This window comes from Balaenoptera acutorostrata, chromosome 16 (assembly GCF_949987535.1).
Source record: "Balaenoptera acutorostrata chromosome 16, mBalAcu1.1, whole genome shotgun sequence".
In the NCBI taxonomy this organism is placed as follows: Eukaryota; Metazoa; Chordata; class Mammalia; order Artiodactyla; family Balaenopteridae; genus Balaenoptera; species Balaenoptera acutorostrata.
In genome coordinates this window covers 19,284,541-19,551,755 of record NC_080079.1, presented here as the reverse complement: position 1 = coordinate 19,551,755, position 267,215 = coordinate 19,284,541, and the positions used below count along the sequence as shown (strand labels likewise).

The following is a 267,215-nucleotide window of genomic DNA, read 5'->3' as shown; positions in this document are numbered from 1 at the left end:
CATTCATTCTAAATAAGCGTTACCTCCTTTATGAAGCCTTCTTTGACCCTCTTTTTTCTCCCCACAGGTGTTACTTCTCCTGCACTGTGTCCCAGGACACAGTCCCACACCACACACACACACATGCACGCACACCTCGCTTTGATAGCCCGTATCAGGTTGCCTTGTGATCTGTTTATAGGTTTGTCTCTGCATGAGCCATTGAGTCTACAAGGGCAGGGAGTGCACTCTGCTGCCCTGTGCCCACCACAGAACAGGCACCAGTGACTGTTAGTTGAAGGGCTAAGCAGCCCCCTCGCGCATCCCTGGGGCTGGCTGCAGCAACAGGTGCCTGAGCCCCGGATCTCTGCCCAGCCGCCAGCTGCGCTGTAGGAACAGGGTGTGTCCTTGGAGTGGTGCCAGGGAGCACCCACCTCCCACCTCCCTGCCCTGGCCCTGTGCATCCTTCTGGGTTCCCACTTACCGAGGACTTGGAGGTGGCTCTGACAGTTGGTGACACAAACCCTGCTTGTGTTGCCCAAAGCTTGTCCTTTTAACAGATTTTTCTACAGCCACAGAGCTGGGCTTCCTGTGCCAGCTTCATTTCTCTGTGCCCCCAGGGGCATCCCCTCTCCAAACCCATCTGTCCTCACTCCACATCCCCACCTAGTGAGGCCCACCCAGTTCTCAGGGACCTTCCCAGGTAGAGCTGGGAACAAAGCACGGTTTATGACAGTTGTGTCAACACTGGGTAGGCGGCCTCAGTTCATCCTGCATCTTGGAAACCGCCTGCTGCCTGCTGCCCACACCTAATCAATGCCTCCTAAAGACCCAGGGGCTGCAGGGAGACTCTTCACACCCTTCTCTCCTAGCATCTGGAAAGCTAGGAGAGCAAGTGAGTGGGGATTTCACAGCTCTGGAAGAGAGAGACCTTGGTCTAGGCTGATTAGGCTGGTCTGATGATTAATAATTAAACGTGACCTGTTCCCAGCTAACACACACCAGAGCCAGGAATCAGCAGAGATCAGGGGCAGAGAAGGAGGCCTGGAAGCTCAGCATGGGCCCAGCTCCAACCCCCCGGGGGTTTGGGAGAGTCTTAGGGCTCCTCCTTCTCACCTACCTAAGGTCCTACAAGTCCACCTCCTAAACAAATATTTCCTGACTTTTCCCACAGGCTTCGAGCTCCGGGCAGGCCTTGGGCAATTCCTAGACTGCAGCCAGCCTGGGTGGCTCTGTCCGGGGGTGGAATTTGCAGATCAGATTGGACTTGGGCTCCACCTGTGTTGACACTTGATTTCCTCAACTCCATCTTGACTTCTGCAGCCTCTCCCCTTTCTTATTTATACTCCCGCTGCCCAGAGCTCTATGAAGGGCAGGGTACACTAGGCACTTTGTCTGATCCTGGCACGGGAAAAGCATTCAGCTCAGGGAGGTGGGAGCCAGTCAGCCGGGTTGCATTCTGCCCTCATCACTGGGGGCCTCCTGAGTTCTCCCAACAGTCCTTTTCTGGCCACAAGAACCCCAAGACTCTGGGTGCCTGCTGGGCAACTTGGAAGCTGAGGACCCACACACCAGGGCTCAGCTAGGTGGCCTAAGTGGGGCCCCCTCATTCCCTCCCCTGCTGCAGATCATCCTTCTAGCTTGTCCCCTATTTTTTCCAAGATCCTAAGGAAGCATGATCTCCTCCCCAGAGGCCACCTTCCCTCCCCACCCTTCCTCCTTCCTGCTCTGCATCTCCCCAGAGCTAAGAGGCCTTTCCCACCCAGTGGAGGCCACTCTTTTAGTACATTGTCCAGCCTTTTGTGGTTAGTTTTTTTTTTTTTTTTTTTATAGGGAGCATTTTCTTTTTTCAAATTTTTTATTTTATTTATTTTATTTATGGCTGTGTTGGGTCTTCGTTTCTGTGCGAGGGCTTTCTCTAGTTGTGGCAAGTGGGGGCCACTCTTCATCGCGGTGTGCGGGCCTCTCACCATCGCGGCCTCTCTTGCTGCGGAGCACAGGCTCCAGACGCGCAGGCTCAGTAATTGTGGCTCACGGGCCCAGTTGCTCCGTGGCATGTGGGATCTTCCCAGACCAGGACTCAAACCCGTGTGCCCTGCATTGGCAGGCAGATTCTCAACCACTGCGCCACCAGGGAAGCCCCTTGTGGTTAGTTTTTATTTGGACTGGGTGGGGAGAAGTGGGCTTTCCAGCCGCCGTGGTGCCCTGGCCTTAAGCCAGCCAGCCTAACCTCTCTCCCTGGGCCTCCTCAACCCAGGAAAGCGGGCAGTCATCCTCACCCCACCTTCCTCCCTCCTGGTGCTTTGTGAGGTGGGACAGAAAGGCGTCAGTCTGTTATTTAAGCACACGTGCGTATGTGCACATGTGTTTGTGCCTCCCTGCATGCATGTGTGATACATGTATGTGAAGCTTCTGAAGAACAGTGCTCACAGTTGGAGGTCTTAAAATCTGAGCCTTCCCAGGTTGCCCCACCTTAGGTAGCACTCCAAGCCTGCCCCTTGCTGCGGCCCAGGGCACCCACCTCTGTTTTAACCCACACTGAGATCTGCCTGTTCTCTCGCTCCTGGCCCAAGAATTATTTCTGTGGGATTAGTTAAAGCCTCTTTGCCTTTCCCCTTCCTTGCTAAAGAAAATTTTAACTGCCAAGCGTTTGCCCCTCCCTCTCTTTCTTATTAGCTAAAACAGGTCAATCTGCCAGGCTGGGGAAGAAACAGAGGAGTGGGCCTGGGGCGATGTCCTTTGAAGATGGCTGAGGCTGACTCTCAGAAGAGGGGAGGGAGGGAGGGAGAGAGAGCAGGAGGGAGAGGAGGAAAGAGGATGCACTCTCTGGGGAAGATGTCAGGGAGGTTTCATCATGTTTTGGTGGAGAGTAAAGAGTTTGGGGTGGAAAGAGAGGCTTCTGGGCAGCTGTAGGTATTTGAGAGTTGGAAACCAAAAGAAAGCAGGGATTTCAGGACACGTTGCCGTGGATTACAAATTTGATCTTAAAGTTCTTTGAGAGACCCAAATAATATTTTTCATCTTATCTAAGACAGCATCAATTATAAATTTTATCTTTATTTTTTGTACAACTAGGAAAGAAAAAACACTGCCAATTAAATTCTAACACATGTATTCTTATCAAATCGTTTGTTAGATGCAACCTGACTTTAAGGAATGTTAAAATGTGAAAAACTGTGTGTATTAAAATACATGAATACAGTACTTTTACTTTAGCTTCTTTAAAATGCAGCAACATGTTGGGGCTAGGCAGTGCCAGGCTCTTAAATTTATTCTGACTACAGTCCTGCATTTGTTAGTCCCCCCAACGCTAGCCCATCCCTTGGAGGGACACTGACTCTTTCACCCTATAACCTTCACAACATTTACTACGTGCGCCTGGCACGTCGTAGGAACCCATTTACTCAATTAAATTTTATGGAGCAATCATATATTCCCAGGGGGCTGCAGTTAGTTCCTCTCCTATACATCTTTTTCACTTAAGTGACAATCTGAGAGCTGAATAGACAGACACATACACACACACACACCACAGTCTGAACATCTGGATGACCAGGTGACCTGATTTCAGTCCTCCTTTGTATGTGTGGGTTTATGATATGGCCTTGGTGCCAGCAGCGTACCAATTGCTCTGATTATCCCAGGCTCTTGAGGAAAGTATAGATGGGGGCTTAGCACACAAAGAATGTGTTTGTGCCTGCTGAAGGGAGGAGGGGGTGGTTTTACAGTGGTTTTAAGAAAGAAATGTGGCAGTAATTGAGAGCACAGGGACAGATCACGTTGCCTACAGAGAAGAAAGGAGGTTTTATGGCAGTGCCCCAAAAGACTACCATCATTGAAGGGATGTGCAAAGGAGTCTGAGAAAAAGCAGCCGTAGAATTAGGAGGAAACCTGGGAGAATATGACATCAAGGAGACCCAAGTAAGAAAGTCTTTCAAAAGGGAAGTACTGGTCACCAGAGCTGAATGGTTGAATTGATAATCTATAACCCTGATAGATTATATTAGATGAGTGCCTCTGAGCATAAACAAGTAGAAGAGGCAGAGTATGAAATGGTAAATGGGAAACAGCCTAGACAGGTAGAATTGCATTTGAGCAAATGCCATTTTAGAACTGCGATGTCTTACAGGATATGACTTCCACTGACTTAAATTTTCTTCTTTTCTTCGGCCCAGTTGAGTTGGGGTTCTGTCACTTGCAAACAAGGGTTCTGACAATAGCCCCATCTGCCAGATGAGCTGGCCCAGGGTTCTCTGTCCTTGGCTTATGCCTAAACTGGACGCCCTCTGGACATTGTACTTTTTGTTGATTTTAATTGATAAATGTTTAATTTTTAAATGCCTACAAAATGTGACATATGTCAACCAGTCTCCTATAATTCAACCCACCTTGTATGTAGATATATACATTTTGTTTCAATGTGGAATTATTAGAATGTGGATTAGGACCTCTAAAGCCAGGGAACCCTTAAAACATCCACCAAATGATCCTCTTGATCTATCACCATTGACTTTCTCTTGGGCCTGTATACTTGCCCCCTACTCCATTTGCCCTGACACCATCCTCATCCCAGTACAAACTTTAATGTGCATATGAATCACTTAGGGATCTTTTAAAATGCGATAGGTCTGGGATGGTACCTGAGATTGTTCATTTTTAACAAGTTCCTAGGTGATACCCATACTTCTGGTCCGTGGGTAGCACTTGAAGTACTGAGGCAATAAACGCTTATTATTCTCAGGTTTGACATTCAGAATTTGTACTCTTTCCTGGAAGTCTCAAAGGTCCAGAATGTGCAGTGATTTGTCATTTTATTAATCCATGAACTTTAATTAGGCAAGCTTTGAAACTGACAAATAGTATAAGCTGCTTAGCCAGTGACAACCTGGTTAACAGCCTACCAACTGCATTTTAAAAAACCAAAGTAATGTATACACTTAACACAAAAAAATCAAATTGCACTAAAAGGCTTATTAAAGAAATGGCAGTTCCCTGTGTTGCCTGCTTACCCATCCACAACCTACAACCAGCTTCTAACCACTCCCCACTGTTTCAGCTATTTCTTCTATTTTCCTCCATCTTTCTCTCTTTCTCTTTCTTTCTTTCTTTCCTTCCTTCCTTCCTTCTTTCTTGCTGTGTTGGGTCTCTGTTGCTGCACACAGGCTTTCTCTAGTTGCGGCGAGCGGGGGCTACTCTTCGTTACGGTGCACGGGCATCTCCTTGTGGTGGCTTCTCTTGTTGCGGAGCACGGGCTCTAGGCGCGTGGGCTTCAGTAGTTGCGGCACGGGGGCTCAGTAGTTGTGACTCGTGGGCTCTAGAGCGCAGGCTCAGTAGTTGTGGTGCACGGGCTTAGTTGCTCTGCGGCATGTGGGATCTTCCCGGACCAGGGCTTGAACCCATGTCCCCTGCATTGGCAGTCAGATTCTTAACCGCTGCACCACCACGGAAGTCCTCCATGTTTCTAAATAATATGCATACAATGCATTCGCTCTTGATAAATGAGTTTTAGACACTCTCCACTGACTTCTTGGTATGGTAGAGGAGAATTTTAGTTTGCTTACACTACCCCTTCCCAACCACCCTCCCTCCCATTCTAAATTGATATTTGTGTTTTTATTATTATAGCTAAATAGATATGAATCACTCCCGAGCCAAGTAGAAAGCTGTGATCACACTGTCTTTCTTACACTTTTTTTTTTTGGTTAATAATTACCTCTTTTTGTTGTTGTCGTTAGTGTCCTTTGAACCCAGTTCTGTAAATAGAGTTAACCACAGGGTCAGTAATCTTTTGGTTTCCTTTCTTTTCTTTTCTTCTTCTTTTTTTTTTTGGCCTGGATCTTCTCTGTAGGACTCTTTCCCCACTTCTGTCTGTCACCCAGTTTCAGGAGGAACCAGTTACCCTCCAGACTTACCATGCAGCTGTTGTCCTTAGACTGTCACTGCCATCATCCTAGATGCCCTTTGCATCTCTCCTGTGTTGTATCTCTTACTTCCTGGAGCCCATACCTTTCTCTTTCTTTATTTACTTTTGTTTTCAGTAGAGCATATATTCAAATAATTCCTGAAAAGCATGGGAAGTAATAGTTTTGAGATTTTTCAGCTCTTGAAATGTCTTTATTCCACTCTCAAAATTGATTTGGAGCCTGGCCAGGTAGAGATTTCTGGGTGGAAAATCATTTTCATTTGGAATACTAAAAACATTGCTGCATTGTCTTCTAGTTTCCAGTGTTGCTTTTGAGAACTCCCATACCATTCTTATAATTGTTTCTTTGTGACCTGATTTTTCTTTCCCCTCTGGAAGTTTTTGGGGTCTTCTTTATATCCTCAGAGTTTTACACATCACTGTATTGTACCTTGGTGTGGTCCTTTTTTAAAAAAATTCATTCTGCTGGTTGCTTTCTACCCAGAGACTCACATGAATGTTGTGCTTCGACCTTCCCTAAGGCTATCTCTGCAGCTAGGTCAGTTTTCCCAGCTCCTGGGTACTGTGCTTGGCCTGTTTTATGAGAGAGAGCCAAGTGGCAGGTAGCTGAGTGATAGCCATATGAACCCTGTGTTACCCATGCTTTGCCCTATGGTTACAGAGATCAGGTCCACTGTCATAAAACTCTAGGGCCCCATGGATTGGTAGTCTATGTGAGTGGTCCCACTGAAGCTGTTCAGTGCACACCCTACATGGTCATACCCAGTGGTCCTAAGAGCCGTAGCTTTTCAAACTATGTTCCATTTGACTCTGCTGCCACAATATGCAACTCACAAAAAGGATGCCATAGTTAAATAATATTGGGAAGGCTGCATTTTATATATCCCTCTCTTGGAGATTCTCTGTGGAAATCTGCATACTAAAGGTTCTGAGGTCTTACAATAAAGTCACCTGGTTGACTTGACTTAATCCCTTCTTTCCCCAACTATTTTACCATGCAATCATTGTAATTCAAAGGATACTTAGTAATATGCCATGCAATACTGGACTTTAGCAAATGCCATTGAACAATACTGTGAACTCCATGAGAGCAGAAACTATGGAAAGTCTTATTTTCTGCAGTATGCCAGGGCCTAATACAGTGCCGGGCACATAGTAGACCCTAGAAAATTATTTGTTGAATAAATCAATGAATCAATGAATGATTGATGCTTTCACAAGTTCCTGATCTCCTTGGTACTATATGGACAAAAAGTGAGGTCCTTTTTTTTTTTTTTTTTTTTTTTTTTTTTTTAATTTTTTATTTATTTATTTATGGCTGTGTTGGGTCTTCGTTTCTGTGTGAGGGCTTTCTCTAGTTGTGGCAAGCGGGGGCCACTCTTCATCGCGGTGCGCGGGCCTCTCACTATCGCGGCCTCTCTTGTTGCGGAGCACAGGCTCCAAACGCGCAGGCTCAGTAATTGTGACTCACGGGCCCAGTTGCTCCGCGGCATGTGGGATCTTCCCAGACCAGGGCTCGAACCCGTGTCCCCTGCATTGGCAGGCAGATTCTCAACCACTGCGCCACCAGGGAAGCCCGTGAGGTCCTTTTAGTGCATTATTTATGTTGTTTTGCTAGCATTGAAGTCTGTGCTGTGGTCAGTTGTCTTTTCCAAATGATACGTTTTTCAGGATGCAATGAGATTTCAGGCATTTAGATTTGCTCCCTCTGTGCACGGGGCTGGGCAAGCACAACTGTTTCCCATTAACCCAGCCACTCTGAGGCCTCCCTTCTCTCTGTGGTTTGGGCTGGAGAAGAAGCACAAGCAGGCCCTTCCCAGCGGTTTTTTGTGTGGTTGGCAACGAGCTAACGCCAGCCTTGGAAAAGGAAGGGCATGCAGCCTCTCTGACTTCACTCTGTGATTCTGGGGCCCTTGGGCAATAACGAAACTCCCAGAACCCCTTCTGAGGAGTTGCCAGGCTCAGCCTGTGTGTTCCTTGAGAAGGAAAGGAGTGAAAGTGTCTCAGAAACCCTGAGGTCTAGGAAATGTAGGATTTGGGGGCTGAGGTAAGAGCGAGAATGAAAATATTCTCCTCGGTTTTACCCTCAAGTGTAAGAGTTAATAAACTACAGCCTGAAGCCAAACCCACCCCACTGCGGGGTGAAAAGAGCAATATTTTATGACACGTGAAAATCATATGAAATTCAACTTTCATTTTCAAAGATGAAATACATAAAATCTCATTACACATCAGCATTAACAGATGAATATTTGCAATAGCTTTTGAAGACAGAGGCACTGACTTTGAACTCCAATTAAGTGAAATGTTATTCCTCAAAAAAAGAATGTTATTCTTCTCATCGGGTGACCTGTATTATTAAAAAAAAACTGTACTCTATTATCATTATTATATTTTGAACTTCATCATTAAAAATATCATAGAAGTTTGTTTTCTCTTTTGCTTTTTAAGAGATACATAATAGTCCTGATTTTGCCTCTTGCCTGCAAAGCCTGAACTATTTACTCTCCGACCCTTTGCAGAAAGTTTTCTGACCCCTGCTTAAGCGGATTATCTGCTGTGTCGGGCTGACTTAAACTGTCACACGTGGCGGGGAGAAGGGAGTTTAAGTTGATTCATCCAGTTTTCATTCAATCAACAAATTCTCATGGGGACCTTGTAGGTACTAGGTCCTGAGTGTATAGAATTGGTGTTCAAAGTCATCTTTGTTCCTGCCATCAGGGAACTGACAATCCGGAGTCAGGTCATTGGAAATTTACCAGCCTGTGTGTGCCGGTCTATAGGATAAGTCAAAATGACACTGAACAACTCTGGAGTTTTAAATGTGTCAGCTTGTCAGTGGGTCACCTTGGCCAGGGCATGGCTGCCCAGAAGCGCTCTGAGAAGTTCCAGAAGGGTGTGTGAGGAAGGCAGGATCAGGTGAGCACCGTGAGGCCAGCAGGGGAGAAGCCAAGTCCAGGAAAGTCAACTAGGATAGGGTTGTTCTGTCCTATTGGTTCAGGCAAGAGGCCAGAGAGTTTAGCCAAAAGCAGCACCAGGGGATGAAAAACAAGGAGGTGAGCAGCGTCTGGAGCAAAGCTGCCTGTGCTGAGGGCTCTTTTATGTTCTCCGCAGAGTGTGGCTAAGAGGGTGGCCTTAGACTCCGTGGGCGCAGGGCTCCTGAGCACCGCAAGGACACGGGCGTTGTCCTCTTGGGAGGCTGAGCAATTCACAGACTCACTCCTTCCTTTAGGTCCAGAATTTCTCTTTTCTTCTGGCTGCAGGGTCCTTGCTGGGTCCACAAGTACGCACACTGAAGTGCTCGCCTTAGATGCTGCCGAATCACCTTCCTCCCAAAGTTGCACCAATTTACACTTGCACTCGCGGCGGACCAGAGTACTCACTTCTATGTACCCTTGCAAGCACTGGGTTCTAATAATTGGAAAAAATTCGCATTTCTTCCACAGCAGTGAGGTTGAACCTCTTTTAATGTTTATTGGCCACCTGCCTGTCTTCTGTGAATTCTTTGTTTATATTCTTTGCCCATATTTCCGTTTGGATGTTTGAGTTGTTCTTACTTGTAGGCACTCTTTGTACATTAAGCATGGACATCTGTTGGTAGGAAGAAAAAACACTGTATTTTGTGTTTTAAAATTTTTTTAATGTTTTTTTAAATTTTTATTTTATTTATTTTAAATTTTATTTATTTTAAATTTTATTTCTTTCTTTATTTATTTTTGGCTGTGTTGGGTCTTTGTTTCTGTGCGAGGGCTTTCTCTAGTTGTGGCAAGTGGGGCCCACTCTTCATTGTGGTGCGTGAGCCTCTCACTATCGTGCCCTCTCTTGTTGTGGGGCACAGGCTCCAGACATGCAGGCTCAGTAGTTGTGGCTCACGGGCCTAGTTGCTCCGCGGCATGTGGAATCTTCCCAGACCAGGGCTCGAACCCGTGTCCCCTGCATTGGCAGGCAGATTCTCAACCACTGTGCCACCAGGGAAGCCCTATTTATTTTTTATACAGCAGGTTCTTATTAGTTATCCGTTTTATACATATTAGTGTCTACATGTCAATCCCAATCTCCCAATTCATCACACCACCACCACCGCCCCACCACACTTTCCCCCCTTGGGGTCCATACGTTCATTCTCTATATCTAAAACACTATATTTTGAAGCACCTATGGGTGGCGGTGGGCCACCAGGAGCAGGTACTGAGGTGCCAGAAGTGTTTGTTTGACATTAGGGATATTAATCCTCTGTCTGTTAAATGCTGCAAATATTTTACCCAGTCTGCTATTTGCTTTTAAACTTTATCTACGCTGCCTCCTATGTAGGAGTTTTAAATGTTTAAATGTTTCAGTATTCAAACCTGTCTTTTTTTTCTTTCTGGCTTCTGGATTTCCTGCCTTGCTTAAGAAGTCTTCTCCATCCTCATATTACATAATTAGTCTACTCTCTTTTCTTGTAATGCTTTTATGGCTTCACTTATTTACATTCATATCTTTAATATTACAGGAATTTCTATCTGGAGTAGATGAGGAATTTATGTTCCCAGCATAGATGCTATGTTTCTGAGATTTTCTTCTCTCAACTCTCTGAATGCATTAAGGGACCCATAATTTTTTAAGTAAAAAAGCCCCATGTGCAGTGTGATCCTATTCATGCACTCATTTATATGAACAATTCTACAGCTTGTTAATGCTGGTTATTAATACAAATGTTAATATTGGTTATTTCTGTGTGATGGGATTGAAGATGCTTTTAATTTTTCTCTCTTCTCATCTGTATTTTCTTGTTTTGCTACATAAACAACTATTATCTGTGCACTGAAATGTATTTAAAGAAAGAAGTGTCAGGAAGAGTGCAGTTAACCTAATATCTCCCATTGACCTAGGCCCCATCCTTGAAAAGCAACAAGTCTATAAGCTTCTTGAGGGCAGCCCCATGTTTCTTGGGTGCCCCTCCCTTCCACGCATCTAGCATCGGGCCTGACCAGCAGCAGAAGTTGCAGCTCAATCGGTTAAATTTCTGTACAAGCCCACAGTGTCCACACAAATGTGAAGACAATGGCTTGGCTCGTTGAAAAAGATGTTTCTTCTGGACAGAAACTGTATTTCCTGGTTCCTCCCTCCCTCCTCCCACAGTGGGCTTGCCACATACCCTGGGAAGAGTCCACGCTCTAAACAGTAGCCAAGGCAAAACAAATTAACATTCCAGGCCAACTCTTCAACAAGCATGCTTGTTAGGATCATTCTAGACAGTCTTCAAGAACAATTCAAAACCAAGGGATTACCCCTCACTATCCCAATGGTTACTTTGGCTAGTGATTGATACCTTTTCAATAGTTTCTCCATTCCTATTATTTGATTTTTGATCCTTGGGCCAAACACTAGTGTGCAGAGAACATGTATGACTGTGCCCTCCAGAGCACTTGTGGAATATGTATGTCTTTCCCGATGTCTGATTGTTCAGGATATTGGAGAATTTCCCCTTTAAGCACCCAAACATTATTTATTTGAAACACTTGCAAGGAAATTCTTCTAAAATAATATTCTGTAAAGCCCTGCCTTGCTAAACAGTAGAAATAGAGTGCAGTCATTTGAAATGTCCTTGGAATGTCCTTGAAGGGTCAATTATCACACTAGGCTCCTAGGTGTGATGGCCTTTGGAGCTATTGACATGTGTAACCGTATTCGCTCGAGTACTACATGGCTTGGGTTGCTTTCAAGGATCTTGTTTCTGCCCCCAATTTTTTTTTCTCTTTCCTTGCTCTTTTGGTTGCCTTTTGTGTCTGTCAGTCATCAGCATGCCTATCTCTAGCAGACCAGCTCCCTGCTAATCAATTGTTTGTCATCTGTGGTCAGCCAGGAAGCCAGAAAACCAAGCATAGTCTCATCATATGTGAACTAAAAAAACATAGGCTCCAAGAGAGGGGCAAAGGCAAGTTTTCTCTGAGCAAAGAACGAGATAGACTGACAGGTGGATTAATTTCTTAATTTCTTTTGATTACTCCGGAGCCTTTGGGATTTGCTTCCTGGTTTTCACATTGATGAAAACATTAGTCCCACTTTACAGATGAGGAAACAAAATGCCACTGAGACAAGGTGACTTGGTCAAGGTCACAATGGTAGCTGAGAGGCAGAACAAGCACTAAAACCTGGGGGTCTTCCTCAGCCCCATGGGTGTCAGGCCCAGCCCTGGATGTGCTTTCTTTGATGAAGCAAGTGGCAGGATTCATCACTGCAGAATTCAGCATCGCCTCTTCTGTGTTTCCCACCAGAAGAGTGGGCCAGCTGTAGACCCTTGCCTCCCTGGGCGGCTTCACCAAACCTATGATCCATCAGGATCCCTTTTGCTAACGAAGCAGGCCCCTTCATCATTAGAAATGAGAGCCTGGAGAACAGCTGTGTTTACATCTTAAGGGCTAGTTGATCACTGCTCGGTCCTGGAGGGTATCGTTCCAGCTTATCGTCTCTAGATAGTGATGTGCTGAGCGCTGCACAATTCTGACCCAGATTGATATCAGCTGCAAAACACGTAGTTCTGAACACACGCACACGCACACGCACTTCTCAGGCAACGTAAGCCAATTGCAACTCAGTGACACATCCTTTCTTCAACAGGCTGACTCCTTCCCAGAAGGCTGTAAGCTGAGCCAAGGCAAGCTGGTAGGGCGGCAGAGGTCCCAGGACACTTTGTCTGTGGAGCCAGGACCGTTTCCCTGAGCTGGGTGCCGGCCTCCTGCCCCATATGCCTCATTCTCACGTCTTTCATGCAGGGAGGTGGCTGGGTAGGAGGGCACAGAGGAGAGAGTGGGCATCGGGCTGTGGAACATTCAAGACCAGGAACAAAGGGCAGCTTTTAACCCCTGCACATTTTATGCAAATCCTGAACTACTGTATTCAGGAAATAAAGCCCTTGTAGAAATGGTGGAACCTGAGCCTTTCTCTTTTAGAAATTCCACAGTCTGGTTGTTCCAGGTGGTAGAGGACTAATAAAACTCTCCGGTCGCCATGGCTCTGATCTGCCCCCTGCCCTAGTCAACAGCCTCTAACAGCTTCCAACAGTCTGGCCCCCTAAAGTCCAAACTACCATTCAAGACCCTTCGTGGACTAGCCACAGCTTTATCTCCCTCCCAGCCTAGAATCACCCTCTTTCTGCTCTCAGCCTTCATAGTCTTTTATCTGTACCCCTCCTAATGCACTTATCACTTTGCACTGCATATTATACTTGTTTTTATGGGTCTTATCACTCCTACTGGTCTAGTCTATGAGCTCCTGAAGGGTAGGGCCTATGCTTATCTTTGTACCCTGAGTCCTTAAAACGGTACAGATTGCTGTGGGGTGCTCAGTAAGAACTGTTGAGTTAAACTGAAAACTCTCCCCCAGGGCTGAGTTCACCTTGAGAGACACAACAAGACATCAAATTCTCCACTGTCCCATGAGCAGAAAGGACACCTTCAACCCAGCCTGATGGAGAGCATTTTAGACAGAAACCTCAAGGTCATGTGGCCCAACCCTTCCCTTGCATTTTAGAGACAGGGAGACTGAGACCCAAGCATAGGGCTAGGGGCAGTGGATATTATTTGTTTCATTTATAGCTGAGAGAGCTGAGGTTCAGCCAGCAGAAGCCACTTTCCCAAAGTCAGACAGGTAGAAGTTGGTAGAGCTGGGATTGACACCTGGGTCTGCCTGAGTCCAAAACCCATTTTCTGTTGTGAAGGGGCCCCCTGCCTCAGCCCCTGTACACCCAGCTGTCCTGCTGGTTTCCCAGAAAGGGGCTCTGGCTGACCAAGGCCAGGGAGGGTTTAGGCACTGAGGCAGGCAGCACCTGGCTCCAGTCTAGTCTGAGCTCTGTGGCTGGAGAAGCTGTTTATGAACTCTGCCTGTCCCAGACCTGGCAGCCCAGCCACCCCAGATGGGTCTTTTCACAGAAAACCCGTCGGGCAGGTACTAGAACATCACACAGAGCCTTTGTCCGGAGGGCGCAGTGTTTTCCAGTGAGAAGTTTGCCTTGGCCATGCTGATGGGGGCAAGGGAAGTAGAGGCCTCCAGCCTTCTGCCTTCAGGGTGCTGCTCCAAGAAGGCAAAGCGTGCTGCTCCCAGAGGGAGGAGGGCAGAGAGGATAAGAGAGAGCTTGGGCCAAGAGGGACCCAAGTAGAAACTTGGGAGGGAAACAGCATGGGTGGTATCAGGGCCGTGGAGTAGGAACTCCTCAAGGGCTCCAGTTGGGTTTTGTGTTGCCAGGCTGCAGTGGGCAGTGGAAGCAGTTCAGGCTTATAGGTCCTCAGGTTCAAATCCTGCCCCTTACTGCTTGGAAGGACTTGGGCAATTTTAAAAATCTCTCTGAGCCTCAATTTTCTTATCTGCTGTGTAAGGGGATAACAGAAGTTATTTCGCTGGCTGTGGTGAGGATCAGATGCCATGAAGTATACCCACGCACACAGTAGTCGCTCAATAAATGGTGGGGTCTATGAATTTTTGGAAACAGTGCCTCAGTTCCCAGGTTTATAAACTAATAAAAAGACAGAGCTATGGAGAACACCTGGGTTAGTGGTGTCACCTGACTGTTGACCGAGAAAAGGAAACGAAATCACCATGAGTAGACCCACATTTAGAGGAACTCTGCCCCAGAAACAGCTGGGGGGAAAGACGACCTGTTTCCATTTAGATAGCAGCCAATGGAAGAGCTGTGAAATTTGGAGTCGTTAATTCATGAATGTTTTAAACTTAGCAGGAGTATGTGTGTGGTGTATGATGTATATGTGTGTGGTATGTGTACACGGTTTGTACAGGTGTGTGTGGTGTATATGTGTGTGCGTGTGGTGTGTATGTGTATAGTATATGTACATGGTGTGTATAGGTGTGTGTGGTGTATATGTATGTGTGTGTGCTGTGTATGTGTATAGTATATGTACATGGTGTGTATAGGTGTGTGTGGTGTATGTGTGTGCGTGTGGTGTGTGTGTGTATAGTATAGATACATGGTGTGTATAGGTGTGTGTGGTGTATGTGTGTGCGTGTGGTGTGTATGTGTATAGTATATGTACATGGTGTGTATAGGTGTGTGTGGTGTATGTGTGTGCGTGTGGTGTGTATGTGTATAGTATATGTACATGGTGTGTATAGGTGTGTGTGGTGTATATGTCTGTGTATGTGTTTGGTGTGTATGTATGTGGTGTATGTGTATGTTGTGCATAGTGTGTGTGTTATCTCTAGAATAAGATTTCATCTTCTTACTGGAGACCTTGTCTTTCACCTTCAATAGTGCTCAATAGCGAAGGAAGGAAACATATTTATTATGTAAATGCTTAATCCTTTAGTATATGTTTTTGGCTTAAGTCTCCCAAAGGCTCCGGAAAATGAGGCTCAGAGAGGCCACTTGTCTAAGCTCAGCCATCTGGTAGGTGGCAGAGGCTAGCCCTAGACCCCGATCTGCCTGACAACAGTAGGTGTTGTCGACTTGACTCCTGAAAAGAAGAAACACCCAGATGCAAATCAAGTGAGGGTATTGTACGGTCTGATCTTCAGGCAGCTTTCTTGTGGTGTGTCACCCAAGTACCTGTGCTCTGCTCTGGCTCCCAGACCTGCAACTTCCTGAGCAGCACTTCAGCACTCTGGTTTTATTTTTGTCAGCTCCTCCTCTGAACTGTGCTCTCCCCAGTGAAGCAGGCTCAGTGAGAGCAGGAATAGCTCAGGGGCTGCCGGGCCCGGCCCCTGTGCTGAGACAGAAACATCAACCCTGCCCCAGCCCATCAGGTCAGCGTGTTCCTGGGACAGCTGGAGTGTTCTTCTGCACGTTCTGCCCAGATCCAGCGTGCCTGGCCTCCCAGGAGAGCTCTGGCTTCCTGCCGTTCTTGGAGGCCCCTACACATTGCCACAGTTCCCCTCCTTGGAACGTTCTCAGCAAAGCCAGGCTTTAGCTACAAGCATTGAAGGCAGCTTCTTGCAGTTTATTCTCCTGGCAACTCCCTGCAGACCCAGTGAGTGACAGGCAGGCATCTGCTGGGCCAAACCAGGAAGTGAAACTCCCACTGACAGCCTCAGACGGGCTCTTGTACAGAAAATCAAAATTGTATTAGTTCCTTTATTCTTTCGCCAGACATTTATTGACGATCCCCTACTCTGTGCCTGATGGAGGAGCAGGGTTTTAGCCCCTCAGGAGCCCATAGTCTATTGGGGAGCCAGTGTGAAAACAAAAAGCTGAGCCTGGGAGAACAGCATAAGACCAGACAGGCCTATCGTGGGAGGGATGGAGAAAGAAACGCTTCACTCAGCCCTGGCCCGGGCAAAACTTCTCACATTTTACCCGAGTCTGAAGGATCAGTCAGAATTCAATAAGTAAAAATAATATCAACATCAATCAAAGTATTATTATTAATTAGGTACTTACAATATGTCAGGCATCCTGCTGAGTACTTTACAAACATTATTTTTGAACAACAGCCCTAACACAATAGGTAATGTATGATCCAGGTGATTTTACAGGTGAGGAAACTGAGGGTCAGAGAAGATGAGATAACTTGCTCCAAACTAGGAAACACAAGAGCCAGTATTCGAACCCAGTTCTGCTGATTCCAGAACCTAGGCTGTTATACTTTTTAATATGTCCAAAAATTATAGGAATATAAGCAGGTATATGCTGAGAAATCTTGCCTCCATCCTGGACCCTGTATACCTCATCTCCCCTTAGCCCTTATAGATGTAAACAGTTATATTCATTTCTTGTATATCCTTTCTTTACATAAATATAAAGAAGTCAAATATTCATATTTCTCCCTCTTTCTTGTAACATAAATTGTCATATATTAACACTGATATTTACCTAATTCAGTCTTAGAGAATCTTCCATTGGAGTGTATAGCGATCTTCCCTGTTCTTCTTTTTTTTAATTTATTTTATTTCTTTGGCTGTGTTGGGTCATTGTTGCTGCGCGTGGGCTTTTCTCTAGCTGCGGCGAGCGGGGGCTACTCTTCATTGTGGTGCGCGGGCTTCTCATTGCGGTGGCTTCTCTTGTCGCGGAGCACGGGCTCTAGGCACGCAGGCTTCAGTAGTTGTGGTGCGTGGGCTCAGTAGTTGTGACTTGCGGGCTCTAGAGAAAGATTTATTTTTGAAAGATTCCCTATATGTGGCAAGAAACTGCACACAGCATAGCTTGCCTGGACATGTGGCCCCTCCTGGATACAAGGACACATACACTGCCACAGTGGTGGCTGGGGAAAGCCCTTCTGTGGAACAAGTTCCAACTTATCTCTGGCCCTGTTCCCTGCAGCCCAGGGCCCCTGCTTTTTATGACATCTTCCCTATGTTATGCCTGCAAAATTTTTATAGAGCTTCCGTTGCCTCGGATGCAGAAAGCATATGTAGTCTTAGTGCGTCACCCTGGGCTAATTCACTGATTGTGCAAGAGCCCAGGACCTTCACAGGTGGTACTTAGTGTTCCCAGGTCTCTAGTAGTCCCTGGGAAAGCTTGCCGTCAGGCTGTTACAGACTCAAACACCTTTGAAAGTGAGCTAGAGTCAGCACTCCTTTTCTCTGAGATAGGGGATTCTCCCAGAGGATAATAACGCCAGTGGGAATAACTTTAGTCCTTTGAAAAGAGGCGTTTGCTTTTAAGGTCATGCTTGGTGAAACCTTGCTGGCTTCAAAGAGGTAGTGCAGTTTCCAAAAAAACAGCCCCATCAAATGTGCATGGCCTCCTGTCAGCAGCCTTTTTGTTTACTAAGGTCTATGGCTGTGAGCTTCTCACATGCACTCATCACAGTGATAAAGCCGCCCCCACTTTGCAGTGTGTCTAGTGCTTAGATATTTACTTTCTCTCTTTGAAGGATTCTTAAGAGACCGTGGCTTATCAGGATAGCAGGTACTACTGTACAGTCTCCTGGATGAAAATATGCATAATTGTAGAAAATGGCTATAAGCAGAATCCAAGACATCATATTGTATAGATCACAGCCCCAGAAAGAATCTGGGAGACATTTTAAGTTCTACACCTTTAGGGCAGTCAAATGGCCTAAAGTCACACATCCAATTAGTAGCAGAACTAGGATTGTAATCCAGGCCTCTTGCCTTCTAGCTCAGGTCCCATTCTACTGTATCACTGCTTTCCAGTGTGTATTTCATAAGATGTGAATAGACATTATGTAAAAAAGAGTGCCATGGTCAAGCAAGGTCGGCAAACATTGGGTTAAAGAAAATTAAATGAGTTTACTTATGCTAGGATTTCTCAGAACCTTTAAAACACCATTGTTTATTGTGATCCCACAACAGGGGAGACACTCAGGAGTTTTCTCCAAGTTACTTCATCTTTTGTGGTGGAACATCTGTGGAGCATATTTTGAGAGACAACATATACTGTCTTCTCTCAAGTAAGTTCAAGAGTTTTTAAAAGATAAATTTGTGGATATCGGAGCTATATCCTTTGTTTAAGAAACATGGTAGGTTCAGTTTAAGTAACTGACCCATTGAAGTCAACAAAATAGAAGGTAGCTGTCAAACCTGACTGGAGTGACTATTAGTATGTCCCAAAATGTCATTCCAGCCCTTTTTAGGACCACTGCTATCTCAAAAACCAATTTTATTTTGATTTGTTTCCTTGTTGTGGTTACTTTGAAGGTATTTTGATTCTGCACCTGGTTTGACGTACCAAGGAGAAGCCAGTGGCATTTCTTGGTGGAACATTCCCTCTGAAGATGAGCCTCAACATAATAGCATGCTGTATTCCAGAAGTTCTTGATCTTTTCTGGGATATGACTCTTTTGGGGGTCTTATTAAAAGAAGTTACAGACTCCTTGGGCCAGAAAATACATATTGCTAATAAAATTTGCAGAAAATTTTAGAAGGTTCTTGCACCCTTTGAAGCTCATCAATAAATCACTGACCTAGATTCACTGACCTCAAAGAGAACTTTCCAAAAACAAAACGCACACACGTGCACATACACATACACAACACAAGAAATGGTGGTAAGATTTTAAGTGGCCCCCTCAGGAGTTATTTTTTTTCTTTCTTTTGAATTCTTGGTTCTTGGAGGGTGCCTTGTCGCCTGTTAGTTCCTACTGAGATGCTGGCTTTGTCAGTTGTGCTGGAGGGCTGCCAATCACACTGTGTTAAATGTGGAGTTCGGGGATTTCCTGAGGCTGCTTTAAAATGTCAGTCCTAGTTTTTCTTTGTGGAAGCTGCCCTTTTCGGAGAGGAAAGGAAAGGAGAGGAGAGGAGAGGAAAGGAGAGGAAAGGAAGGAAAGAAAGAAAGAGAAGAAAGAAAGAAAAAGAAAGAAAAAAAGAAAGAAAGAAAGAAAGAGAGAAAGGGAGGGAGGGAGGGAGGGAGGAAGGAAGGGGGGAAGAAAGACGGAGGGAAGGAGGAAGAAAGAAAAAAGGAAGAAGGAAAGAGAGGAAGAGAGAAGAGAAAAGAAGGAAGGAAGGAATGGAGAAAGGAAAGAAGGGAGGAAAGAAGGAGGGAGGAAGGGAGGAAGGGAAGAAAGGAGGAAGAGTGAGGGCTGAAGGCCAAGACACTGCAGAGAACCATATTGAGAAAGGAAAGCTGCCCATAGCAAGGAGGGGTGCTGTGGCTGTCTATAACTTGCCTGGAGCCAGACCTCTTCTGCTTTCTGGGCCTCAGTTTCTTCATCTGTATTCTGAGCAAGTTGGTCTCACTAGGCAGTCTCCCAGGATCTTTTTCTGTCTCTGCCCTTATGTGGGGCTAACTTAATTTTATTATAAACATTTCATAATAAAAAGAAATATATGTCTTGGCTTAGCCCTTTTCTTTTCTTACTTTCCACCACTTTATTTCTTTTTTTTCCCAAAATAAATAGAGGTTTGATTCGTTCCCTTCATTAACTTCCTTTTCTTTGTGTGTCTCCCTCTGTCCAGCATTGACCTCTTAAGCCCACTCTCCACCCCCTCCAGCCTTCCCTGGTTGTGTTTCTTTGTAGATCAGCCTCTCTTAATCACCACCCATGACCACTCACTCTTATTTCCCAGGGTAAAAAGTCCACATCATTTCACACCAGGCTCCTTGGGCTCTACTGCCTCGTTTGGGAGGCAAGCGGGCATTCTGCGGATGCAGACTGGACGAGGGCGTAATGGCAGTTTATGTGCACTCAGGGCTCAGTGGAGAAGAGGGCATGAACTCTGAGAAGTGTGAAGCCTAGCTGAGGACCCAGTGTTCCAGAGAATGCAAAAAAAAAAAAAGAAAAAAAAAAGAAAAAGAAAAAGCCCCAGAGACACAACTGGAGGAGTTCTTCTCTACTCAGACCCAACACAATTAATTCGATGCAGGATGTGGCAGTTTTAGCAAGTGCTGGAAGCACTGGGCTGAATGGTCCCCTGATTGCACAGTTCTGAGGAGCTGGAGTTTTCACAGGCTTACAACTCAGGCCAGGTGCAGGAGATGTGTTATAATTTATGGACTCTTTGGGAAAAGATGATCTGCTGGAGCTTCTCAACCCTAATTTTGCTTGTTTCTAAACCCTCAGGTAGCAGGAGTGATTTGGTGGGGGGAAGAACAGAAAGATGAATGCACCAAGAAAACCCCTCAAAACTTGAATTGGGGAAGTAAAACCTCATTCGCCTTTCTTGGTACACACTATTTTTAAACATTGCATCTACTTCTTTGTGCTGTGCTTCACATTACTCTATGCTCTTTACTCTAGGAAAGAGATTCTTGAAAATGCCCCCATCAACAGCTTCTGAACATCATACAAAGCCTCCCAGGCCCTACGGCCCCTCCTTCCTCACTTCCAGTAAGTCCGCTTCCTTAAAATGGGTTCATCTGATAGCAGGAGGCTCTGGGGACCAGAAATGGGTTCATATATTTAACTTTTATCCAAGAGACTCAAAGTTGAGTGGCAGAGATAGTCCAGGCCAGGCCTGAGTGCCAGAGTATCTGGACTCTTCCTGTCAACATGCTCCCTCGCCTGTGCAAGGCTGAGACTGGGAACTCATTTGCACTTTGGCTCTGCTACTAACTAGCTGTATCGCTTTGGGCAACTCACTTAACTTCTCCCGGTCTCTGTTTCTCCATTTGTAAAATGAAGGGTTTGGACTAGAGATCCCCAAATTTCCTTTTAGTATAAAGTCCCATGGTTACCAGTGATCTACTCAAGTCTCATTTTCCTCACCTGTAAAGCAGAGAGAGTGACATCTGCTTGTCCACTTCACAGGGAGGGCGTGAAAGTATATGTGAAAGTGCTCAGTAATTGTTAAAACAACACAAATGTCAGCTACTGTCATCATTATTAGAATTCTTTATGCAGCTCTCTCTTTCTTCAGAGCATGCTTCATGTCTTTTACCATTTGTGCTAAAGAAGAATTCAGTGCCTTAAAGGAATTCCTAAAATTCAGTCCTTGGTTTGACTGAATAGGAGGCAAGATATCAGTTCAAGCAGATAAAGTTGTTGTAAGTGACGGTAGCATCTGAAAGTTCTTCGGAAGGAAGTGGGCTAAGGCATCCCTCAGTCCCCAGAGAGAGGTGGCCTCTTCTTGATCTCATTCACGGGCATGAACAGTGCTTACTAAGAAACTCATGTTCTCAAATGGGGTTTTGCCCAACAAATGAAAAGGGCTTAGAGAGTTCCACAGGCAATAGCAGTAATTTGAGGTGCTTATCTTTTGCCTAGCATCTGTGCATTTCTGAGTAACTTACCCACGTTAACTCATTAGCACTCCCAACCCTACACCGGGCTTTGGGATGGAGGGAGGTGATATTATCTGAGTTTTGCATTCAGAGAAAGCCCCTGGGTTGAGAGTGACAGTCCCTCTGTTCACACCTGGTAGAATTCTCCCCTGCCACCAGCAGCAGACCCTCTCATCTCTTGTCCCCCACTACCAGGACCCCAGAGGGGCCATCTCAGTGCCTTGCCCAGCATCATGGGGTGTCAGAAGTGAAATGGCTCTTTAAAGACTCCCTGCATAGATAGCTAGTGGGAAGCAGCCAGCATAGCACAGAGAGATCAGCTCCTGCTTTGTGACCACCTGGAGGGGTGGGATGGGGAGGGTGGGAGGGAGGGAGATGCAAGAGGGAAGAGATATGGGAACATATGTGTATGTATAACTGATTCACTTTGTTATAAAGCAGAAACTAACACACCATTGTAAAGCAATTATACTTCAATAAAGATGTTTAAAAAAAAAAAAAAAGACTCCCTGCAGGGCCAACGCCTTCACAGTGCAAGAAATGGAGATATCTGATCAACCCAGAGGGGAAGTGAAACACCCAAAGCAACACAGCTAGCTAGGGACATAGTCAATAACTTGCCTCAAGAGGAAAAGACTAGAAACCACCCTCTACCCTCACCCCGCCTCCATACACCCTAACAAATTAAACACTCTTTATGCACCTCTAGGTATCAACAGTGCTTAAACCTGAGGGGTTCTGGGGAAGACGAGGTACATAATGTCTCTCTGAACACACAGCACAGAGCTTCTGTTGCCACCTCTGAACAGTTATCTCATCCTGAGCCACAGCGGTGGCCCTTCATGGCCTAAGCTCCTGGAATAGGTCATTCTTAAGGGAAATGGAAGTAGTAATTCCATCATTCTGGAGAGGGGGAAGGGCTCTCTCCTTTTCTCATCCGACAGCTAAATTAACATAACCCATAGGCACAGGGTTTTAGGAAACAGAAAAGTCAGTTTGTGAGCAATTATAATGTGAAATGAAAAGGTACGTTGTGGCCCAGAAGCCTGGGCAGCTCTGTGCTTCAGACATCACCTACCCTAAGGTAGAACACAATGCCAAGAACACACGTGGATCAGCTCCGTGTTTTTCACAGAATTGGCACACAACAAATATTTGTGGATTGATTTGGTGGGCAAAAATTCTTGGCGCTTGGATACTTTTCCATTTTTCAGCTTATCCTTTTGATTTTTTTATTTTTAAAATGTTTAATAAAGGCACAGGTGGCCAGTGTTCAAAACAGCTGGAAGGAAAGTTGGTGACAGAGGCTGTCATCTGTATTTTTCAAAGTGGTTTCTGAGTAACACTGATTCTGTTACTTAGGTTCTGTGTTTAAGTCAGCTGGGGAAACACTACTGAGCTTCCTACTCTGGTCCCTCAAGATTCTCAAGGCACTCAGCTTATTAAAGATACTGAGAAGATCTGGGGCAACAAAACAAAACAAAAAACTGAAAACCAGTTTTAACTTTGTTTAAACAATTTATTTTCAAGTCAGTTTAATAATGGAACAATCCCTCCCCTGTTTAAAAAAATGATATCCATTAAAGTTCCACAAAATTCAGGTTCTCTGGAAAACATCCTGGGAACTACTAACAGAGGCCTATTTCTGAATTTTACTAGTGAAAAAACAGAGGTCCCGAGAGGGGCTGAAGTTCTTTCCGGTAGCTAGTGAGGGGAGCTAGGACTAGAACCTCATTTCCTGACTGCCTGGTCCAAACTGGGCAACCACATCCAACTAGAGGGGCATTCCCTAAGGTGGGTCCTGGGATGCCAGGCATCATGGGCAGTCTTTGAGATAATAGGTAAAAAGAATGTGAACATTTTACTTTATAATAGGTCCTTTTGGGTGTAATTTGCTTAAAGGTAGCGGTTGTTTTAGATGCTTTTAAAAATGGGTAATTTTATCCCACTCTTGTTATCTCATAGTTCTTGGGGTGCCTGCCCATTGCAGCCTGTGTGTGCCATAGGTTATGTGTTAAATGAGTAAATGAAAGAAGCTAGCAGGAGTCAGAAAGGGAAAATGGGGAGAAAGAACGGGATGGATGAAAAAAAGAAGCCAGGAGTCAATGATCAGTGGAGGATAGTGGCGCTCTGGCAGAGAAGGGAAAGGAGACAGTTGTAGGTGACGGAAAAAAACAACAAAACAAAATTGAATTTGACCAGGAAGCTTTGCTTTTAAAAAGTGACTCATGAAGCTAATTCAGAACCTGGCCATGCCAGGAGGCACCTGGCCAGGAGATGAGGATGAGCATCAACTGCTGAGAACCTTTGTGAACCTGGATCAAGTTGTATTTATTTCACTGGTACAATAAATGTGCAAGACATTTTCTTAAGCACTACAACAATAACAGATGAGTAAGACACAGGTCTTGCTGTCAACAAGGTGACAGTCTAATGGGGGAGAAGAGACAGGGACTCAGATAAAATGTCAGGTAGAATGTGATCAGTGCCTCTAGAGGTGCAACAAGCCAATACTGTGAGGAATCAGGGGACTGGCAGATCATATCAAGTAAGAGGCTTAAGGAGGACTGTGTGGGAGACCCATGAGGCATGGATAGGACTGCATCAAGAAGAGCTAAGAGGAGAGGCATTTCAAAGTGGTGGGGAAGCATATGGAACAGTGAGTGGTCCAAGTGGGTTCCAGTCACGGGGTGTGTGTGGACTGGGAGGGGTGTGGAGAGATATGGCTAGAAAGTCTTGAAGTCACACCATGGGGCTTTGAATGCCTGGCTGAGGTAATCCTCCAAGCAGGCAATGGGAAGCTAGAAACAGATTTTTGTTGTGTGTGTGTGTGTATGTGTGTGCGGGTGTGTAGGGAAATAATAGCATTAGAGATGATTCCCAGGCAGGATGACTGGCAGAAAGGGGTAAGCCAGGGGAAGGAGCTCACTTTGGTTCCAGAGAGACTAATTGACCATTCAGGTGTTGCACATCAGACAATTGGAAAATCCGGCCAGAGATACTGGCTAAGTCCTCTCCTGAGAGGACAGAGATAGCAGAAGGTTCTGGTTGTTAGGGAATAGGGAAACTAGGGAGAATGTGAGGGAAAGACTAGCCAAAGAGAACGCAGCCAGGAGGAAAAGATGCAGAGAACAGCCACGGGAGGCCAAAGGTTCAATGAAGAAATTATAGCCATGGTTGAAATCCTCAACCTTGGAGCCGGGAATGTGTGAGTTGTTTTTTTTTTAAACACCTTTATTGGAGTATAATTGCTTCACAATGTTGTGCTAGTTTCACCTGGGCAACAAAGTGAATCAGCCATATGCATACATATATCCCCATATCTCCTCCCTCTTGCGTCTCCCTCCCACCCTCCCTATCCCACCCCTCTAGGTGGTCACAAAGCACCGAGCTGATCTCCCTGTGCTATGCGGCTGCTTCCCACTAGCTATCTATTTTACATTTGGTAGTGTATATATGTCCATGCCACTCTCTCACTTTGTCCCAGCTTACCTTTCCCCATCCCCGTGTCCTTAAGTCCATTCTCTACATCTGCGGCTTTATTCCTGTCCTGCCCCTAGGTTCTTCATAACCTTTTTTTTTTTTTTTTAGATTCCATATACTTGTGTGAGTTTGAACCCCAGGGACCCGACTAGTCATACTTAGCAACGGGACTTCAAAGGGCTTTTGAGTCTGTTTCCTCATCTGTGAAATGGGAGTGATTTCAACCTCAAAGGACTGAGCACATTCGCAAATCTTCTTAGCATGGGGTTTGCACACAGTAGGAGCTAAGGAGTGAGCAGGGGCCAGCGAGAGAAGGAACTGTAGAGGTTAAGGGTATCCCCCTGAGGAGTGTCGGGAAATTGAGGCAGGGCCCCTCAGGAAGCCCAAAGCCTTTGCTTCCGCCGAGTTTCTGACCGGCCTGTGAGGGGAATGGGTGAGCGGCCTCAGCCTAGTCCGCAGCCCAATTCTCCCGCCGCACGTCCCAGCCTCCCCCCACTCCAGCTTCCCACCCCGCTCTTGCTCCCTCTCCAGCCAGGCCCCGGAGCCCGAAGCGCATGCGCCCTCCCGCGCCCTTGCCCAGCTTTCCACGTTACACTGCCCTCCCTTTCCCTCCGCAACTCCCGCTCTACCGCCACGATTGGCCAAAAGACCTCTTCGCCTCGGCCAATAAACGCCGACCTGTCGCCTCCGTGTTACTGGGTAGAACAAAACAAAAACAGAGCAAAACTGGCCAGAGACGCTTCGAGGCGGCTGCAGGGGCTGAGGTGCTGCGTCGGGGCCGGCGGACCAGGGACGTGGACAAGCGGCGGCGGCGGCCCAAGGGGTCAGTAGCGGCGGCGCGGGTCATGTGCTTGGGAGGACTGCGCCCTCTCCCGCAGCCACTGTCTCTCCTCGGAGGCAGCCGCTCGTTGGGAGGGGTTGGGGGCGTGGAGGCCGCGGCCGGGTCAGGTCCGGGCCGGCGGGGAGGGGGTCCACCGCCTCCTTGGAGCTCGGCAGGCCCAGCCGCCCCCGCCCCAACGCCCCGGGCTGCGGAGACCTGGCCCCGGTTCCCTCCTTCTGGGCCTGGGCCCAGAGCGTGGCGGCGCGGGCCCGCCGCCTCCCGGACCCCCTCCGGGCTTAGCGGGGCGCTCGCCCCCCAGAAGGCCGAGTTTTCATTTTCCTTTGAGGGTGGGCGTCTGGAGGCGGGTTTCTGGCCTGACTGAAATCCTGTGAGGAAGGTTTGCGCCCTCCCCGCCCCCTGGCCTCCTTGGGGGCCCCCCTGAAGATGCGGCCCCCGGCCCGTCTTCCCAGACCCGGCCCTCCGGCCGCCCCGGTCCAACATCCCCCGGGGGTCGGCCTGGGAGGGGGTCTGCGAGAGTCCCGGCCTGCGCGGCGGGAGTGGCTGCTGGGAGGCGGACACGTGCCCGCCGCCCCGGCCCTGCACGTACTTCGCGGCCCCCCTGGTCGGGTAAAGGGTCGCTTGTTTAGTTTAAATGAAATCTCCTGGAGAAAACAAAGGCAGGAAGGGAGCCCCCTTCTGTGAAACGCTTGCTGTGTAGGCTGCATTTGTCAGTTTGGTGCTGCAGTGTTCAAGGGGAGGGTTTTTGTTTTTCCAAGAGCTTCAAAACTGTCTGCAGACGTCAAAATCGCCTGTCTCCCTACGCCCTAGTGAGAACTGACCGCGTAGCTAGCAACTGTGTGATATCTACAGATGATTAAAATGATTAAAAATACACCTTCCTCTGGGGGAGAAAAAAGTCACCGCCTGTGTTTTCGTTGCATTTTCACTGTTAAGTTTTAGAATTTTGGCATTCTTGCTAATGTAAGGCTTTTTAGGAACCACCATTCACTTTTTTTAAAAAAAGGACCACTGCAGATGTGTTGTAAATTATTGGTATTTATACCCTTAACTTTCCTTTATTCCAGGTTTATTAAACTCCTTAATATCTCAGCAGGGGTCTTTGAGTTATATTTTGATTGGTTTTTCTGCTGTAGTTATGAGAAAGGAAACATGGTTGTTAGGAGTGCAAAAATAAATGATATTTTGATACTTTTCTTTCCTGCTCATTTTTGCATCATTGTGGTCGAATGCTTTTAGCAGATTTTGTTTTAAATGGCTAGTTAGCTAGGATTGTAGCCCTGGAATGAATACAAGTACTAGTTAATATATGGCCTAAACTTGACTCCAAAAAAATGTCGAAGTGGTTTATTTCAGGAAATAGATTTTTGGTGGGAGGTGGGGTGGGAAAGCCAGACTCTATCTTTTAGTAAATGTCTTGGCAATTGAATACTTCTGATGGTATGTTTCTGTGAAACACATTGGAAGAATGAAAACAATGTTTAATTTCAGCCTTTTGTCTAACTTACAGTTTTGTTTTCTTACTGAAAATTAATTTTATGGTTTAGTATGAAGGATGTGGAGTTTAGATTTTTTGCTTTACATTTAAGTTTGGGGCAAAAATTTTAAGGATTGTTAAGTAACTGGAAACCCTCATTACTTTGAAGAGAGTAAAAACACGGAACACATCTTTATCTTTCTGTAAACTCTTTTAAAACACCTGTGTTGATATCAAGTGTGCCTGAGTTCTTGAATGTGTTATCATTGCCAAAAGACCCAGACAGGACTTTTTCTTGTTGTTGTGATAATTATTTAATAAAAGCAAACTTGGTAAGTTATTTGTAGTCATTACCTGATAATTTTCTTTGCCTGTCGTTTGTGTAATAGTTTAGATATTATTTTTAGTGTTTGAAAAGCAGTATTTAAAAATTTGTTATAACAGTAGGAGTCTGTATTTTAGTAAGCTTCTCTCTGTTAACCCTAAAAAAGAGTCTTCCTGTGGGATATTGAAGTCTTGCGTTGAACTTGTGCAAACAGTAGTGGATTTAGAAGGTCTGGGTTCTAATCCTGGTTCTTCCAGTGAGCAGCTATCTCTCTTTGGAGAGGTCACCTACCTTCTCTGAATCTGTTTAGTTGTATGTGAAGTGGAGTTCCTACCTCAAGATTGTTCTGAGAGGTATGTGAAATAATGCATGTAAAATTCTTTTTGAATTATAAAGGGCTTTTAAAACATTAGTTATAATCATTTCCTTTATTAGCTAGGTTCTGCAGAAAGTATTCTCCTGAAGATTGTATGTGTATCAAGAATGAAAATGATTTTTTAAATGTAACTCCAGTTTAAAAATCTCACATACATATCATGTGACATTTTTCACTTTCCTATAACATGTAATTCATATACTGAAATAAAACAGATAAGGCATTTTCAGCCCTGGAGGATACTAAATGTTTAGGTTTGCAAACTATTTTTGTTTATATATCTTTATTTATCTCTATGTACTTATTTCTAAGGTTCATTTTTTTCCCCTAAATCTGAAGTTGGTAGGAGAAAGGAGAAGTTTTCTGGAGAAAAGGGGTATAAAACTTGTAAGATGTTAGAATGGTATATATTGAGGAATTTAAAAGTCAGTTTTCCCTTTGAGTTCCAGGAGGCGTCGTATCGTCTTTCTAAAATGACAACTGACAGTAGGTTATGTTATATAAAAACTAAATGCGTTTTTGTAGTTAATTAGTCATTCTTATTAATTTGTGCACTTTATATCTTAAAAAAAGGTCACACTGCTGGGGAAATGATTATAAATGGCTGGAAGGACTTATATCTAACCTGTGTTACTTAAACAGATAAATACTTAAACAGATAAATACTTAAGTATTCTAAACCACTATTTAAAAAATATTTCCAGAGAGATTCTGAAATAGCATTTGGTTACATCTTCTGGTAATAGTTTTTATGAAAATATATTTTGATAGTCTTTTTTTTTTTTTTTTTTTACAAATAACAGTTGATTTTTATCACTAATTGTCTAAATAAAAGGTAACTGATTTCATCAACCAGAACCTTCCAGCATTAATAATTTTTAAGCCATTTTGAAACCAAGGTCTAAAATATAGAGATGCTAATGTCATTGTACTTACTCTTTTCTTAAATAGGTAAGATTAAAAAAAAAAAAAAGAATGGGTTTTTCAGATTATAAAAGTAATTCTCTCATTATAGAAAATGCTGATTTAAAAAATTTCTCCTAAAGGGAACCCTCTTGCACTGTTGGTGGGAATGTAAATTGATACAGCCATTATGGAGAACAGTATGGAGGTTCCTTAAAAAACTAAAAATAGAACTACCATATGACCCAGCAGTCGCACTACTGGGCATATACCTTGAGAAAACCATAATTCAAAAAGAGTCGTGTACCACAATGTTCATTGAAGCTCTATTTACAATAACCAGGACATGGAAGCAACCTAAGTGTCCATCGACAGATGAATGGATAAAGAAGATGTGGCACATATATACAGTGGAATATTACTCAGCCATAAAAAGAAACAAAATTGAGTTATTTGTAGTGAGGTGGATGGACCTAGAATCTGTCACAGAGTGAAGTAAGACAGAAAGAGAAAAATACTGTATGCTAACACATATATATGGAATCTAAAAAAAAAAAAAAAAGGTTCTGAAGAACCTGGGGCAGGACAGGAATAAAGACGCAGATGTAGAGAATGGACTTGACACGGGGAGGGGCAAGGGTAAGCTGGGACGAAGTGAGAGAGTGGCATGGACATGTGTACACTACTAAATGTAAAATAGATAGCTAGTGGGAAGCAGCCGCATAGCACAGGGAGATCAGCTCGGTGCTTTGTGACCACCTAGAGGGGTGGGATAAGGAGGGTGGGAGGGAGATGCAAGAGGGAGGAGATACGGGGATATATGTATATGTATAGCTGATTCACTTTGTTATAAAGCAGAAACTAACACACCATTGTAAAGCAATTATACTCCAATAAAGATGTTAAAAAAAAATTCTCCTGATCTCAAAGTCTTACAACAGTAATTACAGATGCCTACGTGATGAAATGGCAGATTTATCTGCCTTCAGATATGTTTTAGTGTGAAAAATAAGACAATCATGTCTTTTTTTTAACCCAAACTGTGTTGTTTGCATTTTAGAGTACTAGTTCTTTTTTTTTTTTTTTTAGAGTACTAGTTCTTATAGTTCATTGGTAACGAACTAATCAATATCTATGTATAGCAGATTAATTATGAGGCCTGGTATTGCTAAAAAATTTGGAATGTGTATATATTCCTTTAACTTGAAATAAGCATGTATAGCAAACACATCTTTTTTTTTTTTAACATCTTTATTGGAGTATAATTGCTTTACAATGGTGTGTTAGTTTCTGCTTTATAACAAAGTGAATTAGCTATACATATACATATATCCCCATATCTCCTCCCTCTTGCATCTCCCTCCCACCCTCCTTATCCCACCCCTCTAGGTGGTCACAAAGCACCGAGCTGATCTCCCTGTGCTATGCGGCTGCTTCCCACTAGCTATATATTTTACATTTAGTAGTGTATACATGTCCATGCCACTCTCTCACTTCATCCCAGCTTACCCTTCCCCCTCCCTGTGTCCTCAAGTCCATTCTCTAGAAGGTCTGTGTCTTTATTCCTGTCCGACCCCTAGGTTCGTCAGAACCTTTTTTTTTTTTTTTGGATTCCATATATATGTGTTAGCATACGGTATTTTTTTCTCTTTCTGACTTACTTCTCTCTGTATGACAGACTCTAGGTCCATCCACCTCACTACAAATAACTCACTTTTGTTTCTTTCTGTGGCTGAGTAATATTCCATTGTATATATGTGCCACATCTTCTTTATCCATTCATCTGTCGATGGACACTTAGGTTGCTTCCATGTCCTGGCTATTGTAAATAGAGCTGCAATGAACATTGTGGTACATTACTCTTTTTTGAATTATGGTTTTCTCAGGGTGTATGTCCAGTAGTGGGATTGCTGGGTCGTACGGTAGCAAACATCTTTTAATTCCAAGTTAAAGGGGTGCTTTGGCACATTCAGAAATATAGGCTTTTTTTTTTTTTTTTGACACAGATAAACTTATCAAGAAGATTGAAACCAAATGTTAGGGGAAGCTCTTTGAAAGTAAAGTGAACACTTTAAAAAAAATGGAATTATGTAGTGATTTTTCTTTTTTAACAGTCTGAGAAGTAAATTGAATTTACATTAATTATATCAGTTTGGAAGACGTTGAAGCTTTTTTTTTTCTTTTTAAAGAAATACATCCCAGAGGAAGAGTTCCATTTGGTAATTTAATCAGTGCGAGTGAAATTAAGGAATGATGGATGTAGAAAACGAGCAGATACTGAATGTAAACCCTACAGGTAAATAATAATATCTTGAACCTTGACTGTATTGTGAGCAAGTTTCAGGCCATAACAAATTTTATGAAAACTTCTTTACTTTAAAAACCATCTTACTCATGCTATAAGAAAACAGGTCATATTTTCAAAATCAAGTTTGTGATTCTTATTTTTATGAAATTCATCACGTTGTATTTTTCTGCCTGTCCTTTCATATTTCATATGTTTATTCTCCACTATTCATAATAAACTCTGTGGTGTAGAAGGCGAGAAGAAGAGTGAACCTGCGCATTACTGTTCTCACGTGAGCTAGTTAGTGGTCTCTATAATATAAACTATTATTGGTATCTTTTATATCTTTCCTAACTAATAATTTATATATTACAAATTAACTGTATTTTCCCTGATTTTCCATAATGCTTCAGTAGTACATTATTATCATAAAAACGGTTTTGTGGAATAGATGTCCAAAAGCTAAATAACTTCAGATCACTTAAAATGTATATATAGTTTTCAGAATAATCTTTGTAGAGAGTTAATTAGGATTTTGAAATAGTGTCCATAGTGAGAACTTTTCATGTTGGTACACTTTAGATAATTCTTTGCTCTATGATTAATATTGAAAAAAAATCTCTGCAATTTAAATATGTTTAACGTATTTCATTTTTTAATACTACAACTTCATGTTTTCAGTGACTTTACTTCACTGTTGTGTCCAGTTACATAGTTTTCTTTGATCTGAATGCACACTTTTAAGTTGAACAGTCTTTGCTATTTTGTATTTACGAACCTGATTTAAAGTGTACTAGAAAATTATAGTTGAAAAAAATTACTACAATAATTAATGATTATTTTGGTGCTGCTTTATATACAGTAGCTGTATGAGTACTTGTTTTTTAGGATTATAAATTGGTATCACGTCCCTGCTTCATTGAGGTGAGAATGGTAATAATAATAAAATTTAAGAATATATTTCACAGATAGGTAATTGTTTCTTCTCTGCACTGTCTGGTATAGCCAGTAGTCACATATGGCTGTTGAGCACTTGAAATGTGACTTACCTGAATTGGGATGTATCGTAGGTACAAAATACATACCAGATTTCAAGAGACTTGGTATGAAAGAAAGCGATGAAATCCTCAGTAATTTTTTCTGTTGGTTACATGTTGAATTGATATAATGGATCTATTAGATTAAATAAAATATATTAAGATAAATTTCACTTGTTTCTTTTTAGTTTTTAATATGAATACTGAGAAATTTAAAATTACGTATTTGGCTTGCATTATATTTCTATTAGACGGCACAGCTCTAAGTTTTATACTTTTTGTTTTCTAACTATAACAAGTCCTTGTTCTAATCTTGTTCTTGATGCCTCTGCTGAGTACTTCCTTAAATACTTAAGTACTTGGATGAGCCTAAGACAGACCTTCTTTGCAATAAATGCTTCCTGTAACAAATAGTCCAAGTCAGACAGACTAGTGTACTAATTCCAACTTCTACTTTTACCAGCTCTGTTACTTGGGGAAAGTGGGTTATTTTCTTTGACCTTCTGTTCTTCGTGTATAAAGCTGGGATTATAAATACCCTCTTTATAGATTTATTGTTAGGATTAAGTGAGATACCATGCATGTGTGTCATGCCCATAGCACGTATTATGTATGTCACAAATGAAAATGAGCTAATATTGTTAATTATAATTATGTAACTCAGTGGACCAGTAGTTGAAAATGTGATCGTCTGGCACTATGGTGTAATATAAGTTGGGTTGGTTATTGAGATGTCAGAGAATTCAGAAAGAGGGAATTAGTACACAGTAGAAAACAATTTTGAAGTCACCAGATTCTGTACTCAGGGTTTTTATCTTTTTAATTTTGCTCTTCTTAAAGTCAGATCAGTAGTGGTTATGGAACCCCAAAACTTAGGTGAGTATGAATAGCAAAATATAAAAGAGCAATTGATACAAACATGGGTTAAAAATTATAAGACCTAATATATAAAATATATCTAGATGTGTCTACTGCTGTAGATACATAAATGTATATTTGAAAGGATATTAAAATAGTTGAAGAGAAGAAACTCAAGTGTAGGAAATACGATTGCTTGAATACTTGAATACTTTAGTACTCTGAGGGACATTTTAAAGCATTCTAAGAGAGGCCTTTATCTTCTGGATTAGTTGTGGCAGCTTACCTTAATTGTAGAATAATGAAAGCAATATGTTAGAGGTAGATGTTTAATGTTTTCTTCAATCATCCACTCTTATATGAAATGCCATCTGATTTGTCTGATCTCTGGTCTTTCCTTCCCTTTCCTCTTATTCTTTTCTCTCTTTATATTCGTTCCCTTGTTGCCTGTTTCCTTAGCTGTCACCACTCTGCAGTACTCTCACTTTGTATTTTCTATAGTTACAGTCGTCTAAGGTTCAAATGTGGGTTTGAATCCTGGCCACAGTCCTTTTTAGATATATAACTTTTTTATGAAACATCTTCTCTCTGAAAAATGAGGATAAACAGCTTCATTATAGAGCTTTATGAGGATTATAGACCATGTATGTAAAGTGCTTGGAACCTGATATAGTAGGTAACAGTACTGATGGTAATGATAGAAGAAGTAATACGACTACTATGACTACTGCTACTGTTGTTACTACTAGTCATAGTAGTTTAGTTATGATGATGTCCCAAACTGACCCTCCTAACACTGGCTTCCTTTCCTAGTCTAAAAACTTTTAAAACACTGTTTTATTCTTTATTCTCTTTGAAACCCCTTTATTTTTTCCTTGAAAGTGTCACCTTCTTATTTACCCCAAAGTTATTAACCTTGCCCTTTCCAGTTAGTTTGTGACTGAATACTGCAACATTTTGTTAGCTGGTCTCTCATTTTATAATTTCTCTTTTTTTCTAATATATCCTGTATTCCTCTGACAAACTAATTCCCCCATCATCTACCTATGATATCAAATCTCAGCTCTGACCATTTGAATGTGGGAGTGGTCAGCAGCTATTCTAGTGATTGGGGCAAGATCATGAAGGACCTAACATTGCAATGTCATGAGTTTACACTTTATTTCAACCCAATAGGAATACCTTCAAAGGGTTTTTAGTGGGAGAAATCAGTTTCCATGCAGTTTGGAGAAAGGTTTGAAGACTGAAGGCAGCAGACTACTTATGAGACTGCCAAAGTAATTTGGCTCTACTTAGTGTTTTGTTTTTTGATTACCACAGGGTTTGTTACTAACTTTCATACTTTTAGTCAAGAATTGTAAAGATTTTAACACATCTATGCTTCTTTTTATAGGTTGATTTAAAAAATTTTTAGTTTCTACATATTACCTTTAAAAAAAAACATGTTAAAGCCCATGCATATAGACTTGACACATCCTAATTATTAGGAATATTTAAAAACATTTGAGGGATTCAGCTCAGAGTTGAGTGAGCCATAATGAACAAAACTTGGGCCCGGGGATAACTAATTCAGTAGCTTTCTGACTTAAAAAGTTTTTGGAGTAATGCCGAGTGTCTCCATGTCATTTGATCTCCATTGACATTTGAGTTGATGGTATAAAGGATACTCTGCTAGGTGCTGAGGATACAAAAACTACAGTATAGGCATGGTTTCTCTTTTGAGGCTTATGACTTATTTGGAAAAGCAATGACTGTTATATGAAAAGAAATAAAGTGATTTCCATGATGTGGTAAATGAGCAGTGTATGAGTGTTATTGTGGCTAGAATTGTTAGGAAAGTTTTCATGGAGGAAGTAAGACTCCAGCTGTATATCCTAAAGGATTTTGGGAACTGAAAAGAGCAGTGAGGATGACATTCTAAACGGAGGACCTTTGGGAACTCCAAATGTTGCTGTCTTTCAGGGGATAATGTACAAATCTTACACAGTCTGGAAGATTTTCAGAGAATGGTAAGTAGTGTGAGTCAGGTTTGGAGAGATGAATTAGAACTTTGAGATGATGGCTTTCTTTGAAAGCAGTGAAGCATCAGCAGTTTGGCTCACTAATCGTATATGATCACGTATTTGCTAAATGCCTTTCACGCTCTTTGGATTAGTACTATTTTCTAAGTGTCCACAATTAATGATGAGATATTTGGCAAGTTATTTAAACAGTCTTAGCCTTAGTTTCCTTATCTGTATAAGTAATGTAGTAAATAGCTCTCAAACTTGTGGATAAATGACAAAGTGCCCAGCCTAGTGCCTGGTAAATAGGCATTCTATAAATATTAGTTTATCTACCTTCCCTAAAGATCCTTAGTCTTTTCTTACTATCTCCAACTGCTTGACTGTCTAAGCTCATAAAGTCTCAAAGGTTTTGTACTGTATTTGGTGTTTATATTAACATAGGTTTTATGATGTAAACACATGAAATAACATGCTTTCAGTAAAATTTTTCATTAACATTCAATCTCTTAGTTCATTTGGCATGATAATGTGAAAAGTACTACTAGTTAGTTGTCATGTATTGGACTGAGCTATATGAAATTGCCAATATGTGACTGTAACCTATAAAAATGATAATTTCATGTGATTCAACTTAGTATAACTTATGACTATAACTAGTATAGCAGTAGATGGTTAAAATACTTACTTAGAATTCTTTTCCTTCATTTTTTTTTAAGAGCCTGATAATTTAAGTGACTCTCTCTTTTCTGGCGATGAAGAAAATGCTGGGACTGAGGAAATAAAGAATGAGATAAATGGAAATTGGATTTCGGCATCCTCCATTAATGAAGCTAGAATTAATGCCAAGGCGAAAAGGCGGCTACGGAAAAACTCGTCCCGGGACTCTGGCAGAGGCGATTCCGTCAGTGATAACGGAAGTGAAGGCCTTAGAAGTGGAGTAACTGTACCAACCAGTCCAAAGGGAAGGTTGCTAGATAGGCGATCCAGATCTGGGAAAGGAAGGGGACTACCAAAGAAAGGTTAGTATATACCACGTCCAAAGACACAAATGGAAAAAATATTGTCTGATTCTTATACTACAGTTTCCTTGTTCTAAGAATGAGAGAAATTTAAACAATGATAATGTTTTATGGCTTGTGTATGTTTTTACATAGTAATAATCTGAGGACCGTACCACTTTTTCGTTTAAGTTGAACCTTTTTTTCTTGTTTTGAGTAGATTAGTTTTCTTGAGCAGTACTTTATCTCATATTTCCAGCAAAATACACAGCAGTGTTCTTCACAGTTGTGAATTGTGCATGTATTCTCTAATTCTGCTTGAAAGAAGTAGGGTCAGAAATTCATCATGTCTGTTATCTAATGAATCTAATTAATTATGTCCATTGTTAAGAATACATGATAAATATAATTTGATTGGTAATATCCGGGTCAGAATTTTAATAATTTTGTAGATCTGGTTCTGAGTTCTTTTCAGCTCTGTTTGTTTTGGGTACTGGAGTGCAATGGTCTTGTTTCACTGCTGTATCTCTAGTGCCTGGAGTAGTGACTAGCAATCTGGGTACTTAAATATTTGTTGAATGAGGGGCTGTCAGCCTCTGTCTGTAGTAGAATTTTGATGCAATTTGTTGAGATTTCACCAGCTTCTGAATGGTGGGAGCTTCAAATTATGGCCTAGGATACTTGTAAAATGTTTTTGTGCCCTGTCAGGAATTGTTATTCTTGTTGAATGGCTCTGCAACCATTGGCTGAGTCAAAATGAAACCTAGTTATCAGATTCTGTTTTGCTCTGGTGGCAAGAATTATACTCTATGTGTAAAATAAAAACCTCCCCCCCAAAACTGGTGATAACTGTACAAGTTCTTTAAAAATAATGCAATATATTGAGCTTATAAAAACATTTCAATAAGTTTATTTAGTAAAGCAACTTTGAAAGTTGGAATTGTTAAACTTCTGCTGGTGAATTTGTATGTAGAGAAGTAGAAATGATGATTAGTTCTGTTAATGCTTAAATAGCAATTAGTTATTTGTAACATATTTCTAGTTTTGAAGTATTTGTTTCTTTTTATATCTAAAGAGTATTTGACTTTAAAACATTTGATGGTGGTCAGTGTACTTCTTTGTTGAATAATTTCTCCCTTGTGGAGTTTTCTATGCCACATCTTACTGGTTCAACATATTTCTTTTTTGTTGTTGCTGTTCCCAAGATATGTCATATAGAATTTAGAGCTCCACTGCAGTATCACTTGCCTTGAGGTCACCACTACAGCTATTTTTCTGATTTTTTTGGTTTGTTTGTTTGTTTTTGCTTTTATTTTAAAGCATCTGCCTTTTTAGTTTTAACTTTGTAGGCTATTTCAACTTGCTTTTTTGGAAATAGGTTATAAACTAATATCTAATCATTACTGAAAAATCAGTGATCTGAATAAAAAGAGGTTTAACATATAATTCTCAACTGGCAAAATCACTAGCATAGAAATTAAAATACCGTTTTTTAACTGCTATTGAATTAACACCTGAACATCTAGAATTATTTCACATTTCAATTAAAATTTATGAACTATGGACATTATGCTCTTTCCTTTCTCAATTCTAAACTTTTTCAGGTGGTGCTGGAGGCAAAGGTGTCTGGGGTACACCTGGACAGGTATATGATGTGGAGGAGGTGGATGTGAAAGATCCTAACTATGATGATGACCAGGTGGGAAGTGTTTTACTTTCTGTAATATATATTTAAAATACTTAAAAACTTTTTGATCTCATGTTTGTAGTATACTCATATATTTGTCAAATCAGGTATTCTGTATCTATACGCTATACCATTCATATCATATATATAATTTTATAATGTGTGATTATAATTTGCGTGAGTATCTGATATGTATATAATATGAGTGTGTATATATGTGTGTACACATATTACACACATTAGTATGTATATCTAAATCATATATATATTTAGTCCTTTCAGACTGTTAGGTTAATTTTGGATTAGAAAACCAAGTTAACTGATAGTAATGTATGCATAATTTTCACTTGGTTTCTGAATTTAATTAGACATGGAAATATTTCTAAGGGAACATGAGAAATATATTTTAAAACCAGTAGGATTCAAGTACTATAAAATCTTTGCTAAATGTTCTAATTTTAATATATAGTCTTGAAAGACTTGAAAGTATGTTGTTAGACTGAAGCCAGTCACAAGTTGGCATATAAACATTTCAGGGCTTTTTTTTGCAGAGAAGGGGGGATAGAAGATTACTGGACATCTTATTCTTTTTGAAATTTCAGTTGAATAGTGCTTTTTCCTTAGAGATTTTTTGGTCACTACAACATTGATTTTTGTTATAAGGGCTTTTTTATTATCATAATACTAATCATGAAGGCTTTGGCTCCTGCTGTTTTGTTTTTTTTTTTAAGTGAAATTTTAATGAAAATACTAGGTGTTATAGGAAGCTTAAAGCTTTTTGGTCACTGAAGTATTGGTTTTGTGGGAGAGAGAAAAAAAATTAACAAGATATGGGGGATCAGAAGCAAGTCATATATTTGCTGTAGTTAGTGGTTTTAATCTGTATATTGGTTTATTGTATTCAGATTTTATAAAAGAACAGTGACATAGATTCTGTTTTTATATTATATAAGTGATCAAAGCATGTAGCATCTCTTTTTCTTGCCCTGAATGGGTATTACTAACCAGTTGGAGTATAAAATTGTGAAACAATTTCAGTTTATCTGAATATTTTGTTCTTTAATTTATAACTTTCTGCCCCTTCCCTTTCCAGGAAAACTGTGTTTATGAAACTGTAGTTTTGCCTTTGGATGAAACGGCATTTGAGAAGACTTTAACACCAATCATACAGGAATATTTTGAGCACGGAGATACTAATGAAGTTGCGGTAGGTTTAAATTTGCAAGCATAATTTATTTAATATAGAAGAGCAGACACTGTTAAAAGCAAAACATCATATCCAGAATGATCTTGGATCACTGAAAAAGTTTAAGCATTTTCTTATGCATAAATGAATTTCTAACTAAGAAATGGCCTAAAATTTTATTTAGACCACTTCTTACCTATTTGGGATCTGATGAGAGCTGTGTGCCATTTTCTTCTCTGAAAAGTGGCACAACACAATATTTTAATAATTTTTATAATTATAGCATTTTTATAATTGATAGTTTATAAAATATAATTTTAACAACTTCAAGGCATTTATGTACCTTCTAAAATGTCCTTAGGGATCTCATTAAAAATGCCTCAGTTCCATTTTTTTGACATTCATTTCAATGCTTAGGACTAGAATAAAGTTTATCTTTGTACTCTGTCCAGAAAAGAACACAGATACAAACGTTTGGAAGAGAATGCATACAGAAATCAAGAGAACAAATGTGTGGTGTTTTGTTTTTTTTTTTAATTTGTTTAATTAATTTATTTATTTAATTTTTGGCTGCTTTGGGTCTTGGTTGCTGTGCGCGGGCTTTCTCTAGTTGGGGTGAGCGGGGGCTGCTCTTTGTTGTGGTGCGTGGGCTTCTCATTGTGGTGGCTACTCTTGTTGTGGAGCACAGGCTCAAGGCACGTGGGCTTCAGTAGTTGTGGCACGCGGGCTTCAGTAGTTGTGACTCGCGGGCTCTAGAGCACAGGCTCAGTAGCTGTGGCCCACGGGCTTAGTTGCTCTGCGGCATGTGGGATCTTCCCGGACCAGGGCTCGAACCCATGTCCCCTGCATTGGCAGGTGGATTCTTAACCACTGCACCACCAGGGAAGCCCCACAAATGTGTTTTTGAAGCATAATTTGTATGGGAACATTTACTGTGTTATGAATTGTTTGTGAAGTAAATCTAAAAGGGTAGAATAAAATTATTGGTCTAGTTCAGTAGTTTAGTATTACTGACTTAAAGTAATAAAATTGCATCTCCATAGAAGACTTTTATAATTTAGATTATTTTAATTCAGACTGGGTTTTCTTGGTTTGTCTGATAATACGAGGTTTGATAGCTTTGAGTTTTTGTAGGAATAAAACCAAGTATTTGTCCAGCTTACCTAACTGGTGTCCTTGTTAGTAGTCGTTACTCTAAGTAACTGAGTTACAAGTTAGTCTCTATGGTCATACTGCCTATATTCCACTTCCAACCTAGGCACTCCTCTGGGTGCCCTCAGCAAATACTTAATTTTTCTGTGCTTTGGGTGTGGTGAGTATGATGATAATACCTCCCTCAAAGAGTATAAACTAAGGTGGCTGTTATAATTCCTGATATACTGTAAGTGGTCAGTAAGTATTAGCTGCTGCTATTATATTTTTTAAGAGAAAATTTTACTTTATCCCGGCATTTAAAACAATAATCCCACTTAAAAACAGTGGTTTAAGATCTCATTTTAAACTTTATATGAAAGTATAAATATTTGGGTGAAGAGAGTATAAACAGCTTATGATAATGTAAAATGAATTTCCCTACAAATGCTCATAAAACAATATTTCTAGAAGTAATAGAGTATAAGGCAGAGAGTTAGTTAACTCCTAACACCAAACTTAGCAATACTATGTAGTTTAATAAACTATTTTAGGTGTAATTCACATTCTTGAGTTTAGTGATGTTCAGACAGTTGAAGCTTGACTTAAAGTGGATCAGTATTTAATTTATATGTAGAAAAAGATGTATTTATCTTATCCCCAAATTTTGAGTGCTTCTCTGATTTTTTCCAGTCAAGGAGAGAGAAGGATATATGGGTAATATCTTGATTTTTTTCAAAAATAAAATAAAATTAAATTGAACTATAGGCAGTGACATACTTTTTTTTTTTTTTTGAATAGGAAATGCTAAGAGATTTAAATCTTGGCGAAATGAAAAGTGGAGTACCAGTGTTGGCAGTGTCATTGGCGTTGGAGGGAAAAGCTAGTCATAGAGAAATGACATCTAAGCTTCTTTCTGACCTTTGTGGGACAGTAATGAGCACAAATGATGTAGAAAAATCATTTGATAAATTGTTGAAAGATCTACCTGAATTAGCATTGGATACTCCTAGAGCACCACAGGTTTGTATGATTCTTCCTCTTGTTCATTCTCTCCGTCTACTTCACTTGCAAGTATAGAACTAATACATACTCCTAGGAAATTTTATTAGATGAAAGAAGAAAAACTGGCCCATATTCCCTGTCACACAAAGATAGCCCTCTAATGTTTTCGTGTATTTTTCCCTAGCTGTTTCTACCCCCACAACATAGTTTTCATCACACTGTAATTTTATATCTTACTTTTCCCCCCATGCTCTGTATAGTTTTTAGGTCATGTTTTTTTGCTGTCTGTATATTCTCTATTACATGTAGTTAAGCTGTTTCATGAGCTAGGATTTTTTAAAAATGTAGATTGTTATAATTGAGGATTGAGTTTGCTTCACTAATGTTTATTATAAAAATAATGATAAGATTGTTCCCTTTTGTAGCTTTGTGGGGAAATAATTAGAAAATTCATGATTTATGTATGCTTTTGTTTAGATTCTGTTCAAAGCCTTTTACTTTTATTAGATTTAATACATGCTGACACTATAATATGACTTTCTGGTTTGAAATTGAAAATGTGTGAAATCGTTGCTATTTACCTGAACAAAGTTTTAAAGCAAGGTAGGAGCACTTTACTTAAACATTAATTTAGGAATAGACTATAGGTAGGTTAACATAAATGCTGTTTCTGTTATACTTTCCTGTGACAGACAGTAAGTAGTCTGTGTCAGTGTTGAGCTGTGATTCAAACATGAATTTTTTTTCTTTTTATACCAATACCCATACTTTAAAAAAAAAACTGTACATAAGTTAATAGTCATTATAGAAGTTTTGAAGAATAAAGAAAAGCCAAAAGGAAGAAAGGCCAGCAAAAATAACCACTGTTAACTGTTAACATTTTGGTGTTTAAATCTTCCATTCTACTTTTTGTGGGTATATATCAGTATACGGTTTTTACATATCCTTACGTTTTTTGTTTTAATAAAAAGTGGAATCATACTGTATATGCTACTTGGTAAACTTGATTTTTCTTACACCATAAAATGTGGTAAACATATTTGGCCACACGGTGTACCGTCTTACATACATACTATTCAGCCACACAATTACTGTTAGACACTAAGTTGTTTCCAGTTTTTTTAAGAAATAATGCTATGAACATACTTTCAGATAAATATTTCTGCACAACTTTTCCCCCTCAGATAAATTCCTTTAATCAAACAGGTTTGAGAGACCATAGTCCAGTTTTTTTTCTTTCCAGAAGAGATGTTTCTCTTGACTATTAAGTCATTGACTTAGCAAGTATTTTTGATTATATGCTATGTTTCAAGCAGTGTACAACGTGTTGGGGATTCAGTAGTGAGCAAAACAGATGTTTTATGCCCCCATGGCTTTTAACTTGAAGGTTAAGATGTGGGAGTGTATGCCGGGCATAAACAGTAGGTGCTAAATAGGTGTTTTTTGAATACTCCAACATGTCTTAGGTATTGACTGTGTAGTTCAACCAGTCTTCATCATTTATGTTTTTAGAAATTGTGTCCTATAAAGCTTTATTTTAGATTTTTTTATATAGCTCTTTTTTTCTTTTTCTTATTATAGTTGGTGGGCCAGTTTATTGCTAGAGCTGTTGGAGATGGAATTTTATGTAATACCTATATTGATAGTTACAAAGGAACTGTAGATTGTGTACAGGCTAGGTAAGTAAATTAATTTTCCTACTTAGACTTTCAAAATAGGGGAAAGTTCTGCAGGATTCTTTTGAAATGACACTTGAATTAATCAGACTTTGTGGACACCTATTTGTCATTTTTGTGTACTCTTTACCGTTAAAACAAAATTGAGAGATTCTTGACATGATATAACAGAAAGAAGACAGTACTATAATGCAGAAGTTCTGGGTTTTAGCTAAACTGTTAGCTACCTTTATGTCAAGCCACTTTTCTCTCGGCCTCAGTTTCCTTATTTATAAAATGAAAGGATGGGACTTGGAATGTTTTTTAAGGTCCCTTTAGGTTTTAATATTCTGTAATTAATATTCTAATAAGATGGACAGTATTAACAAAGGAGCCCTATTTTCAATTTTATATTTATTTGCTATAGAAGTCTTAGGAAATAATGTTTTTCACTTTTGTTCTTTGGTATAATTATAAGCTAAATGTGATATTTGGGAGTTATGCTCTATGATTTTTCATAACTTCCTGGAAACTTAGACTTGGACTTAGCCATGTCTTAGGTTTTCACAGGTATAGATATTAATTTTCTAGGACTACTTCAGGTCAGAGTGGAATGATTGCGCTGGTGGAAAGGCATGGATCTATGTAAAAGTTAGTTTTGGGTGAAACGTTCCTTCTCAGGCTAGATCAGTAATTTTGAAATAACGTTATTAGACTTTTGTTGACCGAGAAATGGAAATGAGTGAGAGAATATTAATATGAGAAGCAACTTCTTTTGTTCCCAACTTTTTATCTTGAAAAATAGTTTTTTAAGAGACTTCTGAACTTTAGGTTGCTTTTATGTTATATGAAAACTTTTAGTGTATATGGGTTTTTTCCCCCAACTTCATCCATAATTTGGTCAATCTCAAGCATGTCCATATGTCAAAATTAACTTTTTTTTTTTTTTTTTGTAGAGCTGCTCTGGACAAGGCTACCGTGCTTCTGAGTATGTCTAAAGGTGGAAAGCGCAAGGACAGTGTTTGGGGCTCTGGAGGTGGGCAGCAGTCTCTTAACCACCTTGTTAAAGAGGTAACTACTGGGCATTGTCTTTAGCTTAATTTATATGTATTCTTTAGGGAAACAAACTCTGCCCTCTAGCTGGTATTTTTGTGGACAAAAATTAATTTCAGTTTTATAGCTGCAAATGGAAAATGGAATAATCCTTATATATTTGGCTTTATGCCCTTTTGCTGTAAATTATACAATAATTATATAGTCATTGTTAAATTTTTATGGTTTCTCTGACTTAAAAATAAGACTGTGTTAAGTTAAAGGGGCTTTCATGAAGTTAAAGGGGTTTTTGTGAAGAAGGCTGTGTAGGAACCTCAAAGGAATACCTAAAGTCTTTTTCTTGGAATTTAAAATTTTTCAAACTGTTGAAATAAGAGTTTGTGTTTTGTAGTTATTCAATAAATGTCCATTTTTATAAGAGCAGTTTGAAACTGGATGGTCTCAGATTGTAAGTTATGCATTATGAACACTAGAGTAGATCAGAGTGGTAGATTTTTGTAGGGAAGTTCACTACCTGTATGCATTCTTTAAAAGAAAAAGCAATTGGTTTTTGCATTAATACCAGATTTATTCTCTATGGATTTTTTCTTCTGGCAGCAAAGTGATATTCTATAATAAGAAACCAGAAAAAGTAGTTAATCCTATTTGAAGATTTTTAAGAAAATTAGAAGATTTATATAGTACATGTGCTTCTGATTTTTGAGTATAATCTTTCATGTGACTATAGTTTTGATATTTAATAAATATTTTAATGATATGTATACCAAGTTTGAGTGTTAAGGAGCTCAAAATATTGTTAGAGCTTTGACCAGTTTTGTTTTTATATATGTTAAGGTAGGTGAGTTGGTGTTTGTAATGTCATGATTGCAATATCTGTTTTTAAAAAATTTAAAAGTTATTACAAAAATTGAGGTATAAAAACAGTGGAAATACCAGAGCAGTTCAGCAAGAAAATGAAATAGAAGGCATCTAAGTTGGAAAAGAAGAAGTAAAACTATCTCTGTTCCCAGATGACATGATCTGTGTACAGAAAATCCAAGTGAATTCTCAAAAAAACAAAAACACCAAACTATTATAAACGAATTCAGCACAGTTGCAGGATACAAGATCAGTGTACAGAATTTAATTCTAGGTCTTCTGTACACTAGCAATGCAATGAATGGTCTGAAATGAAATTAAGAAACAATTGCATTTGTAATAGCATAAAAATTAAAATACAAAGGAATAAATTTAACAAAAGAAGTGCAAGTCTTGTGCACCAAAAACTGCAAAACACTGTTGAAAGAAATTAAATAAGGCCTAAATAAGTAGAAAGATATCCCATGTTTATGGACTGAAAGACTTAGTATTGTTAGGATGATAATGCTTCTCAAAATTAATATTTTGAGAAACTGCCAAACTGTTTTATGGTATTTGAATTATCACAACAAAAAAAAATGGTCACGATGAAAATTGAAATAAAACTACCAATATATGAGTTTGAGGTTGACATTATTTGGATATTCATTTATTTTACATGGAAGGATGAGTTGGACAGAGAGGACTTTTAGAAATATATACATGTATTTATAATATCGTTCTCAACAATGCATGGAACCCAGTGGGAAACATTTAAATACTTTAAGTTAATAACAAAGTTAAAAAACTAAGTGATGTAATTTAAATAATAAATATATTAGTTTATAATTATAAAGTGAAAATACTTTATTCAAGTAACATGCTTTAAATATTTATTTTCCTAAAGCATGATAATAGGAATTATTCATCAAGATGTATTCTGTTGATCAAATTTTACTATACTTTTAATGGAAATACATTGTAGAAGTTGGAAGTAGAACATACTTAAATGAGATTTCAATCAGCCAATATTCATTGAGTGTCTACTAGGTGCAAAGATGATTTTAACAGGCGATGTATAGGGGAGAACATTCCTTGTTGAAGTTCTTGTGCTGAAAAACTTTTCCTCTTTTTCTCTGGAGCCATAGATGTTCTTGTGCAACTTTCAACAGGAGAGTCAAGACTTGCCTCCTTAGCTATAACTGGAAGCTGAATTACTGACGAACGTTTTAAATAATGGGCCTCAAATCTTCAGTTGTAGAGAAAAGAGAAAACTGCTTTGGAAATCTTTGCCCTGTCTAGTAAAGCCCTATTATCTCTCATTTTTTGGCTCCCACTTAATGTCATGCTGATGGAAATGGGTTTGCTCCACTTTAAAAATTCATTTTGAGACTTTCAGTTAGTGCCCTCTAGTGGTATTTAAGGTCCCTTGTTTTACAGGGAGCATTGAAGCATTATGGTCACAACTCAGACCAAACACATCTTAAGTCTACTCATCGATCGCGATGGATTATTGAAACACACCGAAACACTGCATTCCCTTCATGACTATGAACCATTTAAAATTTGGGGATTTGCTTTTTAATTATTAAAAAATTTTGTTATGATAGTGTCATGTCAAGACTATTCTTAGACAACTGTTTGTGACCTATTTATCATGTACTATATTAAGATGAGGGTAAATAAATCCTTAGGCAAAACAGAATTTTTTAAAAATCAAGAATTCTAACACATCTTAATCTTTAAATCTAATAGATTGATATGCTGCTGAAAGAGTATTTACTCTCTGGAGACATATCTGAAGCTGAACATTGCCTTAAGGAACTGGAAGTACCTCATTTTCACCATGAGCTTGTATATGAAGTAAGATTACTTTGACGTTCCAAAAAGAATTATTAACTGTTCCTTTTTGCACCACAGTGACTTAATGCTTCTTTAATAACATACATTTTTGTTTTCTTTTAAAAATTTTAATGTTAAGGGGGAGAGGGTTTTACAATTTTTTTTTATCAAGGTATAATTTAGAGTAAAATACACTCTTTAGCTGTGCAGTTCAATGAATTTTTGACAAATGTATCAAGTCACATAACCACTATCTCAGCATATAGAACATTTCCATCACTTCCAAAAGTTTGGGGCTAACCTGTTCCCCTACCACTGTCATCTCCTGGTAACCACTGATCTAATGTTTGTCCCTATAGTTATGCCTTTCCCAGACTATCATCATATAAATGGAATCATACTGTGTGTCTGACCTTCTTCAGGTAGCATAATGCTTTTAAGATATGTCCATGTCATTTTATGTAACAGTAAATTCGCTTTTTAGTGCTGGGTGATATTCCATTGAATAGACCTACCATATTGTTTCCAGTTTGAGTGATTATTAAAAAAACCAGTCATAAATATTCACTCACAGGTTTTGTGTGGACATATCTTTTCATTTTTCTTGGGTAAATACCTAGGTGTTGAATTTCTGGATCATACAGTAAGAGTATTTTTAACTTCATAAAAACATTCATATTCATGATATGTACTTTCCAGATTTTTCCTTTATTTTATAATATCTTTATTAAAATAATGTTTTCATTCCAGAATATGCCCCCTCAACATATTGTGTTAGGTATTTGGCAATATGTTAACAAAATGCATTGGCTTTAATTTCTGTGTAGCATCTGTCATTTTATCTCAGATAATGATAATGCCAGGAGGTTTGAGTTAAATGAAAAGTACTTAGATAATGTTTAGCATTTCTAGATTTAAATCTTAGCCTTGCACGTCTCATCTGTGTGCTTTTGAGTGATTCATTTTAACTTTTAAAGTATTAGTTTCCTCATCTTTTATTTATTATTGATTTTTTCCACACACACACACACACACACACACTGTATTTTATTTTTACAAGAGATAAATAAACTGATGCCAAGCATTGTAAATGGATGACCACAACAAAAGCAACAATGATTGCAATTACCAAACACACTCATACTATGTCATAATACTGACATTCAGTCCAGTAATCCTCCACTGTAACAGCTCCTTTACTTTGCAATGATAATTGATTTGTATATTTTTTGCTTCCGAATCCTTGTGGGATTTTTTTTTTTTATTCAAACAGAAAGTCACAAAAATTATAATTATAATCATCCTCATCTATACATATATATACATATATATACATATTAGAGATGAGATCTGATAGATTTTAGGAGCACTGATAGATTTTAGGAGCAGTTTCTTATATGAAAATGAGCAATAATTCAATCATTTATTCAATTTTTAGGCCATTGTAATGGTTTTAGAGTCAACTGGAGAAAGTACATTTAAGATGATTTTGGACTTATTAAAATCTCTTTGGAAATCTTCTACCATTACTCTAGACCAAATGAAAAGAGTAAGTATAACATTATTTTGAACAATTTTTAGGCTTACATCTTAAATATATGTGATTGAATACAGATTACAAATTGTTAATGAAATTTTCTTTTAGGCTTGTGTAGTAATATTATGCCTATATGTATGTGTGTATATATATATATATATTTTTAATGGTACTGTTTATGTTTGAACCTTTTATAGCCATTTCCTGGAAAGTAATAAATACTCCAGTGTTTTTGAACCTGTATTTTGAAAAATGTGATGTGTGTGTGTTCTTCCTCAAGAGTTCTAAGATATGATAATTTCTTTTTTATATCTAGAGAGAAACATGAATTTCAAACAGATTTATAAAGTACTTAATTTATTCCTATTTAAAATTGTATGCATTATTATTAAATATTGGTGAGGTTCTTACTTGCCTTTTATTTTTTAAAAATGTAGTAAATGTATTATAGAGAAGTAGATGGGGAAGAAATGTGTCCAACGTCTAATGTCTACCTGAAGCTCTTTTGAGAGAACAGTTTTAAAGAAAATATTCTGTAAAAAATATACTTACTCTTCGTACTTTTCAAGGTTCGGATCTGACTGCAGTCTAATTATATGAACATTTGGCCTTAAATATAGATTGATAATAGTGATGGGTTGTATGGCATTATGTATTTTATATGGGCTAACAACTCTGTAATTCCATTGTTTTAGGGTTATGAGAGAATTTACAATGAAATTCCAGACATTAATCTGGATGTCCCACATTCATACTCTGTGCTTGAGCGATTTGTAGAAGAATGTTTTCAGGCTGGAATAATTTCCAGACAACTCAGAGATCTTTGTCCCTCAAGGTACTTTGTTTATTACTTTCTCAACATGAAATACTGGCTGAGGTGCTTGGGAGGGCTAAGCTAATTTTCTGTCATTCCAGCTGTGTCTGAAAAATAATAGTATCTTCCCTGAAGTCACTCATCAGTGAAAATCATCTGAATTTATGGAGAAACAAGGGTGAAGCTTATTTTGTTCTCTTGTAAATCTGTGTAGGACTACCTCATGAAGCCGCAGTTCATTGGAAGGAAAATAATTTTGTGGAGCAGTTCTGTGTACCAGGCTCTGTTCTAAGTGGTTTAAATATTATTTCAGAGTAGATATCACCAGTAAGATGAAAAAACTGAGGCTTACGGCAGTGTAATGTACCTTTTCTAAGGTCACGGTAGAAGCCAAGGATGAATCCAGACTTTTTCTGGCTTTTAAGATCTAGGTTCTTTCCTGTATTTCATGTGGGTTCCTTTTGCTCCCTCATAGAATGGAAAATTGGGACTGATTGGATTTTACTTCTCTAGAAAGTGTGTGTGTGATTCTTTTGGAGGTATTATATATGTGCTGCTAGGTTCAAACTCTTTAGGAGTTGATGAATTTTTTTTGTTATTAAAGCTTATAATGAAGTTTGTATTGTAATAGAAAAGTTTAGCAACAGCTAACCTTCTTGTCTGGGTCTGTTTTATATTTTAAGTTTTTGTAATTTTTATCTGAAGAAGTTTCAGTCTTTATGTATTTTTATGTAAGTGGACGGTGACAATTAAATCTCAGAAAATACTTACTGATAGTGTCCTTTGCTCTACAAAGTTTAGAAGCCATTAAGAGAGAAGAAAAAGATAATGGTGGAATATACATTTTTTTTTTAATAAATCTTTTTTTAAAGTTATACAATTTTTATTTATTTATGTATTTATTTATGGCTGTGTTGGGTCTTCGTTTCTGTGCGAGGGCTTTCTCTAGTTGCGGCAAGTGGGGGCCACTCTTCATCGCGGTGCGGGGACCGCTCTTCATCGCGGTGCGCGGGCCTCTCACTATCGCGGCCTCTCTTGTTGCGGAGCACAGGCTCCAGACGCGCAGGCTCAGTAGTTGTGGCTCACGGGCCTAGTTGCTCCGCGGCATGTGGGATCTTCCCAGACCAGGGCTCGAACCCGTGTCCCCTGCATTGGCAGGCAGATTCTCAACCACTGCGCCACCAGGGGAGCCCCTGGAATATACATTTTAATGGCTTTGATAAGAATGTTTGAAAATGTAGATCTCTACTTTGGTGATAGCATCATTGATGTACTGATGTGCCAAGTGGTATATACATCAGTAACAACTGTCAGCTTTGGCAAGGCTTTCTGCTACGTGCTGCTTCATTTCCAGCCTTGATCTCCTAATATTATAGTGTGAAGCCTTTATGTTCAGGAAAATATAGCTGGTTTACATTTAGACTTAGTATGAAAAGGGGTTAACACTTTGGCACTGGCTCTTTTAAAAAGTTTTTCAGCCTCTATTCAAAAGTCTAACTAGTTATATCTATTGTGGCTTTACTTTCAAGGATCATTTGAAGAGATGTCTAAACTTTCTGTGTATTCCATAGAACTTTCACTTTTTATCTCTATCCTTTTGCTTATTTGGATGGAGTGCACATTTGTGTGTGACCTTGAATGCCTGTTTGTATTGGTCTAGGGTCAGAGAATAATAAGGGCTAATCCTGCTCAAGCTCTGTTTAGCACTTACTGCTTGAGGCTGCTGTTCAACTATTCCTCTTGGGCTGTTGTCACTACATGTAGCTAGTGTGTGGTTACATTACAGAGGAAGGTCTCTTGAGTTTGAAATAGCAGAAATCTCAAAATGGGGCATATGGGACTTCCCTGAGGTCCAGTGGTAAAGAATCTGCCTTACAATGCAGGGGACGTGGGTTCAGTCCCTGGTCGGGGAACTAAGATCCCACATGCTGCGGGGCAACTAAGCCTGCACACCACAACTCCTGAACTCGGCGTGCCTCAACGAGAGCCTGCGTGCCGCAAGCTACGGAGCCCACGTGCTGTGGAGCCTGCGCGCCGTGACTGCAGAGCCCATGCACCCTGGAGCCTGCGCCCCACAGCTACAGAGCCAATGTGCCCCGGAGCCCACGAGTCACAACTAGAGAGAGTAAACCCGCATGCCACAATTAGAGAGAAGCCTGCATGCCGCAACTAGAGAGAAGTCCACATGCCGCAATGAAGACCCAGCACAGCCCAAAAAAAATAAAGAACATAAATAAATAAAATAAATATTTTTTTAAAAGGGGCATATACTGGAATTAATTGGACTTTGTTTTTCCACATTCAGGTTATGGCTTTTCTATATCTGAGAAAAAAATTAAAAAACATTTTTAAACATAGATATTTTGATAGGTTCTGTAGCTCTAGTTTGCATAATTCCCAGTCATGTTGGTGTTTCCTATTTGGTTCAGTGTTTAGCTTTCAAATAATATTAATGACATAGTAGAAATAAATACAGGCATACCTCATTTCATTGTGCTTTGCAGATGCTGTGTTTTTTACAAATTGAAGGTTTGTGGCAACCCAGCGTTGACAAGTCTATTGGTGCCATTTCCCTAACCAGCATTTGCTCACTTTGTCTGTGTTACATTTTGGTAACTCTCAGTATTTCTAACCCTCCACCAGCAAAAAGATTAATGACCTGTTAAAGGCTTGGATGATAATTAGCATTTTTCAGCAATAAAGTATTTTTTAATTTTGATATGTACATTGGGTTTTTAGACATAATGCTTATTGCACACTTAATAGGCCACAGTATTGTGTAAACATAATTTTATATTCAGGAAACCAAAAAATTCATGTGATTGCTTTAATGTGATATCACTTTATTGTGGTGATCTGGAACTGAACCCGCAATAATTTTGAGGCGTGTTTGTATTAAATTTCCAAATAGCATAATAATGTTTGCCTTATTTATATTATAACTTCTTTTTTACATGACTTCATTCGGACAGTGAACTTATTTCAATCATCAAGCTTTTATTTAACTAAAAACTGCTCAGATTAAGCAGGTCATTTGATATGTTCTAGGATATGTATCAGGGAAAGTCTTTTCAAAAGACTTAGAGGCATGCTGACTTTTAAAAATTTAAATGACAATACACCCCTTAAAATTTAATGAATAACCAAAAAAGATGAAGTTTTAAATTCTTTTAGTTGACTGTAGTCAGAATTTGTTTTCATGTTTATGTTTTTTTTTTAACATCTTTATTGGAGTATAATTGCTTTATTGGAGTATAATTGCTTTACAATGGTGTGTTAGTTTCTGCTTTATAACAAAGTGAATCAGTTACACATATTATTATATCCCCATATCTCTTCCCTCTTGCGTCTCCCTCCCTCCCACCCTCCCTATCCCACCCCTCTAGGTGGTCACAAAGCACCGAGCTGATCTCCCTGTGCTATTTGGCTGCTTCCCACTAGCTGTTAGTTTTACATTTGGTAGTGTATATATGTCCATGCCACTCTCTCACTTTGTCCCAGCTTACCCTTCCCCCTCCCCATGTCCTCAGGTCCATTCTCTAGTAGGTCTGCATCTTTATTCCCATCTTGCCCCTAGGTTCTTCATGACCTTTTTTTTTAGATTCCATATATATGTGTTAGCATACAGTATTTGTTTTTCTCTTTCTGACTTACTTCACTCTGTATGGTAGACTCTAGGTCCATCCACCTCACTACAAATAACTCAATTTCGTTTCTTTTTATGGCTGAGTAATATTCCATTGTATATATGTGCCACATCATCTTTATCCATTCATCTGTTGATGGACACTTGGGTTGCTTCCATGTCCTCGCTATTGTAAATAGAGCTGCAATGAACATTGTGGTACATGACTCTTTTTGAATTATGGTTTTCTCAGGGTATATGCCCAGTGGTGGGATTGCTGGGTTATATGGTAGTTTTATTTTTAGTTTTTTAAGGAACCTCCATACTGTTCTCCATAGTGGCTGTATCAATTTACATTCCCACCAATAGTGCAAGAGTGTTCCCTTTTCTCCACACCCTCTCCAGCATTTATTGTTTGTAGATTTTTTTGATGGCCATTCTGTCCGGTGTGAGATGATATCTCATTGTAGTTTTGATTTGCATTTCTCTAATGATTAATGAAGTTGAGCATTCTTTCATGTGTTTGTTGGCAGTCTGTATATCTTCTTTGGAGAAATGTCTATTTAGGTCTTCTGCCCATTTTTGGATTGGGTTGTTTGTCTTTTTGATATTGAGCTGCATGAGCTGCTTGTAAATTTTGGAGATTAATCCTTTGTCAGTTGCTTCGTTTGCAAATATTTTCTCCCATTCTGCGGGATGTCTTTTCGTCTTGTTTATGGTTTCCTTTGCTGTGCAAAAGCTTTTAAGATTCATTAGGTCCCATTTGTTTATTTTTGTTTTTATTTCCGTTTCTCTAGGATATGGGTCAAAAAGGATCTTGCTGTGACTTATGTCATAGAGTGTCTGCCTATGTTTTCCTCTAAGAGTTTGATAGTGTCTGGCCTTACATTTAGGTCTTCAATCCATTTTGAGTTTATTTTTGTGTATGGTGTTATGGAGTGTTCTAATTTCATTCTTTTACATGTAGCTGTCCAGTTTTCCCAGCACCACTTACTGAAGAGGCTGTCTTTTCTCCATTGTATATTCTTGTCTCCTTTATCAAAGATAAGGTGACCATGTGTGCGTGGGTTTATCTCTGGGCTTTCTATCCTGTTCCATTGATCTATATTTCTGTTTTTGTGGCAGTACCATACTGTCTTGATTACTGTAGCTTTGTAGTATAGTTTGAAGTCTGGGAGCCTGATTCCTCCAGCTGTTTTTCTTTCTCAAGATTGCTTTGGCTATTCGGGGTCTTTTGTGTTTCCATACAAATTGTGAAATTTTTTGTTCTAGTTCTGTGAAAAATGTCATTGGTAATTTGATAGGAATTGCATTGAATCTGTAGATTGCTTTGGAAATTAATGAATAACCAAAAAAGATGAAGTTTTAAATTCTTTTAGTTGATTGTAGTCAGAATTTGTATCTGTTTTCATGTTTGTGTTCTTTTCGTTGCAGGGGCAGAAAACGTTTTGTAAGTGAAGGAGATGGAGGTCGTCTTAAACCAGAGAGCTACTGAATATAAGAACTCTTGCAGTCTTAGATGTTATAAAAAATATATATATCTGAATTGTAAGAGTTGTTAGCACAGGTTTTTGGTTTTTTTTTTTTTAGCACTTGTTTTGGGTACAAGGCATTTCTGAAATTTTGTAAACTTACATTTAAGGGAAATTTTTAAAGGAAGTGTTTTTTCTTTTCTTTTTTTTTTTTGTGAGGGTGTAAAGGAGGGACAGAAAAGTAACCACTTCTTAAGTGGGATATTCTCATAAGCTACCTTTTTTATGTGCCATGTTTATGACCTAATCATTCCAAGTTTTGCATTGATGTCTGACTGCCACTCCTTTCTTTCAAGGACAGTGTTTTTGTAGTAAAATCACTGGTTTATACAGAGCTTTATTTAGGGGGTAAAGTTAAGCTGCTAAAACCCCATGTTGGCTGCTGCTGTTGAAATACTGTGCTTTGGGAGTAAAAAAAAAAAAAAAAATTTCTTTGTCTTAAAGAATTTTAAAAAAATGAGTTAGTTATGAGACTTATTCATCTTTCCAGGGAACATATTGCTCGGTCTTAAAGACTAGACAGTTAAGTAAATGGTGGCTGGAACATCTATTTTTCTACAAAACTGGATGAATGAACCCAGTTCTAGAAGAATGTATGACAAAATAAAACGTGAAGCCGTGTTGATTCTTTACTGGGAGTACATTTATTTTAGGGCTTTTAAAAAACATATTTCACACAACAAATTTTAAGTCATATAAAAGAGCATATCTGAACCTAGTGAATTTTAAACTTTGCTCCTAGAAAACTTTTCAAACAAGAGTACAGCAGTAAATAAATTATTTTAATAATATACTTGGTGGGAAATACTTGCACACTTAGCTGTTTTTGATCTTATCTAGGGCTTAATGAAATTTCTCAAACGTATATACCTTTCATAATTCTTAAGTTCTATTACCAAGTAATGCTTGTGTTACAAAAAATTATTCTTCAAAGACTCATAGTTTTTACATTTACCCAGTGTCTGAGAAAATAGTTACCAATAAATAACAATTATCTAAAGAATGATCACATTTCTGACCTCTTTTGCAAAGCCTGAATACTCAGCAAGGCCTCAAGGTCCATACTAATTTAAATTGTCTGATACTGACTGCAGCAAACCAACCAAGAATTATATTCAGAATTCACAAAGGTATTCTTAGAACATACCCATTACAGGTTTAGCTACAGTCTTTTAGAACGAAAACTTCCAATTTTATGTTCATATCTACTTAATGGGCTCTTTCAAGTCCATATTAATTTCCATTTTTAGGGTTTTAAAATTGTGTTTGATACCTGGAAGACGAAGGTGGCCAGGTAAGTCCTTAAAATCAGTATAATTAAAAGCTTAGGTAACTACTGGATAGGTGAGGGTTTCTTAAAAATTAAGTTTGTTTAAAAAATACAGTTTTGTCATTACTAGTAGGATCAGTTGGTCAGGCAAGATAGCCTTAAATGTGTCATGACACAAAATTCTTCAAATTCAGTTTTTAATAAACATTTACAGGCTTCTCTGTGCATTTACTCACTTGTGCCTAAGAATGTTATCTAGAAAAATGATAGTAACAGGAATGGTGAACAATAATTTGTTCTAAAAACTTGGGTTAAAAAAAAACCAAAATCTGGGTTCAGAGTTTTAAAATTGCTTCTGTTCAGTACAAACCAGAGTGTTTAAATTCACAATCCCAAGTTTTATTTAAATCTTGATTATTTTTATATTATGGGAATAAAATCTGTTTTATTAATACATACTGCTTTCAGCATACAGATGCAGGTTATTTTCTAGCTATTGTTAATAATAAGGAAGGTGTAGGGTGTTCTGCAGAAGTGCTAAGTTATCATTCAGTGACTTATTTGCGGTTGTTCCTTTTCTGCCATTTCCTGTTGGCGAATTGTATCCTGTGCTGCTTGCTGCATTTTCTCCAGTTTTTCCAGAGTCAGAGATTTTAGGGGTAAAAGTTTGGGTTTACACAGCACCATTGTGGTTATATCTTCTACAGACAACTGCCCTAAAGTTTAAAAAGAAATAAGAATTGGAGTGAGATAACACAGCTGTTTGGTGGTTTGGATTTGCAGCTAGAATTAAGGTCTAAAAACTTAATCCATTGACATTGTAAAATCTCTTGTTCTCATAGTTCCCCCCACAGCATATCTTCAGTATAAAAATATAAAAGCAACAATTACCCACAGCATATCTTCAATATAAAAATGTAAAAGCAACATTTAATACTAGGGAGTTCATAAGGTATTGAATTTTCTAAGATCCTAAGCTACAATGAGACAAATTTTTGTGTCAAACGTTTTATCTCAAAAAAATTGGGGGGAAATACAATGTACATAAAAATAGGAGGAGGAACAAGATGACACAGTAGAAGGACCTTGAGCTCACCCCCTCTCATGAGCACACCAAAATCACAACTAAATGCTGAACAACCGTCGATAAAAAAGACTGAAACCTATCAAAAAAGATATTGTACATCCAAAGACATAGGCAGAAGCCTAATGAGATGGCAGGAGGGGCACACTCACAATATAATCATATCCCATACCCTCCAGGGTGGTGACCCACAAACCAGAGAACAGTTACACTGCAGAAGTTCTCCCACAGGATTGAGAGTTCTGAGCCCCATGTCAGGCTCCCTAGCCTGGGGATCTGGCATTGGGAGGGGAGCCCTCAGAGCATTTGGCTTAGAAGGTCAGTGGCACTTGAATGCAGGAGCTCCACAGGACTGGGGCAAACAGACTCTCCACTCTTGGAGCACACACGGTATTGTGTGCCCTGGGACCCAGGGCAAAAGTGCAGTGACTTGATAGGAGCCTGGGCAAGATGTACCTGCTGGTCTTGGAGGGTCTGCTGGGGAGGTGTGAGGTGACGGGGGCTCTCAGGACATAAAGGCTGGTGGCAAACATATACAAGAGTATTCATCTGAAGGCTAACATCTTGCTTGGGACATTAGCAAAAACAATAGAGAAGATCAATGCGACTAAAAGCTGGTTCTCTGAAAAGATAAATGAAATTGATAAACCTTTAGCCAGACTCATCAAGAAAAAGGGAGAGGGCCCAAATCAATAGAACTAGAAAAAGGAGAAGTTACAAGCAACTATATGCCAATTAACTGGACAACCTAGAGGAAATGGACATTCTTAGAAAAGTACAATCTCCCAAGACTGAACCAGGAAGAAATAAAAATATAAACAGACCAATTATGAGCACTGAAATTGAATCTGTGATTAAAATACCCCTGAAAAAAGTCCAGGACCAGATGGCTTCACAGGTGAATTCTACCAAACATTCAGAGAAGAGTTAGCACCTATCCTTCTGAAACTCTTACAGAAAATTGCAGAGGAAGGAACACTTCCAAACTCCTTCTATGAGGCCACCATCACCCTGATACCAAAACCACAGGTATCACAAAGATACCACAAAGAAGGACAATTACAGGCCAGTATCACTGATGAGCATAGATGCAAAAATCCTCAGCAAAATACAAACTGAATCCAACAATATATTAAAAGGATCATACACCACGATCAAGTGGGATTTATCCCAGGGAAGCAAAGATTTTTCAATATTTGCAAATCAGTGTCATATACCACATCAACAAATTGAAGAATAAAAGCCACATGATCATCTCAATAGATGCAGAAAAAGCTTGTGATAAAATTTAACATCCATTTATGATAAAACTCTCCAGGAACTGGGCATACCTCAACATAATAAAGGCCACATATGACAAACCCACAGCTAACATACTCAACGGTGAAAAGCTGAAAGCATTCCTCTAAGGTCAGGAACAAGACAAGGATGCCCAATCTTGCCACTTTTATTCAACATAGTTTTGGAAGTCCTAGTCACAGCCATCAAGGAAGAAAAAGAAAAGGAATCCAAATTGGAAAAGCAGAAGCAAAGCTGTCACGGTTTGCAGATACTATACATAGGAAATTCTAAAGACACTACCAGAAAAATACTAGAGCTCATCAATGAATTCAGTAAAGTCGGAGGATATAAAATTAATACACAGAAATTTGTTGCATTTCTATACGCTGACAATGAAAGATCAGAAAGAGGAATTAAGGAAATAATCCCATTTACCATCACATCAAAAAGAATAAAATACCTAGGAAAATAAACCCATCTAGGGAGGCAAAAGACCTGAACTCTGAAAACTATAAGACAGTGATGAAAGAAATCGAAGATGACACAAACAGATGGAAAGATATACCATGTTCTTGAATTAGGAGAGTCATTATTGTCAAAATCACTATACTATGCAAGTCAATCTACAGAGTCAATGCAATCCTTATCAAATTAGCAATGGCATTTTTCACAGAACTAGAACATAAAATTTCACAATTTGTATGTAAACACAAAAGACCCCGAATAGCCAAAACAATCTTGAGAAAGAAGAATGGAGCTGGAGGAATCAGGTTCCCTGACATCAGACTATATGACAAAGCTACAGTAATCAAAACAGTATGGTATGGCACAAGAACAGACATACAGACCAATGGAACAGGATAGAAAGCCCAGAAATAAACCCACTCACCTATGGTCAATTAATCTACGACAAAGGAGTCAAGAATATACAACGGAGAAAAGACACTCTCTTCAGTAAGTGGTGCTGGGAAAACTAGACAGCTACAGGGAAAAGAAATGAAATTACAACATTCTCTAATGCCACACATAAAAATAAACTCAAAATGGATTAAAGACCTAAATGTAAGACCTGATTCTATAAAACTCCTAGAGGAAAACAGAACAGTCTTTGACATAAATAGCAGCAATATCTTTTTGGACCTGTCTCCTAGAGTAATGGAAATAAAAACAAAAATAAACAAATGGGACCTAATTAAAGGCTTTTGCACAGCAAAGGGAACCATAAACTAAACAAAAAGACAACCTACAGAATGGGAGAAAATGTTTGCAAATGATGAGACTGACAAGGGATTAATCGTCAAAATATACAAATACCGAATACAACTCAATATCAAAAAAACAAACAACCCAATCAAAAAATGGGCAAAAGATCTAAATAGACATTTCTCCACAGACATACGGATGGCCAATAGACACATGAAAAAATGATCAACTTCACTAATTATTACAGAAATGCAAATCAAAACTATAATGAGGTATCACCTCACACTGTTCAGAATGGCCATCATCAAAAAGTCTACAAATAATAAATGCTGGAGAGGGTGTGGAAAAAAAGGAACCCTCCTACACTGTTGGTGGAAATGTAAACTGGTACAGCCACTATGGAGAGCAGCATGGAGTTTCCTTAAGAAACTAAAAATAGAGCTACCATATGATCCTGCAATTCCACTCCTGGGCATATATCTGAAGAAAACCATAATTTGAAAAGATACATGCACCCCAATGTTCACTGCAGCACTATTTACAATAGCCAAGAACATAGAAGCAAACTAAATGTCCACTGACAGATGAATGGATAAAGAAGATGTGGTATATATATATGTGTGTGTGTGCGTGTATATATACATATATACATATATATATATATGTATGTATATGTATATATATACACGCACACACACACACAATGGAATATTACTCAACCATAAAAAAGAATGAAATAATGCCATTTGCAGCAATATGGATGGACCTAGAGACTTTCATACTAAGTGAAGTAAGTCAGACAGAGAAAGACAAATATCATATGATATTGCTTATATGTGGAATCTAAAAAACATGATACAAATAAACTTACATACAAAATGGAAATAGACCCACAGACACAGAAAACAAACTTATAGTTACCAAAGGGGAAAGGTGTGGGAGGGATAACTTAGGAGTTTGGAATAAACATATACACACTACTATATATAAAATAAACAACAAGGACCTACTGTATAACACAGGGAACTATACTAAATATTTTGTAATAACCTATAAGGGATAAGAATCTGAAAAAAAGTAGATATATATGTATGTATAACTGAATCACTTTGCTATACACCTGTAACACAACATTGTAAATCAACTATACCTCAATAAACAAAAGAAATGGAAATACAACAACAACAACAACAAATACGAAGTAAAGTATGGTATTAACATGAATACTCAAATTACTGAATGTTTAACTTAAACCTTCGGCTTTTGTTACATTGTTTGATTCAGGTTTCTTTTCCCCCACTTTCAGACCTTATTTAGTATTACGGTAAATTATGGTGCTATTTTTTTCCACTGGAAATTTCTTATTGTAATCTGCAATCTTGAGTGTAACAGAATTTCTACATTTAAAAAACAATCCAACTGTCATTTTACATCCTTTTACTGGTGGGGGCGGGGAAGCAATGGATTACTCCTTTACAACCTACTCATGACAAAAGCATAGTAAAAGTGGAGAGTATGTGTGGTGTATAGAACACAAAATAGTTTCAGATATGTAGCTATTGAGCCTGCTACATGACACTGCCTATTAGTTTTTAGGTTCCTACAATATTCTATGACCTACGTATTTGTGACTTAGATACCTTGTTTTGGAAGAACTTCCCGGAACATCGACTTCATTTCTGCCATATCTGAATTGTTGGATAGTTTCTTCCTTCAATGAGAAAACAATATTAGTATTATTCAAGAATGAATTCCCAAAGCATATTGCTTGAGATATTTCCATTGTAGTTTAAGAAGTAAAATCACAATTCCTATAGAAAATGAACTATCCTATCCTTGCATAATTTTCTCTTTAATTACCTGAGTCTTTTCATTGAAACAAGGTTGAGATAGTTCATATAAGCATGCAGATCTTGCCAACTTTCATTCATAAGTGGTGGTGGTAATTGGAAGGCTGCATGTTCTAAATTTTTCCCCTCCTAGTGAAAATTGGGCTTAAGTATTTAGGCAAAGGTAAATTATCCAATAGGTATCTATCCAGCTGAGGAAAACCAAAGGGATTTATGTGCAGCTGACAGCATCTCCCCTGAATGGTGGGTGATGTAAAAGACATGACCATTTGGGAGGTGGGGTAAGGCAGACTGTTAGGGAAAGGAGGAGGTAGTATGTAAATACTGCCTAACATCCCCACTTCTTTCAGTAACTAACAGCCAGTTTCTACTTTAATTCCTTTGCTATAATGACAAAAAGCATCTTAAGGATCAGTTACTGGCTACACAGCTGCAATTTGTAAGGAAGCAACACAAACAGGTGAAATTGGCTCTTGAATACCAGAAATGAGGTGTGCTCTCAGTTTATTATTTTCCTCTAATACAGAGATACTCTATGCTGAAGCACCAGTGAATACCCTCACGTGAGTATTTTGTTATGAATATCCCAGCATATATGTCATCTCTGGCTGATGACAACCGTTCCCAGTGTTACATCCCAGTTTATGCCATGTTATATATATTCAAGGTGTTCTGGACTGTAACTTGTAGCATGACCCCTTTCCAAACACAGATGCTTCTATAGACAGTCCCACCCATTTTGTGATATTTCGCCATACTGATGCAACTCACTGTATATCTTTCACAACATCACCACCACAGAAGAAAGATTATTTATAACGTGGTGATGCTGGCTTGGTGCCTGCCTTTACCACCCACTGCAAATTAGTTATAATCAAGTGAAGCTGCTTCTGGTCTTAGTTATTCCCATTACCACTACTTTGACATTCCTAAAAAAAGCTTCATACTCTCCATCCACCAAGCCTCTTCCCCTTCTTGTTCAAATTCCTGTTCTGAAAGATCTAAAGTTCCTGAGGAAGCTCTATCTGCTTTCCACAACTGTCATCGAAACTTACCCCTATACTGCTCTCTCTGGGAATGAAGATGAAGTAGGGAATGGACCAGGAATAAAGCAACTCATCACTACCTAGAATCTGAGATAAATGCAATATACAATTTACTCAGAATGCACAGCTTCTCCTTCTGACACATTCTTTCCTTCTTGTTACTTAGGCCTGCCAGTGGTAACTAGTGATCATTCCTTTTTTTTGTTTTTTTGTTGTTGTTGAAGGTTAGTAATCTCTGAATAGCCTGAATACAACTATAACAAACAACACTAGCCTCTCCGTTAAAGATAACACAATGAAAATATTCATTAGGCCCTTATTTGGTACAAATCTGACATGATATGCTACTGAAGGGGAAGATAGACATTATAAATGTTGATGAACATGAGAGAAATGCATAGCATCTAAGGGTTTTTATATCACCAATTTTTAATCACCAAAATGATAAAATGAACAAATACTTAAATCTTAGCTGTTTTAGAGTAGCAACTCATGTTACTCAGAATTTAATCACTATCTTTTGCTATCTCTTCTTTATACCTGTTTCACATCCAAAATCTGGCTTGCAGAAAACAATGAAGCTTGGTGCTCTACCAAACCTTAGTTCTCTGACTAAGCTTCCATTGTTACTGGAAAGGGTGTGGAGCCAAAGGCCTTGTAGGGAGTGGGTTGGGCCTGGTGTGGGGAAGATCAGTGCTGTCACTTGCCTGGGTGGAGTGTCTACTTTGCTAGGGTTGATTCTTGTTCCTAGGCCCCCCTAGGCATTGGCAGGAGAGGAACAGGAAGGGAGGGCTAAAATAAGCAAGGTGGTGGTTGGATGCCCAGCACTGCCAAGGCTTCACTGTCTTGATAATCAACTGCCCAGGGAGCCCAGCGTAGGAAGGAGCATTTATATCCTTCTCCAGGGAATCTGCTAATAGCCAAACATGGGTGTTTTGCCTGGTGTGATGCACCCTAAGGAGTTGTGGCTACCCCTAAGGGTACTTTCTAGTTGGTAAGGTAAGATGTGTGTCCCACCAGAGACAGATGGGCCAAAGAAAAAATACATCAGCTAGGGATGAAATTCATGTGTATTATTCAAGTGCCACATCATTCAATTCAATAAATATGTGAGTGTCTACCATGTGCCAGGCACCATTCATTAGTGAACAAAAGAGAAAAAAACCCTTGCTCTTTCAGAGCTTACAGTCTAGAGCATGGGGAGAGAAACAAATAACATAATGGTAGTAAGTGTTATAGAAAATAAAATAGTTTAAGGGGATTTAGGAGGGCTGGGTGTTGTGGTGGTTACAATTTGAACAGGAAAATCATTATGGCCTCATTAAGAAGGTGAAAATCATTGTGGTCTCATTTTGGTGTGTGTGTTGTATCTTTTGAGATTGCAAGAAAATCAGAAGCCTGATAGTATTCACAGTTAGGGAATGTATAGGGTAATGGGCACTCTGTATTGGTGGGCAGGTTTGTTGGTACAGCTTTTTTAGAGGGATAATTTATAGTATCTTTTAATATTTTGTAGTATCTACTAAAACTAAATATGCACATTTTCTTTGATCCAAACCTTCTACTAGTAATGATCACTAAAGAAACAAAGCATGAGTGTGTAAAGATATAAGAATAAGAATGTTCATTAGGGCACTGCATTCAGGCACATGTCACAGGTCAAATAAATTATGGAACCACCATACAATGGAGTACTACGACAGATTTTAAAATGATACAGATGGGCAAGCCATATTTTAAGAGAAAACATTAAATTGCAAAAGTAAAATAAAATTCCTACAGTAATAGAACCCAAACTTTTAATGCTTAGAGAATGCAGTGTCAATTTGTCACTTTTTGAAGCTTTTGGTCTGGGTAATTAGAAAATAATCTGCTGCTTCCCTTCCCCCCAGTTTCTTTAGTTTGTAATTTCTCCCAGAGATAATGGTTTTGACGGATAATGCATTTCAAAATCATGATAAAGGAACCAAACCTGTTGTAGCATTTGAGCTAGATGTCTAAAATTAACGCAAAAGATAGAGGGAAACCAAATCTTTGTCATGAAAAATTTTACTAAGTTGTTGGAGTGAGAGTTGAAAGGCCTTTATGTCTAGGCAGGATTAGTACTTTAAGTCAATCATATACATGTTGATAACATAAATTAGTCATACAACTTGGACAAGTTAGAAATCTCTGGGGAGATTTAGTTTGATAACCAAACTAGATTTACTTTGACAACCAAACTAAATTATGGGTGTGGGACTGGACAAGAGCACTAGAGTGTCCTTCTGAACCTTAAGAATGTGTTCAGTAGTCCTCAAATTTTATCCTTGCATAACCCTTTTGAAAAAACTAGGCAGAGAAATTAGGTACCCTTTTACACATTTCTAGATAGACATATAAATTTGTTATAAGTTTAAATAGTTACAAAGGATAAAATTTCCAGCATATTTAAAAATAACATTAATCCTTAAAAATATATATAATATAATCAAAATATCATAGCAATCTGATAGCTACCATCATCCATTAATAAAAAAATGAAGAACTTAAAAAAATTTTTTTTTTTAAGATCTAATTTTATTTTTTTGGCTGTGTTGGATCTTTGTTGCTGCACGCAAGCTTTCTCTAGTTGCGGTGAGCGGGGGCTACTCTTTGTTGTGGTGCGCGGGCTTCTCATGTGGTGGCTTCTCTTGTTGCGGAGCACAGGCTCTAGGCATGCAGGCTTCAGTAGTTGCGGCATGCGGGCTCTAGAGCGCAGGCTCAGTAGTTGTGGCGCACGGGCTTAGCTGCTCTGCGGCACGTGGGATCCTCCCAGACCATGGCTCGAACCTGTGTCCCCTGCATTGGCAGGCGGATTCTTATCCACTGCGGCACCAGGGAAGTCCCAGGAACTCTTTTTTAAGTCAGAAATTTTATATCTTTTTTTCTCCCTACATCTCTATTTCCATTCCACTTAATTTTATTTTAATGTATGTTTTCATGCTTGAACATATTTTAGTAATTATCCTACCATACTTCCCTGCCACAAAAATGTTTATAAATTTAAATGAAAAACTTAAAATATTTTGGATTGAGTTATTCCAATTATTAGTGAAAATCAATAAAAATAAACTACACATCGATAATATAATTACTGAGCATAAAGAATAAAGTTAATGGCTATATATCTATCTAACCTCCATGTGGCTTTTCTTTCTCTCACTCTCTCTCCTTAATTTGAGGATTCAGCATTCCAGTTGTCATGTTTGATATCACCCTAAAAAAAAAAATCTCTTAGTAGGAAAAAATACTGCTTTTTGTCTGTGGGTTTTGTTTTATAGCATTAGTCTTATTTTTAAAAGATGCTGCCACTGGAACTGTCAGATCTCAAGCTTAATCAGCAATAAAGCAACACTCGAAAAGCTTATAAGTTTTGTATATTTTTCATAGATTAGCTTATATGAGAACATACTGTTGAGACCAAGATCATGGGTTAAATAGCTAAACAGGACTGTTAGCTTTAAATTGTACTCTATTTTCATCTAGCCAGCTGGAAAATGTAGACTACAGTCAGATGGGGGCAGACAGAGAAGAGGAATAGATTACTCAAATCCAAATTCCATTCCTGGTAACTCAAAACATATACATATGGATCAGGAATATCAAAATGGAAACATACTGTGGATGCCAAAGCCAAGTCTTAGCTTCTAAAAATGCTCAGGCCAGGATTTGGATGTTTTAAAAACTCTCCTCCTAGGTCATACTAAAGTCTCCTTAGTCTACTATTTGATCTTTGACAGGAGCCCCAGAAGAGCCGTTCTGTGGGTCACGTGGTGTGCCTGCCACTTCTAGTCCACCATTAGCTTTTCATCATAATTCTTTTTTCCCTCCATTAATTTATCTAAACTTACCAGCTTATCCTAATTGTACAAAACCCCATTTTTAAATTCTGAAATTGAATGCTTCAGAGTATTCTAGGATCCCAAGTATTTTAAACAAGCTTCAACAGTATAATCCAATGTATGATTTAAAACAAAAGCTTATACTGGCATTTTTGTTTGTTTTCACTTTTTTTGGGTCAGTATATTCCATGTTTATACTTTAAATGGGTTGTACTCTGGCTAATTAGCTTTGTGATGTTGAAAACGTTTCCTAACCAATTGGAGGTTTGATTTTCTCATAAAAAACATGTTTAGTATCGGTCTTGAGTTGCAAGGTTCAAATGAAAAGTGAATGTAAAAGTGCTTAGAAATACAGTGTGACATTTATTATTCCATGTCTAATTTTCATATCTCTATAATAAAAAACTTGTAGATTTCCTGTTAAGTGCCTTCCCACACTTAAAAACCTTCTGAATCCTCATCACCACCACGGTACCTACAAAACAGCATGATCTATTTAAAGATGTTTTCCTTTAAAAATCTGTCTTACTTTTTTTTTTTTTAATTTATTTATTTTTGGCTGTGTCAGGTCTTCGTTTCTGTGTGAGGGCTTTCTCTAGTTGCGGCAAGTGGGGGCCCCTCTTCATCGCGGTGTGCGGGCCTCTCACTATCGTGGCCTCTCTTGTTGTGGAGCACAGGCTCCAGATACTGCATTGTGGCTCACGGGCCTAGTCGCTCTGCAGCACGTGGGATCTTCCCAGACCAGGGCTCGAACCCGTGTCCCCTGCATTGGCAGGCGGATTCTTAACCACTGTGCCACCAGGGAAGCACCCTTACTTATTTACTTTTAAAGAGCATGTGCTACCGGATTGTTCTTTTTCTTTTAAATTTAATTGATTATTTATTTTGGGCTGCATTGGGTCTTCGTTGCTGCGCGCCGGCTTTCCTCTAGTTGTGACGAGCGGGGGCTACTCTTCGTTGCGGTGCGCAGGCTTCTCATTGCAGTGGCTTCTCTTGTTGTGGAGCATGGGCTCTAGATGCACGCAGACTCCAGTAGCTGTGGCACATGGGCTCAGTAGTTGTGGCACACGGGCTTAGTTGCTCCATGGCATGTGGGATCTTCCTGGACCAGGGCTCGAGCCCGTGTCCCCTGCATTGGCAGGCAGATTCTTAAGCACTGCGCCACCAGGGAAATCCCATTTTTCTTAAATATATTAAAGATATGATAATAAAGAAAACTTATTTCCTAATATAATTCAAGGTTGAGAAAATGTGAACAAGTTTTTAAGTTGGTGGAAAAGAGTAAAAACCTTTTAAATTGCAATCAAGGAAATAGACACTTGGTGTACATAAGATTCTATCTTTAATTTTTGATGGAGGTGATAAGTGACTTGTTACCTTACTTAGAGAAGTAAATGCACCTGAAATATGGCAAAAAAGAAAACATTTCTAAAGCATTCTGAGATTTTCAACCAAAGTACCAATTGCGTTTTTATACAAGAAACACAGAGGTCATAAACTTGTAGCCCTTGGTGCTACCCAGTTAAATGTTTTGCTGGCTTGATTAATGTTTAAAAAGTATTTGAACCAATGTTTAAAAATCAGGAGATTTCACATGAAGTCCACATTTTAGTTCCTCTTGACAAATCTGGTAACACCAGGTCCATATCCCCAGATGACAAAATTTGGCTGGGGCTGGGAAGTGATGCCCCATTTAGATGAGCATGGGGAGTTCTCCAATCCCCACTGCCTATTGTTTCCCTTAACATTACCTGCCAGGCAACTACAGGCACCTGACTTCACAACTTCAGTAAAACAGAGCCACGCCAATATATTACATGCCAAACGATCCTCTTTTATCATTAATGGGCATTAAGAAGCAAAAATACAATCTCTGGGAACCGAGGGAGGCACTGGAAGCAACCTTGTTTATGTAGAATACAGTAAAGGATATTTTTCTTTTGTGCCGATTTATTAATTTCTTTTAAGTAAATTCAATCTCCCTACTGCAGGTTGTCGATGGGGGTGGCAGGAATGGTAGGAACAAAAATGAAAAAATTTATCTTTTGTCTTATGCAAGACTTGTGTGGTTGACTGATAGATGAAGTTTCAAACACATATTAGATTTCTGAACGTTAACTAACATGAGAAAAAGGTGAAAGAGGGAGTCCCAAAAGACGTGTTTTTCAGATACAAATTAGTAATGCTCACACTCACTCAAGTGGTTGACCACATGCTAGCAGACTGCTTAATTTGGATTGATAATGTTCAACCAGAGATGCCAAATAACATCATATGTCATGTAGTTGGAAACTATAGTAGATTCTATTTTGTTTTGCTCTCTGGCATCTGCTGGTAGAAAAACGTTGCAACATGTTCAATTTGGCTAATTAATCCAGACTCATGTGAATAACATGTGCAGTGTCTAGCTTCTGAAACATGCCTAGGCCTAAGAACAGGAACTGCTCTTCTTGGGTGAACCTGGATGATGCCATTGGTTCTGTTACATTCCAGTAGCAGACACTACTGTTAAGTTAGTAGAAAATGACATATCCTACTCATGCAGAATACCTTTTTCTAATAATTTGTTTTTTCAAAATTCAGTACTAGAAAGTGGTCCTAAAACGGTTAGCTACTAACCTTTAAAAAAGGGTTAAACCTTTTTAAAAAAACGTATCTGAAGAACTTTTTATATTCTCAGCATCAGAGATATATACCTACTTCAATAGTATGCAAAGAAAGGGAAATAAAGAATTGTTTGATACTTTACTATTTCTGAAAGCCTGAACCTCAGATCACCTATATCAAAATCCCCTGGACAATTATTAAAAATACAGATTTTTCGGGAGTCTTCCCCAGACTCATGAATCAGAATCTCTAATTTTTAATTAAGTTCCCCACATTAAAGTTGGAGAACCAACTTAAATTCATTCACTCATTCAATAAATAAATATTTAATGCCTACAATGTACTCAGATTGGACTGCTTTAGAAGCTACTAATAATAACTACCATACACTGACCATATACCATGTACTATACACTATGCTAAAGCATTTTATGTGTTTGACTCATTCTGTTCAACAATTCTAAGAGGTTTTACGGCTCCATTTAATAGATGATAAACAGAACGAGTGAACTGTCCAAAGTCACCAGCTAATGAATGTGCCTGTTCCTGAAACCCAGGTCTGATTCTAAAATCTGTGGTCTTAATCGGTACATTATTTTGCCTTATTTGAATCTGGAGTAAACTTAAAACTGTTTCATAGTCCCACCATGAGCAAATTTTCTTCTACACAAAAGAAGTGACTGAAGGAGTGCATTACTTAACTTTCAATATGAAGGCTAAAAGCATTCTATATCAATCTAAGAATTTTTGCCCTCCCAGAGCATTTTCTTCTGTCCCCTAAGTGCATTTTCTTCCTTCTGCTTATCTTTCATGATCAAATATAAGTCTAGGATAGAAGGAATACATAGCTTGGCAATCTGGGGAGTTTTCCTCTTGTGATTACGAAGTAAATTCTGCAAACCCTTCTCTATCCATTGGACACAGACTGTACCTAATGTACTAAGTACTAAGTATAATCTTGATTTTGCAATTTTTAATAAGCTTTGATGAATGCTACCGAAAGCCTATCACAGAAATTCCAGGACTAATTAGGACCTGCAAGAGTTTCAGGGAGAAAAATAACATTGCCGAAATTGGATGTGGCCAGATGGCCAGCAGTTGCCTCAGTCTCTGCTTTGATAACATCAAGATTCATCTGTATTTGAATTGCAGGGCCCACACATCTTTCATCAACCGTCCCTGGGGTGCCAGGAGTTGAAACTCATGAAACTATGCTGACATCTGTACACTTTGCTGAAGATTACATTGCATCAGCTCCAAGTGTAGGCAAAGTAGCAGCAACACTTTATTAAAAGGTAGACAGTCTATATTGCCATTGCAGGGCACTAACATACTCTACATAGACAGCAGGATTAAATGCCAAACTCTTCTTTGTAGGATATCATAGAAGGGTGGTATGTTGAGAAGTGGGATGGATTTAACAAGCAGCTCACGATATGGTAAAAGTAGCTTCATTTGAGAAGACTTAATTATGATTGGAAAAGTATGAATACTGTGAAGTATTCTTGCAAAAAATGTTAAATTGAATCTAATCACACCTCCAGACCAACTTCTGATTTACAAGAAATAAGAAAAAAGAAGATATTCAAAAAGACCCCTGGCCTGAACACTTCAAAATGACAATGTCACAAGGGAAAGAGATGGGGGAACTGTTCTAGATTAAGCCTAAAGAGTTACAATACCCAAATACAATACATAAACCATGACTGGATCTTGGTTTTTGTTTTTTTTTGCAAGGAGGAGAAGGTATAAAAGACATTCTTGGGTCAAATGGGAAAATGTACATACATTCAGACTGAATTTCAAAGACTACAGAATTATTAACTTCCTTAGTTGTGATAATGATGTTTTGCAGGAGAACTTTATAATTCTTCGGAAATACATGTTGGGAATTTTAGAGATGTCTGCTTAAAAATAGGTGTCTGCAACCTATTTCCAAATGTCTCAGTGACAATTAAAAAGTGTGTGAGAAGGAGTGAAATAAATATGGCCCGATGTTAACAACTGTTGGATCTAGGTGAAAGCTACATAAATGTTTATTGTATTCTTTAAACTTTTTAATGTATGAATATTTCTTTAATAAAATATGGGGGGTTAGAAATCATTTTGAAAAGACTTCAGAGGGGAAGCCTAAGAAAAGGTTGAGTAACAGGGACTATGCTGAATTTCTGATAAACTGAAGTTCCCTTAAACTTTGCTGGCAACATCTTGGGCATCCAGGAGACACCCAATATATTCCATCTTTCAGTATTTATCAAAATAATATCATGTGCAGGGTAAAGTAACAGGCAGATAAATCTGATACAAACCATTCTATTCAGGAGTAAATATGGTAGTGAAGCTAAGAACACAAACAGCTGTTATACAAAATAGTGGTTGTCATAAAAGAGGTACAAAAAGTGCTAGGTAAGCTCAGAGAAAATTACTTCCTGCTGGGGAGAATCTGGAAACACATCTCCAATTATAACTAGGACGTGGATACATAATCACAAAAGGTTGGTGCTTAAGTGATAAACCTTGTTAGAGAAAAGAATACATAGTTCATTTTGGCTGGAGCATGAGTACTAAGGATACAAAAAGAAACTGAGCAAAGAAGGTAGGTGTGCACCCTTGTTGTTGACTGGCCTGGATATAAACAATTTTCAGTTTACCTGAAAGTTCTCCTGATCCTTTTTCCCGCAGCTTTAGGCATCCAACCCGATATTACCAAGATGACTCACAGCTGTTGACTCAAAACCTACAGAAGGAACTACATGAGATAATGTGTGACAATTCTGGTAAAGAGCCATATAAAACTAATACGATATTTTTACGAATATTCACGAACATTAAGTTGTTTAATAAACCGCAGACATGCAGGATTAGGACAGTATACCTTCATCCAGAACTGCAGTCAGTGCTTACAAACCCCCACCAGAGGAGAAACAAAGAAAAGGGAGAAAATTCAGAATCTGAAGACAGGAAGTGCGGAAATAAGACTTAGAGGTGTTGCCGCGGTGGTGGGTAACCATCTCTTTCCTTTATAGCTGGGAGTGGAAAATGATTTCCTCAAGCTCCAGAATTCTCCTTCCTCAAAGGTCAGGGGGTGAAAGTACGTAACAGACTTTGCGGGGGCGTGGTCAGGAGCTCCACTTCGCCGGAGTTAGGGGCCGCACCCAGGCCCCTCCCGTCCCAGCTTGCAGCAGCGCGGCGACGGGAGCCGGTTGAGCCGCCTTACCCCACAGGGAGCCTCAAAGGGGCGGAGGGGGGTGGGGGGCGGGCCGCCGCCTGGCCAGTCCGGAAAGAAAACCTTCTTCCAGCGGAAGCGGTTCTGAGTCCGGCTAGCCTCAACTGCGCTTTGTCTCCCAGGGGCCGTTCGGCCTGCTCGGGCCTGACCCACGGTCCGGGACCAAGGGACACTCACCTCACTTCGTCACTGCTGTCGGAATGGGTACTCCCTGGGGCAAGGGGGGCGCAAGCTATTCCCATCCTTCTGCCATGACCCTATTCAGAAGTGTCAAAGGCAACTTCCGGGCAAGACAGGGGATTCCGGAGCCCTAAACTCTTGTCCACCTAGGTAAGTGACCAGACGTCCCAGCAGAATAAGGGCCAGGAAACCTGCTCCCTCTATCCCCGAACCCGGGCAGGTAGTCCGGAATATGAATTAACTTGTTTAACATGGGATGTCTGGTCACCTTTGGTTCTCTTTTGGGCCTACTTACAGATGCATCTCTTCCCAGACGGCTCAACTGTTGCCCAGGGCAACTATGAGATTGGGCGAAGGGAAAACTACGTCACACAGGAGACGGGAGGCCCGGAAACTCCCGTTGCCATTATCAGTTATGGCTGCCTTAGCGTCAACAGTAACTTCGGATTGAGAGTTGTCTCTCTACCCAGCTGGAGGCTCTCTCTGTGGCCCAGCTAGCCAGCGGCGCCCTGTGGGCGGGAGAGAGCGCGTTGAGGAGGGGAGGAAAGGAAAAGGGCGGAGAGAGGGAAGCTGGCGCCCATACCTCACTCTGATTGGATAGCGTCGCTGGCGACAGTGCCTCACTCTGATTGGGCAGCGTCGGTTGCCCTGGCTCCGCCTGTTTTTCTTCCCCAGCGATTGACGGGCCTGCACCGGAGGGGTGGGGCGGGCCGGTAGGAGCGAGAGTGTGTATAGGGGCGGGCGGGCGGGGCGGGGCGAGTGGGGGAGGGGCGAGCGGGGGGCGGCGGTTGGGCAGAGTCGCCTCCAAGGAGGAGGAGGAAGGAGGGCGAGCGAGGAGGATGGCGGAGTCGCGGTTCCTGACGGTAACTAGGGGCCGCTGAGGCGGGAGGGTGCCTGTTGGCTGGTTCTTCCTGCCTTCCTTCCTGCCCGTCGGGCGGTCGGGCGGGCTGTCGATAGGGGGAGGCCCCGCGCGTCCTGACAGGCGCGAGCCGGCGGGGCCGGGGTGAGGCCCGAGGGGCCGGGGCCCTGGGAGGCGCCGCCGCCGCCGCTTTCCTGGGTGCTGTCGCCGGGAGGGCCGGGCCCTAGTAGCCGGCTCTCGTGCGGGGCCCACAGCCGAGCGCCGAGAGCGAGCCGGCCGGCTGACAGCGTCCGGGGCCGGGCCTGCGGTGGCGGCGGGCGACCAGGACAGCGCCCGGGCGAGGACTAAACCGGCTCGAGAACCGGGGCCGGGGGCGCCCGGAGGACGGTTCTGCTCCACTGGGCTCCCGGGGTCACCGCGCCCAAGCTGCCGGGCTCCCCGTGGGCGTGTGAATCGTTGGCGGGGGCCCTGGCGCGGCGGTAGTGCTACGGGGTGGAGTCTTTCCTCGCCCCTTCCCCAAAGCCCACCGCGCTCTCCCCGTCTCCTCTCCGTTCCTTGAAGAGTGGTGAGTCGGCTTTGGGTGTGTTGCTTGGTGAAGCGAGTTGTGGGCATCCAGGACTGCTCTGTTGGACATGCCTAATGGCAACCTCTTTCCGCAGTAGGTTTTAGGGACAGAGGAAAAGTACTCTTCTTTCCCGGCCCCCCCCCCCCCCCCATGCTAGAGGCTTCAGGACAAAACGATTTTTCCCCAGCCCCTCAGTATCCATTGTTTTGTACCATCCCCCTCCCCCCTTTCCTAGGTAGAAGAATAATGACGCCAAGCCATTAATTGCTCCTTTTTTTAAAAAAAATCAACAGAGGGTTTGTGTAATTGTGTTAATATGGATGTACAAACAGGTGAAATGAATACCGTTTCGGTAGTTGAAAAGAAGATGCTTTTGAGTGTGTGTGTGTGTGTGTTTGAGCCTTCAACCCTTACAGTTGGTGATTTGATTTTCTTGTCTGTTGCTTTGTATTATAATGGGGGTGATGAGAATAAAAGAGGAAGCAATGTTTTGCAACCTACCCAAAAAAATGTTTTCTAAGTCTCTGGGGATGCTGAAGCAAAATTGGGTTGCAGATGTGGACTGTATAGTATTTGCCTCCCTCACGATAAGTACCAACAGTCTACATCTAAGCTTACACCTGTGCAATTTTGTACACTTCTTCATAAATGTCAGCACTTTCTCGTATCTGCTCAGAGTAATGTATAATTGTATCTAAAACTATTTTTTGTTGTGTTTTTTCAGAATCTTAGGTTACACTTGTGTAACTAAGTATTTTTTATCTAAATGTAGCATCAACACTGAAAGATTGTCTTAATTTTAAAAACCTCAGTTTATTAGTTGCTAACCTCTACCCTCAGCTTTACATACCATAGCTCTTGTAACTGTTTGTTACTATGTATTTGAAGAGACGTAGCTATTGGGTACAATTTGTAACATTCAATAAGCTTAGTTCATAGTTTGAATTTGTCAAGTGTTGATATTTTCTATGTGACAGTGACAAGAATTATTAGGAATAAGTATGTAAATGACCATTCCCAACATAAGGATCTTAGACTGTATGGGATAAATCTTTTAAATACTAATTTGGAAATCAGGTACACTGTAAAAGTTTTATTTAATTATGAATATGCATTTAAAAATAGACGGCAGAGAAATAAAGGCTTTGTCTTAAGTTTTGTAACTTTCAAATGGCTTAAATGTAACATAAAGCTGACATATAAAACTGTATTTTTGAAATGCCAGTTTGGAGATATGGACTTGGCCTATCTCTAAGGTTACTACTTTTCCCAAAGTGTTCAGTTTTTGAAGAAAACATTTATCTCAGGTTGGCACTTGTTTTCTGGTCTCTGATTGTTAATACAATTTTCAGGTGTTTAAGATTTTCTCTTATTTGTTATGAATTGTTATGGATTAAAGAGTGATATTAAGAAATACATTAATAACTTGCAGATGGATTTTTTTTTTTTTAGTTTTTAAACTACTGTATTCAGAAAGTTGATCAGAGCTGTGTTTTGATAATTGTAGCAAGTAAGACTCATACAACAACTTGTGAACTAGAAACCAGTCAGAAATTTGAAACATTCCACTTTTCAAAAGGAACACTAAAATTATAAATTCTTTTGTTATGCTTGCTGGAATTATACTTTTTAAATATTATTGTTTCTTCAGTGACTTGGGACAGGGCTTGTCCCATGTTCAAGAGAGATATAAACTGGAATTCTATGTGGAATGCTCATAGATGGCTTCTGAATAGCTGCTGGTATTTTTTTTGCCTTGGCTTATCTATATGGATTTTGAGGGGAAGCGTGAATAAAATTGAAATTCTTTGTTATCCAGACAGTTAAATTTCATTCATATTTGTTTTAAACATATGCTGGATTATCAATATTGTGTAATTTAATATTTCTGTAAGACGTGTTCTTTAAACAGTTTAAATAGCTTTTAGATTTTATATATCATTTTATGAGAAAAAATATCAAAATCTGTTGTGTTTTTTTACTAAAAAATATACACTAACCTTGACATGCGGATATAAGGATGAAGTTTTTTGGAGGTTGGAGATTAAATGAAAGACTATATCTTTATAGGATTCAGTTCACTATATCATTCATGTATCATTCATGAGTGAAAAAACGTAGAATCTATGCTTATAGTAATAAAAATCCCAAACAAGGCCAAAACACCCCCAAAACAATAAAAAACCCAGAAAAACAAGTTAACCCCAAGTCCTTCAGTGAGTTCTGAGGTCTATAGCTTGGGCTTGGTGGAAGTGTTTTTGAATTAGTTTATAAGATATCAATTAGGAGAGGAAACTTAGGTACAGAAATGTCAGAGTTTTATAAGACTAGTGGGGAATTAGTAAATACTTTGTTATAGATGAATTAGAAATTTAGCAGCAGAGTGATAAAGTACTTTTATGTGGTACTTGAGAAATGAGTACTGCAGCTACTAAATTGGTTGCTATTTTTGCTTATTGTTGGACTTACATTTCATGCATTACATATTATACATTAGGCATATTATAATTAATAATTTAAGGTTAAATCTTTAACCCGCTAAAGAATATATATGTAAAATTTGCTATTCCTGTCTTCTGAATTTTACTTGTATCAAAGTTGTGTGCTGTAGGTCTTTCTGGAAATATTTTTTTCTGTTAATGTAATAAAGTTTGTATTTTCCTAACTCTCTACACTGACTTTTAAAATATGAAAAATTTCTGAGTTACAAGGTGACCTATGGTGTGCTTGAACTTGATATAGAGTGCTCTGAAATCTAATTGTCAACCACTGCAGGTAGAAAAGAACATGCATAAGTCTAAGCAACTGATTTATGTTCTAAAATATGTAACTGCATTATTTTAAGGTAAACTAATGTTCCTTCTGTCTTTGGCATTTTCTCCTGATTCCCAGTTTTTTAGCACATTATCTTAAACTCAGCAAATCAAAGTTCTAACATGTGAAAAGAATATTCTAATTACAAAGGGCTCTTCAGCTTTTGAGATGTTGGTAACATATGTGCTTTTTGAGAAAGTATGATATTCCCATTATCAAGATTTAAAGAACTGATTAGATTATTTCACACTATATGTCTCATTCCAACTTTTCTAAAGATCAGAACTGATTGCAAAAAGTAGCTCATGCTGTAAAAGGTAAAGGTTCTTTTATCGGAAAGAATGAACATATTGCTTGAAGCTAAAACATTACAGGTGACCTTAAAAGAGGGTATAATTGGTCCCTATGTGAAATGAACCTGAAAGACTTTTATGAAGTATTTTGGCATGTCTATTTTGTAATGTTCATAGCACTGTGAACACACAATTTAAGCATTTTATTTGCCCTCAAACACGATTTATAAATCCTGAAAATTTAATTAAGTAATTTCACAGTTGACAGATACATCTTTTTTTTTTAGTTTTTCTGATGTCTTTGAGGCAAAGTGGAAATGACTTGTTCTGACACGGGTAATGTCTAGAATTTTGAGTTAGTTTCATCAGTTAAATTTGGGCTTTCTCAGTGTCCACTTTTGTGTTGTACAGCAGTCCTTCCTGCTTTCAGGACTTTCATAATTTTGCAGATAGTCTTTAAGTTAACTTTTAAATTTTGTTCTGTAAATATTTCTTACTAACTAGTTTCATACTCACTAATGTCATAGACCTTCTACTGAGTGCCATGTGTGTCCCATACTGTGAGGGTACAGGAATAAATATACTATGTTTCCTGCTTTCAGTAAGTTCATGGTTTGTTGCATGAACGGGACAAACAGTAAATTGTTTTACAGTATGACAAGCGCTTTGATAACAGTATACACTGAAGAACTCAGATGAGTTAAGATTCAGACTGCATGTGTAACTAGCAATGCTTACTGAAGGATACAACCTGAACTAACTCTTGAGGAATAAGTTGGATAGGTAGAGGGTAGAAAAAGCATAGAAGTTAAGACATGTTAAGGTCCATTTGGAGAACTGCAGGGAATAACAATTTGGAGTCCATGTATGACCTAATCTTTTAAGTGATACAGTAGGCTTTCATTAAAGTTATCATTTTTAGAGATTGCTCTGTCTTGTGTACCTCATTTAATTTGGGCCTTGAACTATGGATCTCCATTAATGTTGGGGAGCTGCTCCAAATTATTATTTAAAACTTTTAACTGTGTATATTTTCCATTAATATTTTAATTAAATACAAGAATATATCAGCCTAATGTGGAATAATTCTGAGAATTAGAACTTGGATAATGATAAAATGTTTCAAAATCATATTTAAATATATTTTTCTCAGCATGTATGCATCATGTTAAGGTAACATTTATGAATTTCCTTCCTTAGAACTCACGGTAAGGTTTTATTATACAAACATTTAAAATGCACTCTTCTGAGAACATTAAAAACAACTTCTTCTCATACTTAATTTCAAAGTGTCACTGTTTGCTTTAGGTAAATCAGACTGTATGATCAGCAGTTATATCCTGGTAGAAGTCTTTATATGGCTTTATATGATTTAAAAGTTCTCTGAACTTGAATATTAAGTAATTTTTCTTATAGTATGATTTAATACTTATTTGGGGGCACAGTGAGGGACCTTATTTGTCATTCCAAACTTCATTCCCCCCAAAGTGCCATAGTTTTCCCATTTTAAAACATTCTTGTGTTGCTTTTTTTTGTTTGTTTTGATCCTTCCTGTTATTTTCATTATAGAAATCTGAGAAATCCTTTTTAAATGTTCACGTTTTAGCAGTTACCTCATAAATATTATAACATCTCACTTATCTCAAGGTTATTTTTTAGGAAACTAAAACGTTTCTGGTATCATCTCTTTGGATACAACCCCGTGCTCTCTGCACCTGGCTAACTTCCTAATTGCCCTTCAGGCCTCCATATCATATCCTTTGGGAGGCCTTTGATCTCTAGTTAGGTTCTCCTGTTTTAAGGTCCCTTACCACACCTGTATTTCCTTTTTATAACACTAAATTATTTTTGTAATGATGTGTTTGTCTTTCTTTTTTGCTAGACTGTAAACTTCATGATGAGCATCAAGTATGTCTGCCACCTTTACTACCATTTCTCCAGTATACAATGTCTTGACTTCGTAGGCTCTTAATAGAAAATTAGTTTAAATTAATAGTCTAGGGCCCCCAAACAAACAAGCCACTGAAAAGGACAAAGAGTTGTCATAGTGCTTTTGCTCTTAAACACATTTCCTGCTCTTAGAATCCCCTAGGTCTTAATTGAGGGCTCTCTAAACTCTTATAATGTACAATTTAAAAAAGTTTGTTAACCAAATATAAAAAGGACTGGGGTACTCCTCGAGGCCACATGAAAGTTGAAAATAAGAGCAAGGGTAAAATACTTAAAAAGCAGATATAACACATTTAAAAGAGTATAGCAGTTTAAGGCAAATCTATGGGATAAACACTTGAAATCTTTTTAAGATGTCATTTGTTTTATATGGAGAACAGTGTAGCAAAAATGGTGATGTAAGATCATGACGAGATTAATTGCTGTTAGTAAATTTTGTTAAAGATGACACAGGAGCGTGTATTATATTTCAGAAAGGTTTCCATCTAAAATGATACAATTAAGAATTTTAATGGTTAATCTTTTGTTATTGGGAAGATTCGCTTAATGAGACGAAACGTAATAGGTATTGTAAGTATTTACTGAGTAAAACTAAGTTGAAGCAAATAATTGTCTGAAAGTACTGAATCAGTGCAGTATAATATTACTGCCTTAAAGTTTGTAGGTTTTATACCTACCATGTGTTTCTTTGTGTACTGAGGTATGAAATATGTAAAATTAAGTAACAACATGTTTTTATCAGTTTTGAATGAAAACATACCTGTTGCAATGATATGACAAAATGACATAAATATTTCCACAACTTTTAAACTGTTAAAGAGAGTAAGTTTTATTTATTTATTTATTTTTGGTATTTCTTGGTAACCTGGACTGGAAAAATTAGGTTGCAGGTCATAATTACTTCTTTGCTTGGGTGACCTGAAATAGATTATATTTAATTCAACTTTGTTTTTTATATCTTCTGGGATAAAGAATTTGATATTTCACTGAAGGGCTTTAGTTCTGGTTCATAAAAATTGCATTTTTTCTTAATTTTGTAATCTGTTGAATTCTCTGAGTATTATAAGGATAGGTAAAAGAGCTAGTTATTTGTTATTTGTTGTTAAAACAAATATTGGTTTATCTACCATGTGTTAATTACAGTTTTAAACTCATAGAAATGGGATGCTTATATACCAGGGAGCTTAAAATAGTAAGGTTTTATGGTTTAATCTTGAAAACAGTTATTTCTGTACTTTGGAAGTAGGGATTTGAAATTCTTAATACTAGAAATATGGCCTAGTTTCAGAACACCCACTAAGCAACTGTAGAAGCTCAGCATGTTAAATGGCTTGTAGTGCTGCAATATTTTTTAATTTTTCCCACCTCCTGTTATATAATAGCTTATAGTAGTACGCACAGAACATGAGTATTTAGGACAAGAACAAAGTGTATTGAAGCTCCAAAACATGTGAGACTGTGTCGGGCTTTGGGCAGTAAGGACCTAAAGGTGATCAAATATAATGATGGTCAGTGAGTGAGTGAGTGACATAAATCAGGTAGTAATGTTTTAGGTTGCAAATATGGCATGAAAAGCAAGAATTGCTTTGGGGCTTGAGAAAAATGACTTTTTAAAAATGGAGTCACTATTTTTGAAGCACAAACATTAAAAAAAATTCTATTAAAATTTAATATTTTTATTTAAAAAGTTTGACAACTGATGTAAACATTTCCATGATGCTTGTGTACAGGACTTAAATATTTCAGTGGAAATAATTTTAAACATTTCCCCTAGAATGTTGTGCAACCCAAACGTTGCAGCATTGTGTCAGACTGTGAGAACCAGATACTGAAACTGATTAGAAACTAAATATAAAGAATGAAATCTACTAGTTTATATCCATTGTTCAGGATAGTATATTGTAAAGGCATTTGATAAAACATACTTTTACCAGCTTATTTTGTTAATTAAAAAAGGGACTGAGTTGATCTACACTAATTATAATATCAAGCAAATGGATATTAAGAGTTAAATGTTTCAGTTTAAAGATTTTTGTGATGTGAAAAAGGAATGACTTAATAAATTTGCCTTAGAAGTCAGCTATATAATTTTTATAGAGTCAGCTCTGTCAACAGTGCTTTAATGCATAACTAATTATCTGCATACAAAAATATAAAAAACTTATCTGACCTTTTTTTAACAGGAGCTCACTTACGCCTGACATTTCCATACACACACACTGTGATAATTGATATAATAATAATGATCCTGTGGCAAGATCTTGAAGACTTTTGTTTTATCAAAGAAAGTTGAAATTGTTTCATATAATTGAAGTTTTGCTATATTATATTCAAATTCTTTGAAAATGAATGATCTGCAAATGTAGATTAATGTCTAAAAATAAAAATAATTTATTAATTGACATCTTTTTTCTGACCATACCATTATCCAGTTTTTATAACTAATAATTTGATAATATTTGAGTTGTTCTGAGAGTAATTGAAATTAAGTAAGGCCAAATAATGTTTTTTCTTTCTGGCATAATTTAAGTACTATATCACTTGCAACCTGCAAATTACTAAATGGGATTTACATCTTTGTGGTGTAAGAATATTTTTACATCACAGCTTCTGTAAAGTAGGTGGGAATCATATTTTGCAATTATAGTCACACAATAGTAGATAGTACATAGCAGTTGGAAACAGGTTAGTTTAATGTGTTAAATTACAAAAATAAATGTGTGGGGTTTTTTTTGATGTATATTCAAAACTATAAGCAAGGGATGCCTTTCAATATTTAGAGTAGCTTCTGATGGGAGAAATTCTTTATTAACCCTAGGTTAAATTGGGCCTGGCTGCTCAACGTATTTCTTTTGATCTTGTATGAGGAAGATTTTTTGCTTTGGGATATTTTTAAAAATGTAATACAGAGATAACAAGATTATATTTTTAAGGCCCAAAATGCATGGTGTAAATCCTATTTTAACAGCTGTTAGGACGACTAGATAAATAATTAGTTGAACATACGGTCTTCATCTAAATAATCTCAAAAATGGACTATGTGAATGTGAGAAAGGCTATTTGTTTTATAATAAAGGCAACTTACTAAATACTGATTCTTAAATGTAAGATACCTACCTTGAGACCACACTTCTAATCTTGCTATGTGTAGTAAATTTTTTTTTGTTTATATTTTTTTCTGACAGTTTCTGAAAAATAGTTTATTATTTATTTATTTATTTATTTTTGGCTGTGTTGGGTCTTCGTTTCTGTGCGAGGGCTTTCTCTAGTTGTGGCAAGCGGCGGCCACTCCTCATTGCGGTGCGCGGGCCTCTCACAGTCGCAGCCTTTCTTGTTGCGGAGCACAGGCTCCAGACGCGCAGGCTCAGTAGCTGTGGCTCACGGGCCCAGTTGCTCCGCGGCATGTGGGACCTTCCCAGACCAGGGCTCGAACCCGTGTCCCCTGCATTGGCAGGCAGATTCTCAACCACTGCGCCACCAGGGAAGCCCCTGAAAAATAGTTTATAGAATGAGTAATGGAAAGGATTTATAATCAGATAAGACCTAGTGAAAGAATGTGTGGGTTTATACATACAAAAACAAAGCAGTTAAATGTAATTAATTTTCAGCTTAAAAGTACTGAAAATCATTTGTTTTAAGTTGAAAATACTTTTTGAATACTGTAGTCACCTTAGTGCGTATAACCTAAGATAGCAATTACATTTTATCTCTTGTGCTTTACACTGATAATTAGGTAACCAACTTTTTGATTTATTGCCAATTAGCCCATGTTAAATGAAGAGTAAAGTGTATGTTAGGAATACTTAGGTTCTGTGTGACGATTTGAGTTCATTGGAAAGAAAGGCAGTTTAAACATATTCACAGGCAAATCTTTTTTTTGAGATCGTGTGGCATAAGAGTTTTTCAGATAAAGTTTGGTCAAGATACTTGACGTTTATTATTATATCTTAATCATATTGAGACATTTAAATCCCTTCTACCCCACCCCTGCCTTTTATTTTGCTGGAGAATCTTGCAATTTATATATATATAGTGAGTTGAAGTGTTATACAGGAGACCTGTAATCTCAATTATGGATTGATTTTTAGGTTGAGTAAACAGAAATTTTCAATTCTTTGCTTAAAACTTCTGTTTGCTCAGAATCAAAATTACGTAATAAGTCTTATTCTTTCCCATAAGAAAGAACACCAGATTTCTTGAAAAAAACTCATGTATTTGCTACTATATAAAATGTAGTCCTTCTCCACGTCAGTCCAAACTATTTCATCTTGCCTCTTTACCACAGGGGGGAAAAGCTGAATGAATGAATTTAGAGGTGCTATGAGTTGCACACTCTTGGCATGATTCTAATTAACATGGACTAATACAGAGCATTTTATTTCTTTATTTACAGTTATTTCTTTAGCCTCCATGAAAAGTATTCTCACCTCATGTTCACTCATGCTGTTTAAGGACGTGTTTTTCCATTTCTCTCTGAACAATAACATTCCCTTGAACATGTTAATTTTGGGTGCTTTCTTGATCTTTGGTCTTCCAGTTTTGAAGATTCCTTTTTTGACTTTTTTTTTTTTTTTAAATAAATTTATTTATTTATTTATTTATTTTTGGCTGTGTTGGGTCTTCGTTTCTGTGTGAGGGCTTTCTCTAGTTGCGGCGAGTGGGGGCCACTCTTTATCGCGGTGCGCGGGCCTCTCACTATCGCCGCCTCTCTTGTTGTGGAGCACAGGCTCCAGACGCGCAGGCTCAGTAGTTGTGGCTCACAGGCCCAGTTGCTCTGCGGCATGTGGGATCTTCCCAGACCAGGGCTTGAACCCGTGTCCCCTGCATTGGCAGGCGGATTCTCAACTACTGCGCCACCAGGAAAGACCTCCTTTTTTGACTTTTGAACTACAAAAATATATAGCTTTATGTGATTTGGAGGGGACAGTTTATTGTCCTTTAAAATACGTAAAAGAGTAAGGAGCATTTCAGATCTTTAAAAACAGGAAAATAGTTGAAATCTTGCCATTTTTAGGTATTCATTAAAAAATCTGAGTGATTTAATTTTAAGTAGAGTATAGGGAAACTATGCAATGAGACAAGGTTTTTATCTTTGCTTATTGTTCAACTGTCTTCAGCAAGTGTTTACTACATGCTTATTGAGTGCTTAATAAAAAGTTCATAGTATCTTTGAAGTTGTAAAGTACTTTAGAGTAAAAATTGTAAGGAGGCTGCTATTTAGTAGGGTAGATAAAGCCAAGTTAACAAATATTTATAATTCTTTCAGTAAATATAACTGCTAGGTATTATTTATAACTATTAGGATACAACTGTGAAAAAGACAGGAGGCTCCCTGTTTTCCTACTGCTTTAAGTGAGAGAGACAACTAACTTGACAAGTATGATACTGTGTGAAAAATATTCTAATAGGGGAAGTTTTAAATGGGAGCACGGTTGGGGGAGGCAGTATTCAGAAAGGCTTTTGAGTAGTCAAGAAAGGCTTCCCTGACTTCTGAACTGAGATCTGAAGGATACATGGAGTTAGCTCAGTGAAGAACTGTAAACCTGTTTCTGGTCGAATGAAATAGCTCATGCAAAGTCCTGGGGACAAGAGATAGCAGGACTTGCTATGGGATCTGAAAGAAGTTCATGTGACCAGAGGACAAGGTGGGGAATGTTGGAGTTATGGCAGGAGAAGTCAGGGGCCAGATCTTGAAAGGCTTGGTAGTTATTGCTAAGAATTTTGGATTTTATCCTGAGGGCTATGTTGGTGGGGCCACCCACTCTCCCCTCCAAGTGTTCTAAATTGGACAGTTGCTTGATTAGATTTGAATATTTGAATGATCACTCTAATTGCAGTGCAGTGATTAGGTTAGGAATGGGATGGGGAGTGCATGTTGTGAGACCAGTTACAAAGCTATTAGAGGAGAGTATTCAGTGTATCCCGGAACAGGGTAGTGGCAATGAGAATGAAGAGAAGTTGAAGAGTCAGGAGAAATTTTATGGGAAGAATGGGTAGGATTTAGTGATTGTTAGGACATGAAAGTTGAAGGAGAGAGAGGAGTCAGGATGACTCCAGGATTCCTGACTCCCTCCCACTCTTTTTAGTTGATTCCTCCTTAGATGTTATCTCTTTTAAGAAGAAGCCTGAGTCCCCCAAACTCCAAGGCTGGTTTAAGTGCCTTCTCTTTGTGCTTCAGCAGCTCTTACCACACTATGTTTTTGCCTTTTTCACTTGTTGGTGAGCTTACAGGTAAGGACTTTGCCTTGTTATTGTTGCATACTTAGCATCTTGCACAGTGCATAGCATTTAGTATGTATTAAATAAAATGTTGACTGGATGAAAATATAGTTTTTATATTTATAAAAATTGAAATATTCATAAGTGGAGGGAAAGACTGGTTTCTGAACTGCCAGTATTCAAAAACTTGGTTTATAACTTCAATGTGAATCAGATCACTCCAGGTACTTTTGAATATCTCTTGTAAAAACAATGTACATTACAATTCAAATCTGAAGTATTGGATATGTTTAGTTCCTCATGAGCTGTTGTAGACTAATTTAAATGGGCTTTGATTATGTTGAGCTCCTCTTGTATTATATATTCAGGTTTTCTTTATAAATACATTTTATTATCCTTTGTCAGGTTAAAAGTGAACATAACCAAACTATCATTTTCTGTTTCAAAATGAACATAGCTTTTTTCCCCCTCCCTGATTATAAAAGGAGGGAATGCTTATTGTATATATTAAAAAAATAATACAGAGATAAATAAAAGTGAAAGCCATCCTAATAACCAAGGGTAGACATTGCTATCATTTGATAGGTGTTTTTTAGACTTTAAGATTTTATATATATTTATATATATATATATTTATGAACAATATTAAGTTAAAAAGAAAAATCATCAAGAGAAAATATTATATATAATTACATGTATTTATATGTGTGTGTGTATATATATATACATACATACATACATATATATACATACACAGACACACATATATATATCTCCTTCATCGGAAGAATTCTGATAACTAGTATGTAAACAAATAACTCAATAGTAATGGGGTGCTAAACTTAAATTCCTACAGGAGATCAGGCAGGTAACATAAGTGAACTCAGTAAGGTTAATATATGAGATTGTTGAGTTGGAGAGCACTGGGTGGGCACAACTTCTATTTAGCACCAGTTGCTTTTTGTCATTAAGAAATGTTAACCCAGTGGTGCCCACTTTTTTTGAATTTTTTAAAATGAAAAGTAGAGGTCTGAATTTGTATGTGAAGCTTCCAATTATTAAATATTGGCACTTTAAGAAAAATTTAAACCACAATGTGTGTTAAACATAGTGTAGCTGTGGTCTGTTTTTTGTCTGAATACCACAAATAGTGAAAGAATGAAAAGATTTGTTCACCCTCACTAATCAAGGAAATATAGATAATATATCATTTTTCATACATCAGATTGACAAAGACGAGAACAAATAATAATTGGCAATATTGGGAGAGTATAAATTGATGCTGTCTCTTTGGAAGAAGACAGTTTGGAACTACCCATAAATATTTAAAATGCACATTAGTTTTGACGAAACAGTCTGCTTTCAGGAATCTACTTTATGGAAATACTGGTTCCTGTGTTTGAAGATTTATGTTCGTTGAAGCATTATTTGTACTGGCCAAAAAAAAAAAAAAGGCTAATAGAAGCAACCTAAATGTCAGTTGATATGAGAATGATTAAGTAAATTATGGTGTAGTCATACCACAAATTATAGCAATGAAAAGGAATGAAGTATATCTGTATTCTTGTATAGAAAGAGTCCATAATTTACTGTTTATCATTTATGAGCAAAGTTATAATTTTATACATAAATTTATACTGCATATGTATGCTGTCATTTTAAATGTCTAAATGATACTCCATTGTGTGGCACCATAATTTATTGAGACTACTGATGTACGTGTAGGTTATTTCTAATGTTTTGCTATTTATATGCACATTGCTGTGAACACTTTCTAACATTTGTATTTGTAGTGTTGTCTCCAAAGATAAATACCCTTTGTATATTATGTAGTAACATATTAAATATCTGAACTTTCATAGGTACTTTATTTTATTTATTTATTTATGGCTGTGTTGGGTCTTCGTTTCTGTGCGAGGGCTTTCTCTAGTTGCGGCAAGTGGGGGCCACTCTTCATCGCGGTGCGCGGGCCTCTCATCATCGCGGCCTCTCTCGTTGCGGAGCACAGGCTCCAGACGCGCAGGCTCAGCAATTGTGGCTCACGGGCCCAGTCGCTCCGCGGCATGTGGGATCCTCCCAGACCAGGGCTCGAACCCGTGTCCCCTGCATTGGCAGGCAGATTCTCAACCGCTGCGCCACCAGGGAAGCCCCTCATAGGTACTTTAAAGAAATACATTTGTCTCTGAGAGTTTGCTATTTATGACCTTTGATCTGAGTAAACGTACCTTAGGCATGGTGGTCAGAGAACTAATCAGAAAAATGGCATTGTGTTCAGTCATCCTAGATTCCTTAACATTTTTAAGGGTACTGATTTTTAAGTACTGATTTTTATCTGATCAGTATATGCTTATGATACAAAGTCCAGAAGATACAGACATATAAAGCAAATCTCTCTCCCACTCTGAAACCTCTTCTGCCTGGTTTCCCTTCCTAGGAAACCACTATCAGTTTTGTGTGTACCTCTACAGATAATTTATACATATATAAGCATATATTAGTATATTAATTTTTTTCATAAATGATAGCATACTATGCTGTTCTACAGCTGGTTTTTCTCACTTAACTATAACTAATCTAATACTTATGCAGTGCTTTGTATGTTCTAGGCCCTGTTCTAACAAGCATTTTGGTATTCATTATTAATCTTCATCACAACCTTGAGAGTTGTGATAATATTATTTATCCCCTTCTTACAGAGGAAGAAACTGAGGCCTAGAAACTTTAAGTAAAATGCTAATAAGTTGTGGAGCTGGAAGTTGAACTCCAACAGTCTCTCTGCAGAGTCCTTACTATTAGCCAGTATGCTTTACTATCTCAATTGTTTAATACCAGTACATGGTTGTTGCCCCATTCTTTTAAATAATTACATAATATTTCACTGAATAAAAAATAATTTATGTAACGAGGACCTTGGTGATGGATATTTAGGTTATTTGAATATATTGTTACATATAGTGCTACAGTGAATATTCTTGTGTCTATATAATGCCTATGTCATTTTGAACATATAGAATCTGCCTGTATTTCATTTTCATCCTTTCAAATTTGGGCGGGGTGGGGTGGATCTAGTATGCATAGTTATATTTTGTTTTGTGATCTACTATCAGACTTTTTCCTTTAATGAGTGTATTAATTCATCTATATTTATTATAGCTTTATGCTTATTTCCTCATCTTTTATAGCTAAGAGATTAAGACATAGATCAAGCTGTAACAATTGAAGTATACTTAAAGGTTTAAAGCAGTACAGTATAAAGGTGTAAGCGTACCTCAGTCCATTTCCTCTCACAGTTTTTGTTGGTTATATAAGAACATTGTTGGGATTGTAATATATACATTATATTCTGTAGCCATAAACATCTCTCTTTTTTTTAAAGTCTAAGGCCAATAATGAAACTTGTCCTTTTGTCAGTAGTTTTTCTTTTTTTTCTAACAGTTTTATTAAGATATAGTTGACATACAGCCCTGTATAAGTTTAAGGTGTACAGCATAATGATTTGACTTACGTACATCATAAAATGATTACCATAATAGATGTAGTGAACATCCATCATCTGATATAGATAAAAATTAAAGATTTGTACAAATTGAAGAAATAGAAAAACTTTCTTTTCCTTGTGATGAGAACTCTTAGGATTTACTCTCTTAACTTTCATATGTAACTTATAACAGTGTTAATTATATTTATCATGCTGTGCATTACATCCCTAGTACTTGTTTATCTTATAACTGGAAGTTTGTACCTTTTGACTGCCTTCATCTAATCTCCCCTCCCACTATGGTAACCACAAATCTATCTTTCTTTCAGGTTTTTTGGTTTGTTTTTAAGTATAATTGACCTACAGGACTGTGTTAGTTCTGGTACACAACATAGTGATTTGCTATTTCTGTACATTTCAAAATAATCATCATGATAAGTGTAGCTACCATCTGTCACCATACAAAGATATTACATAATTGTACTGTACATTATAATGTACATACTGTACATTTCAGACCCATAACTCATTTAATTTGTAACTGAAAGTTTGTACCTCTTAATCTCCCTCACCTATTTCTCTTCTCCTACACCCCTATAAGCAACCACCTGTCCTCTGTATCTATGACTCTGTTTCTGTTGTGTTATGTTTGTTCATTTGTTTTGTTTTTTAGATTCATATATAAGTGAAATCATATGGTATTTGTCTTTCTCTGACTTAATTCACTTAGCATAATATTCTCTAGGTCCATCCATGTTGTCATAAATGGTAAGATTTCATTCTTTTTTAAGACTGAGTGATATTCCATTGTATATACCACATTCGTTCACCTATTTGATGGACACCTAGGTTGTTTACGTATCTTGGCTATTATAAATAATGTTGCAGTGAACATAGGGATGCATATATCTTTTCAAATTAGTTTTCTTGTTTTCTTTGGGTAAATACCCAGGAGTGGAATTGTTGGATCACATGGTAGTTCTACTTTTAATTTTTTGAGGAACCTCCATACTGTTTTCCACAGTGGCTGTACCAACATACATTCCCTCCAACAGTGCACAAGGATTCCTTTTTCTCCACATCCTCTCCAACACTTGTTATTTTTTCTTTTTGATGACAGCCATTCTGAGAGGTGTGAGCTGATATCTCATTGTGGTTTTGATTTTCAGTTCCCTGATGATTAAAGATGTTGAATATCTTTTCATGTACCTGTTGGCCATCTGTGTCTTCTTTGGAAAAATATCTATTCATGTTCTCTGCCCATGTTTTTTTTTTTTTTTTTTTTTTTTTTTTATAAATTTATTGATTGATTGATTTTTTTGGGGTGTGTTGGGTCTTTGTTTCTGTGCGAGGGTTCCCTCTAGTCGTGGCAAGCGGGGGCCACTCTTCATCGCGGTGCGCGGGCCTCTCACTATCGCGGCCTCTCTTGTTGCGGAGCACAGGCTCCAGACGCGCAGGCTCAGCAGTTGTGGCTCACGGGCCCAGTTGGTCCGCGGCATGTGGGATCTTCCCAGACCAGGGCTCGAACCCGTGTCCCCTGCATTGGCAGGCAGATTCTCAACCACTGGGCCACCAGGGAAGCCCCTCTGCCCATGTTTTAATTAGGTTGTTTGTTTTACTGGCATTGAGTTGTATGAGTTCTTTATATATTTTGGATATTAACTCGTTATCAGATATATCATTTGCAAATATCTACTCTCATTCAGTAGGTGGCCTTTTCATTTTATTGATAGTCTCCTTCACTATGCAAAAGCTTTTAGTTTGATGTAGTCCCATTTGTTTGTTTTTGCTTTTGTTTCCCTTGCCTGAGGAGACATATACAAAAAAATACTTCTAAGACCGGTGTCAAAGAGTGTACATGCTTTCAGGTCTTATATTTAAGTTTTTAATCCATTTTAAATTTATTTTTGTATATGGTCTGAGAGTAGTCCAGTTTGATTCTTTTGCTTGTAGCTGTCCAGTTTTCCCAACAACACCGTTTATGGAAGAGGATGTCTTTTCCCCCTCTGTGTATTCTTGCCTCCTTTGTTGTAGATTAATTGACCATAAGTCCATGGGCTTAATTTCTGAGCTCTCCGTTTGTTTCCATTGATCTATGTGTCTGTTTTTGTGCCAGTACCATACAGTTTGGATTATTGTAGCTTTGTAGTATAGTTTGAAACCAGGTAGCATGATACCTTCAGCTTTGTTCTTAAGATTGTTTTGTTTTTTGGGGGTCTTTTGTGTTTTCATACAAATTTTAGAATTATTTATTCTAATTCTGTGAACAGTGCCATTGGTATTTTGATAGGAGTTGCGTTGAATCTGCCTTGGGTAGTATGGAAAAATATTAATTCCTCCAGTCCATGAGCATGGTGTATCTTTCCATCTGTTTGTATCATCTTTAGTTTCTTTCATCAGAGTCATATAGTTTTCTGGGTGCAGGTCTTTTTTTTTTTACCACGTTAATTAGATTTATTCCCAGGTATTTTATTCTTTTTGATGCTGTTGTAAATGGGATTTTCTTAATTTCTCTTTCTGATAGTTTAGTTAGTGTATAGAAATGCAGCAGACTTCTGTCTGTAAATATGGTATCTTGCAGCTTTATGGAATTCATTAATGGGTTCTAGTGGATTTTTTGATGATGTCTTTAGGATTTTCTATGTATAATATCATGTTATCTACAGACAGTGACAGTTTCACCACTTCCTTTCCAATTTGGATTCCTTTTATTTCTTTTTCTTTTCTGATTGTTGTGGCTAGGACTTCCTATAATATGTGAGTAAAAGCAGCAAGTCTTGTTCCTGGTCTTAGAAAAACTGATTTCAGCTTTCACTGTTGAGTATAATGTTAGGGTTGTCATAATGGCCTTTATTATGTTAGGATATGTTCCCTCTGTACCCACTTTGTTGAGAGTTTTTATTATAAATGGATGTTGGATTTTGTCACAAGCTTTTCTGCATCTTACTGAGATGGTCATATGATTTTTAGTCCCTAATTTCTGAATGTGGTGTATCACATTGATTGATTTGTGGATAATGAACCATCCTTGTACCCCTGGGAGAAATCCTGCTTGATCATGGTGTATGATCTTTTTAATATATTGTTGAATTTGGTCTGCTAATATTTCATTCATTGAGGATTTCTGCTTCTGTTCATCAGTGATATTGGGTGTAATCTTTTTTTTTTTTCAGTGTTTTTGTCTGGTTTTGGTATCAATGATGGCTGGCCTCATAGAATGAGTTTGGAAACATTCCTTCCTCTGCCATTTTTTGGGGTAGTTTTAGAAGGATATGTATTAACTCTTCTCTAAATGTTTGGTCATATTCACCTGTGAAGCTCTCTGGTCCTGGACTTTTGTTTGTTGGGGATTTTTTTGGTTAATGATTTGATTTCATTCTGGTAATTAGTCTGTTCATATTTTGTATTTCTCCCTGATTCAGTCTTGGGAGATTGTACATTTCTAGGAATTTGTCCTTTTCTTCTGTGTTGTCCATTTTATTGGTGTATGATTGTTCATAGTAATCTCTTGTGATCCTTTGTATTTTTGTAGTGTCAGTTGTAACTTCTTTTGCATTTCTGATTTTATTTATTTGGGCCCTCTCTTTGATGAGTCTGGCTAAATGCTTATCAATTTTGTTTTTCTTTTCAAGAACTCGCTTTTAGTTTCATTGATCTTTTCTATTGTTTTTTAGTTTCTACTTCATTTCTTTTTGCTCTGATCTTTATGATTTACTTTTTTGCTAACATTGGGTTATTTCTTCTTCTAGTTCCTTTAGGTGTAAGGTGAGGTTGTTTATTTGAGATTTTTAATGTTTCCTGAGGTATGCCTGTATCACTGTAAGCTTCCCTCTGAGAACTGCTTTTGCTATGTCCCATAGATTTTGGTTCATTGTATTTTTATTTTCATTTGTCTCTGGGTATTTATTTTATTTATTTCACCTTATTTCTTCAATGATCCATTGACTGTTTAGTAGCGTATTGTGTAGCCTCCATGTGTTTGTGTTTTTTGCAGTTTTTTTTCCTTGTTGTTGACTTCTAGTCTCATAGCCTTGTGATTGGGAAACTTGCTTGATACGATTTTATTCTTCTTAAATTTACTGTGACTTGTTTTGTAGCCTAGCTTGTGATGTATTCTAGAGAATGTTCCATATGTACTTGAAAAGAGTGTGTATTCTACTGCTTTTTGCATGGAATGTTCTCTATGTAGCTATTAAATCCATTTGGTCAAATGTGTCATTTAAGGCCAGTGTTTCCTTGTTGATTTTTCTGTCTGGATAATCTGTCCATTTATGTAAGTGGGGTGTTAAAGTCCCTTACTATTACTGTGTTAATGTCAGTTTCTTTCTTTATATCTATTAATATTTGCTTTATGTATTTAGCTGCTCTTTTGTTGGGTGCATATATGTATTTACAGTTGCTATAGCTTCTTGGATTCATCCTTTTATCGTCATGTAATGTCCTTTGTCTCTGGTCACAGTCTTTGTTTTAAAGTCTATTTTGTCTGCTATAAATATTGCTACCCTGATTTTCCATTTGTATGGTATACCTTTTTCCATTCCCTAGCTTTCAGTCTATGTGTGTCTTTAGACCTGAAACGAGTCTCTTGTAGGCAGCATATATATGGGTCTTGTTTTTGTATCCATTCAGCTACTCTGTGTCTTTTCTTTGGAGCATTTAGTCCATTTACATTAAAAGTATTTAGTGATAGGTATGTATCTGTTGCCATTTTGTTTGTTTTTGGGTTATTTTTGTAGTGCTTTTTGTTCCTTCTTTTGCTCTTTTGTGGTTTGGTGACTATCCGTAGTGTTATGTTTGGATACTTTCCTCTTTTTTGGGTGTGTATCTATTATAGATTTTTAGTTTGTAGTTACTATGAGGTTTATATTACAGCAATCTATACCTATGTATGTGAGTATTTTAAGTTTCTGATCTCAAGTTTGAATGCATTTTAACAACCTTCCATTTTTACTCCCCCCTCTCATTTACTGTTTTGATTGGTGTAAGATATTTTGTATCTTCTTGTTTTATATATCCCTTAACTACTTATTGTGGATATAGATGATTTTACTACTTTTGTCTTTTAACCTTCCTGCAAGCTTTATTGATTTACTACCTTTACTGTATATTTCCCTTTACCAATGAGATTTTTCCTTTTGTAATTTTCATATTTCTAGTTGTGGTCTTTAACCTTTCTTGTAAAGCTGGTTTTGTGGTGTTGAACTCTTTTAGCTTTTGCTTGTCCGTAAAACTTTTGATCTCTCTTCCAAATCTGAATGAAAGCCTTGTTGGGTAGAGTATTCTTCATTGTAGGTTTTATTCTTTCATCTCTTTAAATATATCATGCCATCCCCTTTTGGCTTGTGGAGTTTCTGTTGAAAAACAGCTGGTAGTCTTATGAGAGTTCCCTTGTACATAAATTGTTGCTTTTCCCTTGCTGCTTTTAATATTCTCCCTTAATCTTTAATTTTTGCCATTTTAATTACAATGTGTCTTGGTGTGGTCCTCTTTTGGTTGATCCTGTTTGCGACTGTCTGTGCTTTCTGGACCTGGATGTCTGTTTCTTTTCCCAGGTTAGGGAAGTTTCCAACTATTATGTCCTCAAATATGTTCTCTGTGCTACCCCCAACCCCCACCCCCTTCTGGGATCCCTATAATGTGAATGTTAGTATGCTTTATGTTGTCCTAGAGGTTTCTTAAACTGTCCTCATTTCTTTTTATTCTTTTTTCTTTCCAGCTTCAGTGATTTCCGCTACTCTGACTTTTGTTTGCTGCTCCATTTCTCTGTATCATCTAATCTACTGTTGATTCCTTCTAATATATTTGTTATTTCAGTTATCATATTCATCTGTGGTTGCTCTTCATATTTTCTGTCTCTTTGTTAAACTTCTCACTGTGTTTATCGATTCTTCTCTGGAGTTTTTTGAACATCTTTAAGATCATTACCTTGTACTCTTTATTGGGTAGATTCCATATCTCCACTTAGTTCTTATGGGGTTTTAACTTGTTCCTTCACTTGGGATATATTCCTCTGTCTCCCTCATTTTGCTTAATTTGCTACTTTTATTTCTGTGTATTAAGTAGATTGGTTATATTTCCTGATCTTGGAATAGTAGCCTTATATAGGAAATGTCTTATGGATCCCAATAGCACACTCCCCTCTGGTTACCAGAGCTATAAGTTCTAGGAATGTCTTCTTTGTGGGCTCTGTCGGTGCTTATGTTGTGGTGGGCTGCCTACTATGGGCACACTCAGGTATGGCTGGCCCCCAGTCTAGTTGGTTGCCAGGCCCCGCCTTTTGTGGAGGCTGCTGGCCACTGGTGGGTGGGACTGGGTCCTGGCACATTTGGCTACATGGCCAGAGGAGTCCTGGGGTGGTCCTGGCCTGTTGGTGGGTGGGCTGGGTCTTTACATGGCTGGCTGTGGGGCCACAATAGTTCTGGGACTGATGTTGGCCCACTGGTGAGTGGGGCTGAGGCCCAGGGGTTCCAGGGGCTTGTGCCTGCCCAACAGTGGATGAGGCTGAGTCCTGGTGCCAGTGCTGGCCTACTGGTACATGGAGCTGTGTCCTGGGGTCTCTGGCTCTGGGACCTCTGGGTCCCAGACTTGGTGTTAGGCCACTGGTGGGTGGTGCTGAGGCCCAGGAGGTCATAGTTTTTCTATGTGTCTTCTGGATGATAGAACTTTATAAACTAGTGTTTTCTTCAAGAGCAGTTCATAGGAACAATATTCCTTGAGTTCTTACATATTTAATAATATTTACCTGTTGTTTTTATACTGAACTATATTGTTAGACTCAGTATTAATTCTTGGTCAGATTTTTTGACCTTGAAGACTCTATACATATTGATCTGCTGTTTTTGCCATTGACTTCCTTCTCCTGTTCATTTTTAGGTAGCAGTGAGTTTGTGTAGATTCTCAAAGAATTCTCTTTGAATCCTTGAAGTACAATAGTCTTTTCCCCACCCCCGGGAAAACATGTACCCTTTTAAACTCTATGATTTCTTGTTCAGTTCTGATTCTCCTGTGTCTCAGTGATGCAAAATGAAATCTGTGAAAGCTTCCGATATGCCAAACAAGGGATTGTTGGCCTTGCCCTTCTGGCCATGCCAAGTACTTTAGAGAACTGAGGTATGATAATGTTGAGGTTTGAAGCTGCAAGCCTTCTCCCTTGCTTGCGACCGTCCAGCATCCCTCTTTAACCCATTGCATTCTCACATATGTGGTTAGGGATGTCTCCTAGTGTGCTTAAGGATGGAAGTGTAGTTTGTATTTCTGTTTCTCATTGTTTTCTTAGTTTTGAGATTTTTTTCAAGAGGAGAAAGAGGTCACATCATTTTTTACCCTGCCATTTTTAAACCAAAAATCATAAGGGCTGTAGGTCCAATTTTGTCAGAATTAAGATAATTTTTAAAGTACAAGGAATGGGGGTGGGTGGGATGAATTGGGAGATTGGGATTGCCATATATACCCTACTATGTATAAAATAGATAACTAATGAGAACCTACTATATAGCACAAGGAACTCTCTCTACTCAGTGCTCGCTGGTGACCTAAATGGGAAGGAAATCCAAAAAAGAGGGGTTATATGTATGTGTGTGTGTGTGTGTGTGTGTGTGTGTGTGTGTGTGTGTATGTAGCTAATTCACTTTGCGGTACAGCAGAAACTAACACAACATTGTAAAGCAACTGTACTCCAAAAAAAAAAAAAGTCTTAATAATATTTGGAGAAAATTAAGGTGGAATTCAGGAAATAGCAGGATGGTAACTTAGCTGTATTTTGTACTTTTAGGGTGAGGCAGGGAAGACCTGGGGCAAATGGACCACAGATTTAAAATAAAAGTGTGGATACAGGAATTATTCAAGCAAACTTGAAGAAATCTGCATATCTGTATAGAAAATCCTTGGCATTTGTGGATTTAATGGTCAGCATCTTATTCAATTATAGGTGATTTTCATACAGTCCCTTAAAAAGTATAATGTAGTAATTTGTCAAGTTTTGCTAGGGCAAGAATTTGAGTCTTAGGCACTACAAGAGGTATGAGTTTTAATTTAAACCTCCACCCCATGCTCACACTGAATGAGCTTTTTATTCATTAGCTCATATGTTACTCCATTGCATATACAGTATTCTCATTGAGATTCAAGTATACGTCTACTTTTTTTTGTTTTGGTTTTGTGGTACTTTATGATCTTTGGGAATTATATTTACCATGGTATTTGTAGATAGGAATTCCAAAGTTAACATGGCAGGTTTTTCTTGAATGTCAAGAAAGATATATATATATATATATATATATATATATATATATATATATGTGTGTGTGTGTGTGTGTGTTTGTGTGTGTGTGTGTGTGTGTGTGTGTATATATATATAGTGTTTATATTAGTAGCCTTCATTATGTGGTTAAATCATAGACTTTAGAGTTAAATGTTAACCTTAGAGGTCATTAAAGTTATTTTGTCAGTTGAAAAAAAAAAGTACAAGGAATAAAATATGTGCTGATGTAGTTTTCTGAAAGTTGAAAACAATTCATTTACAGAGGTTCTTTTAGATCAATTTTTTTTTTAATTAAAAAAACACAAACATTTGAGTTTGATTGTATTACTTAATTTATATTTCTGAAGCCTTGTACATTATAAAGCATTAAAAATGAGACTAGAAACTAATGCCTCTAGTTAGGAATTAGAGTGCTCTTTAGTTCTTTAGTTTATTTAGATGTTGATTCCTTTTTCAGTTGAATCTGAAAATTGAACTTTTGTACTTTAGTTGGTACCACTAGAATTTTTTATTTTAAGTCTTTTGGCATAATACATGCTAGTTCTGGAATAATCTGGTATTCTGAATGGCATCTTGTTTTTCAAGGGAAATGTCAATTATTTTCCTCACTTAATGACTCTATTAAAAGAAATATGTTTGAAAAATCTTGATAGCTAGTGGGCAAGCTTCTTCTGTTCTGTGATTTGAACATATATTCATTTGACCCAGTTCTGTTTTACCTACCCTTTGTCTACTAGCAGGAGCAGGGTGACAGCTCAGAGAAGGTAGGTATTTTTTCCACCCCATTCCTATGTGACTATGTGACTGAATATATTACTTTGTTAGCCCCAGATACAAAAGCTCATTCTAATACCCTTACAGAGAATTACAATGCCTGGTAGATTATTGGAGATTTCAGTTTTAAGTCTTTGTTACTCCAATTATTGATCCAGTGTTTTTTAAATATCAAATTTAAAAATAATTCTGTAAAGTTCTATCAGTGTTCTAATTTGTCTAAAAGTGACCTTTATTTACTGCTAAATATTTGTGCTTTTCACTTGAAACTATGAGATACAGATATTCCTCAGAAAAGGTTTCCTGATGCAAATAAATTGGGAAATCTCGTATATTATATTCTTCATTAAGAGTACATTATTATACAAGGTACTTCCCTAGTGGCGCAGAGGTTAAGAATCTGCCTGCCAATGCAGGGGATATAGGTTTGATTGCTGGTCCGGGAAGATCCCACATGCTGCGGAGCAACTAAGCCTGTGAGCCACAACTACTGAGCCTGTGCTCTAGAGCCTGCGAGCCGCAACTGCTGAGCACATGTGCCACAACTACTGAAGCCCACATGCTCTAAGGTCTGCATGCTGCAACTCCTGAGTCCGTGTGCTGCAACTACTGAAGCCCACGCGCCTAGAGCCCGAGCTCCACAGCAAGAGAAGCCACCGCGATGAGAAGCCCGTGCACCACAACGAAGAGTAGCCCCTGCTTGCCGCAACTAGAGAAAGCCCACACACAGCAACGAAGACACAACTCAGCCAAAAAAAAAAGAGTACATTATTATATTAAAACTAATAATTTCTGCTGTCAGACAGCAGAAACACATCTTATTCTAAACCTATTTGACCATGGAACTAGATGTTGTAGAAACACGTTTTGGGAAATGCTGAGACTGTATTACAGAACATATTGTGATTAATACATTGTAAGGGTATTTCAAAACATTTGCAGCTATGATTACCTATAGCCATGTGGACCAAGTAAGCTTTTTAATATATATAGATGGTAACTACTGTCCCAGAATGTAAATATAATCAGAACACACTTAATTTTGGAAGTATCTTTTCTGTAATTCTAAGGGTTTGGTTTTTGACCTGGACATTTTGTTAGAATGAATTTTCCAGTCTGAAGGTAATTCTTAAGTATCCTACTATGTATTGAACACCCAAAATTGGTCTTTGGAACTACTTTCTGTGAAGACTTAGCAGTAGGAGTTTTAGCGCTTTAAGGTACCTATGAGATCATGTATCTCCCCAAACTCATTTTTTCAGATAAACTGAGACCTAGAAATGTAAGGGAAGTAGAAATCACATTGTAATTAATCAAGGGATTTGGAACCCAAACCCACAGCTCCGGATCTTATGCTTTTTTTTTTTTTTAATTTCATTTGTTTTTCTATACTACTTTTAACCAAAATCCTTTAGAGACAGAAACTAGCTAGGTGATACCTACATTTAACATGAGAATACAGGGTAGAGACTGAGTTAGATTATAAGGTGGGTCAAATTTAATGTAGCTAGAACTCCTAAAGTCTCTGGACATCCAGTTCCCCCCTCATTTATCTGAATAATTCCCTTTATCCTAGACAAGAGAAAAATAGTTAAAAAATAAGCATGTACTCTTCTAAAAAAATTTATTGGAGTATAGTTGATTTACAATGTTGTGTTAGTTTCTGCTGTACAGCAAAGTGGATCAGTTATACGTGTACATACATCCACTCATTTTTAGATTCTTTTCCCATATCATTTCAGAGTGTTGAGTAGAGTTCCCTGTGCTGTACAGTAGGGTCTTATTAGGTATCTATTTTATATATAGTAGTGTGTATATGTCAAATCCCAACCTTTCAATTTATCCCTACCCCCTTCCCCCTTAGTAACAATAAGTTTGTTTTCTGCATCTGTGACTCTATTTCTGTTTTGTAAATAGGTTCATTTGTACCATTTTTTTAGATTCCACATATAAGCAATATCATAATATTTGTCTTTGACTTACTCAGTATGACAATCTCTAGGTCCATCCACGTCACTGCAAATGGCATTATTTTGTTCTTTTTTATGGCTGTGTAATATTCCATTTTATATGTGTGTGTGTGTGTATATATATATATATATGTATATATATATATATATATACACACCACATTTTCTTTATCCATTCCTCTGTTGATGGATATTTAGGTTGCTTGTATGTCCTGGCTATTGTAAATAGCACTGCAGTGAACATTGGGGTACGTGTATTTTTTGAATTATGGTTTTCTCTGGATATATGCCCAGGAGTGGGATTGCTGGATCATATGACAATATTACTGTAAGGGAATAGTCAGTGCTAGTTTTTAATGATTAGTGCATGGGCCAAGGATGCCTGAGTCAGGTTCTTTTCTAAATTGAGCTGTATCATCACTTAATAGTGGTCAGTTATTGAAACATTTATTTATATATTCTGTTAATGGAAAAGTTGGCCTAAATGGTTGTAGAGTTAAACTCTAAGGTACTGAATTCAAATTAATTTATAAAATATATTGTTTTTATCATACTTTTCAGAAAGATACCACTCAGTAGAAAATAATTGAACTCGTTGAACTTGAGGTTATATGAATTATGCATATAGACATATAATAATATATTATTGGAAGAAATTTACCTTTTAAATGCCATATTGCTAAGTAAACTACTAGTGTGATCTGTGTTGGGGGGGATAATTTTTTAAAGATAGATAGTTAGATTTTCTGTTTTGGCTTTTTTTATTCAGCATTTCTTCAGACTATAGAAAGCAGTCCTACCTTTTCAAGTCTTGTTCTGTCAGAAATTTTCCTTGGTTCATGTGTCGAATCCTGCTTATTTACATGATTATGTATAACCACTTAATGTATTCTGAAATAGTATATTTGTTAAGACAAGGGTTTTGGAGTCAGAACTATGTTAGTCTTGTGACTTAGCCAGTTATGGTCTGTGTGGTCTTTGACAAGTTGTTTGATTGCTCTTGAGCCTTAGTTTCCTTATCTATAAATGGACTTTATCTGCTTCAGAATTGTTGCAAGGACTTAATGAGATATGAGGTAAAAAGCATTTAGCACTGCTGCTACCTCTAGTCGTGTTATTGTCAGTTTCCCACCGTGCTATTGGGCAAATGATTTAACTTCCATAAACCTTGGTTAACTCATCTGTTAATGAGAATAACCCTCCTGGGGTGCCTGCTTCACAGAGGGTTACTTTGGAAATCAAAGGTAATCATGTGATCATAGTTGATAAACTTCTCAACCTATCTAAGCTGAGGTAACAAGTCTTACACCATTAGGACTGGGGAGGCAAAAGCAGAGGGAGTGGAGATTTGCTTTTTGGGAAAGGGTTTAGCTGAAGTCTTGATGACAGATCTGTCTTCCTTCAGTACTGCTAGACTGTGGCACATGCAGACACATAACTTCCTTTCCAGATAAGTCAGGCTCAGAATGCATATCTGTTTCATCACTATCCTCCATGTGGTGCTTGTAAGATCCTAGATGAAGAATTTGTGACAGAGTCCAAACTCTTTTAGCTCAGTATCCATGGCCCTTTATGATTTGCTCTCAACTTCCATTTCTTTACCTCATTCCCTGGCATTTCCTCTTCTTATCTCTCTCTCATAACCTCCAACTCCAGTGTCTTTTCCAGAGAGAGGGGTAAGCACTTAAATGAACAGTTTGAGAGTATATTCTTTTATTTTTTTCTGTGTTCCTACACAGATGTGTAACTCTCACATACATTTATATTTTTCTTCAAACAAACAAAAAGTGCCAAGTCAATCATATTATGAAGAAGCCACATTTTCAGAAAGTCTGTACTGGATTGTATGCCCATCAGCAGTCTGTGAGGGTGTAACTTTCTCTGTGTCCTCACCAGCATGGTTCTTTTTTATTTTTTAATCAATTTGATAGATATAACATTATTTCTCATTGTATTTGTTGAATAAATATTCTTCTAATAACTAGTGAATATGTCTTTCTAGATCTTTCAGACAGCCAGGAGAGGAACTCAAGGTTCATTTGAGCATTTGCTTCAAAATGAAAACATAACTTTGGACTCTATGAAATCCACTTGTCAAACATTGGGTTAGCATACTATCTTACCTCGTCTTTACCTTGAACTACAGCTTAGAAACCACCATCCCAAATTTGATGTTTCTCAATCCTTTGTGTATAAATGTATGTATGTATGTATTCACAGACCATATACATTCACAGACCTGAACTACAGCTTAGAAACCACCATCCCAAATTTGATGTTTCTCAATCCTTTGTGTATAAATGTATGAATGTATGTATTCACAGACCATATACATTAATTTGTATGTTTTGAAACTTTTACACATGGAACCATTCTTTACAATTCTGCAACTTATATTTTTTTGTCTTTTTTTAAAAAACTTTTAATTTTATATTGGAGTATAGTTGATTAACAATGTTGTGTTAGTTTCACATGTACAGTGAAGTGATTCAGTTATGCATATACACATACCTATTCTTTTTCAAATTCTTTTCCCATTTAGGTTGTTACATATTGAGCAGAGTTCCCTGTATATAGTAGGTCCTTGTTGGTTATCCATTTAAAATATAACACTGTGTACATGTCAGTCCCAAACTCCGTAACCATCCCTTCTCCCCACCCTTCCCCCCAGTAACCATTAGTTTGTTCTCTAAGTCTGTGAGTCTGTTTCTGTTCTGTAAATAAGTTCATTTGCATCTGTTTTTTAGATTCCACGTATAAGCAATATCATACGATATTTCACTTTGTCTCTCTGACTTCACTCAGTATGATAGTCTCTAGGTCCATCCAGGTTGTTGCAAATGACATTATTTCATTCTTTTTTTTTTTTTTAGTTATTTATGCTGGGGGGTTGGAATACTCATCTTTACTTTTTTTTTTTTTAATATATTTATTTATTTTTGGCTGTGTTGGATCTTTGTTTCTGTGCGAGGGCTTTCTCTAGTTGCGGCGAGCGGGGGCCACTCTTCGTCGCAGTGCATGGGCCTCTCACTATCGCGGCCTCTCTTGTTGCGGAGCACAGGCTCCAGACGCGCAGGCTCAGTAGTTGTGGCTCACGGGCCCAGTTGCTCCGCGGCATGTGGGATCTTCCCAGACCAGGGCTCGAACCCGTGTCCCCTGCATTGGCAGGCAGATTCTCAACCACTGTGCCACCAGGGAAGCCCATTATTTCATTCTTTTTTATGGCTGAGTAATATTCCATTGTATATATGTGCCACATTTTCTTTATCCATTCCTCTCTCAATGAACATTTAGGTTGCTTCCATATCTTGGCTATTGTAAACAATGTGGTAATGAACATCAGGATGCATGTATCCTTTTGGACCATGGTTTTTTCTGGATATATGCCCAGGAGTGGGATTGCAGGATCATATGGTAGCTCTGTTTTTAATTTTTAAGGAACCTCCATACTGTTCTCCATAGTGGCTGTACCAATTTACATTCCCACCAACAGTGTAGGAGGGTTTCCTTCTCTCCACACCCTCTCCAGCATTTACTGTTTGTGGATTTTTTGATAATAGCCATTCTGATTGGTGTGAGGTGATATCTCAATGTAGTTTTGACTTGCATTTCTCTAATAATTAGCGATGTTGAACATCTTTTCATGTGCCTCTTGGCCATCTGTATATCTTCTTTGGAGAAATATCTATTTAGGTCTTCTACCCACTTTTTGATTTGATTCCTTGTTTTGATGATATTAAGCCACATGAGCTGTTTGTAAATATTGGAGACTAATCCATTGTCCGTCACATCATTTGCAAATATTTTCTCGCGTTCTGTGGGTTGTCTTTTCATTTTATTTATGGTTTCCTTTGCTGTGTAAAAGCTTTTGAGTTTAATTAGGTCCCATTTGTTTATTTTTGTTTTTATTTCCATTACTCTGGGAGATGGATTGAAAAAGATATTGCTACAATTTATGTCAGAGAGTGTTCTGCCTATGTTTTCCTCTAAGAGTTTTATGGTGTTCAGTCTCACATTTAGGTCTTTAATCCATTTTGAGCTTGTTTTTGTGTATGGTGTTAAAAATGTTTGTAATTTCATTTTTTTAACACATAGCTGTCCAGTTTTCCCAGCACATTTATTGAAGAGATTGTCTTTACACATTGTACGGTCTTGTCTCCTTTGTCATAGATTAATTGACCATAGGTGCGTGGGTTTATCTGTGGGCTTTCTGTCCTGTTCCATTGATCTGTATTTCTATTTTTGTGCCAGTACCATACTGTTTTGATGACTATAGCTTTGTAGTATAGTCTGAAGTCAGGGAGCCTGATTCCTCCAACTCTGTTTTTCTTTTTCAAGATTGCTTTGGCTGTTCTGGGTCTTTTGTGTCTCCATACAAATTTTAAGATTTTTTTGTTCTAGTTCTATGAAAAATGCCAGTGGCATTTGATAGGGATTTCATTGAATCTGCAGATTGCCTTGGGTAATATAGTCATTTTGACAATACTGACTCTACCAATCCAAGAACATGGTGTATCTCTCCATCTGTTTGTGTCATCTTTGATTTCTTTCACCAGCATCTTATAGTTTTTGGAGTACAGGTCTTTGGTCTCCTTAGGTAGTTTATTCCTAGGTTTTTTATTCTTTTTGATGTGATGGTAAGTGGGATTGTTTCTTGAATTACTCTGTCTGATCTTTCATTGTTAGTGTATAGCAATGTAACAGGTTTCTGTATATTAGTTTTGTAACCTGCAACTTTACCAAATTCATCGATGAGCTCCAGTAGCTTTCTGGTAGCATCTTTAGGATTTTTGATGTATAGTATCATGTCATCTGCAAACAGTGAGAGTGTTAACTGCTTTTCCAATTTGGATAACTTTTTCTTCTCTGATTGCTGTAGCTAGGATTTCCAAAATCGTGCTGAATAGAAGTGGTGAGAGGACATCCTTGTCTTATTCCTGATCTTAGAGGAAATGCTTTTAGCTTTTCACCGTTGAGTATGATGTTAGCTGTAGGTTTGTCGTATATGGCCTTTATTATGTTGAGGTATGTTTCCTCTATGCCCACTTTCTGGAGAGTTTTTATCATAAATGGGTGCTAAAGTTTGTCAAAAGCTTTTTCCTGCATCTGTTGAGATGATCATATGGTTTTTATTCTTCAATTTGTTCATGTGGTGTATCACACTGATCGATTTGCGGATGTTGAAAAATCCCTGCATCCCTGGGATAAATCCCATTTCATCTTGTTGTATGATCCTTTTAATATATTGTTGGATTTGGATTGCTAGTATTCTGTTGAGGATATTTGCATCTGTGTTCATCAGTGATATTGGCCTAAAATTTTCTGTTCATGTGGTATCTTTGTCTGGTTTTGGTATCAGGGTGACGGTGGCATCATAGAATGAATTTGGGAGTTTTCATTCCTCTGCAGTTTTTTGGAACAGTTTCAGAAGGATAGGTGTTAGCTCTCCTCTAAATGTTTGATAGAATTCACCTGTGAAGCTATCGGGTCCTGGACTTTTGTTTGCTGGAAGTTTTTAAATCACAGTTTCAATTTCAGTGCTTGTGATTGGTCTGTTCATATTTTTTATTTCTTCCTGGTTCAGTCTTGGGAGATTGTACCTTCCTAAGAATTTGTCCATTTCTTCCAGGTTGTCCATTTTATTGGCATACAGTTGCTTGTAGTAGTCTCTTATGATCCTTTGCATTTCTGTGGTGTTAGTTGTAACTTCTTGTTCATTTTCAATTTTATTGATTTGAGTCCTCTTCCTTTTTTTTTTCTTGATGAGTCTGGCTAAAGGTTTATCAATTTTGTTTTTCTTTTCAAAGAACCAGCTTTTAGTTTCATTGATCTTTACTATTGTTCTCTTTGTCTCTATTTCATTTATTTCTGCTCTGGTCTTTATGATTTCTTCTAGTAACTTCAGGTTTTGGTGTTCTTTCTTCAGTTGCTTTAGGTGTAAGTTTAGGTTGTTTATTTGAGATTTTTCATGTTTCCTGAGGTAAGATTGTATTGCTATAAACTTCCCTCTTAGGACTGCTTTTGCTGCATCCCATAGGTTTTGGATGGTTGTGCTTTTGTTTTTATTTGTCTCTAGGTATTTTTTGTTTTCCTTTTTGATTTCTTCAGTGATCCATCGGTTGTTTAGTTGCATGTTGTTTAGCCACCACATGTTTGTGCTTTTTACATTTTTTTCTTATAGTTTATTTCTAATCTCGTAGCATCATGGTTGGAAAAGGTGCTTGATATGATTTCAATTTTCTTAAATTTACTGAGGCTTGCTTTTTTTTTTTTTTGGCTGTGTTGGGTCTTCGTTTCTGTGTGAGGGCTTTCTTTAGTTGTGGCAAGCGGGGGCCACTCTTCATCACGGTGCGTGGGCCTCTCACTGTTGCAGCCTCTCTTGTTGCGGAGCACAGGCTCCAGACGCGCAGGCTCAGTAGTTGTGGCTCACGGGCCCAGTTGCTCTGCGGCATGTGGGATCTTCCCAGACCAGGGCTCGAACCCATGTCCCCTGCATTGGCAGGCAGATTCTTAACCACTGTGCCACCAGGGAAGCCCGAGGCTTGCTTTTTGTGGCCCAGCATGTGGTCAGTCCTGGAGAATGTTCCTTGTGCACAGGAGAAGAACGTGTATTCTGTGGCATTTGGATAGAATGCTCTATAAATATCAATTAAGTCTATCTGGTCTGATGTGTCATTTAAGGCCTGTGTTTCCTTATTGATTTTCTGTCTGCATGATCTCTCCATTGATGAAAGTGGGGTGTTAAAGTCCCCCACTATTGTTGTGTTACTGTTGGTTTCTCCCTTTTTGGCTGTTAGTATTTGCCTTATTTATTGAGGTACTCCTATGTTGGGTGCATATATTTTTACAATTGTTATATCTTGTTGTTGGACTGATCTCTTGATCATTATGTAGTATCCTTCTTTGTCTCTTTAACAGTCTTTATTTTAAAGTCTATTTTGTCTGAAATGAGTATTGCTATTCCAGCTTTCTTTTGATTTCCATTTGCATATAGTACCTTCTTCCATCCCCTCACTTTCAGTCTGTAGGTGTCTCTAGGTCTGAAGTGGGTCTCTTGTAGACAGCATATATACAGGTCTTGTTTTTGTATCCATTCTTTGTTTTTTGGTTGGAGCATTTAATTCGTTTACATTTAAGGTAATTATTGATATGTATGTTCCTATTGCCATTTTCTTAATTGTTTTGGGTTTGTTTTTGTAGGTCTTTTTTCTTCCTTTTCTCTTTTGTTTTCTTCTCTTGTGGTTTGATGACCATCTTTAGTGTTGTGTTTGGGTTGCTTTTTCTTCTTTTGTGTGTGTATCTATTGTAGTTTTGGGGTTTGTTGTTTCCATGAGGTTTTGATATAGCAGTCTGTATATGTACAAGGTTTGTTAAAGTTGCTGGTCTCTTCCTGCCTAGAGAAGTTCCTCTAGCATTTATTGCAAAGCTGGTCTGGTGATGCTGAATTTTCTTAGTTTTTGCTTGTCTGTAAACCTTTTGATTTCTCTGTCAAATCTGAATGAGAGCCTTGCTACATAGAGTATTTTTGGTTGTAGGTTCTTCCCTTTCATCACTTTAAATATATTGTGCCACTCCCTTCGGCCCTGCAGAGTTTATGCTGAGAAATCAGCTGATAACCTTGTGTGAGTTCCCTTGTATGTTATTTGTTGTTTTCCCCTGTTGCTTTTAATATTTTTTGTTTTTAGTTTTTGTCATTTAGATTACTATGTGTCTTGGCATGTTCCTCCTTGGGTTTATACTGCCTGGTACTGTCTGTGCTTCCTGGACTTGGGTGACTGTTTCCTTTCCCATGTTAGAGATGTTTTCAGCTGTTATCTCTTCAAATATATTTTGAGGTCCTTTGTCTCACTCTTCTCCTTCTGGGACCCCTATAATGTAAATGTTGGTGTGTTTTAATGTTGTCCCAGAGGTCTCTTAGATTTTCTTCATTTCTTTTCATTCTTTTTTCTTTATTCTGTTCAGCAGTGATTTCTATCATTGTGTCTTCCAAGTCACTTATCCATTTTTCTGCCTCAGTTATTCTGCTATTGATACCTTCTAGTGTATTTTTCACTTCAGTTACTGTATTGTTAATCTGTTTGTTCTTTTGTTCTTTTAGGTCTTTGTTAAACATTTCTTGCATCTTCTTGATCCTTGCCTCCATTTTTTTCCCAAGATCCTGGATCATCTTCACTATCATTATTCTGAATTCTTTTTCTAGAAGGTTGCCTATCTCCACTTCACTTAGTTGTTTTTCTGGGGTTTTATCTTGTTCCTTCATGTGGGACATATTCCTCTGCTGTTTCATTTTGTCTAACTTTCTATGATTGTGGTTTTTGTTCCCCAGGCTGCAGGATTGTAGTTCTTCTTGCTTCTGCTGTGTGCCCTCTGGTGGATGAAGCTATCTAAGAGGTTTGTGCAAGCTTCCTGACTGGGGGGAAGAGGTGGTGGGTGGAGCTGGGTCTTGTCCCTCTGGTGGGTAGGGCTGTGCTCAGTAAAACTTTAACCCACTTGTCTGCTGATGGGTGTGGCTGTGTTCCCTTCCTGTTGGTTGTTTGGCCTGAGGCGACTGAGCACTGGTGCCTACAGGCTGTTTGGTGGGGCTCATGGTGGCCTCCAGGAGGTGAGGGTCTCAAGCCAATGAGTACTTCCCAGAACTGCTGCTGCCAGTGTCTTTGTCCCCACAGTGAGCCACAACCACCCTCTGCCTCTGCAGGAGATCCTCCAATACTAGCAGTTAGGTCTGGCCCAGTCTCTTAAGGGGTCACTGCTTTTTTCCCCTGGGTCCTGGTTCACACTAGACTTTGTGTGTGCCCTTCAGGAGTGGAGTTTCTGTTTTCCCCATTCCTTTGGAAGTCCTGTGATCAAATCCTGCTGGTCTTCAAAGCCAGATTCTCTGGCAACGACTCCTCCCGTTGCCAGACCCCCAGGCAACTGGGAAACCTGACATGGGGCTCAGATCTTTCACTCCAGTGGGAGAACTTCTGTGGTATAATTGTTTTCCAGTTTGTGGGTTGCCCACCCATGGGTATGGGATTTGATTTTATCGCGATTGCACCCCCACTATTGTCTTGTTGTGGCTTATTCTTTGTCTTTGGATGTAGGATATTTTTTTTGGTAGGTTCTAGCATTTTTTTGTGGATGGTTGTTCAACAGTTAGTTGTGATTCTGGTGTTCTTATAAAAAGGGGTGAGTGCACATCCTTCTACTCTGCTATCTTGAGCTAATTCTGGAAGGAATTTTCTGTTTTTTGTCTTTTTGTTTTTATTGTTTACCATCTCTTCTGAGATCTGTTTCTGTTGCTTCCTTTAGGTGTAGTGATTTATTTTTCCATTGGGTAGTGTAACCTTGCTGCAGTGGTTCCTTGTGCAAATATAGAAGTTTTCATACTGTAAATACCTAGAAGTAGAATTGATAGATCAAATGGGTTTACTTGGACATTTTCTAATTCATCAAATTTTTGCCAAGTTACTCTCCAAAGTCGTTTTGACAATTGATACTTTTACCAGCAGAGTGTGAATTCTCACAGCTCCACTTTCTCCCATGTTGGTTTTAGCAGACTTTTTCACCTAACCTGATGGCAGTTATAGCTTTTCATATTTCTCTAATTACTAGTGCTATTGAGTATTTAATGGCCTTTTAAATATCTTCTGTGAATTGCCTGCCCACTTCTTAGTGCAGTATTTGCCTTTTCTTAGAAATCTGCTAAGTTTTTTTATATTTTCTAGACTCAAATCCTTTTTTAGAAATGAGTTACAAAGATCTATTCCTAGTCTGTAGCCTGTTCTTTTATTTTGTTTCTATTATTTCTAATTAACCTTTTAAAAGTTGTTACATGATCACAAACTTAGAAGTTTGGAGTTCAGTAAAATAACCTGTTTTTCCCCAAATTAACTGAGAGTAAGTTGTTCATCTGATGCTCCATCATCCCTGAGTATTTTAGCAGCAGTTCTCTATCGTTTTGGCCTTAGAACAACTTCACAGTCTTAAAAAATTTAGAACTTCAGAACTTATTTATGTAAGGGTTATATTTACTCATATTTACGTATTAGAAATTAAAATCAAGGAATTTAAAAATTAATTTTTTAAAAGACATATTACATGTAACAAATAAAAATTTTTATGAAAAATAACTACTTTTCACAACAAGTGGATTTGTTTCACATTTTTTGCAGATTTCCTTAATGTCTTCCTTAACAGATAATGGCTGAATTCTCATAATTGCTTCAGTCTGTTGCAATATGTTATTTTGGCTGAAGAATATGAAGAAAATCAGTCCTCAAACATATATGTAGTTGGAATATTTTAATAGCCTTTTTAGGTAATTGAAGGTATTCAATGATAACTGGTTTAAAATGGCAGTGATAAATAATTTCTTGAAGATTAACTGCAATGTAGAATTTAAACCTATATTAATGAACTTTTTCCCCCTAACTTTTTCTTTAGAAATAATGATAGACTCATAGGAAGTTGCAAAAATAGCACTTCACTCAGCATCCCTTAATGTTAGCATCTCATATAATTGGAGTACAATATCAAAACCAGGAGATTGACATTGATGCTATACTGTTAACTGGACTATAAGACCATATTCGGTTTTTTGCCTTCTTTTAGGTGTTTTTGTGTGTGTCTGTGATTCTGCATGTTTTTATCCCACGTATAGATTCACAGTTAAGATATGGAATGATTTCATCACCTCAGAGGAACTCTCCCTCTCTACCTTGTCCTTATCCCCTGAAAATTCCTGTTCCATTCTCCATCTGTATAGTTTCATCAGTTCAAAAAATGTTGCATAAATGGAATTATAAAGTATGTAAACTTTTCAGATTGACTTTTTCATTAAGCTTAACAGCCTTGAGATCCAGCCAGGTTGTTGCATATATCAGTAGCTCATTCCTTTTTTTACTGAGTAGTGTTGCCTTGTGTGAATGTACCAGAGTTTAACCATTCACTCACCAAAGGACATTTGGATTGATTCCTTTTTTGGGTGTGTGTGGGGGATTACAAATAAATGGTATGAACATTGGTGTACAGGTTTTTTTAAAAAAATACTATTTATTTATTTGGCTGTGCAGGGTCTTAGTTGCGGCACGCCGGTTCTTCGTTGCCATGTGCAGGATCTTCATTGCTGCGTGCAGGATCTTTAGTTGTGGCGTGTGGGATCTTTTAGTTGCGGCATGTGGGATCTAGTTCCCTGACCAGGGATTGAACCCAGGCCCCCTGCATTGGGAGCACGGAGTATTTATTTATTTATATTTTTGGCTGCGTTTGGTCTTTGTTGCTGCCTGCGGGCTTTCTCTAGTTGCGGTGAGCAGGGGCTACTCTTCATTGAGGTGCGCGAGCTTCTCATTGCAGTGGCTTTTTTTGTTGAGTGTGGGCTCTAGGCGCGCGGGCTCAGTAGTTGTGGCGCGTGGACTTAGTTGCTTCTGCGGCATGTGGAATCTTTCCAGACCAGGGCTTGAACCCATGTCCCCTGCATTGGCAGGCAGACTCTTAACCACTAGGGAGTGCAGAGTCTTAATCACTGGACTGCCAGGGAAGTACAGGGTTTTTGTGTGAGCACAAGTTTTCATTTTTCTGAGGTAAATGCCAAAGAGTGAAATGCTGGATTATATGGTAGGTATGTGGTTAGTTATAAGTAATCACTAAACTGTTTTTTCAGAATTTTTGTATTCACCTCTGTTTTACCTTCCCACCAGCAGTATACAAGATATTTGACTTCTCTGCATTCTTGTCCGCGTTTGATGTTATCACTATTTTTTATTTATTTAAGGTGCTCTGACAGAGTGTAGTAATATTTCATTGTGGTTTTAATTTTCATTTCCCTAATAGCTAATGATGTTGAACATCTTACTTGTGCTATTTGCCATATGTATCTGCTCTTTGGTGAAATGTTTATGTCTCTCTTCTGCCCATTTTCCAGTTGGGTTGTTTTTTTAATGTTGAGTTTTGAGAGTTCTTTATGTGTTTAGATGTAAGACCTTTGTTGAATATGAGGTTTTCAAATATTTTCTCCCATAGCTTGTCTTTCCATCCTCTTAACAGGGTCTTTTGCAGTGCAAAATTTTAAATTTTTAATGAAGTTCAGTTTATCAATCTTTTTCTTTTATGGGTTGTACTTTTGGTGTCATGCCTGTGAGATCTTCACCTGGCTCTAGGTCCCAAAGATTTTCTCATTTCTTTACTTCTCCAACTTTTATAGGTTTACATTTTATATCTAAAAAAATCATAATTTTGAGTTAGCTTTTATTTAATTAATTTTTGTACAGTGTGAGATTTAGATTGAGGTTCTTTTTTTTTTTTTTTTTTGAGGTTCTTTTTTTATTTATCTCCTTCCTTCCTTCCTCCCTCCCTCCCTTCCTCCCTCCCTCCCTCCTCCTCCTCCTCCTCCTCCTCCTGTCCTCTCCCTCCTCTCCTCTCCTCTGCTCTTTTCTTTTCCTTTTGGCCTATGGACGTTCAGCTTTTCCAGTGCCAACCTGTGGACTTTTCATTCCATTAAAAAATGGTTCATTCATTTATCTTGTAATTTGAGTGGCTCTGTTACCCATTTGTGATTTTCGAATCATCGTAAATTAGTCAACTGGAAAATACTGGTTTATTGAGTTATGTTGATTCCCTAAACGTTGGCACACTTTATAGTACAATATTTAAAAAAATCCACATTTGTTAATAATGCCGCTGATCTCATCAGAAAAGTCTTTAAATATTGAGTAGCTTTTCAAGCTCATGATAGAGGATACGTGTTTTCTAAAGTTCTGATTTTTGTTTTTAACTCTAAGTTTGTCATTGGCAACAAATATTCTCAGTTGTTTTCTATGAAGTGATGGGCTCACTTGCTTCATTTTTGAGAAAATGTCTGCCAAATACCTGGGTCTGTAGAGCTATGTATTCTCCTTACCTGGCTCAGGTTTGATAGTCCATATCAGGCAACTTCTAGTAACACCTTCCTTGGCTTACAGGGGCTCTGACTTCCTTTGCTAGGGAATTGGACACCCTCTTGTGTGGACACTTTTCTCATCTGCTTGGGATTCTAATTCCCTTTGTGGTTTTTTCATAGATTATTTAGGAATGTGGTTTTTAATTTCTACATACTTGTGAATTTTTCAGATTTCTTTCTTCTGTTGATTTTTAATTTTATTACTTTGTGGTTGGAGAATGTATCTTCCATTTTACTTACAAACTTAAAGTTCTATGTTCCAAAATATAGTTTGTCCTAGAGAATGTTTTCTGTTCACTTGAGAAGAGTGTGAATATTCTGCTGTTGTTTGGTGGAGTATTGATAAATGTCTCTTAGGCCTAGTTGGCTTATAGTGTTGTTCAGGTGTTCTATTTCCTTGTTGATCTTCTGTCTGGTTCTACCCAGTATTGAAAGTAGCGTATTGAAGTCACTATTATTGTTGAATCATCTGTTTTCTTCCTTCAATTCTGTGAGTTTTTACTTAATATATTTTGATGCTCTATTAGGTGAATATGTGTTTGTAATTGTTTTATCTGCTTGATGGATTTACCCTTCTATTGTTATAAAATGTTCCTTGTCTTTAGTAATAATTTTTGTCTTAAAGTCTGTTTTGTCTGGTTAGTATTGGTGTGGTATACCTTTTTTCATCATTTTACTTTCCATCTATTCATGTGTTTTAATTTAAACTGTATCTCTTGTAGACAGCATACAGTTGGATCACTTTTTTTTTAATCCATTCTACAAACTAATGCCTTTTAATTTGAGGGTTTAATTTTATCTATTTACATTTAGTTATTGATAAGGTAGAATTTGCACCCTGCTACTTTGTTTTCTGTGTGTCACATCTTTTTTGTTTCTCTATTCCTCCATCACTGTCTTCTTCTGTGTTAGATATTTTTTAGAGTACTTTTAAAATTCTTTTGTCGTTTTTTAGTGGCTGTCCTACAATTAACATATTAAGTCATAAGAATCTAGTTTGGATTAAACCAAGTTAATTTCAACAGTCTACTTAAACTTTGTGCCTATATAGGTAGCTCCACTCCCCCCCCTTTTGCTGTTATTGTCATACAAAATTACATCTTCGTACATTGTGTGCCCATCAACACATTTATAATTATTGCTTTGTGCAGTTCCCTTAAATTGGATAGGGGAAAAAAGCTATGGGCAAGAAATACATTTATAGTGTCTTTTATATTTATTTTTGTGGTTACTTTTGCCAGTGCTCTTTCTTTATTTGTATTTGAGTTATTGTCTAGTGCCCTTTCATTTCAGCCTGAAGGACTCACTTTAGCATTTCTTGTAGGGCAGGTCTGCAACAAATTCTTTTAGTTTTTGCTTATCTGGGAATGTTTAAATTTTACCTTTATTGAAGGGTAGTTTTGCTGCATATAGAATTCTTGACAGTTTGTTTTTGTTTGTTTGGTTTTCCTTTCAGAACTTTGAATATGTCTTCCCACTGCCTTTGGCCTCCATATTTTCTGAAAAGAAATGACTTGTGGAAGTGACTGTTAATCTTCTTATGTCTCATACATGATGAGTCGCCTCTCTTGCTGCTTCCAAGATTTTTTTTTTGTCTTTGTCATTTAGCAGTTGGTAAGGATGTGCCTATGTGTAGATCTCTTTAAGTTTATTCTGCTTGGAGTTTGTTCAGCTTCTTGGAGGTGTAGGTTAATGTTTTTCTTCAAAACTTGGAAGGAAATTTTTGGCCCTTATTTCTTCCAGTGTTTCTGCCACCTTCTCTCATTGTCTCCTTCCAGGATTCTATTTATGTGTATTGTTATTTAAAATGTTTACTTGATGGTGTGCGTAGATCTCTGATACTCTTTCTTCATTCTTTATTCTTTCTATTTCTTCTATCTTTTTTCTTTCTATTCCTCAGTGGATAATATCAATTGACCTATTTTGAGTTCATTGTTTTTTCTGCTTGCTTATATCAGCTGTTGAACCTTTCTAGAGAATTTTTCATTTCTAGAGTTCAAAGTTATTGTACTTTGAACTCTAGAATTTTATTTTTTTAGTAACTTTTTTCCTCTTTATTCACATTCTCTGTTTGATGAGACATTTTTCTCTTGCCTTCCTTTAGTTCTATAGACATGTTTTCTTTTAGCTCATATTTAAAATAGCTGGCTTAAAGTCATTGTCTAGTAAGTCCAACATCTGAATTTCCTTAGGGACAGTTTCTGTTGTTTGCTTTTCTTCCTGTGTTTGGGCCATTCTTTCTTATTTCTTTGCCTATCTTGTAATTTTTTATTGAAAAACTATGTTTGGACATTTAAAATACTAAATGTACTTTTAAATAACGTGAGCATCTTAGATAGCATAAAAATGTCCAAATAACGGACACTTTAAATAACAAAATGTGGCAATTATGGAAATTAGATTTTGCCCCCTTTCTGGGGGTGTTTATTGTTCCTGCTTATTGTGGTTGCTGTTGGTTTAGTAACTTTTTGAACTAATTCTGTTTCGTGTGGCCACTGAAGTCACTATTTGGTTAGCTTAGTGGTTGGCTAATGATTGGGCAGAGATTTCTTTAAATGCCTGAAACCAGTAAATCTCCCAGTCTTTGCCAAAGAACTCTGTGTGTATTAGGGCATACCTTCAGCACTCATCCAGGCAGTTAACTGCCTTAGCTGTTGCTTCCTGCTTGTACACAGCTCCAAAGTTAGTTTGTCAAAAGTGATACCTTGGGGCCTTCTCAGGTCTTTGCTGAGCATACACACAGCTCTAGCCATGCACATAGCATTAAGCATGTACATAAGCTTCTAGATTCCCAGGAACGTGGGAGCTTTTCAAAGTTCCTATGATATCTCATTCTCGGATTTTCCTTTCAAGCTTTTTGATTAGTCTGTTTGCCCCAACTGTTGTTCACTGCCTTAAGCAGCTGTGAGGATAAAATACTCGCCTGTAATTGTTTTCAACAAACGTCTCTTGGGGAAAAGGTCTTTTGCTCTGAGTAAGTTCTGAGTCAAGTCAAATACAGATAGTGTTGCAAATGGGGTCTTTCCAGCAGCCACCAGACAGGTCAAATAGTGATAATTTGGAGGGGTTGTTGGTGAATGAAGCTTTGTATGAGCTCCAGCTTTGTTCTGTTCCGTCTGGTGTCTGCTAAGCTGAGCTGGGAATGTGGACTGTAATTTTTCAAGGCTGTCATGGATTTGGAGAGCAGGGGAAGGGACTAGGGCAAGTTAAAATGTCACAAAGCTTGTTGTTCTTACTGAGATGCTTGCTTTCTTTTTCTTTCTGTAAATGCATCCTGGGTGCAAGCTCTTGGCTAATTTTGAGAGTTCTGATAGAGTTTATTCCAACTGTTTTTGCCAGTTTTCTTGCTGTTTTCATGGAGGAGAGAATTTTCAGAGTTACTTACCATACTGTTTTCTCTGATGTCACCTCCACTTGGCTTTGACATCCTGTGCTGACAGGCCTCCATGTTTGGAAGTCCTCCTCCACTCCACCTCACCCAGACTTTGACTCCCCCTGCCAGACAACTCTGTGTGGATGACCTCTTCACCTTGCTTGGACTCGTAACTTTCCATGCCACCTACCCCTTAACCACCCACCCCTCCATGTAGACATGTTCCTCACCATTCTTAGATTCCAGTATCGCACACTGGTTTGTCACCACCTGTGGATGCTCTTCTCATCCCAATAAGACTCTGATTCTCCATGCTGAGCCATCTCCCTATGAGGATACCCATCCCCACCACACTTGAACTCTAATACCTCTTGTGGGTTGCCAGTACATGTTGATACCCATCCTGTCCTGCTCAGGCTCTGATACCCTATACTGAGCTGCCCCTTGTGGGATTGTCTTTCTCATCTCACCCAGGCTCTGAAATCTAAGATGCAGTGGATCTTCTATGCTTATACCCTCTTTAATCTGCTTGGGCTCTGACTCTTTCTGCTGTGGGACATTTTGATTTCTCACCTCCCATGATCACTCGGGTGGATGCCCAACTTGCTCTGCAACATTCAGTTGCTTTAGTATTGAATTGTTCAGGATGCAGAATAGATGTGCTTAATTTTTTGACACTCAACAGTGTTATTACAGTTTTACTAAAGAAATAAGAAAAACACAGATCCTAAAAGGAACAAAGAGAATATATAAAAGACAAGTATACTGCTGTTGTGAAAGTTAACAAGAATTTGAAGTGTAAAGATTTACTTAGGAACTTAAAATAAAACCGGTAATGTTTTTAAAAATCATGTTATATAGTGACAGACATTCATAAGAGCTCCTCCCAGGAGGAGGAGGCTAGATACCTAGCCTAATCAGAAGAATATAAGAAAGACTTTCTGGCGAAAGTGATTCCTAGAAGTCTCAAAAGATGTTTATGGGTTCATCTGGAAAGGTGGTGCCTGGAAAAGGAACAGGTGTGAATGGGGAAGACATACAAGCAGAGGAGGAAACAGCAAGAGTATAGGTATGGATACAGGAAGCAGTACCTTCTTTTCAGGAAACAGAATACTGATGAGGATAGTATATACAGGGTATGGCCAGGGAGACTAGGGAGTAAATGTGGAGAGGAGGAAAAGATCATCCCCACAGAAGGAGTAGTCCGAACAAAGATATGGTATATGAAAGCATTTTAAGCCTACTGTGTCAGTAGTATGGTAAGACTGGAATGGAGAGTGTATTAAGGGTACAAAAGGTAAACATGGAAAAGATAGATGGGAGCCTGATCATGGAGAAACCTAATGTGTGTTTATACATATGTGTAGGTATATGTATGTGTACTTATTTGTGTGTGTGTTCAGTAGGGGAGTGACTTCAAATCAGTGATTTAGCTTGAAGATGCTTAGTCTGGCATCACTGGTTGGGATGGAGAAGGGGTTGCTGTTTAGAATTTATAGTCAGGGAGATGAATTTGGAGTCTTACGTAATAGCCTAGTGAAAGTTAAGAATATGGTAAGAGTTGTGGGGATTGGGCACAATAAGAACTAACGGAGTTTGAGACGCTTGGGAATTGATCATTCGAGGAAGCCAGAGGGAAAAGAAATAGAAAAAGCTAAAACTTGGTGTAGAGATTGGATTATTGTTTAGGATTTAAAATTAAAACTATGAAGAGGTAATTGGTTTAAGAAATGCTGAGGTGGTCGAAGGAGAAATTAACAGCAAGCTCAGATCCAAAAGTGGGACTTGTGACCCAAGTTGTTAAGATGTTAAGAATTGATTGATTGGCAGCCCTGGAGTGTAAGAGTCTTACATTGTGAGGACACATGGGAAAATGACTGAGCCCTGAAGACAGTGAACACAGAGGAGAATGCAATACAGAACTCTAGTGGGTAGAGGGGAGAAGTGTTTGGAACTTTAGTGACTTGAGAATGGCATGAGAAAAGGCTAAGTTTATTTAAACCTTAGCCCTCATGTATAATATGGACAGCAGAGATTTGATATAATCAGTGGAAGGTTAAAAACTGAGAGGATAAACCAACATGAAGCCAGTGACTTATGATTAGAGGCTAGTTAGCACCAAAAGACTAAGAGTGTTCCATTTATGAGACTTTGTTCCCCTTACATAAAGGAAACAGCAAGCTATGGATTTCAGTATGTTGCTCCCTTTGTGTGTCAAGCAGGTTTCAGCTAAGGTTACTCACTATTTTGTTAGGTTTCCCAGAGATTTCTACTTGTTGTTATAGGATGAAAAAAATTAAGGAATATATGAATTGGAATGTTTTCATTTTAAAAAAATTGAGCATATCAGTTCATTGTAATTCAGCATTGTTCTTTTTTTCCTTCTGCATTAGTCTGCTTTGCTTACTTATTAGTACAATATGTTGCTAGTTAATTTTATCTTTTATGCATGGCATCATTAATTCAGGTGCCCAGTGAGAACTAGATAAAAGTTTATTTAGATGATGATAGTGTCCTTTTTATGTAAAAAACACTCACTGTTTTCTCTTTCCTCACATCTCCCTTGGGGTTTTCTTGGCAGTATTTCCTTTCAGGTCCAGAGTTTGGACAGAAGTTTTTGAATTCATAATTAGAATGTTTCCTTAATTCTAGGGAATAGTAATAAATGGATTAGAAATATGAGACAAAAAGTAATCTTTTCAAGTCAGTACTTGCAGGATATAAAAGATATTTTAGGATAATTGTTTTCAATTATATGAAAAAAATTTATTAAAATTCTCTGCCTTTCTGTTTCCTCTGTTTCTGTTTTTCAGTGTTCCCCAAACAAGTTGACAAACAGCTGTGACAGAAGCAATCTTAAAATAAACAAAAGTCTCTTAAGTTGAATAGTATATGTCATAATATCACTCAATGAAATCCTTTGTATCTTGTTATTGTAGTGGTAACTCTTGATAGGTGTGGGAAATGACACAATTCTATATTGTGCCTTCTATATTTTTCATTTTAGTTTTTGTTTTATTGAGGTATAAAAGGTATTTTGAAACTGATCATTTATATTTACTAAAGAGGAAGGAATTCTAAAAAATTATTATCTGGGTTTTTTCATTTGTTCTTTCATTTATGTGGTAAATGCTTAATGGGCATCTAGTATTGGCCAGGTTCTAGGCTCTGAATATACAGCTGTAAACCAAACAATCAGAAGTCCTTGCTTTCAGAGAGCTCACATTCTTGGGGGAGAGGGAGACAATAAACAAAATCAATCATTAAGTATATTTTTTGCCAGGTAGTGAGTGCTGCAAAGAAAAATAAAGCAGAGGAAGAAGAATAGGAAAGAGATATTTCTATTTTATATGTTGTAGTCAAGAATGAGATATTTAAGTAGGGAGCAAGCAATGTGGATATTTGGGAGAAAGGACTATATAGAGAGAGAAAGGACTAGAGCACGAAAGGCTCTTGAAGGTCAGAGTAAGAGCCTGGGAAACAATCAGATTTTTTAAAGTAAAAGAGTGACATAATCAGGCTTAACAGTTAAATGGATCATAGTGATTGCTAAGAGAACAGTCTGTTAAGGGGATAAAGATGGAACCTAGGAGGCCAGAAGGCTACAATCCAGGCAAGAGGTGATGAGGGCTTTTAAATGCGGAGGTAGTAAGAAGTGGTTGGATTCTTGGTAGATAGAGCAATGGTGTTTTCTGATGGATTGGATGTCAGATTGAGTGAAAGAAAAGTCAAGGAAGCCTCCACGGTTTTTGGCCTGAGCATTTGAAAGGATGCTCTTGCCATTTACTGAGATGGAGAAGAAGACTGAGGAGATGGGACACATTCAGGAGTTCAATTTAAGTCATCTTAATTTGAGATGGTTGTTACATATCCAAGTAGAGATGCCAAATAGGCAACTGGATACACAGATCTCTGGAGTTAAGGAAAAACATCCAGGTTGGAGATGGTATTTGAGCATTGAGAGCGTGTAGGTAGCATTAAAATAATGGGACTGGGTGAAATCATCTAGTCCCTACTAGAAAGTGAGTACAGACAGAGAAGAGATGTGAGTCCTGGGATTTTCTAATGTTTGGAGATTGGGAAGATGAGAAGGAACCAGCACAGGATACTGAGGAGTGCCAGTGAGATAACAAGGGAGAGTGGTATCCTGGAAGCCAATTGTAGAGTGTTTCAAGGAGAGAAGGATGAGCAGTCTTGTTAAATGCTGTCGATAGTTTTGAGTAAGACAAGGATGAGGAACTGACTGTTAGACTTAGCAGTGTGGAAATGCTGAAAGTTTTTTATTAATATGTCAAAATATAAACTGAAAAATATTGTCTGCTTTTATGTGAAGAGGAAAAGGAATATACTCATGTTTAGAACTAGAATTATTTGGGGCAGGAGTCCTTAGTAATAAGTTGGTTCAAAACAAATAAAATTTGTGATTTTCTGGTTCTGAGCCTACATGAAAAAAAAAGGCTGCTATAGCCTAAAATATGATCTAGCTAATAACATACAGCATTGACATTGTGTCCAAATCAGCATAACTTTTCTTAAGTTGTGAGCTCCCAGGGAACAAAAACTCTGTTTCCTCAATTCAGTTAATATAACACTTAACATGGTACCTAACTTTGTGGGAAGATACAAATAAGTGTGATTCTTGTAAATGATTTTAATAAGTTAAATTCATATGTATTTATATAGGAAAGAATTTATAATAATTTACTCAAGTAGCTGGATATAAGTGGAAATAACTTATCCATTAGATATGTATGTATGGTATAGTAGAATGCGGTAGCAGAAAGATTCCTAGAAAGTAAAGCTTTGGTTCATTCCTGCCTCTGCCACTCATTGACTCTGTGTTGAATAAGGAATCAAAGACTTGGCTATCTAGAATCATCTGTCAGTACCTAGTTAGGTGACAAGGAAATGTTTATGTTGGCATTAAAAGGATAGTAAAGTCATCTTCTGTGCAATGATTTCTTAAAACACTTTTCTCTTTGAAATTAAGTTTAAATATCTGATTTCATTCTTTTAATATAGGTTATATAGTCTTAGTTTGTAAACTATAAATAAGTTCTGAATTTATCCATACTATCAGGGATACTCTCTCCATTTGACTTAGTCATTTAGCTCATATTTATTCAGCATCTACTATATTCCAGATACTGATACAGATGCTAACAGTGTATCTGTGAAGAAGACAGACAAGGACTCTTTATCTTATGGAAGTCTTATGGAGTAAGACTTCTTTCAGGGGACCTCGGGGAAAAATAGAATTTTTTAACGAAGAAACACATTATCTGAGGTTATCTCTTGCTCTGTCTTCTGTAGTTTTTTGTTTCAACCAGTACTTAAGAGCAGATTCTTTCAGCATTGAAAAAGTTCCGCTCTCATTGAACTTACATGCCAGTTGGGGAGAGGGAAGAGTATAAAGACATATAAGAAATGAGTAAAATACTTTCGTATAATTTAGAGCTCATTGTCATGATAATCGTAGGCTATGACAAGAGTTATAAATAGTGGAAATAGGCTTATTAAGTATATGGGTAGCATGACGCTTAGATAAAAATTACTAAATTGAGGGCTTTGTAGAGTCACCTGTGTAGTTTCATCTACTGTCCATATGTGCCTAATTGCCTGAAGTGGCTTCTGTGGGCTCAGCAGGTTTTTACAAAATCCGTGACTTTAAAGACCACCCTGCTACACCAGGCTAGCCCTGGTCTGTTCACATAGAGAGGCAAGGGTCTGGAGAGAGAGAGCAGAAGCGTGCAAGGCCTCTTGCAGTCTAAATTGGTACAAAATTGTTTTTGTCACATTCTATAGGCTAATGAAAGTTCAAAAGGCCAGCTCAGGTTGAAGGCATGGAGAAACAGCTTCTAGCACCTAAGTTTTCCCTCGGGCCTTATTTTCTGTGAAACTCAGACTATGAGATTGTCTATCACGCTACAGTTTTTTTTTTTTTTCTTTAGCCAATGTCCTTGAATATGCTTAAATTTTTTTTGGTATAAGTACTATTAAGCTAGGATTAATAAAAATAAAACAATACAACACTGTAAATCAACTATATTCCAATAAAAAAATTTTTTTAATTACATATAGTCCCATTACCTCCACAATAAAACAGTCCATTATTTTCCAATTTTCTTTTCTAATGCTTTTCCATATATATAAAACATTTTTCAGTAATTCCTCCTTGACTACTTATCATAATATATTCTGCATTTTTTTCTTTTTTAACCTAACCCCAACATGATAGTCATTACCACTACTGAATTATCTTCAAAAATTTTCCTGTTAGTTTTATAATTTTGTGCAGTATATAAAAGAGATGAATTCTTTGATTTGTTCACTCAAAAAATATTTGTCATATGCCAGGCATCATTGTAGTCTTCTTAAATACAAATACGAATAAAATATGGAATTGACCTAAAAAAAACAAAAACAAAAACACCCTGCTTCTTCAGATACAACTGCTTGCAACTTGTGGTCTGTGGTACTTTTGCTAGTTTTATATCTTTGTGTTTCATCAAGAGCTCTTTGTCCTAAAGTTTCCCTCACTGCACTCCCACTTAAATTTTTTCTTTTTGCTTATAGTCCAGTCAGTTGAAATATGTACCTTCCCAAATCAAGTGATATCTATGAATGGGTATATTTTTTTTATCTTATACTGAACAAGATTGAGAGAATCTTTTCCCAGCCAATTTGAATTGCTTATTCACTTATTTTAAAAAATTTTGATTTTCAAAATATGCTTTTTTCAAATGTGCTTTTTAAACTTTCACTTATTTAAGAAAAGCCAGTATACTTCTTTGTAATCTACATATGGTAGATTTGTATCGTCCATTGTATTTTATTTTTTACATTTTTCTTTTGAAATAATTTTAGACTCATAGAATTTATAAAATTATTAGTACAGAGAGTTCTCCTGTACCCTTTACTTACTTTTCACCAATGATAACATCTTACATAACTGTAGTACAATTATCAAAACCAGGAAGTTGACGTTGGCACGATGCTGTTAATGAAACTACAGCTCTTGTTTGAGATTTCACCAGTTTTTCCATGCAGTCTTTTTTTGAGGGGTGGGGGTTCATAGTCCTATGAAATTTGATCACGTGTAGATTCTTATAACCACCAGTAACCACCACCACAAAGTACAGAACTATTTCATCACTTCAAAGAAGCTCCCACATGCTACTCCTTTATAGTCACACTCTCACCCTAGTCCTAAGCCATGATAACCACTGATTTGTTCCCATCACTGTACTTTTGTCACTTAAGAATATTGAACAGAATCAGGTAGTATGTAACCTTTTGATACTTTGTCACTAACCCCTAATGCCCTTGAGATTCACCCAAGATTTTGTGTGCAAGGATAGTTCGTTCCTTTTTATTGTTGAATAGTATTCCATTGTATGGATGTACCACAGTTTATCAGTTCACCCAGTAAAAGACGTTTGGGTTGTTTTCAGTTTGGAGGTATTACAAATAAAGCTGCTGTGAACATTTGTATACAAATTTTTGTGTGAACATAAGTTTTTACTTCCCTAGGACAAATATCTAGGGGTGCAATTGTTGGGTTGTGTGCTACAAGTGTATGTTTAACTATGAGAAACTGCCAAATTGTTTTCCATAGTGGCTCTACCGTTTTACATTCTTATCAGTTTCTCCACATTTTCATCAGCACTTGGTAACATCTGTATTTTTAAATTTAGCTCTTCTAATAGGTGTGTAGTTATATTTGCATTTTTCTAATGGCTGATGGTGTCCAACATCTTTACATGTGCTTATTTGTTATTTTTATCTTTGGTGGAGTGTCTCTACAAGTCTTTTGCCCTTTTTCTAATTGGATTGATTGTTTTCTTACTGATTAAAGGTGTCCTTTATGTATTCTTGGTACATTTTCTCCCAGGCTGTAGCCTGTCTTTTCGTTCTCTTAACTGAGTCATACACAGTGCAAAAGTTTTTAATTTTGATTAAGTCCAGTTTATCAATTTTTTCCCTTTAATGTTTGTGCTTTTGCTGTCTTATCTAATTAATTCCTTGCCTAACCATAGGTTATAAAGAGTTTCTCCTATGTTTTCTTCTAGAAGTTCTATAGTTTTTTTCACATTTAGATCTTTGATCCATTTTGAGTTAACTTTTTTTATAAGGTATGAGATTTAGGTCAAAGGTGTTTTTCTTGCTTATAGAGGTCCAGTTATTCCAACAGCATTTGTTGAGAGGCTGTTCTCCTCCATTGAGTTGCTTTTGCATGTTTGTCAAAAATCAACTGGACGTTGCGAAATGCTGGCGAAGATGTGGAGCAACAATGCTGGTGGGAATGCAAAATGGTATAGCTACTTTGGAAGGCAGTTTGGTAGTTTCTTACAAGACTAAACATACTCTTATGATACAACCCAGCAATCACTTTCCTTGGTATTTACCCAAATGAGTGGAAAGTTTATGTCTGAACAGAAACCTGCACAAGAATGTTTATAACAGCTTTATTAATAATTGCCAAAACTTGGAAGCAACCAAGATGATCTTCAGTAGGTGAATAGATAAATAAATTATGGGACATCCAGACAATGGAATATTGTGGAGCAGTAAAAAGCTATCCAGACCCAAAAAGAAATGGAGGAAACTTAAATGAAGGTCATTTTTTATTTCTTTCATCAGTGTTTTATAGTTTTAAGCACACATATTCCATATTATATATATACCTAAGTATTTAATTTTTTGGAGTGATTGCAAATGGTATTAATTTTGGTTTCCACTTGTTTGTTTCTAACAAAGAGAAATATGATTGATTTTTGTGTGTTGACCTTGTTTCCTTTGACCACGCTAAACTCTCTTATTAGTTCTATGAGTTTTTTTGAGAATCCCTGCAGTGTTCTACATAGATAATCATTTCATCTCCAAACAGGGACAGTTTTATTTCTTCCTTTGTAATCTGTATCCTGTTTCTTTTTCTTGCCTTATTGCACTGGTTAGTATTTTAAGTACTGTGTTCAACAGGAGTAGTAAAAGCTGTATTGATTTGTTTATATGTCATTGAAGATTTTTGCATCTCTGTTTCTGAGGGCTGTTGGCCTGTAGCTTGCTTGCTTGCTTTTTTTTTTTCCTTATTGTTGTATTGTCTTTATCTGGTTTTGGTATCAGGATAATGCTGGCTTCATAAAATGAGTACTTCCTGGAAGAGACTGTGTAGAATTGGTGTTATTTCTTTTTTAAACCTTTGTTAGAATTCTCCAGTGAAATCATTTGTGCCTAGCAATTTCCTTTTTGGAAAGTTTTAAACTATTAATTCAATTTCTTTAGCAATTATAGATAGGTCTATTTAGATGATCTGTTTAATCTTCTTTTTTTTAAACATAAATTTATTTATTTAATTTATTTTTGACTGTGTTGGGTCTTTGTTGCTGTGTGTGGGCTTTCTCCAGTTGCAGTGAGCGGGGGCTACTCATTGCGGTGGCTTCTCTTGTTGTGGAGCACGATCTCTAGGTGCGTGGGCTCAGTAGTTGTGGCACATGGGCTCTAGAGCGCAGGCTCAGTATTTGTGGCGCACAGACTTAGTTGCTCTGCGGCATGTGGGATCTTCCCGGACCAGGGCTCGAACCCGTGTTCCCTGCATTGGCAGGCGGACCCACAACCACTGCACCACCAGGGAAGTCCCGATTTGTTTAATCTTGGGTGAGTTTTGGTAATTTGTGGTTATCAAGGATTTGTTCTCTTACTATTCTTTTAATGTCTGTGGAGTATTTAACTATATTCTCTGTTTCATTCCTGATATTGGTAATTTGTGTTCCCTCTCTTTTTTTTCTTTGTCAAAGTTGCCAGATGTTTATCAATTCTGTTGATCTTTTTAAAGAATCAGCTTTTGGTTTTATTGATTTTTCTTTATTGCTTTTCAGTTTTCAATTTCATGGATTTCTGTTCTATATTGTATTTTCCTTCTGCTTGCTTCGTGTTCTTTTTGCCCTTCCTTTTCAAGTTTCTTGATGTGGGAACTTAGATTATTGGTCTGCAGTTTTTCTTCTTTTCTAATGTAATCTAATATAATCATTCAGTAATATGTATTTCCCTTTAAGTACCACTTAAGCTACATCTCATAAATTCTGGTATAGTTTTATTTTTATTCAGCTCAATATATAGTTTAATTTTCCTTGTTACTTTTTTTGACCCACGGATTATTTAGAAGTATGTTGTTTAATTTTCAGGTGTTTGGAGATTTTTGTTATCTTCCTATTAGTGATTTCTAGTTTAGTTCCATTATAGTAAGAGAACATACTTTGTATGATTTCAGTTCTTTCAAATTTAAGATTTTTTATGATCTAAGATAAAGTCTATCTTGGTGAATGTTGCATATGCCTTGAAAAGAGTATGTATTCTACTTTATCAAATGGAGTATTCTGCAAATGTCAATTAAATCCATTTGGTTTATGGTATTTGTTATCTTATATCCTTGCTAACTTTCTGTACTGTAGTTTGTCCATTGCTGAGAAGGGTTTTGAAATCCGTAGTTGTGGATTTGTGGATTTTTCTTAGTTCTATCAATTTTTACTATGTCTTTTGAAGCTCTGTTCTTTGGTGCATACACACTTAGGAAATGTTTTACCTTATTGGAGAAATGACCATTTTCTTTATGTAATCTAATCTCCCTCTTTGTCCCAGGTAGTTTTCTTTGCTCTGAATTTTATTTTGCTATTAATACATCCACCCAAACTTTCCTTGATGAGCGTTTGCATGGTATACCTTTTTCTATACTTTTAACCCTCCCCCTTTGTTATTAAATTTGAATTGAGTTTCTTATAGACGGTATATAGTTGGGTCATGTTTTTAAAAACTCATTCTGACAAATTCTGTCTTCTAATTGGTGTGTTGAGAATGTTTACGTTTAATGTAATTATTGCTATGTTTGGATTTAAATGTGCCAGTTCATAATTTTCTTTGGTGCCCTCTGTTTTTCTTTTTTCTCTTTTTTCTCTTTTCCTGTCTTACTCTGGGTTACTTGAACAAAGATTTCATTTTAATTTATCTGTAGTGTTTTTGAGTATACTTCTTTCTATATTTTTTCTTGTGATTGTTCTAGGAAATACAACATACATTCTTAAGTTATCATAGTCTACTAGTATCAACATTTTAGCACTTCAAATACAGTGTAGTAATCTTAGCATCACTCAGGTCCTTTCACTCTCATTCCCTTGTCATATACTTGTCTCAGTACCTCTATATACATTGACAACCACCTCAGAGATATATTCTTTGCTTTCAGCAGTCAAACATAATTTACAAAACTGAAGAGGAAAAGAATTACCAGTTATATTAATCCATATTATTACTCTTTCCATAGATCTTTCTTTATTCCCGATGTTCTAATTTTCATTCTGTTTCCTTTCTTGTCTGAAGGTTTTCCTTTGACAATTCTTTTAGAGCAGATCTGCTGGCATCAGATTCTCTTTGTTTTCCTTCATCTCAAAATGTCATTATATTTCCTTCATTCCTGAAGAATGCTTATGCTGAATGAAGAAGTCTTGGTTGACTTCTTTTTTTTTTCAACACTTGAAAAATATCACTTCCTTAGGCCTGTTTGATTTCTCATGAGAAATCCATTGTCATTCAAATCATTGTTCCCCTATAGGTTTATGTTGTTTTCTGGCTGCCTTAGTTTTCAGAAATTTGATTATCATATTCTGGGAATGAATTTCTTTGGGCTTTTCCTGTTTGGGATTTGCTCAGCTTTTTGTCTCTATAAGTCCACCCCCGCCTCCAATTTCAGAAGTTTCAGCCATTGTCTCTTTAAATAATTTTTCAGCCCTATATCCATTCTTCTCTCCTTCTGGGATTCTGAAGAAACAAATATTAGACGTTTTGTTTCTGTCCCACAGCTCACTGAGGATCTTTTGAGTTTTTAAAATCTATTTTCTTTCTGCTGTTCAGATTGGATCATTTCTACTGATCTTTCTTCAAATTCACTGAAGTTTCAATAATCTCCATTATCCTATTGAGCCCCTCCAGTGAGTTTTAAAATTTTATTTATTATATTATTTGGCTCTAAAATTTTCATTTGATTCTCGATTTACCTTTTATTTCTTTGTTGAGACTTTATAGTTATTTGTATGTTTTCAGAGTATATGTAGTTGTTGGAGCATTTTTTTTTTGGTTTTGTTTTTTTGAGAGCTGTTTTAGAATCCTTGTCAGATAATTCCAACATCTGTCATCTCATTGTTGGTGTCTGTTGATTGTCTTTTCCCGTTCAAGTTGTTATTTTCCTAGTTCTTGGTATGATGAGTAATTTTGGATTACATCCTGGACATTTTGAGACTTATAAAATTTTGATTTCTTTTTAAGTCTTCTATTTAGCAGTCAACCTGTTTTGTTTCAGAATACATGCCCTAACCCATTTTTGTGGGTTTTGGTTCCAATATAGTTTTCAAAGTCTTTTTAGGGGTATTCTGGTCTGCCCTGTTTGTATGCTACCCCAAGGCCAATCTGAAAAATAGGTGATATTCCACACTACAGTTCAGTTCTCAAAGCATTTGTTGTTTTGATTCTGGTTGGTTTCATGCTGAGCTTCTAGGGAGTGTGCTTGGGAATACACAGATTGAAAGAATCCCTTTCTCCAGCTCCCTCCTCTCCATAAGGAGTGGTGTGCTGCCTCTTTGCTAACATTTGCTTAGTGCACGGCAGGGGATGATCCACAGGATTCTTCCTCATAGTACAGCTTTTGCACCAGTGGGGAGGAAAAGGGCTACCACTTCTTGGCTGATATTTACTAAGTACAGGGTGGGATGGTCAACAGGGCTCTCCTCCGTAGTTTCCATGGCTGCAGTGCTGATGCCAAAGGGGATGTGTACTGCTTCTCTTCAAGTTAGTGCAGAGCTGGGTGGTTGGCAGAGTTTTACTCTGCAGTCTTTGTGGCCTCAGTGCCAGTTGGGAGGGGTGGGACATGACTTCTTATGTGGTGTTCAAGTGGAATAAGGAGGGTATAGTCAAGAGGGTTCCATCCTGCAGTGCTATTCTCTTCCTAGTCCTTTGACTAGAGACAGCAGACTTTTCTTGGACCTTGTTTTAGTCCATGCTTATTGGTGTTTTTGGGTTATGGGCTTCTCTACTGCCCAGGCCAGGATATATAGGAAATAAAAACAAAGCAAAACAAAAAACTCCTAGAGTACTCACCACCAACCAGGTCATCTGCAATCCAAGGTTCCTAACCAGTCTGCCTTCTTTTCTCTACCTTTCAGAATATTCTGCTAGTTGCTTCATGCATTTTGTCAGGGTTTTAAGTTGTAATTAATGTGAGGAACAAGGTAGAGTGGGCTTATTCCATCTTGTATGGAATCAGAAGTCTTGTTTATTGTAATTCAAGATTCAATATTGTAAAGCTTTCACGTCTGCATTTAAGGTAAGACTAAGGAATATATTTCGTATATATGGCCTATTGATGTGTTTTTTTAAGTAAATAATTATTAAATGTGATAATCGTCATTATAGTCTTATACCAAGAATAGATCTTATTAGGCTAGTGCTGTCTCACTTCCATCTCACCTCATCTTTTCAATCTTTGTGGATCATTTTGGTCAGTCATGTTACCAGTGAACCTTTTCTACTTCTAAGAACCCTTAATCCTTCTCACTATCAACTAAAAAAGCTACCTTTGCAGTTCCTAGAATCTGGTAATTAGCTGCAGATAGAGCAGTTTTACCGTAGTGATTAGGAATATAGGCAATGTACCACCTACATTGGAATCTTAGCTCTGCTACTTTTCCAGGATCACAAAGCTAGTTACTAAAAATATTTCTGTGCCTCAGTTGTCCCTGTGTGTAAAATAGAGAGAAGAATTTATCTCATAGAACTGTTATAATGTTTGTAAATTCCATACAATAGTGCTTGTACATAGAAAGCACTCAGACATTAGCTGCTGTTGTGACTTCTCCCACTTTTCAGCTCTTAAAAACATTTGCACTTTGGTGACTTGTATTACCTCTCCTGTTAGATTGTAAATTCCTTAGAGATAGAGCCCGCCTTGTTAATTTTTATAATTTTTCAATGGATCTTGCAAAGTAGAAGGTGTTCAATAAATATTTACTGTATCAAATCATAGGAAAATAGCAAAATTGTCAGTAAGATTGTTTTTCAGAGCCCATTTACTTAATATAAATTTATAACCTGAAGTAATATAATACTCTCTCTGTATTATATTTCAGGAATTCTAATGAATCATTGATTGACCAGCACCATTTTACCAGTTGGAATGAGTTATCAGAAATGGGCATAGTGCTTTTAGATCCAACATGTAACAGATGGCGATTACTTCTTCAAGCCAACACCTTTTTTGATTGTGTAGGATTTTTGTCTCTTCATCTTTGAATTCCAGTTTCTGTTGTTGGCAAATAAAAGGAGTTCATGTAGTTTTTGCCCAAGCTTGAGTCACCATGAGTAGTAGTTTAGGAAAAGAAAAAGACTCTAAAGAGAAAGATCCCAAAGCACCATCAGCCAAGGAAAGAGAAAAGGAGGCAAAAGCCTCTGGAGGTTTTGGGAAAGAGAGCAAAGAAAAAGAACCTAAGACCAAAGGGAAAGATGCCAAAGATGGAAAGAAGGACTCCAGTGCTGCCCAACCAGGGGTGGCATTTTCAGTTGATAATACGATCAAACGGCCAAATCCAGCACCTGGGACTAGAAAGAAATCTAGCAATGCAGAGGTGATTAAAGAGCTCAACAAATGCCGGGAAGAGAACTCAATGCGTTTGGACTTATCCAAGAGGTCTATACACATATTGCCATCATCAATCAAAGAGTTGACTCAATTAACAGAACTTTATTTATATAGCAACAAATTACAGTCCCTCCCAGCAGAAGTGGGCTGTCTAGTAAATCTCATGACACTTGCTCTAAGTGAAAATTCACTTACCAGTTTGCCTGACTCTCTTGATAACTTGAAGAAGCTGCGGATGCTTGATTTACGGCATAATAAACTGAGAGAAATTCCTTCAGTGGTGTATAGGCTGGATTCTCTTACCACTCTTTACCTTCGCTTTAATCGAATAACTACTGTGGAAAAAGACATCAAAAACCTGTCAAAACTCAGCATGCTTAGCATTCGAGAGAACAAAATCAAACAACTACCTGCTGAAATTGGTAAGAGGCCTTGGGTTACTATTATTGTTTGTAGTATTTGTTATGCTCAATAATTTTGTCCAGTGCTTTTCCATATCAGAAAATATCTGATACTTGCCTAAAAAACAGCTGGTTTCTAAGTTCTGTCTTCTTTATGGTTTACTTTAATCAGTTTTAGCGATATTAATAGTACACGGTTTGAGATTATTTTATAGACCTAGATAATTAGTTAGAATGTAGATGTAATTGGGCCTTTTTCACACAAATCTAATCTGCTTTCATTTTCATTGGAAAAAAGTAAATTTGAAGCAGAAAAAAAATTTTTGCCTAATTTTTTGTTACCCCCTGTTTTTAAAGTAGTTACAAGATATGATTATATAAGATGCTTTAAGACTGCATTTTCCCGTTCTCTGACATTTTCTTTTTTACCTGAAAAATGTTTGTTTAAATTCATATTATTTTTCTACCTAATTTACCACAAAAGATTGGCATATCAGAGCCTTGTGAAGAAGCAGGGTTGTAAGAAAGTTGAAAAAAAAATTTCATTTTGAAAGTACTTACATGTTCATTAAAAACAATCTAAGGATACAGAAAAGTAGAAAAGTCAGCGATAGTTAATGCCAACACTGTTAGTATTCTGGTAGATTTCATTCTTGTTTTTATATGTAAAGCTAAATTGTACTGAAAAAAGGGAACTGTTTTTAAAAGAATAGATAGTAGAATAAAAAATAGGAAATACACGTGTGTAAACAAGTCAGTAAAAAGTTGTTTTGATATTTTTAATTAAAAAAAAAATTTCAGCAACTTTTGGAATGTAGTAAACTGTTGACTTACCAATTTTGAGAAATTGATAAAGGTATTATCTTTGTGGGCCCTTTTTATGAGAGTTCGAAAAATTGACATAAAAATTGATTATACAGCTTTTAAAGGGAAGTTTCCCTTTTTTGTGTGAAAGACAAATTTATTCTGAATAAAACAGGTTAAATATATTGTTTGAGCATTGGTCTTACAGTGGGTGATGAAGGAAACTTTGTTTTTAGGCTGTGCAGCTTTGTAGAGATATAATATTCTCTGGGTGTTTTAAAAATTTTATTTAGCTTTGAGAAAGATACAGTTTAAATTTTAGGTATGGTGTTCTACTATATTTAGCTCTAACCAGACACTTAATTTAATTTTGGTTTAATTAAATGTATTTAGAAAATCCACAGTCGATTTTCTCAAGCAATGTACTTGTATTTATAAAGTGTGACACACTTATGAGATACTAAAATATGCCTAGGAATTCGAATGGATATGTTCCTTTCCATGTCTTCAGATAACAATGTGGTTGTTGAATGACATTTGATTTTTGTACCAGATTCAGTCAAAATTTGACCTGTTTGTATGACTCATTGTAGAATAGAATTATAAGCTGTTGGGGAAAGAAATGCTGAATTTTTATGTAGAAATATAAAATGTTATTTCCGGTCTTTGTACTTACTGTTGTTTTGTGCATGTGTTACACTCCATTCTAAAACGTTGGCTTTCATTCATATGAAAGTCTTTCTTTAAGGATTTTTTTTTTTTTCCTTCTGTAGAAGATGTTATCAAATTACCTGGGAATTAAGAACATGCATTTCTTAAGCAGGAAATTATTTCATAGGACTTTAAATTTACTTCACTTTGTTCTTGAGCAGATGGTTACAACATTTTTACTAAAAAGTGAATTTATTTTTAAAAATTGGCAGATTTTATTTAATTAAATGGTTGATTTTTGTGGCTGCCTAATCTTTGGAACTTTATTCCTAAATTTGTAATTTATAAAATAACCATTGAATTTGTTTTTTAATGAGCACCCTCCCACCATTAGTGACACTGAAGTTTTTGTGTTCTTGTAATTTCTGTATTTCTATAAAAATAGTAACTTCATAAATGTCATTTATTTTATTCCGAGGAGGGCATCAGATAGAAAGTAAACTGCTTTAAAAAATAAAACAATATTTCTTATAAGGAGTTAAAATTTATAAGGTTTAACTTATATGCATGGATTTGGGACAAACATTTTAGAAGTCTGCATTATCTGTTTCCTTATAGGGAAAAAGAAAATAAAGATCTAGTTAAACTAACATAATTGTAATAATAAGAGTAGCTGTTGTTTGAGCACAATATGTCATATAACATACACTGTTTTGTACATGTAACTTTACATCTAATATCTCATTAAATTCTTACAGTAATCCAATGAAATAGGTACTTCTCACCTCATTGTACTGAAAAAGGCACTGAAAATTTAGTGAGATTAGATAATTTACTAAAGATCATACAGCTAAGAAGATGGCAGAGTCAGAGTTTGAATCTAGGTCTCACTGTACTGCTCCCACTAGTCTAGACGAGTGGGTCTCATCCCATAGATTATGATTTACTGGTCTGGCAGGTCCAGGGGATCTGTACTTTTAACGAGTAAGTTGGGTTATTCCAAGTGTAGCTGCAGTTGAAAGCTATTGCAGTAGATTTATTTTTTTTGAGAGGGGACAGTGTTAACAGCTTAATTGAGATATAATTCACATACCATACGATTAATGCATTCGAAGTATACAATTCAGTGGTTTTTAGCATGTTCACAGAGTTGTTCACTATCACAAACACTTATGGGAGATTTTCATCACCCCAGAAAGAAACTCTGTTCTGTTTGGCAGTCACCCCACCCCACCCATGTTTTCTCCCAACTCCTTAGCCCTAGGCAAACACTAATCTACTTTCTTTTTCTGTAAATTTACCTATTCTGGACATTTCATATAAATGGAATCATAACATATATAGTCTTTGGTGGCTAGCTTTTTTCACTTAGCATAATATTTTCAAAATTCATCCAGGTCATAGCATCTATCAGTACATCATTCCTTTTTATTGCTGAATGATATTCCACTGTATGATTATACCACATTTTATTTATCCACTTATCAGTTGTTGAACATTTGGGTTGTTTTCACTTTCTGGCTATTATGAATAAAATTACTATGAACATTTGTGTACAAGTTTTTGTGTAGACATTTGTTTTCATTTCTCTTCAGTGTATACCTAGAAGTAGATTTACTGAGTCATATAGTAACTCTATGTTTAATCTTTTGAGGAACTACTGGACTATTTTCTTAAGTGGCTACACCATTTTACATTCCCATTAGCAGTGTATGAGGGTTCCAATTCCTCTATATCATCAACATTCTTGTGATTATCTGTCTTTTTTTATTACAGCCATTCCATGAGTGTGAAGTGGCATCTCATTGTTTTTTATTTATAGTTTCCTGATTATTATTGATTTGTTTTTAATTCTTGAAAGCTATCTTTTGTTACAAAGGAAAGACAGAAATAGTTATTTTCTGTGATGCAGATCTTGCTTTACTGCTTTTTTAATTACAAAAAAACCCCCAAAATCGTGAGCTCCTTTGAGAATGCTTACAAAATAAGACTCATGCACCAAGATCAAATAAAATGGAATTTGACATTTTTAAAAGTTATACATCTTTAATGCAATTTGACTTACTGCTGAAATTCATAACAAGAGAATTTACAATTCAAAATATGTGCTGATTATCATGTTAAACTTTCATTTATATGTATTAGATCCACATTATTATAGATAAATATATTAGATTTATATTATGCATATTAAGTGCTTATTCTTCTCTATTGTTTTTATGAGTATACCACTTTCAATCATGCCATCCAGTTTGTGTTCAGCAGTATATTTGAGGAATGTGAGAAATTAGAAGTTTGTGAAACATAGCCTAGTATTTAGTTTAAGTAACATATTTGGAATTTAGCAGCTGTGCTGTTGCCTTTATAGGGAAATTATATTAAAATCTGAATACCTGTTTAAGCATTAATAGCATCTTTATTAATGCCATGTGATTTGATACTAATGATGCATATTCACGTGGGTGAATACTGGCAGAAAGCAGTAAAAGGATACTGAAAGAAATACAAAGAGCCAGACATAATATATTAGAGAGCAGCCAAGAAAACTCTTCACTTGGTAATATTGATTTACTTTTTTCCTTTTGTACGATAAGTCATGGACAAATAAAATAAATGTCCTATCTTTTTGTGTTAAATAGATAGATGGAAACCTTAGTCATTGCTTTTTTAGATTAGTGTTTCATTCTTCCTGCCCATACCTCCTTTCACCATTTTTAATCTTGAAAGAGACTCTTCACTGAACACCAAGGCACTCAAGAAATCATGTTTTCAGAGGGAAAACAGTAAATAACCACTCACTTACCCCATCCTTCCCTGCACTCCCCCCCCCCCCCCCCGCCACAACTGGCCCGGTTCCGTTGAGTTTCATGTTAGAGATGTGCTTTTGTAAATTTTTTTGGGTGGCCTGAATAGATTAGAGTGAGGGTCATCAGGTTGTCAGTTTGAATAATTAATCACTTTACTTCAGGAAACTCTGAACAGTGAAGTTTTAAATGATTTTATTCTTCTAGAAAGAAATGATTACTCTTTGAAACCAGAAATAAACTCCATCTTTGTCTCTTACTAATATTCCTACAACTTTTCCTTCATTGAATTAAAGGCTAGTTTAAGACTGCTTCTCTTTAAAGTTTCCTCCTATTTATTATTCTTTATAAAAACAGCTAAGTTAGAGGGAATCTTAAAAAAATCTATTTGTCCTATAGTGTATGTTCAATAAAATGCTACATCATTTATATTGTATACAATTTTGTGTAAATTTGTCTTAGGAGAATGATCTGCTATGTTATGTATGCTTTTTGAGAACCCAGATCATTTTTACTCATTAAAAAAAAACAGCATTCAGATACATGAGAAATTAGAAACAGCAATTTTTTTAACCCATATGACTCATTAACATTTATTGAAAACAATCAATTTTCTACTGTATATACTATAGTACTGCAGTTATATTTTATGGCAAGTAATATATATAATGTGTATGTATGTATAATCAATATACATAAAAATACTAAGAACAGAATCAGCAATTTTTTTTTAAAGTTGAAGGACCTTAGAGATCTTATTTAATTCCCTATTATGTAATTTTCTGTGAATTTTTGCAGGTAATAAATGGTGGGTTTTCAGTAAATGTGGCTTGAAGTGAATTTTGTGAAGCCAAATACTATTACCCAATTTTTAATATTAACCCAAATTGTAATGCTTAGTTCCTAAAATTCTTGAAGTTCTCCTAGGACTGCCAGAGGTGCTGCAATTGCTTTCATGGTCCAGGTAACATTATTTAATGATCTCATTTGAGTGTTCTGTACAAGTGCTAATGAGTAACTTAGTTTGGCAGGAAAAAGAAATCAGGAAAGGGAGTTCATAGTTGTTAATAAATAACTTCTTTTCACTGGAAATCAGTAAGAAACCTTAGAGACCTAGAAACGAACTGTTAACTTAGTTGATTGTTATCAAATTGTCAGGTGTTTCACTAAACAGCAGAAACCTGGAAAAGTTACTCTTATTGCTAAAGGAGGAGGTAAGAGAACAGAGAAAAAAACAGCACTTCAACCATCTTAGAAGGATCTGATAGAACCAGAGAATACATTTGACTTCCCACACTGCTAAGGTGTAGGGAGGAGGGCAATCATTGTACTCTAATGATAGCATGCTATCCATTCAAAGAATATAGACACTGTTGTCCATGTTGCTTAGTTACAGAAGCACTTGCTCAGAAGAACTACTAAAGTTTTCTTTGCGATGAAAGGGAGAATTAAGGCTTTAAGACAAATTTATGCAAATATAATAGTGTATATTCTGACCTAAGTCCCTAGATCTATTCAAGCTTGTGTAATAAGTATTTCCAGCCCTTGTTAATTATGTAGTTTTACAAATGTATTTTAGTAAGATTTGATGTGATTTTTATAGAGCTAAGCTCTGAACGTTTGAAAAGTAACCCTATAAGTTCAGGAACAAGAGTTATTTTAAAAATGTAAATGTCCTTGATGTGAGTCAAATGATAATATAGGGAAGGCCACAGCTTATGAAATAAACCTAAATTATTTATTTACCAGTATTTGAGTGCCTGTTAATAGATACGTTTTAATAGGGCCTTTTTGTATGTTGCTAGGTTTAATTTACTAAAATTTAAAGATTTTTTGCATTTATATTCATCATGGATATTGATCTGTAATTTCTTTTTTTTCTTCTCTCTTTTTTTGTAATGGTTTGCTATCAGGGCAATGCTGGCTTCATATTGTGGAATGAGTTGGAAAGTGTTCCTGTTTTATGTTCTGGAAGAGTCTGTGAAGAATTAATATTGTGTCTTCAAATGTTTAGAAGAATTTATCAGTCTTGTAATCTGGGACTGGGGCTTTCTTGATAGGAAGGTTTTAAATGACTAATTTAATTAATAGGAAGTTATTTGGGTTTTCTGTTTCTTCTCAGTTGAACTTTGATTGTTTGAATCTGTCAAAGCATTTGTCTATTTTATTTGATCTGTTGAATTTTTTGGCATAAAGTTCATAATGGTTCTTTATTCTTCTTCTAAAGTTTGTAATATATATATTATCACATTCTTCTTTCATTCATTCCTGATATTGGCTTTATTGGTCTTTTCAAAAAAACTGCTTTTGGTTTTATTATTTTTTAAATTATCTTCCTTTTTTTTTGTTTTCTGCTCTTAACTAGTTCCTTATTACTTTAGGTTTAATATGTCCTTTGTCTTCTGTCTTAAGTTGTTAGATTGATTTTGTATCTTTCTTCTTTGCATTATGTAAGGACATTGATAGCTGTAAACCTCCCTCCAAGTACTGTATTAGCAGCAGCACATAAATTTTGATATGTTGTATTTTCATTATTATTTAGTTCAAAGTATTTTCCAAATATCTCTTGTTATTTTCTAATCCATGGATTATTTAACAGTACATTGTTCAATTTCCAGGTATTTCAGAGATGCTTTCATATTTGCTTTTTCCTTTTTTTACTTTTCGGCTACACCATGCGGCTTGTGGGATCCTAGTTCCCTGACCAGGGATCGAACCTGCACCCTCAGCAATGAAAGTGTGGAGTCCTAACCACTGGGACTGCCAGGGAATTCCCTATTTTTTGTTACTGATTTATAAAATATAGTTTGTCTTGGTAAATGTTCTATATGCAGTTGAAAAGAAGGTACATTTTGCTGTTATTTTTGGAGCAAGGTCAAATTGGTTGATGATGTTATTAATTTCTTGTATACCCTGATCGATTTTCTGTCTACTTTTTTCTTCAATTAGGAAGAAATGAGTGTTGAAATACCCAACTATAGTAGTAGATTTGTCTTTCTCCCATTAGTGCTATTATTTTTTGCTTCTTATATTTTGAAAGTTTGTTATTAGTTGTATATATACTTAGGATTTTTTTTTTCTGATGAGGCAGTTTATATCATGAAGCATCTGTCTTTATGGTAATATTTCTGGTAGTATCTCTTTTTCTAAATTCTGATTTTATTTGATATTGATATAGCCATATCTTTTTCCATCTTTTTACTTTTTGTGTCTTTATATGTATTTAAAATTGTTTCTTGTAGACATCATATGGTTAGGTCTTTTGTTTTATCCTGACAGTTTTTGCCTCAATTGAAGGGTTTAGACCATTTACATTTAATATAGTTATCAATATGATTGGTTTAAATTTATCAGCTGGCTGGCTGGCTATTTTCTATTTGTGTCATTTGTTTCCTTTTACCCCTCATTTCATGCCTTCTTTTGGATTATTTTTTTATAGATTCCACTCATCTCAACTGCTGCATATTAGTTATACATCTCTGATACCTTTTTTAAGTGTCTACTCTAATATTTACAGTATATATCATAACTTAATACAGTCTACGTTTATATAATATTATACCACTTTACATATATCCTAAGAACCTTACAACAGAACGCTTCTTTTTCTCCTGTTCTTTGTGCCATTATTGTCATACAATATATGACAATATACATTAGTCATATATATTACATTATTCATATATTATAAATCCCGTAATAATATATTGCCATTGTTTTTACTTTAAACTTTATCTTTTTTAAGCTTTCCATTTTGAACAAATTTTAGAGTTAAGGAAAAGTTGCAAAACAAATACTGAGGGTTCCTTGGTGAATCTTCCCCAAAACAATTATTACTATATTCTAATGATGATTTTTAAAAATTTCCCTTGTTCCTTTTGCATTTATTAATTGAAATCCTTCTATAAGGAGGAGCTGTCCTTTCTCTCCCATTTATTTATTTACTCAGTTATGTCAGTCTGGACTAATTTATTCTGTGGGTTCCAATCCAGTATTATTTTTATCAAATTTAAAAAACAGAGCATTAAGACCACCCAAGAAACTCTTGTTTCAATCACTATTCCCATCAAGGGTAACGCAGTATCTTGACTTCCACCAACATACACTAGCTTTTCTTGTTTTTTATAAGTGAAATTATTGTATATGTATGCTTTTGCGTTTGACTCCTTCCACTTCACATTATTCATCACATTGGTGTATGTAGTTAGAGAATATTCCTTCTCATTACTGCATAATATTTCATAGTGTGAATATACCATGATTTTATTTATTCATTCTATTGTTTTTGGTTGGACAATACCAAATGCTGGTGCAAACTCTCATTCATTACTGTGGGAATGCAAAGTGGTACAGACACTTTGGAAGACAGTGGCAGTTTCTTACAAAGCTAAACATAGTCTCACCATACAATCTATCAATCATGCTCCTGTTTACTCAGATGAGTTGAAAACTTATGTCTATGCAAAAAACTGTGCACAAAATGTTTTTAGCTGTTCTATTCATAATTGTTAAAAATTGGAAGTAACCAAGATGTCCTTCAGTAAATGAGTGAATAGTAAACTAGTACACCCATACAATGGAATATTTGTTCAGTGGTAAAAAAGAAATGAACTATCAAGCTACAAAAAGACATGGAGGGACCTTAAATGAATATTGCTAAATGAAAGAAGTCAATCTGGAAAAGCTACATATTATATGATTCCAACTATACAACATTCTGGAAAAGGCAAAAGTAAAAGCTCGATGGTTGCCAAGGGCCCCAGGAGAGAGATGGATCAATGAGTAGTGAAGCACAGGGGATTTTTAGAGCAGTGAAACTTCTGTATGATACTGTGATGATGGATACATGATATTATGCACTTATCAAAACCTATAGAACTGGACAACACAAAGAGTGGGTGGTGATGTAAAACATGGACTTCTAGTTAATAATAATAATGTATAAATGTTGGTTCATCAACTGTAACAAATGTACCACCTAATGCAGGATGTTAATAATAGTGGAAACTGGGGGGAGGTGGGGTATGTGGGAACTCTGTACTTTATGTGCAGTTTTTCTGTAAACCTGAAACTGCTCTAAAAACAAACAAAAAAAACTACTCTTACTACCCTCACCACTACCTCCTTAGTCAAAGCTGAAGTCCTTACCTTAGCCCACAAGACCCTGACTCCGAGCTACTTCATCTCCTATCACTTTCTTCCTTACTCATTATTCCAGCCACATTGGCTTTCTGTTGTGTTTTGAACTACTCTGTTGCCTCAGAGTCTTTGTGTTTGCTGTTCACTCAGCTTCCCCCAGATATTTCCATTGTTTCTTTCTTCTCCCATTATTCAGGTGTACACTCAAATGCTACTCCATTGGGGTTACTTTCCCCTTCTACTTACTATTAATACCTCTAATCTCCCCTTCCCCCCATCACATTCTTTTATCCTGCTTTATTTTCCTTTATAGCTTTTATATGTCCTCACCTTGGTTATATATTATTTGTTTGTTTTTTCCATATTAAAATATAAGTTCCATGAAGGCAGGAATTTTACCTCTTTTTTCCCTATTGTATCTTCAGTCCCTAGAATAGTGCCTAGTACATGGTAGGTGCTTAATAAGTATTTGTAGAATGGATCAATGAATGAAGTCTGTGTTCTCTCTGTAGGCAAATCTATGTAGGAAGTCAAACTTAAAAGATTGCTTACCAAGTATGGAATATGAGTCATAAGATGCATTGTATTAATGGCTCGTGTCATCAATATGATAACATGATGTGTTCATTTTCACTAAAAGATACATCTGCTCCACAGACAGGAAACTTCTATTTATGGGTCAAAAAATGCTCTTCCATATACAGTGTAGGAGAGACTGCTAGTATTTACCTCTTGAATCTCCCTTTTTTTTTCTCTTTGGATTAAAAAATGTATAAAAACAAGGAAAAATCACAAAATACAAATATATAAAGTAGAAAATAAAAACCACTCTTAAACCCAGCCAGAGACAAGTCACTGTTAAGACCTTGATTATTGTCCTTTAGAACCATCTGAGATGAACTTATATTTTGTTAATAATATTTGGATCATATAGTAAAATAAATGTTTAAAGTACTAACTGGACAGAGTATAGAAATAGTAAATAGTGTGAAAATAGTTTATGAACTCCTTAATATTTAATATTCTGTCTTTTGTGATTTGTAACACAAGCTCTTATCCTGGCACAGCATTGTCTAGTGCAGAATTTATAATATATTCAGAATTTTCAAATGTTTCTGATTATTTGAATATGAACAAGAAAAGCTTGGGCAGTTACGAGTGTTTGTTCTAAATAAGAGAGATCTTAAACTCCTTTTTTTTCTCCCCACACTAAAAATGTTTTGTCAGTTGCATTTAATAGGACATTTTGGATTAGTTTCGAAAATATTTTAGATTTTCCTGGAAACTATCTTTTATTAATTATAAACTTCCCTGAAGTTTTTTAGATCTTTTTCATTGGACTGAAGAAAATTCAAAGTTCCTAAGAGAAAATGTTTTGCATGGGTCCTTTAAAATGTATACGTGGATTTTGGGGAAAATCTAAAATAAGTTTCAAATTTAACTCAATAATATGTGTAATTTACTTGTGAGTTTATTGTATTTCATGGACTAAAATAAAATTTAAAAATCATGTTCCTTTTGTGTGCTGATGCTGTTAAAAAATTAAATCACATTTCCTGAGTTTTAAGCATTTTCATAACTTTTCGTAATTACTAGATTGTGAGAAAGTAGTATTAGTGTTATTAGATGACACTCTTCTTAATGTATCAGTGTTAACATGATTTCCTGACTTTGCAGAGGGTTGTATTGCTGGAGGATAATTTTCTGGAGAGAATATATACTCAAAATAATTCAGTTATTATATGGTGACTTATATAAATCAAAAAGGATTTAGGATTTAACTTAATTTGAGTCTAGATAATTATATTCTCTGCTTTTTAAAAACACTTAATTTTTAGTTTAATATTAGGTAGTCATATGTAAGTTCCTGTCCTAAGATATTGGTAATTCATCTGCTTCTGTGTTCAGAGGTGCCAAACTGGCATCCTGAACCCTGAAAAAAGCCCACAGATATGTTCGATAACACAGTGTTTTGTTCTGTTTCAACCTAAAAATTAGTTGTTAGTATTAGAACATTAGAAGATTTTATATGAAAATATGAATTTCCAGCTTCTTTTGACAAGCATGAGAATTGGACAATATTGAGCTTTCTCATCCCAACATTGCAGTGATTCTCAACCAGGGGCAGTTTTGGCAGTGTTACAAAAAAGGACATTTGTCAATGTCTAGAGATAGTTTTGATTGTCATGACTTGGTGGGGAGGTGCTATTAGCATCTTATGGGTAAAGGCCAGGGATGCTGCTTATGCACAGGACAGCCTCCTACAGCAAAGAATTATCTGGTCCAAAATATTTCAGTATTGAGGTTGAGAAGTCCTGTAGTGTAGCAATAATTGACCTGAGTTGAATCGTATCTGTTCTGAATAGGCTGAAGTTAGCCACGGTCTCCTCCCAACTTGCTTTATTTACTTGCTGGGACTCTATACACTTTTGAATTTGTGCATATTCCTTTAAAGTAGTGGGAGTTACTTTCATGGGAACTGAAACATCTTCAAGTATTATTAGAAAAGTTGCGGCGAATACAAAAAACATTTATTATTCTGGCCTGAAGAGTATTAGAATCCAAGTTTTATTTTCCCCAGTTATCATCATTTATTCTTTCAGTTGAACATTGTTCTATGTACTAAGCACTATACTAGATATGGAGGAGATGAGCAGCTGCTTACACTTTAAGGATTATTATGTCTTGGAGAATTGTTCTGTTTATCATTATGTAATGCTTTCTATATCTCTGATAATTTTCCTTGCTTTGAAGTTGACTTTGTCTGAAATCTATGTAGCTACTTCAGCTTTCTTTTGATTAACATTAGCATTGTATTTCTTTCTCCATCCCTTTATTTTTAATCCACCTGTGTCTGTAAAGTAGGTTTTTCGAAGACAATACTATTTAGTTGGGTCTCGTTTTTTAATCCACTCTGTTAGTCTCTTGTCTTTTATTTTGTGCATTCACATTCACATTTAAAGTATTTATTGATTTAGTTGGATTTTTTAAATTAATTTTTATTGGAGTATAGTTGCTTTGTAACATCAACTGTATTTGGAACTGTTTTCTATTAGTTGAACTTGTTCTTTTTTTTTTTTGTCTTTCACCATTTTTCTGCATTATCTCAGTTTAATTGAGCATTTTGTATTATTTCATTTTCTCTCCTTAACATATCATTTATACTTGTTTTAATTTTTTTTGTTTGTTTGTATGTATGTATGTATGCGTGTGATTGCCCTGGAGTTTGCAGTATGGATTTACAGCTAACATAAGTCCACCTTCAAATAACACTGTACCATTCAGGGGTAGTGTGGGTGCCTTATAACAGAATATTCCCAATTCCTCCCTCCTGTCCCTTGTAACACTGCTGTCATTCATTTCATTTATCCTTAATCTATAATCACCTGCTATATTGTTGCTGTTAATACTTTGAACAAATTGTTATCTGTTATATCAATTAAGAATAAGAAAATAAAAGATTTTATTTTGTCTTTATTTATTACTTCTCTAAAGTTCTTCCTTTCTTTATGTAGATTAAGTTTCTGACCTATATCATTTTCCTTCTTTCTGAAGAACTTATTTTAATATTTCTTGCAAGACAGGTCTACTGGCAGCAAATTCCCTCAATATCTGTTTGTCTGAGAAAGTCTTTATTTCTCCTTTGCTTTGAAGGATAATTTCATTGGATATAGACTTTTAGGTTGGTGATTTTTTTTTTTCTCTCAACACTTGAAATATTTCATTCCGTTCTCTTCTTGCTTGCATGGTTACTGAAGAGAAGCCCAATGTGTTCTTATCCTTATTCCTATATAGGTAAGGTGTTTTTTTTCCCCCCTCTATCTTCTTTCAGAAATTTCTCTTTGTCTTTGATTATCTGTATATTATTTTGAATATGATATGCCTAGGTGAAAATAGGAGGGGACTTTTATCTTCACCCTGAGAACCTGGGGTGGGCCTCCTGGAGGTAAAGCACAAGGATTCCAATTTCTCCACATCCTTGCCAATATTTGTTTTGTTTGTTTGTTTTGTTTTTTTGTTTGTTTTTGATTATAGCCATCTTCATGGGTATGAAGTGGTATCTCATCGTATTGATTTGCATTTTTTAATGATTAGTGATGTTGAGCATCTTTTCATGTGTTTATTGGCCATTTGCATATCTTTGGAGAAATGTCTGTTCCAGTTCTTTGTCCACTTTTAAATTGGGTGGTTTGTTTTTTTGTTCTTGAATTATGGGAGTTCTTTATACATTCTGGATATTAATCCCTTAGCAGATATGTGATTTGTAAATATTTCCTCCTATTCTGTGGGTTGTCTTTTCATTCTCTTGATAGTGTCCTTTGATACACATAAGTTTTAAATTTTGATGAAATCCAATTTACTTTCTCTTTTGTTGCTTATGTTTGTAATATGTGGCTTAATAATATGCCCTACACCCATTTTTCAGTTTTATGCACTTCATTTGCTTATCTTACTTTTTCAGTATTTCCAACCTCTGCCAAAAAAAAAAGGGAAATCATGAGAGAGCCAATATAACTTTTATAAATAAGTTTATGAAGACAGAAAAACACTAAGAATAATCTGAATTGCCAAATACAGTCCTTTCAACCAGAATGAGGAGAGAAATACCTTATTTTCTGTCCTTTTGAAGTACTAGTAAATTGAGAAGCAGTTTTGATTTATAAATCTCAATTTACATATTTATATAACATCAGAACATATGCTTATTTGAAAGCATACATATTTTGAGGTAAAGGTGACCCTCAAATTAAAATGTATCTGATATTATTGTGTTGAATTTGGTTTAAAAAATTAGTAAGCTCTTTTTGAAGTATGGAATATACAAATGTAAATGTGGTTAAATTGGTTACTTAAGTTAAAAAAATATATAATATTGGTTGGTAATGATTTACAACCACATTTTAACATTATCAGATGTCATTTTCCTTTTTTCTTTAGGTATAATTGACATATAACCTTATATTAGCTTCATAATTCAATATTTGTAAAATGTCATGTTCAAATAACAGCTTCAGATTTTGTGTTTGACTTTTACTTTTTCAGAAAAAGTATAGTTATGATATAGAAAATGTTTTTTCTTTCATTATTTAATATATTCTTTAAAAATTCTTATTAAATTTTTATGTTGGTCAATTTACAGGTGAATTATGTAACCTCATTACGCTGGATGTAGCTCACAATCAACTTGAACACCTTCCAAAGGAGATTGGAAACTGCACACAGATAACCAACCTTGACTTGCAGCACAATGAATTGCTAGACCTCCCAGATACTATAGGTATGAGAGGAGAAAGAAGATACTATTCATCATTTATAGCTACTTGGACATTAAAATCCATTTTGATAATAAAAAATTAAAATTCAACATTGTCAAAGTGGTAAAACTTCTAAAAGACAGTATTTTAAAATCATTTTTTATTTCCATTTCCAGGCAAAGAAAATAACTAAATTTTAGGAAATGATCTCAATTAAATTGTAAAGAAGATAGAATATTGAGTAATATGTATATGTTCTATAACTCTGCTTAAATTGCAGAATGGGTGCATTTTCTGTTTTGCTTATTTCAGAATGTTGCATGCTCTTGTATAGGGTGTGGTCCCTTCTTTGCTAAAATAGACCACACTGAAAAATAAAATCATTGCTGTTTAGTTTTTAAAACATGGCCAATGTATTTTAAAGTTTGTTCATCTTATTATTGAGGGACTAAAAGATGTCTCAGAGTGCAGAATGTGTTTTGAAAGTGCATAGCCAAAGAACAGAAAGTTGGATTGCACTTACCCTGATGTGTTCCATATTTATATATTCTTGTTTCTTTTTCTAAATGACCCCAAATTTATACAAACAGTAGAGGGAATTTTTACATTAAAAAAAATTACTCTGTACTAAGTTTATATAATTTTGGTAATGAATATTTACAAGGTTCTCTTACTAAATCATTTGAGGCCTATGATAATGTTATCTTTCTCCAGAAGGATTTTTGTTTGCTTCTCTCAGGTACCTAGGGTGACCACTTTATTCCATCTGTGTTCTAAGGTTTGTGATTTTTCTGGTCCCCCCCAAATGATTCAGAGGCAAGCTGCAGACTAATTGGAGGGTTGTTTTAATTCCGGTTTACCCCTTGTACTAGGGTGCAGCCCTGTAGGGTCCCAGTTGATATTGATTACTAGACTCCCCACCCTTGGCAGGCTCTAGATTTTGACTCTTGGCGGAAACATGCCTTAGCCTTTCAGCTGCATCTTCTAGTTAGGAAAGCACTCTCAGGACAAAATCTTCTCCAGTGTTTTGCTTGTTTCTGGGTTCCCACCTGGTTTCCAGCCTGGTTACTAGTCATTATCTTGTTAGCTTTCTGATTTTTGTTTTAGAAGTGTTTTTAGTTTTCTTCAATGGGAGGGTTGCTTGAATTATCTAGTCTACCACTACTTGAAACAGAAGCAGTTGTTATGGAATTTTTTAATAAGTTACAATAGACTGTCTTTGGTTCCATGACACCTGTTCACAGAAGAGTAATCTGAGACTTCTTCAGGATATAATAGCTAGCCATTAGAACCTATATCTTTCTGATTCTTGTCCCCTAGAGTCTAGAACAGACAGAAAAATACCACATAAATACAAAATAAATGAAAAAAAAAGTCATGGGAGACAGGACTAGAAGTTCTAGAAAGAGAATAGAGTAAGATAATGAAGAAGCTATAAAATATAATTTAATAATATTTCCCTGAACTTGACAAAAACCCAGATAATAAGATTGAAATTGCTTACCAAGAAGAAATAATGAAAAAACATACATTCTGGTAGAAGTTTTAAAAATTAGATTTACTTAATTATTTTTAACAAACAATACATTCATACATAATGTTATAAAACCTGTCTTTGTCTAGTTTCAGTTTCAGGGTAATCCTGGCCGTATATAATAAGTTGGGAAGTACTCCCTTCTCTTCAATTTTTGCAACAGTTTGTATAAAATTGACATATTTCTTCCTTTAATATTTGATAAAATTAATTGGTAAAGCCACCTGGGTCAGGATTTTTCTTTGTTGGAATGTTTTTGAAAACAATTTCAATTTCTTTGATAGACATAGGGCTATTTAGGTTATCACTTTCTTCTTCTTGAGAAAACTTGGTCATTTGTGTCTTTCAGAGAATGTGTCCATTTCATTTAAGTTGTCACATTTAATGAGCATAAAATTGTTCATAATATTCCCTTATTATTTCGATATCTATAGAATCTGTGGTAATGCCATTTCTCTCATTCCTGATATTGGTAATTTATATCTTCTCTCTTTTTTTTTTCCCTGATCAGTCTGGTTAGAGGTTTATCAATTTTATCAGTTTTATTGATTGTCTCAAAGTATTGATTTTTCTCTATTCTTTCCGTGGTTTTTGTTTCATTGATTTCCACTTTGACCTTTCTTCTTCCCTTTCATCTGCTTACTTTGAGTTTTATTTGTTCTTTTTCTAGCTTCTTATGGCGGAAGATTGGGATTATTGATTTGAGACCTTTCTTCTCATATAGGCATTTAGTGCTATAAATTTTGCCTTACATACTGCTTTAACAACATCCCACAAATTCTGACATCTTGTGTTTTCTTTTTTGTTTTGTTCAAAATACTTTCTAATTTACCCTTTTGTTTTCTGTGATCTGTGTGTTATTTATTTATTTATTTTTAAAAACTTTTATTATTTATTTATTTATTTATTTTTTGGCTGTGTTGGGTCTTCGTTTCTGTGCGAGGGCTTTCTCTAGTTGTGGCAAGCGGGGGCCACTCTTCATCGCGGTGCGCGGGCCTCTCACTATCGCGGCCTCTCTTGTTGCGGAGCACAGGCTCCAGTCGCGCAGGCTCAGTAGTTGTGGCTCATGGGCTTAGTTTCTCCGCGGCATGTGGGATCTTCCCAGACCAGGGCTTGAACCCGTGTCCCCTGCATTGGCAGGCAGATTCTCAACCACTGCGCCACCAGGGAAGCCCCCACTGTGTGTTATTTAAAAGTATGTTATTTAGTTCCCAACATCTGACAGTTTTCCAAGGGTTTTTCTGTTATTGATTTCTAATTTAATTCCATTGTGGTCAAGAACATACTTTGTGTGACTTGAATCATTTAAATGTATTGAGACTTATTTTATGGCTCAGTGTATGGTCTATCTTGATAAGTATTCCATGTACAATTGAATGTGTATTCTATTTTTGTTGAGTAGAGTAATGTAGTTGAGGCAATCAGTGAATTTATTCTACTACTTGCCCTTTTTGGTCTCTTTTCCTCCCAATTTTTATTAGCTTTATTGTTAGGACATGCAACATTTATGGTATGCCTTGTTATGCCAGTCTGTATTTTTATTTTAGTCATAATGTTCATCAACAATGCTGTTGCCATAATTGCCCAAGTCATTTCTTGGTTGGCTGAAGTCAATCTTGTAGTAGTTTTCTCAGAAATGGTTCATGAACACTAGTTCCCTAGTTCTTGTATGTTTGTAACCTTTATACTTAAAGAACAGTTTGATGGATATAAAAATCACTGGGTTCAACTACTTTTCCTTGAGCATTTTAGGCGAACTAGGAGGTAACTCTGTTGTCTTCTGGAATTGAATATAAAAAAAGTATGAGGCCAGTCTAATTTTTTTTTCCATTATAAGTGACTTAATCTTTGTGCCTGGCCACCCAAAGTGTTCTTTATTTCTAAAGTTCAAGAACTGTATTATATCCAGGGCCTATTTTCCTGGGATACTCTGAGCCAGTTCAACATATAGGTTTAATCTTTATTTCAGTATAGTTTTCTTAAATTACATATTGACATATTTACTTTGTGTTGTATGTTCTTACATTGAAATATGTCTAAATTTGCTTATTTTGAACAACCAACTAATTTTAATAGTAAAGGAGAAAAGAAAGAATAATGCATTTTAACATGATCACTTTTCGGTGGAATGAAACATGAAAGCACTTTAGAAAAGAAACTTCTTTTATAAAATTAAAGGCTTGCTCAGTCTTAGAAAAGTAAAGGTTGTTTACTCTAGCAAATCAGACAGGGGAACTGAAATTAAAGATGCTTGAAATGTTATAAAATTATGTCCTTATCACTCTCATTGAGGGATAATTATTGTATATTTCTTAGGATATTATAGATGCATATACTTTATTGTTCCTTGAGCATATCAGCCAAGTTCTAGCCTCAGGGTCTTTGTACTTCTCAGTTTCTCTGCTTAGAACTCTTTTCTCCTGAATATACACATAATTTCCTCTACTCTTTCAACTGATCATATGGATATATAGAGTTCTATAAAGGGCATGGTCATCAATCAGCCCTGTTTTTACTCTCAAATAATCTAACAATATTTTGTTGTTTAATATTTTATGCATGTGTCTGTTTCCCTGTCTTGTTAAATAACAATCAAAGAGGGATGCAATTAAAGTACTAAAATGAATAGTCTTGGCAAACAGAGATAGCATAGGTAGTGGAGGATGGTAAAATCATCCAGTTAGTAAGACTAGGGTCCTGTGGATTCACTTCCTCTGACAAAGGGTAACTTCTCCATGTATCCTTCTTTCTCCTGGCTTTCTTAATTTTACATTTCTTTTCTCTCTTCTATCAGAAGTAATTCTTCTGTATTTCAAGTGTGTTTATTAATATGAAAACATTTGACTTCATTATTAATCTCTACTAGTTGACATGTTATCTCAGAATAACACAAGTGCCTCACTTCTAGCACATTCTACACAGTCAGATTACAAATATGTATTGGAAATCAATGAGAACTGAAACATTAACAGTAATAAAAATTTAAATATCTCATTTATTTTTATATGCTTTGATAGTTGTCAGCAAACAAATACAGCTGCCATTCCAAGTAATAGAAAAGTGAATAAGTATTGTTTATTGAAAGTTTTTATAATATTGTAGTCATTTATCATATACCATGTTTATTAAAATAATTCTTTTGCCTTTCTCCATCCCTCTCATCCCCCATATTTTGACTGTATAGCAAAAGGTTGAGATTTGGTGAGAAATCGGAACATTTGGGTCTTGGTCTGTTACAAATCTCAGCAGTCATAATTGACCTTTGAGATTCTCCTTCTCATTTATTGGAGAAGAGCAATTCACCCCAAACCGTCAGTGGCAAACTTTTAGAATATAGTTCTCTTGATACTTTTCTTCTTTTTTCTGGTCTACTTCTTGAAAAGTATAACTTAAAATGAAAAACAACAACAAAAAATAACACCTATCCTGGAGAGTTGATGCTAGTCCCACAGAAGTTGCCCTGCTCTTTTCCCTGGTCTAAAGAAACTAGCCTGAAACTCACAATTGAAAAATCACATCTTCTATCGCCTTACAATCACTTTTCCAAAAATCACTTTAATTCTTTGCCTTTTCTTTTTCTTGTAAGTAGACCCAGATATTTTAAACCCTCTCTTTATTTAACACGAATACTCCTAGAGTAGTTATCACTCTTTGGCAGCACGCACTGCCATTTACTTGCAGGCTGAGCAGTGCCAGGATCACTGACAAATCAGGATGTGAAGACGAGGCAGAAGGAAATGGGAAGGGGGGCAGCTGGTTGCCGTTAAGTGAAAGAGTGCATAAAAACATATTTAGAGTTTCTCTGATTTAACCATTAATCTGCCCTGTTGAAGAGTATAAAGTATATTCTCTTCATGTAAATATTTTCTAATTCAAGAATCAGCTGTAAACTAAAGAAAATGTTAAGATTCATTATAGAAGTCGTTTTGTTTCAAGCTATGAACCTGATAGCTTGAAGCCTTCTGAGGTCTCAGGTGGTTTTATGAAATCAGGAAGAGGAGGGTCTGAAGTAGGAAAAAATATTTTATTTTCTATATCTTTTCAGAATGAGAGAAATAAGCAACAAGTCCTTGCCTTCAAGGCTGGAGCACAGAACAATTCACAGAGGTCTGTTTGTTGCAGTGGTCTCTGAAGATATGTTACAGTAATTATGGTTATATCAACAAGCAGAGTTTTAGTGATTCAATTTTAGGTAATTACAGTGCTGCTTACATATAACAACGTTACTAGTTTTTTTTTTTTTAATGGCATTCTTTTGGGTTTTTGACTTTTAAGAATTTTTGTATAACTTTTCAGTTTATTTTCAGTTTCTCAGTTTAATGTTTCTGGAAAAAATTGTACCTTTGACATTATTTCATCATTAGAACTTGTGTGCCTTTTCTACTGATTTTTTGCTACTTTGTTAAAATAAGATAAAGACTATTTGAGGTAGAGTCTTACTCAAAAGTTACACTAAATTAACCTAAAAATGCTGATTATATTTGCTGAAATTGAAAGCATCTAATTTTAACTCATAGCCATTTGATGTTTCCATATTTTAAAAATCTGACAGCATAAGAAAGCAAGCTGTCAGAGCAGAACACAGAGCAACTTACAGTCAAAATTAAGCACTTAGAAAACTGAGTGCCAGTGATTGGCAGTGATCAGCCTACATTTATACACAGAAGCTCGGCAATGTTGATTTTATTTCTTAGTCACAATGGCTCAATATTAAAGCAAGCTATGGCTTGATTTCTAGGTTGCAGTTTAGTTTGTGGTTAAAACCACTTATTGAAAGAGGTTAGAGTTGAAACCACTGCAGGGGGTGAATCACAGTAAATGCCAGACTTCTGATGTCAAGTTTTCTTCTGGCATAAGAAAGCATTGATATTTTATCCTTACTTTTTTTCACCTCTTTTGTTTTGCTGAGAGTAACGGACTTTGACAAAATGTGGATGACTCTTTGAACATGCCATGCTCTCAAGAAAGTGACAAGTGCTTTGCAAATGTTAGTTTCTTCATCAGCATAGCATATTCTCATAGGTTACAATTTTTAAAGTTCATTCTCTTCTACCCCACCTTCCCCTCCCCCCAAAAAAAGGAGAAAAGAAAAAAAAAAAAGTTTAGGAAAGTTGGAGGTATCATTTTTGTTTAAATAACCACTAGTTTTGATACTAGATAATTTCATGTGGCATTTTCACTACTTCGTTTTCATTTTGTAATTTTTATTTATTTTTAAATTAAAAATTTTTTTATTTTTTAGTTTTTTTGGCTGTGCCGCACGGCATGAGGGATCTTAGTTCCCTGACCAGGGATCAAACCTGTGCCCCCTGCAGTGGAAGCACCGAGTCCTAACCCCTGGACCACCAGGGAATTCCCCATTTTGTAATTTTTAACTTCTAGAAACCTGTTCTGACTTTAAAACTGAGAAGCTTATTTTGCTTTTGGAAGAGAAATTTCAGGAATGTGGTTCTATTTACTGGGTTTGTGAGCTGATAAACATTTAGAATTTGGTTACCATACTAATCTTTGTTACCAGAGAAAGTTTTTGGGTTTCATTGAGAATAAAAATTGGTTAAAATATTGTATTCACCTACTTTTCTACTGTAAACAGTTATTGAGGCATGTCGGTGGAGCAAAATTATGGGGACTTTCCGCTATTAATAAGCCCTTTCCTCTTGCAGATTTCATAGACCCCTTGGTAAATGCTTCTGCCATTTTATTACAATGGAACAACTTTCTTTCATAGGGAAAGCAGTGGTATGAAGGAGAGAAAGAGATGAGCTTCTTTACTTCCAGTTCTTTTTTAAGATTGAGCATCTTTTATCTTCAACTTTGTGTAGCAAATTAAAATTTTATCAGAAGATTTTGACATTCTTTGTAGTCAGACATTATCACTGCTTGCAGGAATATTTCCACCTTTACCAGCCTTGTAGCTATAGTGGCCATGGGCATGGGATAGACAAGGGATAAAATATTGATACCTTCCCTCCCTCCCCATTTTGAAAGGATATGAGTAAATGGCAGCTGTCCTTCAATTTTGGTGGGAATGAAATCGATATAGCCTAGTGGCACTGTCTATCAAGATTTAAAATATCTATATCTTTTGATACATCAGAAATATTTTCACATGTACGCACAGATATGTATTAGAATGTTCATTATAGAATTCCTTTTTAAAAATTAGAAACAAATGCTGTCAATTGGGGAATGATTAGATAATGGTACACATCGTAGAATACAATGGTTAAATAAAATGAAGTATATCTGAATTTACTCACCAGAAAATATTTCTGTGACCTGTTATATAGGGTGAAAAGTACGCAAAATGATCCCATTTATGTAAAACTAAACACGGAAACATTTAAAAAAATCCTGTATTTATGTATGTGTAAGTAAATGCTTACAGAAAGATCTCAATAGGTACATACTAGACTACAAACCATGGTTCTCTGGGGAAGAGAGTAAGTTGCATTTATATATTTTGTAATTAAAAAATTATTTGGTGGGATGGGAGGAGTGCAAAGAGTTGGAAATGATTAGTTCGTTCTCTGATATCTAAAAATGGGCTGCTTAGACATTGGGTGTCTCAGAAAAAATTATTGCAAATATTTGCAGAAGAACTAATTTGTACTCAGACCAGACAAATCTGATATGTATTTTAAAACCATGTCCAATTAACATCTGTGTTTCATAGGCTATTTTATAAGATGAGAATGGGTCAAAGAAAAAATCTTTTTATGAACCTTCCATATAATTTTAAGTTTTTGCATCTTGTTCCTAATGGAAAGGAGGACAAATAGTGAAATATTTTAGCTTCTATAATTATTAAGAAAGTATGAATGAATGCCTGCTGTTTGCTTAGCACTGAAACAAATTCTGTGTGGCGATAGAAGTACATAGCAACCTCCCTTAAAGGATTTTCAGTCTTTTGGGGGAGGTAACTAATCCATGAAACAACTAACAACATAAGACCAAATGTAAGTAAATGCCAGTGTATGATGAAAACAATGTGTGGCCATGAGTCCAGTTTATAGGGAGATCAATAAGGTCTTCATAGAATGGCCAGAGGAAGCTTCATGAACAAATATGCTGGACTCAGTATGGAATAAAAATGCATTCCATGAGCACAACAAGGACAGTCAAACAGCGTGGAAGCAAGAATGAACATATCATGCTTCTGTGTCAGGAGGAAACAAGCTCACTGGAGCAGAGTCGATGAAATTCACGAAAAATGATTACTTGATAAGGAGCCAACTGAGTTTGATTCTAGCTCTGCTGTTAAGTCACTTCGCATATCTTATGCTAAAGTCCGTGCTGAGTACTCTCAGATGGCTCTTATTGCTGCTTCTTGGGTATCTTTCTTATCTCTTGTCTTTTTTATCAGAATGGCTATCTAAAACTTCAAACTACCGTGCTCTGTTTTTCCACAGCTTAGCTCATATCCTCACTGTATGGAGAAAACGAGCCTCACAATGTAAAGTGTCCAAACATCTTGGTCTACATTAGTATAAAACTTCTCCAAAATGTAAAATATTCATTCAATAAAAGGCTGGTATAAAGATACCACAATTTTTAAAAGTAAAATGACTTTAGAATTATAGACTTTTTCTTTATCAAAAGGGTGTTTTAAAATTACAAAATTATAGAAAATTAGGGAAATTATAGACAAGTTGACAGAAAAAAATTTAATCTTCCATAATTCTATCATGCAGAGATAACTTAGTTTTTTTTTTTTGAATATTTTTCCCTCTTATCCTGTTTTTTTTTTTTTTAATTAATTTATTTAATTTATTTATTTATTTATTTTTGGCTGTGCTGGGTCTTCGGTTCGTGCGAGGGCTTTCTCTAGTTGCGGCAAGTGGGGGCCACTCTTCATCGCGGTGCGCGGGCCTTTCACCATCGCGGCCCCTCCCGCTGCGGGGCACAGGCTCCAGACGCGCAGGCTCAGCAGCTGTGGCTCACGGGCCCAGCCGCTCCGTGGCATGTGGGATCTTCCCAGACCAGGGCTCGAACCCGTGTCTCCTGCATTAGCAGGCAGATTCTCAACCACTGCGCCACCAGGGAAGCCCCCAACTGTTAGTTTTTATGTGTTTTTCCGCATTCTTTTTGCATGCATGTGTTTTTTACAATGTTGAGATAATACAAAACACATGATTTTGTTATCTGGCTTTTTTCATTTAATATCATAACTTAGTCTTTCACATCTTAAAGATTTTTGTAGCATAATTTTAATAGGTACAGAATGTAACAATATAGAAATACCATAGAATAAAATCATGTTTTGAAGATCTGTTAGGTATCAGTCATTGTGCTAAGTATCTTACACACATTGTATTTAATCCTTAGAGTAACCCTGTCGGATAGGTGGCATTTTCCCCACTTTATGAGTGAGGAGATAGACTGTTAAATAACTTGCCCAGGATCACATAGATAATATAATATCCTTTGTTTTTTGTATTACACTGTGGTGCCTTCAATTTAAATAATTATTCATCTATTCTTGAACATATAGGTTGTCCCCATTTTTTGCTGTTAGAAACATGACTATAATTAACATACTTCATCATAAAGCAGATTATTTTTTGCCAACCCAACTTCTAAGTAACATTTGTATCATATTCAATGTCACAGTGTATTGACAACAATAGTAAATATTATTCTTGCCCTTATTTCTGATCTCTAAATTCTCTGGAGCTTTGGAAAGTGACCCAGCCCTCTGCTTGTTTGTTTTTTCTCCCCTTCCAAATTTGATACATCTCACTGGAGTGTCATCAGAAAGATACTAGTGAAGCATCCTTAGTTAATTTAGGAAACACTTTAAAGGCAAAATTAACTTGTCTTTGCTAAGTCATAGTTTTTATTGTTGCTTTTTAATTCAGTTTTCTGCCTGTTGGAATCTTAATTAATCATAACTAGCAAACTCTCGGCCCACTTTCCAAGCACTGTTATAAGAAAGTAATATAAATTGAGCATAGCATACCTCTGTAATAGTTCTAATTGCAGGAATTGAAATGGTTGCTAAGGTTTTTTTCGCATTATAGTTGGCTAGACTTATGGTATAGAATTATCATAGTATTTTTTAAAATATTTACTTATTTGGCTGCACCCGGGTCTTCATTGTGGCATGTGGGATCTTTAGTTGCGGCATGTGGGATCTTTAGTTGTGGCATGCAGGATCTAGTTCCCTGACCAGGGATCGAACATGGACCCCCTGCACTGGGAGCGCAGAGTCTTAACCACTGGACCACCACGGAAGTCCCCAGAATATTTTTGATAGCAATACTAACTCTTGAAAATGTAAAGGGTAAAAATTAGCTCCATTTAGCCATTTCTTAGAACCTTGATCACTGTTTTTTTCAGCAAAAGGGAAGGATGAAAATGAGTATAACAGGATAAGGAATATGAGGCATGGTGACTGCCCTCCTAGGTTTTAAGGCTTAACTTATTCTATAAGCTAATATATATTTTCTGTAAATATTGGAGTAATGTTAGACATATCTAAGAAAGAAAATTATTCATACAACAACTTTTTGAAAAATGGTCAAAGCAAAAAGAAAGAAATGGAGAAACATCAGAAAGTTGCTGAAAGTTGAAAGGCATCAAAATATTTATCTCCAAAAAGTTAAGTGTGACACAGGCATCCACTTCTATACAGGCATACCTTGGAGACATTACAGATTCCATCCCAGACCAGCACAACAAAGCGAATATCACGATAAAGCATCACACAAATTTTTTGTTTCCCAGTGCATATAAAAGTTATGTTCATACAGTACTGTAGTCTATTAAGTGTGCAATAGCATTATGTCTAAAAAATGTACAAACCTTAATTAAAAATAGTTTATTGATAAAAAGTACTAACCATCATCTGAGCCTTAAGGGTCTTGCCTTGGTCCTCATGGCTGCTGACTGATCAGGGTGGTGGCTGCTGAAGGTTAGGTGGATGTGGCAGTTTCTTAAACCACATAAAGTTTGCTGCATTGACTGACTTTTCCTTTCCTGCAGCATGTAATGGTATGTAATAGCATTTTTCCCACAATAGAGCTTCTTTCAAAATTGGAGTCTGTTCTCTCAAACCCCTGCCGCTGCTTTATCAAAGAAAGCTTATGTAATATTCTAAATCCTTTGTTGTCATTTCAACAATCTTCACAGCATCTTTACCGAGAGTAGGTTCCACCTCCAGAAACCACTTTCTTTGTTCATCTGTAAGAAGCAGTGCCTCATCTGTTAAAAGTTTTATCATAAGATTGCAGCAATTCAGTCACATCTTCAGGCTCCACTTCTAATTCTAGAAGTCTAGAGAGTCAGCCTGTCTGAAGCTTTGAAGTCAAGCATTGAAGCCAAGCATAGACTTCTCTATAGCTGTGAAAGTTCTAAATGGCATCTTCAATATAAGGCTGTTTTTGTCTACATTGAAAACCTTGTTTAGTGTAGCCGCCTTCATTAATTATCTTAGCTGCGTCTTCTGGATGACTTGCTACAGCTTCTACTTAAGCACTTGCTGCTTCACCTTGTACTTTTATGTATGGAGAGCCATCCCTTTTCTTAAACCTCATGAACCAACCTCAGTTAGTTTCTAACTTTTCTTCTGCAGCTTTCTCACCTCTCTCAGCCTTCATAGAATTGAACAGAGTTAGGGCCTTGCTCTGAATTAGGCTTTGGCTTAAGGGAATGTAGTGGCTGGTTTGATCTTCTATCTGGACCACTAAAACGTTCTTTACTTCAGCAATAAGGCTGTTTTCCTTTTCTATCATTCACGTGTTCACTACAGTAGCTCTTTTAATTTCCTTCAAGAACTTTTCCTTTGCATTCACAACTTGACTGACTGGCTCAAGAGGCCTAGCTTTCAACCTAGCTGTCCACATGCCTTTCTCACTAAGCTTAATCATTTCTAGCTTTTTATTTAAAGTGCAAGACATGCGACTCTAATGTTCACTTGGTTAGAGGTCACTGTAGGGTTATTATTGGCCTAATTTCAATATTGTTGTATCTCAGGGGAGAGGGAGAGAGACAGGGAAGCAGCTGGTCAGTGGAGCAGACAGAATACACACAGCATTTATCAATTAAGTTCACCGTCTTAAATGGGTGCAGTTCGTGGCACCCCAAAACAATTACACTAGTAACATCAAAGATCACTGGTCATAGATCACCATAACAAGTATAGTAATAATGGAAAAGTTTGAAATATAGCAAAAATTACTAAAATGGGACACAGAGACATTAAGTGAGCAAATGATGTTGGAAAAATGGCACCAATAGACTTGTTCAATGCACGGTTGCCACAAACCTTCAATACGTAAAGTTGCAGTATCTGTGAAGCACAATAAAGAAATTACAGTAAAATGAAGTATGCCTATAATTTCTAATACTGGTAATACTGTTTAATTTAAAACTAGAGGCTACATTTAACATTTTAACCTAGCCCAACTAAAAATGTTATAGCAACAATTGCAATGTGGAATCAGAAAAGAAATTAACCAGTCATGGCAAAGAAATACATTGAACTAAATTCTCATTACTCTTATCTTTTTTGCTATCAAAATGAACTTATTTTCTGATGTACATTGTTTGGGGAATTAAATTTGATTTAAACCTTCTATGATAGCAGATATCATCATATTCATCCATGTAGCTTACATGTAGCTTGCCATGGGTCTTGGCAATAAAAGTAGAAAATGTCTATTTTTCTGCTTTGCTTATTTTAGGTATTCAATAGTGGCTGATATGCTCAAGCTGGATATGTTTAGATAATAAGACTATAACTTTCACTTTTGTTTGTAAAAAATTATTTTGAGAAATTTTTTTACCATCAGGTCAACTTTTTAGAGAAATTTTGGAATGTTTATATTTAAATTCATGGAAAATATTGAACCTTTCTGATCTCACAAAATAATTGTGCGTCTTATATTTTAAATAATACTGTTTTAGAAATTTGGAGATTTTTTCTTCAAAATTACATGTACATTTTTATATATAGCCACTTGTTCTATATTGGATCACCATCACACAGATACAAATGGGATTAACTATTATAAATTTAAAGTATTTACTACTTTGATATTATTCAATTAGGCCTTATCTAAAGGTTAATTTTTTATTAAAGTGTGACAATACTTTCCAATAATTGATTTTAAAGATTGACTTATAGCTGTGCATTTCATTATTTCTCTAAGAGGGCAGAAAAGTGGTTTCAATTTCATCCTAATTGACAGAGTGTAGTGTGCAGTTTCTTGGTACAAAAAGTTAAGGATCTTGCTGAAATAGTGCTTCAGAGTAATTCATAAATACTGGTTGATAGCCTGGGACAGTGACAGGCTTATCGGATTAAAAAAAATTCCATTTTTTTGTGTGTTCACAGGAAACCTGTCCAGTTTAAGTCGTCTTGGTCTGAGATACAACAGACTGTCAGCAATACCCAGATCATTGGCAAAATGCAGTGCACTTGAAGAATTAAATTTAGAGAACAATAACATTTCTACTTTACCAGAGGTAAGAGGTGGATTACAGTAAACTCTTGAAACAAGTCTGCAAGATAATGAAGGGAAAACTAGTCAATCTTGACAGCTGGGTAAATAATATGATGATTGAAATTGCTTAAATAATGGGTATGCTATGGACATATAGCCCACCACTAAGATAAAAATTCCAAAAAAGAAAGAGTAGATATGATTATAGGAACAGAAAGGAAGGTGGAAAATCAGTGTGCTACTTTCCGCTTTAGCACCATGTAAATCTTTCTCATGTCATTTGGGACTTGACAGTAAAAGCCATTAAGGAGAAGTTGTATGGCTGGTTTTAAAACTCAGCTTCCCCACCCAGTTCAGTTATAAAAGAAAAAAGATATTGTAGAAAGATGGTAAAAGAATGACTACATAGAATACACTACTTATTATCCAGGTTAATATGAGCTGCAACATGCCTGTGACCCAAATTATTATCCTGCTTATACAATAACATTAAAGCCTGTTTAGCATATACCAGTCACCAGAATCTGCTATTTTTTTTTTAAATTTATTTACTTATATTTATTTTTGGCTGTGTTGGGTCTTCGTTTCTGTGTGAGGGCTTTCTCCAGTTGTGGCGAGCGGGGGCCACTCTTCATCGCGGTGCGCGGGCCTCTCTCTGTCGCGGCCTCTCTTGTTGCGGAGCACAGGCTCCAGACACGCAGGCTCAGTAGTTGTGGCTCACGGGCTTAGTTGCTCCGCGGCATGTGGGATCTTCCCAGACCAGGGCTCGAACCCATGTGCCCCGCATTGGCAGGCAGATTCTTAACCACTGCGCCACCAGGGAAGCCCTGCTATTTTTTTAACACATTATTTTTAATTTGGGTTTTGTTGGTTCTGTTAGAAAAATATTTTCACTTCTTTTGCCTAGAGATTAATTGGGCAAGATGCAATATTCTTTTTTAAATTGTCTTTCTCAACTTTATTATTTTTTACTCTTGCCATTTCTTCTTTTGCTACCTGCTGTTTTAGCATACCCAACAACTAGTAAGTTTGCTTGTAGTTATTCAAGCATAATATCTTACTGTAGTATTCTAACAAGCAAAAGAATGGAATTGTGGAGTTATGGATTGATTGAACTTTGCAAAGTCTTTTTTTTCTAATAATTAAAACTATATAAGTAACCCTATTATGTTTAGATTATTACTAATTTTCCCAACTCTGTGTGTGTGTATGTGTATTTGAATTAAGAACAAAGGTGCTTTGGATGAATGTTTTTCAGATATATGCTTTGATTTATAATGAACAATTTGAGTAGGTGAAGCTCTAGGTTTGTAGCAATTAGTTTATCAAATAAATTTTTTTAATTGATTTGTTTCTTAGGCATACAAAGATAAAGTAGCATCTATTAATTTGGTTCCTATTAATCTAGATGCTTGTGTTTTCAGAAAAAACTTGGTCAGAGTACAAAAATGAGTTTCCCAGGATTGTAGTTTCTAGTCTGGACCAGTTTCACTAAAACTACTATGACAGTATATCACCTGTGGCAAAAGAGTACTATTGTTAGTAGTAGTTTAAGTGGGATAAGGATTAGAATCCACAGATTGTAGATATCGCCCTGACAGTTAGACTGTTTGGATTTTTTTTTTTTTTTCTCACACACACACACTGTATTTTATTTTTACAAGAGATAAATAGACTGACACCAAGCATTGTACATGGATGACCACAACAAAAGCAACAATGATTGCAATTACCAAACATGAAACACACTCATACTATGTCATAATATTGACATTCTAGACTGTTTGGATTTTTTAATTTCTGTGATGGTGGTAATTTACAGGCATCAGAATGGGTGAGGTTCTACTGTTTAACGTCATCCTCTTTCTAACAGTGATTCATATCCATAATAAGGGAATAATTAGCATATTAATTAGACCTTGTTGGGATTATTTTAGGATGTGATTTGTGAGCTTAAGTAAGACTGACTGCTTTTACAATGTCAATATGCCTAAATATAAAGACTGGGTGTATATCAGTTTCACCAAGTGAGAAATTTTAACATTTATTTACATATCCAGTCTTATTGTCACTGAAGGGAAACATAATTATTGGAAACCTCTTAGGATAAAGACATGTGCTAAGTACTTTCATATATAATATTTTGTTACTGAAATAAGTCAGGATTTATTTTTGATAAGAGAATTATAAAGAAGACAGCTCTGTTCAGTCTGGCTGTGGAAGAAAGGGTGTATGTGTATTTAAACAGGCCCGTTTTCAGATAGAGAAGCTATGGGGGAAATCCTTGATTGGCCTTGTTCAAATATTGGAAAATATTAAGTTTTATTTAAAAGTAGTCTATGTGCTTTGGAAGTAGTGTATTCTTAATGCAAATGTGTAATTATCTGCGTTTATAATCACAATAAGAAAAATAATAAAATCCATTAAACAGCACTTAGACGTTCAAGCTGGCAAGAAAAATCAGGAAAGTGGTTTTCACTGGGGGCTCATTATATTGCTGAAATCAGAGCTGGCAAAATGACTATATACTTTTCCATTTGAAGACTGTCTGAAAATGGACTAGTTTTAATGTAGACATAAACACAAAAGGAGAAAGAACTTAATGAATTTAAGCACATATACTCAAGGCATAAGGCTAGGAGCTCTACATGTATTATTCCATTTAAATCTTCACTATAATCCTACTAGTTATTGGGGTAGTCTCATCAAATAGGGAAATAAGACTTAAGAGAAGTCACGTTTTTGGCCAAATTTGTCACGCTTAAATACTTTTTCTGGAAATATGGTGAGAGATATATTATCTAATTAATTCACCAAAGATCACAGGGCTAGTAAGTAGAAGATGTGAGATGGGAACCCAGATGTGTCTGACTCTAAAGCAATGATAAACAACCCCAAAGCTTCATAGTATGACCTAAGAATGGAAAGGTTGGAGAGCTGCATTCTTGTTGCCCCTTTTCAAATATCCTCAGGTGTTAACATTTTTTCATAAAAGAATATCAATTCAATAAAGTAAGTCAGCTCTAAGAATAATAAAAATAACATTATTGCTGTGAGACTCAATAGAACTCCTTTATTTACAGTGAAGTAGGATGTAGACATTTTCCCCGAATTGACTGCCATGAAAGTTTTCTCTTTCTGTATTCTTTCTTTTTTCTGTGTATAGCAATTGACAAATGTTGAGTAGCTTATTCATGTTCATCATAAAGGACAAGTTTCAGTTCAGTTCACTAATTATAACTTCACTTATATAGTTATTTTTTTCCTTCAGTGGGCCTTGCAAATCACAGCTGACACTTCAGGTACTAAGTCTTCAGTTTCCTCATGGTAGATAGCCAAAATTTGAACATTATTTAAAACACACACCTCACAATGTTTGTATTCTCCTTGCTTGGGCCTTTACATCAATCCAGAATATTTTCTTCTGCTTCTCTGAGTATTAAAAAATTTTTTTCATCCCTTAAGATCTGGCACACTCTCAGCCTTCTTCCTGCTTTTCTAGTTATTCCAGTATTTCTTCTTTTCTTTGAATTTAAATAAAGAAGTGACTTAAAATTTGAGCACTTATTATAATGCGAGGTATTTTAAAGCTATTTATATATTTTTATTTCTTAAAAAAAACTCTATGATAGCCTATAAAATAAGGCATCATTAATTTACAAATGAATAAAACCAGTGTTCAGAGAAATAACTTGCCCAGAGTCACAAGCTACTAAAAGATAGGGCCAGGATATAAAACTATTTTATAGCCTGTACCAGTGTTTCTGAAACATTAATGAGCATACAAAGCACCTGGGAATCTTAAGACTCACATTATGATTCTCTAGGAGTGGGGCCTAAGAGTCCTCATTTCTAGCACGCTCTCAGGGGATTCTGATGCTGCTCTTCCTTGAGCCAGACTTTGAATAGCAAGAGCCTATTCTGTATACTTTGTTACTGATTATATACAGTTATATATTATTTTCTTTTTCCTGTCTGTGTGCTTTATTTCTCTTAGTGGGATTTAGTCTTCTTAATGGCAGAGATTCTTTTATAGTACCTAACACTGGTTACATGGTAGGAGACTGAAGTAAGAGGGAATATGGGATTATATGCTAAGTAAATACTTGTTTGGTAGATGTATATTCCCTCAGAAATTTACTGTATGGAAAAGCAATATATTATATAATATGAGGAAGTATATTATCTTCTGAGTTTAATATTCCTAAAAGGAACATTTAAATTACTGAATGACACCTTACTCTGTGCCAAGCATTATATTAACCTTAATAATAATTTAGAGATAGGTACTTAACTAAGACCTGGATAGGATTGATCACATAGCAGATGGCAGAGTCAGGACTCAGACCCAGGACTGTCTGATACCAACGTTTCCGCTTTTATAGAGGTCTAAAACTAGCCACTCATGAAGCACCTCTTACCCACAGACATATTTTCTTTACCCTGTAGAGTATTTTAAATAAATTAAAGCCAAAGAATAAAAATCGGAGATTTAATATAAGTAAATGAATTTCGTGTTTCTTTGTAAAGTCTGGAAATCTGACTACATTGGCTCCACATTCCTGCAAGGCAACAGTTAGCTAGAGCTGAGTAGTGAGTGACTTTCCTCTAGATGAGGCATCACAGAACCGGTCCATCCAGTCTCTGTCATTTGTTACCTGCAAGGCCCTTTGAGGCATTTGTTTGGGACTGCTGCTCTGTACTCTACAGAATAAGTCTTGTTACAGTTCTAATTCTTATGTTTATTTCATTTTTTTTTTTACAGAGTCTTTTATCAAGTCTTGTGAAACTGAATAGTTTGACCTTAGCTAGAAACTGCTTCCAGTTATATCCAGTAGGTGGTCCATCTCAGTTTTCCACCATCTATTCCCTCAACATGGAACACAATCGAATCAACAAAATCCCATTTGGAATTTTCTCCAGAGCAAAAGTATTAAGTAAGCTGAATATGAAGGTAAGCCTCTATTTGTATGAGGGGAAAATAACTACTATGACTAGTACTTCTAATATTTATGGTTTATCTATCAGAATGGGTACTTGCTTCTTGCTGATGGGAATCTAAACTGATAATAAGGATACTTCAGGACAATTTGTGTTAGACAACAAATAGCTTAGAACCATGCAATATCCTTAGCAATTTGAATAATCATGAATATCCATAACAGCATAGTTGTAGGGATATTTATTGCAGAGCTTTTCATTTAACTGGTACCAACTTATTGAAATTAATAGGGATTTCATTTCTTAAAAGTACTATATCTTCAGTGAAATAATATGAAGCAATTACAAATAATACTCTAGTTTAGAAGAATATTAAATACCAGTTGAAATAATATCAATTTATTAAGTAGGAAAAAGTTAAGCATGAAAAGATTCTGTTTGTACACATTGTTTTTAAAAGCTGTTTTTAATGTGTTCAATTACATATTAAATATCTATAGATTTATATGCATACATATAGCCAGTGTTTACTAAAATATACTGTTTATCTTTGAATATCAGAATTATTTATGGGTGATCTCTTTTTTTTATCTTTTTCTTTTTATTGAGGTATAATTGACCTCCAACATTATATTAGTTTCAGATGTACAACATAATGATTCAATATTTGTATATATTGTTAAATGATCACCCCAGTAGGTCTAGTTAAAATCCATCACCATACATAGTTACAGAATGTTTTTTTCTTGTGGTGAGAACTTTTAAGATTTACTCTCTCATCAACTTTCAAATATGCAATACAATATTATTAACTATAATCACCATGCTGTACTTTTGACTCTTCATCCATTTCATCTACCCTCTACCCCCTGCCTCTGGCAACCACCAATATGTTCTTTTTCTCTCTGAGCTTGGTTTTTGTTATTGCTGTTGTTTGTTTTTTTTTTTAGATTCCACATATAAGTGAGATCATACGGTATTTTTCTTTCTTTGTCTGACTTATTTCATTTAGCATAATGCCCTCAAAGTCCATCCATGTCCTCACAAATGGCAAGATTTTTATACTTTTTTATGACTGGATAGTATTCCATTGAATATATATACCACATCTTTTTTATCCATTGATTCATTGGTGGACACTTAGGTTGTTTCCATATCTTGGCTGTTGTAAATAATGTTGCAGTGAACATAAGGTGCATATTTCTTTTTGAGTTAGTGTTTCTGTTTTCTTTGGGTAAATACATTGGAGTAGAAATGCTGGATCATATGGTAATTCTCTTTTTAATTTTTTGAGGAACCTCCATACTGTTTTCCATAGGGACTGCACCAATTTACATTCCCACCAACAGTGCAGAAGGATTCCTTTTTCTCCACATTCTCACCAACACTTGTTGTTTCTTGTCTTTTTGATAATAGCCATTCTGACAGCAGTGAAGTGATATCTCATTATGGTTTTGATTTGCATTTCCCTGATAATTAGTGATATTGAGTACATTTTCATGTACCTGTTGGCCATCTGTATGTCTTCTTTGGAAAAATGTCTGTTCAGATCCTGTGCTCATTTTTTAATTGGATTGTTTGGGTTTTTTTTTGCTGTTGAGTTGTATGAGTTCTTTATATATTTTGGATGTTAACCCCTTGTCAGATAGATGATTTGCAAATATTTTCTCCTAACGGGTGATTTTTAGTTTCTTTTTACTTGCCTGTATTCTCTACAGTGAATGAGTTTCACATTTGTAATCAGAAAAGGGAATTTTATTGCAAAAGGAGGAAAGAAATGAAAAATGATTTGTCCAGTGATTGAATTTGTAGTGAACAAACTTTAGGCCCACAGGTAATAATTATTGGCCACATAACTAATTCATGGCTGAGGTAGGAATCCAGGAAGCCTAGATTTCCTGCTTTCAGGTATAGTGTTCTTTATATTGTATCATACTACATCCTTTTGTCTTTGATGAACCATTTCAAAATAATTGTGGTTCTTTAAACTACAGTCTAATTGTATAATTTTTAATTCTTTGTATACTTCTTCATAAGTATATGTATCTTTTATAATTGTTTGGAAGTATATAATAAGTAAACCAGTGGAAGTTCAAAATAGTCTTATAATCTTAAACAAGTAAAATATACTCTTAACGAGTCTGGTTATATGAGGTTTACCAGTGGTAATGGCATGAGTTCTGAATGTTCAATTTGTAATACGAGGCTTAGACAGCAGTCCAGGTATTCATTTGGTTAAACATTTTCTTTAAAATAAATTTATTCATTTATTTATTTTTGGCTGCATTGGGTCTTCGTTGCTGCACGCGGGCTTTCTCTAGTTGCAGCGAGCGGGGGCTACTCTTTGATGTGGTGCGCGGGCTTCTCATTGCAGTGGCTTCTCTTGTTGTGGAGCATGGGCTCTAGGTGCACAGGCTTCAGTAGTTGCAGCACGTGAGCTCAGTAGTTGTGGCTCACAGGCTCTAGAGCACAGACTCAGTAGTTGTGGCACACGGGCTTAGTTGCTCCGCAGCATGTGGGATCTTCCCGGACCAGGGCTCAAACCCTTGTCCACTGCATTGGCAGGCGGATTCTTAACCACTGCGCCACCAGGGAAGTCCCATTTGGTTAAACATTTTTATGGATATTATGTTATTGTAATATGTTAGCTTGGAAAAGCTTGCTGTTTTCAGTGAAATGATAAAAACTTTGCATAGAGCTTTGAAATTAATTTTTCTTCAAAATTGAGACAAATGGTTAACAAAACTTTTTCTTGAAAGAAGTCAAAATGATGCCTGACATTCTCCTCCTCACATAAGCATCAGTAGTAAATTTTTTTAATGAAAATACTTTATCGTGCTAATAACTATCCGTAGTTTGGGCATAGGTAGATAAGAAGTTTAAATAGGTAATAAGTTTAAATATTATAATAAAAGAAAAACTTGGCTTTCAAATGGATGTTCTCTACTTGAGATTTCTCTTACGGATAATTTTGTGTAAAATGAGATCAGTAATTAATGTACATTGCAGAAAAAATTTTAAATACAGATGAACAAAAAAGGAGATAAAATTTTAAAATTCCACTGCTGTTAATAAATCGGCATATATCATTGATACCCAGCTGGGACAGGGAATACTGATGGTCCCATCTCAGTACCAAAATACCCCGAGCACACAACAGTGTGGTAAGAGTTGTTTTATAAGTGAATATGAGGAAGCGGGGAAAAAAACTAGTGAATCACTGGCATGTATTTCACTATTTTTTCTGTGTATAGCTATATCTAATTTTTAAATAAAATTAGAATCACTGTGTTTCATCATTTGTTTTTATTATTTAATGATAAGTATGTTTTTACCATCTTCTCGTATGGATTTTTAAAGTAAAATCATGGATACTTAGTGTTTTAATGATTTAATTTGCTGTCTTATTACAACTTTTTTCCTCTCCTACTTTATTGTTCAGCATCTCTAGAATTGCTGAGCTTATCTGGATTCCTTGTCGGCTATAGTTAGATATTTCTTCTTCCACTGTGCTCATGAACATTCAGATTTTATTCAGTGATTTCTATACATTACTGTGAAGTGAGGAAAACATTATATTTATCACTGGGACCTTTGAAATCTCAATTGTTCATCTGTATAGTGTATTTTTCCATATCCAACACAGATAATCGCATAGGGAACAAACTTCTAGTTTAGACTTAAAAATAAAAACCTAATTACTGTTTGAAGAACTTTGGAGGCTTAGAGTTTTTGTTCCTTTTCTTTTCTTTCTACTGGGTGGGCCAAAGGGTTCGTTCAGTTTTTTCCGTAAGATGGCTCTAGTAGCACTTAATTGTCTTTAACTTCATTCAAAACAATTTTGTTAGATTGTATGTGACAGCTGTCATATCAGCGTGCATTTAAAGAAAGACTTATCAAAATTGGTGAATCTTTGTGTAGCCATTTTAATATTGAAGATGGAAGAAAAAAGCAACATTTTTGGCATATTATGCTTTATTATTTCAAGAAAGGTAAAAACGCAACTGAAATACAAAAAAAAGATTTGTTCAGTGTATGGAGAAGGTGCCGTGACTGATTGAACCTGTCAAAAGTGGTTTGCGAAGTTTCATGCCGGAGGTTTCTTGCTGGACGATGCTCCACGGTCAGGTAGACCAGTTGAAGTTGATAACGATCAAATTGAAACAATAATTGAGAACAATGAACGTTATATTATGCGGGAGATAGCTGACATACTCAGAATATCCAGATCACGCATTGAAAATAATTTGCACCAGCTTGGTTATGTTAATCGCTTTGATGTTTGGGTTCCACATAAGTTAGGCGAAAAAACCTTCTTGACCGTATTTCCACATGCGATTCTCTACTGAAACGTAATGAAAATGTTCCCTTTTTAAAACAAATTGTGACGGGTGATGAAAAGTGGATACTGTACAGCAGTGTGGAATGGAAGAGGTCATGGGACAAGTGAAATGAACCACCACCAACCACACCAAAGGCTGGTCTTCATCCAAAGAAGATGATGTTGTGTATATGGTGGGATTGGAAGGGAGTCCTCTATTATGAGCTCCTTTTGGAAAACCAAATGATTAATTCCAACAAGTACTGCTCCCAAGTAGACCCACTGAAAGCGGCACTTGACGAAAAGCGTCTAGAATTAGTCAACAGAAAACGCATAATCTTCCATCAGGATAACGCAAGACTGCGTGTTTCTTTGATGACCAGGCAAAAGCTGTTACAGCTTGGCTGGGAAGTTCTGATTAATCTGCTGTATTCACCAGACATTGCACCTTTGGGTTCCCATTTATTTCGGTCTTTACAGAATTCTCTTAATGGGAAAAATTTCAATTCCCTGGAAGACTGTAAAAGGCACCTGGACCAGTTCTTTGCTCAAAAAGATAAAAAGTTTTGGGAAGATGGAATTATGAAGTTGCCTGAAAAATGGCAGAACGTAGTGGAACGAAAGGGTGAATACGTTGTTCAATAAAGTTCTTGGTGAAAATGAAAAAATGTGTCTTTTAATTTTACTTAGAAAACCAAAGGCGCTTTTTGGCCCATCCAATATATTTAGACATCAAAAAAGGGAATGACTTTTTCTGTTTAAGAATTCTCTTTCTATAGGGAGGTACATATGGAGCTTTGTTTTTGTGGTTTTACCTTGAATGCTTCTTTTTGTCGTTGTCAGGACAATCAGTTGACATCACTTCCCTTGGATTTTGGAACTTGGACCAGTATGGTAGAATTGAATTTAGCTACAAATCAGCTCACAAAGATCCCTGAGGATGTGTCTGGTCTTGTTTCTCTTGAGGTGAGTATAAAAGAGCATCTAGAACTCCTTAGACTCTTCCACAGTTTTCTCACTCGTGAAGTTTCCAATTAAACAATTTCTAAGTGGGTGAAGATCATAATTACTGGGGTTGGCCAAAACATTCGTTTGGGTTTTTCTGTAAGATGATACGGAAAAACCCGAACAAACCTTTTGGCCAACCCAATAGAAATGTTAGTGCTCTTGGGACTTCCCTGGCAGTCCAGTGGTTAAAACCTTGTGCTTCCAATGCAGGGGGCATGGGTTCCATCCCTGGTCTGGGAACTAAGATCCCACATGCCATGCAGCATGGCCATAAATAAATAGATAAAGTCCAGATTTAATCAGTTAAGAAAAAGAAAAGAAAAAAAAAAAAGAAATGTTAAGTGCTCTCTTAAACATGCAGCCCTATTAGTATGATGAAGTATTGACTTAATCTGGGCTCAATGCTTTTGAATTACTCTTGCCCACTAAAAGTTGGTAGGTTTGAATGCTATAAAGTATCTTTGAAAGAAAGGGTCTCTAAAACTTAGCATCTTTTAGAACATAGTTTTTTTCTTAGCTCTGTTTAAGAATGCTGCACCATTGTCCTCTAAAATAATTATGGGTTCCTCAGATGGGAATTCAGAACCCTTCATGTAATTCTGACCTACTTTTCCATCCTGAATACCCACCTCCTCTTTTATTTACTAACTAAATTTATTTTCTTTGTTGGCAATGTGTGCATATTTCTAGCTCTGTACCTTTAGTCTTATTGCTCCCAATATCTAGTATGCTCTCTTCTCATCCCCTTAAATTTTTCTTTTAAAATTATTTCTCATAATTAAAGATCCATCTTCCTGTCACCTCCTCAGTCAAGGATGATTTCTCCTGCCTCTTGAGTTCCTAACATTTTCACCCTTTGATGAAAAAGTTTACTAATAGTAAATAAGTATTTCTAAAAATGTCCTCTGTATTCATGTTTTTAAAAAATCTAATTTCTATATTCTTTTATTATTGTATTTAGTAAGGTGAAATAGTATGGTGTAGTGGTTAACAGCAGGAGCTTTGAAGCCAAACAGATCTGGGTACAGTTCCACTTTAACTCTCTCTATTTATGGATTTAACATGCCCAAGCTTCAGTTTCCTCAGCTGTGAAATGGGGATGATAGTATTCTCCTCATAAAGTTTTAGTTAGGATTAAATGCAATAATGCACATTTTTCATTTAGTATAGTGCAATGCAAATAGTAGTAAACTCAATAAATGATAGCTCAATAAATGATATCATTTTCTTGGTCTTACTGAATCTGTTTACTTCACTATGTGTAGTATAACTTAGGGAGAAATAAGTGGGCATAAAAAATTAGCCAGAACTTTATATGGATCTTTCCATTTAGTGCTCTTTTCACTATCCCTGTACCCAGTATTTTTTCCCCACCTAACCCTCCCCCATTGTATCTTCTCTGGGAATAAGGACTATTATCTTCTTCAACCTTTTTTTTTTTCCTTCTTCAGGATATTGCAGGATGCCTTGCAATGTAATAAATTTTCTACAAATAATAACTATAGTGGATTGATACGGGCAGTTTAGAAGTCAGTTGTTGTCTCCCTTAAATGATGGTTTGTAAGGAGTTTTGAATAATTGATTTCCTATTAGATACATATTTGTAACTATTCAGTATCAAAATACCATTAACTGTATGAATCTTAGTGCAAGTAGTTAATAATTTTATATTTTTTGTAATTTAGTTAAAATTAAATTCTTTTGCTTTTATTAGTTTTGTCTTAATCAAACTATTTTGTTTCCAGTAACTATGGTGATTTTTTTTTAGAATAGTAAGTTTAATGTCTTGTTATATAATTAAACATTACCCTCAATATTCACTGTTTAGAAAATTAGCATTGCTTAATAAATTTTAAGCCACGCAATGATAATATATAATTCTGTTTTGTGAGCTGTCAAACATTATCAAAAATTTCTCTTTAGGTTCTGATATTATCAAACAATCTTCTAAAGAAGCTTCCCCATGGTCTTGGAAACCTTAGGAAGTTAAGAGAGTTGGATCTAGAGGAGAACAAATTAGAATCCTTGCCAAATGAAATTGCTTATCTGAAGGATTTACAGGTAAAACATTATCCTGATGATTTTATAGGCATATAATTAAAGTTTTTGGAATGCATTCCAAATTGCACATTATTCTTGGACCAGATAGATTTTCCTGTTATAGCATTAGGGCTGAATTTTATGTTCATGTAACCTATCTGCTTTTGTCTTCCTAACAAATGATATTTTTTGAAAGAAAAACTTATTTAGTGATTCTTATATTATCCAATCTAATTTCCATGTTTATTTTATTGGTTTAGTAGTTTAGATATAGTTTTTTAAAATTTACATCAGTTATAGGAAATATGTATGTAACCATCTTTTATTTTGTTAATCTTTTAGAAATTAGTCTTGACAAACAACCAATTAACCACTCTTCCGAGAGGTATTGGTCACCTTACCAATCTTACACATCTAGGCCTTGGAGAGAACCTACTTACTCATCTTCCTGAGGAAATTGGTATGAACCCTTTGGATACTTGACTTTGTGGTAATAATTTGCTTTTGTGTGTTCAAGCAGTATTTCAGATAAATATAACAAATCTACTATTTTTTTCATCTTAATCAGGTTACATCAGGCTCAAGATTTTTTTATAGAACACCAGTAGTGGTTGGTTGGTTGGTTGGTTTTGATTAGGTTTCCTCATGGGGTATTAGGGTTAATATTATATTTGACAATGTTTTAGCATACTTATATTTCAGTAGATTTAACCTCAATTTAGAAGAGTTATTTTTCTTCCAAATTTAAAAATTACACAAGCTTGAATTAAATTAGTAGTGTCTTATGCCGAAAGAACCTTCCCTTGTGAGGTTTTAGGATTGATATTAATATTTGAGAGTACTTTAGAATTTTCTAAGTGTTTTCATATCCATTATTTCATACTATCAATGTAAACACCTTAAATTTTAGGCAGTGTAAATTGCCTCATTTTACAAAGAGGATTAATTGATTAAGGTCACATAGTAATTCTAAAATTAGTAATCCCATGTATTATATTCTCCCATCTATACCATGCTGTTTCAGAGGCACTATAGATTAGTGGTTAAGAATGGTTTTGGAGTAAAATAAGACAATTCAAAATCTGGCTCTGCTGCTTATTGGTTTTGTGGCTTGGATAAGGTACAGAAACTCCCTACGCTTCAAGTTTCCTACCTGTAAAATAAGGATAATAGTAACTTCTCACAGAGTTGCTCTGCATAATAAATAAAATCTTAAATGTGAACAAATCCATTACCTAGTAACTGTTGTTTTTCATTAGTTTTCTACATACCACTATCAAATAATTATAAATTTTAAAGTTTAAAAATTGGAAACACATAAGGCAGCTATACACTTTTATTTCTAGTATGTTTATCCACCTGGCCTCATGCAATTGCTTGAAACATTTGCCTAGAAAGTATGAGTATCCTAAGACAGTCTAAGAAAAAATTTTAAAAGATTACATAAATTGATTTTTGGCTTACTGTCAAATATGTAATAACTCTCTTAGCGAAAGATTTATACAAAGTAACAAAAACCTTTCACATGAGAAATTTATTACTAAGAGAGATTATCACATTTTCTCCAAGAGGAAAGTGAATATAGGTACTGACTGTATAATAAACTTACCTCTGGAATTTTGAAAAAATACACATGAATGCCAAGCTATCCCAAACAGAGTCTCTGGAGATGTAGTATATGTTTTTTCAAAAAAACTCCAAGCTTGAAAACCAACCATAAAGGAAGAGATTCTGATTTAATTGGTTTAGAGCGTGACCTGGACATCATGGTTTTTTTAATCTTCCCAGTTTATGTGAATATGTGGGAACGTTTGAGATCCACAGTTGTAGAAAGTTTTAAAACTAAGAGAAGAGAGTAAAAGGAAATGTGTGTTCAGTATGCATAATACCCAGGATAAGGATCATGCCCAGTTGAACTTTTTAAATAGTAATTAATTTTCTTAAAAAATAATAATTTTGTTTTTTAAAACAGGTACACTGGAGAATCTAGAAGAGCTGTATTTGAATGACAACCCCAACCTGCATAGCCTTCCCTTTGAGCTGGCTCTTTGCAGCAAGCTTTCAATCATGAGTATTGAGAACTGTCCACTCAGCCATCTTCCACCTCAGATTGTTGCTGGGGGTCCTTCTTTCATCATTCAGTTCCTAAAGATGCAGGGTCCATATCGTGCCATGGTCTGACACAAATCTGCTGGTCCCACACACTGTTCGAAAATAGACTGCCATTAATGTTTCATATCTATATCTGTATCTATTTATGTAGATATTGATATATTTGGCAGATTTATAAAGACTGCGTTATGTGTTTCTGCTAATAGAGGAATCATAGCCATTTAGATTTTTTTAAATTCTGTACAAAAGGCTTATATAAGTTTTCTTTGCTGAACTTGATGGATGTTTTCTGTTGTGTAATATGATATGCCAGTTTGCTTAAAACATTAGCCAACAAATTATGAAGTTATTAAATTTAAGGGCCAGAGGTAGTATAGTTAGATATACTTTCTCTTAGCAAAAATCCTGGGCAAACAATTTTGTTGCAACTTTTCATATATATTTTCCCCTTACCAATTGTCAGATCTTTATAGTATTATAGGCCCTGAAGGTATAATTTTTCTTTAACTTATTTTGAAATTTGAGATTTGAATTTTATATATTGTTTACAGTCAGAGTAAATCACTGGATTTTTTTTTTTTTTTGGTTTTGATTTGCTCTGTTTTGATCAGTGAACTCTAGAGTTTATATCCTCTGCTAAAGAATTTGCATCAGCTGATTTAAATATTAAAAGATAATTGCTTGTTGAAACAACTGGCAAAGTGAAAAGATACAGTCAGAAATTCTAGAATTCCTTTAATTATGTTTCTCTGATCAATTGTGAAGCAAAATATCTGAAGTGAGTCTTTGGGTTGTTGGGGGAGGGTATTGAGACCTTTTCTAGTATAAATATCTTAAGTTTGGGGGAACAGAAACTTGTAGTGTAAAGGAGTTTTCATTCCTGAAAGTTGCAGATCCACAAAAACTAACAGAATAATTTGGCAAAAAAAGACAAAGATACACATAAACACACATTCTATATATGTATATACAATGCTATATAGATATGTATTTATTATATCATAAACTACGATAGGTAACTTTAAGGATTTCTCCCTAGCCTTGTACAATGAAATGAATGTTTTTCTTTGAACACTGCAATATATATATGTTTCAAGGTTATTTAACAGTGTACTATGGTTTTATATCTTGACTTGCCTTGTACATCTTTCAGTTCTGGAATATCTGCGTCTAAGCACAATATCTTCACACTGTGCTATATTGCTGCTGAACTAAATGCACTTTTCCCCACATGTGGAGTACTGGCTTCAAACAATTCAGTTCAGTACCATTGATTTCAATCTCATCTTTCCTTTTTTGGTAGTTAATACAGTTATGGAAAAGAGCACATTGCATAGAAGCCATTGATAGTTCAGTGGAAGTTCTGTAAGATACACATGTGCTATTTGGTATATTTTCTTTTGCTTTACTGCTTTTAAGGCTAGCAGTATTGTAAGTGTGTGCCCCTTATTACAGTATGCTTACTTTTGATAGTGTCAGTCTAGTCGATTTAATTATTGAAGAGACTCACAGAGCAAGTGCATTCTAGATATCATCCTAAAAAACACTTCCCATATAATGAATAACTATTATGTATAATTACATATTGCTGCTTGGTTTTCTTTTCTTTTTTTTTTCCATTTAGATGGGCATTGTATTTTAAATAAAACCATTTTTGAAGTAAGGTTATAACATTAAGATAGAAATTTGGAGTGTTGTTTTGCTTTTCCTGGCACTCAAAATCAGGACTAAGTTTGAGGTTCAACCTGTAGTCGTAATTGGCAATTTTTTAAGGAGCAACTAAGAAATGGAAGGCAGGTAAAGATATAAAACCGTAGAATGCTTAAATGTGCTGTAAAACTATTGTAGATGTCACTGGATTTTACCAAGTAATATCCTTTCTTCTTTTTTTCCATCTACTGTGGCTTTTCAGTTAAAGTTGTGTTTATAAAAGGAATTTGTTTATTACAGCTCTACCTAGAGCTTGTGTGTATGTGTGGTTTTTAAAAATCTCATATCCAGGTGTGTTTATATCTTAAGATAATGGAACTTGAACTTTAAAGGCAGTAACCTAATGTCTTTTTTTTTTTTTTGAAAAAAATATGGGTATTGTTTCTTAAAAATGAAAATAGATATGGTTTTTAAAACATTTTGGTTCCCCTACCTTCATTTATGTTAGTTTGTAGCAGAAATGCAAAGTGATCACAGTCCTACATGTAGAAGTGATATAACAGGCAAACCATCTATAGCTGAGGAATTACATATATTTTTTTAAGATGCATAAAACGTGTCACATGTATGGCTGCCGCCTTGCAAGAACTCATGAATTTCATTACTTCTAACACAGAACTAAAATGGACTCTAATTTCCCAATTATCCTGTGCGATCAGGATATTTAATATTTAAGTAGTTTGAATATAGTAAGGGATATTGTTGAATGACTACATGTGAGCTAATATTTTCCTAAAACTGCAGTGGGACTAATCGCCATGTCCAACAATTGTCCTTTTTTTTTTTTTTTTTAAATTTGGTTTCTCTGTGAGGCTCAGTAAATAAAAAATGTCATAGAATGTTACACTGCAAAAACATTGCTCTAAACTTTGCTTTTTGTTAATATATATAGTAGCAAACTGACAATGTCAAACAATCCTTTTGTGGTAGTTTAATACTTTTAAAATCCCAAATGATTATTTCATACAGAAAGAATCGGGAGATGCTAAGTAATTTATGGATTTGACAGATACAAATGCAAACAATAGAAGATAGAAACTCTTGCAGGAGAAAATACACATAAAATATTCATTTGTACTTTTAGTAAAAGGTGGATAATGCAATTGAAGTGAGCTCTATAAATGTAATTACGTATTTCTAATTTATCTCACTGTAAAGCCTGAATCATTTAAAGTAGATAAACTGTTATACATCACAATTTATCTAGTCTTTCTCTGATAACTTTCGTTATAACTTTTGCTTTTCATCTCAGTTATTGCTAAGCCATGCATAAATAGCGAGTCCAAATTTCAGCTTGCAGAATTTGTAATTGTTCATCAGTAAGAAAGGGTCGTGGTTAAAGTGTATAAAGTGGTACACTTTGAAATGGAAAGGGGGCTATCAATTGTTGTGTTGGGCCAGTAGCCATACATCAGAACTGTCTGGAAAACCAGGATATATGGTTATTCTTGCATGATTAAAAATTAGATGAAAGCAAATGACACAACCCAAAATAAGCAAAAGAATACATTCCTGAAATTTTCAAATTTAACTAAAATAAATAACTTGTGAAGAAAGATTTCCTTCTGCCTATACCAGAAGAAGATGGTATACCACATATCTTTAGCTAGAACTTTTCTCTTGCCTTATTCTTTTGGTTGGTTTAGCCTTTAAGAGCCAATTTGGGGAACTGGAATACACATGACAATCTTTGGTTAATTATCAAATCTCAGAATTTAAATATGCAAGAGTTGTAATACTGATTTGGTATCTAAGGGAGTATCTTGAATGCTGTTATATTACAAAAATATTATGAGAATGTTTTATAAAACATCTCAGTACTCTGTTATTGAATAGAATGCCTTCTTAAACCTGACAACACTAATTCTAAGGAAACATTTGTGGGTTTTTTAACTTTGAAATATAAGTTAAAATATAAATAAGGTTTGAATTTTTTTTTTTAACTTTTAAAACTGAAGTTGGTCCTTAGTACCTTTTGAAAAACTTTCTCTTTACACACTTGTTATCCTGTTGATAGCATACATTCTAAATGTAAACTGTTTTGAATGTAAATACTTGTTAGTGATTAAGACTTCAACTGGCTAGTAGTTTATAGTGTTTCAGACTGGGGGCTTTTTAAAGTTTGGTAGGAGGAATAGTGTCCACTATTGAAAGTAGTATGGGCAGGGCTATCACGTACGGGTTTTGCAGGTTGTGTAGCATACGACAACACTACATGTTCGGGGGATTTAGTCACATCATAGATTTGCATATTTATTATGACAGTTTTTCAGCAGATGGCAGTAAAGTGCTTTGTTATAACAAAATCATGATATTATGTCAAGTTTCTGATACATGGAAGTAAAGAGTCTTGAGGAAGGAGCATTTTCCCTCCTCATTTGCACAAATGGCACTAGGTGGGATAGTGGAGAGAATTTGATCTTCATGCAAATTATTAGAGCTCCATCCTAACAATCCTAATAACAAATAATATTTAAATGACATTAAAATCAGTTTATTTGTTATAGATACTACTAAAAAGGATCTTACTCTAAAAATCTAATTAGAGCCTGTAGGTGCTTTATCAGTGACCATTATTATTTAGATTTCATATGTTATCTAATTTACCTTTTATCATTACTGGTATTATTTATATGGTGAATTTAACCTTCCACTGGTCTGATCAGGCTTAATATACAAATAACATTTGCATTAGTCATCTATACCACTTTTTTCATGATTTTGTAGAAATTATTTTTCAATAAGTCTAGCTAGCTAGCTAGCACATAAAACCTTATTCCACTACCAAAGGGAATGTTTCATATATGGCTCAAAACATTTATTTTAATATTAGTCTTTAATAGAGAAGTATACTGATGTATATTTTTTCCTCATTTCGTACCTCAAAACTCATTTTTAACAGAGTTCAGAAAGTTACCTTGTAATTAAGAATGAAACAAAGTATTTTATATGATGATGATGTCTTTTGATTATATTTTAATCTGCATACCAGAACTTGTTTTTAATTAGATACATAATAATTTGCATAGTACACAGTTTACAGGGAATAGACAGAACACTACAAAAATGATACCTGAGAACAATATTTAACAGTTCTGACTTTTCTCCTAGTAAAAATCAGCCTTCCACTGATGTTTAACATGGTTTGTGCTATTCTGAGTTACGATTCAAGGCTAAAAGGTATAAACAGCCTTCAGAAAATGTACTTCTAACCTGATTTATACTGTTGATTATTTTGACTACATAAAAATTACCTTTTTTAGTCAGTCATTAGTAGTAAGGTATTCAATATAAATAATGTATTTTTTAATGTTTTGCCATTGAATCTTTTAAAAAGTTCCAATCCTATGTGTAACTGAACTTGGACATGAAATCAGTCTTTGCAATGTCGTTGAACCACAAGAATGTGGAACTAAGAGAAATGACTCTTCACTACCATTTAATCTTCTGGAAAACTTTAAAAAAGCAAATGGCATGCATAAGGTATACAAAAACAGATGCACAAAAAATGCAACAAAGTATTTTGTGTGGTGAATAGTGACCTTCAACATTATTATTTTGTTCATATTTACTGTTTATAAAATTCCAAACTTACAGGATTTTGGGGGATTTTTAAAAAACAATTAGAGTATATAATGAATATATCCTGTAATGAAGACTGTCCTATAATGGAGACATTGAATTATTAGAGGTAATTCCCCATTCTCTGAGCCTTCATTGAAGAAAACGCTTTTTGTTTTGTTTGTAACCTTTCATAAGAAAGTCTGCCGTTTAAGATGTCTTGGTAACTAAAGGTGGAAATTGAGTACAGGATTCCTAGAAAAAGAAAGTTTTAATATTGGCTAATAAAGACCATTAAGTTGTGTTTTCAAATGTTCATGAGAACAAAAACTATAAGGGTAAAAGAGACCTAACCCAGTGGGAACTATTTAATTGGCTGAAGAAAACTTACCAGTGCAGGTAACAAATATTAGTCCTGTTCACAATGTGATTAACTGTCATCTTTCCTCTTAACATTCTATGATACGTGTTGAATATTTTTAAAACATCACTCTGGCAATCTTGAGAAGAATGGAGTGGAGGGAATCAAAACTAGGAGCCAAGTGGCCACATGGGAGGCTGTTGGTGTGATCCAGGTGAGAGATGACAGTGTCTTTGATTGGGATTGTAGCATTGGGGATGGAAAGCAATAAACATTTAAGGGAGTCTTAGGAAGAAAGTTTAGGAAGACTTGATGAATGGTTGGAAAAAGTGAGAGAATCAAAGGTTACTTCCAGGACTATGGCTTAAGCACCTGCATGTATTGGCTAAACTGTGGTACTTTGCAGGAGGACCAGGTTCTTTTAGTTGTTTGGTTGTGAGGGAAAGATGTGTTCTAGTACCTGTGGGACATTAAGTGGAGATGTCAAGTAAGCAATTAGATACTTAAATCTGGTGCTTTGAAGTTAGGCCTGAAAACTGATGGTTATTGAAGCAAGAATTTCCTAGGGAGAACATGTAGAATGGGAAGAGGGTGGAATATTGATGAACTCCAACATTTAGCTTTTGCAGAGAAAGGGAAGAATCTGCAGATATTGAGAAGTGGCTGTAGTAAAACTGTGAAGGAAACAAGGAATATGGTATTTTGGAAATAGAATAGTCAATTTCATTCAGAGTTTAGTTTTTCTAACCTCTCAATGTATTCTGCTTCAATATCATTTTACTTTCTATGCCCATTTTTCTAGGACTCTGCACTGTCTGAAATAGTTGCCACTAACTAGCCACATGTGGCTAGTTAGATTAATTAAAAATTTAATTTCTCAGTCACACTAGTCACATATGTGTATGTGAGTACATATATATGAATATGAGAAAGAGAGCACGATGGTGAAAACATAAGTGAGCTTTATGTTTTTAAACTCAGGCAGGTGACTGATTTGTAAAGAAGTTCTCTGGGTTTTCTTGATTTGGAGGGTTGTTATGTGTTGCTCAGTTTTATTATAGGTTCCATGCCTTTTAACTAGCACTATTACTTGGTGCAAAGCAATGTTTATCATATATCTTGTCAAACACACACTACAGACGCAAAATTTTGCCTTTGAGGAGATAACAGTCTAATGAATTTCACACCTATTTGAGTAATCTGCTTTAAAAAAAAATTAAGAATAGCTGATTTCATTGAGAGTTCAGTTTTTCTAACCTCCAGAGCAACTCCTGTTACTGTTTAACAAAGGCCATCCCAAGGCAATTGAGAACACTAATTGTGTTATTAAAGGTACTGATAGACTGGTTTAGAGAGATTAAAATATTAACATAACGAGTTATGAAGGAACCTGGGTTTGGAGTGATTACCATTTTCCCCCCAAATGTTTGGTGATTTCTTTTTCCTTCCTTGAACATCAGCATAGATGCAAGTAATCTACACATTTTGACCTTTGATGTCAACTTCAAAAGAACCCTGTACAGTCAAGAATTCTAAGTAACTCCTAATTCGGATTGCAGAAGCAAAGTTTTTCTAGTTTTATGCTTTTGTACAGTATTAACTTATTCTGTTACTCTTCCCAAGATAATTAGTCTTACCACATTCATTAGATGCTACCATAGATGAGATATCTGAGTATTAAGATTTATTTTTTCATTTTATATGCATACACACACATACACACAACACTCACTTTTTGTCGAGATTACATTTCTCCAGCTTGAATACCATGTAGTAAATACCAGCTTTTTAAAATATTCTAAAATATACAAATAATTCTTTCAAGGGAAGTCTTTAAAACAAGTTCTAAGGTCAAAAAGGAAATTGCCTTGGCAGTTATTTTATAACTTTTTTCTACAATATACTATTATTTCTCCAACAGTGAATTTTAAAATAATTTGAATTACTACAATTCCATGGGCTATGAATTTTATTGAGGATTCAATTTTATTAAGGATTCGGTTTACTTCTGTATCTTAACAACATTGATAATCATTTTTCCTACTTTCTTGCTTTTGGTTATGTTTAGCTTTAAGGATCAATTGTGTATTACTCTAAGTAAGCTAGTTTCATTATTCCCTTGCTGTTCTTTTGGTTTTTATGTAAATCTGACTCCATTATCTTTATTTTCAAGATTAGAGAATATCCAGGGTAATTAAATGTTATACACTGATGAGTATCATGTCAACATTGAAATTAGAGCCTGCGTCTTCTGACTCCTTAGTCGGTATTCTTCCTTCTCGACTCCCAATAAACCACGTCATCTGCACGGCCCCAATAGAAATAGGCTACTCAAGTGAAAGCTGATAAAGTGAGGCCTGATTTAAACAGGTTAACCAGGTGAAAGCCAAATCAAATTTTTCCTCTGTTAAGAATCTGCTAATTTGAAAAATCATACATTGTAACAGCCATAATTTTGAACAATTTAGATTGAGTTCCCCACTTCTTTCCTTCTCATCCTTTTAAACCAAATGCAAGATACAGAGTGTCAGACTTAAGTCTATAATGTGTAATTTATGTACTTAACTGCTACTGTTTTTGTGTGGGTAATCTTTCATCTTGATTATAGGTGAAATATTACTAATGAAATATTTGTTTTGGTCAAAGGATCAATGATTTTAGAATTGGGGATTCAAAGACATCACATGGACCATTCCCTTTCAGGTAGATAAGACATTACTTATTTTAAAGATAAACCAAACCAAAGAGGTTGTTAAGTCAACTAATAAGTAGTGCAGTGGAACTGGAGACTACCTCTACTAGTGCAGTGTTCTTTTGACTCAATCATGCTGACTTTGTGATGTTGTATGCTTAGCTGTGAACACATTCTCCTTACTAAAGATTCAGCTTTGGGAGAGAGATGTTTGGAGCTGTGTGAGTAGTAATTAAGAAAGGTGGCTTCCTGGCTAGCCATCCTGATCAGTTTAAATGAATCCAAGGGAACAATGGAGTGACAGGTGTTGCAACTAGATTTCATTTGCTTCCAAGACCATTGAATCCAGGTGGGCTGCAAGGTATAAATCCAAATTAAAGTTATCACAGTTATCTTTTGTGGTATGGCTGATAGAGGGTTCTGCATTGAAGTTCATTTGTTTTTCTGTATCCTAGACTTGGATATGAAGAAATGGTGGGCGTTCATTCAGCAAATATTTGAGCACTCACTAACACGCCAGGCACTGAGCTAGGTGCAGGATATATTAGTGAACAAAACACCACAGTAAATGAAACTTACATTCTAGTGGAGTAAGGCAAGTGATTAACATAATAAAACATCCGGTCTATTAGAGGGTGATAAATGCTATAGAAAACAACAACAAAAACAAAAACAAAATTCTAGTTTCTAGTCCTGCATGTAAGGAGCTTGGGAGTTGTCACTATGTCCTAACAACAAATGGAAAGCTAAACAAACTGAAAACAACTCTTAACTAGATTTGTCAGAGAATTGAGGTCACAGGGAAAATTGCTGCCCCCCAGATTGGAGAGGTGAGTGGATACAGATAATCACAATTACCGAAGCAGAAACTGATGAGCATAAGTTTCCATGGAAACCAGTGCTGGGGTAGGAAACCTAAACTGTAATTAATAATTGCTGATGGTTCAGCATGGACAAGTCTTGAATTAAAAACTTGCTGTGGCCCAGTCTAAAGGGGTCCCCACACTTATTTTGAGTTTCTACCTCCAGAAGCTCTTAACAGGTTCTCACAGTGAAGATTGGAGAAGAATCTCTTCATACTTCTAGCATGGGGAGGTAAAAAGTAGCCATTTTGAAATATACTGAGAGCATTTCTGTTCCTAAAAAGCCTTGCCCTCAAGAGAAACTATTTTACCAGAGCCTAACCTCGGGGGTTTTATCAGGGCCTGACTGTTCTTGGGGAAGAGAAATATCCAACTATAGGTCCCTCCAGCTCTCCATGTGTGGGAATGGAAATATCTAACTCTAGCCTTCCTGTCCCACTGAAGGTGGTGGGGCAGTGGGGAGTAGAACTAAGTATTTATTTCTTGGTCACAGCCTAGGAGCAAAAGCACAAAGATGTGCCTATGCATAAGGCTATGGAGCACTTCCCTTTCCCCCAACCTCTTAGCACCACATCACTGAAGGCGTATCTACATCAGTTCCTTTTACCCAATATGTCATGTCTAGCTTTCAACAAAATGTTATAAGGCATCCTAAAAGAACTACTTGAAGAGACAGAGTAATCATCAGAACCAGATTCAGATATCACAGGGATGCTGGAATCATCAGACCAGGAATTTAAAATAATGACTAATATGCTAAAGACTCTAATGGAAAAAGTACACAATGTGCAAGAAACAAGGGGTAATATAAGCATAGATGGAAATTTTAAGAATTTTAAAATGCTAGAAATGAAAAACCATAACAGAAATGAAGAATGCCTTTGATGGGTTCAGTAGATGACACTGCTGAGGAAAGAATCAGTGAGCTTGAAGATAATGTCAGTAGAAATATTTCAAATGAAAAGCAAAGAGAAATAAGATCAGAAAAAAACCCCCAAAAAACCAAGAACTATGGGACAGGGACATCCCTGGTGGTCCAGTGGTGACGAATCCACCTTACAATGCAGGGGATGCAGGTTTGATCCCTGGTTGGGGAACTAGGATCCCACATGCCGCGGGGCAACTAAGCCCTCATGCCACAGCTACTGAGCTTATGCACCTCAACTAGCACTCACGTGCCACAAACTACAGAGCCCACACACTCTGGAACCCATGTGCCACAACTACAGAGCCCATGCGCCCTGGAGACTGTGCACCACAGCTAGAGAGAGAAAACCTGCAAGCCACAACTAGAGAGAAGACCTCGTGCCACAATGAAGAGCCCATGCACCGCAATGAAAGATCCCACGTGCCTCAATGAAGATCCCGTGCCATAACTAAGGCCCGATGCAGCCAAAAATAAATAAAGTAAATAATAAATAAATCTTAAAAAAAAAGAACTATGGGACATCTACAAAAAGTTTGATGTACATGTAATGGGAATACCAGAAGGAGAAGAAAGAGAGGAATGATGTTTGAGCAATAATGACAGAATTTCCCAAATTTAATGTCAGATGCCAAAGTACAGATCCAGGGACCTGAAAGAATACCAAACAGGATAAATACCCTCAAATCTATACCTAGGCATAGCACATTCAAATGACAGAAAAATCAAAAGTAAAAGAAAATTTGAAAGAAGCCAGAGGGAAAAAACACCTTACGCATGGAGGAGCAAGGAGAAGAATTTCATCAGACTTGTTTTCAAAACCATGCAAGAAGAGGGTGGAGTAAAATATTTTGCGTGTTGAGAGGAAGAAAAAAAAAACCAACCTAGAGTGCTGTACCCTGTGAAATTATCCTTCAGAAAGACTTCCTTACACAACTAAAATTTAGGGAATTTGTCACCAATGGACTTGGCTTGCAAGAATTGCTAAAAGAAATTCTTAAGAAAGAAGGAAAGTGATATAGGTGAGAAACTTAATCTACATAAAGGAAGAGCATTAAGGAATAAATGAAGGTAAAATCTTCCATTTTTCTTAACTGATTTAACATAATTGTTCAAAATAATAATAATATATTTGGTGACTATAGATTATGGATAAATGAAATGGCATCAATGTTATACATAAAGGATGAGAGAGAGGAATTGGAAATATTCTACTATAAAGTGCTTGCCCTACCCATTAAGTGACATAAGTATTATTTGAAAGTGAACTTGGATTAGTGATAAATGTATATTGCAAACTCTAGGTCAACCACTAAAAAAAGTTAAAATATACTTAATATGTTAAGAGGAGAGAAAATAGAATCATAAAATGCTCCATTCAAAGGACAGAAGGCAGAAAAATTATGGAAGACAAAAAAAGAGAACAAGGGTAATGAAGTTAGATATTAATTCAACTATATCAGTGATCACTTCAAGCACCAATGAAAAGAGATTGACACAGTAGATAAAAAAACAAGACCAAATATGTTGCCTCCAAGAAGCACACTTTAAATATAAAGATACATATATATTAAAAGCAAAAGAATGGAGAAAGATATACCATGCTAACACTGAACAAAGTTGGAGTAGCTATATTAATTTCAGACAAAACAAACTTAAGAGCAAAGAAAATTATCAGAGGTAAAGAGGCATTACAAAATGATTAAAAGATCAATTCTCTAAGAAGACCTAATTCTTAATGTGTGGATGCCTAACAACAGAGCATCAAAATATGTGAGACAAAAACTGATAGAACTGACTATAAGGAGAAATAGATCAATCCACTATTACTGTTGGAAACTTCAATACCCTTCTATCTCTAAGGGATAGATCCAGCAGTTAGAAAATCAATAAGGACATAGTTAAACTCAATAGCACCACCAATCAACTGATCTAATTGACATCTATAGATTATTTTATGCAACACTACATGAAGAGAAGGCTTTATGCACTGATATGGAGTCACTTGCAGGAGATAACTTGTTCAGTTAAAAAATGGAAGTGGATATTGCATATATACTACCTTTTGTTTAGAAATAAGGGGAAAGAGGAAAAATAAATATATGTTTATCTTTATAGAAGGAAGACGATTAAGTTTGTTCAAGTGGTGGTGTATTACAGACTGGAAGGGATAAAGGTGGGAATGACACTTCTCTGAGTATAACTTTTTGGTATAGCTTTGACTTTTGGAAGCATAGTCAGCACATTCACAATATAAAATATGCAAGGACTGGAATGGGAAATTGAAAAACCCGAAAACTGGAAGCAAATGTACAAACTCAATTGTATTTGACTGTATTCCCTCAGTCTTTGGGGATGCAGGATAGGGGAGAACTGCTTATAATTTCTGAATTCTTTTAAAAAAATTTAGGTGAAATTCATGTAACATAAAATTAACCATTTTAAAGTGAATATTTCAAAGTGGTCTTTAGTACATTCATTATGTGTAACCACTACCTCCATCTGGTTCCAACAATTTTTATCACCCCCAAAGAAAACCTCATACCCCAAAGCAGTCATTCCCTATTTCTCCCTTCTCCCAGACTCTGGCGACCAGAAATCTGCTATCTGCCTCAGTGAATTTACCAATTCTGGATATTGCATATAAATGGAATCATATAATATGTGAATTCTGTGTCTGGCTTCTTTCATTTAGCCTACTGTTATCTCTGAAATCTTTTGAGGAACTTGATTTTCTTTTTTGTAGTGGTGTAGGTGAAGTGATCCTGAAATTATTTTATATGTATTATAAAATTGAGCAAATGGATGGGAGCCAGGATTCTCACTATGAAAGAAGGGTCATACACATTTGGAATGGGGAGAGCAAGAAAGAACCCTGTGGGGAGGGACTGACACTGGAAATAACAATGTAAACTCATGATTTCCAAAATATGTACATGTGCACATGTATGTGTGTGTGTGTGTGTGTGTATCTAAGTGTGTGTATGTGTATATACATTTGTATATTTCTTAGCTCTGTCCACTGGAAGGACCTAGAAGCAGACACCCCAGGAGCAAAGAGTACTCCTCGTATCCAGATCTTTGTTTCTATTACCCCACTAACAGAATCCAGGGCTCCTCAGAGAAATGGCTGATTCCAAGGCTGCAGAATCCTTGAAACATCTTGTTAAGTAAGAGCAAGAAAGTGCTCCCCAAATTGATGGGAGCATGTCACAATGACAGAGAAGACAGCTTGAAGGACTGGCCAAATCTGGGATTATTTGGACACCAAAATAAGAGCAGTATTTGATTATAAATCATGAAAAAAATAGGAAACCATGAATCCATATTAGTGATAGATACATAAACAGGGAAGAAGTGAGGGTTCTGTGCAATGTGGTAAATGAAGAGGCAGTGCTGAGAAAATAATTTTGCAACCATCACAGTAAAAAATGATTCAAGCAAATATCAATGATGATAATTTTTTATTTTATATTTTATATTTTGGCCTCGCTGCATGTGGGATCTTAGTTCCCGGACCAGGGATCAAACCTGCGCCCCCTGCAGTGGAAATGCAGAGTCTTAACCACTGGACCACCAGGGAAGTCCCATCAATGGATGTTCAATCTAGGGGAGAAATTTTGATGAGGAGCAGGACATTTGCATGACCAAAAAGTGGGTCCCCACAGATTGCTCATTAGTTGCAAGGGGGAAAATCATAGTTATTTTTTTTTAAATCCAATAAACATCTTAGCTAGGTGATTAAAATTAACATCACCAATGAGGGGCAGATGGATATGAAGTTACTCTGGATGTGATACACTAAGAAGGATACAATGTCACACATATTAGTATTCCTGCTGGGAATGTATAACTGGAATCTAATCAGGAGGACATCAGACAGACCCAAAATGAGGAATCTTCTATTAAAAAACAAAATAAAACTCTGTTCTTCAAAAATGTCAATGTTATAAGAGACAAAGGCTGTAGAAGTAATCTGTTGGCGGCTACTATAAAGACATGACAAGTACAATAAGTCCCCTACATACTAACGAGTTCCATTCTGAGAGCCCGTTCGTTAAGTCCAATTTGTTGGTAAGTCCAACAAAGTTAGCCTAGGTACCCAATTAACACAATCGGCTATATAGTACTGTACTGTAATAGGTTTATAATACTTTTCACACAAATACATAACAAACATAAACATTTTTAATCTTACAGTACAGTACAACGGCTGGCATACAAGGGCTGCCATCAAGGGAACAGGCAAGAAGAGTTACTGACTGGAGGAAGGAGAGGAGGTGGGAGATGGTAGAGCTGAAGGATCGTCAGCAATAGGAGATGGAGGGCAAGCTGCAATTTCACTCACGCCTGATGTTGATGGAACACATGTTCTCATCTTTGAAAATTTACAACTTGAAGGTTCGTATGTAGGGGACCTACTGTAAATGCATCCTAGACTGGCTTCTGTATTGGAGAAAAAATGCTGTTGGGTCAATCGACAAAATTGAAATACAAAGGGAGATTGATAAAATAATGTACCAACGGAAATTGATAACTGTCCTCTGATGATGTAAAAGAACATTTCTATTCTTAGGAAATAAACACTGAAGTATCTAGAGGTGAAGTTCCATGATACTTGCAACTTAACCTCAGGTAGTTCTGAAAAGTAATATTGTGTAATTGTGTGTGTGTGTGTTTGAGACACACGCATATATACGCACATAGAAAGTATATGATAAAGCAATTGGGATAAAATAGGGGAATCTGGGTAAAGGGCATATGAATCTTCTTTACATTATTCTTATAACATTTTTTGTAAGTTTGAAGTTATTTTAAACAGTTTTTGTAAAAAATTATTTGGTTATTGCCTGACATATACAAAAAACTAGTTTAGCTAGATCAAAAAATAAATAATTTTCATTTATTTCTTATTAGAAACCAAAATATTCAAAGTCTGGGAAGATAAAAGCCTTTTAATACTTGACAAACATCTCTTTAAGGCACAGCCAGGAAATCCTTACCTCTGCTTCCTTTAACCTAATATCACGTTGAGGTGATGTTTCTTTTGCCAGAGAGTTTTAAGAATTTCCATTAGCTTAGAAATATTGTGCTATAATTACTCTGTCTTCACACTTTATTCACCCTCAGTTCAAAATTTGGCTTTCAACATCAATAGACCAAGAAGTGAAGAGCGACCATTAAGAGAAAATGAACCTGCCCTGTCTCTTCGCAGCCAACAGGTATCATTATCCTGTGTCGTGTCATTGGTCATTTTGGTTAGAGGTTGATCAATTTTATGTATCTGTTCAAATAACCAGCTTTTGGTTTTATAGATATTTTCTCCATAGTTGTCCTGTTTTTAATTGATTTCTGCCCTTCATTTTTCCTTCCTTGTTTGTTTTGGGTTTAATTTACTTCATGCATTCATTCACTTAGTATTGAGGTATAAATTAACATATAACATTTTATTAGCCTCAGGTATACAACATAATGATTCAATATTTGTGTATATTGCAAAATGATCACTACAATACATCTAGTTAACATCCATCACCATATATAGTTACAAATTATTTTTTCTTGTGAGAACTTTTAAGATTTAGTCTCTTAGTGACTTTCAAATATGCAATACAGTATTATTAACTATAGTCATCATGCTGTACACTATATCCCCATGACTTATTTATTTTATAACTGGAAGTTTGTACCCTTTGCCCTTTAGCCATTTTGCTCACCCCTTATTCCCCACCTCTGGCAACCACCAATCTGTTCTCTGTATCTATGAACTTGGTTTTTGGTTTTCTTTTTGTTTGTTTGGTTGAATTTTCTTTAGATTCCACATGTACAAGTGAGATCATATGGTATTTGTCTTTCTCTGTCTGACGTATTTCACTTAGCATAATGCTCTAAGGGTCCATCCATGCTGTCATAAATGGCAGGATTTCTTTCTTTTTTATGGCCGAGTAATATTCCATTGATATATATGTACCACATTTTCTTTATCCATTGATCTACTAATGGACACAGGTTGTTTCCATATCTTGGCTATTGTAAATCATGCTTCCATATCTTGGCTATTGTAAGTAAAGCTGCAATGAACGTGAGGGTGCATGTATCTTTTTGAGTTAGTGTTTTACCCAGAGGTGGCATTGCTGAATCATATGGTAGTTCTATTTTTCATTTTTTGAGGAACCTCCATACTGTTTTCCATAGTGGCTGCACTAATTTATGTTCCCATCAATAGTGCACAAGGGTTCCCTTTCTTGTCTTTTTGATAATAGCCATTCTAACAGGTGTGAGGTGGTACCTCATTGTGGTTTTGATTTGCATTTCCCTGATGATCAGTGATTTTGAGCACCTTATCTTGTACCTGCTGGCCATCTGTATGTCTTCTTTGGAAAAAATGTCTATTCATATCCTCTGCCCATTTTAAAAAATTAGATTATTTATTTATATTTTTGTGATTGAGTTGTGTGGATTCTTTATATATTTTGGATATTAACCCCTTATCAGATACATGATTTGCAAGTATATTCTCCCATTCTGTAGGTTGCCTTTTCATTTTGTTGATGGTTTTACTTTGCTGTGCCGAAGCTTTTTAGTTTTATGTAGTCTCAAGGCAAGGGACTTCCACCCCCTCCCTTGCCATTCACACACACAAAAAGGAATAAATACTTGTTAAAACTCATTAAAGTCACGTTTCCCCAGTTTTATTTTGTTTTTAATTCTTATTTCTCATACCAATTTAAAAAATTTATTTATTTGTTTTTGGCTTCATTGGGTCTTCATTGCTGCGCACGGGCTTTCTCTAGTTGCGGCGAGCGGGGGCTACTCTTCGTTGCGGTGCACAGGCTTCTCACTGCAGTGGCTTCTTTTGTTGTGGAGCAGGGGCTCTAGGTGCACAGGCTTCAGTAGTTGTGGCACATGGGCTTAGTAGTTGTGGCACACGGGCTTAGTTGCTCCGCAGCATGTGGGATCTTCCTGGACCAGGGAGCGAACCCGTGTCCCCTGCATTGGCAGGTGGATTCTTAACCACTGCGCCACCAGGGAAGTCCCTCTCATGCCAATTTATTAACTAACTATCAAACTTTAAGTGGGCAGATCTTAGGATCTCTTTGCATCTGTCTGAGGAAGAATCAGATTAATAAAGAAGAAAGTTTTGCCAAATAAACAAATGTACTTAATGCATGTCAAGCATTTATTAAATACTGAACACTGTGTTATGTATTTTCCGTGTATTTGTTCATTTAACACTCACTTAAGAGCCTGCATGAGGGGCTTACTACTATTTTCTCCATTTGCATATGAGAAAACCAAGGTCCAGAAGGTTAAGTAAGTTAATACTGTTACTAAGTGACAGAAGCAGGACCAGAGCCCAGGTTTATCTTATTCCAAAGCTCAAATTCCTAATGACCCCACTCTAATGCCTCCCAGGAGCTGGCAGGCACCCCTCCCTTTAGAAGGGAGAAGACTGTGCCTTGCTTGTGTCATTAACTAGGGAGACTGGAAAAAAGAAATCATTTCCAGGGAGCAGAATGACCAGATTACCTTTTATACAGTGTGTGTGCGTGTGTGTGTGTGTGTGTGTGTGTGTTTCAGGCATGGGGTCTCCATGGTTTCTTTGCATAAATGTGAAGGATGATTCACCTTACCTAATTAGGTTAATGAATGTTAGTTTAAAAGTTATTAATGTTGGTGACAGATATCTCCTTTACACCCAAGGGCCAGTGGCTGTAGCTCACCTGTGTGCCACAAATAGCCGTCACTCGCCATAACTGATTGAAGGTTTGCTTTTTCTTATGCTTCTGGACAAAGCAGGCAAGGTGATTCACCTGGATGTGGTGGGAAAGGGCCCTTATTTGTGAGAACTGACCTGGAAAACTCAGGAGGTGATGGTAAGTTTCATGTGTGTGCACAGCTCTCAGCAGTCACATTTTAGGGGAAACACACATACGTCCTGCAAGGTCGGCAGCAGCAAAGAGCCAGAAGGGAGCCCAACCTTTCCTGGCATCCTTAAGGTAGAGTTGATCCTGGCACAGACTGCTGTCTTTTGGCTCTTGGCCGGAGGCCCTTGCAGGGGCAGAAGACACTTGGCTTCATCTTCCAGGTGAGGGCAGGATGGGCTAGCACCTTGGAAAAAAGATGAAGGTGGCGCTAGGACTTCACACTTGTTTTCATGGGAAAAGCAGGATGGATCTGCCAGTCAGTGACGAGAAACATGGAAGGTGGTAAGTAAGGCAGCTCCTTCCAACAACACTCTTGGAGGTGATGCTTTTCTTTTGGCTTACATTCACCTTCAGGAACAATGTGCTTGCAAAGAGCTCCAGCACTGGTAGCAAGAAAGTGGAGGAATTAAATTATAGCTCAGAGGAAGCAATAGATATTTTTCTGGTGACTGCACCCCCTCCCTGCCCCCGCCCCTGTGTCAGCAATGCAGTGACTTGACAGATGTTTGTAGTTTACTGCAGCATTTGGTTCCAGCTGTGTGTGGGGCATGGGAGGCAGTGGGAACATTGTCCCACCTGCTCATAACCGCTCATCATCTGCTCTGTTAAGCACAGAGTCTTAACCACTGGACCACTGGGGAAGTCCACAGACTTTTTGATGATGGTCATTCTGACTGGTGTGAGGTGATACCTCACTGCAGTTTTGATTTGCATTTCTCTGATAATTAGTGATGTTGAACATTTTTCTTGTGCCTTTTGGCCATCAGTATGTCTTCTTTGGAGAAATGTCTATTTAGATCTTCTGCTCATTTTTTGATTGGGTTGTTTGTTTTTTTGACATAGAGTTTCATGAGCTGTTTATATATTTTGGAGATTAATCCCTTGTTGGTCACTTCGTTTGCAAATATTTTCTCCCATTCTGTGGGTTGTCTTCTCGTTTTGTTTATGGTTTCCTTTGCTGTGCAAAAGCTTGTAAGTTTAATTAGGTCCCATTTGTTTATTTTTGTCTTTATTTTCATTACTCTAGGAGGTGGATCAAAAAAGGTATTGCTGCGATTTATGTCAAAGAGTGTTCTGCCTATGTTTTCTTCTAAGAGTTTTATAGTGCCTGGCCTTATGTAGATCTAAGTCTTTGATCCATTTGGAATTTATTTTTGTGTATGGTGTTAGAGAATGTTCTAATTTCATTCTTTTACATATGGCTGTCCAGTTTTCTCAGCACCACTTATTTAAGAAACTGTCTTTTCTCCATTGTATATTCTTGCCTCCTTTGTCATAGATTAATTGACCACAGGTATGTGGGTTTATTTCTGGGCTTTCTATCCTATTCCATTGATCTATATGTCTGTTTTTGTGCCAGTACCATACTGTTTTGATTACTGTAGCTTTGTAGTATAGTCTGAAGACAGGGAGCCTGACTCTTACAGCTCTGTTTTTCTTTCTCAGGATTGGCTAGTTGGGGTCTTTTGTCATGAACATATTTTTTTTGCATATATCTTTTCTAATTAATGTTTTCATTTTCTTTAGTTATATACTCAGGAGTAGAATTGCTGGATCACATGGTAGTCTGTTTTTAAGTTTTGAGGAATCTCCATGCTGTTTTCCACCATGGCTGCACCAATTTACATTCCCACCAACAGTGCACAAGGGTTCCCTTTTCTCTGCATCCTCACCAACACTTGTTATTTGTGATCTTTTTTGATGATAGCCATTCTGACAGGTGTGAGGTGATATCTCATTGTGGTTTTGATTTGCATTTCTCTGATGATTAGCAATGTTGAGCATCTTTTCATATGCCTGTTGGCCGTTTCTATGTCTTCTTTGGGAAAATGTCTATTCAGATCCTCTGTAGTATCTACTTTTATTAATAGTAGAAATAATAGTGGACACCCATTTGTGTGCCCAGGAGTGACTTCTCCTCAGGCCAGTAATGCCAACCTCCATATTTACAGTGGCTCTCAACTGTTTGTTGTGCCTCATGTGCCTGGAGGGTTGTGACACCCTCCTGGCTGTCCCAGAAGAATCAGGATAGTTATTCTCAATTTGGAGCCCATTCTTGGTAGCTCAGGCTGGCTTGATAAAAGTTCCCAGGTCATTTGGACACCCCCTTCTTGCCCCCACCAAGGCAATTGCTCATCACTCCTGCCCCCACTGAGATTTATTACTTAGAGCAGTGAGTCTTAACTGAGCACGCATATTAGCATCTCCCACAGAGCTTTGTTAAAATACACACTCTTCATCCCATTGCAGACCTGATGAATCATAATTACCCTGGTGGAGCACCACTAAGTGTATTTCACCTTCCCAGGCAATGCTGATATACAGGCCTGGTTAAGAATTATTGTCTTTGTGGATATCTCTCTGCTCAATGCTGTATCACTCAGCAAGCACAACACTAAATCTTCTAGCAATAAATAAATAAATAAATAAATAATGGCATCCACACAGCTTTTTTTTTTTTTTTTTTTTTTAATTTTATTTATGGCTGTGTCGGGTGTTCGTTTCTGTGCGAGGGCTTTCTCTAGTTGTGGCGAGCAGGGGCCACTCTTCATCGTGGTGCACAGGCCTCTCACTGTCACGGCCTCTCTTGTTGCAGAGCACAGGCTCCAGACGCGCAGGCTCAGTAATTGCGGCTCATGGGTCTGGTTGCTCCGCGGCATGTGGGATCTTCTCAGACCAGGGCTCGAACCCATGTACCCTGCATTGGCAGGCAGATTCTCAACCACTGCGCCACCAGGGAAGCCCCACACAGCTTTTTAAAGCTCAGAGATACTGACCATGAGTGTCAAACTAAGGAGGCAGAGCCTTTGGTGATAAGATACTTGTATCAAGAGGAAGAACTCTGCATATAAGAGGGCTCTGTATATAGCCCTGGATGTGTTGCATACTAGGAACTTAACAAAAGGCAGCTATTGTTATTATTAATAATTGTGGTGTATTGGCCTCCGAGACCCTAGCTCTTTGAAAAGCCTGTTTCCATTTTAGGAGAAAAGTTTCCAAACCCAGGAATTAAGAAAATGACTGGCTGTTTGGGAAGCATTCAGAAAATGTGACAAGAGGTGTCATACACAGGCTAGCAGTAGAGATTCCAAGAAAGGAAAACACTGTGGCCTCTGTTTTCATTTCCCTTTTTGCTTCTGAAATGAGATAGGAAGGAGAGATGTGTGTCAGCAGCTGGTGTGGAGATGGGAGTTGATGGCCTCTCAAAACTCAGTCCCTAAGGTCTGGGAACAACACAGTGAAGTCCAGATTGCCATGGGCTTTGGTTTTTGGCTCTCTTAGCATTCATACTTGAGGTTTGGGGCTCCTAGTTTCTGTGCAAAGGTGAGTGTAACCACATTTCCAACTGAGCCTAGTGCAATGTCTCTGCCCCCTGACAGAATATACAGAGCTGAGAATTGGTTAGAAGATGGAAAAGAATGGACTCAACAGAGGGAGGAAATTCTGCCTTAACTTTCTTTAGATGCTCCAGAAAAGGGGATTAGAAAGGCTCTTCAGAATTAAGACTGGAAAGGGAGGTCATCCCACTGGAGCAAAAATCGGGAGATAAACGTACTCAAGTCATACAAGACACCTGTGAAGTACTTTGAAAAGTACAGACTTCAGGACTATCTACATCAAGAGCAACAGCATCAATCACTGTATCACTGGCCTGTATCACTGGTGGGGGCTGTAGACATCAGCTGGTGTTGAGGGTGATGCTCAAGGTCCTTAATCTAGTCCTCGGCCCCTGAGCCCGAACCCTGCCGGGCAGAGAGGCAATCTGCTCAATCCTTGGAACTTCCAGCTTAGTTGACTACATAAGGTATTTTGGTTTAGTAGGTCCTTAAATAAGACAATTTTTCTTTAGGTCGAACCTTCTCCTGCTGACAGTTCCTATCCTCCTGGGCTTCACCCTTAAACTGCCTGCTGTTTATTTGAAAAGTGCAGCTAGCACAATGCAAGCTGGTACTCTAGCAGCCGTTAAAATCTATCTCAGGACATCTAGCAGGCAGAGGAAAACTGCACTCACCCCCACTCCATGCTATTCCTATCAGAGAGGACATAGAAAATATTCTCTCTTCTCTTGGCCGGCATCCTCCCCTTACTGAAAGACGCCGCGTGTGTGCATCCGAAATGGAGGTGTGGAGGGGGGTGGAGTCTAGCTTTCCGGCCTCAACAAAGACACAATGGTTCAGAGAAGGCCAGAGCAGAGCAACCAGCCAGGCAGAATCCAGGTCTCTCGGATCTGCGGGAAGGGTGGGCTGCCCTGTGCCAGTCGGGGTGGGGGGGGGGGGGGTGCCAGTCCTGGGCTCTGTTGCCTGCAGCGCCCTTCCTGATGTGACTTTATCAGACCAATCCTCACTCTCGCTGGGGGAGACGGTACACACACAAGAGTGTATGCTTTAGGAAGATTTCTGCAACATGACAAAGTGCAATTAGAAATCTGGGTTCTTTTTTCCTGAGCTTGGACACAAATTTGTCCTGAGATGGGAGAAGGCTCTGTAGGCAAAGGACTGCAGGGGCGGGAGTAGGGTACAGGCGCTGGCCTGTAGCTTCGCAGCGGTGACGGCAAGCGGCCGGCAGGTGTCAGTGCGCCCTCGCTCTGCCGCCGCGCGCGGACTCCGCTCCAGGACCCCTCCTCACCGCGGTCTAGGGGGCGCGGTTCAGATCCGGCCTGCTAGTGTCTCTCAGACAGCTCTGCAGCTGGGACTACAAGTGGCCGTTTCTCCCCAGAGCGGAGCTCTGAACTCTGGCGGGGCCCGCTCCCCGGGGGATGCTTCCCATTTCGCCCCAGGGGTTGGATCCTGACGTGCGCCTTCCTCTCTCACCAGCCCCACTCGCCCCGCCGCCAGGAGCACTTGCTGAAAAGTGTGGCCCGGCCCAGGGCGGGGCTGCTCCGGATGCGACCCGTACCGGTGGTTGCTTCTCCCGATTCGGCCGGGGGTCCCCCACCCTTTCCTCCCGAGTCCCACTCAGCTCGATGTGGGCACTCCCGGGTGCCCGACGCGTTCTGCTCGGCGGTCCCAGAGATGCTTGGCCAATTCCCAGCAGGGACCGCTCCCCACTCCCCGGGCACTCTCTTTAAATCCCTCGGTTAAGGTACCCGCCTCCCCAAAGGGCCAGTTTTGCCAGGGGGCCGGGGTTCCAGTGGGTCCAGCGCCCGGCGCGGGCTCCAGACCCGCGGAGGGGAGGCGCAAGGGGCGGGGGAGGGTCGGCTTCCCACGTGGGGGTGACGCCGGCTGCTCGGCAACGCCGGCTTGATCCTGGGGCTATAAAACGAGTCCACCGTGAGCGCCACGGAGAAGCATCGGCCCCAGCTTCCGTGCAGACGCCCAGCAGCCGGCGCGCCGCCGCCCGGCCACCCCCAGCACCTTCTCCCCCAAGACCTGCGCTCCTGCCCCAACTCACGCTGCCCTCGGACCCCAGCTGTCCCGTTGCGCTCAGCGCCCGAAGCTCGCCGGGCCGACGCCCAGGAGACCCCCTGCCTCGGCCGCGGCTCCTGGAGGGCCGATCGCCCACCCGCCCGGGCCCGCCTGAGGACGGGGGCGCCTTCATGCGGCCCGCACACCCCTCACCCCGCCGCCGCCTCCGAGCTCCGCGCGCTGCGCCCCAGCCCCTGCAGGGCACGCAACTTTGGAAGTCCCGCGGCGCTCCGAGAGGCGGCAGAGTCCGCACCCTGGCCCCAGCCCGGGCCTCGCCAGCCCCGCAGCGTCTGGGGGAAGCGAGAGAGTCGGTAATCGCTTCGGGGATGTAAGGAGACAGACATAGGACCCCAAGCCAGCATCAGCACCCCTCGGCTGCCTCTCGGGGTGGGGGCGGGCCCCGCAGACGGTAAGACCTCTTGCTTTCGCTCAGGCTCAAGAGTCAAAGATATAGATAGAGATATATTTAATTTCCTGTTATCCTTCCAAGTCATCAGGCCACCGATGATTTTTGTTCTCTCTTCTTGAAGAATAAACCTCTTTCCTCATCGGCTCGACCTACTCTCTCCCGCCGCTTAGAAATAAAACTTGGCTGTGCTTAGGAGCTGGGAGCTTGAAGGCGCCGACCCCGAGCGCTCGAAGCGCGGGCCGGGCGCGGTTCGCGGGAGCCGGGCCCATGGGCCGTTAGCGGTCCCCCAGCTCGGGCTCGGCCTCCCAGAGGCCGCTTCTCCATGTGAGGCGCGGCGGGGCGAGCGGGGCGCAGGAGGAAGAGGAGGACCAACGGGCACCGGCCGGAAGGCAGCTGGCAGCAGGCCTAGGCGAGCGGGCACCCGCGTTCATGTTCCGCCAGGAGCAGCCGCTGGCCGAAGGCAGCTTCGCGCCCATGGGCTCCCTGCAGCCGGACGCGAGCAACGCTAGCTGGAACGGGACCGAAGCCCCAGGGGGTGGCGCCCGGGCCACCCCCTACTCCCTGCAGGTGACGCTGACGCTGGTGTGCCTGGCCGGCCTGCTCATGCTGTTCACGGTGTTCGGTAACGTGCTTGTCATCATTGCCGTGTTCACAAGCCGCGCGCTCAAGGCGCCCCAGAACCTCTTCCTGGTGTCTCTGGCCTCGGCCGACATCCTGGTGGCCACGCTTGTCATCCCTTTCTCGCTGGCCAACGAGGTCATGGGCTACTGGTACTTCGGCAAGGCGTGGTGTGAGATCTACCTGGCGCTCGACGTGCTCTTCTGCACGTCGTCCATCGTGCACCTGTGCGCCATCAGCCTGGATCGTTACTGGTCCATCACCCAGGCCATAGAGTACAACCTGAAGCGCACGCCACGCCGCATCAAGGCCATCATCGTCACCGTGTGGGTCATCTCGGCCGTCATCTCCTTCCCGCCGCTCATCTCCATCGAGAAGAAGGGAGGCACTGGTGGCCAGCAGCCGGCCGAACCGCGCTGCGAGATCAATGACCAGAAGTGGTACGTCATCTCGTCGTGCATCGGCTCCTTCTTCGCGCCCTGCCTCATCATGATCCTGGTCTACGTGCGCATTTACCAGATCGCCAAGCGCCGCACCCGCGTGCCGCCCAGTCGCAGGGGTCCTGATGCCGCCGCCAAGCTGCCGGGGGGCGCCAAGCGCAGACCCAACGGCTTGGGCCCGGAGCGCGGCGTGGGCCCCGTGGGCGCCGAGGCGGAGTCGCTGCCGGCCCAGCTCAACGGTGCCCCGGGGGAGCCCACGCCGGCAGGGCCGCGGGACGCCGACGCGCTGGACCTCGAGGAGAGCTCCTCGTCCGAGCACGCCGATCGGCCCCCGGAGACCCGCAGGTCCGAGCGCGGCCCCCGGGCCAAGGGTAAGGCCCGGGCGATCCAGGTGAAGCCCGGGGACAGCCTGCCGCGGCGCGGGCCAGGGGCGACGGGGCCGGGGGCACCCGCGGCCGGGCACGGGGAGGAGCGCGTCGGAGGCGCCAAGGCGTCGCGCTGGCGCGGGCGGCAGAACCGCGAGAAGCGCTTCACCTTCGTGTTGGCGGTGGTCATCGGCGTGTTCGTGGCGTGCTGGTTCCCTTTCTTCTTCACCTACACGCTCACGGCCGTCGGCTGCTCGGTGCCGCGCACGCTCTTCAAGTTCTTTTTCTGGTTCGGCTACTGCAACAGCTCGCTGAACCCGGTCATCTACACCATCTTCAATCACGACTTCCGCCGCGCCTTCAAGAAGATCCTTTGCCGGGTGGACAGGAAGCGGATCGTGTGAGCGCGGAGTCCGCGCCCCGCGAACAGACTCGCGCAGACAGCGGCCGCTGGGATCCAGGGGCGCGTCTACGCAGTCCCAGCTCTTCGAACCCGGGTCCTGCCTATTCCTAGTTTCTTGGCCCGAGGGTTGCTCTGCGGCGCCCTGACGGCATCTGCACTCTCCTACCAGAGAAAAGTACTGGCTGGGGGTGGGTGGGGGACCGTGGGGGCACACGCCCCCCCCAATTGTTCTTAGGGCCGCTCCTCACTCGGAGCATCTTCCTGGGTTCTTGGGCGGGCCCCCAAATCAGTATTGTTTCCTAAAAGTATTTTCACCTCCCCTGGGTCCAGCTCTCACCGTGGTTCAGAGCAAGCAGGAGAGCCCAGAGGGGATGGCTCACAAAGGGTTAATAGATGGGGGTACCCAGCCCTGGCTCTCCTCCTCCCCCGACTCTATTTTTAAACAAAAGCTCAGGGCAGCCCTGCCCGCCCTCCCATCCCCCCCTTGTAAATATACACTATTTTTGATAGTACACGTTGTCCGCAATGTCGCTTGGCTTTTGATGTTGTCATCCTGGCTGTTGGAGATGCTCTCCAGGCAGACACATTGTGGCTAGCTCAGGGCAAGCCTCTTTGCAATGTGAGCCCTTTTCTGTTGTCATTACCTCCCTCTGTGTCCTTTTCACCAGCAACTGGTGACTGTCCCTTGGGACTGGACCTGCTTTGAGATTTCCTGAGGGGGAAAAGATTTCTGTCCATTTTTTCCCCTGTGCCTAACAGCATAATTGCCTTTTCCTATGTAAATATTACAATAATGGAGCAAGACAGAAGTAAATGAACCTTTCTGCCTTGCAGCAGCCCTGTGTATAAAGCCATTATCCTCTGATGCATCGTTCTTCGCCCAGTACCTCACTTTAAAACCTTCTCTTTCCAGTGTCCCCTCCCTCCTTTCCTCGGGGGCCACTGCTTGAAAAATATGTATGTTTCCATCTTGTATGTATGTGCACCCCTCCCTCCCCCAAAGTGCTGACTGTGGGGAATCTTTTACCTGCTGTTTTTAGACACGGAGAAGTGGAAATTATGTGGAAGAAGCAAACCTGATACAATTTGCCCAAGGTAAACAGTTTGAAGAGACAAATGGGCCTGCCAAACTGTACAGTTCCTGCCCCAAGAGCTCTTAGTTATCAAAGTGTTGTCCATTTTTTCCTCCCTGTTTTTCTGGTTGAGATCAAGTCATTAATGAACTCCCAAAGTCAAGGGAGGAGGGTGGAGACCTTGTTTACATCCAAGTTTCCCCATGTTTTAGACAGAGACTCTTTAAGGCCTGTGCTCTTATTTCACTACAGAAAAACTAATGTCAGCACATGTTGCTAATGACAGTGGAATTTTTTTTTTAAATAAAAAGTTTACAGATCAAATGTGAAATAAATATGAATTAAATGGTCTGTCTGTTATCTGAGTTTTCAAAAGCATTAAGACTCTGAGAATGTCTGAATTTATGTATATTGGAAATTCAAAGATACCTATGTATTATAAAACACCTTTAAAAGTACAAGCAATAACAAAGCTGCCATTTACCATGTGTTTCTCCTGTGCTAGACATGATGGTAAGTCTGTAATAAGCTCCGTTTCATTTAATCGTCCCCCAAACCCCATGAGGTAGGTACTATTATGATCCCCATTTAACAGGTGAGGAAACTGAGTCTCAGAGGACAAGTGATTTGCTCAAGGTTAACCACAGTGGTGGGAGTGCACTGCATGCAGCATCATCAGGTTCTAGGGTCTGTACTCTTCACCCTGGAGCCTTGCCGGAGTTACGTCCCTGACACTTTGCAGAACGCTCCCAGAAGTGAGGTCTCTACACAAGGTGTGCTGTATCCACAGAGCATGGGATATATCCCAAGTGTGGAGATATACACAAAGTGTGTATGTGCTGTAAAGTGTCTTTATGCCCTAAAGTGTGTTATGCCTCAAAGTGTATATATCCCCCAAGTATGGTACGTGCACAAAGTGTGCCATATACTCCAAAATGTGGACCACACCTTACAGTGTGATGATCCACAACATGTGGTATATAGCCCATAGTAGGTCTATGCACCAAGTGTGGTATAAACACCTAGAGGGAACCACGTATTAGTTGGTGGCTTGCATTGTCTCTGGCAGAAGGCTGGGGTCCTTCCTGTTGCATTCCTGTAATATCAAGTTCTGTCCTGATGTCCAGGAGGGCTTAAGACCCCTGCCCTGTGGTTACGGGTATGGCACTTTGAAGCTGGAAGTGTCCTTAGAGATCCAGGAATCCAGCCCCTCATCTTCCCAGAGGAAGTGACTGCTTAGGGTTCCCACAGCTCTGGGTGACATTCAGTTAGAAGCAGCTGACCAAGAGCGGAATAGTTCTTGGATGTGTATAATCAGACGCTGCGCTGGTGAAGGAGAGACACTGCCCCAGGAGCTGGGTTTGAGGGGCAGTCAGAAGTGACAGGTCACGGTTTGGGGGAAGATGGGTTTGTAAGGCCAGCTGCCTACAACACAGGTGCAGCCCAGCTCTGGACGCCCCCAGAAGCAGGGCTTCAGCTCTCCTCCAGGTGTTCCCTCTGGGCAGCACCTGCAGCATCTCCTTATCTTATTAGGGAGGGTAGAACCCTGAGTAGTTATCTGGGCTTTGAGGGGCCTGGGAGAAGGAAGACCATGGTTCTGAGGGGTTTTGTTAGAGGTGGGAAGGAGTTTCCACCATCATCGGGTCCTCTGATCCTGAAGAGAGGATGGTGGGCAGGCCCTTGGCTCCAGCGACCCTTGCCTGGAAGGGAGGCAGAAGCCATGGCCTTTGGCACCAAGGCTGCCTGGTCTCGGGCTGTGCCCTGCTCCCCCACCCCCAACTGCAGCCTCCTTGTCCCTCCCTGCTCAAGGCACCCATTGCCCCAAAGGCAAACAGTGCCAGACAGTAGGCCACCCTGGCAGGTCCCCAGGAACTGGGCTGTGTGTCCCAGACACGGGGCAGATACAAACACTGCTTGCTATTAACTCTCTGTTCTGCTCCGTCTTCAGGGAAGTGGCCCTGCTCCCTGGCAAAGGGGGAAGTGTGGGCATTGGTGCCACAGAGGGCAGGCCTCTGGTGTCATATCCGCCCCCCCTCCATTTCAGCTGCAGAGAAGCCTCAGAGATGGATGGGGCCTGGGGAAAGTGGGGGAGAGAGGGCTGGAGCCCAGGCTAGGATGCTGGGGGCATCCCTGTTTGTTCACTGCAGAGGGCTCAAGCCACAGTCTAAAAGGTCTGGGGTGGGGAGGGGATTTGAGGACGATAAATGGCTCACTCGGGCTCTCAGCCTAAAAATCAGGAGATGAGACGGTCACCCTACAGCTTCCTGTCCATACCTGATCCTGATTATCTGGGCCTGTCACTGCGGTGGAGTCTCCTATTTTATGTGACTTTGGTTGGGGCATCAAAAACCACTGGCTGTGGGGTCTGAAGTGTGTCTTGCCAGATACACTCCCACAAGGTGCCTGGAGTTGGGGGAGGGGTGGCATTGTTTGAGCCTGGCCGCCGGTGCTACGTCCTCCCTGCAAGTCTTTGTTCAATTCCTTCTATGCTAAAGGGCTGGAGAAGAGAAAGACAAGAAAGTGGCTTAGGCTTTCCCCTCTCTATGATTCTATAATAGAATCGCATCAGAGTTTTAGAGCTAGAAGGGTCCACCTACATCCTCAGCTCCTATATTGTGTGGTGGGGGGGACTGAGACCCTGAAAAGCAGGCTGGCTCTGTGGCTTCCTGGGGGTCCCTCGAGTCTGCTCCTCCCCATGACTCTCTGCCTGATGCCACAGATATCCAACAGGAATTCATCTTGCTGTCGGACATGGTGAGTTGCTACAAACCCCGAACACCCTGCCAGGCACTCTTCCATCCATGTGTGTGCCCTGCAGAGCCCAGCCCTCGTCCCTGGGAAGCTAGCAGAGATTAGGGCCTGCTCTGCACCCAGCAATCCTGAAGGCGCTGTAAGGAGACAGGATGTGTCTGCGTGAGGCATTAAGTAGCCATGTAACAGCGATAGTTGGGGGCAGCAGTGGACATTGAGCGTCCACTGAGGGTAACGTGCCTCTTTCTGGACCATGAGCATGCGGTGGGGTAGAGGTCGCTGTGGCTGCAGGAGCTCAGAGATGCCCAGGGAGCAGGGGCAGGAAGGCAGATCTGGTTCTAGCAGCTGAGCCCCATGAAGCAGTGCCAGGCCTAGGCGGTGCCCCGAGGCCTAGGTCAGGCCCCAGATTTCCTTTCTCCAACCCCATCCCTGGGGACAGCCTGGCAAGTGTCTGTTCCCATTTGGGGACACACATCAGGAAGCCCGCCTCCCCAGCTCCAGCAGAGTAGCAGGATCCATGTACCCAGAGCCAGGGCTCAACATCACCCTCACCTGCAGGCCTCTGCCCTGGGCCCTGCCACCCCGCCACGGTGGGCCCGGAGTCTGGGATGCAGGAAAGAGTGCCTTCCCCAGCAGAGAGCACACTTGAGAGGGAAGCCCTGTGAATTCACTGAGTGCAGTCACAAGCACCAGGGTCTATTTTGGAAATAGCATCCATCTCTTTGATTACCAGAAGTCCTGGGGGTTAAAGTTAAACAGAAAAGGAAACGGCCTATTGGAAAGAGCATTAGAAGCCTGGGTTATAGTACCAGCTTTGCCTTTTACCAGCAGTGTGACCTTGGGCAAAGCCCTTTCTGAGCCCCCAAGTCTTCATTATAAAATGAAAATCGTTGGTCTGGATCCGTGTTATTTAAAAGTCTGTTCTGTTGAATTTATGTAACTATAAAATCAATCTCAATCTCTCTCTTTCTCTCTCCCATCTATCATCTGCCTCTCTGTCTGTCTGTCTGTCTATCCATCTACATCATCTAGCTGATGAAATGCTGGGTTAAGTGACCTTTAACAAGTATCTTTTCTTTAGGACCTCTCAGAACCTTGGCTATGCCAGAGTGGATTGTGATTCTCAAGAGGGGATGATATGGTGTGCTATGTTTCCCAAACTCCCTGGGCTGCAGAATTTCATTTTTCACAGAGCACCTCAGTGAATTGTGTTTGCTGGAACACTTGTTGGATCTTGCTGGGCCAAGGGATCTCACCGGGCTTTTCTGTTGATGGGTTTTGAGCTTCTATGAAATCAGCTCTGCTCTCTCCTCTCCCTGCTTTAGGTGAGGCCCACTGGCTAGAGAACGAATGTTCTTCTTGGGGACAGCCAGCTCTAAGAGTCATTGGCTTTACTGATGCTTGGGGTAAAAGTGAGTTTGGTGTGTTTTTTGAATGTGGGCTCTGCCTCTGTGTGTGTGTGTAAACATGTGAATGTGTGTGTGTGTGTACATGTGTGAAAAGTGGATGTGAATGTGTCTGTGTCTGTGAATGGATGTGTGTGTGTGTGAACAGGTACAAGGTTGAAACGGATATTTCGCTCACCAGGATCTGGGGAGGAAGCAGCAGGGGAGTGGAGGGTGGATGTGTAGGTACTGGATGAAGAGGTCACAAGGGGTATGAAGGGCAGAGCAGGGTTGTGTCGTCAATCCTAATTATAAAAGCCCCCTCCAGCTTGTGAGGTGGCTCCTCCTCCCCGCCCCCCGTGCTGCAATCCCACGCCCCTATCAGGCAGCGGAGCTGAGTCACGAGGAGGAGGCTGGGAGGACGGGGTCGGGCGTTTTGGAGAAGCTGACACGGGTTCTGTAGCAGTTTACTTAGCAGCCGGGCTGTGCTGTTCTCCGTGGAGGGGGGAGTCTGACCCCAGGGAGTTCAGGAGGGTGTGGGAGCCCAGGTGGGAGTGGCCTGTAAGGCTCTTTCCAGTCTGCTCAAGGGCAGGAACTTGGGGCCTCTTTGGAATCTGCATCTGAGAAAAACAAGATGGTGCACTGAGAAGGGGTGAGTGAAGAGAGATTAAGAAGGAACTATTTACAAGGTGCAGCTGGGTTAAATCCGACAAGGGGAGGTGAAGCACTCTGGTGGGAGCTGTCAGGGGTGAGGGGAGGGAGCTGTAACTCAAACCGTTAGAACTGCAGTTTGGAGGGAGGATGGCTGGAAGGTGCTGTTGGTCGAGGGTCATTGTAGCCCACGGGCAGGGAGAGAGCCCGGGGGTCAACACCTCCTCCACTGCCGCGCCACCCCTGCGCCCGCGCCTGCTGGTGTGTGCCCGCAGCCAGGACCCGAGAGCATGGCAGAGACAAAGAGGAAGGCAGCAGCTCCTGGGGACCGCCTTCCAGGGCTTGGAGCAGGTGGGCAACGGCAGGGGCAGGTGGGCACTACCCAGCGCAGGACCCACCACCTGAGAAAGGCTGAGCGATGTCGCTGCTTTTCAGGATGAGCTGGAGGGAGGTCAGTGCCTAGTTCCTTCAGTTTGTCCATGGCCAGCTGTGTGGGCCACTGGGCAGGTGTCGAAGAAAAACTCAGGCCCTCCTTCCTCCTGGACTTCGTGGATGGGAGGGCGTGTATTGGGGTCGTTATGAGCGTGGCCTGACTGTGCACACACACAGATATACAGACATGCACAGACACACAGACACAGACGCACACACCTGCCAGCTGGTGCGTCAGGTGAGAGAGAACCCCAGACACCCTGTGGCTGGCTCTTGGCCAAAGTTCTCTAGACTGTCTTCACGTCTGTGGCTCAGGCCCAGCTTCGGAGGCCAAGAAGCAGATGCTGAGCTGCCCGGAAGGGATGACCCAGGACGCTGGGGCCTGGGTGAGGAGTGGTGGGACTGCCCAGCTCAGTGACCCCATCTGTCCCCTGGGTACACTAGGGATTGGGCTGCTCCTTACTCGGCCCCCGTGGACGCCCCTTAGCCTTCCTTCCCAGCATAGACGCACCTTCAGGATTCTTTTTCATGCATTGGCCCCAGAGGAGGCACTGAGAGTTTTAATGCATGATAGATTCCTTTCTTCATTCATTCATTCATTCCCTCAACAACTATTTCTTGGAGCTGTCCCCAAACTCATATCCCTGACAGCACTCTATTCGTGTTTGGTGAGGGAGGTAGAGTGGTGAACACGATAACTAGGATCTTTACCCTGCGGAGCTTCTTCTTCTGTGGGGCAGTCAGATATTAAGTGGGAACCGAGGAGTGGTAAGCAGGTTGACGAGGGTGAGACAGTGGATGACAGGGACTCCGCGTGCGGGGAACTGGCCTGGGCTAAGGTGTCAGGGGAGGGGCTGGGGAAGTGACAGCCGGATGAGAACTGAAGGCTGGGCAGGAATAGGTCTGGCGAAGGGACTGCAGATGAGAGGGGGAGAAGCAGATGTTCAAGCAACTAAACGAAGTCCATTTTGGTTGGAGCATGTGTTGTGAGAGGCCGAAAGGAGGGCGGAGAGGCTGGAGGAGGTTGGGGCCAGATCATGCAGCCACCTGGAAAGATTTATCTTGAGGGCAATGGGGAGCCCCTGGAGGGATTTTTAGCAGAGGATGAACGTGATCAGATTTTTTGTTTGTTTGGAACAATATTCTGGCTGCTGCATGGAGACTGACGGGCTGGGGTGTGTCGGGAGCAGGAACCTGGAGATGACAGGGGCCTGGAAAGTCTAGCGCCCCTGCCTCCCCCAAGGTCACTCAAAGGCAGTGCCAGTCTCCGTGCAGACCGAGATATTGGGATTGCAGAGGTGCCCTTGCTTGCAAAGTACTGTACACCACCGCCCCTACCCTCTGTGAATTTCCATCTCTAGAGGGTGGTTCCGGGCTCAGAGCTTCCTGTTCCCGTTGACACGAAAACATCTTGAAGCGTTGACTCCGTCGTTTTGGTGGTCTGTAGACCTAACTGGTCGTGCGACCTGGTCTGACTCGCTGCCCATTTTGAACCTCAGCTGCTTTATCTTTATGACGGTCAGGGAGAATTAGAGGAGACCACGAGAACAACAGGCTGTGTGCTCTACTGAGCCTCCCAAAGGCTCGTTGGCAATGCAAGAGCACGAGAGTTGGAGACCCTCAGCAGCTCATGGATTCCACTTGGGATCAGAAAATCTGATAACCCACAAAGCTGGGACTCGCCCCACTTACTCCTGCACCCGGCTTAACCAGGACCCTCCAGGAGAAAAGGCCCCCGTTTGCAAGGAGTTCAGGAAACCTGTAACTCGGCACACCTGTCTGTTCTGCCTGCTGCCAGGCGCTCTCAGCTGCAGACCCATGGCTCCTGCGCGCCTCTTCCTCTGACTCTACACCTGCTTGTTTGCTTAAAACCCAATCCCTAGGCTTTTAATACGTGCTTATTTGTCAGCGAGCTCTCTCTCCCAGGAGTTCCCAGAGAACGTGTCCAGGTCTTGGAGGGAGTGGCTGGCATTTCTGAGAAGGACATTTTAAAGTTAAGACTTGGGAGTCAGAAGACCTGATTGCAATCCTGGTTCTATCACATCGCTTTGATTTTAACCTTGAACAGATGATCAAGCCTCATTTTCCCCACCGGTAACTTGGAGATAATGGTTCCTAGCGTTTTAGTGAGTTGCCCAGGCCGGTGCTCGCATAGGGCAGAGACCAGTACTGTTAGTCTTTTCTGCTCCAGTTTGGAAGCTGGAGGCTTCGTTTTGCTCAGGAAGCTGCTCTGGGCTGAGTCAGGCTGGGCTGGCCAGTTTGGGTGGGGCCAGCATCACGCCCTTAGAACCGCTGTTTTAGGGAGATTTGTGATGGCGATTTGAACTGTTAGGCTGTTAGCTTTCTCTCTTTCCAGCCGGATGAAAGGAAGACCTTGTGTTCTTTCTTAGAGCCAGAGGGTGGGACTGGATGAACTCCAAGACCCAGACCAGACCCATGGTGACCACGATGGTTTCTCTTGAAGCAACCTTGAAACAGAGGCCTCCTGATGGCCAGGTCGGTGCTCTTGCCTGCCTTGCTGCACACCAGGCTGTTTTTACTGTGTCCTGATGATAACACTCTTGTTCTTGCCTCCATAACTCTGCTTCTCCTACATGGGGAATGCCACACCACTCTTCCCCGGCTGCCTAGAAAAATCATACCCAAACTTTAAAGCCAAGCTGCACCACAACACTCTTGAATGTTAATAGTGGGAAGAACCTGGGATCTGGCATCAATTATTCCAGGACTTAAACCTTGGGTCTGACTCCCTGTCACCTTCCCTCCCTGTCCCTGAAGGTGGCAAATGGGGGTGCATGGGGAGGGGTACCACGCTTCTACTCAGAGGGGCTGCTCCTGGGCTTGCCCCTGCCCAAGCCCATCCTCCAAGGCTCTGAGGGAACGTCTTTTCACCACTCCTTCCTCTTGCTCAAATGGCTTGAGGCTGAGGACTGGTGTCTTCACCAACTCTACTGTACCCACTTCATGGGGGAACTTTTGTCAGAAGAGTTTCAGACATAAACCAAGAGGAAAACATGAGAAATGTGGATATTTTGCTTTTGGAAAGTTCTCTCCCCTTTCAGCTACCCTTAGCCTACAAGCTCTCCCAAGCTCTCCAGCACCTGGGTAAGAGGAGCTTGGATTTTGGTGTTAGAAGTGGGGTCACACCGTGGCTCCATCTCTGGCTGTCTAGATGACCTTGGACAAGTTGTTTCATTCTCCAGAACCTCAAAGTCCTTCTCTGAAAAATAGGTAAAGTATTACCTTTTTCCACGGTGTCATGGCTGCATGGGTATCATGTCATATCCACATGTTCATCATGTTTTATCCGTGAGAGTTTAAGTTCCACAAGGGGAGGGACTTTGTTACCTGCTGAATCTCAGGCATCTACAACCCATAGTAGGTACCCAGTAAACATTTGTTAGATAATGAGTGAATGACGCTTAGTGTGATGGAGTACACCCAGGGCAGTAGACATGACCATTGAGAACCAGGTTAAAACACAGAATGGTGAGTGCAAAAGTGAAGGCATGGTGTCAAGTGGGAAAAGGAAAGCCTAAAGCAGGTGCACATACTATGTGATGCTCCCCACATGTACCTGCCCACTGGGTAGGACAGAACAGGGGGTGTGCTGTCCAGCAGAGAAGAACCTGTCTCCAGGTGGATGAAGTCCCGTCTCCTAAAGGTATTTAAGCAGGGGTCGATTTCGTCAAATGTTTCTTCTCTGGGCTCAGGTTGAATCAACCGAATTCGCAGGTCTTCTGACCTCCAAGAACTGCGGTTCTGTTGTGCTTTGGTGCCTGAAATGACTAGAGAATGAAGGCAGGTGTTCCAGGGTATGTGGACAGACTTAAAGGCTGTAGAGGTCCCAAGGGGACTGACATGAGCACAGGCTGGAGGGCCATGGAGGGATCCCCAGAGAGAATACTTCTGTGCAGGGCCTTGAGGGCATAGGGGAGTATGTGTGTGTACCTATCTATCTACCTACTTACCTATCTATCTATTATCTTCCTACCTGCCTATCTATCTATTATCTACCTACCTGCCTATCTATCTATTATCTTCCTACCTACCTATCTATTATCTACCTACCTGCCTATCTATCTATTATCTTCCTACCTACCTATCTATTATCTACCTACCTGCCTATCTATCTATTATCTACCTACCTGCCTATCTATCTATTATCTTCTTACCTACCTATCTATGTAGATTAATTTTAGAGAATTGCTCACACAATTGTGGAGGCTGGCAAGTTCAACATCTATAGGCTAGGCTGGCAGGCTGGAGGCCCAGCGAAGAGCTGCAGTTTGAGTCCAAAGGTGGTCTGCTGGCAGAATCCCCTCTTGCTTGGGGGAGGGGGTCAGTCTTTTTCCAGTAAGGCCCCCAGCGGAGAGGATGAGGTGCACCCACATTATGGAGGTCAATCTGCCTTACTTAAAGTCTACCTATTTAAATGTTAATCTCATCTAAATAAAAACCACCTTCTCAGAAACATCTTGAATAATGTTTAATCAAATATCTGGGTATTGTGGCCTAGCCATTTCATTCTTCAAATACAGATATGTATATACATATGTATAAAATTAACTGTCATAGATAGGTTTAAGACAGAGCCCTGATCTAGGAGTTTGTCTGTACTCAGGACATTGGAGTTGGTTGGGGCAGGTTTTCCTGTCCCAGCTTTTAACCCAAACACAAAAGGTAGTCTCGGCTCATTAAGACTGGCCCTGACTCAGCAGGGAAGGACCAGAAAGGGCTCAGAACTAATGACCTCACATGACTCAGTGCTTCACAGCCCTGATGATCCTTTGTGGGTGCAGCAAAGACACCAGCCTTTATTTTGCTCCCTGGGTGACTCAACTGCTCCCTGCCGCTCTCCATGGAGACTGTGAGAGGAGAGCCTCAAAGTCAAGGTCACGCTGGGACTGCATTAGTAGCCGCTCTGGGTTCTGTGTCGTGTGGCCTGGACCTGGCAGGATCTGGGCCTCCTTATCATCAAGCTTGCTCAACCTTCAAGCAGCTCTGGCTGTACTCACTGTTCATAGTATTGGTCCTGAACCACTCACTGCAACTCACTTGCCTACGCCATCGTGTCTGACTCCTGGCTGTCCTGGTGGCCAGCGTGGTCACTGACTGTCTTGTAATTTGTTGGGTTTTGGTTTTGGCACGTGCTCTTGTCTTCTGGGTCTTGGCTCCTCTTGGTGATAATGATGATGATTGTGATGATGATACTCGCTCAGTAATAGTGATGTCTGCTCTCTGTCCCAGCAACACATGGAGAAGGTCTCAGGCATGCCTCCCTGACCCAGTCCCTGGGGCCTTACTAGGAGGGTGACAGGGATGACTTATACTCTGCTGGGCTCACCTTTGCAGATGAGGCTAGACAGTTCCCCTGGTGGGGGGCGGGGGTGGACCATGGGAGCAAAGTGGAGGGGGGCAGTAGATGTAGGGTGCTTTTTCTAGGCTCCACCTCCAAGATCTTCATGGGGTCATACACTTTGTTTGACCTTCTGCATATCCCAGGTTCACGGCAGCACCCCCAGGACTCTCCCCTGCACCAGGCAGAGGGAACAGAGGTGACGGTTTCTGCCTGTAGCTCATCAAGGTCACATATATGATGGAGTCCATGAGTGAAAGTTGATCCAGTTGCTGTAGGTCCTGTGGTGAGCATTGAGCTTTGCCCCCGCCCCCCTTCCCCAGCCTCCATTCCCTCTCCAATTGGAGGGGCCATAACCACCCCTCCAATCTGCCTTTGGATGCTTTCCTCTCAGTCCATGTAGCTGGGGTGGGCCTCAAGGTGACCATCTGAGCTAAACCCCAGCCAGTAACCCGCCAGTGTAACCCCCTCCCTGACCGCAGTGATTGGGTCGTCGTCCTAGTCCCTTCAGTCTACTGTAACACAGACTATGTATCACAGACCGAGTGGTTTATAAACAACAGAAATTTATTGCTTACAGTTCTGGAGGCTGGAAAGTCCAAGATCAGGGTGCCAGCATGGTTGGGTGAGGACCCTCTTCTGGGTTGAAGAGTTGTATCCTCAGGTGGCAGAAGGGGCAAGAGAATCTTCAGGGTCCTTTTTATAAGAACACTAATCTCATTCATGAGGGCTCATGCCCTAAGCACCTCCCAAATGCCCCACCCCCTAATACCATCACATTGGGGGTTAGGATTTAAACATACAAATTTTGAGTGGACGTAAACATTCAGACCACAGCAGTCATGGTCCCATCCCTGGATCCATCAGAGCCAGAAGACTTTTGTTGGCTTTGTTGAGAGAGAGGCAGGTGTACTTTCCCACTGGACCTGCTGAGTTTATCTATTGCCTGGGTTCACCATGGTAGATGGCAGAGTCTGAAGGGATGGAGTGTTGGTGACATCAATTTAGCCCCCAATCCAGATGTATGTGAAGTAAGCTCTGCCTCTAGACTTAAAAAAATTTTTTTTCATGAGCAAATTAATTCCCTTGCTTTTATTTAAGCCAATCTCAATTGGGTTTTCTGTCATTTGCAACCAAGAAAATCCTGATGGATACAGCCCTGTGACCTTTGGGTCAAAGTCACCTCGTCAATATTCTCAAAGGCTGCATGATTTTGAAGTGAGTTTAGTTGTTTCGCTTCTTTAGTCGGGTGTCACTTGGTCCTTGTGTTATGATTAGCTGTCTAATCCGAACTGTGTTGACATTGCTTTTGGTTTTCAACAGCCTCAGACTGTTCTTTGAACTTGTCTGAAAGTTGGAAACCCATAACTCACTTGTACTATGGGAGCCAACAGGTTGAATGTATAGGATTAGTTGGTGCAACTCCTTGGATGAGTGGAGAGGAACTTGCAACTGGAATTCTTTTCTGCTGTGGATAGGAGGTGAAAGATTCCTGGTCATCTGGGCTTCCACTCCCAGGATCCAACTTATCCTTCATGTGTTTCTAAAGAGGACAGAGCAGTTGTTCTCACAACAGTTTCCTGGCTGAGCAAATACTACAACATGGCCATCAGCACCAAAGGCAACCGAGCTTATGACCCAAATCCTGACTGTCCCTGAATGGGAGCTATTGCCACCCAGTGATTTATTTCATGGCTAAGCCTTCCAGGAAATGGATTTAGAGGTTGTTGGAATGCATATATATTTTTGTGTGTTGAGTTTTGGGGATATTCTTTGATCTAGTTGGCAAAATGAAACCATATGAGTTGAGAGCATGCACCATTTGGGCTTCCAGCTTTCTGCATTTACATTCTGCCTCTTTTCACATTTTTATAGATGTTCAGCCTTCAAAACTGTGCAACGGTGATTGGGCACGAATCCTATAAGTGCCAATAATATCTGCAAATCAGCTCTGTGTGAATGTGGGTCCAGTGAAAAATGAGGGAGCACTGTGGTCAAGAATATGTACACAGGGTCTGCAGACCTGTGTTCCTTACAAGCTATGTGATTCCAGAAAAAGAGGAATGTCTGGGGACCACATTTCTCTCATCTTTCCAAGATAAGCTGGGGTGTCACCAACTCTCCAAATTCCTTCAGGTTTTTTTCTCACTTAGGATCTTTCTTTGTTGCTTCCACCATGTACAGGGATGAATTCTGGATATTTGTCTTGCCATATGATTTGATGTTTTTTGGGGGTGGGGCGGGGTTGGTCAATGTGAGCCTTTCCTTTCTCTCAAGCTAGCCTGAAACTGCTGGGTAGGTCAAGACTGTGCTTTACTTCTCTACAAATCCACCTCTCCTTCTCCCCCAACCCCCAGCGTCTATCGCAGGGCCCTGCATATAGAGGGTGTTTGGCATGGCCTTTTGCCCCCAGGCCTTTGCTGTCAGGGGTGTGGGGAGTGGTCAGTGAATGTGAGGGAAGAGTCTGAGGGCAGAAGTTGGGTATAGGAGGGGAGGTACAGGTGGAGTAGACAGAAGAGGGAGGAAGTGGCCAGTGAAAGATGGAGGCTAAAGGCCTGCTCTGTTGTCCAATCTGTGTTCAGGTGCTTCATAGCTGCACTGAGCCTCAATAGAGTCAGCCTGGATTCATGGCTTGAGGCAGAAGCAAAAGTGACCACAGCCACTTACATGAGGTGGATTGACTTGCAGGTCTGGTGTCCTTCCCCTGGGCCAGCCCTTCCCGTGGGCCAGCCCTGTTGGGTGGTCTGTGTCCTGACCCATGACCTGTGACTGACATGGAAGGGCTAGAGGCCAAAGAGCTGTGGGCGAAGGGCTGGCCCTGGCCCTTCTTCCACAGAGAGCATGGAAGGCATCTGGGGCTGTTTCTGATCCTCTCCTGTCTGCAGTCTTATCCTAAGGATCTCATGGCTGCAGGAATCTTGAAAGTCCCAGCCCTGGTCTCAGAGTGGCTGCATTGATAGTAGGGCCTTCATCCCTACTATCTCAGCCCCAGGATGACCACTACCCACTCCGTGGGAGCCACCCCTTACCCACTGGCCTTGCACATCGACTCTGTGTTTGATTGTTGACCAGGAAAGAAATTTAAGCTCCCCAGAGGAGCAGCCTTACCCTCCCCCTCCAACCTGAGATGGCCTGGGGGTCTCTTGGATGCTGGATCCCAGACTCACTTGTGGGCATGTGTGCATGTGTGTTTGTGTCTGTGTGTATGGAGGGAGAGAGAGAGACAGACAGACAGACGGACTGATTGAGGACTGGACAGGAATAGGGGGCAGAGACAAGTGGAAAGTCACAGAAAGGACTTCCTCTCTCTCTGCTGCCCTGGCCCCCGGCCCTGTGGATGGTGACTGTCCTGGCATGAGGAAGCTGTGGTGGGAGTGAAGTACAGAGGGTCCAGGCTCTTGCGGGACCCCTCGCTTCCCGCAGTGGGCAGTGTGCTTCAGGGAGAGGAAACACATGAAGAGCAGCCTCTCCTTGGTTACCCAGTGTGTGGACAAAAATGGGCATCTGGGCCTGGCTTCTGAGCCAAGGCCCTGGGGCCATGTGAAGGCCGATCCTCCCACTTACTGTCTCTGTGGCTTGGATACATCATCTTCCTTTACACTGCCTTGACTTCCCCATCTGTAAAACAGGTATCCTACCACCACCTCCATAGGTAAGTCAAATGAGACCATGGATGAGGCAGCGCTTTGCAAACTGTAATGTTCCTGCTGTAGTGATGATGGGCAGGGCAGACGCCAGGGCACGGGAACCCCGCACTGCTGTGCTGTGGGTCTGCAGAGGGCCAGGAGGGACAGCAGAGGCTGTTCCGAGGAAGGCAGTTTGGTCCCCACAAGAATCTTGGATCTTTGTCCTTTTGCACAGGGGCACGAGAAACCAGGAGCTCAGTGTGGTTTTGGGGTGGTGAGTGTAGGTGGCTGAAGTGGACGGAAAAACAGGCCGAGGGACCACTTCCCTCCTTGCCTCCAATTTATCCGGTCTCTTGCCCCTGTTCTCGGAGCTGATGCCTTTGCCGACTGCAGCAGCAACTACGGGGGCCCTTGGACCTTCAAGTGTAATCTTTTAATGGAGGTGGTGTTTGGGGACTCAGGAAGAAAAGCAGCCCTCTGGCATTGTCTCGGTCTTGGCTGCCCCTAAAAATACGATGTGATACGGCTAATGAGAAAGCACAGCAGGGCTGGCTCGGCATGACCTAATATAGCCTGGCATTTGAGCCCAAACCAGGACAGAAATGGGGACTGGTAATTGAAAGCACAAGATGTCTCTCCGATGGGGCGGAAGGGAGCCTGCTGTGATCTCCGCAGCAGGGCACACTGTGGGGGTCTGAGCAGAGGCCCCCAGGGGCTCTCCTGGATTTCCCAGTGTGGTGGGGTGAGGGCCCAGCTGAGACCACCCTGCAGCCTCTTGCCCCCTCTTTGGCAGACGGCTCAGCATCAGGTTGACTGGCCCAATTAGCTCTTGTGGGGAGGATCAGTGTGCCCGTGCCACCAGGGTCATCATAAATTCCATCCCTCCAACACTTTGGAGAGTGGCACGGACCAGCCTGCCCTGCCCCCAGCCCTGTGGACATCTGGATAGCCTGGTTTGGGCCCTCCAACGATCTCTGAGAGACTCTGGCCCAACCCTCCCATCTCAAACGATGGATTGATGCCAACCTTCAGTGTGGAAACATGGCAGCAACACCAAAGCCTTGCTCCTTCTCTGTCTCCCTCCTTCTACATAGATGTGGTCCCATGGGTCAGCCGCGAAGCCAAAGGGCTCAGATGCTGCTCTGTGTTGACTTGTGACTCAGGTCTGGGAAGAGGAGTTGACAGAACGTGAGAGGGAGAACCAAGACTGTGAGTGACCAACTCATTCCTGTTTGCCTGAGACTTTCCTGGTCTTGGCACTGAAAGTCCTGAATCCCAGGAAATCTCTCAGTCCCGTGAAAGCCAGGGTGGTTGGTCACCCTACTGCATTACCCTCGCGCCCCTACCAGCTCATTGTGGGAGTCCAGCACGCTCACTGGCATCCCAGGAGACCCAGCCAAGGTCACAGGGCTGCCAACCGGGAGAGCAAGGAGTTGAATCCAGGCCCTCTGCCTGCAAGTTAGGGATGGAAGTGGTGGTGATAGAGCAGAAAGAGGGCGTAGAGGGGGTATTGGTCACCCTCGGGGGATTAAAGGCTCAGGGCTATGAGACTTAAAGAAGGGAAAAACTTAATCTCTGCTCTTAAGAATCTGACACTCTGGTTAGAAAAATGCAGCAGGCTGGCCTGTTGCTGCCTGGCTGAGGTGCCACTCTGTGCCTCCCACCTACACACACACACACACACACACACAAACACACACACACATGCACACACGCACGCACATACCAGGGGACAATAGATAAAAGATATGGCTTATGGAGATTGTATTACTCTCACTTCCCTTAAAGAATTTATTAGTTCAACAAATATTTATTGAATATTTGTTCTTTTTTTAAAAAATTTTATTTATTATTATTTTTATATATTTTTTATTTTTGGCTGTGTTGGGTCTTCATTTCTGTGCGAGGGCTTTCTCTAGTTGCGGCGAGCGGGGGCCACTCTTCATCGCGGTGCGCGGGCCTCTCACTGTCGCAGCCTCTCTCGTTGCGGAGCACAGGCTCCAGACACGCAGGCTCAGTAGTTGTGGCTCACGGGCCTAGTTGCTCTGTGGCATGTGGGATCCTCCCAGACCAGGGCTCGAACCCGTGTCCCCTGCATTGGCAGGCAGATTCTCAACCACTGCGCCACCAGGGAAGCCCCTGAATATTTGTTCTTAAACATGTTGTTCCCTCTGTCTGGAACACTCTTCCTTTCCCTCCTCCTTTATCTCTGCCCCATCCCTGCAGCCCAATTCCATCCATTCTTCTGGCCTCAGCTTAATATATCATATTTAGTGAACACTTAGTATGAAGCACTTTGCACTGAATAACTCACTTAATCCCAGTGAATATGGTATGAAGCTATTATACCCAGTTCACAGGTGAGGAAACTGGCTGGTTAACTGGCTTGCCCAAGGACACATGGATCTTGGGGTGCAGCCTGGCTTGTGCTTTTCCTGGAAGGAAGGCTTTCCCAATCCCCACTTCCCTGCTCCCGAAGCCCTCTGGTTCTTCCCTGTTGGGACACTGGTCACAGAGCCATGAAACGCCTAGTCTCATCTGTTTCTTCCACGAGACAGTTCCTGGAGGGCTGGGATCCTCCTTGCTCCATCTCTAGTTCTAGGCATTTAAAAAGAGCTTAGTAAGTACCTGTTGAATGGATGGATGGATGGATAGATGGATGGATAGATGATTTACTTCAATGGCTGAAGGAGCTCTGAGGCTGAGGTCCTCAGTGAAAGCTCTCGTTTTGTCCCCATGGGGCACCGCACACAACGTTGAGTCACTGGGCTCTTGAGGTCACAGGATAACCACAGCTCTCCTGTCTGGGGTGACACTATAACTGTGAGATTAGAGAACAAACTGATTTGTAAACACTAAGACAAACTTGGACTATGTTTTTGAAATAGAGTGAGATATTTTTGTGAATTCTTAGGATAAAACTGAGATTTGGAGGGAACTTCATACTTGTGGAGGCCTTGACAGGCAATTCTCAGATATCGCTCCCCTCCCCACTCCAACCTTCCACTGCAATTTCTCCTCTGCTCTTCGGGGTGCTTTGGCGGAAAAAATTTGAGTAGCGCTACTCAGAGGGGTGGCTGGAACTCAGGGCTTGGGGCGGCGTGACTCAGTGTTGGGGAGAGGCGAGGCCATTCTGGGGAGAGCACAGCATGAGAAAGACGTGGAGATGGGAGCAAGGTGCATCTCTGCTGGCCCCCGGGAGCTGGGTGAACAGTGTGTCACCGTCACCACGACCATCACGGTGAGTGGCCTTGGCTTTGAGCTCGCCAGTAGCTGTTGAAATAAAGGCTTCATAGCCACATCCTGAAGTACCACTACAGCCTCTTGGAAAACCTCACACTATTTTTAGTCCTTTTAGCTCAAGAAAATGCCATCTCTTTTCCTCCCCACAAGCCAATTCATTGTTGATCTTGCCTGGGTCTTAAAACCTCGTTCTACTTTTCAGCTCAGGGAGACCAATCAGCCGTGGGGTGGAGTTTCTCTGTCCATTTCTGTTTTCATATCTTGTGTCACTCGTTCACATGGGAAAAATCCAACCATTTCCCCACACTGGGGCCCCGTGTAACCTGCTTTCTCAAGTAGGCATGTGATTGTTTTGAATCACTTAGGGGGGCAGACGTGAATGAAGGAACATCAGGATTTAGGGTTCAAGGTGCCTGAAGTTGGTACAACTAGGGCTTGACACAGAGCTTGTTTATTTCAGAAAGCATTTCCAAGGAGAAGAGGAGGAACCAGTGCCTTCTAGGCTGTGAGGAGCAAAGAGGGGTGATTTTCTCCACTGGAGGAGTTCACTCTAATTCATCAGGAACCAGGAGACGCTCAGCAGTCAGTCCTCTGCAGTTTACAAAATGCTTTTCTTGAGTTGCCTGCTTATATGTGTGCTTCTGCAATAAGGAACTGAACACAAGGCTGTGGGCAAACAGATGATGGAGGGGCTGAGTCTGTCTGGAGGGATCAGGGAAGACTTCACAGAGGAAGTGACATGTTAGCTGGCTCTTAAAGGCTGAGAAGAAAGGGGGACATGTTCCAGGCAGAGGGAACAGCATGTGCAACGCAAGGAGGTATGAAAGGGCGCGTGCTGAGGAGACCAGGGAGCCAAGTTGGGTCCAGAATTGGAAGGGCCACGTGTTTTGCTGGAGGCAGCAGGGAGCTGTCAGTGTCTATTTTGTAGGACACTCACTCTGGAAGCTGAGTAGAGGCTAGACCATTCTGGAGTGTGTAGGGGGCTGTGCTGGGCACAGCATGTTGGACCCCAGTGTGAGACGACTGACCTTTTATTTTAAAGGTCATATGGTTACAGACTGGACAGGCCAGGGTGGGGAGATTTAATTTAATCCCCCAAATAGGGGATAGCACAAGTGCCACCTCTCCTCTCTTCCATGTCCATGTCCATGGCAGGCATTGCTACTCAACCACAGCATCATCCTCATCCTACAATTGAGGAAACAGATAGGGATGGAAATGTGGGCCCAGGACCCTGACAAGTTAAGAAGCAGCAGAGCCAGGACTAGGGTCTACAACCAGAGGGAGTAGTGACAGATGTGGCGAGCTTGAGGTTCAGACAAACATGGGTATGTATCCAGGTTTTTCCATTTACTCGTTGAATGTCTGCTCCATCACTTATCTTCTCTGAGCCTCAGTTTCCTCAGCTGTAATATGGGGATTGTTATATCTCTTCACAGGTTGGCTGGAAAGAGATACAGAAATGTTATGTGTGAGTTCAGAGCCAGGTAGGTATTAAGTGCTCAGTAAATGGTAACTATTAGTAATATGAATAATATTATTATTTCTCATGGCTAATATACTATCTCTATATGTCTTGCCCAATCTTCTCCCCCTCCTCTCACCACAGGGTCCCTATCTTTTCTGTCTTTCAACAGGCTGCCAAGGAAGCTGGGTGGGAACTACTAATTCTTTAGTCATGGCACAGACAGACATAGACCTGCTTTAGATGTCTCTGGTTTGTTCTAGATGGGCCAAGAGACATCTTTTGTCCTTTCAGCAGTGAAGGGGAATGAGGAAAGGCAGCCGCAATGGTCCGGGGTCTGACCTGGTGTCATCTCGATAATTGTTGTCATTTGTGGATATGTGGTTTCTGAGGGAATCCTCTTGGGACCTTAGCAGTATTAATCTGTGACCAGCCAGGAAGCTGCCTGGAGCCCCATCTGTAGGGGACATAAAAATCCCACTGGAAATTTAATATGTTGAAGAATATTTAATGGAGTTGCTTTCAGAGCAGGTCCTATGATGTTGGAAGATTTTTGGATAAGTTGTTTGGGATAGCGGATGGCCTCTCACTGGTGTGTGCTGAGAACACAAGATGGTCCCTAGATAGGGTGGAGACACCTCTCTGATGAGCTTTCAGTTTGCTGAGTACGTTTGGGGCCAGAACTGAATGGTTTGGGGCGTTGGAGGAAAGGCTGAGGACCACCATCCCAGGTTTTCTCTAATCGCCTCCGAATTCAGGAGGAATTAGTTTTTAAGGGGTACCTAATTATTTGCCAGCCTGGGGCAGCAACATCCTTTGGTCAGCTCTGCTTGGTACCTGCCAGGGCAGCACAGGCCTTGGGCTTCAAGGGACAGCTGTTGTGGGCACCATGGAGGGCCCTCCATGGAAACCTAGGAACCCCCTTTCCATGGAATACTGGGGTCTCTCTGTCATGGGTCTGGGCAGAAGCAGGAAAGCTGGAAAGAGAAGAAAGTGGGAGGTATCAGGCATGCAATTCTTCTGCTTTTATGCCATTCAGGAGCGTGTCCAACCCCAGCCTGTATCAGGCAGATGTCAGTATTAGGCAGATGTTGCGGGAACTTTCCGACTGGATGCCCAGCTGCTGGGTCTGATCCAGTCACACTGAGAGGAGAGAGAGCCCATCAGGAATGCAGCTGGCCCAGGAGGTGGGGTGCTCGGCAGTGAGTGTGTGTCACGAAGGTCATTGACCCAGGGGCCGAGGCTGGAGGAAGACTGACCCAGTTCCTCCCAGTCCCACTTCTACAGGATCTGCTCATCATTTCAGGGGCCTGTGGGGTGACCGTGGGCTGAAGTGTTGGCCCAGCTCCGCTCCTCCACGTGACAAAGCATCACACTTTACTTCACAGTGAAAGCTCCCTGCCACCCGGTTAGAGCGAGTGATGGCTCCAAGCGTCTTGCCCTCCCCACGGGCTAGGAGAGCCATCCAGCTGGATGTCAACTCCCCTTGCCTGACACTCCCTGGAGATGGTGAGCTGAGGCCCAGGCGACAGCTGGTGTGTGCTGAGCCCCCGCTGTGTGCCATGTACCCTATTAGGTGGCCCCTATTGCCTATGGTCTTTAATCCTCCTGACCAGCCTGCAAAGTCAGTGTTAGAGCCCCCATTTTACAGAGGAGGAAACTGAGGCCCAGGTTAAGGATGCAGCCCCGAGTTGGCCAGGGACTCTGCCCTGGTCTGGAAGGAGCTGCCCATAGGCATCCTGCAGCTCTCATGGCTACAACAAATGAGGTTTCTATTCTGCAGCCCAGCCCTGCCTGTGGGTCCTGGTGGGGTTTGCAGCGGTCCATTCCTCCGTGGGCCAGGGAATGCAGGACTCAGAGATGCTGGCTGCTTTTAGGTGTGGAGGGCTATGTTCCTAAGCCCAGCCAGGTGACAGGTTCTCAGCCCGTTAGGGACCAGCCCAGGCTTTGTACATCGAGGTGATGGGGAAGCCAATAGCTGTTTGTTTGGGTGCCCAGCAAGGCAAGAGGGTGCATGCCCAGAGGGGTGGGGCGAGACACCTTCTCACAGCACCTTGCAGGCTCTTCTAAAGCTGCGGATTTGGGGGTTTGGGACTCCAGGGGCCAGTATCACGTTCCTTCTGCTTCTTGGGGTGGGGCTGAGGAGGCGTGAGAAGGAGAGGCAGACTCTGGGCAAGGGCCAAGGGCAGAGAAGGGAGGATCAAGCTCGTCCCGTTTGCTTGTCAAAGGCCACAGGAAAGCTGACCGGCAGCTCCCCGCTGCCTCCAGCAAAACCTGTGGCCCTTCCAATTCTGGACCCAACCTGGCTCCCTGGTTTCCTCAGCACGCGCCCTTTCATACGTCCTTGCATTGCACATGCTGTTCCCTCCGCCTGGAACATGTCCCCCTTTCTTCTCAGCCTTTAAGAGCCAGCTAACATGTCACTTCCTCTGTGAAGTCTTCCCTGATCCCTCCAGACAGACTCAGCCCCTCCATCATCTGTTTGCCCACAGCCTTGTGTTCAGTTCCCTATTGCAGAAGCACACATATAAGCAGGCAACTCAGGATGCACAAGCTGTTTCCTTATTAGCCCGTCAGGCTCCACAGGGCGGGGACCGTTCTGAGACGTTGCCACGTGGCACTGTCCCTGGCTCACGGAAAGGTCTGGGTGAAGGTTTATGGAGTGAATTCTGACGTGAGGATGAAGGCACTCCAGGCTGTGCTGTAAAGTGACTTGAATTTCTAGTCCCATTTGTTCCAGCCTGCCAAGGACGTGGCTTAAATCACCTTCGACGTAATGAGAGAAGAGGGGAAGAGCGGTGATTAAATGTGCTTGATAAGACTTCTCTATTTCGTGTTTGGAATAAAAGAGGGAAGGCTGAGAAAAAAGTGCTTGTTTCCTGTGCTCACGTCTCAGCTGAGCTGGCCTGCCAGGCAGGGCTGTGTCTCGAGTCCTCTCCTGGTGAGCCCGGGGCTGGGAAGGTGGCACCGAGCCGGGTGCTGTGATGGAGGGCAGTAGCAGGTGTGGCTGTGGGACAGAGGTGGGAGGGGCCGATGCCGCTGGCCGGGGGAGGGTGGGGGGTGGCAGGGCTGGCAGCACAGAGGAGGGGCGGCCCGACTGAGGCTTGCGGGAAGAGGGGGGAGGTTTGTCAGGTGGGGATGCCCTTCCAGGTAAGGAACTGCGCGTGAAGGGGCTGGGGCCGCATGCGCAGAAGGCCGCCATACCGCGGGCTCCGCGCTGCGTAGGGGACGTTCCGCTGCATCCCGCCTCAGCCAGATCCCAGCTCCGCGAAGCAGAGCCCCATCCTGTGCTCAGCACAGGTCTTGGCCACTGTGGAGGAAGCAGCGTGGAATGTTCATTGATGCACTGGTTTTCCTTTCTTGGGGGGCCTTTTGACTTAATGTGTGTGTCTGTGCAGCATGTGGCATCTTTTGGAGGTGAGTGGGCCGTGGCCCCATGTCATCCTCACACCTGGCTTCTCTGACTTACTAGAAGGGCAGGGAGGGAGGGCGACTCGTCCCAAAGCCGCAGTCTTAGCCCATCTCCCATCCCACCTTAGAACACGGCAGGCAGACTTGGAGGGCTGCAGCCAGGGAGGGTAGGGGGTCCACCGGCATCTTGGAGCTGAGCCCGAGTAGAGAAGAGAAACAGCTCAGGCACTGTGAGTGTTTCTGGGACCTTTCCTTCATCTGCCCGCACACGGCTGGGCTGGCTGACGCCTCACAGGTCCTGGGCTGGCCCTCACGGCCCCTCCCCCGAGGAGGCGCAGTGGCTGTTGCACTTATGTCCTTGTCATCTTCCTCCGCTGACCCCGACGGAAGCCATGCTGGGCACCTGGCACCACGCTCTGGCTTTTACCCCGAGGGCCTGCCCTCCGAGTGCTCAGGGCTCAGGAAAGAGATGGGACCAACAGGGAGAGTCAACTAATGCACAATTTGGAAACGATCCGATGGTCTGGGAAGCAGATACACCCTCAGGAAGTTATGCAAAATGAGTTTCAGTCATAAATTGTGCTTGGCCTGACTCAAATGTTTGCCATGCCCTGTTCCCCCAACTTATGCCTCAAAGTGGCGCTGTCCAATAGAAATACACTGTGAGCCACCTATGTAATTTAAAAATTTCTAGTAGCCACACTAAGAAGTAAACAGAAACAGGTGAAATTAATTTTAATAATATTTTTTTAATTCAACATATCCAAAATATTATCATTTTAATATGTAATCAATACAAAAATTGTTAATGAGATATTTTACATCCTTTTTCTCACACTTTGCAGTGTATTTTGCACTCACAGCGCATCCTGATTCAAACTGGCTGCATTCGAGTGCTCAGTAGCTGTGTGTCATTAGCAGCTTTCGTATTGGATGCCAGAGTCTCAAAGGCTTAAGCAAGTCATTTAGCCTCTGCGTCTCAGTTTCCTCATCTGACAAATGAAGATGATGACAGTACCTGGAGATAATACACACAAAGGACTTAGAACAGCCCTGGGCTCGGAAAGCTTTCAGTACCTGTTCATTCATTGGATTATTATTGGTTTATCTAAGGTGTGCTCAGGGTGCTGAACCTGAAAGAGACTCGGACCCTGGACAGGAAAGAGGGGGGTGACATGGTAGACACCAGCCGTGGGGTCCACTCCAGGTGTCCCCTGTTCCCTGTGGGCCCTGTACTCTGAGCACCTCACCTCTGGTTCCACTGCTCTTCCACGTGTCTGTGTGGACCACTGCCTCACGCCCTTTGGGTTTGGCTTTGGAAGCAACCTCCCTTAAACTTGGCTCCTGTGTCTACCTTGGTAGTGGCTCCTGCTAACCCTTGTCTCCGGGTCCCTGCCCTCTGGCTCTCTAGGACTCCCAACACCTCCATGGGCAACAAGCCACTGGAGCGAAGATGCCAGGGGCGCCGGGATGCTTCCTGAAGGAGAGCCCGAACCTCCCACGTCCGGGCACCACTCTGTTAGCTGGTTTGGTCCTGGGATCTGGTTCTCTAGTTCCGGATGACTTCTGTTGAGCAGCTACATCCTGGGCTACAAAAAGCCTGAGCTGTAGGAATTATTCCTTATTGACAGGTGAGGAAAGTGAGGCCCAGAGAGTCTGGGCAGCCTGTCCAAGGGCACAGTGGTGAGTGCTGGCCTCAGCTCAGAAGCCAGTTCTCCTGACCCCTTTGCCACTCTAAGGAGAAAGGCCGGCAGTGAGGGGCAGGGCCTCCCGTGGGGCATTTCGCCATTTGGTGGGCTTTTCCACTCTGGCACACAATTCTTTTCCTTGTCATTTGTGAAGAGGGCACTCCAAAGTTGGCCCTAGATTTTTCTGTTGTTTCTTGTCTGGAGAAAGTTGGGGATCTAGAGGTCATTCTGCATCCACAGCCGCCTCAGTCTCTTTTATTAGAGGCTGGCAGGGCTTTTGCCAATGCATTTCTCTCGGAAACTTTGTGAGTTTTCTGGGTATTGGATTCCAATCAACTCCATGTATCAAAAACCACACTCACAGTTCTTTTTAAGGCAGATCATGCCTTCTAGACTCAGAGAATTTTTTAATTGGATTTTTTGCATAGGTAAGGTAGTCACGTGGTTAAAAGTTAAAGGCTGACAGTGAAAACTCTCCCTCCCACCTCAGTCCCTGTTCTGTGCAGTTCGTGCCCCCTCTTAATAGGCGACCACTTTTATATGTTTCCCTTGTAAGTTTTAGTTTCTTTCGAAAATCCAAGTAAACTGAAAGAAAAAACCCTCTCCCCAGTTTTCTACACCCAAAGTAGCGTATTATAAACACCCTTCTTCATTTTTCTCCTTATCATTATATAGCTTGGAGTTCTTTCTGTGTCAGTACATAAAAAGCTTCCTCATTCTTCTTTTTTCCCGAACAGCTGCACTATACTTCATTGGGTGGACATACAGAATGCCGTAATTTACTTAGTGAGTCCCTAGTGATGAACATTTGGCTGTTCCCCATCTTCTTCTGCTATAATAAATTATTCTGCAGTGAATAATCTTATAAATATGTCGCTTCACATGTTTGCAAGTCTATGTGTAGGATGAGTTCCTAGATGTGGGGTTACTGGGTTAAGGGGTACATACATTTGTAATTTTGATAGATATTGCCAAATTGCCCTCCATGGGGGTTCTCCTGCAAGTAGTGTATGAGAGAGCTTGTTTCTCCAACGGAGCAGATAGTTAAATTTTGGCTTTTGGCCAACTTCCTAGATAAACAATATTATCTCAGGGTACTTTCCATTTGTATTTTCCTTATTATGAATAAAGTCGAGTATCATTTCTTACATTTAAGGGCCATTTGTGTTTCCTTTTCTGAGAACTGTCTACTCACATCCATTGTCTTACTGTCCTCTTATTAGCAGTCTGTAAGAGTTTATACATTTTAGAGAGATTAGCCTTCCATCTGTGATATGGGTTATAAATATTTCCTCCCAAATTTTCATTGCTTATCATTTTCCCCTGCAGAAGTTTTAACTTTTTTTTAGTCCAATTGATCAGTCTTTTCTTGTATGACTTCTGGAATTTGAGTCTTGGTTAGAAATGTCTACCCATGGCTGTATAGAAATTCTGCTGTTTTCTTCCAATCATTTTATGGTTTCATATATTTTTAGTTTTCAGTCTTTGATCCATTTGGAGTTTCTCCAAGTGTATGGTGTGGGGTATGGATCCAATTTTATTTTTCTCCAGATGGCCACCCAGTTGGCCCCATACCGTTTTATTGATTCATCCATATTTCTCTCACTGATCTGAGATGTCACATTTATCACATACTCAATTCCATACATAGCTGGGTCTATTTCTCACATTTTTATTCTGTTCTATTGGGATATTTGTCTGGGTATATGCTGTGACACACTGATTTAATTATTGGGAATATATGGCATGTTCTTTTTCATAGCTCTTCTTTTTCAGACTTTCTATGGATATTTTGGTTTGTTTATTTTTCTCTTTGAATGTTAGAGTCTGATTGTCTACTTCTGCACCTTCCTCCACAAATTCTGTTGGTGTTTTATAAACCAGTGGTTAGGGTACAGGTTCTGGAGTGAGACTGCCTGTGTTCAAATCCCTGTTGCCACTTACTCTGTGAGTTTGGGCAAGTTTCTTAATTTTTTAAAGCCTCACTTTCCCCATTGTATATTTCATAAGAAACTGTATCATGAGAACCTTCACGTAAAGAACACAGCTAACGCATTTCATTTACTGTGTACCAGGTATGATACAATGATTATTTCTGATGTTATTCTTATAATCATCATCAGAATATCTCCATGACAAAGTGTGTCCACATCAAAGTAGCCATATCTCGATGTCATGTGTCACTGGTGGGTGACAGAGGAAGCGGGCTCTAGCAGCTCCTGTGTGGCTGTGAGATTGGGGTGATGAGGGTGGAGGGCCTTGGGTAGGTTCTTACCAGGGGTTCTTCAAAACCCCTGTGCCCTGATATTTAATATATTGCAGTTTCTGGGGGCTGGGAGTATTGTTGGCTGGACTTCTAAGTCTCAGCAAACAACTCCCCTCTTTTCTCCTCCCTCCCTTTCTCAGCTCCTCCCTCCAGCACAGAGAGAGCGGCCTGAATAATAACAAGAACGATGATAATAACAACGTTTGCCAGACGTCTCTTACCATGAATCCTCCCAACAACCTGGAAGCTGAAGCTGGGAAGGCATCTAAATCCTCTTGGCCGTTCCATATTTGTCAGGGTTTTTTTCCATCAGTATGCATCTTCCAACAATTACTGTTGGGCCGGAGTTCTGCATCTTTTTCTTGCTACTTGGAGATGACCAGGTTCTGCCACGTGAAGAGCTGCAGGCAAGTGTACGAAAGCATCACACCTGTTTCTATGAGCTCGGAGAGCTCCTTGGTCTGTCCTTGGTGCTGGGACAGCTCCATGCATGAAACCACTCCAGGTGGAGGAAACAGTGTTTGGATGGCAGGACCTGCCACCCTTCTAGGCAAATTAGGTGACAGACCCCTCCATTAGCTAGGGAATGGGGCATACAAGACCAAAGGGAACACTAGTCCTCTGCTAGGTGGCTGGGTTTCCGAATTCTTGAATCCTGTTTATGCAAAGACAGTCTTTCGAGCTGGCCCCGTTCCTTGAACCCCTGTCATTTCACCCATGGCAAGTATATCTGATCTCCTTTAGGTCAGGCTACAGACCCTATGGTGCAAATTTAGAAAAGGATATTTGAAGCCCTCGGTAGCACCTTCTTAGAGTGTGAATTCCAGACAGGGAACTGCAATTATTGACTAATTGCCTCAGAGTGAAGATGAAAGTAAATTTATATACACGTATACATTTACTTCACATTGTTTATACATAAGTATTTTAAAGTAAGTAATAGATGACATAATAGGGACTTATTTTAACCCTGACTTCACACATGGGGAAACTAAGCCTCAGGAAGTAGAAGCAACTTGCCCAAGGTCACGTAGCCACTGATTGGGGTACCAGGATTAGAACCCAGGGCTCCACCAGCCCAAAGTCTAGTCCTCTGCCCTATCCAGCTTTTCCTGAACAAAACTCAGAGTCCTTGGGATCCTCCATCTGGAATGGCCTCCATAGAGTCTGGGTGAGGGCTCTGGCTTAGGGTGGCTTTAGACCCTCGGTTCCAGGGCCTAAAGGAACTGGTGGGAAGGGGCCAGGGCCCAGGCCCTGGAATCAGCTCTGCCACTTCCAGCTGCGTGACCTTGGGCAGATTACTGCATTTCCCTGAGCCTCAGGTTTCCCTTCTGTGCAGTGTGAGTGATAATTCCAACGTCACACAGTGTGTATGAAGAGCTTAATTCAGGGCCCAGTACTTACTAGATGTGGAACAACTTTTGCAGTCATTGTAAGGAATAGAACTCCCAGCTTGAACTGGTTTAATCGTGAAAGGTGATGTTTGGTTCATGTAACCAGAAAGCCTGGAGGTGGGTAAGTTGCAGGATTGGTTGATCCAGGGCTTCAGTGATGTCACCAGGGACCCAGCTTCTTTCCATCTCTCTGTCACAGTGACTGCCGGCTGCCTCAGGCTTCATAGCTGGGCTTACAGGCCAAGACAGAGTCTCAGGGATCCTTCTGACTGGATGGGCTTTGGTCACATGTGCTCCTTCAGATCAATGACTCTGACCAGGAGATAGAATGTACTGATTGGCTTAGCCCATTTGGGGCCTACCCCTTGAGCTGTAGGTTTCAATTCCTGCAAAGCACGTGGTGTGTGTGTGTAAAGGGTGGCCATCCCAGTGTCAATCTGGGTTTGGTTGGGAAGAGGAAAAGAGGGCTGGGAGATGAGTGGGCAGCCAACAAGCATCCTTAATGGTTTTCTTTTTTCCCTTTTCCTCCACCCCAGCAAGTATAAAGAAAACTGCCCCCTCCCATGACATCATTGCTGCCCTGTGGTGGACCTGGGCACCAAGATTTCTTCTCTGCCCCACAGATGGCCAGGACTCACTCCCGTCCTGTGTTGTTCTCATTTTGGACACCCCAAGCCTGTCCAAATGGGCCCTCTGTGAGGTTTCTCCAGGAAGCCTTCCAGAGGCTTCCAGACATCACAAATGGGAACCTCCCTACACTGCGGCCTCACAAATGGGCATCCAGGAATACTCTGCCTGCCATGCTTTCTAACTGCCTTGTGGTGACTGACTCCCCACTAAGTGAGTGGGTGTGCAGGAGCCCTCACCCTGATCATGTCCCCTGACTGCACTCCTGGTCCTTCACCCGGCAGGTGTCATCCCAGCCGTGGGCTGAGCCATTCCTAACCAGGGTGGAGTGTGGAGGGAAGCACTGTGGCCTCCACATGGAGAACAGGGCTGGGCATTGATCTTGCAGCCCTAAATCCTCTTGCCTTTTTCCACCTCAGGGCCTTTGCACTTGCTGCACCGTCTACCTGAAAATCTCTTCCCAGAGCTGGCTCTTTCACATCCATTAGATCCTTGTGAATATGTCACCACTTTGACGAGGACTTCCTTGATCACCTTTCTAAAGCTGGACTCTATAATTCTTTATCTCAGCTCTCGTGTTAACGTCACAGAACTGTCCATGATGTGCAGTTATTTCATGCATTTGTTTGGGTCCAACTCTCCCAGTACAAGAAAGCTCTTCCATGGAGGCAGGGGCCATAGTTGTCATGTTCACCCTTATATCCCCAGTGCTTAGCACAGGGCCCAGGGCAGATGAGATAATTAATTTTGTGGAATGAATGAATGAACATATATGTAAAGAAGCAAGGGAATGAATGTCTGTTCTGGAATCTGGCGTGAACTCAGGTATCCAAGGGTCTATCCAGCTGCCCCTTACTTCTTTCATTGTCTCTGCTGTTGGTTTCCTGTGGCTTCTGTTCGGGTCCCATGAACCTCCCTGGCTGGGCCTGGAGCCACGCCCTGAGTCATAGCCTACACTATGCTTGTCAGAACTCTGAGACCCCAAGCTTGTCAGAACTGTGAGACCATGTGGTTCTGAGGGTGTGATGGGGGACAGAGGGCTTCCCTTCCTCCATCTCATGCTGCCTGCAGGGCATTGTTTCCTCCCTGAGCTCACCCTGGAGGCCAGACCAGCCCCCATTCACCAGTTCGTCCCTCCTCCTCCTCAATACGGCCCAACCCCCAGCGGGTTTCCAGGTTCAGGTCTCACACTAAGTCAGCTTAGCCCTCCCTTTCTTCCTCTTTTCTCTCCTCCCTCGAGAGCCTCATCCTTGCCTAGTCACCCCACTTCCCCGCCTGGTGGGACGGGGCCAGGGATGGAAGCAGCCACAGCCCATGCCGAGTGCTCTCTGTGTTGGTTCACGGGCTGTGGGCTTATCTGTGAACAAGCCCTCTGAGGTAAGGGCTCTTCTTCTCCCCATTTCACAGATGAGAAAATTGAGTCAAGACAGGTTGGCCGTGAGCTCTGTTTGTTGGCCAGGGCTCATTTTGACTAGTAAGTCCATGGGCCAGGCCTCGGCATCCAAGGGCACTCGTGTGAGTGGCCTGCTGCTGGTGGGGGCAGCGGGGCTCCCTGGAGCTGCTGAAGGGGGCGGGATCAAGCCCCACGGGTGATCCTTCCATGTGGACGCCCACCTGTTAGCCCAATACTCCAGACCTCTCTTCTCCCAAGGGAGTGGGTGGGAGGAAAGCAGACAGGATTTAGCTGATGAACGAGCTTGGGAGAAGAAACAGGTCGTGAGAACCTTCATCATTTCCTCTTGCCTGAGTCTCCATTGTTGCCATTGTTGTTGTTGTTGTTTTAAAGAAGGATTTTTTTAAAAAATTGAAGAATAGTTGATTTACAAGGTTGTGTTAATTACTGCTGTTCAGTAAAGTGATTCAGTTATACATATATATGCATTCTTTTTTAAAAATTCTTTTCCATTATGGTTTATCATAGGATATTGAATATAGCTCTCCGGGCTATACAGTAGGACCTTGTTGTTTATCCATTCTATGCCATTTGCAGCAACTAGAGATTATCATACTAAGTGAAGCAAGTCAGAGGGAGAAAGTCCCCGTTGTTTTTGGTCCTGCTAAGCGTTAGGGAGATGGCAGTTCCCCTCCCCCACCCCGCCCACAGTAGGGCTGGAGGGTCCAGGGCTGCCTGGGGCTGGGTAGGTGATTTGTCTAATTCTGGGGTTCAGTATTAGGAGGCCCAGGTGCTTGCAGCTCTCAGCCACGATTCCCCCAAATCGGCTTTCTCAGCCATCAAGGTGATATTTTGGTCTCCTCTCCTGCCCACTCCTCTCTCTTCGTCATTTGTTAGGCTCTGGTAGGGACGAGGGACCGTGTATTGGGCCCCCTCCAGCCCTAACCCCAGAGCACTGAGCGGGGGCAGAAGGTGGTCCGTGGGGCTCTGTGAGCACATCCTCGGCTGCCCCAGGGGGTGTATTGGTGCCACCCCAGAAGCCCCCCAGGGCAGTGGAACCATTTTGGAGCATAGTCTACTACTAGGTAAGAGAAGATGAGGGATTTGGAGTAGACTTGCAGGGAAAATATAAGATGCCCAGTTAAATTTGAATTTCAGATAAACAAATGAATAATTTTTTAGGATAAGTATGTCCCCAATATAGTACAGGACATACTTATCCTAGAAAAATTATTCCTTGTTTACCCGAAGTTTAAATTTAACTGGGCGTCATGTATTTTTATTTGCTAACCTTAGTTTTATTTGGCAACCCTAGTTTGGATAGGCTCTGGATGTTTCTCAAGCTGGATGTGGGGACAGGAGGGGAGATGGGATCCCTGAATCTCTTAGAAGGCCTGCAGCTGCCGGTAACAGAACTCTGAGCAGATGGACTCGGGCGTACGGACATTTATTACTGCTCATAATAAGAAGTCCAGAGGCAGGGAGGTATACCCCTGCCCCCTGAGCTCCAGCTGCACCGGCTCTGAGTTTCTCTCAGCTCTGCCTCCAGGATGGCGCCCCTCAGGGTCACCGGATGGATGCAGTATCTCCAGGTGACATATCCATGTTGTTGCCATCTGGTGGCCATCACCCACCTGCAAGGAGACCTTGCCCACTGGCCCTCCAGCAGGCTTACATCTCATTGGCCAGAATCACATGTCCAAGCCCAAAGGACCACCATGACTGGCTGAAAGCAATCAGACTCACCTCTTAGGGCGTGGTCTCTTCAGGAGCCTCTCACAGAGGAGAGGGTGGGTACCTGCACTAGTACGTGGGGTTCTCCAGGGTCTGAGGTCACCCGCTGCTCCGTGGAAGGGGGACAGCATGTGCGAGAGCAGCTTCCAGGGCTCTCTCCTCTGGCTGCTTCCCCTGATCCCTGCATGTGTGTGTCTTGCTCTCCAAGTCAGTGTTTCTCTGAGCACCCCTGGATCCCAGGTGCATGGACTTGGTGTCCCTGTGCTTCACATGCTCACCCCTGCCTTTCCTGGGACCCCACCTCACCAGGAACGACCCATATGCTCTTGTCATCTCTACCCTATCCCCTGGGAGCACTTCTCCACTGGTCTGTAAGCACCTCTCTGACGGATGGGGTGCTAGTCCTGTGTCCCCGCTGAAGCATCCCCGGGAACCCTGCAGATCTTTGCTGCATCTGTGAGAGGCCCCTGTGGCCCTTTCCACCGCAGCCTCAGATGATGGGCATTGGTGCATTCATCCTGCTCCCTCCCTCCCTCTGCAGACTGAGTGCCCCGTTCTCCCCTGTAAGGGGCACAGAGCCTGGCACACAACAGGTGCCTGACTGTTAACCGAGTTGTCTGAAGAGGCCCAGTGCCAGGAACCCGGGCCGGCTGGGGGTTAGTGCCCAGGACCACAGTCGCCTGTAGGCCTTTCTCAATGGGTTGGTCAAGCAGTCAGTGGAGCCTGCTGGGGCCAATTGTGACAGGTGTGGGTCCAACTCCCTTCTGGACTCACTGCAAGAAGCCCCTGCAGAGGAGGCCCTTTAACTGAGGACAGGGAGGGCATCAGGCAGAGAGACGTTAGAACATTCAGGCTAAAGCTGCTTGGGCCTGATAGACATAGGAGCAAGGCCTACTGGGAGGTCTCCCCCCACCGTCCCCTGGGCTGAAGGAGCTGTGACTTTGAAGCGGCTTCAGCTGCATGAGCCGTGGGCTCCCTGAACTCAGCAGAGCTCTTGTCTTCCCCGGGAGAGCTCAGGTGGGGATGTCCCCATCTCCCTGGCCTTGGCTCCTGCTGACACAGGAGAGGGGGTGCCAGGACACAGCTGCCTCCACCCCTGGAATCCACTTTAGGACAGACCTGGGAGCTGGTGAGTATTTCTGACAGAACCTAGCTTGATTCAGTTTGATGGGCATTTAGTCAGAGGCCGCTCTGTGCCATGCTTGGGGGCCAGGGTATCTCCAATGAGGTGTGACTCCCACGTTGATTCAGTATGGAATGCCAAGGAGCGGGCTAAGTGTTTTATGTGCTTTAATCTCTTTTTAATCTCATGACATCCCTGCGAGGCAGGTATTATTCTTATTCTCATTCCCATTTTACAGATGAAGAAACTGAGGTTCTGAGAGACTTAGTTACCTCACAAGTACACAGGTAGTGAGCACCAGGGCCAGGATTTGAAGTTAGGACTATCTGCCTGACCCCCAAATCTGTCCTTGGCCTTGAGTGACTCACTGTTCCCGCAGGAAGAATAAATGAGCCCCCATCCCCAAGGGGTAGGAGGACATGGAGGGCTGTTCCTTCCCATGTTGGGGCAAAGAGTCTCCCTAGATGGTCCAACGCCCAACCCAGCAGCTGGGCCCAGGTACCCACCCCTCCCTGCTGTGGTTCTGCCCTTTTCATCCTATTTCTCTCCCAGGCTTTCTTCTCTTGTACCGGGAGGGGTGGGTGGGGGGGGCAGGAGGTGAGGATATACGGCTGCATGGAGCCACAGGGGTTTGGGGAAGCAGTGGTTTGTCTCTCAGGAGGCTTTGCTCAGCATGGAGGGAATTATCAGCCACGTGCATGAGGCGAGCAGCACGTGGCCGGTGAGTCCTGGGGGCACATCCAGAAAGCATAGAATGACGAGCAAAATATTCCACAGCTGGTCACTGGCTATTGGGCAGACCACACCCCCAGTGTGCCAGACATTAACCCTTTGGTTGCTAGACTGTGGGCGTCCGGGGGTCCTAGGGTAGGGGCTGGGGCAGAGGGTACTGAGGGAACTGTCTTGACTGGTATAGACAAGGCGTTCCAACGTCTGACCAAGCAATGTGGCTGCCAGAGCATCCTGGCAACATGGCAGCCCTGGTCTGGGAGGCCGCAGGAGGACAGGCCCGTGGTTTCATGGGGGGCGGGGGATGGGCTATTTGGACACGCTGCTTCTCTGGCCAGCACATGTACTGATTCTTTTTCCTATTTTCCTCCCAAAGGGCCTGGTAATGGAATTGAAGAAATCTGAATGAATTGTCTGAGGCATCATGACTAAGCTTGCAATGTGCAAAGTGTCCCCTGGGAGAGGCCCTTGGATAGCAGGGCTCTAGTGCCAGGATTGCGCGTTGGAGACCATTCTCAGGGAGAGCCACTGATGTCAGCTGCTCCAAGTTCGAGAAGTGCTTGGAGGGTTTGAGGAATTGTCCCATGGATTTGTGACACCAGCCTCGTGGCCTGGGACTAAGGGGTGGTGGTGCAGTTTGCTGGCCCAGCTCTGGGGGCGGATGGATTTCTCAGTCCACGCAGCATGCTTCACTTTTGGACAGCTTTGATTACTCTCAAGTCCTGTTATTGATCCCATCTTGACTTCCCAGGAAGCTCCATCTCTTGGTCTTTGTTTTTTTTTTTTTTTTTTTTTAATTAATTAATTAATTTATTTATGGCTGTGTTGGGTCTTCGTTTCTGTGCGAGGGCTTTCTCTAGTTGTGGCAAGTGGGGGCCACTCCTCATCGTGGTGCGCAGGCCTCTCACTGTCGCGGCCTCTCTTATTGAGGAGCACAGGCTTCAGACGTGCAGGCTCAGTAATTGTGGCTCACGGGCCCAGTTGCTCCGCGGCATGTGGGATCTTCCCAGACCAGGGCTCGAACCCGTGTCCCCTGCATTGGCAGGCAGATTCTCAACCACTGCGCCACCAGGGAAGCCCTCTTGGTCTTTGTTTAACCTTCTGGAGCCTTGCAGGATAATTCTCACTTCATTTCCACGAACACTCTTTTTCAAGTGTGTTCAGGGAACCCTTAATCATTTCTTTTTCTGCCTTCACTCCCCCTCTGCCTCCTTCCTACATCTATTTTTCTCCAGGGAGAATGTTCTCAATTTTATTAATGGTTCTTCCTGTGGTTTTATGTCTAGGTCCCTTTACCATGCACATCAATGGATATGGGATTTATTTATATCTTACTTGACATGGACTCTTTAAAAATCTGGTGCGCATAGTATATTAATGGTAGTAGCCAACAGCTTTTACTGGGCTTGAACTCTGTGCCACTATACTTCGTGTTCATTTTCTCTTTAATTTCACAATGACCTTTTAAAGTTGATACTATTATTAGCCACCACTTTATAGATGAGGATACTGAGATTCATGCAGGGTAAGTACCACAGTTACTCAGAGTTACATAGCAAGTAAGGGGGTAGAGCTGGGCCTGGACCTGGGAATCTAATCCCAGGGCCTGTGCTCTTAACCCCTCCACCCTGTTCCTCAAAGTGTGGCCTTCAGACTGGCAGCAGGCAGTGCCTGGGGCCTTGTGAGAAACGCTGAATCTCAGGCCCCCACCCGGGATCCCTGGTGATTCACATGCACATTCGAATCAGGACAGCTCTGGTCTAGCCTCCCTGAAAGCAAACAGGTCCCTTGACTTCTACTGATGCTGCCTGAGACCACATTTGAGTTGGTAGTCACAGGCCCTCTACCCTAGTTGACCTTGCCCTCAAGCTCACCTTTGTCGTGCTTAGGCCCTTCCCTCAGGAAGCACGATTTGTTAGAATGAAGATATGATGGTTAATTTTATGTGTCAAATTTGCTAGGCCTTGGGACCCAGATATTTGATCTAACATTATTCTACATGTTTCTATGATTTTTTTTTTTTTTTTAGATGAGACTATCATTTAAATCAACAGACTTTGAGTAAAGCAGATTGGCCTCAATAACATGGGTGAGCCTCTTCCTGCCCCCTCTGCTCCAGAAGATGGAGTGTCTCTACTCTTCAGAAGTTCATCCATCCAGATAGGGGGCAGATGTGAACAGGTAACTAACAGCTCAAGACCGAAATGCCAGTATGGAGCAGAGGAGATTGGTCACCGGTCTGGGTGTGCATCTGCCCCAGGAAAGCTGGTGGAGTTTTCTGGGAGCTGCCCCACTAGGTAGGTAGAGCTTGTTGCTCTCTGCACTTTGGGGAGAGAAATAGGATTCTCTCAACTCAGTTGAATTAAACAAGCATTTGTTGAGTGCATATTGTCCATGAGGTGTTGGGTCCGTAAAGACGAGCAGACTTGTCTCTGCCTTTGAAGGTTTCTGAGTCTGATGAGTGAGGCGGATGGGTGATCAGCACATGGGTGCTGCACGGGGTGGGGGGGAAGGCAGACATGTCTTGGTTCATCAGCTGATGAGGTGAGACTTCCATGGTGGTCCTGAATTGTGCCTGGGCTGGCTTGGCTTTGGGATAGGAATGTTTGAGAGCTCTGCCTTCTGTCGTGCCACCTCTCTCACTTCCTATTCAAAAGGGGTGTTCTGCCATGTGGCCGTTACGTGAGCAACCGGGGACTGGAAACCTGCCAGTGTAGAGACTTTCCAGTCTGTTCTGTATATGTTGTACGGCAGAAGCTCACAGGGCTCGGACACCTTTGTCTCTGAGAGTGTGAGGAGTGGGCATGGGGGAGTGTCTTAGGGACATGCATTGTGGGATTGTGGCTCTTTTCCTTTGGGGAGGTGTGAGTGGACGTCAGGGTCCTAGCTTCCAGCCCTCCAAATGGATACTTTTCAAACCCTAAACCTGTGCCTTGATGGTATAATAATGAAAATAGCTAAAATTGATTGAGCTCTTCCACGTGCCAGGCACTATGCTAAGTGCTCTCCAAGCATTCTCTGGATGCATTTGTACCTTATTCAACCTTATGAAGTAGGTCCAGGAGGAAACTGAAGCTTTACAGGACTAAGGGACTTGCCCAAGATCACACAGTTCCTACGCGGCAGAGCCAGAATGTCCCTCAGCCCTGTCTGCCGGTGGAATGTTACCTGGGCATGTAGGTGCTGAAAGGTGCTGGCTTCCAGGTCTGCATCATTCACTGCCCTGTAGGATCTAAACCTCTTGTCTGCACATATGATGGACTCGTTGACCTTTATCATTGCCACTCAGGCTCTCCTCTGATATACAGAATGTGCAGGAAGCCAGAGCAGATCTCTGCAGAGCAGCCCAACTCAAATAATCCCCCTGAAATGTAAACAGGATGGAAGGAGGCTGGGGACCGAGAACAGCATGAGACCTGACTGCCCAGGCTTCCCTCCCCTCTCCCCACAAGGGCAAGAAAAAGAATCAGAGGGCAAGCAGTGTTGATATCAGACATGGTGGGTGAGATGGCACTCATCCTTCAAAGCACAGACACTCTTCTCTGAAACACAACACTGTTATTATTTGCTTTTGGTTTGACCTGTTCTGGTAGGAAGCAGGATGTAATTCAGTCGACTCTCTGGTTCACATCCTACTCAGCTGGGTGTGGTGTCCACTGGGGAATGACAAGGGATCCATTCAGCCATTCATAATATGTGAGAACTCCACAGTTACCAAAATCCTTTCATGTTTTATACGGTCTTCAGAATAACCTTATGTGGGAGGAACTCATCATCTCTGGTTTAGAGATAAGGAAACTGAGGCTCAGAGATGTCAAGTCACTTATCCCAAATCACCAACCTAAGATGAGTCTGGAGGTTTATTTCACAAACATTCATGGAGTCCTGGCCAGCTCCAGGCCCTGTGTTAGGGGACTGGGGATACAGAGATGAGCCCAACCCTGTCGTCCAGGGGACCTGGGCACAGATGGCAATGTTGATACATTTCCCAGTTTGCTGCCTCTGTCTTAACAAGTCAAACCATTTTCTGAGTACCAACTCTGTGCTAGGCACTCTGGTGGGTACCCAAGGGGCCCTTGCTCATCTTCATCACTCCTGCCCTCCAGGAGCTTACCGTTTCCTCACAGAGATAAGAAGTGCGTGTGAAACAGTAACCAATGCCATTAGGCCAAGTCAGTGTTGCTGGGGAAGATGTAAAATTTCAAGAAGAGGTCAGCTGGCTCCAGCTGCGGTTGGCAGGGGGCGGATCCCTAGAGTTGTCAGAAAGGAGGTGGGATTTAAGCTGTTTTCTGCAGGAAGAATAGTCCATGTTCAGTTAGGGAGGACATGGAACAGAATTTTAAGGAGGAACATCATAACCTTGGTGGTAGGAAAGCAGAAAACTTGTTCTGGAGACACAGAGGCCAGTCCGGTGCAGCCAAGGGGAGAAGAGAAAGGCACTATGGGTCTTCATGCAAGAGAAAAGAGAGATGTGTTGAGTTATAGAAGGAAGCCCTCAAGTGGGTCCTGTAGAGGGGAGAGAGGAGACTGGGAAAGCAGATGTTAATGGAGGATCTTCTTCTCAAGGCTACGGGGCTTAGCACTAGTGTCATCTGCCCTCACAGTCTTGGCTTCTGCTTCGGGCTGTGTTGTCCTAAGATTACAGTTTATTCTTTACCACGGTCTTCAGGATATCTCTGACTCCCCTTGCAGTGGGGAAGGACACCCAGGATCTGGGTCAGGTAGCATGAACACACACCCAGAGCCTGCACAATCAGGCCCATGCTGACTTCTCTGAATCCACCTCCCATCACACCTCCTGCCACTGCACACTTGACTCAGTAAGCCTTCACCACACTGGCCTTCTGTCCATCCATCCAGCACACTGATCTCTTCCTGCCACATGGCCTTTGCACTTGCTGTTCCCTCTGCCTGGAATGTTCTTCTTTTAGCTTGGCACAGATCTGGCTCCTTCTGACCCTTCACTTCTGATTTCAGGTGTCTCCTCTCAGAGTGGCCTTCCCTGAGCGCTCCGTCTAAAGTAGGTCTCTCTCCACCTCCCAGTTACTCTGTGACATCACACTGTTGTTCATTACCTTGACAGTACTTATTACCTGCTGTAACTTCCTCACTTATTATCTGTTTATCCCCTCTATAAGATCTGTGAGGGCATGGACCTCCCACCCAGAATATGCCTGACATAGTAGATACTCAATTGACATTTATCGAATTGATGAATGAGCACTACTTCTCCCCAATCTGCTTTGACCATGATAAGAAAGTGTAAAGGGTGGACCAGGCTTTGGAGGCGGGGGGAGCTGTGGACCTCCTGGAATTATGGGCAAGCTTCTATATTGCATTCTTTTTCCTGGGAAGTAGGTGGGTGGTAATCCTTAGTGTTCTTTACCAAATACTTCTGACTCTCTCTCTTCTGGGTACAGGGTAGGACTGCACTTCTTTGGCTTCTTTGAAATGAGGCATTGCCCTGGGACTTGTTTTGGCCTTTGAAATGTGAATGGAAGTGACATAGGTCACTTCTGAGCAGACGCTGTAAGTGCCAATGTGTGAGTCACTGTGTGCCAGTATGGTCATGGACTTTTACTTGTATGTTGAGATGGAACCTCCTTCAGGCTGAGTCTCTGAATGACCATAATAAGAAAAGCCCCGCTGACCCATGCTGGACATGTAGCAGGAACAGGAAGTAAACTTTGGTTGTGTTAAGCCACGAAGATTCTGGAATTGGTTGTTACCACAGCACAGCCTTGCCCATCCTGACTGCTAAAGAGCCTTTAGTTTTCATTGGGTTCTCTGAGGGGTCTCGTAGCCAAACAAGGTCAAGAATCACTGGCTCGGGGGTCAGCTAGAAAGGTGTGGAAGGGCAGGGAAGCTCATATTTATTACATGCCCCATTATGTGCCAGACACTTTGCTGAGTGCTTCGCACGTGTCATGGTGTTTAATCTCCAACAACCTTGTTAGGTAGCTAGTGTGAGCCCCCTTTTATAGACGAAACAGGCTCAGAGAGTTTAGGGCATTGCTACTCAAATGGTCTGCAGACCAGTAGCATCTACATTTCTAACCAGTAGTAGAGCTTGTTAGAAATGCAGAATTTCAGGTCCCTCCCCAGTCCTACTATATCAAAATCTATGTTTTAACAATAGCTCACCAGGTGATTTGTGTGCACATTAAAATTTGAGACACACTGATTTGGGGGACTTGCTTGATGTTGTCTAGCTAGCTCATGGCAGATATAGATAAGGGATCAAGGCAGCCATCATTCAAGAGATGGGGATGGCTCTACCCTCCACACCCACGTTAGGAGAGTAGGGACCAGGATGTGAAAAACTTGGGTCAGGCACCTGGATCTCGCTCCCAGCCCGTGTTCATCGGCTCCCTGGCAGGCACATCTTCAAATAGTTTGAGTGGTTTATGCTAAACAAAGCTATTTATTGATTTACAAAGCCACCCAGACTGTGTCCAGGGCGTATGTTCCTTCCAGATGTGGATTACTGAGTGAACGCGGATGGTGGGCTGGGAGTGGGGTCAGACATATTGTCCATGGTGGGGAAGTCTCACTCCCAGCACACGGAATGTGACTGGAGACCCAGGATAACTCCTTGATAATGGCAGCCACGTGTCTTGGACCTCTGCATGTGGCCGAGTTGGGCCCCCTTGGCTTTGAGCTTGGTGCCTGTCTGGACCATGAAGTGCCCTGACTCCCTAGCACTGAACCCTCCAGAAGATCTCACACGGTGCCTGGGTCCGGGCTCTGCCTACAGGGGCTGAGCCTTGCTGCTCTGTTATGACGTTATAGACGAGGAAGCAACCAGGGAACTGTGCCAGGAGAAAGATTGCTGCTCCCTGGGTCCATGGCCAGGGCTGGGCATCTGGGAAAGGCAGATTTCTGTGGCCCATGGCCTCTGGCACCCTTATCAGTTGGTGGCATTCGTCTCTTTGGAGCCACGATGGAGTTGCTGAGGAAATCGGAGCTCTTGGGTAGAGGAGCATACTTTGGCTTCTTTACTGGAATTATGAGATAGTCATCAGCTCTCCTCCAGATATTTAGATTTTCCGTGAAAAAGGCACAGTTCTCTGTCCCTTGGTTATGATCTGGTTATCCATTCAGCTAAGTGAGAAATTTCATATTACAGAGAGATCAATTAATTCAACAAACATACATTGGGTTATCTGTTGAGTGTCAAGTACTGGGAATACAAAAAAGCACTTTTGCATTTGGTTAGGCTCTGGACTAGTTCAGATATAAAGAAGAAAGCAATAGGGCGGAGACAGGACTTCACTTTGCTGTGTTGTAGATGACTGAGGAGCCTGTAGAGCATTCCCTGGGCCCACAGGGGAGGAGATGACAGTGCAGGGCAGGGGCTTAGAGTACTGGCTGAGGACTTAGATGTGGGTCCCAGTTCTGGCTCCACCATGGGCTCCCTCAGGACCACATCTGTTAGACACAGAGAGCAATATACCTGGTGGTGGGGAGGGAAGGAGACCATTGCCATTGATTGAGCTCTTCTTATAAGCCAAATGTTGGACTTAGGCACAAGGATTATTGGAAGTTTGAATCAGTCAGTGCTTAGGGGATGTTGGCGGGGAGGGCATGACCGTTTGAGAATCTCATGTATGAGCCGGGAATGAGTCGCCCAGGGCCCCAGAGCCAGCTGGTGGCAGAGTTGCCTCCACCTCCCAGGCCTCTGGTCTCTTTCCGCATTGACTGGGCACTTGTCCCATTTTCCCAAGCTGGGCTCGTTTTTTCATTCTGGTATGGAAATGTGGCTGCAGGGGGGCTGAATGTAGCAGAGAGGCGCACGCAGGACCATCGCCAACTCCCTTCCCATAGATAAATGGAGCCTGGACCTCCATTTGGCAATCAGCAGAAAAACAAATTAAAACAGAGCAGCTCTCATCTCCTTTTCCCCCCTCATCCCACTCTGACAGATTTATTTTGGAAAGCGACAGGAGGCTAATGGAATCACTTAATTTTCCTGATTATAAATTACCCCCAAGTGTGACAATTAAACGTTTCACAACAAACAGTTTCCTTCTGCATAAGCTTCCTCACAGGCTCCTCCCCCTCTGACAGCCCTAGCCCCACCCCTGCCCCGTCCTGGCCCCCGCTCTGCCCTGAGCTGGCCTGGCCTCTCTGGTGAGTCATTTTTATTTCCGGGCTTTGGGATCCTGACCAGGTAATAGCAACAGCAGGAGGACCTGATAAGATTGTGGGAAAGAAAAGAAAGTGTGATGAGAGAATCAAGCAGATCCTGTGATGCATGATTAACGTACAATTGACTGTGGAATGCACAGCTGTTGGATATTTTCAAGGCAACTGACTCCATAAGACCGAGAAAATACCCAGGGCTCATACACTACAAGGTCTGGCCTCGGTGTTAGTTACAGACAGTAGGCAAGAGTCAGCCCTGCTCTCCCCCAGGCCTGGAGGATGGGAACAGGGTGTCTGGTGGTCCTTTCAATGTCTGCAGCCCTGGGAAGGAAACCCTGGCAAAACATCCCGTGTTCTGATGGTTTCCTCTTGTGTTACCCACGTGGCCTTGTGGGCTCCAGCCCTGGGCTCAGCTCACTTGGGATCCAAGATGGACAAGACACATGAGCCTGGCACCTAAATGCAGTCCAGAGGGGCCTCAAATGTATGCCCATCTCTTCTAAGGACAGAGGCAGGGGAAAGCGCTGTCCTAGGTTGGGGGACTTTAGAGAGGCACCCACCTCTAATTAGGAAAATGAGGAAGGCTTCGTGGATGGTGGGTGAAAGGCACGCCATGAATTGAGTCTTTAAAAAATGTCATTTATGAGGGTAGCTGAGAGGAGCTACAAATTTGCTTTCTTGCATAGTCAGCCTACATCTTTGTGTCTCAGTCCCATCACTTACAAAGAAGAGATAATAGTTCCTGTTTCGCTTGAAAATTAAATGAGATAATGTCTGCCCAGCGTATAGTACATGCTGGACCTGCTGCAAGTGCTTGAGGGCAGGCAGCTGCTCTGATGCTCTTAGACAGGGTTATTCAGTCAGCTGAGTGGTTGGTGGGCAACTTGCCCTGAGCCCAAGATTTCCCTTCAGTCCTTTCTTCCATTCTTCTGCCTGAGAATCTTTACCCGTTTGTGCTAGAATTGCTTGTCGGGGAGGGCGTGGCCTTAGCTGCCCAGGAGGGCTGGGAGAGGGGGGACAGCTCACCATGGCTCCTCCTCCTTGTGGGATCCATGCACCCCCGCCTCCCCCCACCCCCATTCTTTCCTGCCTCCTTCAAGGATCCACCCCTTACCTGGGGTGCTCATCCTGCCTGCTTTTGGCCAGCAAAAACAAGGTGCCTCTAGGGCTCTGCCCCAGCTCATTTGGGAATAAATTTCAGTCTGTTTCAAAAGTCCAGCTTTCAGTTAATGGAATTTAGCTGGAACCTGGTGGGTAATCCAATAACCACAGACATGGAGGATGAAAGCTGCACTGGCCTTGCGCTTGTTCAGGAAACCTATGGAATTAACTGGGCGGGAAGACAGTGTTATTTACTCACCAAGCCCTCTGTTTGGCATGTGGCTCAGGTGAGAAACTTGAGAGGCTTGTATGGCTGGAGCCGAGCTGTCGAATATCATAGCAGAACATAATCAGTGCAGTTTAGGTCTGAAAAGGCCCCAGAGGGAAAGCAGTCCAAGAGTCTCCTTCACAAGTGAGGGGACCCATGCTCCGAGGCTTAGAGAGGGTAGTATTAAGCCTTCCCAGTTGGTTTTTCTTTCTGTAAGTTGAGTGCCTGCTTTAAGCTTGGATTGTTCAGGCATCCACTTCAAAGATGGCTATCTGGAATAAACATGTTGAATAAACACACTACCAGCCACAGGACTAGACCCAGGCCACATTCCCCCACCCCTGACAAGTTCCTTTGTTTCAGAGATCTTTGGTTGGTTTAGATGACTGACCGGTTGCCCGCTTCTTTTTTTCTTTTCTTTCTGAGCTTTAATTCCCACTCTTATGTTTTTTGTTTTTTTTTTAAATTTTTATTTATTTATTTATTTATGGCTGCGTTGGGTCTTCGTTTCTGTGCGAGGGCTTTCTCTCTAGTTGCGGCAAGCGGGGGCCACTCTTCATCGCGGTGCGTGGGCCTCTCACTATCGCGGCCACTCTTGTTGCGGAGCACAGGCTCCAGACGCACAGGCTCAGTAGTTGTGGCCCACGGGCCCAGTTGCTCCGCGGCATGTGGGATCTTCCCAGACCAGGGCTCGAATCCGTGTCCCCTGCATTGGCAGGCAAACTCTCAACCACTGCGCCACCAGGGAAGCCCACCCCACTCTTATGTTTTAAATTCACCAATAAAGAGTGAACCCCACCCTCAACCCCAGTAGAAGCAGAACCCCAGGCTCCCTGACCTCACCCTCCACGAGACCTGGCTGTGTGGCCCCCGGTGTGCTGCGTACCTTCTAGGGCTTGTGAGTAATGAACCCTCTGTTTCAAAGTTTCCTGATGGTTATTGCTGAGGGCGTCTTGCAGTCATAATAAGCACCACAGGGGTGGTCCAGCCACAACATGGGTCCTGAAAGGGGAACCCGGGCCCAGGAGAGTGCCCCCTGGCATTTCTAGCATCACTGTCCATAGGCTGAGACTGGCACAAAACAGAAAGGTGCCCTTGGTTCTCTGCAATGTCCAGCGTTCTGTTCTTTCCTTTGGGGCCAGTGAACTCATGCCTTAACTGCAGCTACCTGCAGCATGTGACCTGCGCACCCTTGAAAGGAAAAGTGTTCTGTTGCTGTGTTACTGTGTGTCCCATAGCAACAAATATTTGTTGAGAGAGCAGATTTGTATTTGCTCTTTCAATTTAAACTATTGTCTCCAGAAAACCCAATGACAATGTAAATATGATTTCTGGGAAAGGTAGCCTGTTAAGCTATTAAGTCTATATCACCAGTTTGTTGAATTAGTTCTGGCCACCTAACTGGATTCTGAGGAGCCCCAGCTGGTCATTTGGTGACCGGATACAGAAGCTCAGAATAGGATGATAGGGTGGGTTTGTTTTTGGTTAAGGACCTGCCAGGGAGTGTCAGGCTCCAGAATGAATGGGCTCCTTCAACATTTTGCCAGCCCTGTTGGCAGGGTTTTGGATATTCACGAGGAGGAATTGAAAAGACTATCCCTTCAGGATCCTTCCAAATGCAGGTCTCCAGAAAGGCACTGATGTTGGGATGTTTCCCCCATTGCCAGTTTGCCAGCTACTGTACTGAAACAATTAAGGAGAAATTGAGAACCATCCCAATCACTGCGTCACAGATATGTATTCCATATATATTTTAAAGTTTTAAAAAATTGTGATAAAATAGACACAGCATAAAATTTACTGTTTTAACCACATTTAAGTGTAGAATTCAGTGGTATCAAGTACATTCACAAGGTTGTACAGCCATCATCACTGTCTAGCTCCAGAACTTTTCATCATCCCAAACAGAAATTCTGCACCCATTAAACAAAAATCCCCCATTGCCTCTTCCTCCTTACCCCTCATAACCACCATTCTACTTTCTGTCTGTATGAATTTGGCTATTCTAGTTGCCTCATATAAGTAGAACCATACAAAATTTGTCCTTTTATGTCTGGCTTATTTCACTTAGCATAACGTCTTCAAGGTTCATCCATGTTGTAGCACTGTATCAGAATTTCCTTCCTTTTTAAGGCTGAGTAATATTCCATTGTATGCATATACCACATATTGTTTAACCATTCATCTTTTGGTGGACATTTGGGTTGTATCCACCTTTTGGCTACTGTGAATGACGCTGCTATGAACATTGGTGTATAAGTATCTAAGTTCCTGGTTTTAATCCTTTTGGGTATATTATATCCAGAAGTGGAGTTGCTGGATTATACGGTACTTCTATGTTTAACTTTTTGAGGAACTGTCATGGTGTTTTCCACAGTGGCTGTACCATTCTAAAGTCCCACTAGCAATGTACAAGGATTCCAATTTTTCCATATACTCACCAACACTTGTTATTTTCCAATTTTTTGTTGATTAATTGCCATATGAATGGGTGCATCCAAATATTTTTTAAGTCGCTCTTTCTTTGGTCACAACTATGAACAAGAACAAGAGCCAACATACCCTTTGATTTTTAAAGATAGTAACTGTTTGACTCCAACAAATAAGCAACACACTATGAGATGCAGCATGCATACTGACATATAGCCAAGTGAAGCCAACATATAATTTAATAATGTGCATGGCATAAAACTGGGCACAAATGGTAAGTGCTTTCCATAAGGGGAGTACTTTGTCAGATTTTATAGAGCCAAAATAAACTGGGTGTTTCTCTGAATTTGTCCCCAGTATCACACTCACTGTCTGGGGTGTGTGTGTATGTGATGGTTTTCCCTGATGCTTTCTCTTAGTCCCACCTCTAGTCCAATTGGATAAAGTACCTTTTCTTCCAAGGACTCAGTCTTTCCGTTCTGTTTTCTACTCTTCCTTCATCCTCTTGTATTGGATGCTGGTAGATGGATAGGAATACAATTCTGTGTCCTGAAGTTGAGGGTCATGAAAGAAGTTGAGCAAAGCCACAGAGCCAAGTTCATACCCTACAGATGTCCATGGACCACCCCATCAGGCCTATGCTAGATACCTTCTGATGTATTGATTTTGTGGCATCCCCACAACAAGGCAAGGGAAATCATCCCTATTTTACAGATGAGGACACTGTTTCCCAGAGAGGCAAGTGATTTGTCCAAAGTCACCCACCTGCTAAGCGGCAGAGCTAAAACTTAAACCTGGGTCTTCTGACTGAATGCTTTTCTTCCTTGCAACACCACCTCTTCCTTCATAACTGAGGTGGTTGAACCAGAGGTGTGTGGACAGTTGACTTCCAAGCTGGCACTATGGGAGAGCTGCTTTACACCATAAATAATCATCATAATGCATGTATTTACCAGGGTGCCTACTGCATATGCTGCCCCTGTGAACAAAGGCTTCCATGTGCCTGCAAGAGCAATAAATCAACCTTTGAATGGTCCTTGTGCTTTTGCCATCTCATAGCAGATTGGCTGTATGAGGAAGGTAGTTATATCTGAGACCTCTAAGAAAGCCTTTTGATTGACACTGGTTATTTATGAGAACAGTGCAAGAAAATCCTCCATCGAGGGTCCTAAGTTTTCTCAGTTACACAGGCTGTGTTGCTGGGATCTTAATGAGCTTGAGGATGATGATGACGAGGATGAGGGAGCTACTATTTATTAAGACCAAACAAAATTCTGGTTTGCTGGAGTGATTTTTTTCACTAACATTGAAAGTTATTTATTGATTTATTTACTCAGTACTTGACATGTGCAGGTACTAGGGATACAAAGATGGAAGATTACCAGGACATGACCCCAACCTTGAGCAGTTCACTATCCATGACTAACAGTGGAGACAGACACATAAACCTTTAATTAACACACGATGTAAGAAGTGCTGCAGTAGAGAGGTATTCAAAAGGACCGTGGTTACAGGGCTGGAGTAACAATGACCTCTCTCCACAGAAATCATTGAAGGCTCTACTAAGCAGGGGACATTAGAGTTGGGTATGAGTAGCATCTTGCAATACGCAGGAATGGAAGGTTAGTGTGTGAGGTGTTAAGACTGGTAATTTGGCCTGAGGCAACTTGATAGGATTCATGTAGGACACGCTCAGGTATTGGACTTTTACCTATTGGCATTAAGGACTTATTGAAGGAAGGATTTTAAATGAGCTACTAAAAGCACAGGGCTCCCTTCTGCCTCTCATGCTCTAACAAATCTTTCCCAGGTTGCCAGGACAACTGGTAAACCCAATGTCTCTGAACATGTGCGCATCGTAAGCATTCTATAAACCACAAAATGATTTCCAAATTACCTACAAGCTACTTTTGGATTTTTAAAAAAAATTTCTGAGGGCTCTTTCAAGTTTGGCGGTTTCAAAACTCTTTCCAGCCCTTCACCTCAAAAGTCTCCCTGCCAAGTGGATTATGCCTTTCTCGTTGGGCTGTTTTTAGGGATTAATGAGCTCATTGCCATAATGTGCTTGGCACACAAGACAGCGATAGCTGGGATTTCATTGAGCTAACTTGCAATTTCACAGATGAGGAAACTCAGCCATGAGGACGATGAATGCCCTGAACAAGGTCTCACAGCTTGTCATCTGGAGCCAGGATTTAAACCCAGTATGCCAGACTGCAGGATCCTGTTCTTAACCGTGACACCATTCTCCCCGCCAAAAGAATCCCTAAGTACAGCTCAGTAATTCACAATCTGCAGGAAGAGTCTTAAAGTTTACCAGAAAACACTGAATAGTGGAGAGAAAAGGAATATGGAGTTAGATCACAGGTTTAAATCCTGACGTCACAAATTTTGAGTAATTAGACCAGGCAAGTCACTATACCTCTCTTTGCCTTAATTTTCCCATTTCTAACATGAAGTTAGGACTTACCTTGAGGTATTATTGTAATTATTAGAGACAGTATACATAGAACACACAGAATGGACCTGGTTCATAGCAGATGCATAGTACATGAAGGCGATTCCTACTACTAAGGATGACAATAATGTAATTATAATGAGTTATAATGAGTTTCTTTCATAGAGATCTTTTCCTAACCTCAGACTTCAGAATATTAGGTAGGTAAGTGTTTAATAATGGTTGTTGGAAATGATGGTAAAACCATTCTTTTTCACAGGGAATCAGAGCACAGGAAACACAAGCCAAGGCACACCAAGGCCATGTACTTGGTTTTATGCTGTATGCAAAGCATAAAGGAGCAGGAGGTGGTGGTCTTTCCTCTCTGTATGAGCCGATAATCTCCCTCACAACAGCTGTCCACCCACCCACCCCTCTACTACCCTTACATGCTTGTTTCAGAAGTGTGGGAGAGAAAGAAAAGAAAGTGCTCTGTGGTAGGAATGTGGATTGGTTCAGCCACAGTGCAAAACAGTATGGCGATTTCTCAGAAAACTAAAAATAGAACTACCATGTGACCCAGCAATTCCAGTCCTGGGTATATAACTGAAAAACACCAAAACACTAATTTGAAAAGATACATGCACCCCAAAATTCATAGCAGCATTATTTATAATTGCCAAGATATGGAAGCAGCCTAAGTGTCCATCAACAGATGAATGGCTAAAGAAGATGTGATATAGATATACACAATGGATTACTAATCAGCCGTAACAAAGAATGATATCTTGCCATTTGCAGCAACATGGATGGACTTGGAGGGTCTTATGCTAGGTGAAATAAGTCACACAGAGAAAGACAGATACTGTATGTTATCACTTATATGTGGGATCTAAAAAATACAACAAACTAGTAAATATAATAAAAAAGATGCAGACTAACAGATATAGAGAACAGATCAGTGGTTACCGGTGGGGAGGGACGACATAGAGGTGGGGGAGTGAGAGGTGCAAACTATTAGGTATAAAATAAGCTACAAGGATATATTGTACAACACAGGGAATATAGTCAATATTTTATAATAACTATAACCTTTAAAAATTGTGAATCACTCTATTGTACAACTGTAACTTGTATAATATTGTACGTCAACTATAATTCAATAAAAGAAAAAGAAAGTGCTGAGTAAGCACTTGAGAGTGGGCATATTTTCCACTAATGAAAGCTGGGGAGACATCAAGAGGTGGGGCTTTAGCCAGACCCGGAAGGACAGGAAGGGCAGGTGGAGATGCTGGGAAGCGGAGACCGGTTGGGCAGGCAGGGGGCGTGGGAGAATCGGGGGAGGACAGCAAGTGGGCGCCCTTTGCATCTTCACTGGAGACTGTGGCACCTAGGGAGAGGGCAGCAAGTGGCCCTGAAGGGTCCTGGAGGGCAATGAAGAGAGACAAGGGGCTGTGCTGAGGCCACGTGGCTGTGAGTCATGGAGATGAGTAATGAGGGCATCCGTGTGGAGCCAGCTCAGGGGTTTTCAGGATAAACACACAGAGGTGCTTCACGGAGGCTGACAGAACCTGCCCCTAATGCATCCAGGGGATCCTAAGTGCTTTAGCATATTCTCTGATGAATAATTTCTCCAACTCTAACCACGTTAGGGACACACGCGGCCACGGCTCGGTGTTCTGTCTGTCAGATGTCGTTGCCATTTAAGTGAGTGATGCAGAATGGGTCGCCCACAGTGCCTGGGTCTGTGGAGGAAGCAGGCAGCCAGGAGAGCTGGCCCCAGAGGTTTTATTTCTTCGGCTCTGTAATCAGATTTGAGGCAGAATGTTTTTCTGTGGCTCCTCCACGTAATCTCTCTGTTTTGATTCCATCTCCCCTCCTCTGCCATTCTGCTCCCTGTCGGTCTTGAGGGTTGACATGGTAAATTGCTGTGTCTCTCATCCTTCCAGACCCACTGCCCAGGCAGGATTAGAGAGGAGAAATGACCCCCCAGTGGCCCGTCCTCAATTCTGTGTCCGTGGGGAGGGGAGGAGGGAAGAGAAAGCATGCTTATCAAATTTCCCAAAGGTACACAGCCAGAAAGCTAACGTGTCCCTGGCAGCATGGGGTCGAAAGGACCCTAACAGGCTGGAAGTCAGAAATGAATGAAATTCTGCTGGGATAAATGCAAAAGATGGCATTTAGTTCCCAAAAGTCAACTATATAAGATCAGGGGAAAATTCCCTGGACTTATTTTTTGTGAAAGACTTAACATGGACTAATTGTGTGATAGAGCTTCTTAAAACACTGAATGTAATCTTAGGTTAAATACAAAATTTTACGATTAGAAAAGAAACTCATATTCGTCCCCCCCAAAAATTAGAAAATTACAGAGGGCAGAGAGAGAGATGGTAGTGGTGCATAATTACCCTTAATTCTAGCTCTCACAGTTATCTGTTAACCCATTGGGTTATAACCTATTTTTTTCCCCTAGGCAAATACACACACACACACACATGTATATATAAATATATAGTTTTTAAAAGAACATAGTTTAGAAAACTGGCTTAATAGCTCACTATTATAAACAACTTCCACAGTTATATATTTTTCTGCAACACCATTTTCATTTTCTTTTTTTAAAAAAAATTTATTTTAAAGTATAGTTGATTTACAATGTTGTGTTAATTTCTGCTGTACAGCAAAGTGATTCAGTTATACATATGTATACATTCTTTTTCATATTCTTTTATCAGAGGATACTGAATATAGTCCCCTGTGCTATACAGTAGGACCTTGTTGTTTATCCATCCTATCTATAATAGTTGCAACACCATTTTCAGGTATTGCAAGCATTCTAAGGATTTACCAAATTTATTTACAAAATTTTATTTTGTACAGTTTTCCTCTCAATTTTTCTCTAATACATTGAATGCTGGAATGAACAGCCTTGGACATAAATTTTTGTGCACACTCTTGAGTATTTCTTTAATATGAAGTCCTAGAAGTGGAAGTTCTAGGATTTAAAGGATTATGAACATTTTAAAGGGTTTTATTTTGTTGTTTTTGATGCATATGACCAAACTGTTCCCTAGCTGTGCCACTAATGTACCTGTGTTTCCCCACATTCTCCCTAGTACTGGGTACCACGAATTTAAAATAACTTGCCAGATTGATAAGTGAAATGTGGTATCTTATTTTAATTTGTTTGTTTTGGATTATTAGTGAGGTTAAATATTTTTTCTTTCATATTTGGCATTTTTAATCTCTTTTTACAAATGCCTGTGTTTTTTGCCCATTTTATTTCTGTCGGTATTATCTTTTGTTTACTGACTTTAAACGTTTTTAATGTTAAGGCTATTCGCTCTTTATCTGCCCCTCCAGGTTGCAAATATTTCTTTTCAGTTTGCTTCTTGCCTGTGAGTTAGTGTATGCATATTTCAAATTTTTATATTGCCAAATCCATAAAATTTTTATTTTGTAATCCATCAAAAATTTTATTCAGTTTTTCCTTTTGTGTCATATCTAGAAAAATCTCTCCTGACCTAAGATTATAGGTTCACCTATATATTTTTCCCAATACCTTTTAGGTTTTGTTTTTACACTTAAATCCTCATAATTTAATTACAATGCAGTTTAAACTAATATCCAAATCAAAGGATTTAAGTTATCAGGAGGAAGATTTTGATTCACTATGTGAGTGAAATTTCTAATGACTTAAAAGTGGACAAAAAGAGAAGAGATTGACAACTGCGGAAATAAGCTAATCTCATAGCTTGACTTTCTACCGGGTTTTAAGAATTGCCTGGCATTCTCTAAGTGCTCAATTAACATTTGCTGAAAGAGCGATAGTACGAGAGACCTTCGTGGCGCCTTTCAACGCTGCTTCTCTGACTTGGTTTGGTTTCCAGCTCATGCCATCTCCACAGATCCTTCCAGAATTGGAGATTTTGCCTCTCAGGGGTGAAGCAGACAAGAGGACGGGATGACACGGAGAGAGCTAATTCCAGGGGGGTCTCCTTTTCAAATTTCAACCTCCACATGTTGAGTAAAGATTTGAGGGTTCATCTCTGTTTGTTGGTCACTAGGATGGGAGTGAAATAAGTAGGCGAGCCAGTCCTTAGTCAAAGGGATTTACAAGCAGATTGGGCAGGTGAAGCAGGTACCCGTGAGGACTGAAGGAAAAGCACGTGTGCCATCAAGGAAGAGGGCTGTAGGAATGAAGGGGGAGGGGGGATGCTGCTACAGGGTCTTGAAAACAGCCAAGATGCATTTTATGAGTTGTGTCCAGAGGTTGCTCCAAGTGGTTCTCTCCTGAATGACTCTTCTAAGAAGCTCTCTGTTCAGAAAACTGAAGAAATCACAAGAGGTAAGAGTTTCTTTTCTACTTTTTCAAATGACTCAGTGACTCAGGGGAGAAGAAAATGTACATACTTTTTAAAATGATAAGTGAAACATGAGTACACATAATGTCTATACACACACCTGCATACAAAACCCGTGTGTGTGTACATGTGCATATATACCTGTCTGATGCTTGATTTATTGTTATATTTTTTCTCAATAAAGATACTGTACGTTCTAGATTATACCAGCCCAGGGTAAAAGTAGGGTCTTGATGATAGTGACAAATAAGAATTTCTGTCTCTACCTCATGTGTTCTATGGAGACGCCAGCATCCCTTAAAGAACTCATGAACACGTCTGCTACCTCCTGGTAACCCAAGGCATCTGCCATCTCTGCCACTCTGGTTTTCCCATCTCAGGGATGCCAAGAGTGGCGGCTCTGCCTCCTGTCTTCTGGCTGCCCCTGCTGAGCCGTCTGTGCCCGGCTGACCAACACCAGGAGGCAGAGGATGATGTCTGCATCCGGGGGCTGCCTTCGGTAGCACCTGAGTCTGCCCAGGGTTCCAGCAGTTTTCATTTTAATGGTTCTGTAATTTTACCTTCCGTGGCCAAGATTCACGTGAATCTTTGGGGATTGGGCAGGGGGATGATTTGATGGGCGGCTGTATGGGAAGCCCCTTCCCATCCTGACACTGGCTTATTCTGTTTGGAGAGGATGTGGGCAACTCTGCAGCTCTTCTCCTTTCCTGGACTCCTTGTTTCTTCAGGCAAAGTCTTCTTGCCCTGATGTGCCTGAAGTCTAGGATGAACATAGTTTATCGGACACGCTTACCCACTGAGGACTCGCGTGATGGATTTCCAAATGGGCTCCAAAGCCAGCTGCTTTGGTTTGTACCATTTATTAGCTGGGTGATCCCAGCCACATGGCTTCACCTCTTTGGGCCTTGTTACTCATCTGTAAAGTGGAGATAATAGTACCTACATCATAATATTGCTATGGAGAGTCTCTGAGTTAATATAAATGAAATGGTTTAAAAAAGTGCTAGGTAGATGGTAAGCACCTAGGTCAAAAAACAACAACTGTTATTTTAACTTCAGGCTCATTCTCCTGTTTTTTAGATTATGCTTGATTGGAAAGTTCTAATCGACATAGACTCCTCATGGACTTCAAAGGGTTGAAAGATGAAAACAGAGGAAAGCCAATCAAATAGTGCTGATCATCACATCTACCCAGGTTTGGGGCTACTTTTGAGGACCAATGGCTTGGCTAGACCAACTTTCCTTCTTGCTTTCCTGTGTCCTTCCTTAAATAATTTTTGGACAGAACAGACTTGTTTCATGTTCTCACTGAGCTCCAGTTCTTATAGAGAAGGAATAAAAGGGGAGAAAATAATTGGGAGAATGGGAGAGAAAAGAGATTCATAGGGTGGGCAGTGGTGTTGGGCATACAAGTTTTGGAGTCTGACAAAGACTGTCCTTGTCATCTCTAGTGTGACCTTAATTGCTTAACTATTTAGAACTCAAGATCTTTACAAGGGGGTTACTATCTACCTATCTTATGGGGTGGGGGTGAGGATTAAAGGAGAGAACTTATATGGTAGCTACTCAATAAATATTAATTTCATACCTCCCTCCTGTCCTTACCCTAACAAGATAAAGCCAAGGTCATAAGTTGCCTGCCCATGACATAGACCTTGGAAGAATTCAGAAGCCTTCAAAAGATTATTTTAAGAGAGTTTATCTAGCAACACTCATTCCGTAATGTTTTCCCTTAATAGATTTTTTTTTTTTTTTTTTTTGTCTCTTAAAGCAGGGGGCTTGTCTGAAGCAGGTACAGGTGAAATCTGCCAATGGTAGCTGGATCCAAAGATGGCAGTTCCATCACTTGGAAACTGACTTCTTCTGACTGCTGGTGTTGTGAAATGATGTGGGCAATTGACACATGTTGTCACTTTCCATCTGCTCCTCCCTCTCCCCCCCTTCGTTGGTATTTTTGGAAGAATGGTTAAGTACATCAACCTTCAAAAAAAAAAGTAATTATTAAATCTTTCTTGTCATCAAGATGTAGTGGGGTTGTGTGTCATGCATAACTCTTGGCAGTGTCTAAATCTGGATTTTAGAAACAAGATGAATTTTTTCCTTGGCCTTTCTTTTCCTTTTAAAAAAGTTCAGCTTCTGCAGGAGCCTCATGGTTACTTTCCAGAGCTTGACTTGATTTAATCGGTAACAAAATGACTTTCCCATTTTGAACAGCTCTGCCGAGGTCCACCAAACCACACGGAGCTGGGTGGTGACTACAATGAGCTTTGCCACTTACAAAAAATAGTTTTTTGGTTTATTAACTTTTTATGTCTGGAGCCTAAAATATGGAGCTTCAGCAATATGCTCACGTGAGCCTGCTGGCTGGTTGGGCTGCTGGATGAATGAAATGGTGCTTAAGGGGGTTACTATGGAGAAGTAACTACCGCCATTATTGAATAAGCTCACCCTGTGTGAGCAACTGGAGAAGTACTTTAGGTGCCTTATTTCCACTGAGACGCTCCAAAACCACAGCTAGTATTTATCGAGTGTTTACTGTGCATCAAGTTGCGCTCAGTGATTTTATAGCATCTCATTTGATCTTCATATCTTCCTAGGAAGTGTAATTACCTAGTGAGGATGCAAGTGAGAGTGACTTGACTCAGCTCTCTTCAATTTCCAAGCTAGTTTTATTGGATGATGAAACTGAAAAAAAAAAAAAAGTCTTTGGGATAAATCTGGATAGCTTTAGGCCTGGCTGTATCCAGGTGCTCAAATGATATGATCAGATCTCTCTCTCCTCATACTGCTTTGCCTTCCTTCATATTGACTTTGTTCTCAGCAGAAACTCTCTACGAGGTAGATGGCCACCAGTGGCTCTGGCTTATATCCTCCCAGCGTAGAGACCCAAGTAGAAAGAAAGTGCTTTTGCTCAGTGGCTCCAGCAGCCACTCTGAGTGTACTGCATTTGGCTGCATGCTCCAAAGGTAGTCTTCAAACCTGAACCAGGGAGGTAGACTAGATTGAGTGGCCAGAGCTGGGTCATGTGCTTATACCAAGTCCTTTGAGGGGAGGAGTAAGGTCCACCCCATCCATAGCATATGGACTGATACTGGGAAGGGATGGTATTCCCAAAGCAAATTGGGGCCCTTTAATCCAAAGAAGACAAAATATCAGGCATCCACCACGGTTCTATTATTGGGTCCATTTCATAGATGAAGAGACTGAGGGTCAGAGAATTTGTATAATTTAAGATCTCTCCACTGGGAAGTGCCGGAACTGGAATTTGAACCCTCAGTCCGTCTTCCTTCCATTATTTGGCCTATTTGGGGCCTGACCAAATCTATTACAGTCCCTGACTCAGGAGCACCTCTTGCGTCTTTCCGCAGGCTTGGCTTCCTACAGGTTAGTGGTGAGCAACTAGAGCCAGTTGTCAAACAAGAAGTAATCCAGTTACACAGGTGGAAGATTAGAAAAAAGCTCTGCTGTGTGCTGTGAATCTGATTACTGTACATGATGAATCTGCCCCCAAAGAACCTTGGCAGAGCGGACAGGCACAGAGCGAGTTCCTTGGGAAGTAGGGAAGGTGCATGAACTTGCCACCCTAATATGTCACTAGGGAACCTTCTGCTGGGCTCTGTTCTCGGGTGCAGAAGAAACATGAGGCAGGTGGGCTGATTCTGCTGTCCTCGCGGTTGGGGTTGGCAACTCCCTGCGGTTGAACCAAGACCACTTGCTCCGGACACTGAGCAATCACCAGGAAGGAGATCTGTGGGCTCCCAGACCACCCTTCCACAACCTGCAGTGTTGTATCTGCAAGTGTTGGATGGGAACTTCTGGTTGCACAGGAGAGGATTCAGATGGGATATACACAGCTGTAGCATTAAATTCCAGAGAGCACATGGTGAGAAGTGTATTCCGTCCCCTGTTCTCTATCAGTCCTTCTGATCCGCATCTCCCCAAGACTTTGTCCTTGACGTAGACACATCCCAGCATCAAATCACCACTCTCTCATTTCTTTCTAACACTAGCAGGATGGGCCTCACGCTCAGAGCCTTTGGCAGGCAATAGCATCCAGCTGGAATTCCATGGCATTGCTTTTGTTTTTATTGTATTTATCTTTATGGTTTCTTTCCATTATGGCAGGTGGCACTGGTTTTCTACTTATGATAGGCACATATATTTTGTGCACAAAATACATTTCTTTCAGTAAAAGACGGTGAGTGGGTTGAAAGAAAACGTTCTTAATTAGATGTGACATATGTATCAGTCAGGGTTCAACCAAATAAACAGAGGCAGTAGGAGATATGTATGGAGATTTATTGCAAGGGGCTCACATAGGTGTGGGTCTGGCTAGGTGAGTTTGAAATCCATAGGTGGGTGGTCGGAGAGGGCAGGCTGGGCTGAATCTGCTTCCACAGGGGGAATTCCTTCTGCTTCTGGGAAACCTCAGCTCTCAAGATGTCTGAACTAATTGAATCGATCCATCCAGATCATCTGGGATAATCTCCCTTACTTAAAGTCAACTGATTACGGACTTTAATCATATCTACAGATGCTTTCACCTAGATTAGTGTTTGATTGAGTAACTGGGGCTGTTGCTTTGCCAGGTTAACACACAGGATTTTCCACTAGATAGCAGCACAGGTGACACAGCCTAGTGGGGGTTGTGAAGGAGGTAAGTCAATGATGCGCAGTTAGTACCTGAACTAAGCAGGTGGGGCAAATGGCTAGGATATTTAAGTCCTGATGAGGGAGCAGGGCGTTCAAGCCGGAAGTGAGACTTTCTGGGCTTGGTGATGGTATTTTAGCCATGTGGGGGTTGGCAGGAGCGGTGGGAGGTGGTGCAGGGAGAGCAGGGCACAGCAGCCTGCCTTTTGGGCCACCTTCTCTTAAGCACATTTTCTATGGGACCAGCTTCTGTTTGCCTCTCTTTTCCTAAGTTCGCCTGTTCAGCTTAAGAGAGGTAAGTTTGGTCTTTTTTTTTTTAACATCTTTATTGGAGTATAATTGCTTTACAATGGTGTGTTAGTTTCTGCTTTATAACAAAGCGAATCAGCTATACATATACATATATCCCCATATCTCCTCCCTCTTGCGTCTCCCTCCCACCCTCCCTATCCCACCCCTCTAGGTGGTCACAAAGCACGGAGCTGATCTCCCTGTGCGATACGGCTGCTTCCCACTAGCTGTCTGATACTTGGTAGCGTATATATGTCCATGCCACTCTCTCGCGTGGGTTTCTTCTCAGAAAAAGTCTGCAGGCCCGGTGTGGGGCTGCTGAGGGCCACCTGAGAGGCAGCGTCGGCTGGAGAGCTGCGCCGGAGCCTCCGCCTCTCTCCGGGGACCAGGCTGCGTCCCCGGCCGGGCAGCGCCGAGGGAGCCACCAGACCGCGGCTCCCAAGGGGACTCGCACCGCGACTCCCAGGCACCGAGGGCAGAGTCAGGGGGAACAGCGCTCCGAGGTAGTCGGTCCTCTCTGGGCAGCTGTAGGCGTCCGATGGCCGGCCAGGCGGAGTCCACGTGACGCCGGGGGCCACGGGCAGGAGCGTGGCTGCCGCCAGGCCGCCGTCCCGCTCCTGAGGGTGGGGGGTGAGCATCGTGTGCGCGGGCGGGAGCCGCGCGGCCCCTGGCGGGGAGATGCAGAGCGCCCTGCAGGGAGAGCCAGCCGGAGCTCTTCCCTGGAGCCTCCACCGCCTGCGCCCGCCGGTGCTCGTGCCCACCTACGCGTACAGCCTGCACGGGGAGCTCGAGCCGGGGGTGGTGATGCGCAAGCGCTTCTGCGCCGGCGGGGAGGCCGCGGCCGTGGACTGCGTGGCCGGCTGCGCTCTGTGCTTGGACGTGACCGCCAGGGACATGCAGGAAGAGTGCAAGAAGAAGGGGCTGCCTGGGACTCAGGCCAAGAGCTCCGCGGCCTCCTGCCCCGTCAGAGTGTTGGTGCCCAAAGAGAAGACTCCTGACCCTCAAAACCTGAAGCTCTGGCTCAAGGTCAATGGCTAATTCAGGCAGGCGGGTGAAATATCCTTCATGATTTTTTTCCATCCCCCTACATCATCAGCTACGTTTAGAAGATAATGACCTTGGAAGAAGGAGATGTTATCTTGACCGGGACGCCAAAGGGAGTGGGACCCGTTAAAGGAAACACTGAGATCCAGGCGGTGTACAGGGGGTCATCAGTGTGAGATTTAAGGTGGAAAGGCCAGAATATTGAGTCTATACAAAACACCCTAACTTCTTAACAGAAGTTCCAGGGGAAAAGGGAACAAGACAAAAGCAAGAAAAGGTTATTTAATTAAGTGTGATAATACTTTAATAAGAAACCAATCTTTAAAAATGACTGGATTGCTATGCCTCAACTCAAGGAAAAACCTAATCTAGAAGAGCTGGGCCGGAAATGGAAATGAGAAACAGTGTCTTCTAGGAATCAACAAACCAAATGTTCAGAAGACTTACTTTCCTTTCCTAGAGCTGGACTGGATAAGACTTTTCACTAGGTCATTCTGGGACCAGGTGTTCAAGACTTAAAATCTGCAAAGAAAGCAGAAAAGCACGTTTCATCAGTGTTTCCCAAATTTCCTTGATCATTAAAATCATCTGGAGGTATTTGTAAAATTAAAATTTCCAAATTACTGGCCCATCCCAGGCCCCATGTATTAGTTAATGGAATTAATCTCTAGCACTCCAAGTGATTCTTAAAATGGAAATGTGGGAAAACACTACATAGTCAGTTAATTAAAAGTTTTATTTAATAAGTGAGCAATTATTGAAGACCTCACTCATTTGCTTAGGGGGTGTATTCTGGCCCATAGATTCTGGTTTCGGGATAATTTTGAAACTATTGTTTCCCAAATAAATACCCTGTCTTTTGTTTGCTCTGCCCCCACCCCCCAAAAAAAGAAAAAAAAAAGTCTGCAAAAGGGTAGGACTCCAATCATATAACCAGGTGGTGACTGTGATTCTCATAAAGCCTCCCCTCATCACCAGTGACACCCCTTTACTAAACTCTTCACTGTCAGATGGACTTCATCTTTGAAGCTCCGAGGTGGCCCCATCCAGTGATAATGGTCATTGAATTGGAAATGTAATTACATGATTATTAATCAAATTTTTTTCCTCCAGATTGAAGAAACAACTGAAAAAGTCCATGGGGAACTTCTTCTTGTTGTGGCAATTGGAAAAGGTTGTGGAACTTGCACTTAGATGAGAAGATTGATTCCAGGTGAGTTTCCTGGGGATGCGAGGGGAGGGGAGGGCAGTTGGTTTCATTTTTTAAAGACCAGAATTTTCTGTTTCCTTTGGAGGCCTTAATTAAGTTTCTGGACCATGAGCCGTGCCTTCATAGAACACAGAACTGATCAGATTTCCCGTGCTTGACCCATGGAGCAGTGATGGTAAGTGAACATCTTTGCTAACATTCTGAGATTGACATTGTGACAAGTGAAGTGTGGCCTGGAAATCTCTCTTCCATCACTGTGAATGTACAGCATTTGTCATGGTAATTGCCCTGGTCTAGTCCTCCTCCCAGAGCTTCAGAAGCAGGAGTTCCCCCTCTGGTGACCAGAGGAAGGACTGGATCACTTGGATCACTTTCTAACATTAGCCACAAAGCGATGGGTGGGTTTGGGTACCTGTTTCATGTTCACTGGTATCTGAAAGGCAAATCATATTCTGGGGATCCCTAGGGGAAAATTGTCTTACTTAAGTCTGTTGAGATAAGAGGAAAAAGCATATTGCAACTTTCTTTTCCGTGGCCTAAAGTCTTCAAGTTTGCAGATGACATCCAGCCAGGTAAATAGGTCTCATTTCAAGGGCCAACCTCACCTGAGTGGTGGGGGCTGCCTGAGGGCAGGGAGGATGCCAGGCCTTCCCTAGGCCCAAAGGGGAAAGTCCTGAGACTGTTACTGATGTCTGTCATGGGTGGTGGGCATGGGGGTAAGAGTGGCCCGGGGACGAAACCACAGAATGTAAAGATTAATATTTAGATTAAGGTAGAATTTCTGTGCCTTTTTCCCCTCACTTAGATTGTAAACTACTTGAGGGCAGGGTTTGGGAGTCGTTCATTTATAGTGCAGGTGACTGCTTCTTTTGGACAGCCTCTTCTCTTGCCCTCTGCATGCTTTAAACACGGAGCAACTCTATCATGCCCACCTCCCTCCAGAAGCCCCTCTCTGCCCCTGCCAAGGCTATCCACAGGCATCGGGGAGGGGATTTTACTGAATGTCTTGTCCAAAGACAAGGAGTTCCCTTGCTCACTCTCCGTGTGACTCTCCTCCGGATTATTTTAGGACTTGGGCTTGGCTGCATGGAGTGCTAGCTTGACTCGCAGGGCTTAATCCCATGGGAGTTAATTTTTCTCTTATAACAAGGATTCTGGAGGTGGGCTTCCCACGGGCAGCAGCTCCACCTTGGTGGAGGTTTTCCTGGTTTCCTCTGTCTTTGTGCTCTGCCATCTCTAGCACATGGCTTTCATCCTCAGGCTTATCATCTCACGGTAGCGAGAGGACTGCTTCCCCTGCAGGCCTCAGGTCCCTATTCCGGAGGAAGGAGGAGAAGAGAGGAGGGCATCAGGCACGTTGCCAGTTGAGCCGGTCCCTTTTTTATCAACATCCAGCAGGTTTCTGCTTCCATGCTTCCATCTCAGCAGCCAGAATTGGGTCACATGGCCGCTTCCGGCTGCACAGGAGTCTAGAGTGTTTCTGGGTTTCAGCAGGAAGGGCAGAGCACACCCTGGCAGGCAACCAGCCAGGATAGGCACAGCCTCCCAGCCACCTCCTCATCTTGCCTTTGTGGCCTGAAGACATTCCCCACACCTCCAGCCATGTTGGTTCCAGACTCCCCACCCCAAATATTCCCCCACTCTGGGGGCTCATGGAGGTGCCCTGCTCAGATCTCCCCACTCCGGGGGCTCATGGAGGTGCCCTGCTCAGATCTCCCCACTCCGGGGGCTCATGGAGGTGCCCTGCTCAGATCTCCTTGCTGGGGCACGGGGAGCACAGCAGTTGCACAGCCTCAGCTGCCTGCCTTTGGATTCCCCGCCATGTTCATGGTGAGACCACATTTCCCCTGGGTCCACCCAGCCCCTGACTGAGTGCAGCAGGGTCACTAGAGTTGGCCATTCCTCCTCAGCGTGGGACTCTTCTAACAGACAACCTTTTCTCAGAGCCTTTCCATCGGCCTGGCCAAGGCTTTCCCGGAGCTGCCCTGAAGTCTAATTTTCCCTCCCCCCTCCCTCCTCCCCCCCACACCCCCTCCTCTCCTGGGGGTTAGGCCTGCATCATGGTCTGAAGGCTCTTCTCTCCCCTCCTGCTTCCTGCCCTTTTATCCTTTACAGGCATTTTCCCTAAATAAACCTCTGCTCATCTAACGCTGTCTTGTTGTCTGCTTCTCGGAAGGCTGACACTGACTTGCCGCCTTCCCACATATTCAGAGCCTTTCCCTTATCTGGAGAAATTTCACTCTCTGTGATCTCCAGTTTGCAGTGAGAGGCATAGTTTTCCTTGTAACCTCTTCATTACCCCTTGACTTCTAAAGAAGGTAGTGCCCGTGGTGGATTCTTCGTTTGAATTCTTTTACGAATATTTCCCTTGCCACAAAATGAATCAGTCACACTTATTGAGAGTTAGTTATGCGCCAGGTCTCGGTTTAGGTGCTGGGGGAGACTAAGATTTATCAGTCTGGGTCCCTGCCCTGCTGGCGTTCGCAGGCTAGTGGATTTAGGGAAGAGCCTTGCTTTTTCATTGGAAGGGGGTGTGCCCTGTCCACCTGCAGTCTCTCTAAACCCTGGGGTCCTATCCAGCATTTCTACCTCGAGCCTCTCTGCCACTTTCCTGGCAAATTACAGAAGAAACAAAGCAGCTGTTGCCCCTGCGACCAGTGCATCAAAAGTCCAGGTAACACGGGCTTGGTGTAACCATGGCAACCTTAATGGGGCACAATGACCCAGCATAAATCCAGCCCCGAGCTCACTGTAAAATGTGAGGGAGCTCTGTCTCCACTCCAGACCGTTTGGAGGGAAAGGTGCCTTGCTCTCCGTGCGTGCCTAATAGGTTTCCCTAATAAAACAGCAGGAGGAGCAGGTGATGGTACCCTCAGAGTGAAGAAGAGCAGGAAGCCCTATTGTTAGTGCAGGATGGTTTTCCGTGGCCTGTGAACTGGGTTGATATATTCATCTGGCCATTTATTTACATGCTCTGGATCTGTCTTGGGCTTGCTAAATAAAGCCAGATGGGCGCTCCAGCCGTGGAAGGAACATGGGACATCTTATACGCAAATATGCATGTACATGTGCACACAGTGCCATGCATGTGGATGAGGCAGAACCGCCTTGTGCATGATTCCTTACATCTGTCTGTTGTCTCTTTTCACCTTGTATGGCTGGGAATGGCTCCACTGCTATGCCTACTGATGCCAGTGATACATTTTCTGCTCCCTTTGCTGAAACCCGCCTTCTTCATAGCCTCCAGGTTTTGCCCCAGGTGTCATGTGCTCAGAGTGGCCCTCCCTGGCTATTGTAGCAAGCACCCAGCCCCCAGTGACCCTCTCTTCCATCACTCTGTCTCCCCCATAGTCCTTAACCTTTTCTCCATCTAACCTTGCTCATTTGTGTGCTGTTTTTTTTTCTTAATAGATCTTTATTGGAGTATAATTGCTTCACAATACTGTGTTAGTTTCTGTTGTACAACAAAGTGCATCAGCCATATGCATACATATATCCCCATATCCCCTCCCTCTCGAGCCTCCCTCCCACCCTCCCTATCCCACGTCTCTAGGTCATTGCAAAGCACCGAGCCGATCTCCCTGTGCTATGCCGCTGCTTCCCACTAGCTAACTATTTTATATTCGGTAGTGTATATATGTTGATGCTACTATCACTTCGCCCCAGTTTCCCCCTCCCCCGCCTTGTCCTCAAGTCCATTCTCTATGTCTACGTCTTTATTCCTGCCCTGCCACTAGGTCCATCCGTACCTTTTTTTTTTTTTTTTTAGATTCCATATATATGTGTTAGCATACGGTATTTGTTTTTCTCTTTGAAAAAGGAACCCTCCTGCACTGTTGGTGGGAATGTAAATTGATACAACCACTATGGAGAACAGTATGGAGGTTCCTTAAAAAACTAAAAATAGAGCTGGTTTGTTTTTGTTCTCTATCCCCACTTGCATGTCACTTGTGTATCTATCGTGTTTTATCTCCTGAGCATCTAGCAAAGGGCCTGGCACAAAGTAGGTGCTCAATAAATACCCATTGAATGACCAATTGAATGCTTTTTCCAGGCCCTTGGTATCCAATAGTGGCAGCAGTATTGGGAATCCATAACCAGGGCAGTACAGGGAAGACCCCAATCTTGAAGGACTTTTTTGCTCCTTTTTCTGGAAGCTCCCCTTCTTGCCCCTCCAGGTGCCATGACCTTTAGATGTAGTTTGGCTGTAGACAGGCTGTCAGTTCTCACCTGTTGGAGAGAGAGCAAGAGCTCTACTCTTGGGAGGCAGGGAATCAGTGATTGAGGGGAGGTGGGGGGAGGGCTATGGAAAGGGGGTGGCTCCACTCTCCATCTTTTGGTGTTTATGCATATTTCCGAATCTTTATCCTATTGTATTATTAAAAAGGACTCTGGGCTAAGCACAGCAAGCTGGGAGGTCTCAAGTAGAACCAGACAGATGTCTCTATTTAACTCATAAGCTGATTACATCCTGCTGTGTCTCAAAAATTAAAATGAAAAATAAAAACTCCTCAACCCCTGCCTCTTCAGACTTCATTTGACAAGACACGAGTCATGCTCCTTTGGTAATAGCCGTACCAAAGGAAAGGATGGAAAGGCTTATTTCTACTGTTACTCTGCTGGGTGTTGATTTCCTTCCACAGTTGCAGTCCTGACAGGGGATAATCAAGGTTATTGACTGTTTGAATGGCTTAGGGCTGGAAGATAATTTATAAATGGAATTGACACCCTCCTGTTTAGCATGATGCTGGTGATACAACCCTGTGACCAGGGCCTGGGTTAAATGCCCCATGGCAGAAGTTTTGGGGAGAAGACAATGGGATTGTCTCACATTCCTTTGACCAGTGACTACAGCTGTAGAATGACATTTGTACCAGTCCCAGTGATGCTGAATGTTTGAGCCTGACCATTGCCTTCTCCCTGATTAGAGAGGCCAGCGTGCAGGCAATCTACCTGGAGAGCTGGGAAGTCCACTCCATCAGGATGGATGGGGAGGGGCTGGCAGCCTCTTGAGCAGCACCTTTGCCAGCCTGCTCTTGCCCTTTGCCACCTCTCCACCTGCATCCAGTTGTTACGGCTGGATGGTAATGGCTTGGTCCCTTGGTGAGGACTGCTCCCTCCTTTGGGCTGAGCTCTCCGGCTCTTGAGAGTTCCAAAGGCTTTACTCTGCCACTCACTCCCCTGTGCTTGTGGTCCTGGAACAGACAGACTTGATTGGTCCTTGCTGAGGCTGATGTGATGAACTCTCAGCCTCTGTCCCCAATCATGTCATTTTCTAGGTGCTTTGGAGTTATTGAGTGGTTTCTTTTTCTGGCTTTACTTGTCCCTTCAGCGACGATCTTCACTTTCCTCCTCTTCTGGCAGCCAAAGTCTTTTGATGTCAAGCCTACTTTCCCGAAATCTGATGAAAGGCACAGAAGCTGAACTGTCACCCAGGGTCAGGGATCAGGTGATATTTTGCTTGCTCCCCCAGTGACTCTTCCTGTTCTTCCAGCAAACAATTTTGGAATCGTTTAATTGCTCACAGCCCATCTGAATTCTCCTGGTGTGAACAGGGCTGTATTCTTGATCACATTAAGGCATTTAAAATGGACTTCAGGGATTTCCCAGTGAGCACCTACTTTGTCTCATTGCCAGGGGCAAGGGTCTCCTTTGCTCCCCATTGAAGGGTGAGATTAATTTTCTCTGCAACGTCTTTAAGCCTCAGGGGTGGTGAAATTGTGATGGTTGGCTCTGTACTGGGAAACCTTGAGAAGACTTATGGGCTTGAAGTATAGAGGTGAGACCATAGAGGGGGGAGAAGCCATTGGCATGTGAGATTGACAGTTGATGAGCTGCATCCACACACACGTCCTTGGGAACATAATTCTTATGGTTCTGATGTTTACTGCCAACAAAGTTGACCAAAGAGAATCAAGTGTGTAGTGTCAGGTATTGGACATTGGAGTTAGGTGAAGGCAGAGAAAATCTCTGTGCGAGATCTCTGAGGTTGGATTTGTGTGGCGGGCATTATTCAGTTTAGCTTCAAGATAATGGTGTTTTTAGGAAGAAAAAAGGAAGAAATATAGCCTAAACGTGTCCAGTGTACCAACAAATATTCTGATGCTTAATTAAAATATATTTTTTATTAATTGAGCTCCTACTGTTTCTTAAAGAACTTTGCATGTATTATCTCCAATCATTACAAAAGCCATTCAGGCTGGTGGAATTATCTCCACCTTACAGGTAGGACCCAACACATTGAACAGGTCCAAGGGGATGTCTTGATGCCAGCCTTGCCCATCTGAGCAAAAGGCACCGCTCTCCCCTTGTAGAAGCTGCAAAATTGGCTGTTGTCCCAAATTTCCTCCCCCTTACCCTGACCTTCAGTCCATGAGTGTGTGTCAATTCCACCTCATACCTGGGACTTGTACATTTCTCTAGTTCCACTTTTACTAGCCTCCTCCAGATCTGCATGGTCTTCTGAGTTTGTCTCTTGCCCCTCCAAATGTCTTCTCCACTCAGCGTCAGAGCAGTCTTTTTTTTTTTTTTTTTTTAATTTATTTATTTATTTATTTATTTATTTATTTATTTATTTATTTATTTTTGGCTGTGCTGGGTCTTCGGTTCGTGCGAGGGCTTTCTCTAGTTGCGGCAAGTGGGGGCCACTCTTCATCGCGGTGCGGGGACCGCTCTTCATCGCGGTGCGCAGGCCTTTCACTATCGCGGCCCCTCCCGTTGCGGGGCACAGGCTCCAGACGCGCAGGCTCAGCAGCTGTGGCTCACGGGCCCAGCTGCTCCGTGGCATGTGGGATCTTCCCAGACCAGGGCTCGAACCCGTGTCCCCTGCATTAGCAGGCAGATTCTCAACCACTGCGCCACCAGGGAAGCCCCCAGAGCAGTCTTTACAAAACACAAACCACCCATGGTACTTGACTGCTTAAGATTCTTCAATGACTCGCCATTCCCAGCCCGCCCCTTCTGCCCCATCCTGTCTGGTTTCCTTCTCACCCATCTCCCATTACACCCCCCTTCCAGTCTCTGAAGCACGCCCCCATGTAGAGTCTTCCTGCGTTGGTTTCCCCTGCCTCAAGCACTCTGCATCCTCCTTCTCCCACGTCAGTACCTCTTATTCTTCAGGTCCTGTCAGAAGCCTTGTTGGGCTCCCTTGTTATTCTCCATCAGTGGATTCATTTTCATTTCCTCAGATTCAGAATGGGGCTGTGAAATCTGCATTTTCACAAGCTCCCTTGACCCCATGATTCTAATGCAGGTGGTCTATACTTCCATGGAAAACGTAAGGGCAGTTTTCTTACATGCTGCTACAGCTCAAGACAATTTTTTGAAAAATGCATGCAGAAAAGGAGTCCTCTTTGGGCAGTGCCCATAGAAAAGCCAAGTGAGATAAGAGACTTTCTATGTCCTTGATAATATGTAGAAGGTATTGTGAAAACCAAAGCATTATGTTACTCTGCTTGACCCTCCAGTTGGACACCAGGCTTGACCCCCAATGTTTTTTAGACACTTCCCCAAGGCCTCATTCTTTAAACCTCAACAGGTAAAAGTAGCCATGTACTACTTTTAGGGTATGTACGTAAAGATAGTTGCAAAAGTAGTTTGGATAGCAGCTGTATATTAGGAGTGTTTGATCTCTCAGGGTGACAGCTGTGGCGGGGTTGCTGGTTGTGGAATGGATGTGTTTGGATGTTTGTCATGTGGTCTCATTACCCTCAGCAGCTCTGAGCCCAGGTAACATTGGACTGGTGTGAACCCTGCTGCACAGACTTTCCAATCTGGCAGCTGTTTGGACATTTCTTATTTTCAGTTGACAGATTCGATGCTGTCCCACAGCAATGAATTCTAGAACTACACTGATGCCACCAAAGATTTGGAAAATTTTTAGTGTCCCCAAAGGACCCGTGCAATTTTTGGAAGAGGGAAAAAAAAAGGTTATTAAAAGAAGATTATCACACAAAAAGTGAAATAGACACCAGGGATTTCTTCAGTTCTTTGCTTATTCCTGTTATTTGGAATCC

General features: G+C 40.3%; 4 protein-coding genes and 1 pseudogene across 14 annotated transcripts; 4 read left to right on the top strand and 1 right to left on the bottom strand.

Annotated features, from left to right (window-relative positions):
* Nucleotides 1-25,412: 25,412 nt before the first annotated feature.
* Nucleotides 25,413-54,639, top strand: PDCD4 (programmed cell death 4). Of its 2 annotated transcripts, XM_007173075.2 has the most exons (12): nt 25,684-25,821; nt 31,107-31,213; nt 35,822-36,124; nt 37,708-37,802; nt 38,884-38,997; nt 40,909-41,130; nt 42,694-42,791; nt 43,724-43,838; nt 46,413-46,520; nt 47,938-48,048; nt 48,732-48,871; nt 53,910-54,639. In XM_007173075.2, the coding sequence occupies exons 2-12, from the start codon at nt 31,168-31,170 to the stop codon at nt 53,968-53,970; spliced, it is 1,413 nt and encodes a 470-aa protein (XP_007173137.2). In that variant the 5' UTR covers nt 25,684-25,821; nt 31,107-31,167; the 3' UTR covers nt 53,971-54,639. The 2 variants fall into 2 exon arrangements, with proteins under 2 accessions (XP_057386387.1, XP_007173137.2); XM_057530404.1 differs by lacking the exon at nt 31,107-31,213 and having other exon boundaries at nt 25,413-25,821.
* On the bottom strand, nt 54,629-72,076 carry BBIP1 (BBSome interacting protein 1). Of its 6 annotated transcripts, none has more exons than XM_057530407.1 (4): nt 71,913-72,076; nt 70,863-70,948; nt 60,486-60,556; nt 54,629-55,993 (listed from the first exon to the last, which is right to left on the bottom strand). In XM_057530407.1, exons 2-4 carry the CDS (start codon nt 70,901-70,903, stop codon nt 55,827-55,829), a joined length of 279 nt encoding a protein of 92 aa, XP_057386390.1. In that variant the 5' UTR covers nt 70,904-70,948; nt 71,913-72,076; the 3' UTR covers nt 54,629-55,826. The 6 variants fall into 6 exon arrangements, with proteins under 6 accessions (XP_057386390.1, XP_007173140.1, XP_007173142.1 ...); XM_007173078.3 differs by having other exon boundaries at nt 70,863-70,960; nt 71,913-72,075; XM_007173080.3 differs by lacking the exon at nt 71,913-72,076 and adding an exon at nt 71,615-71,748 and having other exon boundaries at nt 70,863-70,960.
* Nucleotides 71,635-175,186, top strand: SHOC2 (SHOC2 leucine rich repeat scaffold protein). Of its 5 annotated transcripts, XM_057530406.1 has the most exons (10): nt 72,434-72,480; nt 107,126-107,190; nt 129,260-130,190; nt 144,708-144,845; nt 158,697-158,827; nt 163,571-163,759; nt 168,911-169,033; nt 170,999-171,136; nt 171,458-171,575; nt 173,088-175,186. In XM_057530406.1, exons 3-10 carry the CDS (start codon nt 129,488-129,490, stop codon nt 173,294-173,296), a joined length of 1,749 nt encoding a protein of 582 aa, XP_057386389.1. In that variant the 5' UTR covers nt 72,434-72,480; nt 107,126-107,190; nt 129,260-129,487; the 3' UTR covers nt 173,297-175,186. The 5 variants fall into 5 exon arrangements, with proteins under 5 accessions (XP_007173138.1, XP_007173139.1, XP_057386388.1 ...); XM_007173076.3 differs by lacking the exons at nt 72,434-72,480; nt 107,126-107,190 and adding an exon at nt 71,635-71,767; XM_057530405.1 differs by lacking the exon at nt 107,126-107,190 and having other exon boundaries at nt 72,385-72,480.
* A 22,247-nt stretch (nt 175,187-197,433) lies between these two features.
* ADRA2A (adrenoceptor alpha 2A) lies at nt 197,434-199,046 on the top strand. The gene has a single exon (XM_057531200.1). It carries the CDS (start codon nt 197,511-197,513, stop codon nt 198,906-198,908), a length of 1,398 nt encoding a protein of 465 aa, XP_057387183.1. The 5' UTR covers nt 197,434-197,510; the 3' UTR covers nt 198,909-199,046.
* A 58,578-nt stretch (nt 199,047-257,624) lies between these two features.
* LOC103002439 (acylpyruvase FAHD1, mitochondrial-like) lies at nt 257,625-258,195 on the top strand (annotated as a pseudogene).
* The last annotated feature ends 9,020 nt before the right edge of the window (nt 258,196-267,215 follow it).

Bases quoted from the DNA above. Each gene is read 5' to 3' on its own strand.
- BBIP1 (XM_057530407.1), bottom strand. From the start codon at position 70,903: ATGCCTAAAGCTGCGGGAAAAAGGATCAGGAGAACTTTCAG. The intron at 60,557-70,862 runs GTAAACTGAAAA...TTCTCATTGAAG, and splicing joins AGGATCAGGAGAACTTTCAG to GAAGAAACTATCCAACAATT. The intron at 55,994-60,485 runs GTATCTAAGTCA...TTTAAACTTTAG, and splicing joins GGAAGTTCTTCCAAAACAAG to GGCAGTTGTCTGTAGAAGAT.
- ADRA2A (XM_057531200.1), top strand. From the start codon at position 197,511: ATGTTCCGCCAGGAGCAGCCGCTGGCCGAAGGCAGCTTCGCGCCCATG.
- SHOC2 (XM_007173076.3), top strand. From the start codon at position 129,488: ATGAGTAGTAGTTTAGGAAAAGAAAAAGACTCTAAAGAGAAAGATCCC. The intron at 144,846-158,696 runs GTATGAGAGGAG...GTGTGTTCACAG, and splicing joins AGACCTCCCAGATACTATAG to GAAACCTGTCCAGTTTAAGT. The intron at 169,034-170,998 runs GTGAGTATAAAA...ATTTCTCTTTAG, and splicing joins CTGGTCTTGTTTCTCTTGAG to GTTCTGATATTATCAAACAA.
- PDCD4 (XM_057530404.1), top strand. From the start codon at position 25,428: ATGGGTGAGCGGCCTCAGCCTAGTCCGCAGCCCAATTCTCCCGCCGCA. The intron at 46,521-47,937 runs GTAAGATTACTT...TTCAATTTTTAG, and splicing joins ACCATGAGCTTGTATATGAA to GCCATTGTAATGGTTTTAGA. The intron at 48,872-53,909 runs GTACTTTGTTTA...TTTTCGTTGCAG, and splicing joins AGAGATCTTTGTCCCTCAAG to GGGCAGAAAACGTTTTGTAA.